The 288,358-nt window shown below is 38.7% G+C and overlaps 1 protein-coding gene and 1 long non-coding RNA gene across 3 annotated transcripts; both read right to left on the bottom strand.

Annotated features, from left to right (window-relative positions):
* Positions 1–78,769: 78,769 nt before the first annotated feature.
* Positions 78,770–227,271, bottom strand: LOC131054719 (glutamate receptor 3.3). Of its 2 annotated transcripts, XM_057989291.2 has the most exons (7): positions 227,013–227,271; positions 209,504–209,807; positions 159,970–161,315; positions 81,450–81,730; positions 80,881–80,912; positions 80,370–80,773; positions 78,770–79,630 (listed from the first exon to the last, which is right to left on the bottom strand). In XM_057989291.2, the coding sequence occupies exons 1-7, from the start codon at positions 227,076–227,078 to the stop codon at positions 79,028–79,030; spliced, it is 3,036 nt and encodes a 1,011-aa protein (XP_057845274.2). In that variant the 5' UTR covers positions 227,079–227,271; the 3' UTR covers positions 78,770–79,027. The 2 variants fall into 2 exon arrangements, with proteins under 2 accessions (XP_057845274.2, XP_057845275.2); XM_057989292.2 differs by lacking the exon at positions 209,504–209,807.
* A 40,629-nt stretch (positions 227,272–267,900) lies between these two features.
* On the bottom strand, positions 267,901–268,815 carry LOC131875590 (uncharacterized). Its single transcript, XR_009372414.1, has 2 exons — positions 268,607–268,815; positions 267,901–268,438 (listed from the first exon to the last, which is right to left on the bottom strand). It is a non-coding gene; the product is annotated as an uncharacterized LOC131875590 (long non-coding RNA).
* Positions 268,816–288,358: the final 19,543 nt, after the last annotated feature.

The raw sequence follows: 288,358 nt of genomic DNA, 5'->3' as shown, positions 1-288,358 counted from the left end.
GAGGTTATGGGTTTGCGATTCATTCTGTATGTGCCTAAGTTTTGGGCAAACATGGGGTTGCTGACTGCGCTAGCTGAGAGATGGCACTCAGAGACTTGCACTTTCCATTTGCCGATGGGTGAGATGACAGTCACCTTAGAGGATGTATATAGGATACTGCGGATACCAATCGGTGGGGAGTTAGTTCCTTATGATCGTGAAAGAGATAGGGATGTGCTGAGACAAGTGTTCCAAGATCCGGGATTAGAGATGAGGGTTGGACACGTGGCTTGGGATACCATGATATAGATAGGATTAGCACTACCAACAGTACTGGCAGGAGTGATCAGTGGGTTCCTCTGTCCAGACAGGGCGACATGAGGATTGGCTATGTAGCCATATGTATTTTGACATCATTGTATCATGACACTTATGATTTTTGATATATATATGAGATGATTCGTCCTTGCCGTAGCTATATGCATGTGTACCTATGTGACGTATGTTCTATGTGATGCTTATGATATGGATGCAAATATGTACATGATGGAATGCAATATTTTTGTTCTTTTATGTTTTTATATGTTTATGCAAATGCAAATGTGAATGTATGAAATGCAGATGAATAGGATAAAGCAAATAACTATTTACATGATGAAAATGTAAAATGTGCTAACATGTGTTGTGTGGAGGATGTGATGTAATTGTGATATCTATATGTATGTATGAAATGCTTAATATGTGATAATGCAAGTGCAAATTAGATGAAATGCAGATATTTTTGGTGTGTCATTATACTCAGTCGTGTGATAGCAGGCTACACGGACTCAAGAAGGACGATGGAAGTCAATCAAGAAAGGGGGATGGAAGATAGAAGATATGAAAGTGAAAGAGCTTATTGTGCGTTATCATCATTGAGCTTTATTATGGCAAAATAGGTTATGACAATTAAGGTATATGTTTGACCTAGAAAGTCATTGTACCCGTTTGCATGGAGATCAAAAAGTCGCAAACAAGGAATGCCCCAGTTCATACTAGACTCATAGTGTCCTCATATCCTTGGACAAGTCATAGCATTACTAAGAGACAATCCACAAACAACAAAGAAAAATAGGTGACGATACCCCATCCTCGCCTTTCTAGTCAAAGACATCCTGAAGATAGAATCACTAGTCAGAGACATCCTGGAAAAGCTAAAAGACATGTCACCAAAAGATAAAATCAAAATAAAACCAAGACTCGACACCAACATCCATTGTAGTCCTCAAGTTTAGTGTCTCTTGTCACTTGTATAAGTCTTATTTGATTGTGGTCACAATGTTTACTTTCACAAAAGGATAGATAGCACTGAACCATAATGTGGTCTGAGTCTGTTGAAAGATTTGATTTGTTGAAGCCCATGTTGCTGTTGTGTCTCATATGAAACTAACTGAATCCATGAAATTGATACTTTATTGCGGAGAAGACGAAACTTTATTGCGGATATGTGATGCAAGTGCCACTTTATTGTGGATTGTGCGCAGATAGACTGAAGAAAGTTGGAAGAAACTGTACTCCTCAGAACGTGTGATGCTCTTAGCTCCACACCCATCACTAGATGTAGGATTTGCCTTAACCAGAGATAGAAGCTGAGTTATTAAGGATGGAAAGGGGTGAAAAGAGGGATTATTATGAATGGCTAACCAATCTTAGGTAGATCAATAACAAGCCATGATGGGAATGGGTAAGTTTATTATGGATGAAGATGTTGTGAGTATGTGCAAAGTGAAAGGATGAAATGGAATCCTGAAGGAGGGAGGAGCAATGTCTCTACACATGGCGTTGGTGACCCAGTTTTCACCATGGTACTTGCCCAGGGCGCCACCAAAGTGGATTTCACCGTTGGACGAAATTTTTTCTCTTTACTTTTTTCGATTTTTCAATTTTTTTGTGTCACAAGGCACCTGTTTGCCAGGTTTTCACCAAGTAACGATATTTTGTTTTTATGATTTTTTTGTATTTATTTATTTTTTTGTATTTTGAATTTTTTGAATTTTTTTTTTTTTTGGTATTTTGAATTAAGATACACTAAAGAGCTGTGTGTAAAACCTGTGAGGGTGCATGTTGTTGATAGGATCCTCTAAAGGTTCACCCTCTGTGGTTGAGAGTTGATATGCACTGGATCCATAGGCTGTCGTGATGATGTAAGGACCAAGCCAATTTGGTTCGACATAGCCCTTCTTCTCTCTATCTTGCTGTTTTTTAGGATTTTCTTTGAGAACTAAGTCACCCACCTCCAGTGTATGAGGTTTAACCTTATGATTGTAGCTGCATTGTTCCTTGATTGAATGACGTGTAGCTCAAGTGACTGTCTTCCTTGATAAAGGAACTGAGATAGAATTACTAGTGTGTGGACTACACAGTCCCATATGCATGTCACCTAAAGAAGTTTGGGCATCCTTGACAACAAAGTCCTTCAAGTAAGCTCCATTAAAGGTCCATGATGTATCACCAGAAGGGGATATATGTGTGGAACAATTAGATGAGTGATGAAGGCTTATGATTGTGAAAAGAAGTGAAAGTAGGATAGCATGATGGAGACATAGGATCAACAAGTATTCTTTTTGACTTGGAATTTTAGAACTTTTGCCCCCAGTTATTTTGATATTAGGGGAGATCAACTCTTGCTCTTTTTGCTTCATAGGATTTTTATCCTTGACTTTGATTTTTGTGGAGTCTGGTAGCTTTTGATTTTAATTTGGACTAAAGGACTTTTCTTTATTATTGACTTTTAGATTTTTCTTTTCAAATCTTGATTTTTGATCCCCAATAAGTGAGGGCTTTTGTGATTCTTGTTTATCATAGTCTGGGAAAGGAGTAGAAATGGAATGAGTGGATGATATGGTAAAGCTATGTGAGTTATCAAGAGAGCTAGCGATATGCTCAATAAATTATTCGCTGGAACCACTCTTAGGACTATTGATATCAATAGTTACTTGCACTACTAAAGGAGATTTGCATTCAGACTTAGTAGCCACAACACTAGGTGGTTCACACCCAATTCCTTGGCATTGCAACTTGTTTATAGATTGTCGACTGAATACCTTAGGAGATAGTGGGCGTTGATCAACATGAAAGATATATTCACCACATCCCATGTCTTTAATCTTGAACTTTTCTTTGATCTCTGCTTGTGTTGACGTAGAAGCTTTCAAGGATTCTGGATCCACATATGCTGAAGATGGAGCAACTTCTTGATTGACTGGTATTGTTATTTCTGATCTATGTCACAGGTTATTGCAATATATAAATGGATTTGGGTCAGCTTTGATGGACACTTCAACTCTATTGTGTGGAAACTTGATGCATCGATGATATGTAGATGGGACTTCACTCATTTCAAGAATCTGTGGGCATCCCAAGAGTATGCTATATGTGAGATCGAGGTCAAGGACTTGACAAACCACATCTTTTGTAACTCGCCCAACTCTGAGAGGTAAGGTGATTGTGCCCTTGGATGAGCGTTCTTCATCATCATATGCCTTGATGGTGATTGCACGTGTAGAATTTATAGCTTTTTCAGAATATCCCAATTGTATTATTTTGTTCAAAGTACATATATTGAGACCAGCTCCTCCATTTATCAGGACTCGTTTTATTCGATGTTTGTGTAGGAAGGCTTCAATATGTAAAGGTGCATTATGTGGTTGGCTCACAGAGGCATCATCAGCTTCTGTGAATGTAAGGGAGTGTGGGAAGGAAAGGTATCCCACCATGGCTTGAAACTGGTCCACATTCAGATCAGTAGGGATGGAAGTGTCTCTCAAAGTTTTGTCAAGAATGGCTTTATGTGTAGGGGATATGCGTAAGAGCTCAAAGATTGAGATAAGCGTGGGTGTCTTCCCTAACTGTTCTACAAGGTCATACTCAGGCTTATTTTATGAGGAAGCAATATTTTTAGCTAGAGCACCTTGCAAAGTGAATTTACCTCAGTGAGTTGTAACATTACATTTAGAGGTAGGTTCGAAAGAAGATCCAATGCCTTTTAGGACAATCTTAGGTCTATGGGTAGAATTCTCAGGCGTTTTATCCTTGATAATAATGGTAGAGACATAATTGTCCATCGAAATGTGATTGATAGTTGAATAATAGTTATAAGATGCTCTGGTATAGTTGGTTTGGTCATCTGTGGCTTTAGATTTTCCCTTGTCATGTTTTGGGAATGGTTCCTTAAACATCACATGTTCTTGATTGGGTGAGTGTCCTTCAATCTCCATGTCACCTCTATCAATAAGATCTTGTATGATGTTCTTCAGTCAATGGAAATTTCCTATCTTATGACCCTTGCTTTTATGAAATTCACAATACTCATCATCATTCTACTAATTTGGTTTAACCTTTGGCTCATATGGAGGCAAATCTGGAATTGTTATTATCTTGTTTGCCACTATCTTCTTGAAAACGGACTCAAGTGGTTCTCCCAATGGAGTGTACTTCCTTTGTGATTTTGAAGTTGCTTGAGTATTCACTTGATTGTTTATAGAGGTTGATCCAGAAAAAACGATTTTGGGTCGCACTATATTGGCATCCACAACACCATCATTGATTGTGTTCTTGTTTTTATTCCAAAATCTTGGCTTATCTTTTCCTTTAAAGTCATCTTTGTTTTCCTTGAATATTTTGATGACTCCTTGTTCAATCAGGACCTTCTTTGTTGCTAAGCCTTTTTCAATGACATCCTTGAAGGTGGACAAACAAGCTTTTCTTAAGTCATAACCAATGTCTTTGTTAACATTTTGGGTGAACATCTCTACCATTTGTTTTTGTGGAATTTCACAAGAGCATCTGCTGGCTAGATTTCTCCATCTTTGTAAAAATGATGAAAAAGACTCTCCATCCTTTTGCTTGGTGTTGCACAAAGTAGTGACTGATATATCTGTCTCTATGTTGTATGAGAAATCTTGGATAAATGCCTCTGCTAAGTCACCCCATGACTTAATTCCAGGTGGGAGTTGGGAGAACCATTCCATAGCTTGATCACCTAAGCTCTGTGGGAATAATCTCAACAAATATGTCTCTTTTGCTGCTACCTCAATGCAAGCTATGAAAAACTGTCTTATATGTGCCTTAGGATCTCCTTTGCCTCTATACTTATCAAACTTAGGTGTCACAAAGTATGTAGGAAAAGGAGGCATTGGAATTCTTTTGTCAAATGGATAGGGACATATGTCTCTCATTGTGTAAGTTGGCTTCAGTGTATTTATGTCCTCCATTTTCTTTTGTAATCCTTGATTTGTTGTTCCAAATTGTTCTTAGGTGGAGACTGACTTCTTGGACCATACCCCATGCCCGAACCACCAGGTGGAGGAGGAGCATGTTGCATATATGGATGATATTGGTCATACACATATTCATATGGAGGAGGTCTATAATGATGTTGTGTATATGGACCACTCGGTATAGAGTCATGATGAGGAGCATAATATCTGCTTTGTCCTTGTACCATACTCTATAGGAATGTCATGAGTTTGTTCTAGTGTGTTTCCCCCAAATTTGACACAGGGTTTCCTTGTGTCCAAATTTTGAACATGCCTTTGGATATCCAATTGCCTTGGTGGTTGGTCCTTAGCATTGGTATGTGATTGAGCATATTTTTCTGCATAAGACTTCCATAATGGTCTGCGAAGGTGAGTATCATATGCTTGACCATGTATGTATGGGACCTCTGGTTTTTGAAACAAAGATGATGGTGATTCAGGCATAAGATGTGGTCCTCTATTGCCTCCACTATTAGGCCTCCTTTGATCCATATTGAGGTGAGGTTGTTGCAAAGGTCAATTTTCCATTATTTGAGACATGTCAAAATCATGAGGGATCTTGGATCCACTTTGTGCCATCACTTGTAAGAAATATTGTCTATCTCTCCTCATTATTTCCTCAACCAATCGATTAAAATGGGGATCCATAATGGAGTCTTCCACTTCAGCTCAATGTACGGAAATGTTGTCCATATTGTCATTGTGTGTATCATTGTTGTTTGTAGTGTCCATGTTCTCAACATTTGGAATGTTTCTATAGGCATCCATGTCAGGTAATGTAGTATGACCAAAATTGAAAAAGATATCATTATCATACTCATAGGAACTCATGTTTGCGGACTCTTGAGCCTCTTTAGCTTCTCTCCTAGATTTTTGGGAACGGGTTTCAACCATGAACTAGGTATTGACCAAGATGTATGAGACTAGATGAAAATGGAAAGAGTATGGAAGACCAAGAGTTGGATGAAATGTAAATGAATCTGAAGTGTACTTGCAATGTCCAAAGTGTAAGACCAAGTATGTATGTAGTAGAGTAGGTGTGACTTCCAAAGAGATGATAGTTTCTCTTGATGAGGTAAGTTGACCTTGACTCTAAGTAAGACCAAATGAGACCCAAAGGTAATAGATCTTGATGAGGGACCAACCACTTAGCAAAATGTTGTTGTATGTAGTGTGTTGACAAAGTATGATGAGGACAAGCAAGTGACCTTTTGACTCAAGTTTAGACGAATGTGTATGTAATGTAAGGTGTAAAGCAATGATGGACTTTGTGAGACTCAAAGACAGGTTGAATTCTAGATGAAAACCCAGAGAGATACCTAGGAAGCACAATAATTCTGAAATTGACTGTTCTTGTTTGTTGGATTGTAGAAGTTTTTCAATTCTGAACATAGACGTGCCTGTATACTTCACAAACGCGCTTAAATGACACAGACGCTATTCTGTCAGACACATACGTGTTTTTGAGATTTTGTAAATGCAATGTTGCTCAAGAGAACACAAATGCGTTTCTTCCCTTCACATACATGGTTATATGACACAGACACTGTTCTGTCAGACATGGGCGCGTTTCTGAAAACTGTGCAATTTTTCCGATCTGTGAAGTGACTTGTTGTGACCAAATCTGAATGTTTGACTATTTTTTGTGACAAGAGGATACAGTGTTTATGAGGACTCAATGTTTGCAAGTGTTTAGACTTCAAAAATGACTCAAAGAAAAGTGTGTTGTTTGATGTAAAATTGTTTTGCATACACTTGAAGACACAAAAGACACATTGTTTTGATGTTTGATCTTGAATGTTGGATTGTTCAAAATAAAACAAGCACAATTCTTATGGCTGGCTAGGACAATAGTTGTTGATCCCACATGAGGCTACGCTATTAAGAGCGGATACTTAGATGCTTGACCCCAGTGGCTCCACCCTTGGCACTCACTTCTCGGGGCAGGCAAGCATCAATCCCCACAAAAACTCCTCGTGGTGAACTTTGTATCTCTACTAAGAACCGTATGTGTGTGGGTCGCTCCAGAGGTCCGACCTCCTGCCCCAACAACTAGAAGGATTTTGGCTTCTAAAACAAAGAGGTGCTAGTAAGGGCATCCGCTCGTGTGGCCATACATGTGGAAATTTCAGCTCTGTAAATACAGAAGGCTCCTAGCCGGTAGGGGTTACGCCCTACAATTGATCAAATAAATTTGATCAAATGGGTTTATGGGGAGACATAGTGTCGGTATGAACTAATCAGCACATGTGATCCATGGTTTTCACCATGAATGCAGTTGTTTATAGTGGTTCGGAAGAGGTGGATTTTCCTCGCTACCACTTGGTTCATTCTCTCCTCACTAGTAGTTTTAATGACCACACGAGGAGACAGGCCCTCTAAAGATGAAACAAAAAGAGCCCATTGCCCAAGACACAAAAGACACTGGTTCAATTTTAGTGCACCAATTGAAGTGTTTGCTAATCTATGAAAATAAGGCACATAATGAAAGATCAAAAACCATTGCCAAGGTCTTGCAACAAATATTTGTTAGTAGTTTGGATTGTTTCAAATGATCACCCCTTCCTGCAAGCACACAAGTTAGGTAAATTTTAGATCCAAAAGACTTTGTGAAATAAGGGCCTTCAACAATGCGTTTTGTTGACCAATTCAAAGATCTGATTCATCACAAAAAAAAGACAACCTGTAAAATTTCAAGAAATTTCCAGTAATGTAAGAAAATCCAAAAAATTTGCTAATTTTCTCCAAAAATTAATTTTTTATGAAAAATCATAAAAAATTCATATAAAATGCAAACTGGATCCAAAAAATCTAAAATTTGTACTAGAAACTTTTGATGATCTTCCAAACCCGCATGAAAAAATTCTTACAACATTTCCAAGCAGTTTGTGAGATATGAGCAAACTAATGCAAAACCCTAATTTTCAAAGATCTGATTTTTTAGGAATGATTTTGCATCAAATTTAAAATCACAAAGAACAGATCCTGTGTATAATTCTGAGATATTTTTTAAAAATGTAAGAAAATATGAAAAATTTGCTAATTTTCTCTCAAAATTAATTTTTTATGAAAAATAATAAAAAATTCATATAAAATGAAACCTTGATCCAAAAAATTTGAAATTTTTACTGAACACCTCTGATAATTTTCTTGACGTACAAAAACAATTTTATGTCAAAATTCAAAGCCGTTTATGAGATCTGATCAAAATAAGGAAAAACCCTAATTTTTAAAGATCTGATTTTTAGGGAAATATTTTGCATCACAATTAAAATCACAAAGAACAGATAATGTGTATAAATTAGAGTGCTTTCCAAAAATATAAGAAAATCTGAAAAAATTGCTAATTTGGTCTCAAAATTATTTTTTAATGAAAAATCATAAAAAAATCATGGAAAATGCAAATGTGCTCCAAAAATTCTGAATTTTGGACTGAAATTTCTTAATATTGTCTTCAACCTGTAAACAGAATTTGGTGCAAAAATTCTAATCCATTTGTGAGATCAGATCAAATATCTCCAAGATCTTGATTTTGTTTCCAAAACCCTAGCTGCACAAGGTTATTCTCCAAATTGTTTTACAAAACAACAATATAGGGTTAGAAAAACTTGCAAAAAAAACATAGATCTAACAAAAATCCATGTCCCACCGAGCGTGCCAAAATGTTTATGGTGAAAGTGGAAACAACAATATTGAAAGACTAAATGGATTCAACCACAAAACCCTAGCCTAACAACAACAAAGATCCACCATAACATATGAAGATTACCTAAGACAATGCAAATCAAATGAAATCACAAAGATTATACCATCACATGTCCAATAGGGTTTGAATCTCCATTCTTCCTATCTCCATTGATCTTTCTTAATATATTTGCTCTCAGATTTTATGTGCACAAGAGCTCAACAAAGAACGAAAATGTGGTTGTAAGTAGGATCACATATGAAAGATCGAATGCGTAGTGTAGTCAATTGATCAGTTATCTTGGGTTTTGATAATGAAGGAAGCATCCCCTTATATAGAAGACACTATAAGAAATGGAGGGATAAGATTGAGAGGTGTAAAAGATAAATGATCGGCTATGATTAGAGGGTAGGTAGAAGAAATAAGAAAATAATGAAAGGGTAGGTAGTGTATGAATTAAGAGATGAATGACATGTGTCATGGGTAGAAAAGGTTAATGAATTAATTAAATAAATAAAGATTTATTTAATTAATAGAAGAATTAGGCTTAAATAATTAAATAAATAAAGATATTTATTTAATTAGACATGACAATTTTAGGTGTCTACAGCAAGAAATATCCAAGTATGAGAAGGAAAACAACTTAGGAGAAGTTGTAGGTATAATCCATGGTAGAGAAAACCCTGCAAGGTGTCTAGTGAGATTCGGTGGATTAGTGAGTTGGTGGATTTATGAAAGTGAATTCACAAAGAGAAGAGTATCAAACCTCGGTAGTGAGGACCTGGAGTGGATTAGGGGAATAGAGAGAAGCATTCTTGGGTTAGGCTAGGAAGTAAGCCTTGGAGTGAGTCAAGTTGACTTAGGCAACCTAGAGTCCTCCCTATCAAATTGGTATCAGAGCAAGTTAAAGACTTGGGGTGAAGAGTGCAAGATTGATCTAGTATTAGAAGGAGTAAAGATGGTGACCAATGTAGAATTGGCTAAGCAGTTTGCTGACCAAGAAGATGAAAACCGATTGTTCAAGGAAAGGCTGGAGCAGTTGGAGCAGAAACTAGGCGTGGTGGAAGTCAAGACAACAAAAGTGAGTGGGAAGATAGACGAGAAGGGTAAAATATTGGCAATAGAGGATGAAGTCTCTGCCCCAGACCTTGTTATTGATCAAGAACCATTCTTGAAGGCTTTGAAGGTAATGAGTGGAAAGTCTTTGGAAGGAGTACCACTGTTTAGTGGCAAGATGGAAGCAAAGTCAGTAATGGAATGGATAGAGGGTATGGAAAACCATTTTGAGTGCAAAGGTGTGACTAAGGCCCAAAAGGTTAAAGTGGCTAAGTCAAGAATGAGAGATGTTGTCGTTACTTGGTGGAAGTTTATACAAAATGAGAGAGAAAGAGAAGGTAAGATCCCTATCTCTACTTGGAAAGGGATGGTAAGGAAAATCAAAGAGACTTATCTTCCTGAGGATTATGAAATACAGTTGCATAGGAAAAGACAAAACCTAAGGAAAAAGGAGTTAGATGTAAGTACCTACACTAAAGAGTTCCAGAAGTTGTGTCTAAGGTCAAAAGTGATGGAGGATGAAAGCATTAGAGTAGAAAGATATCTTAACGATCTGAGATGGAACATACAAGAGGAATTAAGTTTGTTGAGTCCAAATACCATTCACAAATGTTATCAATTGGCCCTAAAAGTAGAAGAAAAGAATAAGAAGAAACATGAAAGCACTAGTAGAGGCAGAGGTAGAGGCTGAGATTCAAAAAGTTATAGAGGAAGCTATAGTGGCAAAGGAAGTGAAGTAAGATCACAAGGAGAGTCAATATTGACTGAGCAGACTAATGAATCTAGTGGAAGAAGAAATTATGGTAGAGGAAGAGGTCATAACAGCAACAACAGAGGTAGATCTGGATGTTCTGGTGGAGGTTCATACTTTGCAAACATGAAGTGTTACTACTGCAGTAATTTTGGTCATCCTACCTATAGGTTTCTGGAGAAGGCAACCTCATCACATTCAAAGAAAATAATCAATTATGTGCAAGAGGATTATAGTAGTGTGAAGTCTCCTGAAGTAAACCTTGACTCGGAGAATGGTGAGAATCTGATGGTTAGAAGGGTACTAATTAGGGAACCAGTTAAGGAAGAGCCTAAACAGAGGAGGTCTCTTTTCAGAGTAAAGTGCAAGATACTTGGTAAGGTCTATAAGGTGATCATTGACTCAGGATCAACTAACAATATCATCTCCGAAGAAGAAGCAAGTAAACTTGGGTTGAGTAGCATGCCACATAGTCATCCTTACAAGGTCACATGGTTGAATAAAGGAAAACATGTGTTAGTAAATGAGCAAGTATGGGTTGAATTTGCAATTGGGAAATATTCTGATAGAATTTTATGTGATGTTCTACCCATGTATGCCTGTCATTTGTTGCTAGGCAGACCGTGGCAATTTGACAGGAAAGCAATCCATGACGGCGAAAAGAACTCTTATGCATTCACAAAGGAAGGGGTGACATATAGGATTCAATCTTTGATAGAGGATGAAGGATCCAAGACTAGTGGTCCTAATGTGTTGTTGACTGGAGGAAAATAATTTTTAAGAGATCTCAAGAAAGGAGATGGAGAACATTATGCTCTCTTAGTGAAACCTAGTCAAGAAAAGAAGATAGAACAAGAAGTTTTACCTACAGAGGTTCAGCAGTTGTTAGAACACTTTAAGGACATTGTGAGTGATGGAACACCTGCAAGACTACCCCCTCCCAAAGCAGTAAGCCACCAGATAGACTTTATTCCTAGAGCATCACTGCCTAATTAGGTTACATATAAGATGACGCCTGAACAAAACAAAGAAGTGGCAAGACAAGTACAAGAGATGCTTGACCAAGGTCTAATCAGAAAAAAGTATAAGCCCTTGTGTTGTACCAGTGGTGTTAGCAACCAAGAAAGGAGGTAAATGGAGATTATGTACTGATTCTCGGGCAATAAACAGAATCACCATTAGATACAGATTTCCTATCCCTAGAATCGAGGATTTAAAGGATTGTCTTGGAGAAGCAAAGTATTTTACTAAGCTGGATTTAAAGAGTGGATATCACCAGATCTGGATTAAAGAAGGGGATGAATGGAAACCAACTTTTAAGACTACGGTGGGGTTATATGAGTGGTTAGTTATGCCATTTGGGCTTACTAACTCTCCTAGTACCTTCAAGAGGTTGATGAATGACGTGTTGAAGGACTACATAGGTAGGTTTGTAGTGGTATACCTTGATGATATCCTCATATTCAGCAAAATAGAGGAAGAACATCTTGAACACTTGCAGATTGTATTAAGGAAACTGCATGAGGAATAGTTGGCAATCAATCTTGAAAAATGTGAATTCATGAAACAAGAACTCATTTATCTGAGTTTTGTTGTATCCCAAGGCACTTTGGAAATAGATCCTAGCAAGGTGGAAGCAATACAGAGTTGGCTTACACCAAAAACTGCTACTGAGGTAAGAAGTTTCCATGGACTTGCCCAATTTTATAGGAAGTTCATTCAAGGTTTTAGTGAAATTTGTGCTCCTGTTCTTGATACAATTAAGGGTGGGTTGGAAACTAAGTTTAAGTGGACAAAAGAAGCCGACCAGGGGTTTGAGTTGCTCAAAAAGAGGATAGCTACCCAACCCATCCTAGTTTTACCAAGTTTTGATAAGTTGTTTACCCTAGAATGTGATGCTAGTCATATAGCAGTAGGATCTGTTTTAAACCAAGAGGGAAGACCAGTAGAATTCTTTAGTGAGAAATTGAATTTTATGACTTAGAATTTTATGCTTTAGTGCAAGCTCTTAGGAAGTGGAGGGATTATCTATTGCCCAAAGAATTTGTAGTGTTTACAGATAACCAAGCCTTGAGTTTTATCAATTCCCAAGAAAAGTTGAGCAATAGACACATCAAATGGATAGAATACCAGCAGGCATATACTTTCACTATCAAACATAAAAAGGGATAGCAGAACAAGGTAGCAGATGCCTTAAGTAGAAAACTTCTAACTGTCTAGGAAGTGACTTTATAGAGCATAGGTGTGGAGAGTTTCAAGGAGCTTTACATAGAAGATGAAGACTTTTCTGAGGTATACAAGGTATGCAGTGAGTTTAACAATCATTTCAATAGCCAGTATGCAGATTACACATTGCAGAGTGGTCTTTTTTTTAAGGGATGTCAGTTATGTGTGCCAAGGGGATCTATGAGGGAAAATCTCATATAGGAAAAACATAATGGAAGTCTTAGTGGACATTTTGGTCTAAATAAAATACTTGAGTTGGTGCAAAGATTTTATTATTGGCTGAAAATGCATAAAGATATCAGGAAATATGTTGAACAGTGTATTGTGTGTCGGAAAGCCAAGGGTACTAGTTCAAATGCCCGACTATACCAACCTTTAGCAATTCCCAAAAGACTGTGGGAGTGCATCAACATGGATTTTGTTGTGGGTTTGCCAAAAACCAAGACTGGCCTGGACAATATTTTGTCATTGTTGACCGATTTAGTAAAATGAGTCATTTTGCTCCATGCAAGACTACACATGATGCTAGTTACATTGCACATTTATTTTTCAAAGATGTTTTGACAATTCATGGGCTGCCTCTCAGTATAGTTTTAGATAGGGATGTGGAGTTTTTTGGGCTTACTAACACCCCTAGTACCTTCATGAGGTTGATGAATGAGGTGTTGAAGGACTACATAGGTAGGTTTATAGTGATATACCTTGATGATATCCTCATATTCAGCAAAACAGAGGAAGAACATCTTGAACACTTGCAGATTGTATTAAGGAAACTGCATGAGGAACAGTTGGCAATCAATCTTGAAAAAAGTGAATTCATGAAACAAGAACTCATTTATCTAGGTTTTGTTGTATCCCAAGGAAATTTGGAAATGGATCCTAGCAAGGTGGAAGCAATACAGAGTTGGCCTACACCAAAAACTGCTACTGAGGTAAGAAGTTTCCATGGACTTGCCCAATTTTATAGGAAGTTCATTCGAGGTTTTAGTGAAATTTGTGCTCCTATTCTTGATATACTTAAGGGTGGGTTGAAAACTAAGTTTAAGTGGAATAAAGAAGCCGACTATGGGTTTAAGTTGCTCAAAAAGAGGATAGCTACCAACCCATCCTAGTTTTACCGAGTTTTGATAAGTTGTTTACCCTAGAATGTGATGCTAGTCATATAGCAGTTGGAGCTAGTTTAAACCAAGAGGGAAGACCATTAGCATTCTTTAGTGAGAAATTGAATGACGCCAAGAAGAGATACTCATACTATGACTTAGAATTTTATGCTTTAGTGCAAGCTCTTAGGAAGTGGAGGCATTATCTATTGCCCAAATAATTTGTAGTGTTTACAAATAACCAAGCCTTGAGTTTTATCAATGTTGGCATATGTGCAGAGTATGTTGACATTATGATATTATGTTGTCATTGATGTCAATATGCTGGAAAGAGAACCAGTAATATGCTGAAGAGTGAACCGGTAATATGTTGAAGAGTGAACTGGTTTATTGAAGTTAAGCAACAGGGAAAGTGAACCGGTATAATGTTGTGAACCGGTATATGTGCAAAAGGTGAAGCAGTACATTTGTCCAAGTGAACCAGTATATGGAATGTTTTCTATCAAGGTTTAATATGGTATGACTACCAGTTGGTAGTCCCAGCCTCAGGGTTTCCGGTTGAAGTGTTTTGAGCCTGTGTGATTCAACCAATGGCATTGTGTGATGAGTTAGCATTATAATGGAGATCAGATCATGTTTCCATGTCAGCCTCATGTGTGTGAAGGATCTTGCATGAAGGGGATTGATCCTATCTAACTCGGGAATGTGTGAAGTCCCTACAAACGGTGAAGAACGCGTGATGGGTTATCGCCTCCAAGAAGTGGTGAAGAACGAATGATGGAGAATGTCTTGAGATCTGTTCAAGACCATTGTATTCAAATACAAAGTGTTCAATGGTCAGGATTGAACCGATTGAATTGCTCAACCTAAATGGTTAGGGTTTAGGGTTTATGCTACAGACCTATCTGTTTCCTATAAGATCGATGTTGTGTTTTATGTTGAGGTTGTTGGCAAATATTGTGTGTGTATCTAAGTGCAGAGATACATGATTCTTGCCAGACCAAATAAGAGAATTGATACCTGCAAAGTGTGTGTGCAGAAGGAAGGAACTAAAATAGATCTGCATTGGCATTGAGTGCTTTACCAAATCATTGTAATACCTGTTGATCTCTAATCACTTCAATAGTTGGAAAATCCCTTAACAAGGTAGCTTTAACTAGCTTGCTGTAAATCCTTTAACAGGGTGACTCAAAGCGATTGAGTTCATAAAATCCTCTAACAAGGTAACCTTTAACAGGGTTTAACCCTTAACCAAGTATTCTAGCCATCCTTTAACTGGGTGATCCCTAACAGGATCGGTTCCTAACAAAACTTGTTGTAACAATCTTTAACTAGACTAGGCTCCTAACAGAGCGGACTTCTAAAGAGTTCAAAAATAGCTTGTGGGTATTCATCCCCACTGTGGTTTTTCCCAGTTGGGTTTCCACGTGAAAAATATGTGTGTCATGTGTGATGCCTCTTTCATGTGATGTTTCGTTATTTCCTGTTTCGCGGTGAATCATGTTGTTCTAGTAAATTATTGTATCTTTGATGATAAATTATCTGTTTATGCATAAGGATAAAGTGGAAATGAGGGAGTAGATTGTATGGAAAGCTAAGTGTTGCCGATTTATGTCTTTCACAGTCTCATTATGTTTAACCGGTAGTAATCTGGTTTAGACTGGTATTAGTGTTTGTCTGTCAAGTGCACTATTTGCAATCAAACCAGTTCAGGAAAAGCTTTTTTGTCTGTACTGATTCACCCCAACCCCCCCCCCCCCCTCTCAATACTGGTTTGGTACTCACTGTTCATCATTGAGTTATCAATTGGTATCATAGCATCCTCCAGGTCCTCTATGTTGTAAGCTTAACCGCTTGAGGGAAAGATCCTATTGTAATGATGAAGAGGGAAGGTCCAAAGTTCAATAGAGATAACTTTAAAATATGGAAGGATAGAATGAAGATATACATAAGAAGCATGGGTGCTCAACATTGGAGCTATGTTGAGAATGCTTATGTTATCCCTACTGGTACTCTCACCGATGACCAAAAGAGAGAGATTCGGGAGAATGGGCAAGTCATGGAAGCCCTAATTAGTAGTTTATCTGACATTGAGTTCATTGATGTTTAGGACAAAGATAATCCCAAAGAAGTATGGGATGCCCTTGAGAATATCTATGGCGGTGATGAGCATGTGAAACAAGCTAAGGAAGAAAGCCTTAGGGGAAAGTTTGAAGACATGCGGATGGTTGAAGGAGAGACCATTCAACAATATAGAATAAGATTCAAAACTGTTGTTGGAGATATCAAGAGTGCAGGAGCTAAAATGGAATATTCCACTGTTGTCAGCAAAGTTTTGAGATCCTTATTACTGGTCTATGCAATAAGGGTTGCAGCTATTCAAGAGTTGAGGTCTGTAGACAAGACAAAGGTATCCCTTGACTCCATCATTGCAAAGCTAACAACTTATGAGCTAAATAATTATGATGGAAGTATTCAGAAGATTGAATCAGTCTTCAGAGCATCTGCTGCACCATCTAGAAAAGGCAAAGAAGCTAGTACCACTGGTGAACCAAGACAGAACAGAGAAATGGATGATGAGGAGATCCTGACGGAATATGAAGCTCTTCTTGCCAAGAGACTTCCTAAGGGATTCAGTAAATACAAAGGTAAGCTCCCTTTGAAATTATTTTCTTGTAATTGGATAGAACACATTGTTGTAAACTGTCCTAATGGTGATAGCAAGGACAAACCGGAAATGATCAAGAAGTTCAAAGGAGGAAACCGGAGAAACTGTTTTGTAGCAGTTGATGAAGGTGTCACTGATGAGGAATCAGAAGATGAAGAAAATGAAGATATTGTGTTTGTAACAGTCAAGGAAGATGTGTCAGACAAGAAGGCTCTTGTCTCCCGCTTTGATAATTCCAATGAGTGGATTATTGACAATGGTTGTTCTCACCATATGATTGGTGATCGTAGTAAGTTTCTATCTCTGGAAGAGTGATGGTGGTGTGGTTTGTTTTGGTAATGATGCACCATGTATGGTAAAAGGTAGAGGGTCCATCTCTTTGAATGGAAGAAGCAGTGATAACAATGTGTATTGGGTAGAAGGTCTAAGGAACAACCTTTTGAGTGTTGCTCAACTGAATAATAATGGACTCACTCTAGAATTCAAAAATGGAGTGTGCAAAATCAAAGGAAAGAGTGGTGAACTGATGGCTACTGGTATGCAGACCAAAGGTAACCTATTTCAGCTATATGCTAATGTCAGTACATGTCTTATGGCGAAGTTTGAGGACAGCTAGATATGGCATAGGAGACTCTGCCATATAAACTTTGACAATATTATGAAGGCCAGTAAGATCAAGGCAGTTAGAGGATTGTCGGTGTTGAGCAAACTGGAAAATCCTTTGTACAAAGAGTGTCAACTGGGGAAAATGTCTTCCTCAACTTTCAAAGGTAAATCTTTCACTGCAGACAATTTACTTGATCTTGTGCATATTGATTTGTGTGGTCCTATGAAAACTAGGAGTGTGCAGGGAGATAGCTATTTTATGATTCTTATAGATGATTGTTCAAGAATGGTGTGGGTCACATTCTTGAAGGACAAGTTTGAAGGCTTTGGAAAGTTCAAAGCTTTCATAGCACTAGTAGAAAAGGAAAGCGGTAGAAGAATCAAATGCCTAAGAACTAATCAAGGAAGGGAATTCACTTCCGGTGAATTCAAAAAATAATGTGAAGAGAATGGCATCAAGAGGCAACTATCTGCCCCTCGGACTCCATATAAAAATGGCCTAGCAAAAAGAAACAACCAGACTATGGTTGAAGCGGCTAGAACTATGTTGATCCAGGGAAAGGTTGCTCACACCTTTTGGAGAGAGGCAGTGAGCACTGCAGTCTACACAATGAACCGGGTACTCATCAAGAAAGGAAAGGATAAGACTCCTTATGAGTACTGGACCGGTAAGACACTAGTAGTAAGCTACTTCAGAGTGTTTGGTAGCAAATGTTATATCAAGAGGAGTGAACATCAAAGCAAATTCAATGCAAAATGTGATGAGGGAATATTCTTAGGATATTCCACCAAGAGTAAAGCTCTCAAATGTTTCAACAATATGACTTAGAGAATTGTTGAAAGCATCAATGTTAGGGTTGATGAAAACTCTGAGAAACCTGAGGAAACTAGCAGAGAGCATGTAGGAGATGAACCGGTAGTAACCTTCTGGGAATCGGTTGCAAATCAGCCCAGTACCAGTAATTGTGCTCCTACACCGGTGGATGCTGATGCTGATGAAGATGAGGATGAAGAAGAAAAGCAAGAGGAATCTGTTAAGAATATACCTAGGTATGTCAAACTCAATCATGATCCAAAGCAGATCATAAGAGACAAAGATGCAGGAATTCTTACAAGAAGAAAGGTCAGAGAAAACTCATGTATGATCTCTGAATTTGAGCCTAAATCATTCAAAGAGGCACATAAAGATGAAGACTGGATCAAGGCAATGGAAGAGGAACTTGATCAGATAGAAAAGAATGGTACATGGTCTTTGATACCCAGACCGAAGCATAAAAATGTCATTGGAACCAAATGGGTCTTCAGAAATAAATTGAATGAGGATGGCATAGTGGTAAGGAACAAAGCCAGACTAGTATGTAAAGGATATGCCCAAGAAGAAGGAGAAGACAATGGAGAAACCTTTGCTCCAGTAGCAAGATTAGAAGGAGTTTGTATGCTTCTTGCATATGCAACTTTTAAAGGATTCAAGGTATACCAAATGGATGTAAAATCTACATTTCTAAATGGAATACTTGAAGAGGAGGTGTATATAGAGCAACCAGATGGGTTTGCCCTATCAGAAGATAGTGACATGGTGTGTAGGCTACATAAAGCCTTGTATGGACTAAAGCAGGCACCTAGAGCATGGTATGAACGCTTGCACTCCCACCTTGTGAAGATTAGATTTGAAAGAACAAGTGAAGATAGCAATATCTACTTGAAATCAGAAGGAGATCGGATTCTGATCTGTGAAGTATTTGTTGATGACATAATCTTTGGTGGAGATGACAAGATGAGTCATGACTTTGCAGATGAGATGAAGAAGGAATTTGAGATGTCACTCATAGGGGACATTAAGTTCTTCATTGGACTGCAGATTCAACAAATGAAAGATGGAATCTTTATTACTCAGTCCAAGTATGTCCAAGAGTTGTTGAAGACCTTTGGCATGGAAGACAATAAACTGGTTGGTACACCAATGGTGACCAGTTGTAAACTATCAAAAGAGGATGACTCAACATTGGTAAATGAGAAGGAATATCGATCAATGATTGGTAAGTTGCATTATGTAGTACATAGCAGACCGAACATTGCACATGTAGTGGGTATTACCGCTCAGTTTCAGAAAAGCCCAAGAGAATCCCACTTGGTAGCAGTCAAGGGGATTCTTAGATATCTGAAGGGAACTATTGACTATGGATTATGGTATCCATACAATGATGATTTCAACCTGGAAGTGTTCACAGATGCTGATTGGGCTAGTAATGTGGATGAGCGAAACAACACAACCGGTGGTGCATTATTTCTTGGTGGTAGACCGGTCTCATGGATGAGTAAAAAGCAGAGTTGTATCTCTCAATCTAAAACAAAAGCAGAGTATGTTGCAGCTTTTATTAACTGCACCCAGACTATTTGGATGAAGCATGTATTGAATGGCTTCAAAGTTCCTGTATCTAAACCAGTAAGTATATTTTGTGACAATACAAGTGCAATTAACATCTCCAAGAATCCGGTTTTACATGCTAGAACCAAGCAATTTGAACTCAAGTATCATTTCTTGAGGGAAAAGGTTCAAAACAAAGAGGTGGTATTGGAACATGTTTCCAGTAAGGAGCAGTTAGCAGACATATTCACCAAGCCTCTACTGAAGGCTACTTTTACCTATCTAAGAGGTGAATTAGGGGTGTTGCCCCTTCAAGAGGTAAACTAAAGGTTTGTGCTCCACATCAGTCAGATCTTACTTTGCTATATCTTTTTAGGATTGATGTGTTGAAGGATGCTACTCCTTAGGGGGAGCAACATAGTGGAACAGGGAAGCTCGTGCCTCCACTTTGGTATTATTGTCAAAGGGGGAGAAGAAGTGAACCGGAGAAGATATTTGCAGTATTAAGGAGAAGATGTGATGCAGAAAGAGAGATATCTTTGTATATTGCCATCAATGCCAAAGGGGGAGATTGTTGGCATATGTGCAGAGTATGTTGACATGATGATATTATGTTGTCAATGATGTCAATATGCTGAAAAGAGAACCGGTAATATGTTGAAGATTGAACGCATAATATGTTGAAGAGTGAACTGGTTTATTGAAGTTAAGCAACAAGCAAAGTGAACTGGTATAATGTTGTGACCTAGTATATATGCAAAAGGTGAAGCGGTACATTTGTCCAAGTGAACTAGTATATGGAATGTTTTCTATCAAGGTTCAATATGGTATGACTATCGGTTGGTAGTCCCAGCCTTAGGGTTTTCAATTGAAGTGTTTCGAGCCTGTGTGATTCAATCAGTGGCATTGTGTGATGAGTTAGCATTGTAATGGAGATCAGATCATGTTGCCATGTCAACCTCGTGCATGTGAAGGATCTTGCATGAAGGGGATTGATCCTATCTACCTCAGGAATGTGCGAAGTCCCTGTAAAAGGTGAAGAACGCATGATGGGTTATCGCCTCCAAGAAGTGGTGAAGAACGAACGATGGAGAATGTCTTGAGATCTGTTCAAGACTATTGTATTCAAATGCAAAGTATTCAATGGTTAGGATTGAACTGATTGAATTGCTCAACCTAAATGTTTAGGGTTTAGGGTTTATGCTACCGACCTATTTGTTTCCTATAAGGTCGATGTTGTGTTTTATGTTGAGGTTGTTGGCAAATGTTGTGTGTGTATCTAAGTGCAGAGATACGTGATTCTTGCCAGACCAAATAAGAGAATTGATACCTGCAAAGTGTGTGTGCAGAAGGAAGGAAGTAAAACGGATCTGCATTGGCATTGAGTGCTATTACCAGATCATTGTAATACCTGTTGATCTCTAATCACTTCAACAGTTGGAAAATCCCTTAACAAGGTAGCTTTAACCAGCTTGTTGTAAATCCTTTAACAGGGTGACTCAAAGCCATTAAGTTCATAAAATCCTCTAACAAGGTAACCTTTAATAGGGTTTAACCCTTAACCGAGTATTCTAGCCATCCCTTAGCCAAGTGATCCCTAACAGGATCGGTTCCTAATAGAACTTGTTGTAACAGTCTTTAACTGGACTAGGCTCCTAACAGAGCGGACTTCTAAAGAGTTCAAAAACAGCTTGTGGGTATTCATCCCCATCGTGGTTTTTCCCAGTTGGGTTTCCACGTGAAAAATATGTGTGTCATGTGTGATGCCTCTTTCATGTGATGTTTCGTTATTTCCTGTTTGGCGGTGAATCATGTTGTTCTAGTAAATTATTGTATCTTTGATGATAAATTATCTGTTTATGCATAAGGATAAAGTGGAAATGAGGGAGTAGATTGTATGGAAAGCTAAGTGTTGCCGATTTATGTCTTTCACAGTCTCATTATGTTTAACCGGTAGTAATCTGGTTTAGACTGGTATTAGTGTTTGTCTGTCAAGTGCACTATTTGCAATCAAACCAGTTCAGGAAAAGCTTTTTTGTCTGTACTGATTCACCCCAACCCCCCCCCCCCCTCTCAGTACTGGTTTGGTACTCACTGTTCATCATTGAGTTATCAATTGGTATCATAGCATCCTCCAGGTCCTCTATGTTGTAAGCTTAACCGCTTGAGGGAAAGATCCTATTGTAATGATGAAGAGGGAAGGTCCAAAGTTCAACAGAGATAACTTTAAAATATGGAAGGATAGAATGAAGATATACATAAGAAGCATGGGTGCTCAACATTGGAGCTATGTTGAGAATGCTTATGTTATCCCTACTGGTACTCTCACCGATGACCAAAAGAGAGAGATTCGGGAGAATGGGCAAGTCATGGAAGCCCTAATTAGTAGTTTATCTGACATTGAGTTCATTGATGTTTAGGACAAAGATAATCCCAAAGAAGTATGGGATGCCCTTGAGAATATCTATGGCGGTGATGAGCATGTGAAACAAGCTAAGGAAGAAAGCCTTAGGGGAAAGTTTGAAGACATGCGGATGGTTGAAGGAGAGACCATTCAACAATATAGAATAAGATTCAAAACTGTTGTTGGAGATATCAAGAGTGCAGGAGCTAAAATGGAATATTCCACTGTTGTCAGCAAAGTTTTGAGATCCTTATTACTGGTCTATGCAATAAGGGTTGCAGCTATTCAAGAGTTGAGGTCTGTAGACAAGACAAAGGTATCCCTTGACTCCATCATTGCAAAGCTAACAACTTATGAGCTAAATAATTATGATGGAAGTATTCAGAAGATTGAATCAGTCTTCAGAGCATCTGCTGCACCATCTAGAAAAGGCAAAGAAGCTAGTACCACTGGTGAACCAAGACAGAACAGAGAAATGGATGATGAGGAGATCCTGATGGAATATGAAGCTCTTCTTGCCAAGAGACTTCCTAAGGGATTCAGTAAATACAAAGGTAAGCTCCCTTTGAAATTATTTTCTTGTAATTGGATAGAACACATTGTTGTAAACTGTCCTAATGGTGATAGCAAGGACAAACCGGAAATGATCAAGAAGTTCAAAGGAGGAAACCGGAGAAACTGTTTTGTAGCAGTTGATGAAGGTGTCACTGATGAGGAATCAGAAGATGAAGAAAATGAAGATATTGTGTTTGTAACAGTCAAGGAAGATGTGTCAGACAAGAAGGCTCTTGTCTCCCGCTTTGATAATTCCAATGAGTGGATTATTGACAATGGTTGTTCTCACCATATGATTGGTGATCGTAGTAAGTTTCTATCTCTGGAAGAGTGATGGTGGTGTGGTTTGTTTTGGTAATGATGCACCATGTATGGTAAAAGGTAGAGGGTCCATCTCTTTGAATGGAAGAAGCAGTGATAACAATGTGTATTGGGTAGAAGGTCTAAGGAACAACCTTTTGAGTGTTGCTCAACTGAATAATAATGGACTCACTCTAGAATTCAAAAATGGAGTGTGCAAAATCAAAGGAAAGAGTGGTGAACTGATGGCTACTGGTATGCAGACCAAAGGTAACCTATTTCAGCTATATGCTAATGTCAGTACATGTCTTATGGCGAAGTTTGAGGACAGCTAGATATGGCATAGGAGACTCTGCCATATAAACTTTGACAATATTATGAAGGCCAGTAAGATCAAGGCAGTTAGAGGATTGTCGGTGTTGAGCAAACTGGAAAATCCTTTGTACAAAGAGTGTCAACTGGGGAAAATGTCTTCCTCAACTTTCAAAGGTAAATCTTTCACTGCAGACAATTTACTTGATCTTGTGCATATTGATTTGTGTGGTCCTATGAAAACTAGGAGTGTGCAGGGAGATAGCTATTTTATGATTCTTATAGATGATTGTTCAAGAATGGTGTGGGTCACATTCTTGAAGGACAAGTTTGAAGGCTTTGGAAAGTTCAAAGCTTTCATAGCACTAGTAGAAAAGGAAAGCGGTAGAAGAATCAAATGCCTAAGAACTAATCAAGGAAGGGAATTCACTTCCGGTGAATTCAAAAAATAATGTGAAGAGAATGGCATCAAGAGGCAACTATCTGCCCCTCGGACTCCATATAAAAATGGCCTAGCAAAAAGAAACAACCAGACTATGGTTGAAGCGGCTAGAACTATGTTGATCCAGGGAAAGGTTGCTCACACCTTTTGGAGAGAGGCAGTGAGCACTGCAGTCTACACAATGAACCGGGTACTCATCAAGAAAGGAAAGGATAAGACTCCTTATGAGTACTGGACCGGTAAGACACTAGTAGTAAGCTACTTCAGAGTGTTTGGTAGCAAATGTTATATCAAGAGGAGTGAACATCAAAGCAAATTCAATGCAAAATGTGATGAGGGAATATTCTTAGGATATTCCACCAAGAGTAAAGCTCTCAAATGTTTCAACAATATGACTTAGAGAATTGTTGAAAGCATCAATGTTAGGGTTGATGAAAACTCTGAGAAACCTGAGGAAACTAGCAGAGAGCATGTAGGAGATGAACCGGTAGTAACCTTCTGGGAATCGGTTGCAAATCAGCCCAGTACCAGTAATTGTGCTCCTACACCGGTGGATGCTGATGCTGATGAAGATGAGGATGAAGAAGAAAAGCAAGAGGAATCTGTTAAGAATATACCTAGGTATGTCAAACTCAATCATGATCCAAAGCAGATCATAAGAGACAAAGATGCAGGAATTCTTACAAGAAGAAAGGTCAGAGAAAACTCATGTATGATCTCTGAATTTGAGCCTAAATCATTCAAAGAGGCACATAAAGATGAAGATTGGATCAAGGCAATGGAAGAGGAACTTGATCAGATAGAAAAGAATGGTACATGGTCTTTGATACCCAGACCGAAGCATAAAAATGTCATTGGAACCAAATGGGTCTTCAGAAATAAATTGAATGAGGATGGCATAGTGGTAAGGAACAAAGCCAGACTAGTATGTAAAGGATATGCCCAAGAAGAAGGAGAAGACAATGGAGAAACCTTTGCTCCAGTAGCAAGATTAGAAGGAGTTTGTATGCTTCTTGCATATGCAACTTTTAAAGGATTCAAGGTATACCAAATGGATGTAAAATCTACATTTCTAAATGGAATACTTGAAGAGGAGGTGTATATAGAGCAACCAGATGGGTTTGCCCTATCAGAAGATAGTGACATGGTGTGTAGGCTACATAAAGCCTTGTATGGACTAAAGCAGGCACCTAGAGCATGGTATGAACGCTTGCACTCCCACCTTGTGAAGATTAGATTTGAAAGAACAAGTGAAGATAGCAATATCTACTTGAAATCAGAAGGAGATCGGATTCTGATCTGTGAAGTATTTGTTGATGACATAATCTTTGGTGGAGATGACAAGATGAGTCATGACTTTGCAGATGAGATGAAGAAGGAATTTGAGATGTCACTCATAGGGGACATTAAGTTCTTCATTGGACTGCAGATTCAACAAATGAAAGATGGAATCTTTATTACTCAGTCCAAGTATGTCCAAGAGTTGTTGAAGACCTTTGGCATGGAAGACAATAAACTGGTTGGTACACCAATGGTGACTAGTTGTAAACTATCAAAAGAGGATGACTCAACATTGGTAAATGAGAAGGAATATCGATCAATGATTGGTAAGTTGCATTATGTAGTACATAGCAGACCGAACATTGCACATGTAGTGGGTATTACCGCTCAGTTTCAGAAAAGCCCAAGAGAATCCCACTTGGTAGCAGTCAAGGGGATTCTTAGATATCTGAAGGGAACTATTGACTATGGATTATGGTATCCATACAATGATGATTTCAACCTGGAAGTGTTCACAGATGCTGATTGGGCTAGTAATGTGGATGAGCGAAACAACACAACCGGTGGTGCATTATTTCTTGGTGGTAGACCGGTCTCATGGATGAGTAAAAAGCAGAGTTGTATCTCTCAATCTAAAACAAAAGCAGAGTATGTTGCAGCTTTTATTAACTGCACCCAGACTATTTGGATGAAGCATGTATTGAATGGCTTCAAAGTTCCTGTATCTAAACCAGTAAGTATATTTTGTGACAATACAAGTGCAATTAACATCTCCAAGAATCCGGTTTTACATGCTAGAACCAAGCAATTTGAACTCAAGTATCATTTCTTGAGGGAAAAGGTTCAAAACAAAGAGGTGGTATTGGAACATGTTTCCAGTAAGGAGCAGTTAGCAGACATATTCACCAAGCCTCTACTGAAGGCTACTTTTACCTATCTAAGAGGTGAATTAGGGGTGTTGCCCCTTCAAGAGGTAAACTAAAGGTTTGTGCTCCACATCAGTCAGATCTTACTTTGCTATATCTTTTTAGGATTGATGTGTTGAAGGATGCTACTCCTTAGGGGGAGCAACATAGTGGAACAGGGAAGCTCGTGCCTCCACTTTGGTATTATTGTCAAAGGGGGAGAAGAAGTGAACCGGAGAAGATATTTGCAGTATTAAGGAGAAGATGTGATGCAGAAAGAGAGATATCTTTGTATATTGCCATCAATGCCAAAGGGGGAGATTGTTGGCATATGTGCAGAGTATGTTGACATGATGATATTATGTTGTCAATGATGTCAATATGCTGAAAAGAGAACCGGTAATATGTTGAAGATTGAACGCATAATATGTTGAAGAGTGAACTGGTTTATTGAAGTTAAGCAACAAGCAAAGTGAACTGGTATAATGTTGTGACCTAGTATATATGCAAAAGGTGAAGCGGTACATTTGTCCAAGTGAACTAGTATATGGAATGTTTTCTATCAAGGTTCAATATGGTATGACTATCGGTTGGTAGTCCCAGCCTTAGGGTTTTCAATTGAAGTGTTTCGAGCCTGTGTGATTCAATCAGTGGCATTGTGTGATGAGTTAGCATTGTAATGGAGATCAGATCATGTTGCCATGTCAACCTCGTGCATGTGAAGGATCTTGCATGAAGGGGATTGATCCTATCTACCTCAGGAATGTGCGAAGTCCCTGTAAAAGGTGAAGAACGCATGATGGGTTATCGCCTCCAAGAAGTGGTGAAGAACGAACGATGGAGAATGTCTTGAGATCTGTTCAAGACTATTGTATTCAAATGCAAAGTATTCAATGGTTAGGATTGAACTGATTGAATTGCTCAACCTAAATGTTTAGGGTTTAGGGTTTATGCTACCGACCTATTTGTTTCCTATAAGGTCGATGTTGTGTTTTATGTTGAGGTTGTTGGCAAATGTTGTGTGTGTATCTAAGTGCAGAGATACGTGATTCTTGCCAGACCAAATAAGAGAATTGATACCTGCAAAGTGTGTGTGCAGAAGGAAGGAAGTAAAACGGATCTGCATTGGCATTGAGTGCTATTACCAGATCATTGTAATACCTGTTGATCTCTAATCACTTCAACAGTTGGAAAATCCCTTAACAAGGTAGCTTTAACCAGCTTGTTGTAAATCCTTTAACAGGGTGACTCAAAGCCATTAAGTTCATAAAATCCTCTAACAAGGTAACCTTTAATAGGGTTTAACCCTTAACCGAGTATTCTAGCCATCCCTTAGCCAAGTGATCCCTAACAGGATCGGTTCCTAATAGAACTTGTTGTAACAGTCTTTAACTGGACTAGGCTCCTAACAGAGCGGACTTCTAAAGAGTTCAAAAACAGCTTGTGGGTATTCATCCCCATCGTGGTTTTTCCCAGTTGGGTTTCCACGTGAAAAATATGTGTGTCATGTGTGATGCCTCTTTCATGTGATGTTTCGTTATTTCCTGTTTCGCGGTGAATCATGTTGTTCTAGTAAATTATTGTATCTTTGATGATAAATTATCTGTTTATGCATAAGGATAAAGTGGAAATGAGGGAGTAGATTGTATGGAAAGCTAAGTGTTGCCGATTTATGTCTTTCACAGTCTCATTATGTTTAACCGGTAGTAATCTGGTTTAGACTGGTATTAGTGTTTGTCTGTCAAGTGCACTATTTGCAATCAAACCAGTTCAGGAAAAGCTTTTTTGTCTGTACTGATTCACCCCAACCCCCCCCCCCCCCCTCTCAGTACTGGTTTGGTACTCACTGTTCATCATTGAGTTATCAATTGGTATCATAGCATCCTCCAGGTCCTCTATGTTGTAAGCTTAACCGCTTGAGGGAAAGATCCTATTGTAATGATGAAGAGGGAAGGTCCAAAGTTCAACAGAGATAACTTTAAAATATGGAAGGATAGAATGAAGATATACATAAGAAGCATGGGTGCTCAACATTGGAGCTATGTTGAGAATGCTTATGTTATCCCTACTGGTACTCTCACCGATGACCAAAAGAGAGAGATTCGGGAGAATGGGCAAGTCATGGAAGCCCTAATTAGTAGTTTATCTGACATTGAGTTCATTGATGTTTAGGACAAAGATAATCCCAAAGAAGTATGGGATGCCCTTGAGAATATCTATGGCGGTGATGAGCATGTGAAACAAGCTAAGGAAGAAAGCCTTAGGGGAAAGTTTGAAGACATGCGGATGGTTGAAGGAGAGACCATTCAACAATATAGAATAAGATTCAAAACTGTTGTTGGAGATATCAAGAGTGCAGGAGCTAAAATGGAATATTCCACTGTTGTCAGCAAAGTTTTGAGATCCTTATTACTGGTCTATGCAATAAGGGTTGCAGCTATTCAAGAGTTGAGGTCTGTAGACAAGACAAAGGTATCCCTTGACTCCATCATTGCAAAGCTAACAACTTATGAGCTAAATAATTATGATGGAAGTATTCAGAAGATTGAATCAGTCTTCAGAGCATCTGCTGCACCATCTAGAAAAGGCAAAGAAGCTAGTACCACTGGTGAACCAAGACAGAACAGAGAAATGGATGATGAGGAGATCCTGACGGAATATGAAGCTCTTCTTGCCAAGAGACTTCCTAAGGGATTCAGTAAATACAAAGGTAAGCTCCCTTTGAAATTATTTTCTTGTAATTGGATAGAACACATTGTTGTAAACTGTCCTAATGGTGATAGCAAGGACAAACCGGAAATGATCAAGAAGTTCAAAGGAGGAAACCGGAGAAACTGTTTTGTAGCAGTTGATGAAGGTGTCACTGATGAGGAATCAGAAGATGAAGAAAATGAAGATATTGTGTTTGTAACAGTCAAGGAAGATGTGTCAGACAAGAAGGCTCTTGTCTCCCGCTTTGATAATTCCAATGAGTGGATTATTGACAATGGTTGTTCTCACCATATGATTGGTGATCGTAGTAAGTTTCTATCTCTGGAAGAGTGATGGTGGTGTGGTTTGTTTTGGTAATGATGCACCATGTATGGTAAAAGGTAGAGGGTCCATCTCTTTGAATGGAAGAAGCAGTGATAACAATGTGTATTGGGTAGAAGGTCTAAGGAACAACCTTTTGAGTGTTGCTCAACTGAATAATAATGGACTCACTCTAGAATTCAAAAATGGAGTGTGCAAAATCAAAGGAAAGAGTGGTGAACTGATGGCTACTGGTATGCAGACCAAAGGTAACCTATTTCAGCTATATGCTAATGTCAGTACATGTCTTATGGCGAAGTTTGAGGACAGCTAGATATGGCATAGGAGACTCTGCCATATAAACTTTGACAATATTATGAAGGCCAGTAAGATCAAGGCAGTTAGAGGATTGTCGGTGTTGAGCAAACTGGAAAATCCTTTGTACAAAGAGTGTCAACTGGGGAAAATGTCTTCCTCAACTTTCAAAGGTAAATCTTTCACTGCAGACAATTTACTTGATCTTGTGCATATTGATTTGTGTGGTCCTATGAAAACTAGGAGTGTGCAGGGAGATAGCTATTTTATGATTCTTATAGATGATTGTTCAAGAATGGTGTGGGTCACATTCTTGAAGGACAAGTTTGAAGGCTTTGGAAAGTTCAAAGCTTTCATAGCACTAGTAGAAAAGGAAAGCGGTAGAAGAATCAAATGCCTAAGAACTAATCAAGGAAGGGAATTCACTTCCGGTGAATTCAAAAAATAATGTGAAGAGAATGGCATCAAGAGGCAACTATCTGCCCCTCGGACTCCATATAAAAATGGCCTAGCAAAAAGAAACAACCAGACTATGGTTGAAGCGGCTAGAACTATGTTGATCCAGGGAAAGGTTGCTCACACCTTTTGGAGAGAGGCAGTGAGCACTGCAGTCTACACAATGAACCGGGTACTCATCAAGAAAGGAAAGGATAAGACTCCTTATGAGTACTGGACCGGTAAGACACTAGTAGTAAGCTACTTCAGAGTGTTTGGTAGCAAATGTTATATCAAGAGGAGTGAACATCAAAGCAAATTCAATGCAAAATGTGATGAGGGAATATTCTTAGGATATTCCACCAAGAGTAAAGCTCTCAAATGTTTCAACAATATGACTTAGAGAATTGTTGAAAGCATCAATGTTAGGGTTGATGAAAACTCTGAGAAACCTGAGGAAACTAGCAGAGAGCATGTAGGAGATGAACCGGTAGTAACCTTCTGGGAATCGGTTGCAAATCAGCCCAGTACCAGTAATTGTGCTCCTACACCGGTGGATGCTGATGCTGATGAAGATGAGGATGAAGAAGAAAAGCAAGAGGAATCTGTTAAGAATATACCTAGGTATGTCAAACTCAATCATGATCCAAAGCAGATCATAAGAGACAAAGATGCAGGAATTCTTACAAGAAGAAAGGTCAGAGAAAACTCATGTATGATCTCTGAATTTGAGCCTAAATCATTCAAAGAGGCACATAAAGATGAAGACTGGATCAAGGCAATGGAAGAGGAACTTGATCAGATAGAAAAGAATGGTACATGGTCTTTGATACCCAGACCGAAGCATAAAAATGTCATTGGAACCAAATGGGTCTTCAGAAATAAATTGAATGAGGATGGCATAGTGGTAAGGAACAAAGCCAGACTAGTATGTAAAGGATATGCCCAAGAAGAAGGAGAAGACAATGGAGAAACCTTTGCTCCAGTAGCAAGATTAGAAGGAGTTTGTATGCTTCTTGCATATGCAACTTTTAAAGGATTCAAGGTATACCAAATGGATGTAAAATCTACATTTCTAAATGGAATACTTGAAGAGGAGGTGTATATAGAGCAACCAGATGGGTTTGCCCTATCAGAAGATAGTGACATGGTGTGTAGGCTACATAAAGCCTTGTATGGACTAAAGCAGGCACCTAGAGCATGGTATGAACGCTTGCACTCCCACCTTGTGAAGATTAGATTTGAAAGAACAAGTGAAGATAGCAATATCTACTTGAAATCAGAAGGAGATCGGATTCTGATCTGTGAAGTATTTGTTGATGACATAATCTTTGGTGGAGATGACAAGATGAGTCATGACTTTGCAGATGAGATGAAGAAGGAATTTGAGATGTCACTCATAGGGGACATTAAGTTCTTCATTGGACTGCAGATTCAACAAATGAAAGATGGAATCTTTATTACTCAGTCCAAGTATGTCCAAGAGTTGTTGAAGACCTTTGGCATGGAAGACAATAAACTGGTTGGTACACCAATGGTGACCAGTTGTAAACTATCAAAAGAGGATGACTCAACATTGGTAAATGAGAAGGAATATCGATCAATGATTGGTAAGTTGCATTATGTAGTACATAGCAGACCGAACATTGCACATGTAGTGGGTATTACCGCTCAGTTTCAGAAAAGCCCAAGAGAATCCCACTTGGTAGCAGTCAAGGGGATTCTTAGATATCTGAAGGGAACTATTGACTATGGATTATGGTATCCATACAATGATGATTTCAACCTGGAAGTGTTCACAGATGCTGATTGGGCTAGTAATGTGGATGAGCGAAACAACACAACCGGTGGTGCATTATTTCTTGGTGGTAGACCGGTCTCATGGATGAGTAAAAAGCAGAGTTGTATCTCTCAATCTAAAACAAAAGCAGAGTATGTTGCAGCTTTTATTAACTGCACCCAGACTATTTGGATGAAGCATGTATTGAATGGCTTCAAAGTTCCTGTATCTAAACCAGTAAGTATATTTTGTGACAATACAAGTGCAATTAACATCTCCAAGAATCCGGTTTTACATGCTAGAACCAAGCAATTTGAACTCAAGTATCATTTCTTGAGGGAAAAGGTTCAAAACAAAGAGGTGGTATTGGAACATGTTTCCAGTAAGGAGCAGTTAGCAGACATATTCACCAAGCCTCTACTGAAGGCTACTTTTACCTATCTAAGAGGTGAATTAGGGGTGTTGCCCCTTCAAGAGGTAAACTAAAGGTTTGTGCTCCACATCAGTCAGATCTTACTTTGCTATATCTTTTTAGGATTGATGTGTTGAAGGATGCTACTCCTTAGGGGGAGCAACATAGTGGAACAGGGAAGCTCGTGCCTCCACTTTGGTATTATTGTCAAAGGGGGAGAAGAAGTGAACCGGAGAAGATATTTGCAGTATTAAGGAGAAGATGTGATGCAGAAAGAGAGATATCTTTGTATATTGCCATCAATGCCAAAGGGGGAGATTGTTGGCATATGTGCAGAGTATGTTGACATGATGATATTATGTTGTCAATGATGTCAATATGCTGAAAAGAGAACCGGTAATATGTTGAAGATTGAACGCATAATATGTTGAAGAGTGAACTGGTTTATTGAAGTTAAGCAACAAGCAAAGTGAACTGGTATAATGTTGTGACCTAGTATATATGCAAAAGGTGAAGCGGTACATTTGTCCAAGTGAACTAGTATATGGAATGTTTTCTATCAAGGTTCAATATGGTATGACTATCGGTTGGTAGTCCCAGCCTTAGGGTTTTCAATTGAAGTGTTTCGAGCCTGTGTGATTCAATCAGTGGCATTGTGTGATGAGTTAGCATTGTAATGGAGATCAGATCATGTTGCCATGTCAACCTCGTGCATGTGAAGGATCTTGCATGAAGGGGATTGATCCTATCTACCTCAGGAATGTGCGAAGTCCCTGTAAAAGGTGAAGAACGCATGATGGGTTATCGCCTCCAAGAAGTGGTGAAGAACGAACGATGGAGAATGTCTTGAGATCTGTTCAAGACTATTGTATTCAAATGCAAAGTATTCAATGGTTAGGATTGAACTGATTGAATTGCTCAACCTAAATGTTTAGGGTTTAGGGTTTATGCTACCGACCTATTTGTTTCCTATAAGGTCGATGTTGTGTTTTATGTTGAGGTTGTTGGCAAATGTTGTGTGTGTATCTAAGTGCAGAGATACGTGATTCTTGCCAGACCAAATAAGAGAATTGATACCTGCAAAGTGTGTGTGCAGAAGGAAGGAAGTAAAACGGATCTGCATTGGCATTGAGTGCTATTACCAGATCATTGTAATACCTGTTGATCTCTAATCACTTCAACAGTTGGAAAATCCCTTAACAAGGTAGCTTTAACCAGCTTGTTGTAAATCCTTTAACAGGGTGACTCAAAGCCATTAAGTTCATAAAATCCTCTAACAAGGTAACCTTTAATAGGGTTTAACCCTTAACCGAGTATTCTAGCCATCCCTTAGCCAAGTGATCCCTAACAGGATCGGTTCCTAATAGAACTTGTTGTAACAGTCTTTAACTGGACTAGGCTCCTAACAGAGCGGACTTCTAAAGAGTTCAAAAACAGCTTGTGGGTATTCATCCCCATCGTGGTTTTTCCCAGTTGGGTTTCCACGTGAAAAATATGTGTGTCATGTGTGATGCCTCTTTCATGTGATGTTTCGTTATTTCCTGTTTCGCGGTGAATCATGTTGTTCTAGTAAATTATTGTATCTTTGATGATAAATTATCTGTTTATGCATAAGGATAAAGTGGAAATGAGGGAGTAGATTGTATGGAAAGCTAAGTGTTGCCGATTTATGTCTTTCACAGTCTCATTATGTTTAACCGGTAGTAATCTGGTTTAGACTGGTATTAGTGTTTGTCTGTCAAGTGCACTATTTGCAATCAAACCAGTTCAGGAAAAGCTTTTTTGTCTGTACTGATTCACCCCAACCCCCCCCCCCCCCTCTCAGTACTGGTTTGGTACTCACTGTTCATCATTGAGTTATCAATTGGTATCATAGCATCCTCCAGGTCCTCTATGTTGTAAGCTTAACCGCTTGAGGGAAAGATCCTATTGTAATGATGAAGAGGGAAGGTCCAAAGTTCAACAGAGATAACTTTAAAATATGGAAGGATAGAATGAAGATATACATAAGAAGCATGGGTGCTCAACATTGGAGCTATGTTGAGAATGCTTATGTTATCCCTACTGGTACTCTCACCGATGACCAAAAGAGAGAGATTCGGGAGAATGGGCAAGTCATGGAAGCCCTAATTAGTAGTTTATCTGACATTGAGTTCATTGATGTTTAGGACAAAGATAATCCCAAAGAAGTATGGGATGCCCTTGAGAATATCTATGGCGGTGATGAGCATGTGAAACAAGCTAAGGAAGAAAGCCTTAGGGGAAAGTTTGAAGACATGCGGATGGTTGAAGGAGAGACCATTCAACAATATAGAATAAGATTCAAAACTGTTGTTGGAGATATCAAGAGTGCAGGAGCTAAAATGGAATATTCCACTGTTGTCAGCAAAGTTTTGAGATCCTTATTACTGGTCTATGCAATAAGGGTTGCAGCTATTCAAGAGTTGAGGTCTGTAGACAAGACAAAGGTATCCCTTGACTCCATCATTGCAAAGCTAACAACTTATGAGCTAAATAATTATGATGGAAGTATTCAGAAGATTGAATCAGTCTTCAGAGCATCTGCTGCACCATCTAGAAAAGGCAAAGAAGCTAGTACCACTGGTGAACCAAGACAGAACAGAGAAATGGATGATGAGGAGATCCTGACGGAATATGAAGCTCTTCTTGCCAAGAGACTTCCTAAGGGATTCAGTAAATACAAAGGTAAGCTCCCTTTGAAATTATTTTCTTGTAATTAGATAGAACACATTGTTGTAAACTGTCCTAATGGTGATAGCAAGGACAAACCGGAAATGATCAAGAAGTTCAAAGGAGGAAACCGGAGAAACTGTTTTGTAGCAGTTGATGAAGGTGTCACTGATGAGGAATCAGAAGATGAAGAAAATGAAGATATTGTGTTTGTAACAGTCAAGGAAGATGTGTCAGACAAGAAGGCTCTTGTCTCCCGCTTTGATAATTCCAATGAGTGGATTATTGACAATGGTTGTTCTCACCATATGATTGGTGATCGTAGTAAGTTTCTATCTCTGGAAGAGTGATGGTGGTGTGGTTTGTTTTGGTAATGATGCACCATGTATGGTAAAAGGTAGAGGGTCCATCTCTTTGAATGGAAGAAGCAGTGATAACAATGTGTATTGGGTAGAAGGTCTAAGGAACAACCTTTTGAGTGTTGCTCAACTGAATAATAATGGACTCACTCTAGAATTCAAAAATGGAGTGTGCAAAATCAAAGGAAAGAGTGGTGAACTGATGGCTACTGGTATGCAGACCAAAGGTAACCTATTTCAGCTATATGCTAATGTCAGTACATGTCTTATGGCGAAGTTTGAGGACAGCTAGATATGGCATAGGAGACTCTGCCATATAAACTTTGACAATATTATGAAGGCCAGTAAGATCAAGGCAGTTAGAGGATTGTCGGTGTTGAGCAAACTGGAAAATCCTTTGTACAAAGAGTGTCAACTGGGGAAAATGTCTTCCTCAACTTTCAAAGGTAAATCTTTCACTGCAGACAATTTACTTGATCTTGTGCATATTGATTTGTGTGGTCCTATGAAAACTAGGAGTGTGCAGGGAGATAGCTATTTTATGATTCTTATAGATGATTGTTCAAGAATGGTGTGGGTCACATTCTTGAAGGACAAGTTTGAAGGCTTTGGAAAGTTCAAAGCTTTCATAGCACTAGTAGAAAAGGAAAGCGGTAGAAGAATCAAATGCCTAAGAACTAATCAAGGAAGGGAATTCACTTCCGGTGAATTCAAAAAATAATGTGAAGAGAATGGCATCAAGAGGCAACTATCTGCCCCTCGGACTCCATATAAAAATGGCCTAGCAAAAAGAAACAACCAGACTATGGTTGAAGCGGCTAGAACTATGTTGATCCAGGGAAAGGTTGCTCACACCTTTTGGAGAGAGGCAGTGAGCACTGCAGTCTACACAATGAACCGGGTACTCATCAAGAAAGGAAAGGATAAGACTCCTTATGAGTACTGGACCGGTAAGACACTAGTAGTAAGCTACTTCAGAGTGTTTGGTAGCAAATGTTATATCAAGAGGAGTGAACATCAAAGCAAATTCAATGCAAAATGTGATGAGGGAATATTCTTAGGATATTCCACCAAGAGTAAAGCTCTCAAATGTTTCAACAATATGACTTAGAGAATTGTTGAAAGCATCAATGTTAGGGTTGATGAAAACTCTGAGAAACCTGAGGAAACTAGCAGAGAGCATGTAGGAGATGAACCGGTAGTAACCTTCTGGGAATCGGTTGCAAATCAGCCCAGTACCAGTAATTGTGCTCCTACACCGGTGGATGCTGATGCTGATGAAGATGAGGATGAAGAAGAAAAGCAAGAGGAATCTGTTAAGAATATACCTAGGTATGTCAAACTCAATCATGATCCAAAGCAGATCATAAGAGACAAAGATGCAGGAATTCTTACAAGAAGAAAGGTCAGAGAAAACTCATGTATGATCTCTGAATTTGAGCCTAAATCATTCAAAGAGGCACATAAAGATGAAGACTGGATCAAGGCAATGGAAGAGGAACTTGATCAGATAGAAAAGAATGGTACATGGTCTTTGATACCCAGACCGAAGCATAAAAATGTCATTGGAACCAAATGGGTCTTCAGAAATAAATTGAATGAGGATGGCATAGTGGTAAGGAACAAAGCCAGACTAGTATGTAAAGGATATGCCCAAGAAGAAGGAGAAGACAATGGAGAAACCTTTGCTCCAGTAGCAAGATTAGAAGGAGTTTGTATGCTTCTTGCATATGCAACTTTTAAAGGATTCAAGGTATACCAAATGGATGTAAAATCTACATTTCTAAATGGAATACTTGAAGAGGAGGTGTATATAGAGCAACCAGATGGGTTTGCCCTATCAGAAGATAGTGACATGGTGTGTAGGCTACATAAAGCCTTGTATGGACTAAAGCAGGCACCTAGAGCATGGTATGAACGCTTGCACTCCCACCTTGTGAAGATTAGATTTGAAAGAACAAGTGAAGATAGCAATATCTACTTGAAATCAGAAGGAGATCGGATTCTGATCTGTGAAGTATTTGTTGATGACATAATCTTTGGTGGAGATGACAAGATGAGTCATGACTTTGCAGATGAGATGAAGAAGGAATTTGAGATGTCACTCATAGGGGACATTAAGTTCTTCATTGGACTGCAGATTCAACAAATGAAAGATGGAATCTTTATTACTCAGTCCAAGTATGTCCAAGAGTTGTTGAAGACCTTTGGCATGGAAGACAATAAACTGGTTGGTACACCAATGGTGACCAGTTGTAAACTATCAAAAGAGGATGACTCAACATTGGTAAATGAGAAGGAATATCGATCAATGATTGGTAAGTTGCATTATGTAGTACATAGCAGACCGAACATTGCACATGTAGTGGGTATTACCGCTCAGTTTCAGAAAAGCCCAAGAGAATCCCACTTGGTAGCAGTCAAGGGGATTCTTAGATATCTGAAGGGAACTATTGACTATGGATTATGGTATCCATACAATGATGATTTCAACCTGGAAGTGTTCACAGATGCTGATTGGGCTAGTAATGTGGATGAGCGAAACAACACAACCGGTGGTGCATTATTTCTTGGTGGTAGACCGGTCTCATGGATGAGTAAAAAGCAGAGTTGTATCTCTCAATCTAAAACAAAAGCAGAGTATGTTGCAGCTTTTATTAACTGCACCCAGACTATTTGGATGAAGCATGTATTGAATGGCTTCAAAGTTCCTGTATCTAAACCAGTAAGTATATTTTGTGACAATACAAGTGCAATTAACATCTCCAAGAATCCGGTTTTACATGCTAGAACCAAGCAATTTGAACTCAAGTATCATTTCTTGAGGGAAAAGGTTCAAAACAAAGAGGTGGTATTGGAACATGTTTCCAGTAAGGAGCAGTTAGCAGACATATTCACCAAGCCTCTACTGAAGGCTACTTTTACCTATCTAAGAGGTGAATTAGGGGTGTTGCCCCTTCAAGAGGTAAACTAAAGGTTTGTGCTCCACATCAGTCAGATCTTACTTTGCTATATCTTTTTAGGATTGATGTGTTGAAGGATGCTACTCCTTAGGGGGAGCAACATAGTGGAACAGGGAAGCTCGTGCCTCCACTTTGGTATTATTGTCAAAGGGGGAGAAGAAGTGAACCGGAGAAGATATTTGCAGTATTAAGGAGAAGATGTGATGCAGAAAGAGAGATATCTTTGTATATTGCCATCAATGCCAAAGGGGGAGATTGTTGGCATATGTGCAGAGTATGTTGACATGATGATATTATGTTGTCAATGATGTCAATATGCTGAAAAGAGAACCGGTAATATGTTGAAGATTGAACGCATAATATGTTGAAGAGTGAACTGGTTTATTGAAGTTAAGCAACAAGCAAAGTGAACTGGTATAATGTTGTGACCTAGTATATATGCAAAAGGTGAAGCGGTACATTTGTCCAAGTGAACTAGTATATGGAATGTTTTCTATCAAGGTTCAATATGGTATGACTATCGGTTGGTAGTCCCAGCCTTAGGGTTTTCAATTGAAGTGTTTCGAGCCTGTGTGATTCAATCAGTGGCATTGTGTGATGAGTTAGCATTGTAATGGAGATCAGATCATGTTGCCATGTCAACCTCGTGCATGTGAAGGATCTTGCATGAAGGGGATTGATCCTATCTACCTCAGGAATGTGCGAAGTCCCTGTAAAAGGTGAAGAACGCATGATGGGTTATCGCCTCCAAGAAGTGGTGAAGAACGAACGATGGAGAATGTCTTGAGATCTGTTCAAGACTATTGTATTCAAATGCAAAGTATTCAATGGTTAGGATTGAACTGATTGAATTGCTCAACCTAAATGTTTAGGGTTTAGGGTTTATGCTACCGACCTATTTGTTTCCTATAAGGTCGATGTTGTGTTTTATGTTGAGGTTGTTGGCAAATGTTGTGTGTGTATCTAAGTGCAGAGATACGTGATTCTTGCCAGACCAAATAAGAGAATTGATACCTGCAAAGTGTGTGTGCAGAAGGAAGGAAGTAAAACGGATCTGCATTGGCATTGAGTGCTATTACCAGATCATTGTAATACCTGTTGATCTCTAATCACTTCAACAGTTGGAAAATCCCTTAACAAGGTAGCTTTAACCAGCTTGTTGTAAATCCTTTAACAGGGTGACTCAAAGCCATTAAGTTCATAAAATCCTCTAACAAGGTAACCTTTAATAGGGTTTAACCCTTAACCGAGTATTCTAGCCATCCCTTAGCCAAGTGATCCCTAACAGGATCGGTTCCTAATAGAACTTGTTGTAACAGTCTTTAACTGGACTAGGCTCCTAACAGAGCGGACTTCTAAAGAGTTCAAAAACAGCTTGTGGGTATTCATCCCCAACGTGGTTTTTCCCAGTTGGGTTTCCACGTGAAAAATATGTGTGTCATGTGTGATGCCTCTTTCATGTGATGTTTCGTTATTTCCTGTTTAGCGGTGAATCATGTTGTTCTAGTAAATTATTGTATCTCTGATGATAAATTATCTGTTTATGCATAAGGATAAAGTGGAAATGAGGGAGTAGATTGTATGGAAAGCTAAGTGTTGCCAGTTTATGTCTTTCATAGTCTCATTATGTTTAACCGGTAGTAATCTGGTTTAGACCGGTATTAGTGTTTGTCTGTCAAGTGCACTATTTATAGTCAAACCGGTTCAGGAAAAGTTTTTGTGTTTGTACTGATTCACCCCCCCTCTCAGTACGGGTTTGGTACTCACTGTTCATCATTAAGTTATCAATCAATTCCCAAGAAAAGTTGAGCAATAGACACATCAAATGGATAGAATACCTGCATGCATACACTTTCACTATCAAGCACAAAAAGGGACAGTTGAACAGGGTAGTAGATGCCTTAAGTAGAAAAATTCTCACTGTCCAGGAAGTGGCTTTACAGAGCATAGGTGTGGAGATTTTTAAGGAGCTTTACAAATAAGATGATGAATTTTCTGAGGTATACAAGGTATGCAGTGAGTTTAATAATCATTTTAATAGCTAGTATGCAGATTACACATTGCAGAGTGGTCTTTTGTTTAAGTGATGTCAGTTATGTATGCCAAGGGGATCTATGAGGGAAAATATCATACATGAAAAACATAATGGAAGTCTTAGTGGACATTTTGGTCTGAATAAAGCACTTGAGTTGGTACAAAGATTTTATTATTGTCCGAAAATGCATAAAGATATCAGGAAGTATGTTGAACAATGTATTGTGTATCAGAAAGCCAAGGCTACTAGTTCAAATGCTCGACTATACCAACCTTTACTAATTCCCAAAAGACCATGGGAGTGCATCAGCATGGATTTTGTTGTGGGTTTGCCAAAAACCAAGCCTGGCCTGGATAGTATTTTTGTTATTGTTGACCGGTTTAGTAAAATGAGTCATTTTGTTCCATGCAAGACTACACATTATGCTAGTTAGATTGCACATTTATTTTTCAAAGAGGTGGTAAGAATTCATGGGTTACCTCTCAGTATAGTTTCAGACAGGGATGTGAAGTTTATGGGACACTTTTGGAAAACTCTATGGACAAGACTGGGAACTAACCTTTCTTTTGGTTTTGTGTACCATCCGCAGACACATGGTCAAACTGAGGTCATTAACCGAGTACTGGGTAATCTTCTAAGGTGTCTTACAAAGGAGTATGGACAGATGTGGGATCAAGTGCTACCATAGGTAGAGTTTGCATATAATGACAGTGTCAATAGAACTACAGGTAAGAGTCATTTTGAGATTGTTTATGGACTCCACCCACACGGTGTTTGTGAACTTTGAGATTTAGGGATCCTGGAAGGAAGAAGTGGACATGTAGAGGATTTCACTTAGTCTATGAAAGAGGTGCATAAACAAGTGCAAAAAACATTGATCGATGCTAAGGAGAGGATTAAGGCTAAAGTAGATGAGGGGAGAAAGGACATTCAATTTTCAGTGGGAGACATGGTTATGGTACATCTGAACAAGGCAAGATTGCAGAAGGGAGTCCCTAGTAAGCTTCATATGAGGAGAATAGGACCTTGCAAAATTTTGGCTAAGTATGGATCCAATGCTTGTAATGTAGATTTACCCACAAATTTGGCATTGTCCCTTGTGTTTAATGTCCAAGACTTGGTTCAGTTTAAAGGTCCCGTAGTAGTGCCAAATGGACCGAATCCAGAAGGGGAAACTACTCTCAGTGATATTCCAGTACCACCCATTTATAAACCACAGGCGGAACAAATTTTAGATTCCAGGGTGAAGAAGCAAATGAGGCATGGCATTTATATCGAACACTTAATCAAGTGGCGCAACCTATCTGAAGTCGAAGCCACTTGGGTTGCAAAATTTGATTTCAAAAGACTAGGCATTGATGTCGCCTTACTTCCCCTAGGGAGGACTTGATTTTTCGTGTGGGAAGTATGATGCGAGAGCACCTAAGGGTGAGAAAATATCCTTTTCAATTTTGGCATAAGGACTGGTTCAAGTCCATCAAGTTGTTTACAGGGAGCTTGTAGTGCATTTTTGTTTTCTTTTGGAGTGCATGTTTTCGGCGAGACTTACTCTGATGACACCGCCAGCATGTGGAGCACAACCATCAGCCATTGAAACAACTGGTTTTACCCTATCCTGATGCCCCGATGAGTATGCGTAAGATTGGAGTGGACCCATTAGCTATCGGTGGAACTATTTCTACCTACCCTGATAGCCCGATGAAGTCGCCAGTAGTTGGAGCAAGGAAAAGTGGAACCGTCGGCTATCGGAGCAAGTGTTTTCCACCTATCTCGATGAGTCGATGAGGTCGCTAGCAGGTTGGAGCAAGTCGGAAGGAGCCATCGGCTATTGGCAAGACTAGTTTTTGTGTCACCCGATAACTCGATGGGAAAGCATACTGTGTGGAGCGCATCATCAGCTATCGGCATAACAGGTTGGGAGCTACACCGATAACCCAATGAGGAAGTGGAGTGCACCATTGGCCATTGGCAAGAATGTTTTGTTGCTACTCCGATGACCCAATGGAAACCGACGAGGAAGTGCGCAATTGGTGAAATGTCATCAAACATTGGAGTAAGTGTTTTGAGGCTACTTTGATGACTGGATAGAAAAGCAAGTGAGTTGTAAACAACCATCAGACGTCGGTGTAAGTGTTTCGGTGCTAACCCGATGACCCGATGGAAATCAAAAGATAGTTACAGTCAGAAACCGATTGTGTCGAGTTCAATCTCGTTGGTTAGGGATGATTCATGACATGTCGTAGAGGCTATAAAAGATCCAATGGGAATTCTATAAGGGTGGTTGGATAGATAGAACAAAGAACATCTTTTGAATAACAATTTGAAGACCATTTTCTAGTTTCTTTCTCAGAGTTTAATTTTTGTTTGAAAACTGTAAATAATGGCTTAAATCTTTAAATGCCAGTGTGATAGAGTAGATGTGACTTTTCTATGTTTTGTGAGTTCCAATTTTGAAGTTGTGCCAAGCTCGGCTCTGTAAATAAGTTGTCGTTTTGTTTCTTGTTTTATGTTGCTGACAAGTAGTTATAACATGGTTATGTCTTGATTCTCCATCGTGGGATCCACATGACCATTGGAGATTGGCAAGAAGAGCTAGCCATGTATAGTAGAGTTCTATGTGTAGCAGACCAGGGAATGGCGTCAACCGTTTTAGCAAACTGGCCCTAGGCGAGCTTGATGATAGCCCAGCTAGGTATCAGTGACCAAGAGGAATCACTTGCAGGGTAGACTGGAGTCTAGGCTATTAGCTTCAGACCAGGGGAAGATGGGATCAATAGGAATAAAGATCCAAGAATGAGAAGGAAAATAACTTAGGAGAAGTTGTAGGTATAATCCATGGTAGAGAAAACCCTGCAAGGTGCCTGGTGAGATCCAGTGGATTAGTGAGTTGGTGGATTTACGAAAGTGAATTAACAAAGAGAAGAGTATCAAACCTCGGTAGTGAGGACCTAGAGTGGATTAGGGGAATAGAGAGAAGCATTCTCAGGTTAGGCTAGGAAGAATGCCTTGGAGTGAGTCAAGCTGACTCAAGCAACCTAGAGTCCTCCCTATCAGAAACCCTACCCACAATTAGATAAATACTCTGCAGTAGTATTGTGAATGATTACAAAGGGGTCTGCACATGCAGAAAGGCCAACAGCCTAGAGCGCATTGCTCATCACAAAGGGAAGTATCAGTAACTTACAAAACCATCGGACTATAATCCGGAATAGAATGAACTATGAAAGTAGCATCTACAAATGCCTGATACAGTTCTAGTTAAGCACTAATGTCTGCCCTACCATAAAACCTTTGTAACCTTATTATGAATGATATGACTTGTTCGCTCTTGAACCAATCTTTGATAATGCAAACTTAGCCAACCATAACCATTGCATATCCAATGTTGGACTCATTCCGTGAATAAGTCACCTATAAATATAGATCATCAACCTTATTGACAAGGTCGACTAAACCCTAAACCCATAACTACAAAAATTACATCAAAGGATATCACCAAACCAATATTATGATTTACATTACATAGCATGGACCTAAATCAAATAACCAAACAATTAAATCCACCGGGAATTCCGCCAAGACCAAAATCCAACATGCTTCACTTGTCGATAGAAACCCTCAATGAAAGTTTAGTTGGATCCAAATAGGACCACCTTAACAACATGTTATCCAATGAAAAGCCATCAAACACTCAAGATATGATCAAGAAGCACCAGTGAGATGATAGAAATTGAATCCATAAACCAGACCCAAAATCCATAGATGAAGTCACCAAATAATTCATATTGGTAAAGCTAATCGGGAACGACAGAAGTCGGTAAAGCCAAAAGCAATCTAGTACCTGATAGATACCAAAAGTGATGACCAAATCATGAAAACACCAGAGTATAGAAAGCATATAACCATCAGAATAAGCATCCAAAACCGATTCCAGAGATCTGATCAAACTGGATCAGAAACACAGCCAAAGCCAAGATGGTCACCAAGACTAACCGGGATAGTCTTCAACCGGAATACAGTGTTGACATCAATGACAACACTTAACCAAATCAATCATATTTCCAACAATCTCCCCCTTTGGCATTGATGGAAACACTGAATGTGAAAAAAATCCAAGTGCCAAGGAATGCCAACAAACTCCAAAAAATATGAACATGAATACCTCTCCCCAAAAGATCTAATAGTTTTTCACATGAGTACCTCTTTCCCAGTTTGAAATCAATGAAAAAGGATGGAGACCAAGCCAAGAATACTAAACCAAATAGTTGACTACTCCCCCTAAGTAGTAGCACCAAATTCATCAACCCGGATCAGAAAAGTGTGTATGATAAACTCATCAAATTGATGCATACATGCATCTCTAAGTCTCTTCCAGAGAGTTGGTAACCCCAACTAATCTCTGAGATGTTCAAAAGTTTCTTTGGGCAATGGTTAGTTAGAATATCTACAATTTGTTCCTTAGTAGACACATAAACCAATCTAACTTCCTTTGCTTCAACCTTTTCCTTCGAGAAATTATACCTTACAGAAATGTGTTGATTTGGAATGAAATACTGGATTCTTTGACATATCTATATAAGCAATATTATCATAGTGAATAAAAATAGACTCATCATAACTCTCCCTTATGTCCTTTAACATTTGTTTCATCCATAAAATCTAAGTACAGTTGGTAGCAACTGCAACATATTTCGCTTCAGCAGTAGACAATGAATTACATGATTGTTTCTTACTAAGCCATGAAACCAACATCTTCCCAAGAAAGAATGCACCACCAGTAGTGCTCTTCCATTCAGCCACATCTCTTGCCCAGTTAGAATCTGCATATGCACATAATGTGAAATCATCATCCTTAGGATGCCATAAACCAAAGTTTGTTGTACTTGCCAAATATTTGAATATTCTCTTGACAACAATAACATGAGTTTCTCTAGGATCTGATTGAAATCTAGAATCAATACAAACAACGTTCATTATATCAGTTTTACACTGAGTTAGGTACAACAAACCTCCAATCATTGATTTATATCTGCTGAGATTCACTTTAGGTGATTCAATGTCCTTTGACAATTTGCAACCAGTTATCATAGGAGTACCGACAGGTTTAGAATTATCAAGTCCAAATTTATTAAGTAACTCCTTCACATACTTAGGTTGACAAATGAAAATACCTTTATCAGTCTGATTAATCTGTAAGCCTAAGAAAAATTTAATCTCATCAATCATGGACATTTCAAATTCATTCTTCATATCATCAACAAATTTCATGCATTAACCTTTTTCTCCTCCAAAAATGATATCATCCACAAAGAATTCAATAATCAATATGTCATCATGCTCAATTTTATAGTATAAGTTACTGTCAGCATTACCTTTATTGAAACCAAGTTTTGAAAGATACTTATCCAATCTAGCATACCATGCTCTAGGGGCATGTTTTAGTCCATATAAAGATTTCTTTAGCCTGGAAACCATGTCCATGTCTTCTGATAAATAAAATCCATTAGGTTGCTCAATGTAAACTTCTTCTTCAAGATCTCCATTCAAAAATGCGCATTTAACATCCATCTGATATACTTTGTAGATCTTGTGTGCAACATAAGTAATAAAAAGTCTTACCACTTCAATTCTAGCAACCAGACCATAAGTCTCTCCATAATCAACACCTTCTTCTTGACAATAACCTTTGCAAACCAATATAGCCTTGTTCCTTACCACTTGACCTTCCTCATTTAGTTTATTCTTGAAAACCCATTTAGTTCCAATAATGCTCTTGTCTTTAGGCCTAGGTAGAAGTTGCCATGTCTTATTATTTTCAATCTGATCTAATTCTTCTTCCATTGCTTTTATCCAATTTTTATCTTTACTTGCCTCAATAAATGATTCTGGTTCAATTTGAGAAATTAAACATACCTCTTCAGTGGCTAGCCTTCTCCTAGTCATTACACCTTTACTTTTATCTCCAATGATCTGATCTTCCAAATGATTTAGCTTTACATACCTGGGAGTCTTTGAATTTTCTTGATTTGTTGACTCATTTTGTTGTTCCTTTGTCATTGTTGAATTTTCTGATGTTACTGGAGTCACTAGTTCACTATTTTGAATTGATCCTTGCATTATCGGTTTAGGTTTGATAAATTCATCTTCTAATCTATAATCATAAGCTCTAATCTAATTACTAGCATGCTCATCCACCTTGATATTTATACTTTCCATTATCCTATTCAATCTTTTGTTATAAAATCTATATGCTTTTCTCTTAGTAGAATAACCCAAAAATATTCCTTCATCACTTCTAGGATCAAACTTTCCTAATGAATCATCTCTTCTAATGTAACATTTGCTTCCAAAAATTTTGAAATATCTGACAGTAGGAGTATGGCCAAACCATAATTCATAAGGAGTCTTATTGTTATTGCCTTTAATGTGTACTCTGTTGAAAGTGTATACAGCAGTATTGACAGTCTCTCTCCAATAGATATCAGGTAATTTAGCTTCTGTCATCATAGTCCTTGCAGCATCCAAGACTGTTTTGTTCTTCCTTTCCACCAATGTGTTCGCTTGTGGAGTCCTAGGTGTAGAAAATTGTCTCCTAATACCATTCCTTTCACAAAAGTTATTGAACTCACCAGATGTAAACTCACCACCATGATTTGATCTCAAGCATTTTATCTCCAATCTTGTCTTAGTCTCAACCATAACCTCAAAGATTTTGAATTTCTCAAAAGCTTTAGATTTTTCTTTCAAAAATACAACCCACATCATTCTAGAATAGTCATCAATTAATAACATAAAATATCTATCTCCTTGAAAACTTTTAGTCCTTATCGGTCCACACAAATCAGTATGAATAAGATCGAGAATTCCATTAGGTTTATCATGTATACTTCTAAAAGTAATTCTAACTTGCTTACCCATTTGACATTCTCTACATATTGGATTATGAGGCTTAACAATTCTAGGCAAATCTCTGACAACCAGTATCAAACTGATCTTCACTATGCAATCAAAATTTACATGACACGTCCTCTGATGTCATAACCAACTTTCATCAATATGATAAATCAAGAAATCCTTCTCACTGGAGTTCAAATGAAAGATATTACCTTTAGTCTGAGTTCTGAAAGCAAATCTCCAATCCACATTTGTTAATGATCTTGCACTTTCCATCTTTAAATTGCAAATGAAATCCTTTATCCACCATCTAACCTACACTCAAAAGATTATGCTTTAATCCTTCAACATAGAAAACATTATCAGTATTTGTCTTACTATCCAAGGACATTGTTCCTTTGCCTTTGATCCTACAAGCCTTATTATCTCCAAATCTGCCCAATCCTCCATCAAATTCTTGCAGTGATAGAAACTTTCTCTTGTCACCAGTCACGCAATGTGAGCATCCACTGTCTATAACCCATTCATCATTTTCTTCAATTTTAGCAACCAAGGCCTTTTCCTCAATATGTATAGCTTCAATGATAGATTTTGGAGAATAATCCTTAATAGCAATAAAGACTCAATCTTTGTTGGAGGAAGATCCATTACTAGATCCACTCACAGGTTCATCATTGTCATCAAAAATGCAAAAATCATCATCATCAGTATAATAACATGATTTATCTTTACTCCTTCTGAATCTAGGTCTGCTCTGATATTTAGGATTAAGCTTATAATTCCTTACAAATCTTTCATGATTCCTAGAAACTCTTTCAGGACATCTAGAAGCAAAATGACCAATCTTATTGCATGAAAAATATTAAAAAGGGACTTTTCCTTCATACTTACTTCCAGTTGGTCCTTTAGGGATTCTTCTAGCAATCAAGGCTTCCAGCTCTTCAAGCTCTCTTTCTTCTCTCTCAATTTCCTCCATATCCTTAGCATACATCTCTTTCCAATCTATCTTATGTTTACCAGATGCAAATGCTTTAAATGCAGTCTCAGTTTTAGCAGCATTAGGATCTGCAAGTTCTTCAAGTTCAAAAGCAGTCAATTTATCAAGTAATGTATCTTTAGTCATAGGGGTACTTGACATTGTCTGGAGTTCATTAATAGTAGTAGCCTCCATCTTGTAAGACAGAGGTAGAACTCTTAGAAATTTTGACACTATTTCATCTTCACTAATAGATCCGCCACAACATTTGATACCCATGACAATCTCATTGACTCTATCCATGAAATAACTTATCTTCTCATCCTCTTGCATCTTCAAAGTTTCATATCTTACCCGGAAACCTTCAAGTTTAGAAATCTTCATTGCCTGATCACCTTCATAAAGAGTTTCAAGCTTCAATGAGATCTGCTTAGCAGTCTCCAATTTTGTGACATTCAATAGCTTTTCATCAGATAGGGCGCTCAACAAAGCTTCTTTTTCTCTTACATATTTTTTATCTCTCTTTTGTTCATCAGCAGGTGCTGGTGTGCTAGAATTAGGATCATGAGGTATATATCCTTTCTCCACTATCTCCCAAATTTCTATTGCAAGAAATCTGAGATGAATCTTCATCCACTCCTTCCATATCTTGTAATTTGTACCATCAAATCTGGGACTCTCCTTCTGGTAAGGATAGAATGTAGAACTAGATACCAATGTCATCATATCTCCTCAAGCGGTTAAGATTCTGCAAAGAGAACCAAGCTCTGATACCAATTGTTAGACAACTGATACCGAGAGTAAACTAAGAGGGGGGTGGGGGGTGAATCAGTTTACCAACGATAACAACAATCAATTTAATTATAAACTTTAAATTGGAGCATAACCCAATGAAGAATATAACATGAAATAACAACACACAACACCAATATTTTGACATGGAAAACCCAAAGAGGGAAAAACCATGGTGGGAAACACTACCCACAATCAGATGAATACTCTACAGTAGTATTGTGAATGATTACAAAGGGGTTTGCACATCTAGAAAGGCCAACATCCTAGAGTGAACTACTCATCACAAAGGGAAGTCTCATTGACTTACAAAACCATCAGACTACAATCCAAAATACAATGAATTGTGAAAGTAGCATCTACAAATGCTTGATACAATTTTGGTTAAGCACTGATGTCTACCGTGCAATAAAACCTTCCTAACCTTCTTCTAAATGATATGACTTGTTCTCTCATGAACCAATCTTTGATAATGCAGACTTAACCAACCATAACCATCGCATATCCAGTTCTTGACTCATTACATGAATAAGTCACCTATAAATATAGATCATCAACCTTATTGACAAGGTTGAATAAACCCTAAACCCATAATTATAAAAATTACATCACACGATATCACTAGACCAATATTATGATTTACATCATATATAATGGAACTAAATCAAATAACCAAACAATTAAATCCATTGAGAATTCCACCAAGACCAAAATCCAACATGCTTCACTTGTCAGTAGAAACCCTTAGTGAAAGTTTAACTAGATCCAAATATGACCACCTCAACAACGCGTTATCCAATGCAAAGCCATCAAACACTTGGGATATGATCAAGAAGAACCAATAGCATGATAGAAACTGAATCCATACGCTGTACCCAAAATCCATAGATGAAGTCACCAAATAATTCATACCGGTAAAGCTAACCAGGAACGCTAGAAGTCAGTAAAGCCAAAAGCAAGCCAGTAGATGATAGATACCAAAAGCGATGACCAAATCATGAAACCGCCAGAGGATAGCAAGGATATAACCATTAGAATAAGCATCCATAACAGATTCCAGAGATCTGATCAAACTGGATAAAAAAACACAGCCAAAGCCAAGATGATCACCAAGACTAACCGGGATACAATATTGACATCAATGACAACACTTAACCAAATCAAGCATATTGCCAACATCTAGATCCCTCTTCTTAGACTCCATAGAAGCACTATTGCACTATACAATGAATGCATACAACTTATACAAAGGTGCCTATCTAAACACCCTTAGCAAGAACCATGGATTTTCTAATCATCTTACATCCACCTTGTGAGAAAACAAACTACACGCTCACAACACTTAATTTACAAATATTAGATTTTATGCTAAACTTGAGATGTGCATAACACCATCGATCCTCTTCACTCTAGCATCAAGGAAACTATTCTCGACTCTTCCATCACCAACTACTTACAGATGACAGTCATCTTCAAGGTACACCTTCTCACCATCACATTCTTCATACTTTTAAAAATAACTCCGATGTGAGGTCATGTGAAAAGATGAGAACAAATCTATTAGCTACACATCTTTTGATGCATGCATTACCAAGGATTTGGCAAATGTTTCACCATCATCTTGAGAGGACTTGTTTGTATCAGAATCAAGGGGTCACTTCTTCTTTTTCTCCTCACATTCTTTTTGAAAATGACCATTAATTTTGTCACAAATCCAACATTTTGCCTTCAACTTTCTAGGATACTTGGATCTCTCACAAGATTTTCATTTGCCTATTTCATCTTACTTTTCCTTCTTTTTGAATTTCTCTTTCAATATACCACAAACTGCAAGAGTCTCCTTGACTAACTCAAAAGTCTTCCTCTGCATCTCTTCAAAAAGTAATGATGCTATCACCTCATCCACCTTGAACTTGGTGGTTGTACTCCTAATAGCCATAACAAGGTGGTCCCAAGAGCCAGCCAATGAATATAAGATAAGCATTTAACAATCCTCCTCAATCTTGTCACTAACAAACCCAACTTAGCAACAATCATATTGAATGAATTGAGATTATCAACAATAGATCCTCCATCTATCATCTCTAGAGAATACATATTCTTTCTTAGAATTTTTTTTAACAAGGATTTAGCCTAATAAACATCTCCAATCTTCTTCCAAAGATATTTAGTAGCATTTTGTTCATGGACATTCAACAAAACAAAGTCTAATAAATAGAGCCTTATAAGGCCCTTATCTTTTCGATAAATCTTATCCCAAATAGCCTATGCTATGGTCTATAATTTTGTTCCATAAATTGTGGCCCATAGATCTCGATCTACAAGCATATCCTCCATCTTCAACTTTCACAGTTTGAAATTACTACCATTAAGCTTCTTCATATCAACTTTGATGGATGTTCTTGTCACCTTATTCCTACAACAAGCTTTTGAAGGTACTCTACAAAATCTCCCACTCAAACTGAGATCAATACAAAAACCCACTACCCAACAATGGAATTAAAATTGGCCAAGATTTGATACCAACTAAAAGAAGCTAAGGTGTGCAAAATGCTTCCTAACTCTAATCTATTAGGATAGTGCAAATTTTCTCTACAAATATTAACTATTACATAAATAGAAACACATTCACTAGGAGATAATGAACATGCGTAAAGATTATACCAAATAACATAAGATATATCATGGGGAAAACCCTTTCGAGAGAAAAATCCCACACTCCAAAAGAACAATATTTTGTATTACTAAAACAATTGTAACAATACAATAGAAGTACACTACTCTTCAATAGGACTCTTCAACAATCAATCCAACAAACCTCTAAATCAAATTTGGCAACATAACACTGTTGGCATTATGGATGAATTGATTATGTGTTGCGTTGATGTTTTGTCATTGATGTCAACACTAGCTATTATGGATGGTTACCGACAGATAGGTTTTGGTTACCGATAGAAGATGTAGTGTTACCGATAGGAGAGATTATCTGTTGGACACTTCCGGTATGTTTGGATCTATGGAATGTGATTGGTTACATGTGATACATGCTTCTAGAGCATGTTTTGGTTAGTTGGTATTGACTTGGTAATTGGATGCTATCATACACTCTTGTAAACCCTTACCGACATTAGTTTAAGGCTTTACTGACAGAGCTTTCACTGAGGAATCATGACAAGATGCATAAGTGATGTTGGTGTGGCTTCTAGATGGATTTCAGGATGTTGAAGATGTTCTTTGATCCTGCTTCAACTTCTTAAAGACATTGCTTTAGCGTGGTGGACCCAAAATAGGTCTGGTGCCTATCTAGGTTATGGACTGGTATCATGATAGTGTGTACTCTACACGTTATCGGGATGTTTTGGGATGATTTATGGATTTGTGATTGTTGTTTTAGTCTTAAGCCAACATGGCATATCATTGTAATATGGAATTATGTAATGATCTTATTGTAATATCTTTTAGGTGGCCAACCTAATTGGTTTAGGCCTTAGGGTTTGTATAAATGATGTAAGATCTCATTGTAGATCGTGGGCAAGGAAATGTAATGTACGAATATTGTAATATCATTCTGGCAGAGGATTAGGTCGATCATTCAAGATCGAATTGGGATTAAGGAAGAGGTCAAAGGCCTTCTGTATTGAGCTTAACCGAGACTGTAATTAGGAATGGTAGATGCTATCTTTGGCAGTTCACTTAATTCGATTGTTGTCCATTTATCTTGAGGTGGTTTTAACTTCTGTAGTCAGTGAGACTCTTTTGTAATGAGCAGTACGCTCTAGGCAGTGTGCCTTCCTGCATGTGTAGGCCCCTCATTGTATCACATACTTTCTGTAGAAGTATCATCTGACTATGGGTACGCTTTCGACTGTGATTTTTCCCTTTCCGAATTTTCCACGTACAAATCATGGTGTTATGTGGTATGGTTGCTTTGCATTGATTATCTGTTTAATTGTTAAGTTGCATTGTTTACTGGTATCTGTGTCTACCGACATCTGTTTCTGCTTTACCAGTATTTGAATATTTATGTGCTTTGGTTTGAAGTTGTATTGTGGATTAAATGTTATAATATGTTAACAACTGATTCACCCCCCTCCTCACCATTGTTCACCGGTTATCCTAACAAACACTTCACCTGTAAAACATTACATGACTAATACTATCCAAGGCTACCTTATATAGAGAGATACAACAAAAAAGGAAGCTTCTAGATGACAAGAAGATGGGGTCGTGTTAAATACTCGACAAAAAATTTCAGCCATCTAAAAGCATGCAAATGATACATGTACATCTCCAAATGACTCCCCATTCAGACCTCCTAAGTTGGGTACCCAAAATTTACTATCTTGAGGTATGATAGATGCTCTTACACATCTTACAATTGTTATAAGAATCTGTCATAACAATTCCCATAACTTATAACACTTACAGATGTAAGAGAATCTATCATAATTGACTATTATTAGCTTATTCTCTTACAACCTATCATAACCCAACTTGGGCACCCACGTTCTCCATGCAAAAGGTATCTCCTTATAGCATCATAAACTGTACACATTTGTCCAATTCTACGCTTAGGTTAGCACCTGCATTAGTGTGTCTCATTGCATTTTGCATTTTCAAGGTTCCTTTATACCTCTAGTTATTAATTTAATTAAATATAAGGTCCTCTCTCATCAATTCACACATTATGAAATTAGGCCCTTAACCCTAAGTGTGACCCTTTTTATTTTCATTTTAATTAATCCCGATAAAGTCCTAATTTTGATCTTCAAGGCACATTTTCACACCTTGGATTGATAAATTGATTTGGATTTGACTTTGTAATCATGATATCTTGCATCCCTAGAAATTTGGAAAAAACTCAACTAGACTGGAGTGACCACCACAACGGTCCTAACATTTTTTCCCCAAATTTTGGGAGCATAATTTGGCGGTATTTGAATGTTCAAATCCCACTTTGTGTGAAATTCTATCAATTATCAGTCAGCCTATGATCAAAATTAAAGTTATGGTTTCATATGTATAACCTTTTTTTTCCCCATTTGAAGGATCCAACAATAAAGCAATTGAAGGAGACCTCTCATGAAGTGAAAGTGTAGGTTTTATGTGGATTCTACAATCAGGAAATTCATCATTCATCAAGTCTTCATCAACATTTTTTATCAATCATGGAAGCTTAGGAGATATTAAAGAATAATAAAGAGATCACCGACTATTGATCGGCTTGTACCTCTCCCTTAGGGTTTGGTATGATTTCATGTTATTTTCATATCTCTATTTGATTTTTTAGATCTACGCATCATTCATTTTTCAAATTTACATTATTGCTTTAAATCCATATTGAATTTGTGATTTGAAGCATTTACATTACATTCATTTAGGGTTTTTACTCAAAACACAGGGTAAAACTGATGAATACTAAGAGGGGGGGGGGGGGGGGGGTGAATTAGTATGCCAAAAATCACTGCACTAAAACACTTACACAATCTAAAGATAAACCGGTAAAGTAGTCTAACAGTCAAACCGGTTACCACACATGCAAACCAAAATGCGAATAAAGCATTCACCCACAAAAGCAATACAACCATAACACAAGATATTTGACATGAAAACCCAACTGGGAAAAACCACGGTGAGATGGAACTCACAAGTCACTATCTACAAAATAGAAACCAGATTGGTTAAGGTCAGACTGGTTAAGGTCTTACAATGTTCTTCACCAGAATAGATCCTGTTAGGAATCTCAATCTCTGTTAGGAGATAAGTCTGATTAAAGACTACCTTGTTAGAGGATTTTAGATTCACATGTGTGAACCACCTTGTTAGAGGATTTTACAAAGGCTTTGAGGCCTACCCGATTAAGGGCTACAGACTTGTCAAAGATGTGAGTAATCAACAAATGTTTGATCTATCTAATAGCACAAATTGCTTGATTAGATCCAGTATTGCTCACAACTAATGCATTCCAGCATTACTTCAGTCTTCTCTCTCTCTCTCTCTATCAGTTACAACTTTATCTTCTCAGATAAGATCGTTCTTACAACAACTCAACATCCACCTTAAACCCTAGCACGACATTAACCCTTTCATCAACAACTTAAAACCCTAGACATGATGTCCTTTTAAAGGAATCTGATTTCCTGTCGGTCCAATAGGATTACATTACAATTTCCTAGGTTCAATGAATCTAGACATACTCAGTGACACGACACAAAAAGCACCATCAATGTGTCAGCACCGTCAAACAATCAATGGATTGGTAACTCATCACAAAATGTCGGTTGGTAACTCATCACAGAGTATTACCGGTTCATACAAAATACCGGTTGCCGGTTTGACAAAAATGAAGACTAGTAAGAATGTGTTGTGCCGCTTTGCTCCCTTGTACTGCTTGGGATCTACGAACCGCTTGGGGTCGACATGCCGCTTCAAACCGGGAAACACATTCTACAAAATCACCACTAATCTAAAGACTAGTATACAACATACCGGTTGGAACAAATACAGGTTGAGCTTGAGCTCATACATATAAAGGGGATCCCAATACAAGTGTGTGTCCATCAATGACAATCACAACATAAACAACAAAAATGCCAACAATCTCCCCCTTTGGCATTGATGGCAACACTTAGGAAAATAAATTTTTTACATCTAAGTGTTTTACAACAAAAACTTGTCATTAACAAAATTGCTCCCCCTAAGCATATACACTATCCCTTAATCAACACAGTGTATAGCAATTTTGCATATAGAGCATAATCATTGAGACATCAAAGCATATAGCATATATCAAAGCATATATCAAAATGTCAAAACTAGATACTTCTCCCCCTGTGTCAAAAGATCAAAATTTTATAACCAACAACAAGATATACTTTACTTCTCCCCCTTTGCCAACAATGACAAAGTACCATTGAATAACCCTGTTTCCATTTATATATATAAAAGTTTATGACAATAATGAATAATACTTGTCAAAAACCAATTTATAGTCCTGCAAAAATTGTTTCATGGATAGAGACCAGGACTCAAGTAGGGAGGTTTCCACTTCCTTCTCTGTCTGCATCTGGGATACTTGTTCCTCCATGGCATCTACTATGCTCAGTTCCTGTGTGACTGTCAGGGCATCCAAGTTCAGATAACACTTCTGAAGAATTTGCAGTCGTGGAAGTAAAACCAGTTGAAGCTCCTGCAAATCCCTAGACCGTGTACTGATCTCTTGCTCCATCTTGGCTGACTGGATCTGAAACCGGCGAACGGTTTGCCCATATGCTACAAAGGAATCATAAGGTGTCTTAAATGTGCCCAAGTAAGACTGTAAGTCCATTTGAATCTTTTGCTTCTTGGCTAGCACATCATCACAGAACAGATGAGGTTGACAGATTTTGCTGAGTAGCAAGTTTCCCTCATCCAAGGCATTCCTTATGTCCTTTTGATCTTTTAGCAGTTCAGTCCTAAGCTCATTCATCTTTTTCACTAGAGAAACATTAAGAACCTTTTGGTGCTCTTTCTTGACATTGGCCTCTACTGCTTCTTTCAAACTCTGCACCTGATCATCCACTACAGTACATAGCAGTTTGAGCTGTGCTAGTGATGATTTAGTGTCCGGAAGATTAGTACCGGGGATTAAACCGATAAGGGTGTCTATAGCTGCCTAAATAATATCCTGTTCCCTTTTCCTATGAATGACTTCAAGGCACTCTTGGGAACCTTGATGCTCTGCATAAGATCAGACTCACTTGCAGATTGGAGATCAATAGGACTCGAGATAGCAGCCAGTTTGGCTTGGCTCCCGGTTGCCTTAGGAGTCTCCATCTGTGTGCTCTTCATTGCTTCAGTCGTCTTGTCTTCTTCTTCCTTCTTTTTCCTCTCCTTCTCTTCTTTCTCTTTCTCTTCTCTCTTTTTCTTCTCTTCCTTTTCCATCTTCTTCTTCTGTTCTTCCTCTTCCTTCTTCTTCTTTTCTTCCTCTTCCTTATTCTTCTGTGCTTCCTCTTCCTTCTTCTTCTGTTCTTCATCTTCCTTCTTCTTCTTCTCTTCCTCTTCCTTCTTCTTCTTCTCTTCTTCTTCCTTCTTTCTCTTTTCTTCCTTATCCTCTTCTTCTTTCTTTTTCCTATCATCTTCTTGCTTCTTCCTTTTCTTCATCTTTTCATTTCTCCTCTTCCTCTTTTCTCTTCTCTTCCTCTTTCTTCTTTTTCTCATCTTTTTCCCTCTTCTTCTTCTCTTCCTGTTCCTTTGCCGCTTCCTGTGTGTCCTTAGCCTGTTCACCACCCCGTTCTTCTTGTTTCCCCTATTCAATTCCCTTAGAAGGTATGTCTTGAGTGACATCTTCTACATCCAAGGCATCGACATCGATAGTGTCAATTGGTTCTTCCACCAGGTTTCCTTCCTCATCAAAGACCTCATCCGGTTTGGAAATAACTGGTTCTTTTTCCGCTTGGAGGTTGGCCATTCGTGTTTTGTGAGCTAGCACAGCATGATTCATGTGCTGATTAGTGTCTTTTTCCATATCATCAATTCTCCCCTCCAACAGCCAGTGTCTTCTTCTCCTTGTGAAGAAGAGACATTTATTTTGATCCAATACATCAAATAATTTTGAATTTGAGAGTTCGAGAAAGTATTGTGAAAAGACTTTCTCCCTAATCTCCTGTTCTTTTTCAATGGCAACGTGTCATTTATTATCTAATTCTTTAAATAAAGAAGCCGGTGTTTGAGATTTAATCTCTAATGGCGACTGGTCATTCTTGCACAAATAAACAATGATTTCCTGTAATATTTCCTCCTTCTCCTCATCACTGAAATCATCATAGTAATCTACTAAAACATGAAGTAATTTTCTCCTAATATTCTTAACTGTCCTTTGAAAATTTGTCAAAGGTTTGTATGAGGAGATGTCAATATTTACCGGTGCGGATGTTGCCGGTTCATTCTTCTTCATCTTCTTTGTCTGTCTTGCCTTCTTTGGCTTTTCATCAAACTCAGTTTCTTTGGAGTCTGGTTCATTTGTCTTAGTCTTCCTCTTTCTTTCAAAGACTTTTGCCAATGTTACCTCTGGTTTCTTCTTTGCCGGTGACCGCTTGGTCACTCTTGGAGTCGCAGTGGTAGTCGGTGTCAATGCTGTAGGCACTGCCTTGGCTTTCTTTGTTGTCGGTTCTTTTCCTTTCTTCACCGATGGTTCTTCAGCTAGTGCAATCCTCTCCAAGTAGGTTCCGGTCCTCTTAGCCTTTAGATCAAGAGGTGAGGCAATAAGGGTTGAGGCATACCCTTCCAGCATATCATGCATAACTTCATAGCCCATTGGCTCCACTTCCTCCATTCTAGGCTCAACAGCCTCCATTAAACATTTGTCCACCTGAATGGTGAAACAGATGTCATCTTCATATTTCTTCACTATATCACCTGAGATCCTTACCCTCTGACTCATCTTTCTTCTGAACTCATCAAAATATTTGTTCAGCACTTCAGGGTAACCGGTTCCAATGGCTTGCACGCTTTCCTTGATCTACTTAGTTGCCAGTTGGTTAGGAGACCACTGGACATCTCCTACTCTAGGAAAGTACCCTTGGAAATAGAAGAACAACCCTACCAAAAGTTGTCCAAACTTAAACCTCAGTGAATTGTCATGTTTGATTGCCTTTAGATTCAACAGGAGTTGCCTCTGCATACTAGTGCATAAGTCAAAAGATGCATCCTCTTTAATCATCCAGTAAGCGGCATTTACCACTGCAGCAGATACAGAATTGATCCTACTGGTTGAAAATGCTATGTAGCCTATCACCATACAGGCATATTTCACCAAATCATCCTTGATAGGATTAACTATCATACCCTGTGAATCACTGGTTGAACCGGTGAGCTTAGCTATTTCGGTTTTTCTCACCTTTCTTAGGGCTGGCACTTCCCCTGTGTTACAAAAACTGGTGACTGCATGAATTGCCTGAGGCGTAATATCATGCGTTCTCTCCAGGTACATCTTGTCACCGTGGACTCTACTCAAAATAATCTTGATGTGGTCCTCCATAAAATCTTCTAGAAAATATACTGTGTTATGGAATTTCTTCTTCTCTAAGACACTAAACTCCGGTTTGATCTTTTTGTCCTTGCCGCAAAATAGACCTAACTGAGTGTGAATAGCTAAAGACCCTAGGTCTTCTATTTTGCAATCAATATAATCAAAAATTCCCTCTTCAACTATGACTCCAGCTGGAACTTGTGATAAGGCATTATATTTGGACTTCCTCTGAATAAAACTTTCTGACTCTATGGATGTACTCGAACTGGTATGAGATGCGGAAGCCATTGTAGAGTATTTCAAGAACATGAAAAATACCTTTCAAACGCGAATTTAGGGCTTCCTGATTCTGCTTCACTCCACTCTCCGTCAGTTGTCAAATCACCACTTTGTGTTCTCCACTACGGCTCGCAAACTAGATTTGAATCTCTTTCAAGGTTTATCAATTTCTTGAAATCTTAGCTCAAATCGCCTTTTCTTCGTTGTGCACTTGAAAACTTTTCTTCGTTCGATAACAGATAGTGAGAAATGATTTGAAAAATGCTTTTATACATGTCTCTCACCTACCGCCATTAATGCTCCTCTATTAGGGTGTAAACCCTAATTTGCCTTTTTACCATTTCCGGTCTTCTGCCAAGCGACAGGTATCGCATACTAGTTAAGGTCTTTTACGGGTGTCAACTGGGGGTTCGAAAGCATTTCGCCATTTGCTCCCCCTAAGACTTTGAGGCTTAGTTTGTCAGTTTCAATATTTCCACACTAGGTGCAGAAATCGGTTCCTCTTCCAACAATGTTGGTTTCTTCCTCCAGGTTTTCTTCATGTCGCCTTGAAATTTTTCAACATCGATTTCTCCTTCCTGAGTGACCGGTATATCATCAGATATACTTTTTCTACTTCTGTAGAATCTTGCAATGTGACCCAGTTTGTTGCAGTGATAGCAAACAAGTCCAGGTGCTCTCCAAGGTCCATTGTACATGTTTCCATTCTTCCTTCTGCATGTTGCATTAGTGTGACCATGACCATGACAAATCATACAACTTTCTCTCCATCTGGTTGCCGCTTGATGGCCACCGCTTCTCGATTGATGATTGAAGACATTAAACCGGTTGTGGTTTCGGTTCACAAAAGGTTCAGGACCAGTTCCTTGGGTCCTTTGAGGATATCATCCAGTGTTATCAATCACAGACCTGCATTCAAATGCTCTATGCCCAAACTTGTTGCATGCATAGCAATGACCATTGAACTTATTGGATCTAGGTACATTGTTGATAAAATATGGAAAATTATTGTACGCTTTGCTCCTACATACATCGGCAGTGTGTCCTTCTTTAAGACAGTTAAAGCAAACAGGCTTGAATTTTTGCTTACCTTTTCCTTTGAGTGTCGGTTGCTTCTTTGATGCTTCAACATTTGTTCCTAAGGATTCTCCTTCCTCATGTCTAGAGAAACCAAGACCATTGGTATTCTTTGTCGGTCTAGATGACTCAAGCTTTTGCTCTAGCTTGACAGTACTTTTGCCTAACTTAGCCAGTATTTCCTTTGACTCAAAGAGTTCTTTGGAAATAGCAGTGTTTGTCTCCATTAGACTTACATTTTCTGAGATGGCTATGTTCAGTTCTCCTTGCATGTCTTCCTTTTCCATTCTACTCTCATGAAGGCGAGCAGTCAGTGCACTAATCTCTTGTTTCAACTTGGAGATCTCATGATCTCTGTCCTTTACCAGATCTTCAGCTTTTCTCTGGTTCTCAAGCTCTTGACTAAACCGAATAGTCAGTCCTTCTAACTCCTTTCTCAAATTGGAGTTTGAATCATTCGGCTTATTCACTTCAGCAATCATGGCTTCCATGTTAGCTTCATCTTCAGAACTACTTTCAGATAGTTCCATCAGCCTCTCTGCATGTTCTCTCCTTTTTGCTTGAGATGCCTTGTATTTGACCATAAGATCATCATAGGCTTGCTCAGACTTAGTGAGTTGTTGAGTAAGTTCCCTCATGGTGTATTCCCCCATATCTCTTTCCAAGTGGTTAAACTTATAGAAAGGTAGGCTCTGATACCAATTGATGAATACTAAGAGGGGGGGGTGAATTAGTATGCCAAAAATCACTACACTAAAACACTTACACAATCTAAAGATAAACCGGTAAAGCAGTCTAATAGTCAAACCGGTTACCACACATGCAAACCAAAATGCGAATAAAGCATTCACCCACAAAAGCAATACAACCATAACATAAGATATTTGACGTGGAAACCCAACTAAAAAAAACCACGGTGAGATGGAACTCACAAGTCACTATATGTAGAATATAAACCAGACCGGTTAAGGTCTTGCAATGTTCTTCACCAGAACAGATCCTGTTAGGAATCTCAATCTCTGTTAGGAGATAAGTCCGATTAAAGACTACCTTGTTAGAGGATTTTAGATTCACATGTGTGAACCACCTTGTTAGATGATTTTACAAAGGCTTTGAGGCCTACCCGGTTAAGGGCTACAGACTTGTCAAAGATGTGAGTAATCAACAAGTGTTTGATCTATCTAATAGCACAAACTGCTTCATTAGATCCAGTATTGCTCACAGCTAATGCATTCCAGCATTACTTCAGTCTTCTCTCTCTCTCTCTGTCAATTACAACTTTATCTTCTCAGATAAGATCGTTCTTACAACAACTCAACATCCACCTTAAACCCTAGCACGACATTAACCCTTTCATCAACAACTTAAAACCCTAGACATGATGTCCTTTTAAAGGAATCTGATTTCCTGTCGGTCCAATAGGATTACATTATAATTTCCTAGGTTCAATGAATCTAGACATACTCAATAACACGACACAAAAAGCACCGTCAATGTGTCGGCACCGTCAAACAATCAGTGGATTGGTAACTCATCACAAAATGTTGGTTGGTAACTCATCACAGAGTATTACCGGTTCATACAAAATACCAGTTGTCAGTTTGAAAAAAATGAAGATTGGTAAGAATGTGTTGTGCCGCTTTTCTCCCTCATACCGCTTGGGATCTATGAACTGCTTGGGGTCGACATGCCGCTTCAAACCGGGAAACACATTCCACAAAATCACCACTAATCTAAAGACCGGTATACAACATACCGGTTGGAACAAATACCGGTTGAGCTTGAGCTCATACATATAAAGGGGATCTCAATACAAGTGTATGTCCATCAATGACAATCACAACATAAACAACAAAAATGCCAACAAGAACTCTAGTTTGCATTCTAGCTCTTAGGAATCTTACAAACATATGAGATTTTAGGGTACACACACTTTTCAATACTTATTCATTATTTGTGGAGGTGGAAATCACCAAAACAAGGGGTTTGACTAAGGAAAAACCCTATATAATTTTCCATCTTGTAGGAACATGTACAAGTTTCCATCAGAGAGGGCAATCCCAAGAGATCTGAGCAATTTGTCACAGACCCATTCCTAGAATTTGGTCCTAGATCTCAAGCACCGAAACACCCAACACCTTGGTCCTTAGGATCAGAGTGCCCAGCGCCCCGTCCCTCCTCAGTCAAGTGTAGAATTTGGCAGTTTTGATCAAGAGCACTTCAATCTACAGATTCATAGTTTCTGGCTCAATATAGTATTTGGTACTAGAGTGCCCAGTGCCTTGGTCTTGTCAATTCAGGCTCAAATTTCAGTATCAGGTACACACAAGACTTCCCTTTCCAGATCTGTACTTGGTGTTTTTTAGTTTCATCTTTGTATTAGGCTATCAGTTATTCTCTTCTAGTTAATTTCATGCATCCTCTCAGCATAGCTTCACATTCTCCTACATTTAGCACATTCCCGTTCATATCAGCAAAGGAATAGAAACCCTAAAAGTATTCCTTGACTCTCTTTCACAAGAGTTAGTCAAAGTGAATCACTTAGGCTCTTTCGTATTTCAATGTATGGATGAAAGTGGGATTAGGTCCTAGTTTACCCAATCCCATTTTTCACCTTCACACTCCTATCGCTTGTATAACATGTTATAGAATCTATCATAGGTTGCCATATGTAAGTATCATCATAATCGTCTCCTAGATTGTCATAACATAACACTTGTCAAGATACTCAAAGTGGGATGCTTACCTCCACATGTGCAACATATGTGTCATACAGTCATTTCCAAGTAGTATGCCACCAAACCCGTGGATCCCACTAGATGACTAGACATTTATAGGCAATTAAAAATAACAAATAAATACAATAATCAATGTTGGGATTTGCAAAGGTTGAGACACCTTGATCCCAACATCTCTAGAATGCTTGTATCATTCTCAATTTATTGTTACTAATGTCATCCAAACTTCCATTTTCCTATTTTTTTACTACATGTGGACATTTTATCTTTACTTTCTATATCAATTTCTTGATTGTAGGCTTCAAAATAGGATGAGAGTGGTGCTAACTTCATATTTTGTCTTGATGATAGAAATGGGCCTTCAATTGACCATTATTGTTTGAGACCATCAAACGATTATGTTTCCAATTTTACCAACAATTTGTTAGAAAATAGGATCTTAGGATACTAATTATTATAAACAAGATATAAAATAAATGAATTAAGAATCACACAACCGTAAACTAACACATTACACAACATATACATGGGGAAAACCATTTTGGGTAAAAAACCCATAAAAACATCATTTAATTAAAACACACACAAACTATAGTTTATAACAAAATAGACTTGAACCTAGGGATACTCCTCTGATATTTTCTCATGGCCAATAATACCTCTTGTACATAGTGATACGACTCACAATAAATCTCCAAATTCAACACACCTCTCAAATGAGATAGAACCTCCTTAAATATTGGATGAAGGGTGGCTTCACTAGTCACACATGTTCAATAATCCCCATTCACAAATAATGAATAATCTAATAGTTATTATATTATAATTATTTCAAATGGGTTATGCTTATAAAACATATAATATATAAGGCTTTATAATGTTAATAGGGGACATCACATGTCAATTTCCATAAAAGAAAAATGAAGTACCCCAATAACGTAGGTCTTCTTTGGCAATGATAAATAGAGACATAGATATATGCCAACATGAAGATCATGCATTATGGACTACATGAAAGTCATCTTACCATAATTTATAATCCCAATGTTTTAAAAATAATGCTATGAGGTCTTATAAAAAATATTTTGGCATTGTAGTCTCCTCAAATTAGCCTCTCCCCAGGTTCATGACATAGTGCCCATAGGTCTTAATATAATGTTTTTACAAGTGAAAAATTCACAAGGAGAAGAATTTACAATATGTCTATAGGACTTAATACAAGGTGCTTGTAGGAGTTAAAACATTTGTCAGACTTACGATAATGTGCCTGTAAGACTTAAAAAATCTACCTGTAGGACATAAAATTAGGATTTAGCCACAAGATGGTGTTGTTGACATGCACACTCCCCCTCAATTCCATCACCTAAGGCCAAGAATTGATCTGAATTTAGAGCATTTATTGCCTAACAGTTGTGTTTATAGTGAAAATGGATAAAACAATATTGAAAGACTAAATGAATTCAACCACAAAACCCTAGCCTAACAACAACAAAGATCCACCATAACATATGAAGATTACCTAAGACAATGAAAATCAAATGAAATCACAAAGATTGTATCATCACATGTCCAATAGGGTTTGAATCTCCATTCTTCCTATCTCCATTGATCTTGCTTGATATATTTGCTCTCTGATTTTATATGTGCACAATAGCTCAACAAAGAACGGAAATGTGGTTGCAAGTAGGCTTGATCGCATATGAAAGTTCAAAAGTGTAGTCGGGTAGTCGGCAGGGGGTTGATAATGAAGGAAGCATCTCCTTATATAGAAGACACTATAAGAAATGGAGGGATAAGATTGAGAGGTGTAAAAGATAAATGGTTGGCTATGATTAGAGGGTAGGTAGAGAAAATAAGAAAATAATGAGAGGGTAGGTAGTGTAGGAATTAAGAGATGAATGACATGTGTCATGGGTAGAAAAAGGCTAATGAATTAATTAAATAAATAAATATTTAATTAATTAATAGAGTAAGTGGGATCAATTAAATAAATAAGATATTTATTTAATTTAAGAAAAGGATAATTTAAATAAATAAATGTTTATTTAAATGAGAAATAAGGCTAGAAGAGGATAAATGAATTAATTAAATAAATAAAGATTTATTCAATTAATAGAAGAATTAGGCTAAAGTAATTAAATAAATAAAGATATTTATTTAATTAGACATGACAATTTTAGGTGTCTACATTTTGCCCCTCTTTGAGACAATGCAACTTCTCGCGATGTTTCAAAAAAGATAATATGAACTGATACAAAGTTGCCCCAAGATGGGAATGATATGCCCCCTCGAGAGATTGGATGAAAATGTCTGGAAAGATCGCAGACAAACTCTCGATAGGAAAGAAAGGCTAGAATGGATTGATCAGATAGGATAGAGTGACAAAGTCATGGGATAACGAAGACTGATTGGGGAAACGAGGGCTAGGGTAGTCTATAAGATAGACCACGACGGAAAAACATCCTCATTGTCATCCACACATCTAAGAGATCAGAGTGCAGAGAGAGAATGGAGCAGCAGTAGTCAGCAGCGCTGGCATTGGTTCACAAATTCGATTGCGTTCGTCAATTTCAGAGGCCAGTAGATGTAGGAGATCCAGTGAGTAATCCAAAACCTTCTTGTACTTTGTCGCAATAAATGCGCGTTAGGTATGTCTAGAAAAATTTCAAGCAGGAGGAAAAACATCAAGGCGTGTCTGCATCATGAATGCGCATTTATGTCTTCAAAGTCAAATCAGCAGTTCTGTGATAAACATACACTGTCGATTGGATAAGCTGCTGAGAGGATACACTCAAGCAAGTCCTCTAGGGAAGACTAGGATAGCAGATAGGGCTAGGATTGACAATTTTGTGATAGAACATACATTGCCAATCATAAAACTACTTAAGAGGATGAACTCAAGCAAAGGCCCTAGGATAGGATAGATCGAGGCACTTTGTGATGAACAGGGAATGCCAAAATATAGTACTTTGTGATGAACAGAGAGTACTAAAAAGAGAAACAATTTATGATGAACAGGGAGTGCAAAAACGAGTAGCTCTTTGTGATAAACAGGGAGTGCAAATACGTAGTACTTTGTGATGAACAAGGAGTACTACTAGGATAATCAACAACACTTTGTGATGAATAGGGAGTGCCACTAGGATAAAAAGCAACACTTTGTGATGACAGGGAGTGTCACTAGGATAGAGTACCATAAGCACTAGGATAATAAGCAGCATTTTGTCATGAATAGGGAATGCCACTTTGATTGACACAATTCATTTGCTTGACTGCAGGAGTACCTACCTATGTTGGAGTCATGGGAGAGATTGCCATCGACTCAAAGTTTGCAAGAAAAGCCGACAGTTGAGGAGAGAGAAGCGGTTCAGGCTATGGGCTTGCAACATATTCTGTATGTGCCTGAGTTTCGGGCGAACATGGGGTTGCTGACTGCGTTGGCTGAGAGATGGCACTCAGAGACTTGCAGTTTTCATTTGTCGATGGGTGAGATGACAGTCACCTTAGAGGATGCATATAGGATACTGAGGATACCGATCAATGGGGAGTTAGTTCCTTACGATCGAGACAGAGACAAGGATGCGCTGAGACGAGTGTTTCAAGATCCAAGATTGGAGATGAGGGCTAGACAGGAGAGACAGGCGACAAGCATCCAGTGGTGGGGTTATGGGTCTTCCACCACCACTAGATAGAGGGGATAGGAGAGATGATCCTGGGGCAGGTCCCTCCAGGGCTTAGACTCCATCGAGGCCAGCCGGCTCCGAGGGAGGGAGTTCATCATAGCCTTAGAGGGCTCCCTATGTATCAATTTTGTACCATTTTGTATGATGACACCTTCGGGTGATTGTAGCCATATAATTTTTGATATCATTGTATCATGACACTTATGATTATATATATATATGAGATGATTCATCTTTTCGGTAGCTATATGCATGTGTAACTATGTGATGTTTCTATATATCTCTATGTGATGCTTATGATATGGATGCAAATATGTACATGATGCAATGAAATATTTTTGTTCTTTTATGTTTTATGTGTTTATGCAAATGTGAATGTGAATGTATGAAATGCAGATGAACATGATAATGCAAATAACTATTTACATGATGAGAATGTAAAATGTGCTAACATGTGTTGTGTGCAGGATGTGATGCAATTTTGATATCTATATGTAAGTATGAAATGCTTAATATGTGATAATGCAGGTGCAACTACATGAAATGCAAATGTTTTTGGTGTGTCATTATACTCAGTCATGTGATAGGAGGCTACACGGGCTTAGGAAGGATGATGGAAGTCAATCAAGAAAGGGGGATGGAAGATACAAGATATGGAAGTGAAAGAGCTTCTTGTGTGTTATCATCATTGAGCTTTATAATGGCAAATAGGTTATGACAATTGAGGCATATGTTCAACCCAGAAAGTCATTGTACTCGTTTGCATGGAGATCAGACAGTCGCAAACAAGGATTGCCCCAGTTCATACTAGACTCACAGTGTCCGCATATCCTTGGACAAGTCATAGCATTACTAAGAGACAATCCACACACAACAAAGAAAAATAGGTGACAATACCCCATCCTTGCCTTTCTAGTCAAAGACATCCTGGAGATAAAATCTCTAGTCATAGACATCCCGGAAAAGCTAAAAGACATGTCACCAAAAGATAAAATCAAAAGGAAAAACCAAGACTTGACTCCAACATCCACTAAAGTCCTCAAGTTTACTGTCTCTTGTCACTTGTATAAGTATATTTGATTGTGGTCACAATGTTTACTTTCACAAAAGGAAAGATAGCATTGAACCATAATGTTGTCTGAGTCTGTTGAAAGATTTGATTTGTTGAAGCCCATTGTTGTTGATGTGTCTCATCTGAAACTGACTGAATCCATGAAACTGATACTTTATTGTGGAGAAGATGGAACTGTATTGCAGAGTTGTCATGCAAACATTGCTTTATTGTGGATTGTGTGTGGATAGACTGAAGAAAACTTGGAAGAAACTGTATTCCTTAGAACTTGTGATGCTCTTGGTTCCAAACCCATCACTAGACGTAGGATTTTCCTTAGCCACGGATAGGAGTTGATTTATTATGAATGGAAAGGGGTGAAAAGGGATGTTTATTATGAATGGCTAACCAATCTTAGGTAGATCAATAACAAGCCATGATGGGAATGGGTAAGTTTGTTATGGATAGATAGGGTGTGAGTGTGTGCAAAGTGAAAGGATGAAATGAAATCCTAAAGGAGGGAGGAGGAATGTCTCTACGCATGGTGTCGGTGACCCGGTTTTCACCATGGTGCTTGCCTAGGGCGCCACCAAAGTGGTTTTCACCGTTGGACGAAATGTTTTCTTTTTTTCAATTTTTTTTGTGTCACAAGGCGCCTGTTTGCCAAGTTTTCACCAAGTAACGATTTTTTTATGTTTATGATTTTTTTTTGTATTTTTGAATTTGTTTTGACTTTTTTTTTGTATTTTGGAATTTTATTTGATTTTTTTGTATTTTTGAATTAGGATATGCTGAAGAGCTATCTGTAAAACCTGCGAAGGTGCATGTTGTTGATAGGATCCTCCAAAGGTTCGCCCTTTGTGGTTGAGAGCTGATATGCACCAGATCGATAAGTTGATGTAATGATGTAAGGACCAAGCCAATTTGGTTCGAACTTGCCCTTCTTCTCTCTATCTTGCCGATTTTTAGGATTTTCTCTAAGAACTAAGTCACCCACCTCAAATGTGTGAGGCTTAACCTTATGATTGTAACTGCAACGTTCCTTGACTAAATGATGTGTAGCTCGAGTGACTGTCTTCCTTGATGAAGGAACTGAGATAGAATTACTAGTGTGTGGACTGCACAAGCCCATATGTGTGCCACCTAAAGAAGTTTGGGCATCCCTGATAACAAAGTCCTTCGAGGAAGCTCCATTAAAGGTCCATGATGTATTGCTAGAATAGAATGGATATGTGGAACAAGTGGATGAGTTATGAAGGCTTATGATTGCAAAAAGAAGTAAAAGTAGGATAGCATCATGGAAACTTATAGGGGAGATCAACTCGTGTTCTTTTTCTTTCATAGGATTTTTATCCTTGACTTTGATTTTTGTAGAGTCCAATAGCTTTTGATTTGGATTTGGACTAAAGGACTTAAGTTTATTTTTGACTTTTAGATTTTTCTTTTCAAAGCTTGATTTTTGATCCCCAATGAGTAAGGGCTTTTGTAATTCTTGTCGATCCAAGTTTGGGAAAGGAGTGGAAATGGAATGAGTGGATGAAATGGTAGAGCTATGTGAGTTATCAAGAGGGCTAGCAATACGCTCAATAGATTCTTCGCTGGAACCACTCTTAGGACTATTGATATCAAGAGATGCTTGCACCACTAGAGGAGATTTGCATTCAGACTTAGTAGCCATAACACTAGGTGGTTCACACCCAATTCCTTGGCATTGCAAATTGTTTGTAGATTGTTCCTATTGATTCAATACCTTAGGAGATAGTGAGAGTTGATCAACATGAAAGATATACTCACCACATCACAGGTCTTTAATCTTGAACTTTTCTTTGATCTCTGCTTGTTTTGATATAAAAGTTTTCAAGGATTCTCGACCAACATATGTTGAAGATGGAACAGCTTCTCGATTGACTAGGATTGTTATTTCTGATCTAGGTTGTGGGTTATTGCAATATATGAACAGATTTGGGTCAGCTTTGACGGTCACTTCAACTCCATTATGTGGAAACTTGATACATCGATGATATGTAGGTGGTACTGCGCTCATCTCATGAATCCATGGACATCCCAAGAGTATATTGTATGTGAGATCGAGGTCTAGGAATTGACAAACCACGTTCTTTGTAACTAGCCCAACTCTGAGAGGTAAGGTGATTGTGCCTTTGGATGAATGCTCTTCATCATCATATGCTTTTATAGTGATAGCATGTGTAGAATTCACAGCATTTTCAGAATATCCCAATTATTTAATAGTGCTCAATGTACAACTGTTTAGACCTGCTCCTCCATCTATCAGGACTCATTTTATTCGATGTTTGTGTAGGAAAGCTTCAATGTGTAAAGGTGCATTATGTGGTTGGCTCATGGAGGCATCGTCAGCTTCAGTGAATGTAAGGGAGTGTGGAATGGAAAGGTATCCCACCATGGCTTGAAACTGGTCCACGTTCAGATCAGTGGGGACGGTAGTGTCTCTCAAAGTTTTGTCAAGAATGGCTTTATGTGCAGGGGATATGCGTAAGAGTTTAAGGATTGAGATAAGCGCAGGTGTCTTCCCTAACTGTTCTACAAGGTCATACTCAGGTTTGGTTGATGAGGTGTTTTTAGCTGGAGCACCTTGCAAAGTGAATTTACTTCGACGGGTTGTAACATTACATATAGAGGTAGGTTCAGAAGAAGATCCAATTCCTTTTAGGACAACTTTGGGTCTTTGGGTAGAATTTTTAGGTGTCTGTCCTTGATGATAATGGTAGAGACATAATTGTCCATTGAAATGTGATTGATAGTTGAATCATAGTTATAGGATACTTTGGTATAGTTGGTCTGCTCATATGTGGCTTTAGCTTTTTCCTTGTCATGTTTTGGGAATAGTTCTTTAAACATTTCATGTTCTTGATTAGATGAGTGTCCCTCGATCTCAATGTCACCTCTATCAATAAGATCTTGTATGATGTTCTTCAGTCAATGGCAATTTCCTATTTTATGGCCCTTGCTCTTATGAAATTCACAATACTCATCATCATTCCACCAATTTGGTTTTACCTTTGGCTCATATGGAGGTAGATCTAGAATTGTTATTATTTTGTTTACCACTAGCTTTTTGAAAACTGACTCAAGTGGTTCTCCCAATGGGGTGCACTTCCTTCGTGATTTGGAAGTTGTTTGAGTATTCACTTGATTGTTTGTAGAGCTTGATCCCGAAAAAATGATTTTGGGTCGTACTGTATTGGCATCCACAACACCATCATTGACTGTGTTCTTGTTTTTATTCCGAAATCTTGGCTTATCTTTTCCTTTAAAGTCCTCTTTGTTTTCTTTGAATATTTTGACGATGCCTTGCTCAATTAGGACCTTTTCTGTTGCTAAGCCTTTTTCAATGACATCCTTAAAGGTGGACAAACAAGATTTTCTTAGGTCATAACCAATGTCTTTGTTAACATTCTGGGTGAGCATCTCTATCATTTGTTTTTGTGGAATTTCACAAGAGCATCTGCTGGCTAATTTCCTCCATCTTTGTAAAAATGATGAAAAAGACTCTATCCTTTTGCTTGGTGTTGCACAAGGTAGTGACTGATATGTTTGTCTCTATGTTGTATGAGAAATGTTGGATAAATGCCTCTGCTAAGTGGCCCCATGACTTAATTCCAGGTGGAAGTTGGGAGAACCATTCCATAGCTTGATCACCTAAGCTTTGTGGAAATAATCTCATCAAACATGTCTCTTTTGATGCTACCTCAATGCAAGCCGTGAAAAATTGTCTTATATGTGCCTTAGGATCCCCTTTTCCTCTGTATTTATCAAACTTAGGTGTCACAAAGTGTGTAGGAAATGGAGGCATTGGAATGCTTTTGTCAAATGAATAGGGACATATGTCTCTCATTGTGTAAGTTGGCTTCGGTGTATTTATGTCCTCCATTTTCTTTTGTAAGTCCTTAATTTGCTGCTTCAAATTATTCTTAGGTGGAGATCGACTTCTTGGACTATACCCCATGCCTGAAGCACCGGGTGGAGGAGGAGCATGTTGCATAAATGGATGGTATTGATCATACACATGTTCATATGGAGGAAGTCTATAGTGATGCTTCGTATATGGACAACTTGGTATAGAGTCATGATGAGGAATGGAATATCTGTTTTGTCCATGTATACCATACTCTACAGGCATGTCATGAGTTTGTTCTAAAGTGTTGCCTCCAAATTTGACGCGGGGTTTCCTTGTGTCCAAATTTTGAACATGCCTTTGGATATCCAATTGCTTTGGTGGTTGGTCCTTAGCATTGGTATGTGATTGAGTATATTTTTCTGCATAAGACTTCCAAAATGGTTTGCGAAGGTGAGTATCATATGCTTGACCATGTGTATGTGGGACCTCAGGTTTTTGAAACAAAGATGGTGGTGATTCGGGCACAAGATGTGGTCCTCTATTGCCTCCACTATTAGGCCTCCTTTGATCCATGTTGAGGTGAGGTTGTTGCAAAGGTTGATTTTGCATTATTTGAGACATGTCAAAATCATGAGGGATCTTGGCTCCACTTTGTACCATCACTTGTAAAAAGTATTGTCTATCTCTCCTCATTATTTCCTCAACCAATCGATTGAAACGAGGATCCATATTTGAGTCTTCCACTTCTGCTGAATGTACTGAAATGTTGTCCATATTGTCATTGTGTATATCATTGTTGTTTGTAGTGTCCATGTTCTCAACATTTGGAATGTTTCTATAGGCATCCATGTCAGGTAATGTAGTATGATCAAAATTGAAAAAGATATCATTATCATACTCATAGGAACTCATGTTTGTGGACTCTTGAGCCTCTTTAGCTTCTCTCCTAGATTTTTGGGAACGGGTTTCAACCATGAACTAGGTATTGACCAAGATGCATGAGACTAGATGAAAATGGAAAGAGTATGGAAGACCAAGAGTTGGATGAAATGTAAATGAATCTGAAGTGTACTAGCAATGTCCAAAGTGTAAGACCAAGTATGTATGTAGTAGAGTAGGTGTGACTTCCAAAGAGATGATAGTTTTTCTTGATGAGGTAAGTTGACCTTGACTCTAAGTAAGACCAAATGAGACCCAAAGGTGATAGACCTTGATGAGGGACCACTTAGCAAAATGTTGTTGTATGTAATGTGTTGACAAAGTATGATGAGGACAAGCAAGTGACCTTTTGACTCAAGTTTAGAAAAATGTGAATGTAATGCAAGGTGTAAAGTAATGGTGGACTTTGTGAGACCTAAAGCAATGGTGGACTTTGTGAGACCCAAAGACAAGTTGAATGCTAGATGAAAATCTAGAGAAATAACTTAGGAAGCTCAAGAATTCTGAAACTGATTGCTCTTGTTTGTTGGACTGTAAATTTTTCCAATTTGTGAAGTTGTTGTTGTGACCAAATCTGAATTTGTTTGACTGTTTTTCGTGACAAGAGGACACAATGTTGATGAGGACTCAATGTTTGTAAGTGTTTAGACTCAAAATGACTCAAATAAAGTGTGTTGTTTGATGTAAAAAATGTTTTGCATACACTTGAAGACACAAAAGACACAATGTTTTGATGTTTGGTCTTAAATGTTTGATTTGTTCAAAATAAGACAAGCACAATTCTTATGTTTGGCTAGGACAATAGTTGTTGATCCCACATGGGGTTTCCCCCGAGGCTACGTTATTCAGAGCGGATACTTAGATGCTTGACCCCACTGGCTCCACCCTCGACACTCACTTCTCAAGGAAGCCAAGCATCAATCCCCACAAAAAATCCTTGTGGCAAACTTTGTATCTCTACTAAGAACCGTATGTGTGTGGGTTGCTCCAGAGGTCTAACATGCTGCCCCAACAACTAGAAGGATTTTGGCTTCTAAAACAAAAAGGTGCTAGTAGGGGCATCCACTCGTGTGGCCATACATGCAGCACTTTCAGATCTATAAATACAGAAGGCTCCCCACCGGTAGGGGTTATGCCCTACAAGTGATCAAATAAATTTGATCAAACGGGTTTATGGGGAGACATAGTGTCGGTATGAACTAATCAGCACACGTTATCCATAGTTTTCACCATGAATATAATTGTTTATAGTGGTTTGGAAGAGGTGGGTTTTCCTTGCTACCACTTGGGTCATTCTCTCCTCACTACTAGTCCTAATGACCACACAGGGAGACAGGCCCTCTAAAGATGAAACAAAAAGAGCCTATTGCCCAAGACACAAAGGACACTACTTCAATTTTAGTGCACCAATTGAAGTGTTTGCTAATCTATGAAAACAAGGCACACAATGAAAGATCAAAAACCCTTGCCAAGGTCCTGCAACAAAGATCTATTAGTAGTTTGGATTGTTTCAAATGATCACCCCTTCCTGCAAGCACACAAGTTAGGTAAATTTTAGATCCAAAAGACTTTGTGAAATAGGGGCCTTCAACAATGCGTTTTTTTGACCAATTCAAAGATCTAATTCATCGCAAAAAAAGACCACTTGTAAAATTTCAATAAATTTTCAGAAATGTAAGAAAATCCAAAAAAATTGCTAATTTGCTCCAAAAATTAATTTTTTATGAAAAATCATACAAAATTCATATAAAATGTAAAATGAATCCAAAAAATATGAAATTTTTACTGGAAACTCTTGATGACATTCCAAATCTACATAAAAAAATTCTTGCAAAATTACCAAGTAGTTTGTGAGATATGAGCAAAATAATGCAAAACCCTAATTTTCAATGATCCAATCTTTTAGGAATGATTTTGCATCAAATTTAAAATAACAAAGAACAGATCCTATGTATAATTCTGAGAGATTTCCAAAAATGTAATAAAATCCAAAAAATTCGCTAATTTTCTCTCAAAATTATATTTTTATGAAAAATCATAAACAATTCATATAAAATACAAAATTGATCCAAAAAATCTAAAATATTTACTGAGCACCTCTGATAATTTTCCTAACCTGTGAGAAAACATTTGATGCCAAAATTCAAAGCCTTTTCTAATCTCTAATCAAAATAATGAAAAACCCTAATTTTTAAAGATCCAAGTTTTTAGGAAATATTTTGCATCAAAATTAAAATCACAAATAACAGATCTTGTGTATAATTATGAGATATTTCTAAAAATGTAAGAAAATCAGTAAAATTCGCTCTTTTTCTCTCAAAATTAATTTTTTATGAAAAGTCATAAAAAAATTATAGAAATGAAAATGTGCTCCAAAAATTTTGAATTTTGGATTAGATCTCTTGATACTATCTTCAATCTTCCAACAAAATTTTGAGCAAAAGTTACAAGCCGTTTTGTGAGATCGGATCAAATCTCTCCAAGATCTTGATTTTGTGTCCAAAACCCTAGCTGCACAAGGTTATTCTCCAAATTGTTTTACCAAAAAGCAATATAGGGTTAGAAAAACCTGCAAAAAAACACAGATTTAACAAAAATCCATGTCCCATGGGGCGTGCCAAAATGTTTATGGTGAAAATGGATAAAACAATATTGAAAGACTAAATGAATTCATCCACAAAACCCTAGCCTAACAACAACAAAGATCCACCATAACATATGAAGATTACCTAAGACAATGCAAATCAAATGAAATCACAAAGATTTAAACTTAAGAAACATTATAGTGAATTAGACAATTCATAAGGTATCATGTTATCTTTTAATTTAATGTGATTACAAATTTGAGCAGTAAATATCAACAAGAAGTACTGAGTTCGAGAGGATACGATGGATGACCATGGTGAGAGAATGGGTGTAGAAGCAACCAAAATTATTGGCAGCTTACTTCATGTTTCAATCATGAGAATAGAAAAGATAAATGTATACTAGAAGAGAATACTGAGGGAGAAAACATTACACAAACAAACATGATCATCACTATAATTCGACTTACAACACTCCCAACAAAGGTGAGGCAACCGCATCTGCAGAGGGTAAAAGTAAGCCTTTGACATAATATGATATAAAATAAAACGTATGCATTTGCTCGAATGTACTCTAAAGTGATGAGAATATATGTAGAAAACATTGCAATTTGGGTAGATATTTCAATTACTTGTTCACTTCTTTTGTAAAAAAAATCTTCAAATGTTAGGTGACAAGTGTACGATGCTTCTGAGAGAAGCTCATCTTCATGACTTGGGATGATTCTTTTAAGTTAAACTCATGGCAAATATAGCTTCCTCTCAAGGTAGTTCAATCAAATGCACAACCATGAGTCTTTTATTTAAATTGATGCCATGAAACAACTACCCCATTGATACAAAGTTTTTCTCACAAGCAATCAACGACCAGTAGCATACACAACTCAAAGCATGAGATGTTTTATTTTTGTAATTATTTTTGCATAAGGAGAACATAGGCTCAACCATCCACATACCCTAACTTGTGACCATCTAAGGGTTTCTTTTCTCTATATTTACTTCTATGAAGATTTCATTTTAGGACTCTTATTTCAATAATGGTTCGATTAAGTTTAACAAACCTAATATAAATTGTTTAATGTCAATTGTATATTATAATATATGTACTTTAATGAATTTTTATAAAAAAATGTCATGATCTTATATCAATTATGATCAAATTGTGTTTGATTGAAATGTCATGTCCAAGGGCTATGAATTCTATTTTTCTTTAAAAACTTGACTTTTATAAAGATGTCAATTTTAATAGAAGACTCCATGAATTCAATTTTAAGGTTAAACAAAAGAAACATTAAGTTTATAAACCTAAATGAAAATTTGTTTGATGATTGCTAATCTCTCATACCTCTCTAAAGAGAAATTCCAATTTTCTAAAGGACATGATCCAATGAGAAAAGCATAATTTGAACATATGTTATACATCACGTAGTAATCAAATATTTGACCCTCACAAACCTATGGTATGTGAATATTTGAAAAAATAAACTGAAAAATTCTTGAAAATATCACTTACAAAAAGGAATACTTAGAATGTCCTTACTTGGCCATGATAAGTTGAATTTAAAACAATCGAGAAGGCACACTAGATGCTTAGCACATTTAGCCTTGTACACGTGTTGATTCAACATAAATATATTTTCCATTAAGTTTTATATGTTTTCTAATATAACCTCTAAAAATGATTAGTACTAGCCTAACCCACTCTAATACCATGTTAAAAATTTGGATCTTAGGATACTAATCATTATAAAAAAGATATAAAATAAATGCATTACAAACCATAAAACCATAAATTAACACATTACACAAGATATACATGGGGAAAACCCTTTTGGGTAAAAAATCTCGTAAAGCATCATTTAATTAAAACACTTACAAAAATAGTATATAACAAAATAGACTTGAACCTAGGTATACTCCTCCCATACTTCCTCATGGGGAATAATACCTCTTGTGCATAGTGATACAATTCACTTTAAATCTCCAAATTTACACACCTCTCAAATGAGAGAGAACCTCCTTAAATAAAGGACAAGTGACTTCACAAGTCACACCTTTATAACCTTATATCAGAACATTATATAAATGGTATAAGGGTAATGACCCCTAATAACATTATGTTCTAACACAATTCTTTAAATCTACGATTATAAGCTCATACATTTTATGTGTTTAGTTTATTTTGCGTTGTAAATTTTTGCTACTATTCATTATTATCACTAAGCAATTTAAATTATTCTATGAAGGCCTTCGTTAATGTCTCCCATATATTTTGAGAGGCTAGAAAAGATCATAGACAAGTTGATTTATCATCTTACCAATGTGTTGTCCCAATTCTTTCACAAGTCTTACAATGTCACACAAGATCCTTTGATCCATTGCCTATAAACTTGAGTAACTTTTATTTTCCTCACTAGGGTTTACCATGGTTATATTGTAATGCAAGCCTAGTGCATAGAAATTGCATGCCAAGGAGGTTTGATTCAAACATTACAATGCTTCACTCGCTCACCAAATACATGAGTAAAATGTATCTCTTTGTTCACACGAGTTTATTACAAAAGAATACTAAAGTTGGTTAACCAAGGATCAAAGTTATCACACAAGGTCATACTACCTTGCTTGATAATACACAATCTTTTTAAGAACCAACAATTGTCAAAAAGAACACAATTGTTGACTGACACTTATAACTACTTGAATCCAACAACCACTTAATACATAATTAGATAACCAATATTATCGAAACATAGTAATAGACATTATACACTAACAAAAATATTATTTAAACATTGTGATTGTTTCTATCTTCATTATTGTTGATTTAATTTCATAATCAAAATTACTAGTTCTTAACAATCTTGTAAATTAACATGAAATTTAAAATGTAGCTTCTAAATAAAATTATCCATTCAATTTTTCTCATCAATTAGCATCAAAGCTGGATGTAAACGATTATTGAGAAAGGGATGCTTTTCTTGAGAAATGTGTGGTTTCAATGGGGGTCTTCTATGTTTTATTTTACAAATTGGCATGAATGATGACACACATTTAAAATCAAAGTTAAAAAAAAATAGTAAAGAATACTTTGATTTGTGGAAACTCAAAATGGAAGATGTCTTGATTGAGAGATCATTAGTTAGCAATTACATAACAAAAACCCTTTGATAGACTAATGAAGATTGAAAAAACTTGACAACAATGCTTGGTGTCTTGCTGATTTGTTGTTATTAAAACGTTTCCTAATTAATGTATATCACGTAAGTCATGAGAAATCACATCACGTAAGTCATGATAGATCAGGGAATTTGTATCAAGCAAAGTCTCTTGTTATCAAGAACATAAAGGAATGCATCTTGAAGGACATTTGTATCATAAGTTCCACTAACTAAAGCTCTTTTGATAATGTTTAGAACACTGAATTGAAATACTTAAACAAGGACAACATAAAGGCAGATGCATCCTGAAGGGCATTGTCACATGTATGGAGTAATGGCCACGGATTAGAAGGTGAGGTTGCAACTAACCCAAATGCCTTCTTGATTTACGAAACAGTTGTGAAAGCTTACAAGATTTGTTTCTCCATTTAGCTTACATATTGTAACATTTTTACTTTTGATTTCAGCCCTAAGACTAAGCTAATAAGTAAACCCAAGCTTGCCAATCCACTTACAACGAAGGCAACTATGCCACATAAAATGCCAATTTAAAAACAAAAATTGTAACAAAATAGTGATAATTAGAGCAGTTTATCCCATATGGTAACAATATTGTATAATATATTGTAGAAATATCTGAAATACAACAACACTTCAATCACAAATGCTCAAGGATAACAACCATTAAATAAAAATCCAAATGTGAGGACTGTAAAAACACAGAATGTTCTGCTGTACCCAGCAAAAACAGAGGATTCCAAATGTTTACATGAGATCTATCTGTCAATGAGATGGCATTAAGTGTTAAACCATTAGCCAATAAAAGTATTCTTTGTTACATATTCTAGAGGAGCTTGTGTGCTTATAGGTTCCCTTGCTGTCATTAAGAGGTTACAACTACTGATGCACAATTGATCATCTTGGAGGGCTTAAATGTTACTGTACATGGTTTTAAAAGTTGCAACAAAAGAAAAATATTTAAATATACAGATATAAATATATATGGGACCTTATTCGTTACTAATCCTTCCTCAATCATCCACGTTTCCCAAACGTTAGCTCCCCTTCAGAACCAAAGCCTTCTATTTCAGGGCTCTGTGTCCTATGCAGACTAGGATTGACACTTTGGTCTTCATCATCTGTCTTACCAGAAAATGAATGGTCTTGATATCCAACTCTAGTGCCCAATGAGCTCCCACTTGTTGACCCATTTTTTGCTCTTTTTTTCTCTTGTTTTCGTATCTTACTTCTATATCGCAAATCTTTTCTTCTGTGTCGAGGGATTTCTTCTTTGGTAATAAATTTTAGAAAGGACTTAACAGAATGCATTATACTTGCACATTTGGATGAGTTCTCTCTATAATCTTCCTCGTTTGCAATATCCTCTTCCCTAACAACACAGAACAGTCTTGCTAAACTAACACAATATGAAATGATTGCTACTATCGATACAATCCCAGTTATTAAAAATAAGCCTAAAAATGCCGATGTGCCTAGATGGCTGGAAATTTCATCACTTGATTCACATGTAGAATTTCCTAGATATTTATCACGTATACGTTGCAAAGTTCCATCCTCATTAAGCTTCAATATAGCAGTCGAAATATCAATAGCTAGCTGTGAACCTTTCTGGAATACCTGCATAGAAGAAAAGAAAATAGTATCGTGAAAATCCTTCTTATACAATTTTATAATATTCTGCTGTTCATTAGATAGGTTAGCAACTAATACAAGTATTTGACCAATTTTTGTAAATCAATTAGCGATGAGTTAAGATTGAACAACAGGACAGGAAAAATGTGCTTAAGTTTGAGCTCTTATGCATTGAGTCGTATGTGCATGTTCAAATACTTAACTTTAAGCCCATATTCTCATTCTTAGATTCTGTAATGAGATTTTAATCATGTAGATAAGGATAGATTCCCCAGTCCATTATAATGATAATCTAATTTAACCAACATTCTGAGATCTGAATTATTTAGTAATTTAATGTTGCAGCATAATTGCCAAAAGACAAGAATGAAGCAAAATGTAATGGAGTTACGTGAATTGCTGCAACAAAACTAACAGCCAAAAAAAAGTAAATATTGCAACTTTAAGTTTAAGGCATTGCCTCCACTGACTCCTATAAAGCTATTGCAAAATCAGGACAAAATCAACGCAGGCAAGATACTGTCTGGAGAAGAACACTTGTAGAACATTGCCAATCCAGAATCCTCATCAATTTTACCTTATGTCTATCATAGAAGTTTGTTCATTATCTTTCACATGATATCAGTTAAATTTATAGTAACTCATAAAAAATTGGATGTTCCTATGCTATCCATTTCACTACAATTTTTTGTTTAGAGGGCAAAACAGGGTTTTCACAACTTACAAATCCCCAGTCACCTTTGCTGAATTCTGCGCCAGAAGTCTTAAACTCACATCTTTGTGATATAAACAAATCTGCATAAGGTTTCTCTTCCACAATTGCTGCCACCCCACCTCGTTGTGGGCCACTTAATAATGCATTTCTATAATTCTGCAATGTATTTAACGGGACCAGTCTCTCTTTTGCTACATTCAACTCTAATAGATAGTCTCTCACAAATGATCCACTTTGATAGCCAATAGGGTCATCACTTGTAATTAATCCACCAATGCCATTCACTGTTGGCCTTAGTTGTTCAATAGTCAGAATTGAAGTGAGATTTGCAGTGTAACTCGAAGTGATGATAAGGACCACAAAAAACCAAACAATTAACACCATCCGGCCTAGAACACTTTTCACTTTCTCCCCTGCGAATAACAAGAAACTATCCTTTAATTTTACTAAACTTTTTAAATAAAAGCCTAATATCTAAAAGAATGACAGTGATCCAAAAAATAAAAGCACTTTTTCTTACTCTGAGTAAAGAAAAGGGTTGACAATATGAACCTGCAACACAACAATATAAACATTAAAAAAAATTTAAATAATCCCATTTAAAAAATTTACTACAGATATTGTCAATATATAATTGCTAATAAAGAATGTGTTTGACATTTGTAAAAAGACCTTCAAGGTTGATTTTGAATAAGAACTTCACTGGGAAGTTTTCTGCCAGTTTTATCTGTCTGTGTTTATTGCATGCATTAATTTTAACCCAATATGATCTTTACATCCATCAAGTTAGCCTTACACTGCTATTATAAACACGAGAATTACAATTTGGCCTTACACTGCTCTTATAAACATGAGAATTACAATTGAAATTTGTAAAAAAACATTTCAGATATTTTAGTAAATATAGGATATGGTCTTAGAATCTTAGGTGCAATCAATCATTGCTATGCTACTAATGATAGATGGTATTGTAGTTTGAGAGAGAATCTTGAGCACAGCCAGAATTTGATGCTGCTGCAGTATACCGTGACACCGGTTTAGGTTTTTGATAATTATTGCATTTTCTTCACCCTGAAAACAAATACTCACCAAATAATGGTGGAAATCATCTTCTTTGGCCTTCCTCGAAAATCCTTATTATTCCTACGTTCCAATACCCATATAACTACTCCAGTGATGATAAAACAAACACCCATGGTACACCACATGCTTATAGAAAATGGTCGAAAAAACTGCCAGGTGCGGCTAGATTTTTTAAGCAATTTAGGCACCACCACTGTCAAGCTCGACTCTAAAAATGGCTGTGTAAATTGAACTATATTTGAGCGCTTTCTGGTAATTGTAATATCTCCAACAGCTGCATCAAACTCCTGCAGTCACCAGATCAAAGAATATTCGGTGAAATCTAGACTGAGTAAAGGAATGGTAACAAGCAGTTATCAACAAGGTAACATGAATATTTAACAATGCTCAAATTAAAGAAATTTGTTAAGCTGGAAACTCAAATTAGCACAACTTGAATAGAAAGAATATTTTCCTGCTGACAAGATACGGTTTCTTACAGAGCATCTATATGAATAAAACTTAGCCTGCTTAAGGAATCTTCCAAATTATTTATATATATTGCATTATTTGTACTTGTAACTTGAATAAGAACAGTGTAAAAATAAAGAAAAAATAATCATGTTTTTTCCCCAGAAGCATAAGTGAATCGATCTCTTGGTTGCAAAAATTCTCAGCCCTGAAAAGCCAAGGTTCATCAAAGGCAAGTTTATTTTGGATTACCTCATTACTTCCTATAAAGCATAGAATGGACTCATAGAAAACATCAGAAGACTTTGTTCATGATAAATAAGCATTGGATAAAATCTAGGGCAAGACAGGGAGGAACTTCGTTCTGGAATGCTTCATTGATTGCATTTATAATGGTTGTGGCTACTCTTTCTTCACAGGCTTCAGCCAGAGTTAATGTTAATGCTAATCTCCTGGAGTAAATTCAATCAAAGTTGCATGGACACGGATATGCATACAAATACAGATACGATATCGGATACGGATACAGCCATTTTTTAAGACCCCCAATATGGATATGGCTGGATACATCATTCATAAAAAACATATATACATATATTTAACACAATTTTCTAAGTTATTTGAGGAGATTTTCATTACTTCAAAAGCAATATAGACACATAGTTGCTACATAAATAATGATAAGTTGGTTTAACATTTTACAATATGCAAAAATAGTAGAGTTGCATTGGAAATTAATCCAAAAAATGGGTGGCTGAAATAGAAAAACATTTCATTTGTCTTTCTCATTTAGTGTAGGTTTTGTTTATTCCAATTTTTTGTTTTTTAAATGCATGAATGAAGTTATTTAAAATTAAATTTAGGAAGATTTACATCAAATTTTAAAAAAATCAAATTACATAGTATCTAGCATGGTTGGAAATCGAGTTTTTTTGGGTACAGTATTCGACGTGTATCCAGGTTGTATTGGATACGTATCTGTTTTGGATACGGGGATACACGTTCCCAGGGAGGGACAAAGGAGTTTCCGGCTACTCTGAATTCAGTTGAAGAGAACAATCGAATAAGGATGCACTTTGGAATGCTTGAATTTACTAGGAGATGTGTTTGGGTAGCTTTTGTAGGTTGTAAGAATTTAGGGTCAATCACAGTGATCACTCTCCAAGATGGTAAGCATACTCTAATGAGCATTTTTCCGATGTCTCTGCCCTAATTGTATAATTCACACAGAAGTTGTTGGAAGTAGCAAAGTATCTTTAAGACCTTTTCATTGAGTAATTCTCTGTGGAGGAAGAGTGTAATATGCAGCCCTGTTCTGTTACTAAATTTTTTTTGCCTTTTTCAATATGCATAATTTTGTCAAACAGTTTGCTTGCAGATGTAATTTATTGTTTTCAGTTTCCGATTTACAACATGTTGTAATAGAATTTATGCTCAATGTTTAGATGCATAGCAGAGAAGGAAAACTTTAAAACATGAGCAAGAGGATCATAAACCATATAACAATGACAGAATTCAGATGATAAACTTCTGACCTCAATTGCTGCAAAGATGAAATAAGATTACTGAATCTGAAATACAAATAATGCGGTCTCAATAATTATAACAGCATTCTTAATGGCTTACATATGTGAAGAAATACAATGCTGTTTCCACACCCACTTCATCAGCAAGCTTCGACTCTCAGATATCTGTACCAAGGAATATGTAATTAAACCCACGCTAGAATAAAAGTCTAATCCCATGCCAAGCAATGAACAAACCACACCAATAAGGAGAGTCTAAATCCCACACCAAGAGTAAGAAATAATATAGCCTCCCAATATCAAATCCAAACCCAAAGCAGAACCTCATGCCATGACAACTCTGCAACTCACAAATCCACGCCAGGTCAAGGATAGATATCCACACCAAAATGAATGAGCAAACCCTCAAGTTCTCATGCCCAAAAAAAATGAAATAATCCCACGCCAAGAAAGAGTAGAAAATGTTGTCTCTAATTCCTCCAAATCTCCATTGTAATGTCCCGTTTTAGGAACAATGCACTATAACCACAAAATGCCCAGATACCACTTGCAATGTCCCCTTATGTTATTATTTAGGGAATAAGGGAACAATTGACTTGTTAATCAATTGCAAGGGACTTCTTTCCAAAAATAAACTCCAATAACACTTAGAAAAATGATAATTAATACTATTCAATGCAAAATTGATAGATTTGATTCACAATGATTACCGCTTGTAATATGATGACATAAAAAGTCAGTATCACTGCTATCTCTGATTCAACACTTAGATATATGCAAGATGATCTTGATCTATATATATGCACTTAGTGTAATGCAATCAATGTAAGTATGGGTAGATTATCTCTGCTGTCTCTGATATGATTGATGATAGTTGTGCAAGGATGATCTCTGATCTGCAACTATAGTTTGATTGGATGCTGCTGTCTGTCTCTGATCTATCTTGAAGAAATATGCAAGTTGAGATATCCAATCTGCAGAAGTAAAGAGCTCTTTATGATGTGTCACTGTGGAATATATGCTACAAACCTCTCCCTTAATGATAGCAACAATGCTATGAAAGCTGTCTAATTTGGCAATAGTCTTAAGCTGATAGGTGATTGGATGATGATTGCCGTCTCAGATTTATACTTGGAAAATATGCAATATTCTTGGTGCTATTTCTGATGTAATCCTTTGAAGTATGCAATCCCTTATGCCAAAGGCAAAGAATGCTCGACTGAGCGGATCCGATTAGAATACAAATAAGAAAAGAAGACAATATTCAAAGATCCCTTGAGAATGAGTATGGGTTCATTATTAAATATTTTATAATTCTGATCGGTTGCAACTTGCAACTCTTGATCTGGAACAGACATATCCTTCCCTTGTTTACACCTCTCCTCTTTACAAATCGTGCTTCTTACTGTTTAACACCTAGCTAGATCGAACTTGATGATTAACTATTATTTGGATAACTAACCAATGGAATGGTTAGTCATCATTAATCAATATTTGTTGGTTATACATTTCAACTCCCTCCAGCAAAAGATATTATTTTTGGTTGTATTGCTAATGATCAGGTTCATGGGCATCGATCTCCTTTCTGCCTTCTTATTGCAGTGTTCTTAATCTTCTTTCAATGGAGATTGGATCAGTTTAGTGATGCCTTAATCTCTTTGATATGGTTTATCAACTTCTTATCTGCGATTATGCTTCTTGATAATATATGTTTAGCCCTTAATGTGAGGTTGGTAAACTCATGGATAAACAAGGATTTTCCACACGTACCAACTAGACATGTAACAAGACATTCATATATCAAAGCATAAGTAACAATAACAAACAGCTATACCAGAAGAATGATATCTTTATTGAATTCTCAAGAATATGTAAGTACAATACCATCCTTGCCGAGGTCCCATCTGAATTATATATAGACTCGACGGTTGGCCAAGTTGCCAACCGTCACTAACTACCAACTACCCCACAGGAACCTCTCGGCGACTCCAACATAACCAAGCATAAACACCCATCCCAACTACAAACTAACATGTGTTATTGACCCCTAACATCAGCCCCCCAAAAAAAGTAATCATCTTTCAGACGACTAAGACCATAGGAGCTGGAATACAAACAAAAGACTAAGTTGAGAAGGGGGAGGAAGCGTCCTTGCAGTGGTCGAAGAAGAAGGTCGTTGCCCTGTGTGGAGCCGAAGGTTCTTCTCTGCCACTAGCTGTTGTTCCCGTGCCTTTTTCACCATGTGTGCGGCCTTCAACAGTTTTTTGTCTTTTTACTCTATCTGCAAGGTAAGCTCGGCCACCTTTGCTACCAGTACTTGCACCTCCTTCTTCTGCATGTTGCAACGGGCCTCATAAGTAGTCACCTTCATTTCTAGCTCATCCCCCAGGTTCTTTTCTACTGCCGCTAGATGTGCATGCTTCTCCCCTTCCTTCTCTAGTTTTGCTATATACAACTGCTGGGCCTCCTGCTCTATCCGGCGCCGTCGCATCTGTAGGTACACATCCCGAAAGGATCCCTCCATGCTGCGGAAGGTGGTGCCCCCACCTTCCACCAGGCACATGCGCGTCCATTCTTGTACCATCTCCGGCGTACTTATGTCTAGCCACCCCTGCTGCTCGAAGTGGCACGCAAACTCGTCTGCACACCCAGAAGTCATGAAGTGGCACAATTTCTTAGCGTCAACGAAGTTGTCAGCCTCCATCTACCCAGTCAATTGTGCCATTCCACGTGCAACTTTTGAATCCCCTGTAGCTCTCCAAGGAACCATTGGAGTGAGCCTACTGGATCGCTAGGATCTGGTGGAGTGAGGTGAAGTCCTACCAGTGATCCTTCTGGCCTGCTTTCCCCATCATTGCTGATCTTCGGGCTCTGCCCACCACTTCTTGTTGCCCTATGCTTCTCGTCAACAAACATCCTCTCATCCTGGTCTGTGATAGAGGTAGTCCTGTCCAAGGAAGCAATAATCGTTTGGGGAATTAATCGGCAAAACAAAAGTATAAGATTTTTTCAAAAAATCGGGAAAAATCGGATATACAAAAAAACGTAAAAAATGCAGAAAAACAATCAAAAACTACTTTTTTTATATATTTTAAGGTATTTCCATATCATAGAGATATTGTAGGCAAATAAAATAGACACTTGAACACATGAATTGCAGGAAATAGATTTTCGTTGTTTATATTCTTATCACTGATTACGTTGCACAAAATATACTGCACCATTAATAATATCTAGATAGTGATAAATGTCAAAATGTCAATTACAATATAGTTTGTGACTTTGAACAAAGTCAACCTATAAACTAAGTACAAAATTCCAAAATCTCAAATGTAGGCAATGACATGCTAGAGGGCAGGAAGCCCTGATGATGAAGCCCCTAGGTAAGAGCCTGTCCTAATTCGTTCAACCCATTCAGGACCAAAGTTGGCTTGCCTCATGAGATCAAAATCTTCTTGCTCAAGCGGACGATCAGCAACACAACAGAATCATCATCAACAGCAATCAACTCACACTCTGGATATATCTCATCGAGGTCAATTGGCAAGCCTTCCTTAATAGTTTCTGATTTTGCCCATGTAGAAATTAGTGTTTCCCTTACGAATGAAAAACACAATGAATAGTGAATACAATTTCAAAAACTGCAACTATATATTAATATTCCCACCTTGAGCTTTCCTTATCTTCAAGCGGAGGTTGTGATGAACAAATACCAAGTCATTCAGCTGTTGTTGTGATAGGCGGTTGCGTTTCTTGGAATGTATGTGTTCAAACACACTCCAATTACACTCGCAAGCTAATGAGCTACATGGTTGGCTCAAAATGCACACTGCCATCCACCTTAAATTTGGTATTTCATCTCCAAAAGAAGCCCACCATGCAGCTGAAAAACACAATATATGGAGATGATATTGTAAGACTAAGAATATCTTATGATATTAACAAACTTAATGAGCATGTTGGCAAAATAAAGAGATTGTCAAAAGTTTATAGAGTCTACCTCGTTGAATGGTCTTTCTGCTTTGTATAGCAGCCCTAGAAGAGAGAAAGCCCTTAGCATGCTTGTACATTTCCAACTCTATCGTAGCCGCATCAGATTTTTCCAAGTCAGGAAACATTTTTTCCATGCACTTGAAGAAGCCTTGTTTGATCTCAACATCAATTTTCATGAAGTCAATCTTATAGAATAACAGAGGATTGAGCAAGTATCTCGCAACATGGAGAGGAGTGTGCATTTGTCCATCCCTTCTATCAATTATGTCCCACAACGGCATATACCTATCCCTGTTATTTTCCAGTTTACTCCTTATCACCTCCTTGGCCCTATCCATGGCCTCATACACATATCCCATGGGGAGTTTATCCCCATCCACTAGTCTCAAGACTTTTACTAAAGGCTCTGAAAATTCTACAATTTGTTCAATAGATTCCCAAAATGTGATAGAATACATATACTCTTCCACTGCTATGCCATTTGCTTGAGTTGTGAAACCGGACTCCATTCACTCAGCTGAAACAAACATTCGCCTCAAATTACCTTTTTGTTCACATAATGTTTGTAATGCAAGGAAATATGTTGCAAATCTTGTCACTCCTGGTTGAACTAGCTCCTTGCCTCCTGTAAAAGAGCGCATTATAGCCAAAACCTTCGTGTGATTATAAACAAATTTGGTAACCTTGTGAGCTTTTTGAAATGCCGCCTTAACCCATTCAATTTTTCCAATGTCCTCTAGGGTTAGATCAAGACAATGTGTTGCACATGGTGTAAAAAACATGGAAGGGTATTTATCTGTCAGAATTCTCCCTACAGCGACACAAGCAGCAGCATTGTCTGTGATAAATTGAACCACATTTTGTGGCCCTACATCCGTCACTACCACGTCATACATCTCAAACAATGCATTTGTGGATTTCATCATATAAGATGCATCCACGGATTTCAAAAAAACAGTGCCAATCTCACAAGAGACAAGGAAGTTAATGAGAGTTCGATTCCTTCTATCTGTCCAACCATCTGACATGATGCTGCAACCAGTTCTAGCCCATTGAAATCGATGTTGTTTAACAACATCTTGAACATCCTCTAATGCATCTTTTAGCATACCAACCCTCAATGATTCATAAGATGAGGCTTGAAACCCAGGACCTACAGCTGCAATAGCATCTACCATGGGTTGCCAATATGGATTTCTGGAAGCATGGAATGTCGTGTGAGAGGAGTACCAATAATTAGCAATTGCCTTCTTTGCTTGTTCAGTGACAGTTTTCCTCCATCCTGTACTCTCCAAAGTGGTTTGTGATCCTAGTGTAGTAGGAGGTTGGAAGAAAGCATTAGTGTTTCCTCCACCTGTGTTTGGTCCACATGCTATAGAATTATGTGTCGACCTAGATTCCCTAAAACCCCCATCTTCACCATCCTCACCTAAATCGTGCATCCTAGGATTTGTAGAACTAGAACCTAGTTCAACCCCAATTCTTGCCTTTTTGGCCTTATTCTCAGCAATCCCTTCAAGAGATTGCTCTGCCTAATATGAGACATCAGCAAGGCATTTTTTGCACATCTCGGTGTTATTTCCTCGTTCTTTTGACAAATGCCATTTGAAACGATAAATTCCACCACTGATCTCATCTTGACACCAATTGCACTTGACCTTCGTGCTACCAGGAATTGTTGTGCAATGTGTCCATGCAAAGTCTTTTGGCGTGGCATTGTGATCAAGAATCAGTTCTGCAAAAGCATTACACTTGGTTTTTAAATTTTGAGGGATCTAGGGTTGGGTTTGTCTATATTAACGTTGGACATTCATCATGAAAACTAGACATTTATATTAAAATTTTCATTTTTTTGTATATTAAATGTTAATAACTTCAGAAAAAATGACATTATGAATCTATGATAGACTGTAAATATTAAATGAAAAAGACATTTTCATATATTAAAAGCTAAGAATATTTAACAAAAAATGAATTTAATGTTACTATAAATGAAAATGTAAACTCCGATTACAGTGAATTACTATTAAATACAAATTTTACTAATAATTAACAGTAACACAATCATATTACATATTTAACAGTAAATGCTAAACAGAAATTGGTAAATATTTAACAGTTTAATTAAAAACAATTTCTAAAATTACTAATAATTACAGTAATATTACTAATATTTACTAATATTAACATTTAATATTACTAATATTTACTAATATTAACATTTAATATTACTAATATTAACATTTACAAACTAATATTACTAATATTTACTAAATTATTATTACTAATATTTATTGTTATTATTAGTAAAATTTGTATTTATGCTTATTTACATTTTACTGTTAATATTTACAAACAAAATATTTACAGTCATATTAATTAAATATTTAATATGACTGTAAATATTTATTGTTAATATTTTACTGTTAATTAACAAATATTACTAATAATTAACAGTAAATAAGCATAAATATTTAATATGACTGTTAATATTTACTAGTAATATTATCAGTAAATTTTATGCTTGTATTTACTGTAAATATTATCAATAAATTTTACAGTAATTTACTGATAAACTATTTTAAAATTTATTGATAATATTTACAGTCATATTTTAAATACAAGCATAAACTATTTTAAAATAGTTTATGCTTGTATGTAAAATATGACTGTAAATATAACTGTAAATATAAGCATAAATATTTACTGTAAATATGCATAAAATATTAACAGTAAATGACTGTAAATATAAGCATAAAATTTTAATAGTCATCTTATGCTTGTATTTATTAACAATAAAATATGACTGTAAATTTGTAAATATAAGCATAAATATTAACAGTAAAATATGACTATTAAAACATAATATAAAAATAAAATTTTAAAATTGCAAAGAAATGGAAAATACCTGGAATTCCAACAGCTTCGAGAAAGATGAGAAGGAAAGAAGTTGGTGTGAAATCTCGCAGTCACCCTAATCTCGCAGACACCCACCCGTGAAATCTAATTCCGTGAGCTCTCACGCGATATGGCATCAAACCCTACCACGTCGCACAGATATAAAGCAATTTTTTCGCTCATTTCACGCCCTTTTTTGGCGACTTCAGGGTTTTTCGCAGGCTCCTGATTTTATGACGATTAATCGCGCGATTAATCCGCGATTTAATCGGATAAAATCGTTGAAAAAAGTCAACGATTAATAACCGCGATTTTCGGGAATAAACCGTCAGTTTTGCCAATCCCCGATTAATCGCGTTTTATTGGCAATTGCTGCTTCTTTGGTCCTGTCTGTGACTAGTTCGACCCAATAGCCATGGTGTGTGGTGCAAGGGAGGGGGGTGGTGAGGTGTGTGTGCAAACTACCTCAGCCACCCATCCAACGATGCCTCTATATCCTCATCCGTCAGTCTCTCCAGTACTGCCAACTCCTCCAAACCATCTCCAGTCATCGGTACATCCCCTGCCTCATCTTTCTCTGTTTGGTACCATACTAGTACCTGTTGGTGTCGTACTAGTACCTATTGGTACCATACTAGTACATGTTGGTACCGTACTAATGCCTACCGTACTAGTACCTGAACATGTCGTACTAGTACCAATACCCTGTACGACGACCTCATCTTTCCCTAGTACGGCCTCCCCTGCCACTATCTGGTCTGCCATACTAGTACATTCCGCAGCTTCCGACTCAAGTACAACTAAGCTGATCTGTGGTAGTGACACCCGCCATTGTGTTGGTGGTTCTCCTTCATTGGTTTTTCGAAACAGCAACCCTATTGTTCGTACATCCCCCACCGAACTAGCCACTATAAGTGCTTCCTATGGTACCAAGTGTGCCGAAGATAACTTTGGGGGTGTGAATTTCACCCGCATTCTCTTCCATTGCGCTCATAGCCCTCCATGTTGATCTTCCTCTTCCTCCTCTTCCTGTTGCTGCGATTTTGCTTCCCCTTCATCCTCTACAGCTATGTGTGGTGCCATATGGAACCCCTCATCGCCACTCTTGGAGTATGATTATTTCTTATTGCAGAATAATTAAGTGCTGGTCGTAAAAGCCTTCTATTTTTTTGAGTTGTCATCAGCTTATTCTAATGATTGTTAAGTGCTAACAATCCTGTTTAGTTCATTGCTTATTTAAGCTTGAGAGCATTGTATCAGATTTGTGCTTTTAATAAAGTTCATTTTTGGTGTGACTGGGTTTTTCACCCTCAAGTGGAGGGTTTTCCCAGGATAAAATCCTTGTCTATCTGTTCTTGAGTATTTTTAAGTTTTAGATTTCTCAATTCTATCTTTCTGGTTCTAATTTAAATGTTGCTATTGATGTTGAAGCCATGTTAAGAAGGGTATTTGATGTATGGACAAGTTTGGAGAAAGTTTTGCTCATGTATTCAAGGGTTATGTTGTATTCTGTGGTGCTTCACTGAAGGAACTAAACCATCATCAGACCACCATTTTGGCATCCTTTGTAATGTCGCCTTCCTAGCTGACAGGCAATTGAGTAGGGATTGGCCTATCATCAGGTTCCCGTAGGCTAGTGGAGAGAAGAGGGAACCCATTCTGAGGCTTGTGGAGTTGCACAAGGGCCTTATCAGCCATTTTGGATGTCCAAAGCCAGTTCCTATTTTTAAGAGGGATGCCTATTGTTTAGGGAATGACTGAGAGTTGGTCTTCGAGTGTCTACGAACCATTCCAAATGATTTGAGACCATTTCCTATGTTTTAGGAAGGGGTACTATTTTTTAGGGAGGATTGCCAATTGACCGTTTCACCACCAAAGAGAGTCGAGGAGCATAGCAAAGTGGCTTAGGAGTGTTTATCATCGATTTGAGACAATTTCCTAATTTTTAGGAGCATCCCTACTTTTTAGGACGAGATTGCCAATTGCCCTGCCACATCTAGTCATCATCCTTGAACAGGTGGCAGCATTCAGTTTTCAGTTTGGGGGAGGCCAGGTGATAGAATTTGAATAAAATTAAATATTAAAGTTGACTTTAATATTTATTAAAAATAAAGTGATTATAATATCAAAATATAAAAATTTAATAAAGTGTCATAAAAGACCCCATGGCATGCCTCCCTAGATAGATATAAGTTTGTTTTAAAAGGGAGCTACTGTTTACTGGTACAACTGGTAAATTAAATACAGGAAATAATAATGTACATGACAATGCATACCAAACACGGCAATAAAATATATCTTTATTCGCACATTCAATTATTACAGAGAAGAGACCAAAAGTGTTCGGCCAAGGATTACAATAGATCCGACAATACCATCCCCCTTCCTTGGCAGTACACGACATATTTAAAGGACCCGACAGTTGTCGAGAGGTACACAACCGTCAACCAAGCGACACATAACTACCCGAGACTGACAACCCACTCAATACAATTAATTAATACATTGTCAGATAACAAATATTATCAAACATAACAACAGGCAATTTATGCCGACAACATCATCCCCCCCAAAAGAAAAGTCGTCTTCCAAACAACAAGCAAACATCAAGTGATATTCGGGAGGACTAACGACAGACAGTGACTTCGACTGGACACCCCCAACTTGTAGTGTACCTGCCAAATCAAATGGGGGTTTGGGGCAACGCCCCCAACGAGGTCAAGGGTCAAGGGTTAGGAACGAGGCCAATGAAGTCAAAATTCTGATCAAGGCGTATTCTCCCGTACGAGTATTGTGTTTTTTGACTTGTTCTCCTTCCATATGGGTTTATCCTCCTTGCATACAGACTTGTTCTTTCACACAAGGCTTGTGCTTCTCTCTTGGTTGTACAATGCATAGGTGTGTGGCTTGAGACTCCCTTCATCCAACTCAACACTTCCACCATACGATACAATACTTCCATTGTACAACTCAAGAATTATTTCGTACGGTGCAACTCCACCTTCATACGGCCTAGCAATCCTTGCGTATGGTTCAACTTTTCTCTCCCACGATGCAACTCTTCCTCCATATGGCCTAGCAATCCTTGCATACGGTTCAACTTTTCCTCCGTACGACATGTTTATGGTTTTTCTGTACGGCCTTCTCCACACTCACCCATCGTACGGCATGTTTATGGTTTTTCTGTATGGCCTTCCCCACACTCGCCAGTCGTACGGCATGTTTATGGTTTTTTCTATACAGCCTTCCCCACACTCACCCGTACAATGTACTCACGTACAGCCTTCTCTTCTTCACATACGATATACTCATGGGTTTTCTATACGCCCGCCTCCACACTTGCTCGTACGGCCACACAACTTTTTAAGCGTAGCACTTACTCACTCATATGGATTGGCCTATGTGTACCAATCGTACGAGGTACGATATCAATGCTCTGCAATTTGGCTCCCTGACTGTACGGATCTCCAGTACTCCGCTTCTCGAGTTTGTACGGTGTAGCTAGGGCTCTTAGCTTTGTATGGTAACTTCATCACGTCGACGCAACCTGGACTCTGAGGAGCCAACTTGCTCTTGTCTGCTCTGAATTGTATGGCGTACGGTATGGACTTAGTCAATCATTTGGCAACTTTACTCTCCGCGTACGGTGACAATTCTTCAAAAACTCTACTCTTGGCATACAGTGACAATCCTTCGGCAACTTCACTCTTGGTTCCTATGGACCGTATGCCCCATGTACTCTCGATTCTTATGGGTTGTATGATCAACTTACTCTCGGCTGATTGGAACTATACGGCTGAATTACTTTCGGCTGATGTGAACCGGTTAGTGTATAGTATTAACTTCTTCGAGGCATCTCCACCAAGCTCTACAGCATCCAAATTTTTATCCTTGCGTTGTGAGTCTTCTTCATACACCTTAGATACTTCCCCATTGGCATGCACAATATAGCCAATGACTAGCACAACATTGTTCTAAAGTCCCCTTTCTAGGAGACATGCAGATGATAGATGGTTGACCTATTAGTTGAGTTTCTGTAGGTCAACAGTATGGATATGGGACTCATTCCAAGGCTTTGGAGCATCACATGGGCTTTGTGAGCAGTTTTGAGCAGTTTATGCCAATTACCTAGATTTTAGGAGGGATCCCTAATTTTTAGGGGTTGACTAGTAGTTGACCAACACACTTCAAGGGACCTCCAAGATCATTCTAGAGACTTTGGAGGCAATTCCTAATTTTTAGGGAGGATACCTATTTTATGGGAAACTGTCAGTTAGCCTATAGGACTTAGGTATATCCATGATTAGGTGGCTTCAATCGGATTCCAGTTCTGAGTCCAAATGTGCATTTTATGAATTATCTGGGAAATATTTAATTTCCTAAGTTGAGTTTAAATAAATAATAATAAAGTGAATTATTATAATCACTTTATACCTTATAATAAAACATAATAAAGTGGGCCCTTGGCACACTTCCCTAGGCACCAAAGTGTTAAGTTATTTTTATAATAAATGACACCTTTTTTAAAGAATAATGAAGGCTTTACAAAGTTTGAATTATTGGAGGGGAATAAACTTGATTAAAGTTTATTGAATTTAATATTTTGGAACCCTAATTTGGGAGTTGGGTTTTAAGAGGCATAAAAGAAGTTGTACGATAGCTTTTCACATTCTTTTCATCATATTTTTATTGAATCTTATGAGATTTGGAACTCTGCAAATCAGAACAGCAGCATATCATCTTTGGGAAATGAAAACATCCCAGAGAAAGGTGAGCTTGGATGAAACCCTAAGTCACAGAATTGAGGAATTCATCCAAAATTCATTTTTGGGCTAGAATAATCAGACTTTATCAGCAATTGCAGACCTGTAACAGCAAGGGAATCAGCTTTTGGAAGCAATCAAAGGCAGCCACAACCTTTTCCAGCACTTACATGGCCTCACCTAGCCAGTCATACCACTTTGAAGGCAGCTAGAATACCAAATAATTCATACAGCAGCGATTAGGGTCAAAATTGATGAACGTATAAGGCACTGAGAGGGGGGGTGAAACAGTGCAAGCAAAAGCAATATGAATCTGATCACCAACTTTAACAACTTATAACTTATCAAACATATAAGAAATATCACCACATAAGCTAAGGCCCAATAAAATAAATTCCACATAACACAAGAGATTTATACGTGGAAAACCCAAAAGGGAAAAACCATGGTGGGAGTTGGTACCCACAAGATTTACAATGAGGCTTAACAGCCTTTATATAGAAAAATGGTTACAAGAGTGATCATAACCCCTGTATGTCAGTCTGGGAGTGCAAGGAAATGCGTGCACTTGACTTGTACATGCAAGCAACCTAGCCATACCCACAAAAGGCAACTCTGAGAAGGGTGGATTGACTGACCTTCCAAAATCAGAGTATGCAGACATGACATAAGTCACCATAACAAGCATGGCCCCATAACTCCCTTGATGAAAATTCTGCCAAAAATATTAAATGCACCCCTGTGGCTTCAAAAAAGAAGGTGCATATGTCACCAAAGTTGTCAGAGCATTTAAAGATTCGAGTGTCGATCACGCCATCCGGAAGTGTTGCAAACCAGAAGTAGTTTGGAAGACTTCGGAGACCTGGGTCACCGTAGTTGGGAAACTTTGGAGACCTGGGTCTCCGTAGTTGGGGAACTTCGGAGACCTGGGTCGCCGTAGTTGGAAAACTTCGGAGACCTGGGTCACCGTAGTTGGGGAACTTCGAAGACCTGGGTCACCGTAGGTGGGGAAACTTCGGAGTCTGGGTACCTCGAGGTTCCGGGGTTGAAGAACAAGGAACTTGGGAACCTAGGGGTTCCGGAGTTCTTGGGTTGAAGAACAAGGAACTTGGGAACCTGGGGGTTCCGAAGTTCCGGGGTAACTTTGGAAACCTGGGTCACCAAAGTTGGGAAGACTTAGGAACTTCCTTCTAACAAGACAACACTTCGCACTTTATAATTCCATTGCTTTTCTCCTTGATCAACTGGGGCAGTGCTGGTCCATGGAACATATCTCTGATCGGTTCTCACTGATGGACCAAGGGTGTCATAAAATGACAACATTTTTGGTGATCTCTGCGATATGCTTGCCTGCTAAGCATAAAGTCCAAAAGCCTTAAGCATCCATTGGGCACTGAGACATTGAAAAGACCCAAAACATGTGTGTGTCATCACTTGGAGGAAAACTGAAAACTAGAGCGCACACCCTCTTAAGGAGAATGCGGCATGTGCATAAGCACTTATGAAAGCAAAACAACCTTTAGTCTAATATTTACATAGTCATCAACACTCTCTTTAGAAGCAAGGCTTGAGATGAATCCCATTCACTGGGATTGGAAGAACTTCGCCATCAAGCTTGGAGAGATGAAATGCATTGGCGTCCCTGCAACTAGTGATGACATATGGACCACTCCAGATATCATCAAATTTGGAGTGTCGCCCAGCTTTGGCTCTGTCTGTATCCCACTTGAGAACTAGATTTCTCTCTTTGAAGACCCTATTAGTAGCCTTTTTGTCAAAAACTTTCTTGAACTGCTCTTGATGAGTCTTAAGTGTATGCATAGCCTGACTTCTAACCTCCTCCAGCTCCATCAGCTCAGCTAGTCTTACTGTCATGGTATCATTCTCTGTTAATTATAGCTGATGTGCTAGTTCAAGAGAGGGTAACTCTAGGGAGGTTGGGAGTCTTGCTTCCTTCCCATATACTAGCATGAAAGGGGAGTTACCAATCGCCCTCTTGGGTGTGATCCTGTCAACCCATAAGGCTGTCCTCAACTTAGTGTGCCATGCCCTCTGATTGTCTTCAATTGTCCTTTTAATTATCCTGATGAGGTTCTTGTTGGAAGATTTAGCTAAGTCGTTACCCTGAGGGTAATAGTTGGATGATGTCTTAAAGTATACACCATGCTTAACTGCCCAAGAACTGATTTGGGTTCCAACAAATGCCTTGGCATCGTCTGATATGATGGTGGATGGGACACCGAATCTTGTCACAATTCCCTCAAGGAATTCCAACACTGAGGCCTCAGTAGCATCCCTCAATGCAACTGCCTCTGTCCACCTACTGAAGTAATCTGTTGCGGCCAAGATCCACTTATGGCCAGCACTAGAGGGTGGGTTTATCATGCCAATGAAGTCTAAACCCCATTGGGCGAGTGGTTGATCTGCTTGGATGGGATGAAGAGGTAGGGCAGCTAGTCTTTGCTTCCTAGAGAAGAGAGCACATTTCTTGCAATTCTTCACCCATCTATGTGAGTCACTAAATAAGGATGGTCAGTAATAACCAGCCCTCACTATTTTGATAGCCGTAATCTTTGCAGAGAAGTGGCCCCCTAAAGAGCCATCATGAAATTCCTCTAACAATCTCTTGACTTCGTTTTGCTCGCTACATCTTAGTAAGACTCCATTGGAATCTTTTCGAAAACGAGTGCCATTCACTAAGACATAGGAATGGACTGCAACCTAAAATGCCTTCTTTTGGTCTTGTCCAGACCTTGGGGGTATCTACCTTCCATTTAGAAGGTGGTCATGTCACTTACCCAACTGAATTGAGTGTTGTTGCCAGTTGGTTGATCCTCTTGTAACACAAGGGTGACCTCTGAAGTAGTCTCAGAAGATGAGACAAGCTGTTCACATAGGCCCCTGCCTCTTACAAGCTTGGTGATCTTGATGTTGATGTCATACTCCATGACCTTGGTTATCCACCCAATCGTCTTCTCACCGATGTCCTTGTTTAGAAGGAAATCTTTGACACTTGCATGCAAAACTAAGAGTTGGATCCTGTTGTTGGAAAACATGTGTCTAAACTTTTGTAATGCCCTTACAACAGTGAGGACCTTCTTCTCTACATAGCTATATTTAAGCTCATAGTCCTTTAGCCCCTCACTAAAGAAAGCAATAGGTTCCTCCAAATTGTCATCGTTCAGCTATGTTAGGACAGCTGAGATTTTGGATTCTCCTCTGAAGGTATAAAGGATAAAATCCCTTTCTTAATTAGGATTGACAAGGGTAGGGGCCTGAGCAATCGCTTGTTTGATCTCTTCGAAACTGGCCCTTCCCTCCTTGGTCCAACTGAAAGCAAAGTTTTTCTTCAACATGGAAGTAAGGGGTTTTACCATGGTGGCAAGGTTGGGAATGAACCTCCTCACAAAGTTGATCCTACCAAGGAAACTTTGCAATCCTTTCTTGTGACTGGGGAGTGGAAGAGAAAGAATAGCCTCCACTCGCTCTGGATCGATGGTCAAACCCTCCTTGGATACGATGTGTCCTAGCAATCTTCCTTGATTAGTAGCAAATACACACTTGCTAGGGTTAAAGGACACACCATACTCCCTGCATTTCACGAAAACCTGCACAAGATGACCAACATGGTCAGTTGCATGCTTCGAATAAACAGTTATGTCATCAAGGTATACAAGCACAAACTTTGCTAATACACCCTTGAAAGCCATGTCCATTGCTCTTTGGAACGTGGCACCTACATTGGTTAGCCCAAAGGGTAGTTTACAATAAGCATAGGTACCCCACTTAGTAGTAAATGCAGTCTTGTATTGGTCTGATTCTTGGACCAAGATCTGATTGTAGCCTGAATACCCATCCAAGAATGAATATCTTTCCAAGCCACTAACCTTTTGGAAAATCTGCTCCATAGAGGGAAGGGGGTAGTGATCCTTGAGGGAGGCTCTATTGAGATCCCTAAAGTCTACACATAGCCTGATTTACCCATTCTTCTTCCTTACAGGGACAAGGTTGGCCACCCAAGAGGAGTGCTTGATAGGGAAGATGATATCGGCTTCTATCAGCTTGGTCAACTCCTTCCTCATTAGTGGCTCAATCTTAGGGTTTATTGGCCTTTGCTTTTGTCTAACTGGCTTTGCATCTGAGTTTAGCTCCATAGTATGTTGGGCTAAGCTAGGGTCAAAACCCTTCATGTCTTCATAGGTCCAACCAACTATGTCATCATACTCTTGGCAAAGCTCAACAAAGGCCTCTTGCTCGGTTGAGGAGCACACCTTGCCCAAGTTTAAGGACCTACCTTCAGCGACAACAACTGGCTTGTCATCACCCCTCTTTGTAGCCAAGTTCATCTTCTTCTTCAAATGATCATTCGAATTGAAAATGCCTTCCAAGGTTACTAGACCTTTAGGCAACTTGTTGGAGTTGAGCTGCATGATTTGATCTCCATACTGGTCTTGCAGCCTAGACTAATTTTTAGCAGAAATTTCTGCTTCAGTTTGCAAGAAATTGACGATCAGCTGATCACTTTCAAACACTTGCCAATTTACTTGATTGTCTGGGACAATGTTGACATGTATTTTGTACACTATCAAACACAGAATAAAATACCTAAAGGTACCTTATCCTCTCTTGAGTAAAGTTTCCGAATGCTGAAGATATCGCGAAAAGGATCAATCGGAGAAACTTCAAGGTTCTTGTATGTAGGGTCTCTACGTGTGGATAAGCTCTCTGTGGTATGATGTGATTTGCTGGAATCACAAGGGGACTTACACTTGATGACTGAACTTCTGATTTGCTTTAAATATTGCTGGAACACAGGCTCTTACTAGCTTTGATTTGAAAAAAGGAAAAAAGACGAGGGCGAGGAGAGGATCTAATCCTAATACTAAGAATGTAGGAGCAATGAATGATCTTTGATGAAATTCTAACTAAATCTTGTTTTGACATCGCAGGACCATCTCCACAAGGCTAGTGCGATCTTCGAAGGAAAGCTTTATGATGTTCAAATCATCACTGCAGGCATAGACACCATCAAGCTGATGCATATCAATGAAGAAGCGATAATTGAAGTTAGGCTTAAGCTGAACGATTCCAGTTGACTACGCAAGGCAAGTCTGCAATCAACAAACTGCTAGTAGTATGGATATACGAATTTCACCATCAATCAAACACATTTCTTCCACTCATCTAATAACATGAAATCAAATATGAGAAGTATAGAGACCATGCAAATTGTCGAATCGACCCATAAATTTCACCATTTCTTCAATGAAGTTACAAGTCTTTTACAACAACATCTTGGCAACAATCTTTGCCTTCTCTCTCTACTCTACTCTAATTGCTATTCTATCAACTAGCAAATCACCTTCTAACTACTCTCTATCCACTAACTCTATTCTATTGCCCTTTACAAATGAAATGTCAGGGCTTATATAGTGCCCTCAATACAATTCGATGGCTTAGATCAATTCGAGATCAATGGCCAAGATTTTACAATGAAAACCCTAATTAGGGTTTGTTACAACCATTACATAACATTTAATGCTTGACCAATGATAAAATTGTATTGCTTGGACACATGTCCTCTCTGGAAAAATCGACCAATGGATAGCTGGGGTAGGTACATCGGAGTTTGTGCCACCTCCCATGAGTTAGGTACATTGAATCTGGACATGCTGAGGTGGATCAATCCGACTAGAGGAGTGATGACTGGGATGCCAACTCATCTGACACTTGGTTGATGCCAATTTGATGTTGCTGAGAAGCTAGCTTTAATTAACTCTTCTGAAACTATCTGCTTCTTCAATGAACCCTTGTTCTAACTCCTTTTGTCTTTGATGCGCAGGATGATTGATGTATCTCACCTTGGAATGCTAGATTAGAAGAGGTCACCCTTGATGATGTTAGTCCGAAGAAGGCCGTCCTTGTCGATGCTAGACTGGAGGAGGTCGCCCTTATCCTTGCTTGATCTTCTTGGAGGAGACCGTCCTTGATTTGGCTTGATTTTCCTTGATGAGAGCCTTCCAACTTGTAGATCCTTCGAGCTTGGGAGTCGCCATCTTGATACCTACACAACATATTAAAGTTAGTCTTTTGAGCATCAAACCTTAAAGCATGAAATTTAAGACCTTTCAAAGGTAAAACTTAAGATATTAATTTGAAAAAAGTCATGATAAATCAAGAACTACACATTTTCAAATTAATAATGAATGGAATTTGGATCTTCCAGACTTAGATTTTACAAAATTGCAATGGGATCGCAATAAGTCTTGAATAAGAACTTCAAAAATGATTCTTCATACCTCCTCTTTGATTGCTTAACTACCAAAACCTTGGCAAAAGATGAAAGAAAACCGGATTTTGATGGACAAGCTTAGATTATAGTCCTCCCTTGGATGAATTACGCCTCCTCTAGCTTGGAAAAGAATAAACTCCACTAGCCTCTTCAAAATTCTGGAAATTCGCCTTCAAATACCTTCAAAACATCTGGAAATTATCCTCCAATCTAGCAAGAAATTCGCCTCTCCAATAGCCTTCAAAATTCGCACTTAGGAAAGAATGAATGAATGATTTGAAATATGAAACAAACCCCTCCAATATATAGAGCGCTCACCTTCCACTTACCCATGAGGCCGACTTAGCAAATAAAAGGTGAAATAATAAATAAAACCTCAAAAGGAGTAGGCCGACCTAGCAAATAAAGGCAAAATAATGCCTTGTGCGCTCAACTTTTAATTTTAATTTAGTAAAAATTAATTTTAAATGCCTTCACAATAAAAGTTCGATTTTTTTAAGGCCTAAAATCAATTTGTTAAATGCCAATTTAATTAATTTTTTCAAATATTCCAAAGTTAGCAAATTTTGGTGAATTTCAAGGAATGTCAACGTTCAATTAATGCAAAAAATGAAGGATATCATCAATTTCGCCCTAGACCCTTGGTGAAGGCTAAGAGCGATTTTTCAATCTAGACCTTGCATATCTCCTTTTTTCGTCCAAAACTTCATCTAGGCATTTAAATGGCATTTTTAACTGGAGCTTTGAGTTTGATTTCACTTGATCTCTAGGAGGGAAGTGTATTAGGACCTTTTCGCCCTGGACCCTTGGAGAGGGACAGGAGCGCTTTTTCACTTTTGGTCTTGATCCTTCACCTTTTATTTGTCGATTCTTGTTGTGGGGTAAGCAATGATCCCCTTCGTCCATTCTATGCATGCTTAACTTGTTTTTGCAAGGCAAAATTGGTGTTCTAAAGATTTTCACCCTGGTCCTCCAGTGAAGGACAGGAGCGCTTTTTGCATTTTATGCTAGGATTATCAAGTTTCGAAGGCAAATCTTTGTTCACCACGCTTTAGAAGACCTTTTCCATCTTGCACAACCTTGCCTTAGCGTAATTTTGGAGGGAAGTTATTGGTTTTGTAAAAATCGCCCTGGTCCTTCAGTGAGGGACAGGAGCGCTTTTGAGTCCATGTGCAAATTCTTGATTGTTTCAAGCTTCAAATTACCCTCCAAACGTAGGACATCATTCCCCACTCCTTCTTGAGCCTTGGAAACAAAATAGCATCTCAAAGTGTAAGGCAAACGGGCACATTTGGAAATTTCGCCCTGGTCCCTTGGAGAGGGACAGGAGCGCTTTTGCCATTTATCATCAAAATTTACAAATTTTGCATCTTAATTCCACCTCGAAGCTTTTTAAACATCCTTTCAAACTTGTGCCTTGGCCTAGATTTGTCCAAAATTGGCGAGAAAGGCTAGATAACATGTTTTTCGCCCTGGTCCCTTGGAGAGGGACAGGAGCACTTTTGCAATTACAAGCTTATCTGTCCTTTACTAGCCTTCCAAATTATCTTCAATGGGCCAATCATGCCTTCTTCCATTTATTTCAATCACAAAACTTGCCTTGTCTTTGCAAGAAATTTGCATTTTTTAGAAAATCGCTCTGGTCCTTCAGAGAGGGATAGGAGCACTTTTTGGAAAATTGCTCTGGTCCTTCAGAGAGGGACAGGGGCACTTTTTGTCATTTGAGTTGATTTCCTCCTTTGTGGACCACTTAAATTATATTCAATGGATAAATCATGTTTTCCTTGGTCTCTTCAAATCATAAAATTGTCTTGATCTTGCAAGTACAGTGCAAATTTGAAAATCAAGCTTTGGTCCTTCAGTGAGGGACAGGAGCGCTTTTTGTCTTCTAGGCCAAAGTGCTTCATCCTTCATCTCGAAATTCCTTTGCTAGGGAAGATATCATCTTGTTATACGCCATGAATAAGAGTTCAAGCCCAAGAAAGGTTTAAAAATGTGTATATAAAGAAAATCGCTCTGGTCCTTCAAAGAGGGACAGGAGCGCTTTTACCTTTCTAGACAAAAACTCCATCATTTCATCGTCTTTGATCAAGTCTGGATGCTCTATCACGTTCATTTTGTCCTTCACCATGCCTTTGATGTTTCAATTTGACCAAACAAGGTCAGGAATGACTCCAATAAGCCTTTTCGCCCTGGACCCTTGGTGAGGGACAAGAGCGCTTCGCCTTGGACCCTTGGAGAGGGACAGGAGCGCTTTTCGCTCTGGATCCTCAATGAAGGACAGGAGCGAAATTTGACTTTTTTGAACTCTCCATCAGGATAATTTTTATGGAATATAACATTTCAGTATAAGGATTATACTTTAAGTTATATTCCATATATACTTTCAGGATGTTTGAGAGTGGTTTCAGACCTCCAGGAGTTATATTGCAAAATCTAGTTTTTTGAGGTTTTTCAGTTTCCAGACTTAGTCAAATTTCAGGATCAGGACTTTCAGACTTAGCCAAATTTCAGGATCAGGACTTTCAGACTTAGCCAAATTTCAGGATCAAGACATCACTCAAGCCGGACTTGCTATCCATGTGATCCCCTTGGCGACACTCAAAATGCAAAGGCTAATGGACAAAACCCTAAAAGACCTAGAAAACAAACCCTAAAAAGTAAAAAAGTAGGGGTCCCCATTTGCAATGGGGCGATGTGTGAAAACGTCACAACAGACAGTAGGCCTCACAACAAGCCTGATGCGTTGCTCCTTCTCACTTGCAAAATGTGTTTGTATGTCAAATTGAGCACCAACTGCTGCAAGCCTATCAGCATGCTTGTTCTGACTTCTAGGAATGCTCTGGATATTGAAGGCCTCGAATTGTTCAATCAAATTCCAAACCCTGTGTTTGTATGATTTGAGTAGGTTGTTTTTTGCTACACTTTGGGGTCGGATGCGTTTAACAACCAACTCACTATCTCCAAATACTTGCAAAGATCTGATCTTTACGCTTTGTGTCAGTTGGAGGCCTTGGATCAAGGCTTCATACTCAGCGACATTGTTGGTGCAACCAAATTGAAGCCTAAAAGAGAAGAAATATTTCTCCTGCTCAGGAGAAACAAGCATCACACCGACACCTACACCATTCTTGTTTCTTGAACCATCAAAAAACATGTTCCATAACCCCTCTAAGTCTCCTGGTGTCTTGATGAGGTTAGGGATAGGAATATCCTCTTCATGGATACAATAGGTGCGAAGCCCAGTCTCTTCAGTCTCGGCTAATGGATCAAACTGAAAAGCATTGGCCCATTCGTCCAGCAAGCTATCAGGAACCTCTTGCAAAAGAGTGGTAGGCTCACAGACAATACACTCCTCCCCCTCTTCATGCAAAATGCAATTCATGTTTATAGGGCTGGAGGTGTAGGGCTCAATGTGGTTTTGGGCAATGGGCTCTGCCCTTATGGTGACCTTGGTACCATACCTTGTTCGAAATAGCAGTGGGACCAATCAAAAGACAAGTACCCACCTATCTTGGCGGTAAAATCTCTAGACAGGCAGATGGTAAAGAAGGCAGGGAGGTCGATGATTGATACGTATTGCAAGACAGTGCAGCCAAGGCATGCATGCAAGGTTAACTTCAAATTTTTTACCACCCCTACTGTCTTAATAGAAGTGCCATCTAGTTAGACCACCCCCTTTGGTCACAGGTTCGTATTTTATGCCAAGAAGGTCAACTACCTTCTTAGGCATGACTGAGCTACTAGCTCCTGAATCTATCACGCAATTGTGAACCAAGTTATCTCATATGATTAAGGAGAGATAGAAGGGGGGAGGCTTATTGATTTTGCTTGAATCTTCTTCCTCCTTGGATTGCACCAAACTGGTGGAGGCTGCCTTTCCGTTGACTGCCGCCTCACTACCTAACTGATTTACATCCTTTAATGCCTCTTTAAGCAAATCCCTTTGAGATGGGATTGAAAGGGCCTCCCACATAGTGACGTTGAGGTTGGCCTTCTTCATCTGATCAACTATGTTGAAAGGAACGCCAGCTGACTTTAGAGGCCCCTTTGAGACTACAAGGTCCACTTTTGCTCTTTGGACGACTTGGGTCTCTTCCTGCCTCTTGTTCCTTTGCATGGTACTTTGGCTTGTATCATGGACAGCTATATTGGGTGTTGGAGCTTGGACTGATGTTGAAGGTGAGGCAGCCTCCATGGCTCTCTTCTTTGACCTCGCATACTACAGCATGGACTCACCATTTGTTTGGTTCAAACCAAAGAATTTTGCCTCCTGCCAATTGACAAAGGTAGAATCCCCTTGTAAGTGAGCCTGAGCGCCAACACTAGGCTGATTTGGGTCATACTGCTGGCCAGAAGTGGTCGGCTCATCCTGCACTACTAAAGTTTTGGCAAACACTCCATTTTGGCATGCACCTTGGTTGTTTGCCTGATTGCATGGTTGACACCAATCTTGCTCTTGGACAAGGTTATTTTGCATTGGAACTATCGCCTTTGAGCTGCTTGCGGTTGTGGGGTTCACACTATTCAACGGCCTGGCATTGCTCCATTGGTTTTGCCCTTGGAAGGCGGGCCTATTTTGCTGATAATTTTGACCTTGTGCTTGGTAAGCTCTTCTATATTGAGTTTGTTGCCTTTTTAGTGTTACCAACTCATTCCAAAACTTTGTAAGAGAGCCTTGACCTCACGGAGCTCATTAGAGGACATAGATGGTGTGGATGGTTAACTTGCAGGTGCCATGGGAATAGGAGCCAAGGTTAGTTGTTGAGTAGGAGCTTCTGGGAAGAGAGGCATTGGAGGCCTTGGAGCTATCTTCCTAGCCTGAATCAAACAATTTTCTGCTCTTATAGCTATGTCATACGCACCCAGTAGAGAGGCTCCACCCATTGATTAGATCATGACAGCTATATCGTTGTTGAGAGCTCTAAGATAATATGAGAAGGCATGATTTGGAGATGACTTCACTAGAGCATGAATTCTATTCCATGTCTTATGGAATCTGAAATTGAAATCTCCCATGAACTTGTGGGGTGCCCTCTTGATTGTAGTCAACTGCTCTACAAGTAATAAGTGATCACTTTTGTCTTCAAAATGGTTGCACAACCTCTCCCCCAATTCATCCCAATTGTGAATGGAGCTAGACGGCAACCCTCTATACCACTGCAAAGCTTTGCCTTTCAAAGATGTGGCTAAGAGTCTAACAGCAACATCATCCTGAGTGATATTATGGACGGAGCAGATGTTTGCAATGTCTTGAATGTACTCAATGGGTGTAATAGTTGTCTCACCAATGAAGTATGGTATACTCTTCAATACAGCCACTGGTATGTCATTCCATTGAGTCAAAACAAGGGGACTCCCCCCATTGAAGGTAACAAAGACTTGATTTCTTGCCATGTGAAACAATGGTCTATTGATGTGAGTGGTGGGAGCCCTTGATAGCAATGGCCTTGCAAATGGAGGAGTAGAACGAGACCTGGGAGATGGAGTGTTTACAACCTTGACACCCTGACTGGTGACAATGAAGGTCTACCTCTCCGTCTTATAGAACCTGTAGATGGGAGCTGTACGAATTGGAAACTGCCTCTAGAGGACGCCCTTGTATGAATTTTGGGCATAAAATCTGCAATCGACCTCGAAAGTTCGGAGGTCCAGAGCAAGGAAGTTTGGGAGTTCGGAACCTGGGCGTTTCGGGTGTTCGAAAACTGGGGGTTCCCGATGTCCAGGTCTAAGCACCTCGGAACCTAGGAGTTCTGGAGTAAGATGGTTTCACTAACTTCGGAACCTGGGGGGTGCGGAGTTCTGGAGTAAGCAGAGCTGCGAACTTTGTGTGAACAAGAACTGGTCCTTGAGCAGAGTCGCCAAGTGCTTGAAGATGTCTGCCTCTAAAGGCTAAGATGCCAAGAATAACACTGAATCCTTATCATGTGAATTAAATGAGGTCCCACCGGGCGTGCCAAAAACTGTTATCACAAAAGCTTGCACCCTTGTTGAGCTATCAACTCAACAACCTTGTGAAACATTGAAACAACCCCGAAGTGTGGGACCTTGCACAAGGGGGTCGAATCTCCGTACAAGGCCGGTTTCCTTCTCAATCCAGGTGCAAGTGTTGAACCAACTCAACACTTCAAAACTAACTCCTAAGTGTATCCTAACAATTTGCAGCGGTAAAGGGAAGAAAGAATTGCTTGAAATAAAGGGAGGTGATGCACAAAGAAGAGATTGTTTCTCTCCCTACCGAAATGACACAAGGAATTAACTGAAACACCTTGGAAATGCACAACTTCAGTTGTATGAATGATCCCAATACATGTGTGGAGGTTAGAATTTACTAACTGTCAAGAGGGGAGAAGGATTCCCACAAGTCACACTCAGAAGACAAGCTAACACAGCATACATGTGAAAGAAAACCACAACATACACTTATGATGGAGGTAAGAACACATACACAGCATGCATAAGTTAAAGTAAGGCAAGAATGGTAGTTTCAATTCATTCAAAGGCCAAAGGCCAAACTTACAGTTGCATAAATGCAAGATAAATATAAAAGAAGTGGGAGAGCATAGAGAAAGCTCAAGGCAGCAGGGAGAGAACCCTTTACAATGAGGCTTAACAGCCTTTATATAGAAAAATGGTTACAAGAGTGATCATGACCCCTGTATGTCAGTCTGGGAGTGCAGGGAAGTGCGTGCACTTGACTTGTACATGCAAGCAACCTAGCCATACCCACAAAAGGCAACTCTGAGAAGGGTGGATTGACTGACCCTTTAAAGTCAGAGTATGCAGACATGACATAAGTCACCATAACAAGCATGGCCCTGTACCTCCCCTAATGGAAATCCTGCCAAAAACATTAAATGCACACCTGTGGCTTCACAAAAGAAGGTGTGTAAGTCACCAAAGCTGTCAAAGCATTTAAAGTTTTGAGTGTCGATCACGCCATCCGGAAGTGTTGCAAGCTAGAAGTAGTTTGGAAGACTTTGGAGACTTAGGTCACCGAAGTTGGGGGAACTTTGGAGACCTGGGTCACCATAGTTAGGGATCTTCAAAGACCTGGGTCACCGTAGTTGAGGTTACTTCGAAGACCTGGGTCACCGTAGTTGGGGAACTTTGGAGACCTGGATCACTGTAGTTGGGGAAACTTCGGAGACTTGGGTCACCGTAGTTGGGGAACTTCGGAGACCGGGGTCACCGTAGTTGGTGAAACTTCGGAGACCTGGGTCACCGTAGTTGGGGAACTTCGGAGACTTGGGTCACCTTAGTTGGGGAACTTCGGAGACTTGGGTCACCGTAGTTGGAGAAACTTCGGAGACCTAGGTCACCGTAGTTGGAGAAACTTCGGAGACCTGGGTCATCGTAGTTGGGGAAACTTCACCGTAGTTGGGGAAACTTCGGAGACTTGGGTACCTCAAGGTTTCAAGGCTGAAGAACAAGGAACTTGGGAACCTGGGGGTTCCGGAGTTCCGCAGTAACTTCAAAGACCTGGGTCACCGAAGTTGGGAAGACTTAGGAACTTGTTAACGTGTCTAAAGTCGCAAAACTACGACTCCATCCGGCCAACACAGAATATAATGTACTCGCTGAGTATCCTATCCTCTCTTGAAATAAGGAAATCTCTAGTGCTGTTTTTTAATTGATCAATGGGGATTACCTCATTGTTTCGGTTGTCGAGTCTTGACTGCAGGATAGCTTAGCGGTTTGATGTGTTTTGCTGGAAACACAAAGGGGACTTAAGGTTAGATGGACAACTTCGAGCGAGTTCCCTAAAGTTTAACAGTCCTGTATCATTTGATTTCACTTGGATTGATATTATCTCAGCTTGACTATATGGTTTCTTCTTGATAAAAAAAGGGGGGAAAAGGAAAGGGGAAAAGAGATAGAGAATATCTGATTAATTTATCTAAGATAACATATTCAGGAAAACAGACAGAAACCTCAAAAAAACCAAATTTAACATTATCAGCTAATAAAGCACAATGTTGTAAAATCTAGTGCAATCTTCAAAGGGAGCTGAATTGTAATGCTACTAAACATAAATGCAAAATTTGACATCTATTCACTTGATGTTTAACAAGCGAATTAAGCACACAAATGGGTTCAGACTAACCATGCAAGGGGAGTGACAATTAGCCAATCCTTAATGGTATGAACACCAAGGTTTCTATCAAATATTATCCTAAAAATACTAACTAAAAACAAAAGGCATAACAAGAATATTAAATGGTGAAGGAGACCATGCACTCACAAAGAAATGAAACAGCTTTAATTTCCATTAATTCTGCATGAATTTCGCCAAAGTTTCAACAACAATCTTAGACTTCTTACCAAAATAAGGGAAAACCAACCCCTTTAAATAGAGCTTCAAAATTAGATGAATGGCCAAGATCAAAACAAAACAAGTGGCCCAGATTCATCCATACAACATAGTACCCATGCCCATAAATAGGAGGCAAAATATCAACAACCACCAAAGGAGGAATAATAACTACCTAAAAAGCAATTAATAACTATCAAAAAGCAGCACAAAAAGTGCACATGCACGGAGCTCAAAATTTGCAGCTGACTTGGCAGTTAGACATGGACTTTATGGCCAAAAGTGTTTTTTTAGATTTTAAAAGAATTATGCACTTTATGAAGGCACTTTTTCCTTTTCTACTGTAGACCCCTTTTCTATAAATTCATGCTCGACGTGCAAATATTCTTTCCAGAGGTCCCGACCTGCTACACATTATGCCCGAACATATTCTTGAAATCTAATGCACAATTGGAACAGCACCATAAACTGAGGCATAGGAGGATGGCGTATTTTATATTGCATGTCATCCAAATGACGATCTACATGCTTTAACCCATCCTTCCAGTCGGACCGATGAGCTTCAAAACATAAAATATCTGAATGCAATCTACTGGCAAAATCCAGGTCCTCTGTGGATTAGGCGAACTTATCCATTCTCAATCTATCCTCCCAGTCCGGCTGCACTATGTCATCGGATAAACTATTTTTCCAGCCCAAAACCATTGATCGGAGGATCATCCCACCAAGGTCCCTCATGTCTTTCAAGATTTCCTCGCATTCCGCCTGCTCTTTATTAATTGTATCTTTTGTTTCATTCTTCATGATGGCTGTCCAGTACCATTCTTTAAAAATGTTGATGTCATAGGGATCTAGGATGGCGGACAATGTAGGAATCTATGTATGGGTCCAAAAAAGAGCCCTCATGAGGGGAAGAGTTGTAGCAATGACCTCATGAACCCTGAGGAATTCCCTCTTTACCTTGAACAATTTGACCAAAATGGTCTCTTGGTGGTGGGCCATTTCCTTTACATCTTCAACGATCAGCTCTCCCCTTTCCTTAATGTCTCAAATCCATTCCTTGACAGCCTTGGTGGTATCCCGTACTCCTTCGAACTCTGTTGTAGTCCTTTGCGCCAATGCTGATGGGGGAACATGGGATTCAGGGGCATGATGTAATGGTCTCAGCAAGTGATCAGTGTACCCCTCGGCCTGCTCAACACGAACTCGGTACATGTTTCTCTCAGCAGTTATCTCGTCGAGCTACCTGAGCATATTTTGCACAGAGTCCTTGAACTCCTCCCTTTCTTGTTCTTTGGTGGCTCGCCCTATTGGGACGGTTGTAATGCTATAATCGGCCAACGCAATTTGATCTGCAGGCTTATCAACAGGCGGGGTAGCGATATGGATGGTGTGGTTCCTCTGCTCGTCCTTGGTGATTCGGGAGTAGGTCTTAGGCTTTTTCTTCCCTTTGGACTTTGTTTCCCCTATGCGAGAGAAAATATCCTCCAAGTCGATAGGTGGCTTGGTGGCTACCGTCCGCTGTGCACGAGCAACTAACCAGTCTTGAGGTATGCTCTGCCCGGATGTTATGGCCAAATTTCCACTTTGCTCCTTAGAGGTTTCAGTTGGTTTATTGGATATCTGCAATTGATATGTCATAGGAGGAGCAAAGGCTGTATCCAACCCTTTGCTTATAGCTGAGTTCTCCCCTACCTCACTAAACAACTATCGGGTATCCCCATGTGATGGTTGCTCCTCAGATCTGTCGGGCACGTTGGTCTCATCTACCTTTCGTTCTCCTTTGACGATGGTGTCATCTTTGCCGGTACTATGCAATTGCAACTCATGTCGACTCCGCTAGGTGAGTTCATGAACATCAGCCTCTCGATTGGACGGAATTTCTCCTTCCCCAACTCAGTTTTTAGGTTTACCAGAATCAATGATCCTCACCTCTGTATTTAGCTTGTTTTGTGTCGGAGGATTATCAGCGTCGAATGCATCAACATCGCTCTGGGAGGGCGGAGCGGGTATATAATCAAGTTCAACTACATCATCATCGGAACTGGGGTCCTTGGATGATGAAGTAACTTCTAGTCTTCTAATAGGGATCTTCTCCCTTCTAGTCCTTTTTGACGTCCGAGTCCCTCTATTAGCTCTGGCTTTCTTCCTTTTTTCCGTTTTCTCAACCTCTTCCTTTGGTGCACTTGACGTTCCCTCATCTTTCGAGGACTGAGAATCAAGACTACCCATCATATGGTGTGTGAATTGAACTCCCTCATGGATTAGTCGCTCAATCTGTTGGTGTAACCAATGATCAGTGTACCTTCCCGGGGCTGCCATAACTGCCTCAAAATCAGTAATTGGATCCTGAGACCAATCAATGCCCAGCAAGCGGTGCCTTACTGCCTCAAACTCCCGAACCTGCAAGCAATCTCCAAAATCTGTCACTTGATCCAGGACCCGGCGATATTCATAAAGTCGCATTTGCTGCACACTTAACCTTGAATATTCATGCCGTCAAACCTCATAGTCATCAGAGCAATTCTTCCAATAGTCTTCAATTGATTCCTTTGCTCTGTAACGCCTGCCATAGGCTCTTTTTGCTAAATTGTCATGATAAAAACATTTCCTTGGGAAATGTTCCTATAGGCCATAAGAGGCTAACTTAGCAAGTGACTCATCGGCATGTGCTGCATTCTTTAAATGCGCATCGAGGTTACCCAAAATTATATGGAAGGTGAATTCGGACTACTTCTTGTCTCTGAATAAGCTACCCGATGGATGTGCTTGCCTTGCAACTTCCAGAAGAATTACTTTGTCTGTTGGATAGCGTGGAAGTCGGAATGGAGCTCCTTCAAAGCCGGCTATCCGGATATAGGAGAACCTAGGGAATTGTATAAACCAAGCGCCGTACCTTTGTACCAAAATGGTAGCCTGCTCTGAGAGTCTTATGTGTAATCCCCCCTGCATCATCCTTACTAGGTGCATTGTGAAGGCGTCATTGACACGCTCATACTAACCAATAGCATAAGTAGGGTTGTTCTTTTCCCTCTGAGCTATATCATAGTAATGTAGCTGAGGATAGCAGTCCTACACCTTTACCTGATTGGGCCCGTTCCCGATTTCACCTTTCTTGATCAACCCTGTCAGTGGCTGGTGTCGGGCAAACATATAAACTAGGTAGGAGGTCATGGTGAAGTGTTTTTTCTCTTCAAGTTTGACCAACTGGGTATGGATATTATCACTGATGATCTGGGCCCAGTCAAACTTGGATTTCCCGACAAAGACCTGCTCCATAAAGTAGAACATCCATTCCTCAAAAAAGTTAGACTGGAGGAGTCCCATAACCCGGCTGAGCAAGGTGACCATATCTCCATGCTCATTGTGAAAGTCACTTCTGGGGGTCTTTTTCCCAATTCTAATACTCGAAGGCCTTCTCTCCTTATACCATTCCTCGTTTATCAATGTCCTGCATTTAGCAGGGTTCATGTCATATGCAACTTCCACTTCATCTATGGTTGTCGCAATGGGGTTATCCGGGAACGGGATGTCAAATGCGTCGCCAATGGCCTCATGTGTGAAGTCAACTAGGACCATATTCTCCAGAACCACTAATCTGGTCTCTGGCTGATAATGTCGGGCAGCCTCAACTACTAGCTCATAATTCTACACTGATGGAAGAAATCCCACTGCCTGGGCGATACCTCTTTCCATCATCCGCCTAGCCCTGCCATAGGCGTTAGGGGAATATACCTGGTCTCTGAAGTCCTAAATGTCTATGTGGCCCAAGTCAGTATCACCTACGTTTTCCCATATGCTCTAGACCTTTGACTCCCTTAGTCCTCCTCTCTGGTACTGGTATTTCTTCCTCTCGCCTTTGCAGGGGATGTCTGATTTAGAAGCCTGAGATGTTCCGGCTACACCAAGCATCTTTGAGAATTCTACAGTAGATTTAGGCATCTATCTTGCACAAATGGACGCGGATTACAAGACGAGATGAAGGAAACAAACAGGTTAGTCAAAAGAGGATAACGTTAGCACATAAGGATCAATGGAAAACCAAAACGAAGAAAGTATGACACCTCAGCAAAAGCTTGATTAATTTGGACATGAAATGCTACGAAACAAGAAACTAAGCTGGTTCTGTTTAAAATTTGCCACTTGGCTGCGGTTTAGGGCTTGGGTGTTCAATGATCACTAAATTTGCACTCAACGTCTTCAAGTTCATCTTTCGAACATGAATGAGGTTCAAAACTTCCTAAGTTTGAAATTTGCATTCTTGGGCTAATTTTCCTAGCTGGTTTTGTTATTGCATGCTACGCTTGATACTTTCAAAAATCATGACCAATTTTTACAAAAATTAACGATTAGAAGGAGAGAATCGAACCCTACCTGGTGGACTGCCCAACGCAAGATGATCTTTGGCCAAAAATGACCTTCTACAAAGTGTGATTCTTGAAATTTCGGGACTTGGGCGATTTTCAAGGAAAAGAAAGGTTTTGAAAACTGCGGATTGACGATTCTCCTCCTTGCGTGACTTCCTTTCAGCTGAGGGAGACGTTTAAGAAGAGCCTTCCCTATTTAGCGATTTGACCTAACTTTCGAGGTTATGAGCCCTCTTGCAAACATTAAAGCTTAACGCTTCGTCATTCTGGCAAAAATCAGCTTTGGGAGGGCGAAATCGAAAGGTTTTGCAAACTTCGGCCTTTAACCTTCTTCTACAAACTTTGCTCTTTTGACGTTTTACCTTTTATCTGCCGAACTTCAAGCGATATGGATGTTATACAAACCTTTTTAGGTTTCGCATTTAGTCTTTGTCGTCGCCGAACTTCAAGGTTTTTGGCCTCTCTGCAAACCTTTTAAAGTTTCGCGTCGAACTTCGGGGTTTTTCGCCTTTTTGCAAAGTTTCAATATTTTAAAGTTCTCCCTTTTATCGCCGAAGTTCGAGCTTTTTCGCCTTTTTGCAATTTTCGATATTTTAAAGTTCTCCCCTTTATCGCCGAAGTACGGGCTTTTTGGCTCTTTCGCAAACTTTTTATGACTTTCGCGCTTTACCTTTTGGTGTGAATTTCAGCTATATGGCTTCCTTTTGCGAACTTTAACTTTTACCGGTTTTAACTCCTATTCGCCGAACTTCGAACCTTAAGGAGCTTTTGCAAACTTTTCGATACTCTTTATCTGCTGAAGTTAGGGATTTTCGCGATTTTTTTAAGTTTTTAACTTTTGGCATTTTACTCCCTAGCGTCGAATTTCGAGACTTGACAAGATTTTGCAAGTTTTAACTTTTTTTTGGCATTTTTACCTATTTCACTGAAATTCGGGGGTTTTCCTCTATTTGCAAACTTTTTAAAGTTTCGCGTTTTACCCTTTGGTGCGAATTTCGGCACTTTGGGCCCTTTTGCAAGCTTTTTTCATTTTGACATTTTACTTCCTAACGCCGAAGTTCGGCACTTTAATGACTTTTGCAAAGGTTAACTTTTTTCTAAGTATACCTTGTATATTCCAATTTCGGCGAAAATGGAGCTTTTGCAAAGTTTTCACATTTTGACATTTTACTAAGTTTAGGCGATTTTGGCGAAAAAGGATCTTTTGCAAGCTTTAAACTTTTTGCGTTAAACTCACCTTGCAGATTCCATGCTCACGCTATGACCAAATCTCCCTTGGACTGATTTTGGGCACTCAAAAATGATGATGCAAGACTCTTCGCGCAGAACTCCCAGGCGATGGAACTCAAAAATCCAAACACGCCCCTTTCTTCAACGACTGCAAAGGCTACTGTTTTACTACTTCCCAGATCTCAACAAGAGGGACGGCAGACAAAAACCAAAACTCGAAACTCAGTAGGATGAAAACCGAAAACCAAAAAGAGGGGGACCCTGCCGGCGACAGAGAGTGTGTGCAACGCACAACAAAACTTCCTTCTGACAAGACAACACTTCACACTTCATAATTCCATTGCTTTTCTTGTTGATCAATTGGGGCAGTGCTGGTCCATGGAACATATCTCTGACCGGTTTTCACTGATGGACCAAGGGTGTCATAAAATGACAACACTACCCTATTAGGGGATTTACAGATTAAGGCTTGTTAGGACCTACCCGGTTAGGGGATTTTACTGCTGCAAACTACTAGGAAAACAACAGTGAAAAGATCTTCATGTAACACCTTCTGTGTCTGATAAGATCCGCATCAGATCCTCAAAACTTCAACAACACTTCATTACATAACTTCCCTAATCACCGCACAATCACATTGGCATTATTTGTTAATGATCTCATACGCTTACACACACCGAATTCATACCTCATCACACTTTTTATGAACATTCACTTTTAGTTGGCTACAACCTTGGAACAATTACCTAGATACAATGAATCTAGACAAGCTTACATTCCACGCTTTACTTATGTTGGCCACAGACAAAACAAATCCTGTGTCGATTTACCGATTTAAGTGAGCTTATCACTACCGGTTAAGTGTTCTTCTAGTTTGTCTGCTCTGCACATCAAATCTCGCTCATCTGGTTGAATCTGCCAATGCGGTTGTGAACATAGCTTCAAATACCTGTCTTCAACGTTGCTTTGAAACTGCATCATCCAACTCTTCATGAATCACCTGTACTGGTTAACTGAATGCAACTCTAATCACTGTTTACCAGTTGAAGTCCTAATTACCGATTCTTTGTAAAATTGTCTTTTGTACCTGTTAATCCTTACCGGTTGGCTTCCAAGACTTAGATGACTACAAAAACATTGTTGCCATCAATGACAACACAAAACTTAGTCGTCAAACATGAATCTCAATCTCTTCATCACATTCACTAATCAAACATTTACCAGTTGCATATCAACAACAGTCTTTACCAATTCAATCAAATGCCAAAATTCTCCCCCTTTGGCATTGATGGCAACACTTAGGAAAAAATTTGTCAACTAAGTGTGCAAAACAAAAATTGACTTCATGACATATACTCCCCCTTAGCAATTGCATGCTATTACAAACAAGTACAAGACTCATACTATTACATACTATTTCTCCCTTTTAACCTTAAATACAATATTTTGACCGACTCTCCAACCCTCACTCCCCCTTTGACAACAATGTCAAACAAAGAAGTAAATACATGAAAAATAAAGACATGTTACATCAAAATTTGCATCAAAACTTCATAGCATATATAAAAGTTCTAATGTCTTTACAATGTAACTCTAGAAAAAGCATCACTAAAATGAGACTTCAATTATTTAAGATCATTATGCCATGTCTCCAAAATGGTTCCCGTGATCCCCACATGAGTCTATGTCTGTTCGGCAAGCTCCTCCATTGCATCTAAGGTGATCATCTTACGTGTAGCAAGGATTGCCTCGGTTTCCTTGTAAACTCTCTGCAAGATCTCCACCTTGGGAATCAATTGTGTTTGTAATTCCTCCAGTGATGTGACTCTCTTCACCTGTTCCTGCTCATATACTTTCAGCTAAAGTTCAACAACAGATCACCCAAAACTGATTGCAGAGTCATTAAGGGGCTTAAATGACTCACTAAGAACTTCAAGTTCTTTTTCTGCTTCCTCCTTCAGATCAGCACAAAATAATGAAAATTTAGAAACAGCTAAGAGGATTTTACCTCCAGTTTCAAGTGCTTCTATCAAATAGTCCTTATTGACAGTAAGAGCAACTTTCCCTTCATCAATTTCAGTCATTAATTGCTTTGTCCTCTTTTTCTTGTAATTCTTCTCAATGCTCACATAAGTTGCAACCTCTAATGACTTCATCTACTATCCGGCATCAAAAACAAGTTGTCCAAGTTTGTCAATAAGAGAAACAAAATTACCTGTATCAGTCTCCGGTAGGAGACTAGACAAAATTTCTATTGCATTTCTTATGGTCTCTGCCTCCTTTTGTTGCTCATTAAGTCTCTTCTTTTGTGCCCAGGATTGCATGGCAGTCGCAATCTCCATCAATTCAACAGAACTCAGTTTATCCATGTCCAAGGGTCCTTGGATGCTTAATGCATCATCATCTTCATCTACAACTTTCTCTTTAGAATCAAGTGACAAAGGTGTCACTATACATTCAGTCTTTTTGTCTTCTTCTCCTCTATTTCCTCTTTGTTTTTAGTTTTCTCTTCTTCCTTTTCTATTTCTTCAGTCTTCTCTTCTTGATTTTCTTCATTAATGTTCGTTACCGGTGGCGGTTGAGTATCAGCAACCTGATTATCTACCCATGGCTCCTCATCCTTCTTTTCTTCTTTATCTTTCTTTTCTTCATGTTCCTATTTTTGCTCATGTTGTTCACACATCTGATCATCAACATCATATACATCTATATTATCAATAGTATTACCAACATTATCACTATTGTAATCATTAGGTATAATCACCGGTTCAGTTAGTGTGTTCACCAGTTGACCATCTAACGGTTGATCTCCCATCACAATGTCATCAGGCTCAAGATCAGTAGGTTTAACACCTTCTGGAAAATCTTCACCCTTAAGCTTTTCAAGTTCATCTTCCTCATCATTTCCCTCTTCAATAGGAATTAGACCCAAAGATTTCTTTATCAAAATTTCAGTCTCTTTCTGGACTAATTGTATCTCACCGATCAACATCCTTGTCAATCTTTTCTTAGCTCTACAGGAAGATTTTGCATTCAACAAAATATCATCTAATTCTTCCTTTGTGGCCTCCAATTGAAGATTTTTTAGTGTATAGTGTATACTCAACAAATTCTCTGTCCTACTTCATTGCAGCCTGCCATCTGGCATCAATTTTATTGTATAAAGAATTTGGAATTTGCCCTTGCAATTCAATAAGGGCCTTGCTATATTTATCCATACTATATACAAATTCATCTTCAATTTGAATTTGTTCTTTTTTAGTCAAATGATTAAACAATGAATTCAACCCTTCATAAATTCCATAATTTTTAATAAGCATAATCATTCTCTCACAAGCATCATGTAATGTTACCGGTTTCTTTGAAGGTTTGGCAATTGACTTTCTGGTAACCTTAGGCTTTTGACACTAGCCCTTAGGGCTCTCTTATCTTCCTCTGACTCAATAGCCTCTTCATCTACATCTACCGCCTTGTGTGCTTGCTCCTTCCTTTTGCCTGTCATAACCGGTGCAATTGGAAGATCAACAATATTTCCTCTTCTCTGGAACTGAATCTTTGAAGGTTTTTCTTTCTTTGTTTCTGCCGGTTTGTCTTTCTTGGCTTCAGTTGGTTTATTTTTCTTTGCTGCTTTCTCTTTACCAGCTCTTGTCTTTACACCGGTGGGAGTACCGGTTGGTGCACTTGATGTTCCAGCCTGTTGAGCAGCATGTTTTGCTCTAGCTTCGACTATGGCCTCCTTAGTAAATCTTGCTTGCTCAGCAAAAGCTTCAACCTCCTTTCTAACTTTCTTTGCTATAACTGGTTTTTGGAGTTCAAAATGCACTTGGAGGGATTTCTCCTTGTAAGTACCAAACCTCTCTGATTTGGTATCAACCGGTTGTCCAAGCAAATGGTCAACAAATGCAATTAACAGCTCTTTATCAACTTCGTATCGCATGGGTAAAGCCCATGTAGTCTAAGGCTCAACTACCTCCATCATACAAGTGTCTGTATCAACCATAAAACATATAGTGTCCTCATACCGGTTGCCAACTTCTGCCTGTACTCTTTCCCTTGCATGCATCTTCTTCTGAAAATATCCCCATGCTATCTTATCAAATCATTACCAAGCATCATAATGCTATTCTTCATTTGTACTAATGTTGGGGTGCCTTCAATCCATTGGATATCTCCAATACCAAGGAAATAATTTTGAAAATAAAAGAATAAACCAAGAATCAATTGACCAAATTTAAATCTTAACCTCTTATCCTTTCTGATGGATTCCAGGTTCAGCACAAGTTGACTCCTCAACGCCTCTAACAGGACATAGTTAACATCTTCCTTTATCATCCGGTGGGCAATGTGAATAGCAACAACAAGGATATTGTTCATCTTGCTAGAATAGTAGATCCGATAACCGATAACCATAGAAGTATACTTTACTGTCGGATCATTGATATTGTTCACCGTCATAGCTCTGCCATCCCACTTAGATCTTGTCAAGTTCTCTACTTCATTCTTCGGAATAGATCTCAAAACTGGGACCTCACCAATGGCACAAAATCCGATGACTGCATGAATGGCTTCCTTGGTAATCTTATGTGGTCGATCAAGCCACATAAACTGATCATGAATCCTGCTAAGAACATATCTAACATGTTCATTTACAAAATCATCAATGAAATTAATTGCATGATGAAACCCTTTATCGGTAACACTCTTGTATTGATCCTTCAAAATACCATTCTCATCACACAATGCTCTATATTGATCAAAAATAGCAGTCATACTCAAATCTTCCAATTTGCAGTGATAAAACGATCTAACATCTTCAACATGCAATACACCATAAGGAATCCCGAATAGGGCTCCGACGGGATCAGTTTCTTCAGATTTAAACGAGTGCCTTTTAAATTCAGGTCGTGACCTATCAGTAACATCAACTAGATGTGGTGTATCCACTTTCAAACTTTAGAAATAGATAACACGATTCCCGGATAAATAACTTTTATCGTTTCCACAACTAGGGTTCCAGACTCTGACAAAGTTCTCTTAACCGACTGCCGATCACAAATCACACCAGATTACTTCAAATCTTTGTCAAACAAGTTAGATGCTGCAATAGCAAGTTCTGCTCTTCTCTATTCGCTCTTCAAATGCTCTTACAAATGCAATGTGACAAATAACATTCAAAAAGTTCCTTTTATTTGCTCATTATCTACAGCATTAAATGCTACTACCGATAAAACCCTAAAACTTCTCATAATATACTAATATATATTACCGGTTGCCAAAGATACATTATTTCTACGAGTTATCATCTGAAAACACTTCTTAACATCAAAATATATCAAAATTTACAAATCTGACTTACTGTACTTCATCCAAGGGTTCTTCTAAAGATCTGACAATAAGCTCTTCCCAAGTTGTATAAATAACTTAGTTTACCGGTGAAGGGTTCTCCACACTAGGTGAAGAATGAGACTGATCCGATGACTCCTCATCAAATTTCTTCCTCCAAATTTTATTCATTTCAGCTCTGGTTTCCTCAATATCAACTTTCTTCTTCTCTTTTCGGTCAGCAAGTTGATTTACCAGTTGATTCTTCTTTCCTCTTGAAAACTTAGCAATGTGTCCCAGTTGGTGACAGTGATAATAAGCCATACCAGATACTCTCCAAGGTCCTACATTGCCTCTACCTGACGTTCCTTTGCAGTTCATAGCCACATGACCAAAGTTATTACAGATTGTAAAAACCACATTCATTCTCTTCTCCATCTCATAGGGACTAGACTAGTTAGCATAGGGTCTCTACCAACTTGTACTTCTCCGGTCATTGAAATTTCTTCTCCAATCACCACCAGATCTTTAATTCAGGTGAGGTGTAGGATTATTTGCTCCATATCTACATTCAATAGATCTATGCCCATACATCTTGCATGTGCAACAATAACCTTAAATCTTCTAGGCACATATCTCTAATAAGTATTAGGTCTATAACCAATATCAACATTAGATCTGCTTCTACAAACATTGGCAGTATGTCCTAGTTTATGGCAATTGAAACATATAGGTTTATAGGGTTTCTTACCAATGGATTTCTGACTCTTAGGTGCAAGTTTATCTTCACGCAAGTTGTCCTTAGTACCAGAAGGCTCACCTTTCTCAAATGTAGAGTATCCTAATCCACTTGTATCACCATTCATCCTCTGAGATTGGATCTGTTTATCAACCATGGTAGAACTTTTATTAAACTCAGCAAGTTTTTCATTAACATCAGCAAGTTCTTTTGTAAGATCTTCATTCTGCTTCATAAGAGTCTCTCTAAGAGACATTGCCATATCAAGATCAGCCTTTATTTCTTCTTTTTCTTCTTTTTCTTCTTGAAGGTAACCAGTCAGGGTTCCAACCTCTTGAATCAGTTTAAATATCTCATGTTCTTTTTGTTTGATCTTGTCTTTTGTTGTCCTCCTTGCTTCAAGTTCTTGACTCATTCGGATGGTTTGGGCTTTGAGCTCTCTCCTCAGGTTAGCTTTCTCATCATTCAGTTTCTCTACTTCATCAACCAGTGCATCTATGTTTGCTTCATCAGGAAAGCTGCTTTCAGAGACTTCCAACAATTGTTCAGTAAGCTCTTTCCTCTTAGCAAGTGAAGCTTTATACTTCCCTCTCACAGTTTCTAGGGCTTCCTCTATTTCTACAAGTCTTCTGGACATCTCTCTATAACTCATTCCTTCCCCCATGTCTACCTTAGGGATCCTTCCCAAGTGGTTAAGCCTCAAGGAAGTGTGGCTCTGATACCAATTGATGAACTTATAAGGCACTAAGAGCAGGGGATGAATCAGTGCAAGCAAAAACAATATGAATCTGATCACCAACTTTAACAATTTATAACTTATCAAACATATAAGAAATATCACCACATAAGCTAATGCCCAATAAAACAAATTCCACATAACACGAGATTTTTACGTGGAAAACCCAAAAGGGCAAAACCACGGTGGGAGTTGGTACCCAAAAGATTCACTATCTACAGAATAGAAATCTTGACCGGTTAAGGTCTTACAACTATGCCCTGTTAGGAGCAGACCTGGTTAAGAGTCACCAGGTTAAGGGATTTCAATGATAAGTCCTGTTAGGAGCAATGACCTGTTAGGATCAACCTCGCAAGAGGATTTGACACTCTGATATAGAGCTACCCTGTTAGGGGATTTACAGATTAAGGCCTGTTAGGACCTACCCGGTTAGGGGATTTTACTGCTACAAACTGCTAGGAAAACAACAGTGAAAAGATCTTCATGTAACACCTTCTGTGTCTGATAAGATCTGCTTCAGATCCTCAAAACTTCAACAACACTTCATTACAGAACTTCCCTAATCACCGCACAATCACATTTGCATTATTCGCTAATGATCTCATACGCTTAAACACACCGACTTCATACCTCATCACACTTTTTATGAACATTCACTTTTAGTCAGCTACAACCTTGGAACAATTTCCTAGGTCCAATGAATCTAAATAAACTTACATTCCACACTTTGCTTATGTCGGCCACAGACAAACCAAATCAAAAACAAAACAAATCCTATGTCGATTTATCGATTTAAGTGAGTTTATCACTACCGGTTAAATGTTCTTCCAGTTTGTCTGCTCTACACATCAAATCTCCCTCATCCGGTTGAATCTACCAATGCGATTGTGAACATAGCTTCAAATACTTGTCTCCAACACTGCCTTGAAACCGCATCATCCAACTTTTCATGAATCGTCTATACCGGTTGACGGAATGCAACTGTGTTCGATGTTTACCGATGGAAGTCCTAATTATCGGTTCTCTGTAAAACTGTCTTCTGTATTGGTTAATCCTTACTAGTTGACTTCCAAGACTTAGATGACTACAAAAACATTGTTGCCATCAATGATTGTTGTCAGGTCATTTTGTAATTAAAACGTTACGGGTGTTAAGGGTCGGTGGTTACGTGATGGTTGTCGGCAGTTGGCACCGGACAACCCACACCGACACGTATATATATGTACTTGGTTTCCTATTTCAAGGTGCAGATATTGTGGAAGAAAGTTATGTTTTGAATGTACTGGCATTTGGCATTAATGAATACATACATCTAAGTTCTTTTGTTTACTTGCATTACTGTATATTGTCATATTTCCTACATTTTTGTACTGCTATGCACTATTGAACACATACACCCCTCCGAGGAAAACATCTGGCGTCATTGCCAAATTGAACTTGGAATGACGGGAACATACTACATGGCATGACGATAATGGGGCAACCAGCGAGCACGAGGACCAGCAGCAATCCCGAGGAAGAGCCGACAGAGTTGTTTGAAGGAGAGGGAGCACTAACAAGGGATTTCACCTGCATTCTACAAGCATCCATCGAAACTTACGTACAGAGGGAGGCCACGACCGAGGAAGTCCCTGAGAGCGCAGTGTGGAGTGCCCTTGGCGTAAGTCTCGTTGTAAATCGATTGATGAACAACTTGCCAAGCTTGCTGGCACAAGCGTTCCTTACTCTTCCAACTCGTTGGGAAGAAACCTACCACGAGACCTGTCAACAACAAATTTTACAGCAATTTGAAGAAAGGAGTCGACGAGAGGAGGAACGTAACGAAAGTCGTCGACGAACCTTCAACCCCACGGAAAGAAGGAATTGATGCCCATGATGCTAAATAAAGATAGAAACCGTGTAACGAAGGAGGAAGAAGACATGCACGAGGCATCCATGAGGACGCTGAGGTTAGAACAACAAGTAGAACGTCGGTGACGATTGAAGAAACTTCCTGAAGAAAGCACAACTGGCAATGATGGCTCGAGTGCTGAGGGCCAAGTTTCCGTACTAATAGAAACCACGAGGAAGCGGTCGGGGGACCTTTCCCTGACATTGGAAGAGATTGGTGATGGGAGTACAATAGAGCCGTACACGCCATACAGAGGTGTCGAGACCAAGAGGGAAGAGGAGACAGAGACCGACAACAGAGAGGTGGAGGATACCAGTGCGACCGAAGGTGTTGGAAGGACACAAGGTCACAGTAGTAGAAGCAATTCGTTCGGTTCAAGCTCATCACACCCTGGTAGTCAAAGCAACTTGGTGGGACCCAACGGACCAAATCTTAGCGAAGTACCTTCTGGAGGACCAGTGTCTAGAGGAGTTCCTGGAGGGTCAAGTTCGAGTTTCAGAGGGCTGACTGGGCCGCCGCCAAGGAACATGATGGCGAATCGGCAAAAGTTGCCTAAGTTTAATGGAGACGAGAAATAAGACCCGGTACAGCATCGTTGTACATGCCAAACAATCTAGTCGGCCAATGGTGTCACCAACAGGACGGACTAGGTGGTGGAATTCCCCGCCACCCTACATGGAGTAGCCATCGATTGGTACTTGGATGCTGATAAAACTAAGCTGACAACTTGGGATGAACTACGCAAGGCCTTCGAAACAGAATTTCGACTTCTCAGAGACGACAATGAAATCGTGGCAGAAATTCTCAGCACCAAGCAAGGGAAAAGTGAGACCATCCGAGCGTATAGTCGACACTTGAAGGAATTGCTGGGAAAATTGAACCAGCCTGGCAACAAATTGAAGAAAAGGTGGTTTGTGGAGGGTTTAAAGTCGTCACTCAGAAGAAAAATGAAAATTGTACCCCCCAGATCCTACGAAGATGCCTATAACCAGGCAATGCACCTGGAAAGTGAAGGGAAGACATCCAGGAAAAAGAAAGACAGATCCTCTGGAGAGGACTCCTCCGACGGAAGTAGAAACGACGAGGGGTCGAGTAAAATGGTGCAATCCCTTCAGAAGGATATGCACCGCATGATGAAGGAATTCAAAAGCATGAAGGGAAGCACCAGCAAAAATGAGGAAGTGTGGTGCGCGGAATGTAAGGAGGAAGGTCATACAAAAGGCTCCTGTCCTAAAAAGGCCTTCTACGACATTTGCCAAGTGTTGGGACACTCCACCAAAGAATGTCCCTACAACATGAAGACACGGGGAAATCGGGTGCTCTTCACCCAGGAGTAGCCATCACCTTCCACGACAGCAGGCACATCGCAGCCTCAAGCCAACACCACGACATCATCTAGCGGTTACAGAGGTAACCGAAAGGGAGTAAGAGGCAACAATAATAATAGCAATAACCGGAGTCGAATGCAGTATGATGCCAAAGGATGACCGATGATTCAGTGTCGGGCCTACAACCAGTGGGGACACTTCGCGTGGGATTGCCAGAAAGAGGAGACACCACAAAACTTGTGCAGATGGTGTGGTCCTAAAGACCACAATGAGACAAATTGCCCCAAGCCAGGGGTTAATCTTCTCAATATTGAGAAGACTGGTGATAAAGAAGTACTGGCAATCACGCATGCTCAGACCAAGAAGGCCACTTATCCCAACTCTCATACGTAGGAGAGATTACGAGAGGCAAAGGCCAACAATGAGCAGGAGATGACGGCAAAACGAGGGAAAAATGCAGAGGTGGTGAGTACATCATCTCGTATTGAAGCCGAAAAGAACATAATTGGACAAGTCTTGCAGATGGAGGTGCCGATAAGGATGAAGGACCTTCTAGACACAATGCCACAGCTGAGGACCGCCATTTTCAGTTCCGTAGAAAGCATTGCACAAGTACCTTCGAGTGCGACCCAGACAGAAGTTTCGGTCAGGCCTCGGCTGATCCAATGTTGTTGGCCTTAAATAGTGGTCGGCATCCTGCAGTAGTGGAAATGGGAATCCTCAAGGCTATCCTCAATGTTAAAAAATTAAATTTATATAAGACTGATGCAATTCGTTCAATGTGCAGATTTCCCTTTCAATTCAGAGTATTCAGAATTTAATCCTTCCAAAATATGAATGTCAACAATAATAATGTATCAAGGGCAATGCAAGGATTTTCTTCAAGTCTGAAATTTGTTAATCAAGGAAGAGAGAGCATTTATTGATTTCTATATTCTTCTCTCTTGAAATCGGCGAAAATATATATATATATATATAGTGGGTTATGTTATGACATGTCTTCACAAGGTGGAGGCATGTCCACTCATAACGTGTCCCTTATATACCAAGGGATGCGAACTTTATTTATGTTAGTTAACTTAACTCTTAATCAATTAAAGTCATCGATTTGTGCAAAACACATTATCAAGTTCGATTTATCAAATACAAACATATAAGTTCGATCTAATGAATACGATCATGTAAGCTTTGATCTTGTTATATACAATGATGCCTTAATGATCATTACACTATACAAGGCAAGAGAAGAATAGAATCTGATCACACAGATTAATGTAGAGTTTAGATCAGACATAAGGATGACGACTTGAAAAGTATTCGAAGTGATTATTCTTATAAACACAAGGAAGGAGTATGTGAGTATGTATGTCAATCCACATAGTGGACTGACATACATACATACATGCTTATATATGTATAATCAATATTAATGGTCACCCTTATATCTGACTGAAGCTACTATGCATCAACACTCAAGGACACGATAGTAGACGGAGCTTCTGGGGTAAATGTGTTGTTGGAGGACACATGGAAGAAGCTCAGAAAGCCAACACTGTGGCCACCCACATTCAATTTGGTGGGAGCATACCAGCACGACATCAAGCCACTCGGCACCCTGATGGCCCAACCCGTGACCTAGCACACAACCCTTCCTATTGGAGTTTTTGGTAATCCCACTTAAGAAGAAGGGCTCTGACGCCATCTTAGGGAGAGGGTGGCTGGTTACAACAAAAGTGAACCACAACTGGAAGAAGAATTACCCTGGCCATGGAGAAAGGGGGGCGGAAGTACATCATTGACCTGAGGACCCAGGTTGTCGGCGAGGAGCTTGCATCATCCGACTCTGATTCAGAGGACTCAAACAAATGTGAGTAGGATTCCTATGAAGGCGAAGACGAGATGGAACCAAACAATGAAGGAGTGCTTGAACTCGATGGCTGCCCAGAAGATGACATCTGCTTATTGAATGGACTCTTCCACTGGCAAATGGAAGATTATGAAGTGTTTCACCCTGCTTGTCACATGCTGCAAATTGAAGAAGAGCCAGGCGAGGAGGAGTTCCCGCTAGAATACAGGGAGTATAAGGAGGGAGACGCCAAAGTAAATGATGTTCCAGCATACGAATTTTCAAAGGACAAACCAATGAGGTACGAAGACCCCACTGTGCAGGAGATGAACTTAGGAGACACTGCCACCCCTCGAAATATCTGGGTAGGAGATGATTGGAGCTCGACATTGAAGGCTGTAGCATTCAAAATCTTCATGGAATACAAGGACGAGTTCGCTTAGTCCTACAAGGATCTAAAAGGGGTCCAAATAGAATTGTCCGTCCATCAAATACTATTGGTCTCGGGAGCTCAGCCGGTATGGAAGTGACTGTACCGAATGAATAAGAACTATGCTGCCAAGGTGAACGAAGAGATTGAACAGATGCTAGAGTCCAACAAGTGAGTAGGTCTCGCCGATTGTGATATCACTAAAGAAAGAGGCGAACCAGATCCGCATCTGCGTAGATTTTCGGTGCCTCAACGCAGTCACCATCAAGGATCCGTTCCCTATACCTTTCACAGACAGCATCTTGGAGGAGGTGGTCGGCCATGAAATGTACTCATTTCCGGACGGCTTTTTCGGATACAATCAGATTTCTATAGTTGAGGATAAGTTGAAGACCACCTTTGTGGTGGAGGACGGAGTCTTCCATACAACCGGATGTCATTCGGGTTGTGCAATTGGTAGGCAACATTCTAGAGGATAGTCCTTCACATCTTCGATACGATGCTTGTGGGAAATTTTAAAGCCTTTTTGGATGACTGGTCGATTTTCAGTACTTGGTGGCACTGAGAGAGTGCATGGAGAGATGCCGAATGTACAGGCTGGGCTTGAATCCATGGAAATGCAGATTTATGGTACCGCAAGGAAAGTTGTTGGGCCATATCGTTTGTAAAGTTGGATTGAAAACTGACCCAGATAAGGTACGGGTAATAGTGGAGATGGATTCACCCATTGATGTGACGGGAGTCAAGTTCTTCTTGGGGCATATAAGTTACTACCGAAAGTTCATCAAGAACTTTGCCCAACTTTCATTTCCACTAGACAAATTGACAAGAAAGGGCGAACCGCACATATGGGGGCAACACAGGGGGAAGCATTCAAGGAATTCAAGAGGAGACTGGTGGCTGCACCCATTCTGGCCTATCCAAACTAGGACCAAGAATTCCACATACACGTGGATGCCTCTAACTATGCTATTGGGGCTACAATAGCACAAGAAGGGGGACATGGGTTGGATCATCCCATCTATTTTGCTAGTCAGTTGATGTTGAAAGCCGAGAAGAACTACAATACCACCGAGAGGGAAGCCCTCCCTCTCAAAATGGTCTATGTCATACAAAAATTTCAGCACTACTTGCTGCCGACACCCTTCACCTTCTATGTGGATCACCAGGCGTTGATCTACTTGGTAAATAAACCCATTATCCCAAGCAAGATAAGCACGTGGCTATTGCTCCTTCAGGAGTTCAGTTTCACAATAATTGTACGGCCAAGCAAGAGTCATGTGATCGCTGATCAGTTGTCCCGGATTAGGTCGGGAGAGCCGCTAGAGAGAGTCAATGATGATTTTCCTAATGCACATCTGTTTCAAATCGTGGCACTACCACCGCGGTATGCGAACATTGGGGAATATTTGTCTACCTCTCGGTTCCCAGCCGGAATGTTACCGAGTGAAAGAAGGACCGAGTGAAAGAAGGAAGCTGGACTTGAGAAGCAAGACCTTTCAGCTAATTAATGAGTTGTTGTATAAAATGGGACCTGACCAAGTCCTCAGAAGGTGTGTGATGGAAGAAGAGATTCTGGGAGTGCTCCAAGAAGCACACGAAGGGCCTTTAGGAGGTCACATGGGTCCAAACACCACCGTGCGCAAGGTATTGTTGGTCGGACAATGGTGACCCACCATGTATAATGATGCACGAGAATGGGTGGTGGGCCGTGATACGTGCCAGACGGCAAGAGAACCATTAAAGCGAGACTTTATGCCCCTCAATCCATCCCATGCCCAAGAGTTGTTTGAACGTTGGGGTCTGGATTTCATTGGACCTTTAAAGGTCAACAGAACACGAAGATGTCGTTACATTGTGGTGGCAGCAAAGTACCTTACAAAGTGGGCTGAGGCGCGAGCACTGCCGGACAACTCAGTTTTGAGTACAGCCAAGTTCATTTATGAACAGATTATTACAAGGTACGGCATCCTGTTGTGACCATTTCACACATCGCCCCATTAAAATGGGGACCCCCTCTTTTTGCTCGGTTTTGCCTGTTCTTTTCTCTGCTTTTTAGGGTTTTGGGTAAGTGAGTCAGTCGTCTGGACTAGGGTTAAGCCTTAGGGTTTCCATTTTGATGTTTTCAAGCCAGAGTCCAGTCCATTTTGAGTGATTATTGAGCATCCTCGTGTAGGTTGCAATTTTGTGAAATAGGGTGAGTCTGTCAGGATGTCTGATGAGTCTGTCTAGGTCCAGTCGGAATTTTGAAGGTAAGTCCAAATTTTGCCTAAGTGTTAATGATGGAGTTGTGCAATCTTGTCCGGGTGAATTTTGACCAAATTTTGGAAATTCTGATAATTGATCCCTGACCTTGGAGATAACCTAATTTTGCCTTGTGAAGTGACTGAGAGCCTAAATTCTTGATATTTTAGCCTATAGGGGTAAAATCGCTCCTGTCCCTCAGTCAGGGACCAGGGCGAAATTGGTATTTTATGCATCTTGGTTATTAATTTGTTTCATTTGTCTTGTGCAGGGTCGCCAGGAGATGCAGTTGAACACGAATTGAAAGTTTTGAAGATTTTGAGATTCAAAAATGGCAAGTTTTTTTAAGGTTTAAGGTCAAATCGCTCCTGTCCCTCAGCCAGGGACCAGGGCGAAATGACTTACTTAGACCATTTTGGACCTCATTTTGATCATGATGAAGCATCCAGACTTAGTCATTTGCAAGAAAGATTGAACATTTGGCCTTAAGGACAAAAATCGCTCCTGTCCCTCTCCCAAGGACCGGAGCTTGAAATCCAAGATTGCCTTATCCTTGCAAGATTTGAATGATTTCGTGATTGGAAAAGAACAAGGAAGGTACATTTTACTCGTTGAATATAATTTGATTGCACCTCGAAGGAGAAAATCTATCCAAATTAGTCAAAATCGCTCCTGTCCCTCTGTCAGGGACCAAGGCGAATTTCAGAGATAGCTCCTGTCCCTCTCCCAGGGACCAGAGCGATTTGCTTAAAGGACAAGTTTTGGCGAAGGTGAAGTGAGTTTTTAAGTTTGAGGCAAGTAAAAGGAGGCATAACCACTCTATTGAAGATAATTTTGAAGATTGCAAAATGCCAGTGAAGCCTATTTTGTCCTAGGCACTCCTGTCCCTCTCCAAGGGACCAGAGCGATCTCTTCATAAGACAAATTTCCCGCAAAGTTAGAGCGAGTTTCATGTTGGAGATGAGTGAAGGGGGCCCCAATCAACCCGTTGAAGACAAATTTGAAAATTGACAAAATGCAAATGAGCTTATAAGTGCAAGTTCGCTCCTGTCCTTCAGTCAAGGACCAGGGCGAAATCTAGGCTATCTAACATTCCCCTCCAAATTTAAACCACTCCAAGCCAAGATACAAGGTCAAGATGATATTTGGAATGCCACTAAGAGAAACGAAGTTGCAAAAGACCACAAAACTTGCTCAAATTGGCTAATTCGCTCCTGTCCCTCTCCCAGGGACCAGAGCGAAATCCTCAAGTGTGCCTAATTTTAGAGTGCCAGTTTCGTTTGCAAGACTCAAAAGGGAATAAGGAGCAATGTTTCACGCCTGGAAGACAATTTAACGTTGATATAATTAAGGGTTTGTGCCATAAGTGTAAAATCGCTCCTGTCCTTCAGTCAAGGACCAAGACGAAATCTTGGTTATTTAGCCTTCCCCTCCGAATTTTAATGAATCCAGGCCAAGGTACAAGGTGGCGATGATGTTGGAAATGCTTCAAAGAAGAGTGAAGTTACAAAGACCGCGAAATGTGATGGGAAATGGCCAAAGCGCTCCTGTCCCTCTCCAAGGGACCAGAGCGAAATCTTCAAAAAAACATAGAATGCTTGCATTGCAAAGTACTATTTCTTGTGTCCGGGACTCAAGATGGAAGAGAAAGTGATATTCTACGTTTACAAAGCAATTGGAGGTCGATATGATCAAAGGTTCGCACACAAAGCAAAATGGCGCTCCTGTCCTTCAGTCAAGGACCAAAGCGATTTCAATGAAGATCATCATTCCCTCTTGAAGCCACGCCAAAGCAAGGTTGAACGAAGTCAAAGGGTCTTTTGAAGGGTGATGGACAAGGAACCAAACTTTAAAAATTGACTAACTTGAGCAAAGATGCAAAATCGCTCCTATCCTTCAGTCAAGGACCAGGGCGATATTCATTAAAACAGTCATTTCCTTCAAAAAACTACGTCAAGGCAAGGTTACACAAGATTGAAGATGTCTTTAAGAGGATGGTGAACAAGGAGTTAACATCAAAAGTTGACAATCTTGAGCTAAAATGCAAAGTTCGCTCCTGTCCCTCTCCAAGGGACCAGGGCGAAAATCACTCAAATATCAAATTTGCCTTGCAAAGGACAAGTTGAGTATGCATGGAATGAATGGATGAAGTTATTACTTGCCTTGTGACGTAAATTGGCGATTAAAGAGACAAGGATCAAGGAAGGAAAGCAAAATCGCTCCTGTCCCTCACCAAGAGACCAGGGCGAAAATGGTCTAGGAGGCATTCATTTCAAAAAATTGAATCGATCAAGCTCCAAGTTACGAATGAAGATCCCAGTTTGGACGTAAAGGAAGTGACTTTTAACATGAAGATCAATCCAAAATGCTTAAGTCGCTCTTGTCCCTCTCCCAGGGACCAAAGCGATATTGTTAATGTCCCAAATCCTTCCCATGATTAGGCGCCAACACTTTTGAATTGCACTAAATGCTAAAAATCGATAAACTTTGAAATATTTTTAATTAAAATTGGCATTTAATGGGTGTGCACAAGGCATTTATTAATTAATTTAGCCTTTTTTAAAAAAAAAAATCGAAACTATTAATTACAAAGGCATTTAATTAATTAATTAAGAAATTAAATAAGAGGGAGAGCGCTTGGGTTTTATTTTTGTATTTATACAAAAGTCGGCCTCCTTTTATTTTTATTTTTTGTTTATTTTTTGCCTATTTTCAAAAGTCGGCCTATGGAGAATGTAATGGTGAGCGCTTATATAAGGAGTATGTGAGCATGTTTAAAACATCATTCAATCATTGTTGCATGCGATTTTGGAAGAACAAGGAGAAAGTGCAAAATCTCATCAAGAAAGGAGTGCGAACTTTGTTTGTGGTGGAGCGAATTCTCCCTCAAGGCGTTGGAGACCCCCAAAGGTGGCGAAGTTGATAAGGAAAGCGCATTTGCTAGAACAAGCTCACGTTGAAGACTTCAATCTTCATTTTGCCTAGTCAAATTTCCCTAATTTTGCATATTCTCTTAGAGTTAGCTCTCAAAGTGAGGTATGGCGAGGTCCCCCTTGTCCAATTTTGATTTTTTGAATCGTCCTAGCCTCAATTTTGAATTTTGAATTTCCAATAAGCTCAATCGTATTTAGGAAATGATAACTCAAAGACTTATCATGAAGTTTCCTAAATTCAATCTTTAATCTAATCTATATTTCTATATTGCAAAATCTATTACTTATTATGAAATGTTGTGTAGGTGTTACGATGGCGACCCTGAAGGCGGGAGCATCCACCAGTCGTCCAGCCCTCATGAAGGAAGATCAAAAGAACGAAGAATTGGAGACCAAGATTGTGTCAAAGTGGAGCAACATTGGAGATACCAACTTGGGAAACTTCAGTACGAAGAAGTTTCGAGAGGTCCCTTACATTGGCAAGCCATCACCTGTCGCCAGGAGGATAATTGAAAGTGGCATCATTAAGGCGGTCGGCTTCCCTCCAGCAGTCCAGTGCCATGAGTTGATGATCGAATGTGCTCGCCATTATGATCCACAGTCAAAATCGATCGTGTCTAAAGAGCGAAACACTTTGGCTTACCTTTCAAAGGAGGCTATAAGTGAGGCTTTCCATCTTCCGGAGCACAGAGATATGATCTACAAAAGCATAGAAGGAGCCATGTCCCTATACGAAGATGATCCAGACACTTGCCTAAGCATCATCAATAAGAACTGGTTACTCAAGAGTCGTCCTCGCCTGAGCAAGATTCCAAACACACCACATAGGATCGATTTCCAGGAGGAGTACAGAGATTTGATAACACTGCTCAACCGAGTCACAGGAGCCCCTCAAGCCTTCTATTTTGAGAAGTGGATGTTCTACTTCATCCAAGTGATAGTTCAAGGAAAAGGAACAATTCATTGGGCTAGAATGATTAGCCATTGCTTGGACGTACAGTTAAGGAGACTGAAGGCTACCAAGTCCTTCCACATGAGTTCATACATCATATATGCCTTAATCAGGAGCTTTGAATATGCAGGACTACCTCACAGAGGAGTGATTGGAAGAGGACCCGGGGAGGTCAGAGTTTGTGATTCCTATGTTCACTTGCATCGTCCGCCAGGAAGTAACTACAAGATAGTCAATGATACCTTCACGATGAACATCACCAGGACGTTGCAAGGCGGGATTCACAATAGGCTATCTCAGGATGCACAAGAGCTAGTAAAGAGGTACGGTGCTTGGTTTATCCAATTTCCGAAATTTACATATATTAGAGTTCATGGATGTCCTTCACCTCCATACATGTTGCCGAGATATCCGACAGATAGAATAGTGTTACTTGAGGTAACTAGACAGTTGGCAGCTTGTGCGAAGGCATTCAGACACAGACATGGAAATGGAGTTCCTGTGCCTATCATATTAGGGAAATCAGTTGAGGTATGTCCTAATGCTCTAGCCATGGATGATGCAGAGAAGGAGTTAGCTTTATATTCATTTTCATTCTTTGCCTTGAGAGAAAGCTTTGATCCTTATGGGTATATAGAGGAGACAGTCGGAAGAAAATATAAGCATGAGTTTCAGATAGAAGACTTTGTGATGAATCTCTCGGATGATCTTGAAGTGAAAAGAAAGATGCATTCTAGATTGCCTTTAGACTTCATCAGGAAATGCAAGATTTATAGAGTGGCCGACCAAGCTCAGGACAGTGGCAAACATCTCCAATCATCTTATGATCGAGAAAGCAAAGCAGTAAGGTTAGATTGGAATGAACCCGAGATTGTGGATCTAGATGCTTTGATGGCTCCAGTTTTGTCTTGTACTCGCAGATGGGTTGATGTGCAACATCAAAAGTTGAGAGAGCAGGGCATATCTATGACCTTTACTTTGGAAGAAAGACCAGCTGAAGGAGGAGCAAGTGTAAGTGAAGGTAATCCTAATCCCAAAAGCACAAGCGAAGGTAACCTTCGAAGCGTAAGTGAGGGCAATCCTCATCCTAGAGGCTCAAAGAGGAAAGAGAGACCTGAGAAAAGAGAATCCTCCAAGAAGAAGCAAGAGGCAAACCGAGATCGTTCATCCGGCACATCTTCTCGACAAGATAAGAGGACATTTGAAATGGAGGAGTCTATGGAATCAATGGTACAAAACGATAAACAGGAAGAAGGACAGGCACCTCAACGATCATCAAGTCAATCTCTCCAAATCAATGAGCTACATGAAGACAAGAACGATAACGAAGTAACATCTCCTCTCAGAGAAGAAGAAACATTGCCTAAGGAGATATAGGTTAAAGAAACAAGGTCTGCCATCCCAGATTGGTTAAAGGAGAGACTAACAAGGGTAATTGTGATCGAGGACGAAGATAATGTGATTGATTTAGAGACCCTTGTTCGGAATTCTCAAGAAGTGACAGATAGGAGGAAAGCTACTAAGATGTCCAAGATGATCAGAGATGAAACTAGATCCAGGAAATTGCAGATAGCTACACCGGCAGTGGACAAATATGAAGGTGAGATCCTTGCAAAGGAATATGATGTGGAGACATTTGAGCTAGGTCCACTCACAGCCGAACAGACATTGGATGAGGCCACCGATTCATTTGAAGCATTAAAAGACAAGCTTAGGGAAGAAATGGAAAAAAATAGAAAGCTTGAGAGAGAGCTCGGTGCATGGAGAGGCTACTTTAGCCATCTCAATCAGCCTTTGGGACGTCAAGATCCAGCAGTATCTCCTGCGCAGGCACTTCCCCTTGAATCAGTTGGTGAGGCAGAGAGAGTTAGGAGTTTGGTCCAGCTTATGAGCTCTTGGATTGACAAATCTCATACAGTTGTTATTGAATTTGCAACAAGGATGATGCAGACCATTCACCGAGCTATCCAGGTTCTTGAGATCATCCACAACTTAATGATAACGGTAGCCACCTTTGCTCATACTAAAGATGTTATCATTCCTGTCCTGCAAGTAATCAGACAAACATCAAGGAAGGTCCTAGTACAAGAAAAAATAATTGATGGAGGACCTCATAGTTTACTTCAGTGGTCAACTTTACTCCAGATGAAGGAAGTTTTCTTCGAGGACATCAGTACTAGATGCAATCATGTTGAGGAGGTTATCCACCCGATCCAGGATAGAGTGTTTGAGGTACTACGTACTATTCTTGGCAGGAGGATCGAAGTTGAGACAGATGTGGACTTACAAGAATTGGAAGAAAGGGTCAAGGTCATCTTTTGCAAGGATGCGAATATTATCACAGATGAGCAACGGGACTAGATGTTTGCTACCATGCTCCTGATTGAGAAGACCAAAGAACTTGAACCTGCATGGGACGCTGCTCTTCTCAAGGCTTTTGATCAGGTCATCCACTTAGAGGAATGAATGAGGAATCTTCCCGAGATTCCAATTGCTGAGATCGAAGGAATCGTCTCCAGATTCATTGCATATGCTAAAAAGGAGCATTGGAAAGGAATAAGATTCTAGAAGAAAGATTGTTATAGATGACATGGCACTTTAATTGTCATTGGTCTATGTCTCCTAGGTTTTTGTGCCAAATTTAATATTTGGCTATGCATTTAATATTGTTCAATAAAAAGGGGACTATTTGTAATAAACCCTAATTAGGGTTTAGGTGTCATAATCTTGACCATTGATCTTCTTTTGATCTGGATCGTTCATTGTAATTGAGGATGCTATATATACCCTCATTCCTTTTCATTTTGTAATTAGAAAATGAGAAATTAGAGAATTAGAGAGATATTAGAGATTAGCAATTAGATAAGAGCAAGTTACTTTGTAGCAAGATTGAGCTTTGAAGAAGGAATTTCAAGCAATTGTTGTTTATGATGACTTTGAGATCAATAAAATATTGAAGTTATGGTGTTTTATTGCAACTCTTGTGGTTATCTTCATGGTTGTTTACTTTCTTGAATCATTCTCAGTCAAGGTAGTATTTAAGTTTGGAGGACAAAGTGTTGGACTTGATCTTTGGTGAGATTCACTTTCCAAACCACTAGCTTCTTGCTGATTGTAAGAACGCCTTGCGTGGTCAACTGGAGAAACTTGAGTCACTTAAACCTTCAATCGTCATTGAACTTTGGATATGTACCTTTGTGGTAGTGTCTATGATCCTTGATGAATTGAAAGATCATTTGTTACCTTAAAAGATCGCATCAATTTCAGTTGAGTTGTTATTTTATGGCAATATTGAAGTTGGTAAAATCTTACCAAGTCCTGTCCGCATTAAGTCATTCTTAGGATTAGACTAGAATTAATCTCTTGCAAGCCCTTCTCTTTTGATCTTTTTTGAGAATTTGTTAGTATAGGAAATTCTATTTCGGAACGTAAGGCCCCTTGATGAAACAGCAATCACAACGACCACTGGTGCTTATCCACACGTAGAGACCCTACATAAAAGAACATTGGAGTCACCCTGATTGATCCTTTCTTTGCGACATCTTCAGCAATCAGAGACTTTATTCAAGAGAGGATAAGGTACCTTTGGGTATTTTATTCTGTGTATGATTGTGTACAAAATACACGTCAACACATCCCAATCCAACTAACGAGTGATCGCAGTGGGCACTTCGTGAACCATGTCGTCAAGTTGCTCTTGACAGAATTCAAGATTTTTCATTCCTTGTCAAGCCCGTACTACCCGAGGGCCAACGAGCAGGCGAAGGCGACTAACAAAATACTGGTGTCGATGATCTATAAGTCCTGTGGAGTTGAACAAGAAGATTGGGAGAAGTTGTCGTCAGTACTATGGGCATACAAGACCACCTACAAAGTCACCATAGGCCAGACACCCTTTCAATTGATGTATGGCCAGGAGGCTATTGTGTCTTCAAAATTCATGGTTCTGAGTTTAAGGATCGCCTAGGAGATATGGAAAGCCTGCGGGAACGGTTGTACGCGTTAGGCAAGTTGGATGAACGCAGAATGATGGCTCAATGGGCCACTGAAGCCGCCCAACAAAGACGAAAATTTTGGCATGACAAGCACATCTAGCGCATGGAATTTCGGCCCAAGACAGTAGGTGTTGAAGTATAATGGGCGGAATTAGATTAAGCCTGGGAAATTTAAAGTCCAATGGCTGGGGCCATTTAAAATCCGCGAAGTAGCTGCAAATGGAGCAATTAAGTTGTCAACATTAGCCGACCAACCAATAAAGGAGACGGTAAACGGGTCGAATTTGAAGATTTACCGCCACAGGCAGCTGCGGAATGATCCAGTTCCCCCAGAAGCAGGGCCCAACTGAACAAATTGAAAAGGTAATTATTGATTCTTTTTAGCTGAAAAAAAAAATGAAAAATTGGAAAAAAAAATTGAAAATTGAAAAAGAAATTTTTTTTTTAAATTAGTGTACAATCGTACGAAAAAGAAGACATCAAATACCATACGGACCGAATATGTAAATAAAAGCAAAGGCAGATAAATCCGTACGGATCAAGCGAGGAACAAGTCCCTCTGATAGATTCGAGAAAGAATCCATATAGCTAGATTAGCATTGTACGGCAAACATTAAAAAAAAAAAATTGTACAACTAAGAGAGACAGAGGGTGAAATCCGTACACCCACATGAACAAAGAAATCCGTACGATGTCAAAGGGCAAGGAATCCGAACAAATTGAAGTTTGTACAGTTGCAGAGTAGAGGAATTTGTACCATTACAAAGGAAACATAAGCCTTTCGCATGAGACAGGAGAGCATAAGAATCCATACGATCACAGAGGGAGAGGGAGACTTCTGTACAATAGATGCAAAAGGACGAAATCTGTGCAAATGGTATGGTGATGAGACGTCGGAGCATGTATTCCGTACGGCCAATAATGACTGAAGGTTACGTTGTACGAACGAGGATGCTAGTGAATTGAGTCATACGGATGCTAAGAAAGGATAGTGTACGACCAGGAGGAGGCGAGGAAGACCATACGGCCGCAACACGAAATGAGTACATATGCAATTTGAAATCTGTACGTGTGCAACATGAAATTCGTACGGTAGCTGGAAAACGGAGTACAAGCATTCGCCAAGGAATTTTATCTATACATTGCCAGGAGAGTTCGTAGACAATAAGTGGGAGGTTGTACAAGGGATAGCATAAGAAGGAGAAGTTGTCGTACAAGGTAAAGCATAACGGAATTTCAAAAGTTTATTAAGTGTTGGCGCCAGCAGTTAAATCATTCAAATGGAATTAGGAAACAGAAATTAGGATAGCTAGATTGGAGAAAACGGTTGCAGCAGTTAGACCAACCGTCACAATCAAGGAAAATGGCAGAGGGAAGCATGGCAGCCAAGGACAAGGGGAAGTGAGTGTTAAAGTCCGGAGAGAAAATTGCAGGGTCAGTAGATACGAGAAAGGCCAAGAAGAAGACAATACCGGAGAAAATCACACCTGACACTATTACATTTGAAGGATTGAGCGGAAATGTGAAAAGAAATATGTGAACAGAAAAAGAATATCAAGAAAGAATAAAAGAAAAGAAAGAAAATCAAAATACTTGGCTTTTGGGTGTGCGGAAATCTCTATAGGTGTACCCCTCAAATCAAAACATAAATCGTCGGAAGTAGAGCAATCTTCGTGAGATTATAGAGATAACCTCACCGGGGCTATGAACGTTCACTGGCAACGAAGCCCTATCCAAGGATGCTTTTGGAGTTGAGACAAAATAACAATTAAGCTATAATTTGCCATGATGGAACCAAAGAGTCATAATGGTCTTTTGAGATGGGAATGAATGCATTTGCACACACCTGTAACTGAAGGATGAAAGATCTTGATACAATTTAGGATTCCTCTTCCCTTTTTAGTACCCTTCTTAGCTGGCGGGTAAGTTAGCTATAATTAATTTTTGATTCTAGGGTTTGAAATGGAATTTATCTTAGGAATGTTCAGGAACATCTATTCAGGTTGGCGCTAGATGTTGTGATCTTTTGCACACATCACCCCATTGTGAATGGGGACCCTCCCTTTTTCCTTCTTTCTAGGGTTTTTGTTAGTGCCTGTGGCCTTCCGCTTCAGTTCTGCTCGGTTCTGTCAAGTTTTGAACGATTTGAGTCCCAGAGATTGAAAGTCAGTTTGTGCAAGCCAAGTGATAACGTAGTCCAGACACCGTCAAGGTGCCTAGAAAGGCCAAAGGATGAAGAACGCAATTGATTTGAACGAATTTGAACAACTTTCTATTTTTAGAAAGTTTGCTTTTTTGCTTTTTCCTATTTTTTAGGAAGTTTTGTTTTTGGCATTTTTAGCCCGATCCCCAGTATGGCTATTTTTAGACAATTTTCCCTATTTTTTAGGGATGCTTTCTTTTTCCTTTTTTGGAGTGAGGACCTAGGGTTTGCACTGGTACCACTGACCTGATTCGATCACGATCGAAAATTTTCAAGTTTTGACATAAAAGCTAAGTTCCTACATTTTAGGGGTCATGATGCTTCAAATAGTTTGCCTGAGTGTGGATTTCAAATTTCAAGTTAATCTAGTTAAAATTGGAGAAATTGTGGAATTTTGAAGTTTTCCAAATATTTTCTAAGTCTAGCTAATCAGTGATTGATGATGAATGTTATGACAAGAAGACTCAAGAGTCGGCCCAAGTTGAACTTCAAAAGTCCGCCCTCATGAAAGGAAAGTGGCATGAGTTCAAAAGTCCGCCCAAGCTGTGGTCTTCAAAGTCCGCCCAAGGTGATAAGTCATGAACTCTCCAAACTTCGCCTTGTGGAGAGGGATGAAAAGTCCGCCCTGTGGAGAAGGATGAAAAGTCCGCCCTATGGAGAGAGTTGAAAAAGTCCGCCCTATGGAGAGAGTTGAAAAAGTCCGCCCTATGGAGATGCCTAAAAAGTCTGCCCTAGGAGGAAGACATATGAAGTGAACATGAGAAAGTCCGCCCATGATGGAGACTCACAAAAAGTCCACCCAAGGATATGGTGAATGGCAAGTGGTCATGAAAAGTCTGCCCTCCCACTTGAGAAAAGAATAAGTTGAACTCCAAAAGTCCGCCTTGGTCAAGCTCTCCAAGCCCTGCCCATGATGAAGAAAGTCCACCCTCCAAGTTGCCTAAGAGGTGAAAAGTCCGCCCAAGTTAAGAAGTATGATGCACAAAGTCCGCCATGAAGGAGATGAGAAAAGTCCGCCCTATGGGATGATGGTGAATGGTTATGGCTTGTCCAAACTCCGCCCTATCTATGATGACATCAAAGCATATCTATCAAACTCCGCCTTGAAGGTGTTAAGGGTAGCAAGAGGTAAGTCTAAGGCAAGCAAAAATCTGCTTCGGAAGACATGAAAGATGATTTCAAGGTAAAGAAAGTCCGCTCTACTTGGAGGTTGAAAGATGATGCCTATGTCAAGAAAGTTCGCCCAACCTTGCAACAAGTGAGAAACATGAGCCAAAAGTCCGCCATATGGGAGAGGTAAAAGTCCGCCTAAGGAGATGGTGAGTGGTCATGAGAAAATCCGCCTTCCCACTTGAGAAGAGAACAAGCCTATTAAAGTCTGCCTTCCTGCAAGTTGAAGTGCCTAACTCTTCTTCAAAGTCCGCCTTCTTGATGCCTTGGTGCCATCTATTGTTCAAACTCCGCCATCCATGAGCTAGAAAGTCCACCCTACACTTGGAGGTCAAGCAAAGTCAACAGCAAGTTCGAAAATAAGTTTAAAATGCAAGTGATGTCATCAAATCCATGAAAGAATTCGAATTGCTAACTGATTTAGAAAGTGTTGGAAGAAGATATAGTGCAAATTGAGAAAGAATTCGAACTGTGGATGGAATTAGAAAGTTTTGAAAGAAGATATCTCAAGATCAAGTTCAAATTTATGGACTAAAAATCAATTTAGAAACTTGCACTTTGTGAACCAAGAAGAAGATTTTCGAACTTGAAGCGATGACAAGCCAACTATAGACTAAAATAGAAACTTTCTTTGTAGATACGATGGACTGAGGATGAAATAGAAACAAATTTTGAAAGGATTTGCATGTTTCTAATTGTGAAAATTGTTAAAGTCCCAGGTATTGCCTGTATTTTTTTTTTTAATATTATTTTCTATTTTTTCATTGAGATCACACATCTCATAATATATATGCAAGAGGTGCCCTTTCAGCAAGGGACACCATACTTTATTATAATATTAAATAATTAAATATTAATGATTATATATATTAATATAATATTAATATATTATTATATTATTAATAATTATAACTATAATTATATTATCACAATTAATAATATAATTATATTATAACATAATATAATTATATTATCTCACAACTAATAATATAATAATTATATTATCAATATGATCACAAGCTTTGTGTTATTTATGTAGGCCTGTGGATTCCGACCACAGCTACAATAAAATCAACACTCCCTCTTAGCTAGGGAGGAATCCTACTTGACATCTTCAACAAGTAATAATACCTTATAGTAAACACAATAGCTCCATTTATTGTGTGAGAGAAAGATATCACCTCAGCGTGATATCAGAGGTTATGGCATATCCACGGATATCACGTCACATGATATCCACCATAACCACATAATGTAGCATCCACCATTATGGCTTGTCCACATATATCACGTCTCATGATATCCACCATTATGGCATTTAAGGATATTACTTCATGGCATGTCCACGGATATTACGTCACATGATATCCACCATGAATATCTCTTTATGTAATATTAACCATCATGGCTTATCCACAAATATCACGTCTCATGATATCCATCATGATGGTATGGTCAATCAATATTGCAAGATCGTCACCTTACAATAATGATCAAAAGTACAAGTGTTCATCATTGTGAGATCGTCACCTCTCAATAATGTTCACAGGGGCTCAACAAGCACTAAACCAATGAAGTCATGGAGTCACACACATGACATCCACCATGAACCATATCAGAGGGTGGAGATAAGGACTTTCACCTCAAGTCTCTCTCAAAGAGAGACGTGTTATCAAATCATAGAAGATCACTAATGTTGAGCCTCCCTCTCAATTAGAGCTTCATTTTTTCATATCTCCAAGCTTGTCTCAAAGGTTTGCATCACCCTTGGTGAATCCCAAGCCCACCAAGTATCCATCCATCTAGGGATATCACATGGAACTCTATCTCATGAATCATAGATTCCTCTAACTACTACAATTTCCTGATCACTAGAGAAACCATCTTGACATGGTCTACTCTCTCTAAATCAATATGATCAAGATCCTGGAAATCAAATAAAGCAGATCCTCTAGCTGCTCCCTTTGAAGCTTGAAGTACTAACCTCAACCTCCTAACCTTCTCGTCCAAGGTTGCTTCTGTAGGTTTGTCAAACTCCCTCTAAATCAAATATCAACCTTTTGACCTCCTCGTCCAATTTCCAGTCATCAACTCAGTCCCATGACTGCAAGCATCAAGTTCTTTCTCCCTTGAATGCAATTTCTTATGCTTCATGGTCCGTCCTTTCTTGATCTTGAAGGACAACCTCAATGAACATTTCTCAATTGATTGATATAATCAACCATTTCATCATCTTGGCCAACTATACGAGCTGAAAGCTCTGCTGCTCCTTGAAGCATTGGTGTTGGCATAATTAAGATACTTTTCAAAATTACACATCAATAGCAAGAGCAATATCTCCAAAGCATGAAAATTTGGTGGTTTCACTAATCGGTGATGCTGAGCACTTGACAAGTCCACCTGTAGCATAAGCAAGAGCCCCTATGGCCAACATTGTTTCCTCATGGATTGTTTATACTTTTGCAAGCAAATACTCAAAGAAATGGAGCCATCATTTGATCAGCATACATGGGCCAGGTGATCAATGGAACTTCCAGAGTCACGCTTTCAAGCATAGAATTCCATCTGTAGTGGCTTATGAAGGCACCCACAGATGGGTGGGGGAGAATAACAAACTGTGACACCTAACCCCATATGACCAGCCCTCAATTCTTTGTTCATTCTAGGAAGTCATCGGGAAGATGTGCGAGGTCGGATAGCCCAAACAATTGGCTGCCTATTGGCTTCAATATGTCTGATGAAGTAGAGCTGAAACTTAGTGATTGCAGTCTCTGTGAAATGTCTACAATATACTCCAATCACACTCTTCACTCTAGTCGACTCGCACTATGTGGAAGCAATCAACTATACCCCCTAGCTCGGCAACACCATTGCCATCTAGTTATCATCCAATTCTCTTGATCTCTAAAGAGTGAGGTGCGACTTACAGGAAACTACACAACCCTGTTAGGAAATGGCAGCTATTCAACATCACAATTTCACGATAAAGTATTGGCAATGCCCTTCACAACCGCTAATGCCACGTCTTGCCCTCTATTCTCTGTGCTTGATAGCCAATTGAGTTCAACGCTGCCGAACACATCCACCTTTGTTGTGACTATACACATTGTTCTCCTACAGATTACCCATCTCAAAATTAATGACTTTCAACTAGTGTTCCAGCGACTCCTTACTAATAGTTAGATGAGAGAGCCTGTGCTTAGTGAGGAATTCACAAACATGGACACCACAGGACGAGACACGTGCAAATACCATATGGCACCCATTCAAAATGACAGATACAGCGGTTACCAAATTTCATGTGATTCGAGAAGCTTTCATCCTTCTAAATGAAATAGAAGCTAGCACAAGGAATCCAAATTTGATGCCGCAAATTCATTAGTAAACAAAAGATGCTCCCGATAATCCACATCATCAGGCAAACTACCAATGCAAACCCGCACCACTGAATGCACTTCCACGAGAAAAATCATGTGCCAATACTTAAGATTTCTTAACTCTCCACATTCCATAGTTTTGTGAAAATGAAGTCCCCGACCCCTATCAAAATCACGCTGAATTTGTGAAAGGAACCGCAGAAATGAGGATAAGTGTAGGCCCTCAAAACCACCATAAACAAATGACACTCAATATTTGACATCAAATTCATAAAAATATTAAGGCTTGCATTAATCTTTCTGCTCTGAATTCATGGGCACTTTTGTTTGCCATGTGTTATTTATTGCACGAATCACCCCCAAGGAAATTCTTTGCCCAAGTCGTGAAACACTACTCAACACGAAGATGGGGCATTTCGACTTTCAGCTAAAAGATAGGACTCTCAAAGTCCAATTATTACCAGTATCGTGGCACTCCTCTAGCTATGTTCTCCTCATACACCCCTTCTTTTATGTGGATAACATGCCTCGTCTTGCTCTTCTTAGGAGCTGCCGCCGCCGCCGCCGAAATGCTTCTATGATCACGACTCCCGTCCATGGCAACCACGGCATTAGCCCTTATACTACGGGCAAGAGCCCATAAAAGAGTCGATCTTCCGCTGACATCCACGACGGGAAACCCTCGTCGTCAGATGCAATGAAATCTTTCGACAAAAGATGGCGCCACCGATTGGAAAGGGAATCACAAGTGGCCATTCAGGTCTTTTTTGAGATCTCCTTTGCAAAGGTGAAAGCCCTCGAGACAAGTGTACTGGTTTGTAATGACCGCACTCAGATGTGTCTCTAGGTCAATGGCTTTCTTTAAGATAGACCAAAATGACGTGTTGTACAGATCGGACAACGTGTCGTTGAGATGGTCCAATGTGTCATCGAACATCTCCATACAGTCGTGGAGAGTGTAATGTCCCTACTAGTTAGAGATCACTTTCCTGCTAAACAGACTGTTAGAATGCAACAAAATATATATTACTAATCTAATTTGCAATTAAACTTCAATTACTTAATTAAACTAATCTCAATTCTTAGGTAATAAAAAGGATATGAATGAAGTATTGGGATATGTCCTTAGGCGGTTGTAATGCCCGCCTTCTTGGAATCCATTATGGTTCAAAGCCTTACCAAGGAAATCGATGGATAATTCGATTCCCATCTTGGATGTAGCATCTTACATCCAAGCCTACCAAGGAAGATCGTCATATATGATCAATCCCTGCCTTGGATGATACATCTTATCATCCAAGTCTACCAGAGAGGACCGGCAAGATCCGTCTCTTCTTGGGTGAGCTTCCGACACCCAAGCCTTTAACATATATGCATATGAGTACTCAGTATATACTGCCTACCAGGGATTATCATAATCCCGAATTAGGCTAAGGGGATTTTCTCCCAATAGCCTCCATCACATAGCCAAATTATTGTTATTCATATAACATTTTATATTTCAATATCATTTTTAATTTATAATTTATGCCTGCCTCTACATATTTCTTAATTACTATTACTGATCCTACATACATACATATATATATTGGTACATATACATGAGACAATATTATGATAAGACTATAACTCTGTCAAAGAGATTCGTGATATATCACATATGACAGATCCATTATAAACATATATGTGTGTTTGTGGCACACACGTCCACACACATATATATTCTTGTGGCGTACAAACTAACCTCTTACCTTTTTAGCAGTCTGCGGGCACAACCTCTCTTCCTCCCGTTTCCCTTTATTCTCCGTTATTCTTCGTTCCCTTGGTAACTCTCTTTGACTGAACAGCTATATTACATTGACAGATCTTCTCCTTCATTTATATTCATAAGTATGAATAGCTCTCAAACCGAAAGGATAGCATCCTTTGGAAATCAATGAGACATGACTCCTCATGATTAGACTTCTCAAAATGAAACGACTCCTTAGGAGATTCAGCATAGTTCCCTCACTGTCCTTTAATTATAATTGTTGTCCTCATTCTTATTACAAATGCAATCTTAACTTTTACAGTATGTATATATTGACTGTTTTTCCTTCTATTACTACACGTATTTACACATGATATTTGGTACTAACTCAGAGTATTTAATATTCCCAATATATTCTTTTAGAGTAAGTTTCACTGCTGTTGATCGACCAGATCTGATCCCTTTATTTATTACAAAACTTGTAATGGCTACGATCTAATGATTCCCGTAATCGGCTATTGCTGTTACAGATCTTACTAGGTTGGTTCTTGCAATCAGTGTGGATATTGTCTTTGCCTATTGATTCTTTCTAACATGCACAGGAGATCTTATTGATTGGCGGAATCACCCACTTCGCTTGCCTGAGCACTTTATTAGAGATAAATAAAATAGTAATTCACAAATCGATGATTGTTGAAGCGGAAGTGAATGCCTTCATATATCTTCCAAATGGAAGGATAAGTCATGTTGTAAAGGTCATGACTTATGTCTATTCATAACCGCCTTCTTTCCTTAACTAATCTCACCCTTCCGTACGTAATTAGTCATTTCTTAACCTCTGATTAGTCTCCTTACTCATCGCTGTTTGATAGCATTCTTCCCATGATAGATATTGTTTAATATAAGTTGTTGCTTGGTGATTCTTGGTCGATCCTTGATATGCAATGAAAATTAATATGAGGCAACCTGATAGTTTATTCGATTGCCTTCGTGGGGTACTAATCATCCAATTAGCGACAATCATCTTCTTTTACGCCGTGATAGACTATATAATTTGTTTGTTCTATAATCACTTCCTGGACGATCCAATACTTATGTCTTATGGCATCAAATGACTACTTGCGTGGGCAATAATATTTCTGAAGATTATTATATTTGCAGCACAGGAAATGATAGGCCCATGAATGGAGACAAGAGGTGATGTGGCTCATTGGGTGCTCCATATTTCACTTTTAGAAGAGTTTGAAAGGACTTTATATTGTTGCAAGGGAGACCATTCTGACATGCAGCAGATCTGGTCTGCCACAAAGATCACCATTTGATATGCTAGATACTTATAAATAGCAGCAGCCATCAAACTCAAGGTACCGGTGAGTTGAGAAATTTTCATTTGTGTTTTCTTGGGTTTTTCCACTATCTTCAGCCACCAGCCATTAAGAAGGGAGAAGTGGGGCCCGTAAGGACTTGAGCAAAGGCCCCCAAGGGTAAATATCAATTCAAAGATTAAAAGTAGAAATAATATTGTAAAATTTATATTATTATTTGATAACTATGAAATTAATATAAATATTAAATAAATATATAATTTATATTTAAATCTTGTTCATTATTATTGTTAAGATTTTATTTAGTTCATTTTATTTTATCATATCTATAAATTTTATATTTAAATTTGTATTATTATTTATCATTACGTTCTATCATGTTTAGACGGGGACATCACAGAGAGCCTCAAGTCGAGGCCGGGGTGAGAAAGGCTACGAGCTTGCGCCTTGGCCTTCTCCACTGCCAACATGCCCACACTCACAGTGACATTCATGATCTCCATGGGACCGGCTTCACTGGATAAGCCACAGAAACTCAAGAGACTGGAGATGCACAATTCTGGGTAAAGTGTGCTGCTGCATGCATATTTCACGACATTTGATGTCGATTTCCCCCTTCCCAAATGATTCGTTTGCACACCTTTGGCTCTCTCGCTATCGTGCCCTTGAACTCCAACTACGAGGAAGATAACGGTAGCGACTATCAATGCAGAAGCCAATGGGGTGACAAGAATTCTTTTAGTACCCTTGCGCCTGGTGTGTTGCTCTAATCTATCATTGAGATTAATCAATGCTTAGTCGATTCTCTTATAAGCAAGTTACGTAGAAGAATATTACTTCTGACTCGATCGATATTGTCAGCTGATGGATTTGCTTGGGTTGTGGATGTAAGCCACAAACATAGAATGTATACCTCGATACGATCTCTCCATCATTAATTCAATCGCTGAGTTTGGAACTAAGTCACTGCTATCCTCAACTTGTTTCATCGATGTATTAGCAAATGGAGTCACTGCCTTTTATCATTCTCTCAGATTGCTCCATTAATAAATAGAACCAGTAAGAAACCTGACTCTGATACCATGTTAGAGTCACAGGTATTGCCTATATTTTTTTTTTTAATATTATTTTCTATTTTTTCATTGAGATCACACATCTCATAATATATATGCAAGAAGTGCCTTTTCACCAAGGGACACCATACTTTATTATAATATTAAATAATTAAATATTAATGATTATATATATTAATATAATATTAATATATTATTATATTATTAATAATTATAACTATAATTATATTATCACAATTAATAATATAATAATTATATTATCAATATAATTACAATCAATATGATCACAAGCTTTGTGTTATTTATGTAGGCCTATGGATTCCAACCACAGCTACAATAAAATCAACAAAAACCAACTCTAATACAAACACATTATTCATTCTCTTATTTTTGCACAATAAGAGTTCGAATTTTATGAAGAGTGAGAGCATTTTCAAGCAAGCTTCTTGCAGGTCTGAGTTTTAAGAAGTTTTATTGCACATTGGAGGTGTTGCAAGGCGTTTTCTTGCAAATTAAGCGAAATTTTAATTTTTCAACCTCTTTCTTATCAAGTATCTGCAGATTTTGGAGTCCAATCAACTAATAGAAGGCAGAACTTTCAAGTTTTCTGAGTTTTGTTCCTTCTATATTCTCATTTTTGTCAAAGGTGAAGTTGATTGGTGGGCAGACTTGTCAATTTTCTCAATTTTTCTGAGTGTATTGGAGGTGTCTTTATCGGGTTTATCCAAAATTTTGATAAGAGGATCATTTTGGATTGAACATTCTTTCTTTCAAACATGACTTTCTAAGTATTCACAGCTTGTTTCAAAGCTAAAAGTCTTGAGAAATCAGAAGATCAAAGCATTCTGCCATCTAACCTTCGAAACTTTGCACTAAAAGATAGATTTCTAACTTAATTTCCTTTGGTTTTGCAGGTCGCGGATGGTAGTAGAAGCGGGATCATCATAGAGACCACAGCTGGAGTTTCATCTGAGCATGAAGATAGCCAAAATTTGGCTAAGTATGGGAAATGTTTCACAAAGAAAATTCTGATTTCCTCAATTATGATGAAGGCATGGAGAAATTTTTCTCCAAATTTCAGGGTATCGAGAAGGAGGACATGATCACAGCGAATGTTTGAACAGCTTGACCCTATCATTTCATATTTGCAAGGGGTTATCTAGAGCTTTCACCCTCCTCTCACGCAACATAAATTGAGGCCATGAAGAATTAAGCATAGAGTCATCAATAAGAAATTATTCTAAGAAATTCAACAATTTTCCTTCCGAGCTTCATGGGCCTGCCAATCATTCCTCCTGAACCAGGCAGAGAACCTCGTCCAGTACTTCAACCAGACTTATATTTCAACGACGAACAAGAACACGTTATCACAGAATCGTACAGCTTGGCGTGGGAAGTGAAAAGAAACATTCTTGATTGGCATCGCATGTGTTTTATCCTTGACGAGGAACTAGAAATTGCTGCACGTATCAACGCTGAGATAAGAAGAGAGCAAGAGCTAGCTCCCGTACCTGCTCCTACATCACCTCAGCAAGATTAGGAGTGACTCATGCTGCGGTGGCGCCTCGTCATCCTCCGACCAATCAGATTGCTCCAAGTCAACATGCCCAGATTCAATGAACTTGACTTATCCGAAAAGGAAACTAGGCGCATACTTTAGTGAAAATGGCAACAGTGCCACTTGTCATGTTCTCATTCATTCAAACTGATAGATTTCTGAGAAACCCTAATTAGGGTTTATAACTTTCAATCTAGGCCCTTGATCATTGTTTGATCTCAATCGTTCATTGATTTCTAAAAAACTATATAAGGCTACCTCCTCTCATTTGGAGAGTGTGAGGTTTTTGATATATTGTTGCGTGAAGGTCATTTTCAAATAATATATTGCATGTGTGCTTTCTCTTAAGGCTTTGTAATCTATGTTATTTGCCTCAAAGTTTAAAAACTCGAACTCGCCACAGACTCGACAAACCAAAAATTTGGACTCCGACTCGGACTCGTGAAAGACTCGTGAAAGACTCGACAAGGACTCGGCAAAAAAAAACCATAGTTTTACAAAAAAACATAAAGAAATTAATGCAATTAGAGAACATAAGAGCCATAATTGAAACATTACACATGTCACATACTCATAGTTTCAAACTTTCAACTCTAAAATGTAAAATACCAAGATTTCTTCAATGCTAATTATGCTATTATATGGAGCCTAATCAGACTCGGAGGTTAAGTTTTCCCTACTTCCATCGGCGCAGTTTCCCCCTATATTTTTTGACGGGGGTTTGGGAATAGCGCCCCCAAGTTGGGGTCAAGGGGCAAGGACTCGCAAGGCCAAAAATACTTTTATTATTTTATAAAGGCGTCGGGTGTTATTTTTATTTTATTTTTCACTCCCTCAGTTATGCCAAATGAAGGCAAAAAAAAATTTTAAAGCTTGCATGACCTTTTTTTTGGGTCGCGTGAGTCCATCTGAAAGACTCGCGAGTCTTTCAGATGGACTCGCCAGGACTCGCGAGTCCTTGGCGAGTCGACTCGTGGCTCCCATGGACTTGCGAGTCCGTGGCGAGTCCGCAAGTTTTAAAACTATGATTTGACTGATTAGCATGGTTTCAATTTCCTCAACACATTAGTTAAAGTTAATTTAGATTTGCTTTCATGTTGCTAGAATTGAATGAAGGATTTGATAAGTATTAATTAACGGTGTATCTCTGCTCATACTTTTGGTGAATGGATGATTTTCATTTCACTGTGCAAAGTTAGTCTGAGCCTATCCCCTGTGCATGCCAAAACTTCAATCACAAGCACAACCCATTGAAGATTGCATCGACTTTGTGTAGTTGTCCTTAGTGTGGCGAAGCAATGTTTGATTTCCTAAGAACGACTAGTTGATACCGTCTCTAGAATTCATAGGTTTCGATCAGCTTTCTTAACCCTATTCCCTTTTTTTCCCTTTTTGAAAGTCCAATCTCGAAAATCCAAAAAAAAGAGAGCCTGAAATTGATAAATCTATCTGAAGTCTAGAAGATTGAAAGACATTTGTAAACGTAAGTCCCCCTTGAGATTTTCAACACACACTACCCAAGTAGCTATTCCACTAAAGTCGCTTGTTCACACATATAGACCTTGGAATCAGTAGTGGTTTTTCGGGAGAGAATAGAATACCTTTGGTACCTGTTGGCGCGTATTTTGTACACTATCAAACACAGAATAAAATACCTAAAGGTATCTTATCCTCTCTTGAGTAAAGCCTCTGATTGCTAAAGATATCGCGAAAAAGGATCAATCAGGATGACTCCAAGGTTCTTCATTGTAGGATCTCTACGTGTGGATAAGCTCTCTGTGGTATGATGTGATTTGCTGGAATCACAAGGAGACTTACACTTGATGACTGAACTTCTGATTTGCTTTGAATATTGCTGGAACACAGGATTTCACTAGCTTTGATTTGAAAAAAGAAAAAAAAACGAGGGCGAGGAGAGGATCTAATCCTAATACTAAGAATGTAGGAGCAATGAATGATCTTTGATGAAATTCTAACTAAGTCTTGTTTTGACATCGCAGGACCATCTCCACAAGGCTAGTACGATCTTCGAAGGAAAGCTTTATGATGTTCAAATCATCACTGCAAGCATAGACACCATCAAGTTGATGCATATCAATGAAGAAGCGACAATTGAAGTTAAGCTTAAGCTAAATGATTCCAGTTGACTACACAAGGCAAGTCTGCAATCAACAAACTGCTAGTAGTATGGATATGCGAATTTCACCATCAATCAAGCACATTTCTTCCACTCATCTAATAACATGAAATCAAATATGAGAAGTATAAAGACCATGCAAATTGTCGAATCGACCCATAAATTTCACCATTTCTTCAATGAAGTTTTACAAGTCTCTTACAACAACATCTTGGCAACAACCTTTGCCTTTTCTCTCTACTCTACTCTAATTGCTATTCTATCAACAAGCTAACTACTCTCTATTCACTAACCGCTTTCTAATTCCTTCCTATTCTATTCTATTCCCTTACTAATTGCCTTTACAAATGAAATGTCAGGGCTTATATAGTGCCCTCAATACAATTCGATGGCTTAGATCGATTTGAGATCAATGGCCAAGATTCAACAATGAAAACCCTAATTAGGGTTTGTTACAACCATTACATAACATTTAATGCTTGACCAATGATAAAATTGTATTGTTTGGACACATGTCCTCTCTGGAAAATTCCACCAATGAATAGCCGGGGTAGGTACATCAAAGTATGTGTCACCTTCCATGAGTTAGGTACATTGAATCTGGACGTGCTGAGGTGGACCACACTGACTCGAGAAGTGATGACTAGGATGCCACCTCGTCTGACACTTGTAACTTGGTAGATATTCAACTTGATGTTGTTGAGAAGCTAGCTTTAATTAATTCTTCTAGAACTATCTGCTTCTTCAACGAACCCTTGCTCTAACTTCTTTCGTCTTTGATGTGCAGGACAATTGATGTACCTCGCCTTGGAATGCTGGATTGGAAGAGGTCGCCCTTGTTGATGTTTGATCGAAGAAAGCCATCCTTGTCAATGCTAGACTGGAGGAGGTCGCCCTTGTCCTTGCTTGATCTTCTTGGAGGAGACCGTCCTTGATCTGGCTTGATTTTACAACTCTGGGATCTCCATTTGATGCCTACACAGAATATTAAAGTTAGTCTTTTGAGCATCAAACCTCAAAGCATGAAATTTAAGACCTTTCAAAGGTAAAAATTAAGATATTAATTTGAAAAAAGCCATGATAAATCAACAACTACACATTTTCAAATTAATAATGAATGGAATTTGGATCTTCAAGACTTAGATTTTACAAAATTGCAATGGGATCACAATAAGTCTTGAATGAGATCTTCAAAAAAGTAATTCTTCATACCTCCTCCTTTGAGTGTTTAAACTCTAAGAAATGATGTAAAAAAAATAGATTTCGCTAGGCAAAGTGTAGATCAAAGCCTTCTCTTGAACAAATTGCGCCTCCTTTGTCTTCACAAGCATCAACTCCACCACCTTTAGTCTCCATATCTGGGAATTCGCCTTCAAATGTCTTCAAAAATTTGGAAATTATCCTCCAAACTAGCAAGAAAATCGCCTCTCCAATTTGCCTTCAAGATGAATTTCACCCTCCTTAGTCTCCACACTTAGTAGAAATTCGCTCCACTCCAACTAGATTTCGCACCTTCAATTAACTCTCCAAACTCGCACTTGAAAGGATGATTGAATGATTTGAATTGTGAAAAAACACCTCCAATATATAGAGCACTCACCTTCTTTCCTCCAAGAGGCCGACCTAGCAAATAAGACTTAAAATAAAATATAAAAAAGAAAACTAAGAAGAAAGCCGACTTGATAAATAAAGACAAAATAATGCCTTGTGCACTCAACTTTTAATTTTTTATTTCACAAAAATTAATTTTAAATGCCTTTATAATAGAAATTCGATTTTTTGAGGCCCAAAATTAATTTATTAAATGCCAATTTAATTAATTTTTTCAAATATTTCGAAGTTGATGATTTTGGCATTTCATGCGATTTGGAGGATGTTGACGTTGGGATAAGGCAAAAAATAATGAATGTCAATAACTTCACTCTGGTCCCTTGGTGAGGGACAAGAGCGCTCTTGCATTTTAAGCCTTGCATTCCTTGCTTTCACGTTCAAAACCTCATCCTAGGCGTCCAAAATGGCATTTTTAATTGGAACTTCGAGTTTAATTCACTTGATCTTTAAAAGGAGCGTGCCTTAGGACATTTTCGCCCTAGTCCCTTGGTGAGGGACAGGAGCGATTTTCCACTTCTGTCCTTGATCTTTATCTTTTAAATTGCTAATTCACGTTGTGGGGTAAGCAATGATCCCCATTGTCCATTCTATGCATGCTCAACCTGTTTCTGTGAGGCAAAATAGGCTCTCCCAAGATTTTCGCCCTAGTCCTCCAGTGAAGGACAGGAGTGCCTTTTACATTTGAGCCTAGGATTGTCAATTTTTGGAGGCAATTCCTTGTTCACCATTTTTTGAAAGACATTTCTCATCTTGCACAACCTTGTCTTGGCGTGATCTTGGAAGGAGATTTGTAGATTTTGTAAAAATCGCCCTAGTCCCTTGGAGAGGGATAGGAGCGCTTTTGCTAATTGTCATCGAAATTTGTGGTCCTTGCAACTCCATTCCACCCCGAAGCACTTTAAGTATCATTCCAATCTCGTGCCTTGGTCTGGATTCGTCCCAATTTGGGGAGGAGAGGTAGTCTTTTAGGTTTTTCGCCTTGGTCCCTTGGTGAGGGACAGGAGCGATTTTGCAATTATAAGCTCACTTGTGCTTTGCTAGCCTTCGAAATTATCTCCAATGGACCGATTACGTCATCTTTCATTCATCTCAAACACGAAACTTGCCTTAACTTTGCAAGAAATTTGCCTTGTTAGAAAATCGCTCTAGTTCCTTGCTGAGGGACAGGAGCACCCTTTGAAAATCGCTCTGGTTCCTTGAGGAGGGACAGGAGCGCCCATTGTCACTTAGGTTGATTTTCTTCATTGTGGTTCACTCAAGTTATATTCAACGGACAAAACATGCCTCCCTTGACCCCTTCAAATCGTAAATCACTTAAACATTGCAAAGATAATGCAAATTTTGAAATTCAAGCTCCGGTCCTTCAGTGAGGGACAGGAGCGAATTTTGCCCTCTAGGCCAAAATGCTTCACTTTTCACCATGAAATGTCTTGGCTAAGGAAGATATCATCTTGTTACACGCCATGAATAAGAGTTCAAGTCCAAGAAAGGTCTAAAAATGTGTATATAAAGAAAATCGCTCTGGTCCCTTGGTGAGGGACAGGAGCGCTTTTACCTTTCTAGACAAAACTCCATCATTTCATTGTCTTTGATCAAGTGTGGATGCTCTATCATGCTCGTTTCGTCCTTCACCATGCCTTTGATGTTTCAATTTGACCAAACAAGGCCAGGAATGACTCAAATAAGCCCTTTCACCCTAGTCCCTTGGTGAGGGACAGGAGCGCTTCGCCTTGGTCCCTTGGAGAGGGATGGGAGCACTTTTCGCTCTGGATCCTCAGTGAAGGACAGGAGCGCCTTTTGGCTTTTTGAACTCTCTATCAAGATAATTTTTATGGAATATAACATTTAAGTATAAGAAAGAAGAAAGTTTAAGTTATATTCCATATATACTTTCAGGATGTTTGAGAGTGGTTTCAGACCTCCAGGAGTTATATAGCAAAATCTAGTTTTTGGAGGTTTTTCAGTTTCCAGACTTAGTCAAATTTCAGGATCAGGACATTCAGACTTAGCCAAAATTTCAGGATCAGGACATCACTCAAGCCGGACTTGCTTATCCATGTGATCCCCTGGGTGACACTCAAAATGCAAAGGCTAACTAACAAAACCCTAAAAGACCAAAAAACAAACCCTAAAAAGCAAAAAAGCAAGGGTCCCCATTTGCAATGGGGCGATGTGTGAAATGGTCACAACAGTACCTTATTCTAATGTTTGATAGATGACAAAACAGACACCAATAGGTCGCCACGGCAGTTCCAGCGAAGGATGTTCGAGCAGTGCCATTGATTCCTAGTGAGCCTCCTTGCATTGGGTCTACCGTACGGAAGGAGCAGGTACATACGGAGGTATCTGTAGCAGAGGGAACGGTGACCGGAGATGATGATGCCACCATGGATGCGTGGCTGGGTCGCTATGAGATGCCTCCCATGACACCACTGGGACCCCCGCCTGCCTCACCCCAGCCACGTCCTTTCCCGAAGATTGTGGACCTCGATGAGGGTAGTTCTCATCAAGAGGCCGGACAGCAAGAGTTGGCGATAGACTTCCTGCAGGACACTGTTGGGTTTGAGGAAGAGGTGGCGAAGATGCGGCAACAGGTGCGGGCCACTACCGAGAGCCAGCTGGAGGCCATAGAGGTATTTTTGGCAAAGGTGATAGCCAGTGCGCAGAGGATGGCAGCATAGGTTGAGGCCAACGCACGAAAATTGGCAGTCTCTATGCAGAAGTAGACCATCGGGCAGTCTGTGGTTGTCGAGCAGTCTATGGTTGAGGGACTCCTTGCCTTTGCTACGAAAGGGGTGTGCTGAGGAATTTGGGAGATGTTTTGAAGCCAGGGGTTAACCTACTGTGGAGACTCCCAAGATGTTGGCAGATTGGAAGCGTGAGGAGACGGCTGAGGTTGGTGGAGTACAATCGCTACTACAGCAGGTAGAGAAAGCTTTCCGGGATGGATACTACCAGCTCAGACATACCCAGCATGGTGCCTCGACAGCAGAGGCAAAACAGGTCACGGCCATCACATCTCAGGAGGAGCTAGCCACTCGCCTACATACGATGGAGATGGAGCTAGCATAGCAGAGAGCCCAAGCGACCAGCCTAGAGGAGAAGTTGGCTTGTTCCAAGGCAGACTTTGCCCAGGAGACGACACGCGAGGTAGCAGAACGGGTAGCCCTTGAGACCCATCTCACATCTACTTTAGAGGCGTTGGATGGGAAACAGAAGGAGCTGATGGAAGAAGTTTTTATGGTGAAACTATCCAAGCAGAGGCAGTTGGTCGCTGAGCGAGATCTCCAGCATAGGACACAACAGGTTCACCAGCTAAGGGAGTAGTTAGCACCACCACCATCACCGGCCCCTTCTTCATCAGGGACGCCCTCTGTACCCCCTCAGCTTTGATTTTCATGTTTGGTCTTAGTGTCATTTCCCATTTTGTTGTATGTCGTCAGGAGAGGACCTTCTTTTTTGGGGGGGGATGATGTTGTCGGGTAATTATGTCATGTTGTAATTAGAACGTTACGGGTGTTAAGGGTCGGTGGTTACGTGACGGTTGTCAGCAGTTGGCACCGGACAACCCACACCGACACCTATATATGTACTTGATTTCCTATTTCAGTCTACAGATATTGTGGAAGAAAATTATGTTTTGAATGTACTGGCATTTGGCATTAATGAATACATGCATCTGAGTTCTTCTGTTTACTTGCATTACTGTATGCTGTCATATTTCCTACATTTTTGTACTGTTATGCACTATTGAACACATACACCCCTCAAGGGAAAACAATGACAACACAAAACTTAGTCATCAAACATGAATCTAAATCTCTTCATCACATTCACTAATCAAACATTTACCGGTTGCATATCAGCAACAATCTTTACCGGTTTAGTCAAATGCCAACAGAAATAAGGAAGGAAATTCGTTGTCAGCTTTAGCAATCAGCAAATAAAGTGATTTATCAAGACTTATCCAGGCATAAATGATTGATATGAACAATTCTTTGTGGAAAATTAGGCAAATTCAATGATTTTGCCTAGAGGCCTGGAAGAAACTATAGCAGATCTGCCTATTCTTTCATTAATTGTTTTTTATAATTGTAGCAGATGCAAATAAAGCACATTGGTCGCGTTGAAACTTCCTGGAGGTACCTATATTGTGAAATTTCACCAGAACCATTAATACAACACCCATTTCCAGGCTTAGCGTTGGAAACCTGGTATGGTACTTGCTATATTAGTGTAATAAATCTCTGTAATTTGAAGTTATTGTTTGCTGATATAAAAATCAGAATTCTAAAATAGTTTATCAATCCATTATTTCAATATATTTTGCATTCAAAATCACTTGTTCATTGGCAAAGAAGCAAGCATAAATCCTATATGATCCTTTGGGAACAAAAAAAATCAAAACTACTTAAAACTTCCATAAAAAACTTCAAAAAACAAGTTAAAAACTCAGAAAATCAGTACAAGGGTTGGAAAGGGATCTTTCCATTGCTCACTGTTGTGACAAGACAGCTAGAGTCATATACAGCAGTTCCATTTCCAGTTGAAAATTTAGAAGCACACAAATATGATTGTAAAAAGTAACATAAGCAAACCAAATTCTAACTGCTAGTTCATTCTATGACAAGGTAGAAAATAATATTCCTATTTCCTAAAGATTGAATAAGAATGGCAGGATCCAAATCTTTTGAGGGTCTAAGTTAGTATAAATGCCTAACCCGAAATTGCTACCAGATCCAAATAAAAGGTATTCTGTTGACTACTTTTTTACCAAATCTTATAACTCAAGACAAGACCTAGGTTCACAAATGCTAAATACATCACATATCACCATGAGAAAACAATGCTACATATCTTTTGTTAGTGGATCAAAGCAGAATATGGCAAACTGTGCGACTTGTGCAATTTCTTTCCTGTACCTATATTTTTGGGTGAAATTCCTCTCCTATATCAACAGGAGAGCTTATTTCTTTCAGGAACAAATTAGTTGTTCGTAATACATATTCTGTATACTCTGGAGGTTTCTAAAAAGGATGTCACCAAGTTTTTAAATGCGCACATTCTGTAGAGAAGATGGTCGTAAATCACATGATATCACATCCAATTATTTTAAAATCGAGAATTTATTTTAAAAGCAAAGCCTTAAGATGGTTAATGCTTCCAAAAGGCTTGAAGATCAAATCAAGAGTCAAGAATGCTCATATCTCAGATTCTTTATGTGCTCTGTGTAGAAAGATATGGATTAGTTCCACATGTTATCTAGAAATGTACATCTGGTAGGATTTAGGTATAGAAGCAAACTGATTTCTACATTTTTATTGCATCTCTCTTTCTTGGCGAGGTACTCTTTTCAGGCATACTTGATTAAACAGAAATAGTTTCAAATAGATATAACATGTAATTTAGTTTTCTGCAAGAGTAAAAAGTGCTTATTTTCACAAAGGTGATTATTCTTTGTTGTGTAGGGCAGAGGCACACATGTTATCTTTATTAGCTTTTAAAGGAGGAGATTTCCATATTGCTCTGTTGCTCAGCTCGTGTAAACTTCACTGTTTTTTCATGTAACATAAGTTGCATTTCTCAAAAAAGAAACATATAACCAACACCTAATGATAATAAAGGATAAATTCAATTAGTATCTCCAAGTCTGCGAAGTGTAAAACTATTAAGTAAATAGAAACTAAATTACTATAAACACTTTACATAGTTTATTGTAGCAAATATTCAATATAAAAAAAAGCATTGCTTACACTGACACAGACCAGCACCTTTTGTCCCCATTTCAGAGTAAGTGTAGTCTTCTAGGAACTCCATTTTAAAGAAATTGATGGCATTTGAGGAACAGTTAACCATAAGTATTTCTATCACTTTACACACATTTATTATTTACTGAAATATTCTTTAGAAGAACATGGCCTTCACTGTAGTAAAATGCATAAAGTCTGTGTTTTATGGTCCTTTTATCAATCTCAAGTTCAGACTCTTGTCAAATAAATTTCAAAACTATTATAGTAAGCAAAATTTCTACTAACAGAATTAAAATCCAATTAAATAAATTTCCAATGCACACCTTGTCAGCAACTTTTTGAATGAGGTCATCATAATTGGGAGTTGTCTGTCCAGTTCCAAAAGCTGTAAATGTATAAGAAACATTGTATTTCAGATAAGCAAGAGCAGCTGTAAATACTTCTATACAGAAACCCGAAGCTGTTGTTTTATTATGCCTTTTCACATCCACCCCCACAAATGTCTCAAACCCAGCTTTGTGTGGAACAATGATGCGAAGAGGCCTTCCAATCATTGAAGGCATCCGACCACGAGAAACTTTACTACTACCTCTAGGCCAAGTTACAAGACTTGGCTCCTTGACTCTTTTGGTAGCATTAAATGTACTCTCAGCAATAGTGCTTGGAGGCTGAATGGTCAAGTATCCTACACTTGAAGTCCAGTAACCCACAGCTTTACGACCTGTCTCAAGTTTGTTTATAATCTCAAAAACAGAATGCAAGCGATCACCTTTAGCATCAAATCCAATAAGGCCTGTTGTACCCAAAAATCTGGTTTTTTGAATTTGATGAAGCAATGGAGATACATCAGTTGATTCTCTTCCATTTGCTGGATTAAAAGTTACACTAGGAGTATCTGGACCACCAGATAAATCATAATTCTTCTGATTCAATAAGCTATGTACTGCTTTTGCGATCACCGAAAGTGCATCATATGCATAGAATGCCACAGCTCTGAGATTCTGATCTTCACAACATCTACTTCCCAGTCGTTTTCTCAATTCATAGTAGAGATATTTGAACTTAAAAGATGGAGGAATATACACTTGAGTACATATAATCCCTTCTGGTGCTGTTAATGAATCAACACCAAGAGGTAGTGTGTCTAATATGCCTGCAGTACCATCCGTAACAATCCAAACATAGCTGCTATTAAACATTTTCAAATGAATAGCAACAGAGAGTAAAGTTTGGCCCAAATCAGGTTGCATGTGCACTAAAATTACCCTTGGTTTGATTTTATGAAGATCTAACAGTACCTTCTGAAATCCAACCTTCCCTATATTAGGATCTAATGCAACTTTATACGAAATTCTAGAGCCAATCTTTTCAAGAGAATTTCTTAATGCATAAATAGCATTCCTTCCAAAATCATCATCTGTGAATAAAGCCACAACTTCCTTCCATTCATAATAATCAATTATGCTTGCAATCGCAGCCATCTGCACTGCATCACTAGGAACAACCCGAATAAAATAGGGATACTGTAACTGAGATAATGCTGGATCTGTAGCTGTAAATGAAACCAAAGGAATATGGTTTTCTTCTGCCATAGCAGCCATAAAATATGAGTCATCTGATGTTTGCGGACCTAATATTGCAATCACTCCATCATCCATCAATTGCATCGCTGCATAGAACAACATGCCAAAGCATTATTTTCCATTTATCCTTACCAAAATTATACTACATTTCTCAATATGCTTCACTTTCAATTATATTTTATATTCAATATGAGCATCTATGGCCCAGAATTTTCATGCAGTCAATTATACAATAGGCTCAAGAGAGATCATAAATAAATCTTAAAAGGATAAAACGGAACTCATTATTTTCCTGTGGAAAAATCTCGTCATAGTTTGAGAAGATTTATGTGATGGTATATATACCATCATGGTGACCAATATGCCTTTGGTAATCTTGCAAAGCTAAAATACCTATTTAATAAATTGGATTTTGAACTGCATAGAGGTTATGGGTATCGAATCAAATAATCATTAGCTACAATGTAAAATTCATACCCAGACACACTTGATATATATGATGAATATTTCAGGCTTATGAGAAAATTCATCTAAATTAATATTTGCTTATTTCTTCCCTCAGCATATGTAATGTCCCCTTTTTAGCGCAACATGATATGGGGTGTCGTTAGCCTATTCTGACACGATCCCGAAGGCTAACAAGGACATTGGTGGGATCCTGAGGTATTTTGGCCTAGGTGTTTTTCAGTTTCAGGCCAATCGGTGCTGCTTTGACAAGGTTTCTAGACACTTACTATTTATAGTAAGTTAGTCTCCAAGCAGTGACTTGGAATTTTTAGTGTTCCCTGGTTGGCATAATTATCAGTAGAAAATATTTGAAGGCGACAATGATTTAAAGGGATTATCAACAAGGTTTTAATATTTAACGATAAAGTGTAAAGTTAAATTAAATGTTTAACTTTATCGTTATATTATAAGGTTGGGAATATAAAGTAATGTTTAAAATATTAAAAGTTCCCTTTAATGTGTATATTGTGGGAAATAATATTTTATTCTAAAATGTATTATCCCACATTGAGAAAAGGAAGTGTTTGCATCCAGGAAGAAGATATAAATGGAGGTTGAGAGCTCTCTTTTGGCATATGCTGGGATGAATTAATGTGATGCTGTTGGATTTCGTAGAAATCTGATTATTGGGCTTGGAGGACGGAATCCCTCTTTGCTAGCATTCTCTTCGCTGTTGAAAGACACAGTCAGGAGGATTAATGGTGTTTTCATTCAGGAAACACATTGGGCTTCATTTGGTGCTCTCGCATGATGTTTTTACAGGGGTTTGAAAGTGCAGATTTGAAAATAGTGTTTTTGCTACAGTACCGCGTGAATAGTGTTTTTGCTACAGTACCGCGTGAATAGTGATTTGCTACAGTACCGCGTGAATAGTGATTTGCTACAGTACCGCGTGAACAGTGTTTTTGCTACAGTACCGCGTGAACAGTGTTTTGCTACAGTGCTGCGTGAATAGTAAAAATGCTACAGTGCCGTGAATAGTGCAGCTACAGTGCGTGAACAGTGTTTTCAGCAGGTTCTATACTTGTGGAGTCCAGGTTTGAATTTGTTTATTATCATATGGTCTGTAATATTCTTCAAATCTGATTTGTATGCTTGGAGTTGGAATTAAATAAATATCATCAGCATTAATCCTCTTGCTTTTGGCATTTGATATGTCTGGTTATTTTTATATTGAATAAACTTGAAAGCTTTACAATAAATACCAGTTTACCAAATTTATCCTCTAGCAAATCAAGAACCAAAAAAATCCAGTAGTCAGCTTGCACGCCAACTGTTTGACAAAATTACACTAAGTAGAAAGGACATAAATTTAGTACCGAACAGGGGGTGTCCATTACAGTGGTATCAGAGCAGAAGATTCTGCCATCTTGTGGGAAACTTTCACCAAAACATATTGCAGAAATAAAACAGGTCCAGAATGTATGATTGAGCATGCGACAGGGGCATTATAATTTTCGCAATACCAGGGCCAGACAAAATAGAAATCCGGATAGTCAGAGTGAGCAGTCTAGTTCATCCGTGCAGGTGGACATAGAATCCAGTCATACAGACATAGAGGAAATATTCTTTGATCAGGACAGCAGTATGGGTGACCGAGATGAGAGGAATATCGTTCCAGATCAGGGGGAGGTGATGTTCAGACAGTTGCTGGGTACGTTAGAGCAGGGGCAGCGTATGCAGCAGGAGCAGAATAGGCGAATGGACATGATGTTGCAGCTTATGGCTAGACAGATGGGCATCAATATTAATCCAGGTGATGCCAACAATGGAAACAATAACAATGGGGGAAACGATAACAATAGGGGAGATGATAATAATGGAGGTCGTGGCAACAACAATGGCCTTGAGAATAATATTAATGGTAATAATGGACATGGCAACAATGGGAATGAGGCGGATAACTTTAGACACGTTGCACGCCCAGCTCGAACAGCGAGCTCGAGACCTCTTCTACCCACCTTCCCACCTAGGGATCCGGTTCAACCAGTGAATGAACCGCAGATTACTGAGTTACAGGGTCAGTTCAGGAGGGACTGGGAGGCCAGTGGACCCGAGTTTCAGGCAGATATTTCCCTCAGAGATTATATGGACTTGAGGATGAGACATATGCCTAGAGCAGGAGGGAGGAATCAGAATTTTGAGCTAAGAAAGAAAGTTGGAAAACTTTCCTTGCCTTATTATGATGCTTCAGGGAAGATGACTGCACGAGCTTGGGTGCAGAAGATAGATACATACTTGCAGCTAAATCCTATGCCTGAGGATGAGGCTATCAAGTATGCGGCTATGCATTTGGACGGCGTTGCGCATGAATGGTGGCATCATGGCATGGTGACTCTGGGGCATAATCAGATTACATCCTATGAGGAATTCACAGAAAGATTGATCGAGAGATTTGACACTAGGGATCCCGAGTTACATTTCAAGGAGCTAGCACAGTTAAAACAGTCAGGTTCAGTGGATGCTTACATCGCCGAGTTTCAGCGTTTGTCTGTACTTGTTACTGATATCTCTCCTAGGAGATTGGTGGTGTTATTTTGTGATGGGCTTGCTGATCCGTTACGTGGTTGGGTGAAGGGACATGATCCACTCACCTTAGCAGAAGCAACTAAAAAGGCACGAGATTTAGCCCCTTCGGTATACAAAGGAAAATACCATTCAACAGATTCTCCCTACCGCAAGGACAAAGACAAAAAACCATTTCAGAAAGAGTATAACAAACCCAAAGAAGGATCAAAAGGACTAGACAGTGAAACCTTGAATGAACTACGAAAGAAGAAACTATGCTTCCAGTGTAGAGAGCCTTGGGACTTATCTCATAAATGCCCTCTCAAGGCTAAGGCAAATCAAATGGAGTATTTTTCAGCAGAGGAGTCAGAGTCAGAGGGGGAGGATCAGCACTCCGATTCAGATGAGGGTAACACGATAGAGGAGAGCAGCATTCCTAAGGATGATAGATCGTTGGCACGCTTGACAGGGGCCCAAAAGGCAATCACGTTTAAGGTCAGGGGTACTATCCAGGGGCAGAAAGTGATATCTCTCATTGACACTGGGGCTACACATAACTTTATAGATACACAGTTGGTAGCCAGGAGAGGTTTACAGACAGAGGAGCATGATGGTTTTAAAGTCATGGTGGCTAATGGCCAAAAGCTATTATGTACTCAGAAGGTTTCAAATCTTCACATTAGATTTGGAGATGGCTATGAGTTGGAGGATGATTTCTATGTTGTGGACATGGGAGATTACGACGTCATCCTCGGTATGACATGGATGGCATCGCTGGTTGAGTTCACTTTCAACCTAGCGAAGTTGGAAATGAGGTTTCAGCATGAGGGTAGGACTGTTGTACTCAGGGGACTTTCAGATGGGAGTTGCAGGGTAGTCTCTTTGAGGAGAATGGAGAAACTTTTTCGACATAATGACATAGAGTGGGCAACAGAGTGCTTAGTTATGCCAACTTCACCAGAGCCTCGAGTGAAGAGTCATCCACCAGATATACAGGAGATTCTTGATAGACATGCCAAGGTATTCAGTGATATCCCGCATGGGGTTCCTCCTGACAGGGGTGCAGAGCATGTTATTGAGCTCGAGGAGGGAGCCAAACCAGTGATGATCACTCCCTATCGTCATCCTAAGAAACATAAAGATGAGATAGAGAAGGCAATTAAGGAATTGTTGGAAATGGGGCACATCAGGCCTAGCAAAAGCCCCTTTGCTTCAGCTGTAGTTCTGGTAAAGAAGAAGGATGGGACAATGCGCATGTGCATCGATTATAGGGCATTGAATAAGAAAACAATAAAAAATAGGTATCCCATTCCTAGGATTGATGAGCTGATTGATGAGTTGCATGGGGCATGTTTCTTCACCAAAATTGATTTGCGATCCGGATACCATCAGATCAGGATGAGAGCAGAGGACATTGAGAAAACAGCCTTCCGATGCTACTATGGCCACTTTGAGTTTATGGTTATGCCGTTTGGACTAACCAATGCACCCGCTACATTTCAGAGTTGTATGAACCAGGTATTCAGGGAGCAGTTGAGGAGATTTGTTTTGATCTTCTTTGATGACATCTTGGTCTTCAGTAAGACCTGGGAGGAACATTCACAGCATCTGGAGGAGGTATTATCTATCTTAGAGAGAGAGTCTTTATATGCCAAGGAGTCTAAGTGTGAGTTTGGTATGACAGAATTACTATACCTTGGGCATATTATTAGTGCAGATGGAGTTCAAGTAGACCCTGAAAAGATTAGAGCTATAGTAGATTGGCCTACTCCCACGAACCTCACACAGCTTAAGGGGTTCTTTGGTTTATGCAGGTTTTACAGGAGGTTTGTTAAGGGGTTTTCACAGACGGCAGCACCTTTGACAGACCTCACTAAAAAGGGAGCCTTCGTATGGACAGAAGCAGCACAACGATGTTTTGACCACTTCAAACAAGTGATGTCATCTTGTCCGGTTTTAGCTCTACCAGATTTCACGAAGCCATTTGAACTTCAGTGTGATGCTTCAGGTGATGGGATAGGGGCAGTATTGATGCAGGAGAAACATCCCATTGCATTCGAGAGTAGGAAGCTCCGAGGTGTTGAGAGGAGCTATTCTATCTATGACAGGGAGATGTTGGCCATAATGCATGCATTGGCCAAATTCCGATCATATTTGGTAGGTGGGCGTTTTGTGATCAAAACTGATCACAACAGTATTAAATATTTCATGAACCAGCGCGATCTTAATGACCGACAACAGAAATGGGTTACTAAATTGCAGGCTTATGACTTTGACATAGAGTTTGTCAAAGGTAAGAAAAACGTGGTGGCTGATGCCTTATCTCGGAGACCTCACTTATGTGCCCTGGCAGAGATTTCAGGAGATTGGAGAGATCAGATTATAGCAGAGTATGTCGGAGATGCTTGGGCTTCTGGATTGATTTCAGGTACTATACAGGATGATCGCTATGAGGTGATAGATGGATTGATCAGAGTTCAGGACAGGGTTTATTTGATTCCGTCATCACATTTGAGAGAGGTGATACTTAAGGCATTTCATGATGCACCCACAGCTGGGCATCCGGGGATCTTCAAGACCTACAGGCAGATCCGAGAGCGGTTCACATGGAGAGGGCTCAAGAATGATGTTCAGAGGTATGTCAGGGAGTGTGCGGTTTGTCAACAGAATAAGGGAGAGCACACATTTCCTGCAGGTTTATTACAGCCCTTGCCCATTCCAGATAGGAAATGGGAAAGTATTTCGATGGACTTCATCACTGGTTTACCACGAGTGCAGGGAAGGGATTGCATCTATGTGGTGGTGGACCGCTTGACGAAGTTCGCTCACTTCTTTGCTATTCCGTCCATTTACACAGCAGCACAGGTGGCAGATCTTTTCTTTAGAGAGATATTCAGGTTACATGGGTTGCCCAGATTCATTATCAGTGATCGGGATAGTAAGTTTATGAGTGTTTTTTGGCAGGAGTTGTTTAGGTTGTGTGGTACAGATCTTACACCTAGTACTAGTTATCATCCGCAGACAGATGGGCAAACAGAGATTGTGAATAAATGGGTGGAGGGATATTTGAGGAACTATGTAACTGCACAACAAAAGGCTTGGGTCAGATGGTTGCATATGGGAGAGTATTGTTATAACACCACTTATCATATGTCCATCAAGATGACTCCTTTCATGGCACTCTATGGTTATGACGCACCTAGCTTCATGGATTTAGTTTTGGGGGACAGCAGAGTGCCCAAAGCCAAAAACTTATTGCAGGATAGTCAGGACATCCTGAAAGTGCTCAAGGAGAATATACAACAGGCCCAGAATCAACAGAAATTGTACGCTGATCAGCACCGAATAGAGCGCAGTTTCGAGGTAGGGGATATGGTTTACTTGAAGCTACAACCATATAGACAGTCATCACTCAAGAAGAGCGGAGCTGAAAAATTGAAGCCTAGATTTTATGGTCCCTATAGGGTGATTCGTAGAGTGGGTGAAGTCACCTATGAGCTTGAGCTTCCAGAGGGCAGTCGGGTGCACAATGTGTTTCATGTGTCTAGGCTTAAGAAAGCCATTGGTCAAAGTGTAGTGCCTTCTGCAGATTTACCCCCTTTGGATGAGGAGGGGAAGCTTGTGTTAGTACCCGAAGCTATTCTGGATGTCAGGGAAAGGACACTCAGGAACAGAATCGTTAAGGAATACTTGGTGAAATGGAGAGACCTGCCAGATGAGGATGCTACATGGGAGAATGAACAGGTATTGCAACATTCAGGAGTGAATTTGCTTGAGGACAAGCAATTTCAAGGGGGGCGGACTGTAATGTCCCCTTTTTAGCGCAACATGATATGGGGTGTCGTTAGCCTATTCTGACACGATCCCGAAGGCTAACAAGGACATTGGTGGGATCCTGAGGTATTTTGGCCTAGGTGTTTTCAGTTTCAGGCCAATCGGTGCTGCTTTGACAAGGTTTCTAGACACTTACTATTTATAGTAAGTTAGTCTCCAAGCAGTGACTTGGAATTTTTAGTGTTCCCTGGTTGGCATAATTATCAGTAGAAAATATTTGAAGGCGACAATGATTTAAAGGGATTATCAACAAGGTTTTAATATTTAACGATAAAGTGTAAAGTTAAATTAAATATTTAACTTTATCGTTATATTATAAGGTTGGGAATATAAAGTAATGTTTAAAATATTAAAAGTTCCCTTTAATGTGTATATTGTGGGAAATAATATTTTATTCTAAAATGTATTATCCCACATTGAGAAAAGGAAGTGTTTGCATCCAGGAAGAAGATATAAATGGAGGTTGAGAGCTCTCTTTTGGCATATGCTGGGATGAATTAATGTGATGCTGTTGGATTTCGTAGAAATCTGATTATTGGGCTTGGAGGACGGAATCCCTCTTTGCTAGCATTCTCTTCGCTGTTGAAAGACACAGTCAGGAGGATTAATGGTGTTTTCATTCAGGAAACACATTGGGCTTCATTTGGTGCTCTCGCATGATGTTTTTACAGGGGTTTGAAAGTGCAGATTTGAAAATAGTGTTTTTGCTACAGTACCGCGTGAATAGTGTTTTTGCTACAGTACCGCGTGAATAGTGATTTGCTTCAGTACCGCGTGAATAGTGATTTGCTACAGTACCGCGTGAACAGTGTTTTTGCTACAGTACCGCATGAACAGTGTTTTTGCTACAGTACCGCGTGAACAGTGTTTTGCTACAGTGCTGCGTGAATAGTAAAAATGCTACAGTGCCGTGAATAGTGCAGCTACAGTGCGTGAACAGTGTTTTCAGCAGGTTCTATACTTGTGGAGTCCAGGTTTGAATTTGTTTATTATCATATGGTCTGTAATATTCTTCAAATCTGATTTGTATGCTTGGAGTTGGAATTAAATAAATATCATCAGCATTAATCCTCTTGCTTTTGGCATTTGATATGTCTGGTTATTTTTATATTGAATAAACTTGAAAGCTTTACAATAAATACCAGTTTACCAAATTTATCCTCTAGCAAATCAAGAACCAAAAAAATCCAGTAGTCAGCTTGCACGCCAACTGTTTGACAAAATTACACTAAGTAGAAAGGACATAAATTTAGTACCGAACAGGGGGTGTCCATTACAGCATAGAAAACAAATCATAACATATAGGTCGAGAAGGGGTGTAAGTTTAGTCAAAGAATTGACCAAAAGACCAATAAAGAAACAAAAATTATTTTCAATTACAACCAACGCAATCAAGTTTTGTGATATCACGTTTGACCTTGTGTTTCCACACCTATATTTGTATATTTAATTATGAGATTTTGTAATACGGTGATTCTTAAAATGCAACTAATCAAAACAAGGTAATCTTGAATGTAATGTCCCGTTCGCAAGTGTAATCGTTTGTCGAGGACCCTTAGCCTATTTTTTATTCCTGTAGGCTAATACTGTAAGGGAACAATTAATTATTTTTGTAAAGTTGAACTTTTTTTTGTTGAAGTGACTATTTTTGGGGCCAAAAACAAAATTGTAAATTATAAAATCAGTTTATGGGGTATATAAAGTATAAATTTTTGAATGTTTGAAAAGGCAGTATAAAAGAATTGCAAAGAAGAAACTCATACATTTTGGCAATTCCATCTTCTAGTGTGGATTTTGGGTATTTTGCTCAAGTTCAAACCTAGGATGGAAGCCCTAAGGAAAATTTGGTGCTGATGAAGGATTTATTCCTAGCCAATATTTGAGGTGAATTTATAGAAGATTCTCAGGTTGCTTTAAAAGATTGAAGTTTGTTTTCCCATTTCGCTAACACTACTGAAAGTGAAGTTTAAAGGTATTTGCTTGCAATTTCATTCAATTTCTGAAGATATTTACTTCTAAAATGCTTGTATGATTGTTGGACCAAACAATTGTGCCAATCGTGCCTACGGCAAACCATCTACTAGACACGGTGGCAAAATTCATGTGTATCAATTGCAAGTCTGTTCTTGAAGTTAAATATATTGTTCTACCCTACAGGGCAAACGCTGGAGTTTGTAAGAGATTTCAAAAACTTAAAGAAAAAAACAAGAAAATATATTAAGTTTGTTACACCATATTCATCTATTGGGTAAAATAATTAAATCATGAGGTGAGTTAAGTTGAAAGAAAAAAGGAGGTTAGAACAGATTGTGACCATGATATAAGGGCTTTAAAACCTGTCACTACCCTTGCTTTCAGTCATATATTGTCATCACCACCCCTTTTCAAGGTTTAATAATCCATGACCAAGCATGCAAATGATGCATGACCCTACACAAAGGGTTTGTGACAGTCTGAAAAAGGATGGTAGCGATTCCAGGTCCCTGTTAATGTCTGGTCCTGAAGTTGGCATTGTGGAAGGGTATATAGGTCGTGATAGATGATTTAACTACATTTCTGTTGGATGCTCCAACAAGTAGTTTTGGCATCAACAACCCCAAGCACCATAAGAATCAAAACAATGGCAAGCTGTTGTATTAAGGGTCAGTAATAAAATAATTTTATCAGTCTCATATTTTTTCAGCTAGATGCTTTTCCAGATCTGTTAGTAATTCTAAGGATCAAAGTAAATATGCAATATATGTACTTGTTGCACTTTTAGTGCTGTGAAATTCTTTGTATCCTGCAATGTTAAACATCATTTGAATTACGTTTTTAAGAGAACTCCATGCAAGAAATTTGTATAAGCATGCCAGTGGAGGATTTTTAAACATCATAAAACTCAAAGAAACATTAGTCCAGCCCATTACAATGGTATCACCTTGCTGTGCAATGAGTACACCGAAGAGGTGTGAAAGGTTAATTAGGAAAATGTTTGCTCTATTAGTTGCATACATTTGTACACTACATGAGGTTAATCGGTACACCTTTAGCAAATGACATTGTTTGTGCAACAAACGCCTCAATGGAGAAGTTATAGCTTCAAATCAACTATGCATCCACATGCAAGGATCAAAACACAACTAAAATAAAACCTCTAAAGTGGGAAGATAATTGTGATTCATTACCAATATACTCATGTTATGTTTGCAATACGGAGAAGGGAAGAGAGGGAGCAATAGGGATAGAAAGAGAGAGAAAGAGAGATAGCGGGGGGAAAAGTAAGTGAGAGAGATGGGTGAGGAGACAGAGATAGGGGATATAGAAAGAGAATATGAGTGAGAGAGAGAGAGAGAGAGAGAGAGAGAGAGAGAGAGAGAGAGAGAGGGATAGATATAGGGCTAAAGAGATGTAGAGATGAACCTAGAAAGAGGTGTAGAGATAATGAGATAGAGAAAAGTAGAAATAGACAAATAGAGATGGAGAACGACAAATAGAGAGAGTGAGAGCAAAAGAGGGAAAGGTACAGATATATGGGAAGAGAAAGAGATAGAGATATAAGGGAAGAAAAAGGGAGAGAGGGGTAGAGATAAGTAGATAGGGGGATAGGGAGGGGCAGAGGGAGGGAGAAATGGGAAGAGATGGAGAGGAGGGAGAGAAAGGGATACAGATATGTCGAGGGAAAGATAGAAGAGGGAGAGAAAGGGAGAGATAAAGGTAAAAGGAGCAAGTGTAAGATGCGACCTTGTTTGCACCAAATTTTTTGCACTTTCTGTTTACTTTTCAATGGTTTAGTATTCAGGCATATTGTCAAACAGTTTGCTTGCATTAAACAAAAATGATGTTTCTGCTGTAGTTTTCAGTTTGCAGGTTTGTGTTCAAAGTATTTTGCAAAGTAGTTTACAAGCATTCATAATCATACATTTAATCTTTATTGCAGCACAATTTTTGACCCCTTTGAATTGATTTTGGCATTGATGTCAAGTCAGGAGTTGTTTTTGATGCAATATTGGTATCATTTAGTTGATGCACAAACTCATCAGTGAGACAAGTTGATAGATAACGTTTTGCTTCTCAGTGCAGCCAGGATGCTATCTCTTACAAGGCATTATTATACATCCTTGACTCCTTGTCATGTATAAGATGTTCATGTCTTATAAATCTTTGTACTTAGTAAGGCATTAATGTCTTATCAATCTTTTGATTGTTAAGATATTAATAACTTCTTACATACAAAGTTGATACGACATTAATAGCTTTATATATGCAAGGTTTAAATGTTAAGGGTTGGGATACATTTTTGCAACCATGGTGCAAAAGGGGCCAAGTTAGGTTGAATGGTAATAATAATAATGTTTGGACCTGTTGTGACCATTTCACACATCGCCCCATTAAAATGGGGACCCCCTCTTTTTGCTCGGTTTTTGCCTGTTCTCTCTGCTTTTTAGGGTTTTGGGTAAGTGAGTAAGTCGCCTGGACTAGGGTTAAGCCTTAGGGTTTCCATTTCGATGTTTTTAGGCCAGAGTCCAATCCATTTTGAAGAATTATTGAGCATCCTCACGTAGGTTGCAATTTTGAAATAGGGTAAATCTGTCAGGATGTCAGATGAGTCTGTCTAGGTTCAGTCGGAATTTTGAAAGCAAGTCCAAATTTTGCCTAAGTGTTAATGATGGAATTATGAAATTTTGTCCGGGTGATTTTTGGCCAAATTTTGGAAATTTTGATAATTGATCCTAGGCATTGGAAATAGCCTAATTATGCCTTGTGAAGTGACTAAAGTCCTAAAACCTTGATATTTTGGCCTATGGAAGTAAAATCGCTCTTGTCCCTCAGCCAGGGACCAGGGCGAAAATCATATTTTTATACATCTTGGTCATTGACTTGTTTCATTTGTCTTGTGCAGGGTCGCCAGGAGATACAGTTGAACACGAATTGAAGGTTTTGAAGTTTTGAGACTCAAAATTGGCAAGATTTTCAAAGTTTAAGGTCAAATCGCTCCTGTCCCTCAATCAGGGACCAGGGCGAAATGACTTACTTAGACCATTTTTGACCTCATTTTGATCAAATTGAAGCGTCAAGGACGCAATGGAAGGTGAAATCAACATGATGGAACGCCAGGATTTAGCCGTTTACAATGAAAAGATGAACTTTTGACCTCAAGGACAAAATCGCTCCTGTCCCTCACTGAAGGACCGGAGCTTGAAATCCAAGATCGCCTTATCCTTGCAAGATTTTAATGATTTCGCAATTTGAGGAGAACAAAGAAAGTGTGTTTTATCAGTTGAATATAACTTGAAAGTGCCATCATGGAGAAAATCTACCCAAAAAGTCAGAATCGCTCCTGTCCCTCTGTCAAGGACCAAGGCGAATTTCAATGATAGCTCCTGTCCCTCTCCCAAGGACTAGAGCGATTTCCTCCTAAGACAAATTTCCCACCAAGTTGAAGCGAGTTTCATGTCAAAGATGAGTGAAGGGGAGCATAATAAATCCATTGAAGACAAATTTGAAGGTTGGCAAAACACGAATGAGCTTACAAATGAAAGTTCGCTCCTGTCCTTCAGCCAAGGACCAGGGCGAAATATAGAATATCAAGTCTTTTCCTTCAAGATTGGTCGGATCCAAGCCAAGACGCATGATGGAAATGATGTTTGGAATGCTTCGAAGAAGAGCAAAGTTGCAAAGACCATGAGAATTTGATGGAAGTGGCCAAGTCGCTCCTATCCCTCTCCCAGGGACCAGAGCGAAATGTCCAAGTATGCTCAATTCTGAGAAGCCACTTCCGTTTCAAACGTTCAAGAAGGAGTAAGAGACACTATTTTACGCTTTGAAGACAATTGGAGGTCGATATGATCAAGGATTAGCACAAGGAGCAAAAGTTCGCTCCTATCCTTCAGACAAGGACCAGGGCGATATTCATTAAAACAATCATTTCCTTCAAAAAACCATATCAAGGCGAAGTCACGCAAGGTCCGAAATGTCATTAGAAAGGTAATGAACAAGGAGTTAATGTTAAAAGCTGACAAATTTGAGCTAAAATACAAAGTTCGCTCCTGTCCCTCAGTCAAGGACCAGGGCGAAAATCTCCAAAAATCAAGTTCGCTTTGCGAAGGACAAAATTGGCATGCGTAGAACAAACAAGGTGATCATTGCCTACCTCGCAAGTTGATTTGGCAATTTAAAGAGACAAGGATCAAGGAGAAAAGCAAAGTTCGCTCCTGTCCCTCACCAAGGGACCAGGGCGAAAATGGTCTAGGAGGCATTCATTTCAAAAAATTGAATCGATCAAGCTCCAAGTTACGAATGAAGATTCCAGTTTGGACGTAAGCGAAGTAACTTTGAACGTGAAAATTAATCCAAAGTGGCTAAGGCGCTCCTGTCCCTCTCCCAGGGACCAGAGCGATGTGGTTTGTATCCCTTACATCTCCCATGTTTTGGCGCCAATAAATTTTGAAATACATTAAATGCTAAAATTCGATAAAAACTTTGAATTATTTGATTAAAATGGCATTTGAAAAATAGCGCACAAGGCATTTAATAATTAATTTTGCCTTTTAAAAATCGAAACAATTAATTACAAAGGCACTTAATTTAATTAATTATTAAATTAAATAAAAAGGGAGAGCGCTTGGGTTATATTTCCATATTTTTTACAAAGTCGGCCTCCATTTTATTTAAAATTTATTTATTATTTGCCTTATTTCCAAAAGTCGGCCTAGAGGTAATTAAAGAGGTGAGCGCCTATAAAGGGGAGGTATGATATCGCATTTCAAATCATCATTTAATCATCCTTTCACATGCGATTTTGGAGAAGAACACAAGGTGCGAAATTTCCATCCAAGGAAGAGTGCGAATTTGGTTAGAGGTGGAGCGAATTCTCTATCAAGGCGTTGAAGATCTCCAAGGTGGTGGAGTTGAAAGGAGGCGCCTTCGCTAGAGGAAGATCACGTTGAAGACTTCAATCTTTATTTTGCCTAGGCGAACTTCCTTAAATTTGCATTCTTTTGTTAGAGTTAGCTCTCAAAGTGAGGTATGGCGAAGTCCTCTTTGTTCAAGTTTTGAATTTTGAATCGTCTTTAATCTTTAATTTTGAATTTTGAAATTTTGAATTAACTGTAGCTCAATCGTATTTAGGAAATGATAACTCAAAGACTTATCATGAAGTTTCCTAAATTCAATCTTTAATCTAATCTATATTTATACATTGCAAAATCTATTTCTTATTATGAAATGTTGTGTAGGTGTAACGATGGTGACCCCGAAGGCGGGAGCATCCACCAATCGTCCAGCCCTCATGAAGGAAGATCAAAAGAACGAAGAATTGGAGATCAAGATCGTGTCGAAGTGGAGCAACATTGGAGATACCAACTTGGGAAACTTCAGTACGAAGAAGTTTCGAGAAGTCCCTTACATTGGCAAGCCATCACCTGTCGCCAGGAGAATAATTGAAAGTGGCATCATTAAGGCGGCTGGCTTCCCTCCAGCAGTCCAATGCCATGAGTTGATGATCGAGTGTGCTCGCCATTATGATCCCCAGTCAAGATCGATCGTGTCCAAGGAGGGAAACACTTTGGCTTACCTTTCAGAGGAAGCTATAAGTGAGGCTTTCCATCTTCCAGAGCACAGAGATATGATCTACAAAAGCATAGAAGGAGCCAGGTCCATGTACGAGGATGATCCAGACGCTTGCCTAAGCATCATCAATAAGAATTGGTTACTCAAGAGTCGTCCTCGCCTGAGCAAGATTCCGAACACACCACATAGGATCGACTTCCAGGAGGAGTACAGAGATTTGATAACACTACTCAACCGAGTCACAGGGGCTCCTCAAGCCTTCTATTTCGAGAAGTGGATGTTCTACTTCATCCAAGTGATAGTTCAGGGAAAAGGAACAATTCATTGGGCTAGAATGATTAGCCATTGCTTGGACGTACAGTTAAAGAGATTGAAGGCTACCAAGTCTTTCCACATGAGTTCATACATCATGTATGCCTTGATCAGGAGCTTTGAGTACGCAGGACTACCTCACAGAGGAGTGATCGGAAGAGGACCCGGCGAGGTCAGAGTTTGTGATTCCTATGTTCACTTGCATCATCCACCAGGAAGTAACTACAAGTTAGTCAATGATACCTTCACGATGAACATCACCAGGACGTTGCAAGGCGGAATTCACAATCGGCTATCTCAGGATGCACAAGAGCTTGTAAAGAGGTACGGTGCTTGGTTTATCCAATTTCCGAAATTTACATATATTAGAGTTCATGGTTGTCCTTCACCTCCATACATGTTGCCGAGATATCCAACAGACAGAATTGTGTTACTTGAGGTAACTAGACAGTTGGCAGCTTATGCGAAGGCATTCAGACACAGACATGGAAATGGAGTTCCTGTGCCTATCATATTAGGGAATTCAGTTGAGGTATGTCCTAATGCTCTAGCCATGGATGATGCAGAGAAGGAGTTAGCTTTATATTCATTTTCATTCTTCGCCTTGAGAGAGAGCTTTGATCCTTATGGGTATATAGAGGAGACAGTCAGTAGAAAATATAGGCATGAGTTTCAAATATAGGATTTTATGATGAATCTCTCAGATGATCTTGAAGTGAAAAGAAAGATGCATTCCAGATTACCTTTGGACTTCATCAAGAAATGCAAGATTTACAGAGTGGCCGATCAAGCTCAGGACAGTGGCAGACATCTCCAATCATCTTATGATCGAGAAAGCAAATCAGTGAGGCTAGATTGGAATGAACCCGAGATTGTGGATCTAGATGCTTTGATGGCTCCAGTTTTGTCTTATACTCGCAGATGGGTTGATGTGCAGCATCAGAAGTTGAGAGAGCAGGGCATATCTATGACTTTTACTTTGGAGGAAAGACCAACAGAAGGTGGGGCAAGTATAAGTGAAGGTAATCCTAATCCCAGAAGTGCAAGCGAAGGCAACCTTCGAAGCGTAAGTGAAGGTAATCCCCATCCGAGAGGCTCAAAGAGGAAAGAGAGGCCTGAAAAAAGAGAGTCCTCCAAGAAGAAGCAAGAGGCAAACCGAGATCGTTCATCCGGCACATCTTCTCGACAAGAGAAGAGGACACTTGAGATAGAAGAGTCTATGGAATCAATGGTACAGAACGATAAATAGGAAGAAGGACAGGCACCTCGAAAGTCACCAAGTGGATCTCTCCAAGCTAATGAGCTACATGAAGATAAGGAAGATAATGAAGTAACATCTCCTCTCAGAGAAGAAGAAACATTGCCTAAGGAGATACAGGTTAAAGAAACAAGATCTGCCATCCCAGATTGATTAAAGGAAAGACTAACAAGGGTGATTGTGATCGAAGACGAAGACAATGTGATTGATTTAGAGAGCCTTGTTGGAAATTCTCAGGAAGTGACAAAGAAGAGGAAGGCTACTAAGATGTCCAAGATGATCACAGATGAGACAGGATCCAGGAAATTGCAGATAGCTACACCAGCAGTGGACAAGTATGAAGGTGAGATCCTCGGAGAGGAATATGATGTAGAGACATTTGAGCTTGGTCCACTCACAGTCGAGCAGACACTAGATGAGGCCACCGATTCATTTGAAGCATTAAAAGACAAGCTTACGAAAGAAATGGAGAAAAATAGAAAGCTTGAGAGAGAGAGAGGTGCATGGAGAAGCTACTTCAGCCATCTCAATCAGCCTTTGGGACGTCAGGATCCAGCAGTATCTCCTGTGCAGGCACTTCCCCTTCAATCAATTGGTGAGGCAGAGAGAGTCAGGAGTTTGGTCCAGCTTATGAGCTCTTGGATTGACAAATCTCATACAATTGCTATGGAATTTGCAACAAGGATGATGCAGACCATTCATAGGGCTATCCAGGTTCTTGAGATCATCCACAACTTAATGATAACGATAGCCGCCTTCGCTCATGCTAAAGATGTTATCATTCCTGTCCTGCAAGTAATCAGACAAACATCAAGGAAGGTCCTAGTGCAAGAAAAGATAATGGATGGAGGACCTCATAGTTTACTTCAGTGGTCAACTTTACTCCAGATGAAGGAAGTTCTCTTTGAGGACATTAGTACCAAATGCAATCATGTTGAGGAGGTCATCCACCCGATCCAGGACAAAGTGTTTGAGGTATTATGTACTATTCTTGGCAGGAGGATCGCAGTTGAGACAGATGTGGATTTACAAGAATTGGAAGAAAGGGTCAAGGTCATCTTTTGCAAAGATGCGAATGTTATCACAGATGAGCAACGAGACCAGATGTTTGCTACCATGCTCCTGATTGAGAAGACTAAAGAACTTGAACCTGGATGGGACGCTGCTCTTCTCAAGGCTTTTGATCAAGTCATTGTTGACATGGATGAAATCGCATCGCTGCAAACTCCATACGGCCAACGCAGAATAGAATAAACTCACTGAGTATCTACCCTCTCTTGAAATAAGGGAATCCCTAATGCTATTTTCTACGTTTTGATCAATGGGGATAACCTCAAGGTTTCTTTTGTCAGGTCTTGACTGTGGGATCTCTCAGTGGCTTTATGTGTTTATGCTGGAAACACAAGGGGACTTAGGTTTGATTGGCAATTCCATGTATAAATTCCCGGGGACTTTTTACGGTTTTCTTTCAGGTGATGTTGGTTAATTTGAAGCTGATTTAGCAGGGCTGCAGATTTCTAAAAAGGGGGATAAAATTGGGAGGAAAGAAAGGAAGGGTAGGGAGAAAGAGAACTGTAAACGTTTAACTAGGACAGCAGGTTCACTCAAGCAGACAGACACCTCCAGGAAACCAAATTAAGCATCATCAGTCATTCAGACACAATGTTTGCATAAACTTAGTGCAATCTTCAAAGGAGAAACCAGATTTTCATATTACCAAATACAATATTAGAACTTCTACATTCATGATATGTATATATTTGATAATCGAACTGAATCATAAAATAGCCCAGATTAACCATGCAGAAAGGAAAAAAAGCAATCAGCTATCCTCTAATGGTATGGACTGTGGGGGTTCTATCAGATGCTTGGTAAAAATTGCTGTGCAAAATGAGTAGACATAATTAAAAGCTTTCTAAATTAAATGAAGAAGGAGACCATGCACTCACAAGGAAATTTGAAAGTAATTGTAATCCATAGTATTAATTCCTGCAAAATTCCTTCAGAGCTTTCGCAACAATCCAAGAACTTCCTCCCAAATGAGGGAAAACCAATCGCCTTAAATAGGTTTCCAAAAATGGGTGAATGGCCAAGATCTAATCTAGACAAGTGGCCCAGATTCATCCTTAGAAAAAGAGGGACCCACACCCATAAATTGGGGGGGGGGGGGTAAATATCTACAACTACCCCAAAAGGGAGCAATAACTACCAAAGGATAATTACAACTATTGAAATAATCCAAAAAAGGGAGATGTACAAAAAACTTTACAATATGTTGACCAGAAGTCAACTGTCACCTTTTTGGGACAAAAGTGCACCTTTTAAGATTTGGAGGGAAAAAGGCATTTTTGAGAAACTACTTTCTCTATTCTGGTTTCACATTCTTTCTGTAGAAACTGGTCTTCGCCATGCAGGTATTCTCGCCATAAATCACGACCTGCTGCCCGTTCCTTGCGAACATATTCCTGAAACTTGATACATAATTGAAAGAGGGGACTAAAAGGTGGCATGGTAGGATGGCGAATTTTGTACTGCATGCCTTCGAGATACTGGTCCACGTGCCTTAAACCGTCCTTCCAGCTGGAGCGATTACGCTCGAAGCACAATATGTCTGAATGGAACTGACCAGCAAAACTCAAGTCTTCAATGGAATAAGAAACCTTATCTGCTCCCAACCTTTCCTCCCAATCCGGCCAGATTACACTGTCGGATAGGTCATTTATCCACCCCGAAACCATTGATCGGAGGATGGTCTTGCCTAGTTCTTGCATGTTCCCCAGAATTGCCTCACATGCGTCATTTTCTTTGTCAATAATTTCCTGGGCGTCGTTCTTCATGGTGACGATCCAGTACCATTCCTTGAGAACACTGATGCCATGGGGATCTAGGATGTCAGGCAGTGTGGGAATCTGTGTATGTGTCCAGAAAAGAGCTCTTAGGAGGGGAAGGGTAGAGGCCGCTACTTCATGCATGTGAAGGGATTCCCTCTTTACTTCCAACAGCCTGACTAGAGTGAGCTCTCGATGGAGAGCCATTTCCTTTACTTCTTTGAGGATCTGTTCTCCCTTTTTCTTGATGTCCTGCGCCCATTCCTTGACGGCCTTTGCGGTATCCCGAATTCCTTCAAATTCAGTTGTGGTCCTTTGCGCCAATGCCATTGGGGGAATATGGGATTCAGAGGGGTTGTGTAATGGCCGCAGGAGTTTATCAATGTATCCCTCGGCTTGTTCAGCACGGGCCCGATACATATCCTTTTCGGCAGTGATTTCCTCGAGCTGTCTGAGTATGTTCTGTACTGAGTCCTTAAATTCCTCCTTTTCTTGCTCTTTTGTAGCTCGTCCGATGGGGACAGTCGTGATGCTATAATCTGCCAGTGTTATTTGATCTGCTGGCTTGTTTACGGGCGGGGTGGCAATATGAAGAGTGCGGTTCCTTTGCTCATCCCTGGTTACCTTAGAATATGTTCTTGGTTTCTTCTTCCCTTTCGCTTTTGCTTGATCCATTCGTGAGAAGATGTCCTCTAGATCGATGGGTGCCTTGGTGGCGGCCCTGCGCTGAGCTCTGGCGATCAGCCACTCTTGAGGCACTGTCTGGGATGAGGATAGGGTTAAGTTAGCACCTTGTTCTCCCATGCTTTCAACCGGCTGATCACAAATTAGCAGCTGTCCCGCCATCGGAGGGGTGAAAGAAGGAGGAAGCTCCTTGTTTGCATCTGAGTTCTCCCCTATCTCACTGAACAATTGTCTGACATCCTCCCGTGACGGTGGCTCCTTGGTTCCCTCGAGCTCATGGTTCCCTCGAGCTCATGGATCTCGTCTGTTCTTTGTTCCCCTTCGACAGTCGAGTCGTCCTTGGCTGCATGGAGGAGTAGCAATTCGTGGCAGCTCTGCTGGGTAGGTTCATGCACTTCGATCCCGTGGGTGGATGGGATTTCTCCTTCCTCTATTTGGTCACCCGGCTTAGTCGGATTGGGGCCCTTTTGCTCGGTGTCCAGCATATCTGGAGCAGGAGGATCATTGGTTTGGAATGCCTCTATGTCGCTCTGGGAAGGCGGAGCAGGTATGCAATCCAAATCTATGCCGTCGTTGGACGAACTGGGGTCCCTTGAAGATGAAGTGGTCTCTGGCCTTCTTATGGGAATCTTCTCCCTTCTTGTTCTCTTGGACGTCCGAGTCCCTCTGCAAGCCTTAGCTTTCTTTCTTTTCTCTGGTTTCTCAGCTGATGTCCTTTCGTCTTCGGAAGACTGAGAGTCGAAACTGCCCATCAGATGGTAAGTAAACTGGACCCCCTCATGGACTAGTCTCTCGATCTGGTGATGTAACCATTGATCTGTGTATCTTGCCGGGGCTGCCATGACTGCTTCGAAATCCGTGATTGGGTCTTGAGACCAATCAACGCCTAGCAAGAGATGCCTTACTGCTTCGAATTCTCGGACTTGGAGGCAATTCCCCGAGTCTGTGAGCTGATCCGGGACCTGACGGTACTCAAAGAGTCGCATTTGTTGCACACTCAATCTAGAATATTCCCGTCGCCTGACTTCGTAGTCATCGGAGCAATTTTTCCAATAATCTTCAATTGACTCCTTTGCTCTGTAGCGCCTACCATAAGCTCTCTTTGCCAAATTGTCATGATCAAAACATTTCCTTGGGAAATGTTCCTGTAGGCCATAAGAGGCTAGCTCTGCAAGGGACTCCTCTGCTAGGGTGGGGGTTCTCAATTGGACATCATGGTTGCCTATGATCATTGGAAATGCAAATCCAGCCTGCTTGCTCTCTCGTAGTAATATGCCGGCAGGGCGTGATTGTCTTGCCACCTCCATGAGGACTACTTTATCGGTTGGGTACCGCGGAAGTCGAAGGGGGGCACCTTCGAAGCCAGCTATTCGGATGTAGGAGAACCTTGGGAACTGAATGAACCAGGCCCCATACCTCTGCACTAAAATGGTAGCTTGCTCCGAGAGCCTTATGTGTAACCCTCCCTGCATTAGCCTGACTAGGCGCATTGTGAAGGTGTCATTGACGCGTTCGTACTGACCAACCGCGTAAGCCGGGCTGCTCTTTTCCCTTTGAGCTATATCCTGGTAGTGCAGCTGCGGGTAGCAATCATAAACCTTTACCTGACCAGGCCCATTCCCGATCTCACCTTTCATTATTAACCCTGGCAGTGGCTGGTTCTTTGCGAACATATAGACCAAATAGGAGGTCATGGTGAAATACTTCTTTGTCTCGAGCTCAATCAGCTGAGCGTGGATGTTATCACTTATGATCTGGGCCCAGTCAAACTTAGACTTTCCGGCAAAGACCTGTTCTGTAAAATAGAACATCCATTCTTCAAAGTAGTTGGACTTAGGAAGTCCCATGACTCGGCTAAGTAAGGTGACCATGTCCCCATGTTCATTATGAAAGTCACTCCTGGGGGTCTTTTTCACAATCCTGGTGCTTGAAGGCCTTTTCTCCTTGAACCATTCTTCGTTAATCAATGCCCTGCATCGGGCCGGGTTCATATCATATGCCCCTTGTGCCTCGTCCATTGTTGTAGCTATGGGATTATTTGGAAAGGGGATATCAAGTGCATCACCGATAGCCTCAGGGGAGAAGTCGGCAATAGTCATATCTTCCAGAAGCACTAATCTGGACTTTGGTTCGTAATGCCGAGCAGCCTCCACCACTAATTCATAGTTCTGGATTGCCGGAGGAAAACCTGCTGCTTGGGCGATGCCACTTTCCACCATTTGCCTAGGCCTGCCATATGCGTTGGGCGAGAAGACCCGATCCCTGAAGTCCTGAATATCAATGTGGCCAAGGTCGGTGTCACCAATGTTGTCCCAGACGCTCTGGACCTTTGACTCTCTTAATCCTCCCCTCTGATACTGATACTTCATTCTTTCAACTTTCCGCGGGATGTCTGATTTGGATGCTCGTGAGGTTTCGGCTGCAGCGGGTGTTTTTGATGATTCTGCCGCCGATTTAGGCATTTATCCTGCACAGCCAGACACGGATTACAAGGTGATACAAGAACGATAATGCGGGTTAGATAATAACAGAAGTGTTCCAACATACCGGGATTAGTTTAAATATCATTTTGGCTAACAATTTGATTAACTTTGACAGCATCATATTCCTGAAGATTTATGACTAAGCATTCTCACTTTCGAATTTTTTGGATTAACTTTGGACAGAGGCAAAACATGAGAAATTTGAATTTGAAAAGAGATGCAGTTTCTGGCTAAACCTCGGGAATGAATCCTAAATTTCAGATGTTCGAATAACGTTGATGCAGACTCCAAGCATTTTAAATTTCGCGCATTTGCCTATTTGATTTACACATTTTAAATGACCATACGCGTTAAAGCGTACTTACCTGATGGGAGCGAATGACGAGAGATTGCCCAACCTCGTTGCGCGAAGCGAACGGACGGTCCTGCAAAATTTGAATCCCAACGGTTATCCTTCCTATTTAAATTTTCGCGGTTTTGGAGGATGACAGAAGATTTATCAATTTCACATGGTTCTATGCCTAGCAATCTGAATTTTAAATGGTTGATGGGAGGATAGGCGTCTTACCTCCTTGTTTTTCGGATTTGAGAGCTCTTTCAAATTTTGAATTGCATTATTTCTAACTTTGAATTTTGACAAAATTGGAGGCTTCGGATTTAACCTGGCTTCACTCGGTCTGCACGAAATTCGGAGTTTGGGCGCTATTTGCAACCATGGAGATCTCAACCTGCTCGTTCAGCTTCGGATTTAACCTTTGCGGACTTCGGACCTGGGGTTTTTCTTCGTGTTTCTTTGCCCTCTGCGTTTTTCCTCGGAGCTCAAGAAATGATCGCATTAGTTTGTTTTTTAACTTTGCCTTCGTTTTTAAAACTTTCACCTTCGCTGAAGGTTCGGACCTGGGGTCCGAAAATGATCGCGTTGTTTTTAAACTCTCATCTCCGTGTTGGTTCGGACCTGGGGTCCGAAAGGGATCGCGTTGTTTCCAACTCTCATCTCCGTGTTGGTTCGGACCTGGGGTCCGAAAGGGATCGCGTTGTTTCCAACTCTCATCTCCGTGTTGGTTCGAACCTAAAGTCCGAAAATGATCGCGTTGTTTTCAACTTTCATCTCCGTGTTGGTTCGGACCTGGGGTCCGAAAGGGATCGCGTTGTTTCCAACTCTCATCTCCGTGTTGGTTCAGACCTAAAGTCCGAAAATGATCGCGTTGTTTTCAACTTTCATCTCCGTGTTGGTTCGGACCTGGGGTCCGAAAAGGAGATGCGTGATGTTTTTGACTTGTCTTGACTTTCGGAGCTCGGAGCTTTAGCCCGAAAAGGAGCGCATTTGTTTTTTCTTAACTTGACTTTCGCCAAGTTCGGACCTAGAGTCCGAAAAGGATCGCACAACGTTATTTTTTTAACTTGAATTTCGAAATTTCGGACGTGGGGGTCCAAAATGTGTTTGCCATGTTAAGTTTTAACTTTCACTTCGAAAGTTCGGACGTGAGGGTCCGAAAGTGATTGCAATGTTAAGTTTTTACTTTCACTTCGAAAGTTCGGACGTGGGGGTCCGAAAGTGATATGCGTTATATTTAAACTTTCACTTTCGTGAAAGTTCGGACCTGGGGTCCGAAATGTGAGATTGCACTCGGTTTAAACCTGCCTTCATGTTTTAAACTTTTACCTTCGTAAAAGTTCGGACCTTAGGGTCTGAAAGGGATAATCGCGCTATGTTTTTGCTTTACTTTGCCTTCGCAAAGTTCGGACCTTAGGGTCCGAAAGGGATAATCGCGCTATGTTTTTGCTTAACTTGACTTTCGCCAAGTTCGGACCTAGAGTCCGAAAAGGAGCGCATTCGGCTTAAACCTTCACTTGACTTTCGCCAAGTTCGGACCTAGAGTCCGAAAAGTGTTTACATTATGTCTAGACCTTCACTTTAGACGAAGTTTGGACGTGGGGTCTGAAAAGGAGATGCATCATGTTAAACTTGAAATTTTGGAACAAAGCTTTCGGCATTTACGCCCGAAAGCCAGATCAGTCAGGAGGACTCATTGGTTCATTATTCCAACGCCGATCAGCTTATGGACTGGTCACGAACTCGCTCGAGGAGACACGAGAAACTCTACTTGGATCCTCGGGATAACGATCAAAAAACTCAAAACTGGAAAGGGGGACCCTGTCGGTGACAGGGAGCGTGTGCAACGCACAACAGTCATCCACTTGGAAGAACGAATGAGGAATCTTCCCGAGATTCCAATTGCTGAGATCGAAGGAATCGTATCTAGATTCATTGCATATGCTAAAAAGGAGCATTGGAAAGGGAATAAGATTCTAGAAGAAAGGTTGTTATAGATGACATGGCACCTTAATTGTCATTGGTCTATGTCTCCTAGATTTTTGTGCCAAATTTAATATTTGGCTATACATTTAATATTGTTCAATAAAAAGGGGACTATTTGTAATAAACCCTAATTAGGGTTTAGGTGTCATAATCTTGGCCATTGATCTTCTTTTGATCTGGACCGTTCATTGTAACTGAGGATGCTATATATACCCTCATTTCCTTTCATTTTGTAATAGTTAGAAGAAGTTAGAAATAAGAGATTAGAGATTAGAGAGCAAGTTACTTTGTAGCAAGATTGAGCTTTGAAGAAGGAATTTAAAACAATTGTTGTTCATGATGGCTTTGAGATCAATAAAATATTGAAGTTATGGTGTTTTATTGCAATTCTTGTGGCTATTTCCATGGTTGTTCGTTTTCTTGAATCATTCTCAATCAAAGTAGTGTTTTAGTTTGAAAGACTAAGTGTTGGGCTTGATCTTTGGTGAGAGTCACTTTCCAAACCACTAGCTTCTTGTTGATTGTAGGAACGCCTTGTGTGGTCAACTGGATAAACTTGAATCACCCAAACCTTCAATCGTCATTGAACTTTGGATATGTGCCTTTGTGGTAGTGTCCATGATCCTTGATGAATTGAAAGATCATTTGTTACCTTAGAAGATCGCATCAATTTCAGTTGAGTTGTTATTTTATGGCAATATTGAAGTTGGTAGAATCTTGCCAAGTCTCGTCCACATTGAGTCATTCTTAGGGTTAGATTAGACTAGATCTCTTGTAAGCCCTCCTCTTTTGATCTTTTTTGAGAATTTGTTCAGTTTAGGAAATTCTATTTCGGAACGTAAGCCCCCTTGATGACACAGCAATCACAACGACCACTGGTGCTTATCCACACGTAGAGACCCTACTTAAAAGAACATTGGAGTCACCCTGATTGATCCTTCTTGCGATATCTTCAGCAATCAGAGACTTTATTCAAGAGAGGATAAGGTACCCTTGGGTATTTTATTCTGTGTATGATTGTGTACAAAATACACGTCAACAGGACCTTAAGCTTGATTCAAATACTCATTAAGAGTATCGGCCATCAGTCCTGCAATTAAAAAAGAGGGGATTTACATTTGAATCATTTCCTTTGACCATTAGTCAGTTTTTGGTATGAAAGGTTTTGGTAAAACCTAAACTCTGAAGTTATTATGTTTTGAAAGCATTATTATGTCAGTCTTCAAACCCTACCTGTGGCGTGCAAGGGAACAGGAGTTCTTGTGCATCTGAAGCGGCTTTGTGTTTGAAGCTGAGCAGTGTTGGTTGGCGATTCTTTGGACTGAGTTAGTTACAGTCTTGACTGAGAGAGCAGTGAAATACAATAACTTGATGGTCAACTTTCAAGTGACTTCAGATTGCTCTTTCTGGTAATCCACTTCGAACCCTATACCACTGTTGGGTAATGTGAGCAGCATAATATTTTTTGAAAGCATCCTTCATATATATTTCAAAAAGATGAAAAAGTTGTTAAGAATCTGGTTTTTCCTTTCCTTATTTCAGTTATGGAAACAAATTTGGAAGTCAGTCTTTTCATGAAATCATTATAAAAGACTTGAATCAAAAAATCAGTGGGTTCAACAAGTGGGTGAAAAAGTTTTAAATTTGAAGCATATTTTTTCTTGAAACAGTTGTAATTGTTGCTGAGCATTGTAGTTTTTGATGAAAAAGTTGCACTCGGGTCCTAAAGATTTTTCTTTTCATTGAGGGTTTTACAGTGAAGGGTAATATTCATTGAAGATCAGTTTTGTTCGAAGAGGGTTTTTATTGTATATCAAATACTGGATCTGTAGGGCTTTATAGATGACTTTGTTAGACCAATCTGGTCAGATTGCTTGTGTAAACGCATTGCATGATGTTTTCTTCTACATGCAATGCTCTGAATGAGTAATGTGGTCATGTTGTTTTAAACAGATTTATTATAAAGGCCTCTTATTATCACATTTGTTTATGAATCTCAATGTAATGAGATGATTCAAAAAATGCTATGATAGATACAGAGTTGATACTCTGTTACAATGAAGTCTGATCTTTGTTTAGAAGTTATGTATTGTTGCCAGTAAGGCATACTTATTTCTTCAGTGAGAATCATTGCCAGTGAGGCTATTGTAAACAAACATTTTTTTATCATAAGCCAGTGAGGCAATTTGTGAGTGCTTTTTATTCCCCAGGAGGATTTTCCACTCATGAAAATCATGGTGTCAACATTGTTCAGTGGGCTCTCTGTTGTTATATGTTGCAAACATGTCTCATGTTAATTGCTTTGTTCATGATTGAAAGTTTCAAAATCAAATATAACTACTTTTATCAATTGATTGTACAAATTTGGTTTAAAAATTAATTTAGCCTCAAACATTGATCCCCCCCCCTCTCTCAGTGTTTCCTATACTCCAACAAGTGGTATTAGAGCCAAACCCTAGTCAATTAGGGGTTTCCTGGCAGAGTATAAGTCATGGCTAATTTAGAAGGCTTCTCTACAGCCAAAGTACCATTGTTTGATGGTAATAATTTTGCCTTCTGGAGTGTCAAAACGGAGACTTATCTGTCTTCATTGGGATTTGATGTGTGGGAGTCAGTCACTCAAAGTTATACATTGCCTTCAAAAGGCCCTTCTATAGCTAATGAGAAGAAAGCCTATGAGAGCAATGCAAAAGCTAAAAATGCTCTTTTGTGTGGTTTAACCAATAAAATTTTTGTGAAGTTATGCACTGTAAAAGTGCTAAGGAAGTATGGGATAAACTTGTTAGTATCTATCAGGGTGATGACAAAATATAAGAAGCCAAACTTCAAACACTTGGGGCTAGATTTGAAAGCCTTAAAATGAATGATGATAAAAAAATTGCAGAGTATCTACTTAGAGTAGATGAGACTATTAATGCCATGAGAGGCCTCGGTGAACAAGTTGAAGACAAATCAGTTGTGAAAAAGGTCTTAAGATCTTTACCTTCTAGGTTTGATTCTAAAGTCTCTACAATTGAAGAGGCTAAAGATTTAAAAACATTTTCTATAGATGAACTTCATGGATCATTGAGTGCATATGAAACGAGAAAACAAGATGAGCTGCCTATTAGCAAAGAAACAGCATTTAAAACTTCAAAGAAGACTAGTATATCAGATTCTAAATCAAAGGATTTGGATCAAAAAAAACTGAACCTAGTTAGAAAACTAAAAAGAGGTTCAAAAAAATACAAAGGAAAACTTCCCTTTAAATGCTTTAGCTGTAGCAAAGTAGGGCATTTTGCAGCAGAATGTCCATATGACAAATCTGAAAATGAACATGAAGATTCTAAAAGACAAGGTAAAAAGAAGCTGTACAATTTTTAAAGAAGGAACAGTTTTAAAAAGAATAGTCTCATAATCCAAGATTCTGAAAACAGTTCTGATAGTTATGATGGTGAAGATCAAGAAGTCCTTTTCATGGCAGCCATATATCCAAACAATAATGAAATCAATCAAAATACTCACTCTGATAAAGAGAATCAACAGAAATGAAGGTGGTTTAGGCAGTTTTGAATCTAGAAGTGATGAAGGCATCTTACTAGGTTATTCTACTTATAGTAAAGCCTATAGATGCTTTAATAAAAGGCTAAAGAAAATAGTAGAAAGTGCTAATGTGTAATATTCCCACTAATTTTTTCGGTTTGTGAAAACAACAAATACTATAATGCACCCGTTAAAGTTATGAAATATAATCTCAATACTGCTGAAAGTAACCGTTCCACTTTCTGATCACCAAGAGCCCAATGTGGGAAGGTGAGAGCATACGGTGATAAGGGGTTCGTTAGCTCACTGATCTATCGGAAATTACACTGCACGTACAATACTGGGCAGCAAGCCAACCCCTTCCACTTTTCAGCGAGATGAAGACCAAGAACTTGGCGGTAAACCAACCAAGGTAACAAGAGCATAACCAAAACCAAATCACTCTACCACTTATGCAGTGGGATGACTTTTACATAAAAACTATCACTCAACTGCATATTTCAGCGGGAGGACAATATCACTCAATCACTTACTCAGTGGGAGGACAAAGCTGAATTACAAAACATGAAGGCGGCTAAGCCATCATCTTCCACTTGTTCAGTGGGAAATACAATATAATGCAACTAGAATGATTGATCAGTACTACTAAAGCAATCTTACAAAGATAAAGATGTGAGAGAAGATAGAGTTAAGTACATATCTCCAGTATTCAATATCAAATTCACACAACAAAATCACTACTTGCTGTTCTGAAATCATATTCAATAAAACGCAGAACCAACCACACCCAAATCCACTACAATGCTCGTAACTTTCTCAAAACTGAATGAAATCATGCCAAACCAAATGCAAATGAATAGTATAACTTAGGAGATCAGTTCAATACCTTGAAACAGCAGCTTGAGAGCCACAAGGGTGATGCACGCAACCCAATGCAATTCTGAAAATGGCGATTTAGCTGAATATTTCGATTTGCAACCATAAATTGGAGAGTTCCCCAATTGCCGCGCCAATGTAGAAGAACTATTGTCTCTCCAATACGCTTCTAATGAGCCTTCATCTAGAACAATGCACCCAACATGCAGATAGCTACAAACAAAATACACTTCCAGCCAACACACACCAGCAACACCAAAAGCGCAGCAGCGCACAACTCTTCAAAAACACACCCAAGTACACCAAGTAGCTCACAAAATTTGAACCACAGCTAGGAGTGATGTCTCACACTCGAAACTACAAAGAAAGATCTAAGAGGTTTTCACCCTCGAAGAAGTCTAGAGTCATTCTGACAATATAACTATATATTTTCTCTGGATGATCAAAAGAGGAGCCAAACACCTGTATATATAGCTTTTCAAGTCTGGAATTCAAATGAAATTGCCTTCAAATTCAACTCTTTCAAACTGCATTTCATTTCATGTGGTGGACCCAAGTATGGCGCCCACTTCCTGTTGTGACCATTTCACACATCGCCCCATTGCAAATGGGGACCCCCTCTTTTTGCTCGTTTTTCGCTCGCTTTTCGCTTCGCTTTTAGGATTTTGTTAGTCAGTCAGTTGTCTGGATTTAGGGTTAACCCTTAGGGTTTTAATTAACGTCTTTTCAAGCCAGGATCCAGTCAATTTTGAGAGTTTTTGAGCTTCTTTCGTAGGATGCAAACTTTGAATGCAATGATTTCGCCAAATTGGTCTATTTTCAATTAGAATTTTGAATGCAGAGCTTAAATTTGTCTAAGTGTTGATGATGAAATGTGGATTTTTGTCCAATTGACTAATTTTGACCAAATTTTGACTTTTTTGATTTTTGATCCCGGGCATTGAGAATGAATTGTTTTCGCCTCGTGAATTGATAAAATGTGTAAAATCATGATATTTTGGCCTGTAGGAGCAAAATCGCTCCTGTCCCTCAGTGAAGGACGGGAGCTCGTTTTCAAATATCTTACTATTCCTGCAGAGTCAAGATGAATTTCGAATTGTAAGTGATGGCGAAAGGCGAGATCTTTCCATTGAATATAAATTGACGATTTTCATGAACACAGAAATGCCTCCAGGAGCAAAATCGCTCCTGTCCCTCAGTGAAGGACCGGAGCTACAAATCAAATTTTGCTTTGTCCTTGCAAGATTTTGACGACTTGACAATTTGAAGAGGTCCAAGGGAAGATGTTTTATCAAATGAATATAACTTGAAGAGCAAACATGAAGAAAAATGGTCCAGAATGCCAAAATCGCTCTTGTCCCTCAGGAAGGGACCAGGGCGAAATATATTGTAGCTCCCGTCCCTCTCCAAGGGACCAGAGCGATATTCTTCATAGGACAAAATTCAGGCAAAGTTCAAGGCAAGTTTGTGTTTGATGGCAAGGAAGACGATGAAATGAACTCATTGAAGACAAATTGAAGATTTTGAAACGTCAGCAAGGGTCCCAAAATGCCTAGTTCGCTCCTGTCCCTCAGGAAGGGACCAGAGCGATTTTTGTTATGCATGATTTTCTTGTCCAATTTCAATCGATCCCAAGGCATGGATGAATGGAAGGGCGCATTACGAACCCGTTGAATATAAGTTTTGGAGGTGACAAATTGAAATGAAGACCACAAGAGCTAGAATCGCTCCTGTCCCTCTCCAAGGGACCAGGGCGATATGATGGTGATATTGCTTCTTATTCAAGTTTAAAACCGTTCCTCCAAGATCAAGACCTTCCAAGATGAGGAACAAGGAGGCAAGGACGTTTCGAGGCATCTCAATCAAGCACAAGTTACCAAGGTCGCCAAGTTAAAGAATTTGCATCAAGACACCTAATTCGCTCCTGTCCCTCAGGAAGGGACCAGAGCGAAATTTGCATAAAGGCATAAATTTCAAAAGTTAAGCAAGTGTCAAGCGACCAAGGGGATCAAAAAGACTACGTTTTACACGATGATAGCAATTACAAGTTAGAGAACGCAAGCATAAGCTCAAAGTGTTGAAGTTCGCTCCTGTCCCTCTCCAAGGGACCAGAGCGATGTTTATTATATTGGCCAAATCCCTCAAAAATCACGTAAGGTCAAGGTTTTGCAAGGTCGTAAGAGGTCCAAGGCATGATTAGAGGGTGATATACAAAGACTTCAAACGTAAAATGATCATCAAAGTGAACACAGAGGCTATATCGCTCCTGTCCCTCTCCAAGGGACCAGGGCGATTTGCTTAGGATCCTTCATTTTTCTTCAAATTCATGCCAAGTCAAGGTTTTTCGGGATTACACAAGGTCTAAGGTGTCATTTGAAGGTGATTTACAAAAGTTCCAAACGTCAAAATGCTACCAATTGAGCTAAAGAACTTATATCGCTCCTGTCCTTTGGACAAGGACCAAAGCGATTTCTATTAAAACACTCATGCTCCTTCAAAATCATGACAAGGCAAGGATAGGCAACGTCAAAGATGCTATTAGGAAGATGATGAACGTAGAGTTAAGATCAAGAACGAAGTAATTTGAGCCAAGACACATGGATCGCTCCTGTCCCTCTCCAAGGGACAAGGGCGATGATCCTTTCAATGTCTAAACGCCTTGTAGAATTCAAGTGGAACGAAAGGGGAACGAAAGAATAGCATTGTTTGTCCATCACAACAAAGATTAAAGTTCGAAGTCACAAAGATTAAGGAGAAATTATGAGGATCGCTCCTGTCCCTCTCCAAGGGACCAGGGCGACAATACATCCTAAGGCACTCATTCACACATGCAAGTCGATCTAGCTCGAAGGACTCAACGAACATGGCAAATCCAACGTAGAGATGAAGACCTGGGACGTAAAATTGCAAGAATCAAGACAAAAGTGATGAATCGCTCCTGTCCCTCAGTCAGGGACCAGGGCGATGAGGTTTGAATCTTCCCTTTTTTTTAATTTTGGCGCTAAACAAACATTTTGAATTTATTTAAATGCTAAGAAAATCGATAATTTTTGAAAATTAAATTAAATGGCATTTAAATATTGCACTTAATATTAATTAATTGTTTTTGCCTTCTAAAAAATCGAAATTGTTAAATTAAAAAACGTTGGCAAATAATAATTAATTATTTTAATTAAAATTGAATGGAGCGCTTGGTATTTTAAAGGTCGGCTTTGTTATTTGTTTTAAAATCGTTCAAATTGCCTTATTAATTACCAAGTCGGCCTTAATGAGTTGATGGTGTAAGCGCTTATATAAGGAGGGTGAAAGATTTCATTTTTACATCACCATTTTATCATTCAAATGCGATTAAAGGGAGAAGTGCGAAGTTGTATTCAAAGGAGCGAATTTTGTTTCAAAGCAAGGTGGTGCGAACTTAAAGTTTTCATTTGAGCGAATTTACCAAGGCTTGAAGATCACGTCAAAGACATATCAAAGGTGGCGAAATTGCTATTTTGAAAAAGGAGATCACGTTGAAGAGAGATCTAACGTCAATTTTGCCTAGGCGATTTTGTTCTTTTTGCATTTTAGAGTTAAGCTCTCAAGTAAGGTATGGCAAGATCTCTTGTTTTAATTTCGAATTTTGATCGTCATTGCCTTAAGCTTGAATTTTGAATTTTGAATTGTATTAGCCCAATTGTTTTTTAGGAAATAATAACTCAAGGATTTATTATGAAGTTTCCTAAATTTAATCTCTAATCTATGTTATATATTGCAAAATCATGTTACTAATTTTGAAATGTTGTGTAGGCATTGTTGACGTGTATTTTGTACACAATCATACACAGAATAAAATACCAATAGGCATCTTATCCTCTCTTGAGAAAATAGTCTCTAACTGCTGAAGATCTGCAAAAGGATCAGTTAGATGGACTCCAAGGTTCTTTTAGTGGGGTCTCCACGTGTGGACAAGCTTTTTAGTGGTATGATGTGATTTGTTGTTTCCTTCAAGGCGTCTTACGGATTCCAAAGGCTTGAAGATTTTACTAAACTAAAAAGGGAACTTTCAAAAAAATAGCAAAAGGATAGGGTTTAAGGAAGTCTAATCTAGCCAAACCCTATGAACGACTTAGCATGAATGAGATTTGGCAAGACTCAACCAACTTCAATTTTGCCATAAGATAACAACTCAATTGAAATTAGTGCGATCTTCTAAGGTAGTAATGATGTTCAATGCATCAAAGACCAAGGACACTACTACGAAGGTACATATCCTAGATACGAAAATGCTTGAAGGTTAAGGACTCAAAATGTTTTCCAGTCGACCACGCAAGGCGTTCCTACAATCAGCAAGAAGCTAGTGGTTTGGATTGCGAATCCTACCAAATATCAAATCTCACACTTAGTCTTTCAAATTAACAAACTACTTTGATTGAGCGTGATTCAAGTACATCCAACAACCATGAAGATAACTTAAGAAATTTGCAACAAAACACCATAACTTCAATATTTTATTGATTTCCAAGTCATCATATACAACAATTGCTTGAATTTCTCTCTTCAAGACTCAATCTTGCTACAAAATACAAATTGCTTCTAACTCTAATCTCTCTATTTCACTCTTATCTCTCTATTTCACTCTTATCTGACTATTCGACTATTAACTCTTACACTATTATCAAATGAAATGAAAAATGGGGGTATAAATAGCATCCCCAGTTACAATGAAAGGTCCAGATTGAAAATAAATCAATGGACAAGATCATGACACCTAAACCCTAATTAGGGTTTGTTACAAATGACCTCCTTTTTACTGAACAACATTAAATACATAGCCAAATATTAAATTCGGCACAAAAATCTAGGAGGTATCAACCAATGAGAAATAAGATGTCATGTCATCTGTAACAACCTTTCATCTAGAATCTTATTCCCTTTCCAATTCTCTTTCTTAGCATATGCAATGAATTTTGTCACGATTCCTTCGATTTCTGTGATTGGAATCTCGAGAAGATTCTTGATACTCTCTTCTAAGTGGATAACCTGATCAAATGCATCTAGAAGAGCTGCGTCCCAAGTAGGTTCAAGTTCCTTTGTTCTATCAATCAGGAGCATGGTGGCATACATCTGATCATACTGCTCATCTGTAACATCTGCGTCCTTGCGAAAGATGATCGTGATTCTATCCTCAAATTCTTGTAAATCCACATCTGTCTCGACCTCGATCCTTCTGCCAAGAATGGTACAAAGTACCTCAAATACTCTGTCCTGGATCGGATTGATCCCCTCCTCAACTTGACCACATCTAACACTGATGTCCTCGAAGAGAACACTCTTTATATGGAGTAAGGTTGACCACTGAAACAAACTGTGAGAATCACCTTCTAAGATCCTCTCCTGCGCTAAAATTCTTCTGGATGTGTGTCTTATAACTTTCAAGACAGGGATGACAACGTCCTTGGTATGGGCAAATGCAGCCACTGTTGCCATCAATCTGTGAATAATCTCAAGAACTTGGATAGCCTGATGAATGATCTTCGACATCCTTGTAACAAACTCTATGGCCATTGTATGAGATCTATCCATCCAACTACATGTACGCTGGACCAGGTTCCTGAATCTTTCTGCTTCATTGATCGATTGAAGGGGCAATGCCTGCACTGGTGATCTAACTGGATCCTGACGTCCCAAAGGTTCATTGATGTGACTGAAATATGTCCTCCATGCACCGACCTCTTTCTCAAGCTTTCTATTCTTTTCTACTTCTTCTCTAAACTTGTCCTTCAATGCCTCAAATGTGTCGGAGGCATCATCTAAAGTCTGCTCTACTATGGATGGTCCTAACTCAATAGTCTGTATATGATAGTCTTCTGCTAGGATCTCACCCTCATATTCGTCTGCTACCGGTGTAGCTATCTGCAGTTTTCTAGATCCAGTTTCATCTCGAATCATCTTGGACATCTTTGTAGCCTTCTTCTTCTCTGTTATCACATGTGAACGTCCCACAAGGCTCTCTAAATCAATTGCACTGTCCTCGTCCTCAATTACGATCACCTTGGTTAATCTTTCCTTCAACCAATCTGGAATATTCGATCTTGTCTCTTGAACTTGAATTTCTTTATGTACTATTTCTTCTTGTCTGGGAGGAGATGTTACTTCGTTATCCTCTTCTAACTCATAATCTTGGAGAGATCCATCGGATGAAACATGTTGTGCCTGTCCTTCCTCCTGTCTGTCATTCTGTACCATCGACTCCATGGACTCTTCCACTCGAACTATTCTATCTTCTGGTCTGGAAGAAGTACCTGGTGTTTGATCTTTGTTGGCACCTTGCTTTTTCTTGGAAGACTCTTTTTTTTCTGATCTTTCCTTTCTCTTCGAACCTCTCGAATGGAGATTGCCCTCACTGGCACATCGAAGGTTACCTTCACCTGAATTCCTAGGATTAGGATTGCCTTCACTAACACTGGCTCCACCTTCGGCTGGTTTCTCTTCCAAAGTAAAAGACATAGCAATGCCCTGTTCTCTCAACTTCTGATGCTGAACGTCTACCCATCTGCGAGTACAAGACAAGACTGGTGCCATCAAATCATCTAAATCCACGGCCTCGGGCTCATTCCAATTCAAACTTATTGTTTTGCTTTCTCTATCATATGAAGATTGGATGTGCCTGCCGTTGTCCTGAGCTTGGTCGGCCACTCTGTAAATCTTACATTTCCTGATGAAATCCAAAGGCAATCTAGAATGTATCTTTCATTTCACTTCGAGATCATCTAGGAGATTCATCATAAAATCTTCAATTTGGTGCTCATGTCTAAATCTTCTACCGACCGTCTCCTCTAAATGTCCATGGGGATCAAAGCTATTCCTCCAAGCAAAAGATGAAAAAGGATACAAGGCTAACTCCTTCTCTGCGTCATCCATGGCTAAGGCATTAGGACATACCTCAACTGAATTACCCAAAATAATAGGTACCTGAACTCCATTCTGATGTCTGTGTCTGAATGCCTTCACATATGCTGCCAACTGCCTTGTTACTTCAAGTAACACAATTCTGTCTGTCGGGTACCTCGGCAACATGTATGGAGGTAAACGACATCCATGCACTCTAATGTAAGTGAACTTGGGAAACTGAATGAACCAAGCACCGTACCTCCTGATGAATTCCTGGGCATCCTGAGATAATCTGTTGTGAATTCCTCCTTGCAACGTCCTTGTGATGTTCATCGTGAAAGTATCATTGACTAACTTGTAGTTTTTCCCTGGCGGATGATGCAAGTAGGTATAGGATTCACAAGCTCTGACCTCGCCGGGTCCTCTTCCAATCACTCCTCTGTGAGGTAGTCCTGCGTACTCAACGCTCCTGATTAAGGCATAGATGACGTATGAACTCATGTGGAAGGACTTAGTAGCCCTGAGTCTTCTCAGCTGTATGTCTAAGCAATGGCTAATTATCCTAGCCCAATGTATCGTACCCTTTCCTTGAACAATCACCTGGATGAAGTAAAACATCCATTTCTCAAAATAGAAGGCATGAGGTGCTCCTGTAACTCTGTTGAGCATGGTAATCAAATCTCTGTACTCCTCTTGGAAATCAATCCTGTGCGGTGTGTTCGGTACTTTGCTCAGACGGGGACGACTCTTGAGTAGCCAGTTCTTGTTGATTATGCTTAGGCAAGCATCTGGATCATCATCGTACACTGATCTGGCTCCTTCAATGCTCTTATATATCATGTCCCTGTGCTCTGGAAGATGGAAGGCCTCACTTATGGCTTCCTCTAAAAGGTACGCCAAAGTGTTTCCCTCGTTGGACACAATTGTCCTGGACTGTGGATTGTAGTGACGGGCACACTCGATCATCAACTCGTGGCACTGAATAGCTAGAGGAAAACCGGCCGCCTTGATGATGCCACTCTCTATTATTCTCCGGGCGACAGGTGATGGCTTGCCAATGTAAGGGACCTCTCGGAACTTCTTCGTGCTAAAGTTCCCCAAGTTTGTATCTCCAATGTTGCTCCACTTTGACACGATCTTGGTCTCCACTTCTTCGGTCTTCTGATCTTCTTTCATGAGAGCCGAGCGGCTGGTGGATGCTCCCGCCTTTGGGGTCGCCATACCTACACAACATTTCATTATAAGAAATAGATTTTGCAATAAATAGCGTAAATAAGAGAGAAAAGCTTTTAGGAAACCTCATGATAAGTCTTTAGAGTTATCCTTTCCTAAAAAACAACGATTGAGCTGAGAAATTCAAAACTTCAAAATTTCAAAATTTGAAATATGACGATGAATGAATAAAGCAATAATAATTAAATCGCCATACCTCGATAGAGAGCTAACTCTAGAATGCAAAAACAAAATTCGCCTAGGCAAAAATTGAGGTATAAAATAATCTTCAATATGATCTCCTCAAAATCGACTTCGCCACCTCTGGAAAGAACGTGATCTTCAATTATCGCCTTAGACGTGGTCTTCAAATGATCTTCAAATTCGCCTTTGGCGTGGTCTTCAAATTCGCACCACCTTTTGAACACACTTCGCACTACCTTTGGTCTTCAATGCAATTCGCACTCCACACTTAATGATATACTTCGCATCACCTTCGCTTCTCCTCAAGATTGCATGTGAAAGGATAAAAATAATGATGTGGAAATGAACATCTCACTCCCCTTATAAATAGCGCTCACACCTTCTCATCCCCTAGGCCGACTTGAATAAATAAAACCATTTTTTAAATGATTTGCAATAAGATAACAAGGCCGACTTGCTTAATAGGGCGCTTCAAATCGATTTTTATATTAATTAAATAATTAATTATTAATGCCTTGCGTTTTTTTTTAAATGAGAATTTCGATTTTTAATAAAGGCAAAAAATAATTAATAAGAGATAACGCCATATTAAATGCTAAATAAAAATGGATTTTCAATTTTTAAATCGATTTAGCATTTAAGGAAAATTTGAATTGTTTAATTTGGCGCCAAAACTGGAAAACAAAGGGACGTACCTCATCGCTCTGGTCCCTTGGAGAGGGACAGGAGCGATCCATGATTTTGGTCTTGATTTTGCATTTCTTACGTCCAACTCCTTCATCTTCGTGTTGAAAATCGATCATCATGATGAGTCCTTTGAATTTGATCATCTTGCATGCGTATTTAAAGGCCTCTTGAATGTTCATCGCCCTTGTCCCTTGGAGAGGGACAGGAGCGATCTCCAAATTTCCACGTTCATCTTGCATCTTTTAACTTCGATCTTCATTGTTGGCGAATAACATCCTTTGTTCGTGTCTTTTGCGCTTATTCCATTTGTCTTCATTATGTGTTTGGACGCATTAAAGGGATCATCGCCCTTGTCCCTTGGAGAGGGACAGGAGCGATCCATGTTTTCTCCTTGACCTTGGCAACTTTAAACTTGGATCTCCATTGTGATGTCTTCCAAACGATGTCCCTTGCCTTGCTAGACCTCGCCTTGCTTCGTTTTTGAAAGAATATGAGCGCATTTGGTGATATCGCCCTGGTCCTTGTCCAAAGGACAGGAGCGATGTGAGCTTTTACCTTGATTGGCAATGTTTGGACGTTCAAAACCCTTGCGAATTATCTTCAAACGATGCCTTGGACCATATGCTATCTTATGACGTCTTGACTTAGCTTGAACTTGAAGCAAAACGAGGAATCCAAAGCAAATCACCCTGGTCCCTTGGAGAGGGACAGGAGCGATATAGTCTCCATACTCAAAATGATGATCATTTTACATTCAAAAACTCTTGTATATCATCTTTTATCATACCATGGACCCTCTAAAACATTGCAACGTCTTGTCCCTACGTAAATTTTGCATGAAATGGCCAATGCATCTAACATCGCCCTGGTCCCTTCCTGAGGGACAGGAGCGATCTATGTTATAGGGTGTCAATCTCTTCATTTTAACGTCCTCTGAGTGTTTGCGCATGATGAAGATGCCTTGAAATGTCCCTCGCCACCTTGTCTTGACTTGTGTCGACCTTGAACTTTGGAGGAACGACCTTGAACTTGCGTAGGAAGTATCATCACCATTGTATCGCCCTGGTCCCTTGGAGAGGGACAGGAGCGATCCTTCCCTTGTGGCCACCATCTCACTTTGCCAGGTTCCAAGTTTATATTCAACGGACTCGTCCCTCTTCACTCTATTCGTCCATGCCTTGACATCATTTGTAACTTTGCAAGAAAAGCAATTATATCAAAAATCGCTCTGGTCCCTTCCTGAGGGACAAGAGCGAACTAGGCATTTAACACTGTTATGGACGTCCCAAAAATCTTCAATTTATATTCAACGCATTTATCTCATGTTTTCCCTTGTTTCTGAACGTAAACCTGCCTTGACCTTTGTCTGGATTTTGCATAATGAAGGAAATCGCTCTGGTCCCTGGGAGAGGGACGAGAGTTACAAGGTACCTCGCCCTGGTCCCTTGGAGAGGGACAGGAGCGATTTGGTCAATATAGGTCATTCTCCTTCGTTTTTGCATATCAAATTATATTCATTTGGCAAAGCATCTTCCCTTGGACGTCCTCAAATCATTAAGTTTTCAAAATCTTGCAAGGACAAGGCGAAATTTGAATTGTAGCTCCGGTCCTTCACTGAGGGACAGGAGCGATTTTCCTCCTGGAGGCATTTCTGTGCTCATAAAAATCTTCAATTTATATTCAATGGAAAGATATCGCCGTTCTCCATCACTTCCAACTCGAAATTTGTCTGGACTCTGCAGGGATGATGAGATATTTGAAAATGAGCTCCCGTCCTTCACTGAGGGACAGGAGCGATTTTGCTACAGGCCAAAATAACATGATTTTTCACATTTTAACACTTCACGAGGCGAAAACAAATCAATCCCAATGCCCAGGATCAAAATCAAAAAAAGTCAAAATTTGGTCAAAATATTCAATCGGACAAAAATTCACATTTCACTTTGAATACTTAGACAAATTTAAGCTCTGCATTAACATTCCAATTGAAAATTAGACCATTTTGGCGAATTCATTGCATTCAAAATTTGCATCCTAGAAAAGGAAGCTCGAAAACTCTCAAAAACGACTGAATTCTGGCTTGAAAAGGCAAAATTTAAAACCCTAAGGCTTGGCCCTAAATCCAGACGACCAACTAACTAACAAAACCCTAAAAACGAAAGCGAAAACGAGCGAAAAACAAGCAAAAAGAGGGGGTCCCCATTTGCGATGGGGCGATGTGTGAAATGGTCACAACAGGCATCAAATGGAGATCTCATCAAGGAAAATCAAGCCGGATCAAGGACGGTCTTCGCCAGGACGATCAAGTAAGGACATGGGCAACCTCTTTCAATCCAACGTTCCAAGGCGAGGTACATCATCATCCTGCACATCAAGGACACAAGGAGTTAGAACAAGAGTTAATTAAAGATAGCCTCTCAACGACATCAAATTGAATATCTAGCAAGCTACAAGTGTCAGATGAGGTGGCATCCCAGTCATCACTCCTCCAGTCAGTGTGGTCCACCTCAACATGTCCAGATTCAATGTACTTAACTCATGGAAGGTGGCACAAACTCCGATGTACCTACCCCGGCTATCCATTGGTCGATTTTTCTAGAAGGGACATGTGTCCAAGCAATACAATTATTTCATTGGTCAAGCATTAAATGTTATGTAATGGTTGTAACAAACCCTAATTAGGGTTTTCATTGTAAAATCTTGGCCATTGATCTTGAATTGATCTAAGCCATCAAATTGTATTGTGGGTACTATATAAGCCCAGGCATTTCATTTGTAAAGGCTAATTAGCAATAAGTTAGAGAGTAGTTAGAAGTTGATAGAATAGCAATTAGAGTAGAATAGGAGGACAAGGCAAGAAATTGTTGCCATTGATTGTAAACAAACTCCATTTTCATTGAAGTAATGGTGAAGTGTGTCGTTTCTTGCAATTTGCATGGTTTCTTGTTGAGTCTTCAATCCTAGATGATAGATAATTAGATGAATGGAGGAAATGTGATTGATTGATGATGGAATTCGTATATCCATACTACTAGCAGTTTGTTGATTGCAAACTTGCCTTGTGTAGTCAACTGGAATCGTTCAGCTTAAGCTCAATTTCAAATTGTCGCCTCTTCATTGATATGCATCAACTTGGATGGTATCTATGCCTGCGGTGATGATTTGAACATCATAAAGCTTCCCTTAGAAGATCGCACTAGCCTTGTGTAGATGTTCCATTGATGTCAAAACAAGACCTAGTTGGAGTTTCATCAAAAATCAAATCATTGCTCCTACATTCTTAGTATTAGGAATAGATCCTCTCTTCACCCCCTTCCTTTTTCCCTTTTTTTTTATCTAAGTTAGTCAGAGCTTGTGTTCTAGCAAAAGTAGATCGGAAATTCAATCACCAAATGTAAGTCCCCTTGTGATTTCAGCAAATCACATCATACCGCTGGAAGCTTGTCCACACGTAGAGACCCTACTAAAAGAACCTTGGAGTCTACCTAACTGATCCTTTACGCGAATCTTCAGCAGTTAGAGACTATTTTCTCAAGAGAGGATAAGATGCCTATTGGTATTTTATTCTGTGTATGATGGTGTACAAAATACACGTCAACACTTCCCAAGTCAGAAATCGTGCCTAGGAGAGAGGACCACGATTTTGGCATAAAATAACTTTGATGTATAAAATAAAATCTCCTTTCAATCATTAAATAATTGGCCCAGGCATGACTTAGGAAAAATATTATATTATGCACAATTCCCCATAACATCAATCAATAATAAAATAATTAAATAATAAACCTTAGGATAAAGAAATAATATTTAATTAAATCGCTTATAACTCCAATACTGATTATCAACAAAATCCGGATGAGGCTGAGCAATGAGGATCACTAAACAGTGCTGGATCAGGACCAAATCCAAGACTGCCAAAAATAGAATGCTCAAATTGCCACTTACTAAAAATAGTAAGTCATGAAATAATGCTCTGAAAATCATGATCATCGCAACCAAAGAAAGAGCTTGGTGAGCTTAGTAACACTGCACCGTCCAGACAGCCAAACCCTAACTTACTAAAAATAGTAAGTTCACATTCCACCCCTAACAAGCCTGGTCGAAACTCCATAGAATATGGAAACCCTAATTTCTCCTTTCCACATAGCCTATGGGTCTCCGGAATAGGCCAATGGACCACTGAATGCATCATCTCAAGGAAGGGGACATTACATAATGTTAAGGTTAATGAGAACTTGCAGCCTACCATACAACAAGAAGATGTTAATGATCCTTTGCATACTAAAAAAGAACAAGAGAGGAAAAGAATACTCTTCAAAATATAGTAGAGAACATAGCAGGAGTCCCTACCAAAACACCTTTGAAATTCGTGCAAAGAAATCATCCACAGGATCCGATTCTAGGTGACAAAGATGAAGGTATTCAAACCAGAAGAAAACTTGCAAAATCAAGGGAAACAACTAACTTTTGTTTGTTATCTTCCTTAGAGCCTAAAAATTAGAGTGAAGCTAGTCAAGATGAGTGTTGGATTAGGGCCATGGAAGAAGAAACTAATCAGATTAAAAAAAATAAAACTTGGGAATTGGTTCCTAGGCCCAAAGATAAAAATATAATAGGTGCAAAATGGGTTTTCAGGAATAAATTAGATGAAAATGATAACATTGCACGGAATAAAGCAAGGTTAATTTGTAAAGGATACTCTCAAGTTGAGGGTATAGATTTTGATGAAACCTTTGCTCTTGTAGCAAGGTTAGACGCTATAAGAATGTTCTTAGCTTTCTTTGTTTACAAGAATTTTAAAGTCTATCAATTACATGTGAAATCTGCTCCTCTTAATGGATTTCTTGAAGAGGAGGTTTACATGGAAAAGCCTAAAGGCTTTCAGGTTGAAAGTGATTTTGTTTTCAGATTAAAGAAGGCCTTGTATGAAAGATCTCCAACCCAATTTTAACCAAATCTGATCCAATCTCTGAGGTTATTTGCAATTGTTTGTTTGCTGATAAGTCTTTGGCCAACGAATGATAAAAGGGTTTTTATTGATTTTCTTGTTTTTGTTTGTGTTTTTGAGAGCTTTTGAAATATTCTTGAATGCTAAGAGAAAATAACTATTGATACAAACTAGAATAATGCATAACTCATAAAGAAGACAAAATAAGATGATTTCTTTCACTTAAGAAGACCAATATACATACCAATTATTGAGCATATAGGTTTGATGCAAATTTCTAGCTGATGGAATGTGTAAATCAACTCCAATGTTAGCTAGCACCCCCAAATACACCCTAGGGTTTGATACCCTTGTTTCCAAAATGGAGCAACTGGCTGAGAATAAGCTAAAAATAGGTGGTGATGACCTCTAGAAGGTCTGCCCTACAATTAATTGAAGGAATCCTACCCTCAAACTAATAAATCTGCACTAAAATAAATCAGAATTTGCCTTGGAATCTTCGTCAAAGCCCTAAGCCGTGGAATGGTTAAGTCTTGGTATACGTGCACATCCACCCACAATCCTTTCGTTGTCTCCAATTTGCTCAGAAGGGCCACGAACTTTGAATGAAGCTGAGCTAGGTCTTCGATGAATTTTCCCGCTTCAGTGTAAACATCTTTAATCTATTCCCTGGAATTTTGTGCCATCGCTCTAATAACTTCCGCATCATCAACAACTTCCTTAGGAAGGGAGGAAGGAGGAGTGAATGAAGGGCCTGCCTCCCTAAGGGGTCTTTTGAAACTCCTGATGTACTCGCATAGGGCTCTATTTTCTTCCTTCTGCCGCTTACATTCCGCCTTTGATTTCAGCATCTTTTCCCTCATGGCTAAGAAAGATTCTTCAAAGTCTCCCATTACTTGACCTGTGGAAGCATGGCCAAGATCGATCTGTCTGATAACATAATCCTCCTGCCTGATTTCGTTCATGTCTTTATCTACCGCAGGCTCAGCAATGTGCAAGGTCCGAGATCCAAACTCTTCTCTTAAAACCTTGGATAATTTCCGAGGAGCCTTCCTTTCTGCTGGCTGATCCATATTTTTCAACAATTCTTCCAACTCCCATGCTGGATCAGTTTCTTTTTCTGGTTCCTTTCTCAACCTTCCTACCAACCAATCTAGAGCGGGGATGGAGTGACTATGAACCTCTATGTGCTCCTACTCCTGTGACTCTTCTTCCATTTCGCCAAGGATAACTTCCACGAACCTATCCTGACGAGCCTCGTCCTGGTGTGAAGGACTTTCTGGTCTTTGACTTCCTGGCTGATGGTGTTCTTGTAAAGTGTTAATGTTGAGTATATCTGGTGTTAGAACATTCTCTGGAGGTGGACTTGCTGGATGTGAAAACATCTCTACCTCCTGTACACTCAAGGAACTTGTCGATGAATGCTCCCTCTCTGTCCTTGCTCTCTTTTGTGGAGGTTCTTCCTGCTGGACTTCTTGTTGAACCTCTTGTGGAACTTCTTGTTGGATATCCTTCTTCCTTGTTGTCCTTGGTCTCTTTGGGGCATTTTTTCCTTTATCAATCCAGACTTCCCCTCCTGCCTGGGCCTGTGAAGAGCCTTCGGTCACCTCACTGTGGGAATCTAGACTTCCCATTAGTTGATATGTCAGATGAACATTTCCTTCCATCAACTTCCTTATCTATCGGTCAGTCCAATGCTTAGTGAATTTCAGCACTGTTCTAGCCAGGACATTCAAATCATCCATTTCAGGCTCTGACCAATCTGGCAACTGAATGGGCTGATCTTTTACTTTCTCAAATTCAGGTTGCACCAAATCTGAATCCTCCTTTACTTGATCCGGCACCTGGTAAACTTCACTTAACCTGATGGTGTCAAGAGGCAATCTGGAATGCATTTTCTTTCAAACCTCAAGGTCATCCTCGGCACCTGCCCAATAATTTTCTAAGTGAAACTTGTGTATGAATTTGACGCCAGCAACCTTCCTGATTTGGCAGTAAGGATCATATTGGGCCCTGGATGTATAAAATGGCAGGCGATAGAATGCCAATTCCCCTGCTGCACTCTCAGCGGCCTCCAAGCCTGGACATATTTCCATGAAGTCACCCAAGACAACTGGGAATTCAATTGATTGCTTCTTCTTCTTTTGCAGTTGATCACAAGCAGTAAATTGTCTCATGAGCTCCAACAATATGAGCTTGTCTGATGGATATCTTGGCAATTTGTATGACTAGAATGAGAATCTTGCGTCTTGCAAGAATATAGCTCCATACTTCTGGACTAGGGCACTTGCTTGCGGTGACACCCTTATGTGCAACTTCTTCTGCATAAGTTGTGTCAAGTACATAGTGAAGGTGTCATTCGCCATCCTGTAAGAACTAACATTGTGAAGATGCAGCTGGGGATAACAATCATGTACTTTCAGTTGCGTTGGCCCGCAACCCATGATTCCTCTTGCTGGCAAACCATCAAATCCTCCCCTTCATGCAAGCATAGAGAACAGGTAGGAGCTCATGAAGAAGGACTAGGACCTTTTTTCTTTTAAGTTTTTCAATTGTTCATGTAGGTAATGACTGATCAATCTGGCCCAATCAACCAACCCATTTGCATTCATGATCTCGCCTATGTAGAAGAACATCCAGGTTTCAAAGTTCACAGAATGTGAACACCCCATTACTCTGCTCAACATCTTTATCATGTCCACATACTCCTACTTGAACTCAAAGATAGTGAGAGTCTTTGGCATCTTGGAGGCATGAATCCTAGGCTTTAGTAACCATTGTTTATTAATCAAATCAGCACACTTGGCAGGACCTGCTTCATATACTGCCTTAGCTGCGCTGCTGGTCCTGTATGTCATGGAATAGTGCGAAGGAATTCCGAAAGCCTCACCAATTGACTCCAGAGTCAATGTTGCCAGCAACTTGCCATCTGATGTTGAGATTGTCTTCCGCTCCAAATTATAATGTTCTGCACACTCCAGAATCAAGTCTGAACACTGAATAGCAGGAGGAAAACCACCTGCTGCAACAATTTCACTCTTGACAATTTTGACAGTTGTTGGTGATGGACTATGCCCTGTTGTCCCGAACATTCTGATCTTGAATGCAGCCAGATTGAACGTGCCCAAATTTGATCGTTGATTTCCTCCCATCTGGAATTCATCCGGGAATGAGGAAGGAAACCTTTCATTTCTGCCTTGATCAATGCCTGCCTGGAGAGGGTAGCCGCCTTGCTTGATTCCACCATGCTGAAAAGCACCTTTGAAATGATGAAAACAAAGACTAAGTATGACCACTCTTCACTTCTCCAATTCTTCTTTCCTGAATCCTGCATGTGAGAAAAGAAATGCCTCTCCATGCTTATATAGAATCCTTCAAAACGTCCTGCTAAGTTAGGAGGTGTCAAATTAGCAATTGAATTTATGATGAGTCATACTTTCCCAATCACTACGCCATGCAAAAGAAACTTCCCTTATGAGTGAGTTCGAATTTAGAAGTTTCATTAAATGCACTAGGCCATGCGTCATACTTGGAAGATTCTCTTCGCCAACTCATTCACTTCCACTCTTTCAAATTTCAGAGGGAAATTGAAGGATTTTTTCAAGATTTGCTTGATTTCATTCTAACTTGTTGCCTTCTGCTTCTGAAGGAATTTTTAAGCCCTTTTCAACATCCCCTATTTTTTAGGGATCCTCCTAGAATTTAGGAGCCAAGTTCATTGGATAGAGAAATTCACCACGATTTCGAATCTATAAAATTTTCCACATTCTGATAAGATTCGGTGTCTAAAAATAGAAAATTCAAAAATTTGCCCGAGGGGATTTTTACTTTTGATTCGTCCTTGACTCTTTGACTTTCATGCCTTAGACAAATTTTCAATCTTCAAGCTTAAGTATAGAATTCATCATGCCTTGGAATTTGATCATTTTCCATGCCTCCAAGCACCCCTCAATTTGGCGCTTTTCATTCATCTTGGGCGGAATTTCCCACTGGTGGAGGATTCAATGAATTTGTGAATCCTCCATGACTTCTTGATTTTGGCGCCCAACTGAGGAGTAGGGCAGAATTTCCCGCTAGTGGAGGATTCAATGAATTTGTGAATCCTCCACGACTTCTTGATTTTGGCACCCAATTGAGGAGTAGGGTGGAATTTCTCACTAGTGGAGGATTCATGCATTTTTCATGAATTCCATGCCTTGGATGGATTTTGAGCCCCTTCCGGATCAGGCCACCATATAAGAATTTGGGATGATTTTCCAAACACAGACAAATTTCCCGAGCTTTCCATTTCAGGAGTGGGCCTATAACACTCAACCATCTTCTGGCTTTCTCTATTTGCTTTTTGATTTTCTGGAATTAGAAATAGTTGCAAATGCCTGATCTTTGTCACCTCGCCCGAATGGTCCTATCCGAACAAACTTTCCAAAAATAGAAACCTTTAAAGTGTCAGCATTAGACCCATAGACAGGATACAAGAATGACTTGCTATAAATAAAAACTTACTAAAAAAATAGAAATTACTAAAAATAGTAAGTTTGATTTTGGGCAAAATGACGACATTCCGAGACTCAATAAAATCCCTAAAAAATAGGAACTTTCTAAACATAGAAAGTTACTCCGTTTTGGCTCAAATTTTATTGGGAGGTTCCTTGAAGGGTCCTAATTCCAGTTGTATGTTCAGTTTTTCCAAAACCCTAACAGAAACCCCTAAAATCTAGGACAAAAGGCAGAAACCCTAAAAAAAGACAAAACAAACCCTAGACTTAACCAAACTTGCCCAAACGAAGAGCAAATTAAATCCAAATGACCCTCAAACACCTGCAAAGCGGAGAGACTGACGAGACTACCACCAAAACCCACAAAAAACCAAGACCAAACGACCAAAAGGGCCTAAAAGTTGGGGGGTCCCTATCTGGGATGTGATGATGTGTGATTAGGTCACAACAGGTCCCCTGTCGCAGAGACGGGGTGAGGTGTGCGATATGCACAACAATAAAGTTAATTATCCATTGGGGTAGATGAACAATTTACTTAGTAGCAAATTGATTGATTGAACTATGGAATATCACCGATTCGATTCACGTTAAAATAGATGTCTCCTAATCAACTTAGTTTAAGTCATAAGTATATTGAAATAGCTTAATTATGGTTAAAAGAAGCCTAAACCTAGTAGGGGACATTACAGAAGATCAGCCATCAACAACAGGAGCAAGTCACACTGCAAAAAGATATTCTCTGAATTTTCATATCACTCTAAGTTGTGCAATCTGATTTCAGAATAATATTTGGTAAGCCTATGAGCTGAATTGTTAGTCATTCGTATTATCTCTGGCAGAAACTTTATATAATAGAGTTATATTGAAAAACCTTGCTGCATGTTTGAAAAAACCCTATCAAACTGACTTTAATTTGCAAATATTTCATGAAATAAATAATTTCTTGGTTTGGCTGTCCGTTTACATTTGTAAGATCACAAAAAATCTCTAGCAAGGATATTTCAACATTGCTTATCCACATGGATAATACAAAATCTTTGATCTCATTTTTGCATATTTACTGCTAGCAAAGCATTCTATTTCTCTTAACTTAAACATCCTAAAATAAACTTCAAATTCAAATGTAGATGCATTCACAAAAGCATAACCAACATCACTAGAAGATTTGTACCTGAAGCAACATTTTGAAGCACACTACAATTTGAGTCAGGCACAAGTAACTCCAATTTTGTGCCATACAATATGTTTGGGTCTTCATTTACTTTTTCCAATGCAAGCTCTAGAGCCATCTTAATGGCCTTCCCAGTTCTCGAGTTCAAGCAAATAAGGGCCCCAATCTTCAGAATAGCTGGTGTTGAATGATTTTGGGCGTGTAATATAGTACAATGATACCAAAAGAAAATCCAGGCAAGAAAAAGCCTCTGATATTGTAAGCATTTCCTTCTGCCCATCTTAAAAAGGATTTCTGTAAAAATCTAGGACCACCAACAAACTTAAAAAATGAGAGGTCAAATCGTCTATGTTTTAAACCAAGTTCTAAAAATATCAAAACCACAAACCACCTTATAACTCAAACATATAATGTGAATGATTCAAAAAATTAAATTAAATTTAAAACATATCAAAATTGGCATTCCTGCTTCAAAAAAAACAATGTGTCATGATGATTTTCTATTAATGAAATGCATTGAAAAAGAATGCTCTTAATATAAACTATAATCATTTAAAAAATATTAAGCAAAACAATGGTTTCAGATATTTGAAAATAAAACAGAAAATCTAAACACAAAAATAATAGTTCCTACCGGCTAAAACAAAGAGCAACTATTTAGCGCAAACAAGATTTGAAATAACAAAACATAAAAGCCACTTGATTCAAAAACTTGCATAGCATAGTAGTATACAAAGCCACAACCTCAATAGCTAACCTCAAAGTAAATTCCAATAGCAAAGTCTACTTTCAATCCAATTAATGGGAACTACAAACATTGACATATGATTTCAGCAACATTAGCATAGCGTTAATCATCACTAAAAGTTTATGTGCTCAAAGCGCATTTTTATAGGTTAAAAAATCTCAATATTTTTTTTTTTATCGATAATGGGCCGAGGCCGTAAACTTTATTAATTTTGAAAAGTAATTACAAAAATGTACAAATTCAGTTCAGTGTGGGCACCGATAGGAAAGAACCGAGTGAAGAAAACCTCCAATCTTGCCCAAGGAAAAAATCCTGGAATAATTTACATGTCCCTGATAGCTAGAAATCTGACTTCGTATGGGATTACAATAATGATTTGAGAAATGCATCATGCTATCAACAATTTAACCATGACTTCTACATAATGGATCTAAGTTATAAGTGAGGCCTTCGTATGGTAAGGGCGAGCGGGGAGACCCAGGAATTGTTTGAATGTTGACCGAGCGGGGGATGAGCGAACTGGATTCTACATGCTGCAAACACAGAGCAATACTATCCTGCAAACTCAAAGTTAGGATACCATTTAACCATGTAAAACTATGAAAGGAAGTAAGCCGCCTGCATCGGCTCCTCCTGAAACCGGAGCCCCTTAATGTTCTCAGGATAAGGTTTCTATCAAAATTGCCTTCTACAATAAGAATATGAAACGAACCAGGGCCATGACAGTCGTGGTCAAAAAATCAAGAGAGTTGAGGGTTCCCAATGTACCCCATCCACATGATCCCCGATACATGAAGGTGAAATATAATCAAAAATATTAACAAAAGTATCTACAACATCATACCTATAGCCACATGAAATGCAAATGTGTTAATATATCTGCCTTGCATTATATGAGCACACTTGCATCTATGTGTGTATACTTATGCTGAGATAGATACTTCATTAATACATCCTATAGCATAAAATTGCAAACTATTTACAGCCTAGAATCGATGATATAAATAAGTGAAAGCCGCTATAAAGATGTATTGCATATCATAGGGGTAATCTTAAGCGTCTGCGTATAATAATAGATATCTTGAACGTTTGATTACTATAAACATTTCTTCAAAAGACAAGTCATCTCCTATCTAAAAACAGTTAAGTATAAAAGTCTTTTATAAGGATTAGCTTTGCTTAGATTAATCGGAATGTTGCAGCCCCAACTTACTCAAAAGGCAAGCCCCTTCCCTCGAACCCCTGCCTAGTCCAATGGAGAGCCCTTTGGCGATTCAGAAGATTTCAGATTCTCCATCTCGGCTATCATGTCCATGTTGAAACCTTCGTCCTGAAGGTATATGGTCAACCAATGGCTGTAGGGAGGAATTTTCACATTGAACCACCACATGAGGAATTTGGCATTCCTCTGGATGATGGGCCTTCTGTTGGCAAACTTCACAAGATTATCATGAATCAGTATTGGGAAACGAGGAACCTAGCGGTTGTTCCGCATGAAGATATCATAATGCCTTGGCTTGGGGGCCAAAAGATCAGAAGTAACATTAACCATTACTTGGTCAAGCTTTATCAGAATGCTATTCTTAAAAACCTTTAAACATAATTCCCTGATGAAATCCCTATTAAGCTCGAAATGGAGTACTACGGCTAGGAACATAGAGGAAATATCGGAATTTGCTCTGAACCTGTCCTCATTGGTGATGAAATCTTCCCCTAAAATTTGAGTAACCCCGTTGATGACCAGGTCCTGAAGATATTTCATGAGGCCTATCATCCGAGCTGCCTTTATTTCCCCAGAAATGGTCATTTGTCTTTTCGAGCTCGAGAGCTTAAGTATAGTATCCATGATGTTTGAATTTTGCTTAGCAGAATGAAGAGGAATAGAAGAAAAAATCTAAATAAAGCTAGAGGTTTGTCTCGAAGTCGGGTGTGAGAATGAAATGAATTTAATTGAGAATGAGCCGGAATGATTATTCCTCATCAATAAGCATTGGTGAAAGTACTTGCTTGAGAGGCATATCGCAAAGAAATGAATGCAAGACCATCCTCGAGATTCCATCATTCAATATCACACATGCTTAGTGTCTGGTTAATATTTGCATGATCGGCATGTGCAGAGATGATTGATACAGCTCAGTCGGCGAGATGAAATTCTCAAAAGATGGTATGGCCGGGTTACAAAAATCGAAGTGGGTTAATGAGGTGAATTAATGAGTGCCGGCAGATGTCGTTTCCGAGATAATCACAGAGGAGGAAGATCTCAAACTTAATAGAGTTAGGATTGCCGAGACAATGATTTCCTAGCAATCTCCATTATAATAACCTAAGCCTAGAGAGTGGAAAGGTAGGTGGATGCCGAGACTATATATATATATAATATCTATACCTACATATACCTGAACATATATATATATATATGCGTTTATGTATGTATAAATATTTATATATATATCATCAGATGTTTGAATGAAAAGAATATATATCAATATGTATATATACATATGTATAGATATATCTATATATCTATATACAAAATTCATGGTTTATATATGTATACATATACATATAAGTCTATACTTTATGTATATACCAATATTCATATATCTAGTAAGGTATATATAAGTTTTGGATTATATCTTAAATGTATACCTATATATATAAATGAAACTGCTAATTGAATTGTGGATGTTAAATGTATATATATATATATATATATATATATATATATATATATATACTGTGAAATTATGAGTGTATATACATATATATATAAATAAATATAGGTATATATGTGTGTGTGTGTATATGTGTGTGTGTGTATGTTTGAATATATATATATATATATGTATGTATGTCTATATATATTTATATGTATATGTATATGTGTGTGTGTGTGTGCGTGTGACTGTATATAAGTCTGACTCCATGTATATCAGCATATACATACATGTGTGTGTGTGTGTACATATTTATGTATTTACATATATGTATATATATATGTATTTACATATATCTATATATATGTATTTATAATATAAATATATAAATATAAATATATATAGATATATGTATATAAATGTATATATATGTGTATCAAAGAATCCTTTGTTTATGTTTTGTTTTGTAATAAGGTCCTAATTGTCCATTTTGTAAGGCCTAGTAGCCTAGGGTGCATTATAAACCCTATGATCAACTATGGTCAAAGGGACTTAGGATGAGTAGAATTAGGGAATCAAGGTTGTTTTGGTCTATTTAGATCCATTTCAATGTGTTTAGGTCCCTAGGTTAATGATAAAATTAGTTTGAATGGCAAAATGCAAAAATTGTCAAAAATTGACAAAAGTTGTCAATTTGTAAAGCAACTTTTCAAAAAGTTGTTGTAATTGGTTACCCAACGTTCATAACCATCTCCAATTGGTTTGAACATGTTGGGAAAACTATAAAATGCCTCAACAAACTTGTGTGGGGGTTGTTGTGGGTGAAAATTGTAAAAATTGCTATTTGAAATCAATAAAATCTGCATTTTTGCTGTAATTTTGCTGCAAACTCGCTTGGTGCGGATTTGTATGGCCTCCAATGTGAAAACTCTTTTCATGGGAAGATGGGTGGTTGAGTTACCTTTCATTTGAGCCAAGGGGGAGGTTCTAAAGTGGAGTATTGAGGGAGAAAAGGCACTGCAAACCTCTGCAACCCGTGAAAGTGCCCTAGGCTAGAGTTTTTACTTCCTTTCTTCATTCCTACCATTTTAACCATGGGAAAAATCTGATTCTTGGTTAGATGGAGGATTGGGGAGTGTACTTTAAGATTCAAAAGGTTTCAGACCGAAAGGATGCAGTTTGGGTGAGATTTTATTAAATTTGGCCAGGCATCTCTATGTGACTGGTTGTGGGAATTGAATAAAATTCATGAACAGTCCCCATAACTTTAGTTTTAATGCAAACCAGAAGCTATAACTTGGTATTTGGTGATGATTTGGATACCCCAAGGTGCTCCAACAGTTGGTTTGGTGGAGTTGCAGGTTTGGGGAGTAGTTCCTTTGTTAAGTGCTTAGATTAGCCCTTCTAGCCAAAGATGAGGGTTCATTAGTAATGGTACTTGCAGGAGGTTCCAGAACCTGTCCTTTGGCAGAAAGTGTTGTCCTAGGTTGGTGATCAACAAAATCAAATAATATTGGTTTGTCCTTTGGAGTTTTGGGTGGGAAGCCAAAAAGTGAGTTTTGGGGGCTACTAGGTCTAAAGAGCCAAATTGCACTTTGTGACTTTTGGGACTTGAACAACCAAATCAAAGGGTTGTTTGGCATCATTTGAGTTTGTAGGAACCTATTGAACCTATCTTGAGCCTTTGTAGGCCTATCAAACCATTTGGAGGGGTTGTGAGCAATTTGAGTCATTTTGAGCACTTTTGCCTGTGGGGTTTGAAACCAAACTTTGATAACCTTTGCATATTTTCCCTTTGTGGGGTTATGGGGATGAAAATAGGTGATATGGGATGTTGAATTGATACTCTTAAAGGTGTGAGGCTTGGTTGAAGTGAATCCTTAAAAGGAGGGTTTGTTGTTTGGTTGAGCAAGTGAGTAACTTGGAGCATTTTCAAGTTGTTTGAACCATACCTCTACATCAGATCCAAATTCACCTTATTTTCCTTTCTTGTCAAGGTCAGAAATCCAACCTTGACAAAGAATTTTCCTTGTCTTGATCTTGAATTTTATCATTTCAGCTTTTCTATGACAACTTGACAACTTTCAAATTCCATGTCTTGGCAAGAAAATTTCCTCATCTTAAAGATCATTCATTCCTTGGATTTTACCATTCATTCCTCATTCTAGACTTGGATTTCTTAACTTGACCTACCTATTCCTGACTTTGATCAAACTATTGTCATTTTATGACATCTTTGGTCCATCAGTAAGAACCAATCAGAGATACGATCCATGGACCAGCACTGACCTAGTTGATCAAGGAGAAAGCAGAAGAATCATGAAGTGTGAAGTGTTGCCTTGTCCGAAGGAAGTTCCTCCCTTGGCCCTTTCTTCCTTCCCCAAAACTCCAGAACCCCGAGGTTCTGAAGTTCCTTCCCTTTGCTTCCTCTCCTTCTTTCCCTTTCTCTTCTTCTCTCCGAACTCCGGAACCCCGAGGTTGGGTTCCGAAGTTCCTTTCTTTTCTTCTTCCCTTCCTCGGAACTCTGGAACCCTGAGGTTCCGAAGTTCCTTTGTGCAGTTCCGCCTTTTCCTTTTCTTCCCTTCTCAGTTCCCCGGAACCCCGAGGTTCCAAAGTTCCTTTCCCTTACCTTATACGGAACTTCGAAACCCCGAGGTTCCCTCCTAGCCTTTCTTCCTTCTTTTCTCCAGAACTCTAGAACCTTGAGGTTCCGAACTTCCTTCTCTCCTTTCCTTTTCTCTCTAGTTTTCCCCGGAACCCCGAGTTTCCGAAGTTCGTTCCTTAGCCTTTTTCTAGTTCTCTGGAACCCTGAGGTTTCAAAGTTCCCTGCTATGTCTCTTTCCTCTTCCCCGGAACTCCGGACCCCCGAGGTTTCGAAGTTCTTTCCTTGTCTTCCCCACTTCGGGAACTCGAATTTCCGAAGTCCCTGGACTTCTTTCCGACTGGCGACACTTCCGGATGACGTGATCGACACTCAAGGCTTTAAATGCTCCAACTGCCTTTGTGACTTATGCACCTTCTTTTGTGGAGCGACAGCGGTGCATTTAATGTTTTTGACAAGATTTCCATCAGGAGAGGTATGGGGCCATGCTTGTTGTGGTGACTTATGTCATGTCTGCATGCTCTGACTTTGGAAGGTCAATCAATCCACCCTCCTCAAGGTTGCCTTTTCAGGGTATGGCTAGGTTGCTTGCATGTACAGAAGTCAAGTGCATGCACTTCCCTGCACTCCCAGACTGACATACAGGGGTCATGATCCCTCTTGTAACCAGTTTTCTATATAAAGGTTGTTAAGCCTCATTGTAAAGGGTTCTCTCCCTGCTACCTTGAGCTTTCCTATGTTCTTTCTCTTCTCTTGAAGACTTGTAATTATTTTTGCATTTCTGCAATTGTAAGTTTGGCCTTTGGCCTTTGAATGAATTGAAATTACATTCTTGCCTTCCTTCAACTTATGCATGTTGTGTATGTTTCCTTACCTTCATCATAAGTGTATGTTTTGTGGCTCTTCTCTCCACATATGGTGTGTTAACTTGTTTTTCTGAGTGTGACTTGTGGGAAACCTGTTAGGATTCCCAAAAATTCTGAGAGAGGGGGGGGGGGGTGAATCAGTATCTGACCGGTATGTTAATTTTCTTATCTTATAACATAAAAAACACATTAAAACTAAAACTGTGTACCGGTAAAGCAGAAATAATGCAGCAAATAAGAACAAGAACCACAACATGAAAAGCTCACCATAACACAATATTTTAACGAGGAAACCCAGTGTGGTAAAAACCTCGGTGGGATTTGTGACCCACAATATTCGCTTACTGGCCAATAAAGGAATATTACTGCTACAATAGGGGCCTGCACATGCAGGAAGGCTAAGTGCCTAGAGCTCACTGCTCAATTACAAAGGAAGTCACACTGACTTACAAAAATGGATTATACTAATCCAATGTCTTGTACTGCTTCAGATTAGCATTTGCTATGCCAGATTTAGTACCAGTTTAAGCTCTGCTACATACATAAACCCTTATCCAATAATTCGCATATTAGGTCTACTACCTTCTATTCATATTTCGCATACTACATCTTATACAATAATCTACAATGATCTCATATATATGAGTCATATTACAATCCGCCATGTCGGCTTACAAAAGATTTTACAATTAATTACAAAATGCATTTATACAAAATTGTTGTTGGCTAGGGTGCCGGTATTCTTCCTTTTCAGTGCCACTGCACTGTATGTCGGTGGAGTCTGTCGGTGCTGGTCCCTGTGTCTGCCTGCCGGTATCACATGATTGCAAGGTTGCCATCAATGACAATACCTTCAATCACCTACAATTTCTCATTGGAGTGTGCATTTGCCAACAATCTCCCCCTTTGGCATTGATGGCAACACTCATGAGAAAAATTCAAGAATGTATCCAAAAATTGAAGTCCAAAAATCTTGCCAAAAACTGTACCAGAAATTGTACCAGATGTGTGCTCCCCTTGAGAAGATGATTTCTACTTTTGGATTTTTCTCATCTCTACTACTCCCCCTTTGACATCAATGACAAAAGTTGTCATTCGTTGTCAGTGGAGTCCTGCCTGGATTCTTGTAACCGGTGGGTTACAATCTGAAAAGTATCTATCAAAACCAAATTTAAACCATTATTGAATGATTTGTTGTCTTTTAGTGCCTCTTGAGTTCTCTGCACTGTACCGGTGAGGATGTGCATTTGCTCTTCCGATGTCTTCAGTCTGGGAACCAAAGCTTCAGATATTTATTTTCTCAAAGAAATGAGGTAATCTAGTTTGGGACCAAGTCTACATTTCAAGTGCTTTGCTTTATCCTTTATTCTCTCTTTGTCCTTCTCTAACTTCTTGATTTTCTCTTCTAGCTCTACAATCTTCTTCTCTATCTCCAAAAATGAATCCGATGTACCTATCAGATTGTCAACAATATTGTTAATCTTATCTTGTGCTTTGCTGATTTCCTTGTCTAGATCTTCTGTTAAAATATTTGCTTTACAAGAATCTCTATACAATTTCTTGATGTCAAAAATTGTCTCTCCAAGTTCCAGTAATAATGTTTCCATTTTCTCCTTAATCTTCTTCACAATTTCCTCAAAGAATTTCTCTTTTTCTTTAGTCATTCTCTCCTTAAATGTATCCTCATTTATTTGATCAACCGTAAGAATGTTGTCGGTGATGAACTTAGACAATGTGTCTAGTTGACCTAAAGAATCTTTGTTATCTACAATGCACTTTGGTGCTATCAATTTAAGAATGGGGATTGTGTCATCAATAGCCTTATAGGCTTGTGCATTACATTTTGTGATCTTCTTTATTGAATCCAATAAGACCTCTGTTACATTTGTAGGTCAGAATTCTGCCATAGAAGTACCAGATGTCTGTCCAACTGTCTTCACAATAGCCATGCTACCGGTTTTAGTAATCACCTTGCTTGATTCAACCTCTGGTAGGTCAGTCTGTGTTTGCATTTCTATAAGTAAAGGTTTTTCAGTTTTAGCTGGTGGCACTGTTTCTATCTGAACTTGTGTCTCAACCTGTACCTGTTCTAGTTTCTCCATTTGTGTCTCAGAAGATTTTTCTGAGCTCTCAACAGTCGGTTTCTCAGGTATAGCCTCTGTATGTACTTCTGGTTTCTCTGTTTGTACCTCTGCACTGTCCATTGCCGGTTCTCCTGATTGTTTATCAGTTGTATCTACCGGTTTCTCTAATGGTTTACCAGTCGTATCCTCTGTCGGTTGCTCTGTCTAAGTAGGTTTTTTTGTGTTTATATTTACAGTTTCATTTACCTCAACCTCAGCATCTGCAGCCGATGACTCAGTAGTCACATTTGTCTTCTTGTCCTCAGTGGTTTCTCTGTCAACCACAACATTTACTTCTTGAGTATCTATATTCACAGTGTACAAAACTTCAGACTCAGGATTTGTATCCTCTAATGGAATCTCGATACTCTCAGTAGCCGATTGACTATCAGTAGTATCTACCGGTGCAATATCTAAAGGAGGTGGGGGCACATTATCAGTTATTTTAAGGCTTGGAGGTCCACCTACCTTACCTTTCCCCTTATCCCTGTCATTTTGATATACTTTAATAGTCTTTGGTCTAAGTAATTCTTCCTGTTTTTCTTTTTCCACAAAGAACATATCCCATGCATCTGTTGTTTCCTCAGAGACTTCTTTTATTCTTCCTGCCATCAGTGCTACATGCCAGTGAGCAGTGGAGAATACTGTCCGGTTTGCTTCACTGATTAGTTTATCTATTTCATCAGTTGAGTTGACTGGATATACTACAAGTAATTTCTCAATCTTGATTTTCTTGTCCAGCTCAACGATAGCTAACCTTCTAGCTTCTAATCTCCTATATAGATCATTTGGTATTTCATCAACAACTTCCATCAAAAATTTCTTGTATATATCTAAGTGTAAAATTACACTGTTCTCTATGCTTTCCTTGTCATCTGCAGATAGTATGTTGTATATTTTGCTGATGTTTTTCAATTTTCCATCTTTAGTTATTTCGCTCAAGAGTTTATCCTGTGGAGCAATATCTTGTTTTACCTTCTTTTTCTTTGGAGTCATTTTCTTTGCTGGAGGCTTAACTGCCTGTTGTTTTTGTCTGGTTCTCTTGGGTAGAGGTGAGGGTACCGGTGAGGGTTTTCTTTTCCTTTCTACCCTTTTAAATATCGTCGGTATATCACTCTCAGAGGAAGTTCCAACCGATGAAAGATGAGTTTCCGGTTGAAGTCCTTCCAACTCACTTTCCTTTATACCAGTTTGCTTCAAAACATCTTCTTTAATTGCTTTAGCCTGCCGGGTTCCTTTTCTTACTATTTCTTCGACCTTCTTAACCCTTTTTCTAGACTGAATTCCACTCTCAATTGTTTCCGCATTTCCAAAAACTTTCTCAGTGGGTTCCTTTGGTGGTTCAAGGAGGGCTTTTGCATAAGTTTCAATAATATTGTCATCTGTTTCATAGCCCATTTCAATTACCCAGATAGTTCTAGGGACAACTGCCTCCATCCAGATTTCATCCTTTTTAATTACAAAACAAATTTCTTTCTAATATTTGTCCACAATAGCTTGTGACAGTCTTACTCTAGTTTTCATTCGGGCCTTCAATGCTTGAAAATATTCATTTAAGTTTTTCTCCCGGTTTTCTCCCATGTTGTTTAGTAGATCCAATAGTTGCTTTCCTACCGGAATGTCAAAGCCAAAATCTCTTGCACCAATACCGGGTACTTGTTTAGTTATGTACAGCATTAAACAAACAAGCAAATTTCCAAATCTGAATGTTCCTTTCTTATCTCCTTTAATCTTCCCCAGATTGTCTATCAATTCATCTTTGAGCCATTCACATACATCTACTCTTGCATTATCATTAACCATGTCATAAGCACTTTTAATACATAGGCTAGAAACTGAGTTCAACCTATTTGCATGTGTAGCTTTATAGCCTAATATCATACTGATAAATCTAACATTGATGTCTTTTACATCGTTTACCCTTAGAGACCTTTTGTCGAATATTGCACCGGTTAGGTTTATCACTGTGTCATTTGAGACCTTCTTTGTTCTGTCAGGTTTGCTACCGGTAGAAGGTAGCCTTGTTACTACCTTAACGACTTCCTTTGTGATTTTATGAATTGAATCCAACCAAAAGAATTCACCATGAACTCTGCTTAGCACAATCCTTATAATATCTTTGGGAAAATCTAGGACACTAAGGATTTCAATAAAACCTAAGGTTTCCACTATCTTATGTTCGGGCTTGATATTTCCAAATTCATCACAAATCACAGTCCTATACATATTTTTGATCTCATCATCACCTAATTCCTCTATATGACAATGTGTATACATCCTAAGGTCTTCAACATATACTACTCCCTTAGGAATTTGAGAAAATGCACCTATGCTATCATCTTTCTTCGCAATTTCAGGAACCAATTTGAATACGGGTCTAGGGCGCTTAATTACTTCAATCACAGTAGGGTTTGCAATAAATTTAGGAGTGGATGAGGATGTCATGATTATAAATACCTCAATCTACCTTTAGGATGAATGCTTTGATGAACTGCTTCACTTTTTCGCTAAGGATGTCTTCGCTCAGAGACTTTCGCGCTCTTGAAGGTTTGAATGCTCGATGAATGAAAAAGGAGCCAAAACACTTGCTTTATAATGTTATTTTCTCCAACTACCACATTTATTGCTCGCCGGTTAAGTCACAACTTTGTTGATTTTCCCAGGTTTTATTGAATGTATTTTAATGTATATATCTGATTCAATCTGATACTTGCATTCTTGGAATTCTATGTGTTCTCAAATTGAATAACATTATACTATATATATTCTTTTGGAGAGGCATGTCCTTGAACAGACATGTCTCTCCTTTAATTATAATAATTTAATCAATATTATAATGTTTCATCAATCAATTATTAATTTAGAATAATATAATAGATTAATATTGAATATTAAATTTAATATGATTAATAATAATATAATAATATAACATAATAATATATTATTATTAATCAACATATATTATATGTATTCTAAATGATCATTCGACTCAAGCTACAAACATTAACAAACTTAACTCATCTGCCAGTATAGAAGTAATTTCAACTTCTCACCATCAATCGAGGGAATAATAGCATGTTTTTCATTTTGTTGCTAAACCCTCAAGGATTTTCCTTCAGTTAGATGAAGAGTCTCCTGCCGGTAGAGTGTTACTCTATTCTGCCAGTGGAGGAGTATTCCCATCAACATTCAGATCTGACTTTCTGATCCATTGTTTTGAGAATTCTTGCTTTACCTCTTCAACCTTTTCTTTACCTTTCAAACTAGGACCTTTGTTATCTCCCAGTGGGGACTTGCTTCTACAGAATTTTGCAATATGTCCAATCTTGTTACAAGCATAACAAGTCACATTGTTTTTCTGAATAGCTTTCCCATTTTCTATGCCGGTATGTGTTCTGCATTGATTAGATAAATGTCCAAATCTTCCACAAACACAACATCTTACATTCATTCTGCAATTTTCTGAATTATGACCAACTTTGTTGCATTTAGAACATTGACCGGTGGGTGTATTAGTGTTTTGATAATTTCTAGATCTACACTGATTTGCTCTATGACCATACTTGTTACAGTTAAAGCATTTCCCATTAAATTTGTAAGCATTAGGTTGTCTTACCAGTTTGCTATGATCATGATTGTTTGCAGTACCGGAGCTTTCACCAATTTCAAAGCCAAAGCCATTTGTATCACCATTAGGTTTCTGATTCTTCAGCATGTCAACAAGTTCTTCTGAACTTTTCTTGACTTTCTCCTTGTGTTGATTTGCAGCAGTCAATTCATTCTCCAAGATTCCTTTCTGTCTCATGAGTTCAGTTCTGTCATTTTGTGTATGCATCAAATCTGTCTTCAACATATCATTTTCGTGACTGAGTCTTGTGTTTTCATTTTCAGTATCATTTAGTCTTCTAACCAAGTCTTCTTCATTCTTCTTTCTGTCTTCAATTTCTTTACAAAACCTTATAGTCATATCTTGCATCTCATTCTTTGTTGTACTAATTTCTTGTCTTCGCTTGTTTACCAAATCATTAAGAATTTCCTTTTCATCTTCATCATTTTGCATCTTTTCACAAAGTTCTCTCCTCTTGTTCCTTGCATTAGTAAAATTCTCTTGAAGTGCTTGAATGATATCCTGAGCAGCCTTCAGATCATCTTCAAGTTTGATATTCTTCACCTTTTCTGCATCATAGTCTGAAAGAGCTGTTTCCAATTGCTTTCTCAAGTTTTCCATCTCTACCGGTGTCAAGATCTTCCTCAAGCTATTAGGCTTTTGAAAATAGAGGACCAAGCTCTGATACCAATTGTTAGGATTCCCAAAGATACTGAGAGGGGGGGGGGTGTGAATTAGTATCTAACCAGTATATTAATTTTCTAATCTTATAACATAAAAAACATATTAAAACTGTGTACCGGTAAAGCAGAAATAATGCAACAAATAAGAACAAGAACCACAACATGAAAAGCACACCATAACACAATATTTTAACGAGGAAACCCGGTGTGGAAAAAACCTCGGTGGGATTTGTGACCCACAATATTCGCTTACTAGCCGATAAGGGAATATTACTGCTACAATAAGGGCCTGCACATGCAGGAAGGCCAAGTGCCTAGAACTCACTGCTCAATTACAAAGGAAGTCACACTGACTTACAAAAATGGATTATACTAATCCAATGTCTTGTACTGCTTCAGATTAGCATTTGCTATGCCAGATTCAGTACCGGTTTAAGCTCTGCTACATACATAAACCCTTATCCAATAATTCACATATTAGGTCTGCTACCTTCTATTCATATTTTGCATACTACATCTTATACAATAATCTACAATGATCTCATATATATGAGTCATATTACAATCCGCCATGTCGACTTACAAAAGATTTTACAATTAATTACAAAATGCATTTATACAAAATTGTTGTCGGCCAAGGTGTCGGTATTCTTCCTTTTCGGTGTCGGTGCACTGTATGTCGGTGTAGAGTCTGCCAGTGTCGGTGCCTATGTCTGCCTGCTGGTATCACATGATTGCAAGGTTGCCATCAATGACAATACCTTCAATCACCTACAATTTCTCATTGGAGTGTGCATTTGCCAACAAAACCTTCTCCCCTCTTGGCATTCAGTGGATTCTAACCTTCATACATGCATCAGGATCACTAATACAAATCTCCTAGGTGTTTCAATTAATTTTTTGTGTCATTTCGGTAGGGAGAGGAACAATCTCTTCTTGGTGCATCACCTCCTTTTGTTTTAAGCATTTCTCTCTTCCCTTTACCTCTGCAATCCGTTAGGATAGGCTTAGGAGTTAGTTTAGAAGTGTTGAGTTGGTTCAACACCTGCACCTGGATTGAGAAGGAAGTCGGCCTTCTCTGGAGATTTAACTCCCTTGCGCAAGGTCCCACACTTCGGGGTTGTTTCCATGTTTCACAAGATTGCTGAGTTGATAGCTCAGCAATGGTGCGAGCTTTTGTGATAACACATACCTTTTCAAGGGCGAACCTCACACCTACTTCATGGATTGATCACTGCATGTCTAGACTGACAAGGGTTTACAACCTTCCCAAACTACTAGGAGACCAAAACCATCACCAAGCTAGGCAATACTAAGCAAAACACCTAATTTAAAAAGCGAAAAGTGGGGGTCCCCATTTGCAATGGGGTGTGTGTGTTTACTACACAACACTATGCATCTTAGAGTGCCAGTTCACAAGTTTTATGAGGAGGTTAAAGTCAAAATCAGAACTTCGATAGACATTTCAGAAAGTTGTAAAGTGATATTGGGGTCAATCAAGGGTGCCCCCTATCCCCTACTCAATTTGGCTTATGTACTAACAAACTTAAAGAGTGGTTAAATTTGCAAGGTGGCAATGGTGTGCGTTTGGGCAAGTTTGTGATAAGGCTTCTTCTTTATGTGGATGGTCTTATTCTGATTGCTAAAGACTCTGGGGTTGCAAGAGCACTTATTTGCCCTTGAACATTTTTGCAAAGTGGTGTGGATGCAATTCAATATCACCAAGACTAAAGTCATGGTTTTCTCCAATAGAAGAAAGCACAACCAGCATAAGTTCTACTTTGAAGGCAATATTCTTGACGAAGCTACAAAATACAAATATCTTGGGATTGACTTCAACAGATATCTAAGTTGGGAAGGTAGCAAAAAGAAGAGAACTTTAGGAGGATGGAAATTGTTTTATGCTCTACATAACAGATGCAGCGAGACAAAGCTATGGGATTGGAAAACTATTCAAACTCTTTTTAGGCTTTTAGTGCTTTCAGTTGTACTCTATTGGTGTGAATTGTGGGCCAACATTACCTCGAACTCAAAGTAGAAACGTATTGAGAAAATCCAAAAATGCTTGATCACAAGCAAGTTCAAAATTAAAAGTTTGGTTCTTTATGATATCATGGTGAGTGAAACAGGGACTGCTCCTATTGAAGCAATTGCTATGGTGTCTCATAAGATATTTAAAAAGAATTGAGCACATGGAAGCGGGTAGATGATTTAAGATTGTTTTCAATGGCATCTTGTGCAAAAGAAAGAAGAGTTAAATGAAGCAAAACAGCAAATGGATGGGTAAATCGAATATCTACATGAATGTGTGCCCCATAAATATCAAAGAGATAAAGGATTTTATTATGGATAAGTTCCACAAGCATACATGGGGCAAAGTGCTAGGGAGAAAGAAAAATTCTTATATCAAGGAGTTCAATCCTACTTGTGATCATCATCAAAAAGCGTACATAGGGGCTAATATTTTGTGGACAGCCAAAACTCTTATTGCTCAATTAAGAACTAACTCTCATCAACTCCGTTGTGAAACAAGGAGGTGGCAAAGGCCAAAAGAAGCTTGGGAAAAAGTGTGTATTTTTTGCACTTTCGAGGCAGTGGAATCAAGAAAACACTTCATTTTGGAGTGTGATACCTTCAAGGGCAGCAAAAGCAAATATGTAAATATCTTGACAGCTAATTCTCGGTATAGTCTTTTCAACGAGGGGATTGTTGAAAAGTTGAGGGAGCTCATCATCACCTTGATTAGAAAGAGGAATGAATTGTAGAGGTCAATATGACTAGGATGGTTGTCCCATAGACTATTTTTAGTCTCATGGACATTAAAATTTTCTTCTCCCTCCTCCTCGATAGATTAATGTTCCATCTTGATGGGTTCTTGAGTATCTCTACGTGGCCATGAACTTAAAATTACAGCTGCGGTCCACAATGAACTACCTGCCCTGATCTGTATTTTCAATCGGCCATAATGTTGGTCTACCATCTTGAGTTTTGGTAACCATCCATTAGTCAGGTTTGCCCTTCTTTGTCTTCAGCTTCCTCGCATAAACATTCTTTCTGATTGTCAAGAGAGCTTTGTTCATTGAACTCAACTTCAATTTTCATTGAACACTCAGCTTCAATTTAGCTACTTTTGGATTCAATTGTGTGGATTTTTTTTGCATCTATGTTTCGGATCACGCTCCGTGATCCATCATCACGATGATAGAGAGCACCAGGAGATGTATAATTGTAAGTTGCAGACTTAGCTAGACTCAGGTTCCACGTGCTTCTTCCCCTCTTTCGTCCCATCCTTTAAATCACCTTGAGTTTAGCTAAGTCTACAACTTACATTTATATATCTCCTGACACTCATTATCATCTTGATGATGTATCATGGAGTGTGATCTGAAATGTTGATGCAAAAAAGATACACACAATCGAATCTAGAAGCAGCTAAGTGATGCAATTATGGATTGTGGAAATCAGATAAAACTAACCCATGCAACTCCCAATAAGCGCCAATGAAATCTTTCTCTATTGTGTGTACCTTTGCACACCCCGATATCCACTACCTACCATTAATGCCCCGATCATTACCCTACTGATAGCTATGTGCAAATGGTCGGAACAAGCTATGCTGCTATCTTTGCATTTGGTTTACTTTGAAACCTACCCAATTATTTACCCTAATAAATTACAGACGGGATGACATCAAGTGATAAAGCATCGGGGCCTTCATAGAGGAACCCCGTGTGCAAATTCCCGAAAGACACGATAAAGTGTTAAAATTTGTGGCGTATGCTTACAACAATGGACAAAACAAGGCGTAGAAGGTTACAGAATTTACCATACCAAATCATAATGATTTTAGTGCTTTCCTTTCAACAATCAAAATAATAACAGTAGTAACAACAAGAGCAACGATACCAATAACTACATAACTATGGTTGAATTATGCTAAGACCGAGCGAACCAAAAACACCGAACAAAATTTTACAACTAAAACCTTTTATAATCCAGCTATAAATTCATAGTACACAATATATATTATACGTGTAAAAAATATAATGATCACAAATATTATGTTTCCAAAAATTAATATCAAAAAAAATTATCTGCAACTTATTAAGATAAATGGCTGGATTGCGGCAATGTGTAAATGCAACAAAAATTCACTCATTTATGAGGATTCTGCAATTTAAAACGTTGTACTGATATTTTTTCCAACTAGAAATAGAATTTACCTGATGAAATTGAGTGGCAGGGAACAACAAAATTGGACATGAAAAGCAGGCTCGAAAAAGATGCATTGCTCTCCTCTTATAAAATCCATTGGATTCTTTGCTTGCGCAGTTATGTTGCGTAAAGAATTACTAAACAAAATTTTACACTTCGTAATCAGGAATCTCTGAGAACAGGAAGAACAAATTTGGAAATGTTCTGCCAGGGTTTTACGTTAACTCGTATGAACTCTACTTCAAATTGGGCGGCAGAAGTTCCGCTTTTGCTTTTATTTCGGAAAGAAGAGAAAAAAGGGGATATTAAGATTTTTATGCTTCTCTTTCCTTTAAAAAAACGAGGGAACGTGATAAACGAGTTCTATTTAAATTTTTTACATTTTATTTAGTGAAGACTATACCTATCTAAGCAAAGCAATAAAACCACCCACAAATAAATGGAATCAGAAATCGTAAAATTTAATTAAATTAAAGGACTACTGATATGTATTTTTTATAAAATAATATTAAAATGTTGCAAAGTGAAAAATAATATGCAATCAAATAAAATTAATATAAAATTCTAATATAAGTAGGAGTAAAAGAAAGGCTAAAACTCATGTAAGAATATTAGGTTCTTTAATTTAATGTTTAAAAATAAGCTATGGGAAAATAGGGGGCTGCAACAAATGTCACGTGGCTCTACAAATTTGTTTCCCTCTTTTTTTTTAACATTTTATTTGTATTTTTTATTGTGCACAAATTATTACTAATATTATTAATACCAATTTTAATATTTCCCTTAAAAAATAAGTAAAAAAATAAATATTTATGGGACCACCAAGATATTTCCTAAAAAAGTTGAACAGATATTTCCCAAAAAAGTTGAAACAATTCACCTTTGACTTCTCTAAACAATTAGCTCTTGAATTTAAGAAATGTGGGATTAATAATTTCAAACATTTCAGTTCAAAAATTTAAAATATTTATTTAAATTAATAGTTAGAAGTAATTTTTTACATTTGTATTTAATCAATATAAATATTTAAATACATCTAATTAAAACACTTTATATCTATGAATACACAAATTTTAATTATCTATATATATCTCCATATTTTGTATCTATTTTTAAATATATGTGCTGGTAGCATTGTAATGCAACATATAAGACATTGGATGAATTAATATTATTATTTGTTGTTGCTCATGTATATAATAAAGTTAACCAAGGTTATAATTATTATTATAGAAATTTAACTTAAATAATTTAACTTTATAAAATTAATAATCTTCGATTGTCATTTCTCATTTATATAGCAAAGTTAACTTAGTGTTATAATTATTATTATAAAAAATGATTTAATTTTATAATGCTAGCAATCTACAATCGTGTTGATATAATTAAATTAATTATTAGTAGTTAGCATTAAGGTTTTAATTAGAAATAGTGTCAATGTCAATGTTAGGGTTAGGACTAGAGTTAAGGTTAGGGTCAGTGTTAACAATAATGTTGATAACTAATTTAATTATTTGTAATTAGCATTATGATCTTATAATTAGGGTTAGGGTTAGACTTAGAGTTAGAATTAGGGTTGGCACCAAGGTTGGGGTTAGTTAAAGGCTAATATTAGAGATTGATTTAAAGATAGGGTTGGGATTATAAATAGTGCTAATGTTAGGGTTAGAGTTACAATAAATGTTATAGGTAAGTATGGGTTTAGGGTTTGGGTTAGAGTTAAGATTACAATTAGAATTAGTGTCGGTTTTAGAATTAGGGTTAGGGTTAGTGTTAGATAGATAATTAGAGTTAGGGTTAAGGCTAGAATTATTATGAGTGTTAGTGTTAGGGTTAGACTTATACTTAGAGATATATGGTTAGATTTAGACTTAGAATTAGTGTTTGTTTTAGGGACGAGGTTAGAAATAGGGTTAGAGTTATGTATATAAATAATATTGGTGGTGTAGCGTGTTGTGGTTGATCTTGGCATGATTTCTGGTGGAGTTGAGTGTTTGGAAATTTGATTTAGGTCCATGTTATGTTATGTAAATCATTATATTGGTCTGGTGGTTGGTCTTTGTATCAGGTGATGTAGTTTTGTAATTAAGGGTTGAGGGTTTAGCCAATCTTGTTGTCAAGGTTGATGACTTGTATATATAAGTGATATATTCATGAAATTTTGGTGTCAATGTTATGTTTGCATTATCGGTGAGAGGTCTATGTGCAAACAAGTGATTTATCCTTCGGTGTTGAGTTTGAGGTGAGATTGGTGTTGCAGGGCAAACATTTGTGCTTAACCGGAAATGTAATTAGGCATTTGGAGATGATATTCTTTCAGTTCATTTCTTCCGGATTGTAGTCTGAATCTTGTTGTAAGTCAATGAGACTTCCCTAAGGGTTGTAGCCTTCCAAGCTATTATATTTGAGCAGTGAGCTCTAGCTAGTGTTCCTGAATGGATGTGCATTCCCCATTATAATATTTACACTTACTAATATAGAGTATCATCTTACTGTGGGTAGGTTATTGTAGACGTATAAAAATGACCATATTCCTAAATGAATATTTTATGTTCATTTCTCTATTTAATTAAATCCAATTTAATTAAATTATCTGCATTCCTCTATTTAATTAAGTAAATTACTCAATTAAATTCACTATACCATTTAATAGGATAAATTCATTTTATTCAATTAAAGCTCCTGTCCACCTTTTAATTAAATTCAAATTTAATTAAAATAGTTATCCTAAATTAAATAAATCTAATTTATTTAACTGCAACCAAATTGAAATAAAGCAATTTATTTTAAATTAATTTTATTTTCCCTCACCCACTTGCAAAATCCTACACCTCCCACTTGCATCCTAACCCTCTTTCTAACCTCTTCTAGATTCTTCTAATCCTAATTAATTAACCCAAACCCATCCATTATCCCTTTTCCCTAAATTTGAGGAGGTCACTTCTCAAATTTGGAGTAAAGTCTTCAAAATGCATTAAATCCTTTATCCATTCAACAAGCTAACTTGTTGAATACCCCCAAATTTGGAAGGACTCTTACAAATTTGTCCCCAAAGTCTTCGTAACCATTAATGGTTAACTCAACCCTTTAGCATGGTTAAAAAATTTCCATAAACTCAACCTCCATGTAACCCAAGGGTCTCATCAAACATTCATTGCTTTGACCATGGTTATCCTTAATCCTTTGCACAAGAGTTTATCCTTTGGATAAAAGCTTTATCCAATGGGTAATCTTAACTTAACCTTAACCCTTAACCCCAGGGTAACCATGAGGTCTTCTCAAACATTTAATGTTTCTTACATCTCCTCTCAACCAACCTTATGTTGACAGTTGTCACCATTTCATTGGTGCCAATTGCAAACATGGATTCCCAACTTTCAAACTCAACCCTTGATTGCCTCTTTCAATCTTGACCATCCATTGCCCTATTTTTGCTATAAATAGAGCTCTCATTCCTTCATTTTGAGATCATCCAAGTCTTTAGCATCACACTTATACTAAAATCCATTCAAGCTTTCATATATCATTTATGCTCATCATTTAGCTTCTCTTTTAAATAGGGATTAATCTAAATATGCAAATTTAGAGTATTTTCCTTATCATTTAGCTTAATCATAGACTAATATAGCATGCTAAGATAGTCTTGTTACTAATTTTGTCATCTTATAACTAGTTTATTGCATTTATAGGATCATGCATAGCTTAGGATGCATTTCATCTTAAAATCAACAAAAGCATCCCTTGTTCTTGCATTTGTCATCCCTAAACCATTTTGCTCAGTGATCTGAGAGCAAAAACATTGGTTTGAGGGACCGTGTAAGATCGAGAACCATGGAACCAACCTTGGGAAGCTAACCCATACTTCATGACTCCATAGCTTGCACCAAGAAGTCATGTAGGTGTGTGAGTAAGGCTCCCTAGAACTCCATTTTTCACATTTCAAGTTCTATCGACCTGCTTTTCCCACATACATTTCTGGCGCCCACCGTGGGGCATCACCCCATATATCAAATCGGTTTTTGAATTTAACCACTTTTGCAGGTCCACAGGAAACAAGAATCAACGCGTGGGAAAAATTCCCTAGCGCATCTGGTTAACAACCTAGCGCATCCAACTCACTGTTCAGTGCGTTGGGTCCATCATCTAGCGCGTGAAGTTTTTTCCTTAGCACATCATAATACTAATATTTTCCTGTAGGTCTCACACGGGAGAAAAACAGAGTAGCGCCTCCAGAACACAGAGTAGCGCATCCTGAAAATAGTATAGCGCATCTTTGCCTTATTTTGGTGCATCATTATTATTTTGTAGCACGTACAGTTTGTTTTGTAGCGCATCATAGACAAACAAAAATCAAAAAAATAAAATATGTAACCGAGGATAAAATTAGACTTGTTGAAGTCCACCAGTCATCTAATGTTTTTCGCTTGTTCTTTTGCAGGATTCTAACGATTTTATTGCAGATAGGAGCTTAGTCTTAAGATTATTAAGATAGTTAGAATTTTTACTAACTTAGTTAAGTTAGTTTAATTTTTGAACTTCTTTTTCTTAAAATTGAACTCACTTTATTTTTTGGGCTATAAAAAGAACCACAATCAGAAATTTTCTTGCTTTCATAGGAGAAAAACTTTATTTTGGGCTCTGAAAAGAACAATACAAACTTTCCTTTTTGCAAAAATAGCTTTAAAAAGAACCTCACCATCCTTTGGTATATAAAAGGATTCATTTTAAATTTTTGCAAAGAAAATAACCACACTTAAAAGTTTTGTTACAATCAAAGAGGGACGTTATTCCCCTTTTTGTCGATTTCCTTTTGTTGTCCAAATCAAAGTTTTGCTTTGTTGACTCAGTTCTTTTCCTATATTAGATAATCACTGATTTGGGGAAATAAAATAAACACCATGTTTTGTTTTTTGGAGCAACATCTCCAAATCGAAGTTAGCAAATCATTGTCTCGAAGGCTAAAAAGAAGATTGTTTGTCTTGTCTCGAAAGTGGAAGGTATATGCTCTCCCCTTAACTGGGTGATCAAAAAGCCAAACCACTCTTAAGCTTTTTGTACTTCAAGCATTATACAACCTTTAGTAGGTCTGCCTTCCCGAGGAGTCAGAATCAACTCTTAAAGCCATTTATGGTCAGTGTGAAGGGAACAACCTAAGTGGGAAACGGCTTTGACGCCAAGTATTCCAACCCACTATAATCAAAAGTGGAAAGTGACGAAAGTCATTTTCAACGATTGCGCGCAACAATTAGCCTTCCCCCAGTATCCTTGAGATACGTAAAGCCTTTGTTCTAAAGGTTGGGAAGCCTCCTAAGGGAGTTTATCACTGACGGCTGAACAGGAAGCCTGATTACGAACCATAGAAATAGAAACCTTGAGCCGAGTCGGTAACCAGACATTTATAATATCATAGTGCAAGGGTGGGAAGAATCCACCCCCAAGATCACTCACCATATATCTCCCAAGATAACTACTCAATTGTGAAGCAATTCACTTTAAGTTAATTTCTGGCAAAAGGCAAAAAAACGGGCGCCCTCTAGGGGTGACACGGTTGTTTGAGCTGACGGAGTATCGAGACTAGTGGGCTATGATGTTATTTATGACCTTTGAATAAAGAGTCTTCTTGATGTGTATTATTTGTATCCAAACCTGTTAAAACATTGGGGATTCGAACACATCCTCGCAGAACATAGGTTTTTTGTTAGATTAAGCAAAATGGTTGTCCTTTTTGTGTTATGCTTGCATTTACTACTTCAGAAAATCATCCATCACAACTGACAAACTCACAACAAAAATCCAAAAATTGCAAAAACTAGCCAAAGGAAAATATCAGGACAGTTTAGTTCGTGTGGTACATTTGTTAGCGCATCAGAACATCAAATTAGCGCGTCCAGTTAAAATAGTAGCATTCTTCCAAAATTTCAAAATAGTGTTAAACAGTTAGCGTATCCGGAAAACAACCTAGCGCGTTGAAGCATCAGCTTAGCACGTAGAGTCAAACTTTAGCGTGTAGGGTTTAACAGTTAGCGCGTAGCAGACCCATATTAGCGCATAACTTTTCGAGCCAGACAGAAAACAAATTTTAACAGTCAAAAAAACTTTAGCACGTGGCTAGGGGCAGCTTAGCCGTGTGGTCTTTTATTTAGCGCATGAAGTAATTTTGGTAGCGCATCTTGTCTCTGTTTTAGCGTGTGACCAAAACTAGAAAAAACAGGGGGCAAAACAGTAAGGAATTTTGAAAATTTTGAAAACATTATTGGAGACCTCTTTCCATCAACATCATTTTTCATCAAAACAGAGTAGCAAAAACAGAACTTTAAGAACTATTTCTTGAGCAAAATTTGTGTCAAACAAAAGTTGTAAAAATTCAAAACTGATCGCACGATAAAACATATCTATCCTATCAAAATCAAGAAACATCATCATAAGTAGCAAAAGGGTCCTTTATCATCTCACGAATTTTATCTCAAAATCACTTGCTTAAAACCTCAGGTTGTCAAATCAGGTTTCCATATCGGGAGACTTTATCCATATCATTTGACATGCTTTGTTGTGAAGGGGCATCTAAACCTTCACTTTGATAAAGTAAAAACTTGAATTTTCAAAGTAAGATCAACTGAATCCAAAACAATTCAAAGGAAACCATTGATCACTTATGCATGACTAATCCCCATATTCTGAGAAGAAAGAATATTTATCGTAACACCACGTTGAAGAAACAACAACCTAGTTTTTTCAAATTTATCAAAAGAAATAATTTTTATACATCAATCGTCAACTCTTCAAATCTCATTGAATATTCCTTCATCACATTAAACTTTCTATCCAAAACAAATCCAACAAATTTGACAAAGAGCCTTTAAAGACTAGGGTATATTGTCAAAAATCCGCATTTAATCAAATCATAAACCGTGGAGGAAAGATCAATCCGACATTCTTGCCCGATGAGTGTATCACTTACAACACACCCCGACTTGAACCACCAACCCCCGAACAACATATCGAAGAGGATTTTGTCCCCTTCGTCATAGAAAGTTTCTACTAAAATGCCTGTTACTCGCTCTCAACAAAACAAACAAAGCGAGGCACAAGCAGAATCCAGTATGAATCGAAGGTTATCAAATCCTTTTGAAGGTCCACACCTAGAGGATATTGAAATTTCTAAAGAACTTCTTCAGTAATGCCAAGAAAGTGCTTCATTCCAAAAACTTGTAGAAAGGCTCATGGAAAATGACAAGGAAAAATACTTGCTCATGCTCACAAGAAAAGGGGTCAAACTCCCTGAAGACTTTGACACATATGTATTGAGAACGAGACCTCAACATTACGAATATCAAGAACGACAACAAGAGGGGGAAGCACGCGACCCTGAACAAGATATCCCCGAACAAAACATGCCGGAGCAACATACACCAAGACAAAATATCCCCGAGCAAAACATACTGTTCCATACACCATTTCAACCAAGGATTAATATAAGGGAAGAACTCTTCCCTCGGCAAAACAATGCACCTTTGGTTGCCCTTACTCAACAAATACAAATGGTACAAAGACAAATGCAAGACATGCAACAAGGGACAATAGTGCAGTACTCTTTAAACGAAATTTGTCCTTATCCCTTTGACAAAAGATTGCACATGATCCCTTTTCCTCCAAACTCAAACGTGCCTAAATTTGACAAATACAATGGGAAAAGCGATCCTCATGATCATGTCAGAGAATTTTGTACCATGAGTCTTGAATTTGCTCATGATGACACCTATCTAATGAGGTTGTTCCCAAGAAGCTTGGGAGGACAAACAATGGAATGGTTATCCAAAATTACACCTCCTGTTGGATCATTTGATGAATTGGTTAACAAGATCATAACACGACATTCCTATAACATTCAACATGCTATAACCATGCTAGACGTCTGCAACACCAAATAGAAAAACAATGAAACATTCATGATATTCCTTCATCGCTGGTGATGTATGGTTTCACGATATCCTCGAGACATTCTTGAAAAGGAGAAAATGGAAATTTTCATTGACAACTTGAATGGTGAGATGAGTTACAGGCTCAAGCTCCAATGCATACCGTCTTTTGCTAAATTGATTGAAAATGACATTCAAGTAGAAGAGGCATGTGTCAAAAAGGGAACGCTCAAATTCTTCAAAGAAGAAAAAATTCATCAAACTACAATAACCAAAACAACAACAACTTAGACAAGTCTAGATTCTGGACTCGAAACAAAAACGAAGGTGGTAATGAATCACATGATCCGAAATCTAAGCAACCAGTACTCGCATTATCAGGAAATCCTCAAGCTACAAATAATTCTAAAGGTGCTAACCTAGACACTAACACATATGCACTGAATACCAATCAAGGTCAACCCAACGCAAACAACATCAACGATACTCAAAACAAAACCACGAATCAAGGACCTAATAACAATTCGCGCGATGACACCAACAATTTCCAAAAATGTGTCTTCACACCACTGGGACAATCACTAGAGTTAGCATTTAGAGAGCTCCTGGCAAACAAGATTCTCTCTTTGCTTGCAATCAGCAACTAAAAACCCCAAATCAAACCACCTTGGTGGAATGATTCACACTATTGTGATTTTCATCATAACAAAGGTCATTGAACGAACGATTGCATGAGATTGAAAAACATTGTTCAAGACATGATTGATCGAGGTGATTTAATAGTAGATGGTCTCAAAACAAATGGTGACCACGGAGCTTTTAAAAATCCTCTTCCAAACTACAACAAAGATGGAGCTTCAACCTAAAACGATACACGTGGATCTCATATCAACCACATCTACAATAACACCATCAATCACATATCAGCTGAAGACCATCATGTGAATGTCATCACAATCTGAGACCAGCATAATCATGAATCCATCAATGTAACAACCAGAGCTCAAAAATATGCCTTGAAGGGACATACATCACCGACAACCACTACACCAAAATCCAATATGATTTAGTCAGCCAACTACGCAAAACTCCGGCTCAAATATCTATACTAGAATTACTGAAATTGTCGCCAAAACACAAAGACATATTGGAACAAGCACTATTGGAAACCAATGTACCTCAAGATCTGGATGTAGATAGATTTCAAGTCATGGTCGCTCATATGACAGGGCCTCATAATCTCACCTTCTCAAAGCATGATAATACTTCCTTAAGTCATCTGCATAACACACCTCTCCATATCGAAGTCATCGTTTATAAACACCGAGTAAAAAGAGTATTGATAGATGGAGGAGCTGGACTTAATACACGTACCTTAAAACGTATCCATGCATTAGGCTTCTCATAAGAGTTTATTGATCCACATAAAAAGATTACCATAAAGGCATATGATGATGAGGAAAGGTCATCTAAAGGAACCGTGATGTTACCCATTCAAGTTGGACCAGTGCAAAAGGATACTATGTGTCAGGTCTTAGACATAGACCTCACATACAATATTTTATTAGGTCGACCTTGGATACATGAAATGCAAGCAATGCCTTCTACGTATCACCAGTGTGTCAGATTTCCCTATAACGGATAAGAGGTCTCTATATCTGCTGATCACAATCCATTTCAACATTGTAATGCAATGGGGGCAGCCCAGGACAGTTTGGCTCCCCATAATAAGGAAAAATAGAAATCCTCAACATCAGATCTACAGAAGGCAAAGCCCGAATCATTACCTGGAGATTCCAAGCAGAAAATGCAAATTAGAGAACAAGGTATGGAAGAATACTCTTTGGAACCCATGTGTTTGGCCAAATTACCAACATCACCCAGATATCATGGATTACCCACTGCATCAACACATCAGGTAACTCAGCCCATCACCAAATTTGATGGTACCTTCATCCAACTAGGCACTCTAGCACATGAATCAGAAGATAAGGACATTCTTAGCTGTTTATACAAAGATGAGGAAGAAGATAACAGAGCAGCTGCTCTGGACATAGTTCTACCAACACACCTATATGGAAAGGGATACTTAATCATGCAACAAATGGGATATGATGGTAAAGGACCTATTGGAAAACACAAAGGAGTCATTGAACCCATAGACCTTCCTTCACATCTCAGTAGAGACAAAACAGGATTGGGTTGTAAACTCACTTTCCTATTAAAAAAGACACCACACATAACTCCAAAACCTCAATGGAAAGCAAAGAAGAAGTACAAAGAAGAATCCTGGCAGGAAGCACTATTTGAGTCAACAGAAATAATCCGCAAGGCACGTGAACATCAAGAACAGAAGCAACATCAAGGAAAGCTTCTCAATCACAAGAAGGCCATATCTGCAGCAGTAGCTCATATCCAAACACCAATATCTCAAAAACTAATAGAATCATCTCCTGATACTGTTATTATTCCCCAAGGAGGCACAGTATATGAACAAATACAAAAAGTAAAAGCAGGATCCGACACCAAATCAGCAAAAACTATCAAACTGGTATCCATCATCAAAAATCTATTTTCACCATACAACATACCTATTTACAACACTGATAGAATTTGGGATGATGCCTCAAAGACTGATTCCAATGAATATGAATGGGGTAACTTGTCAAACGCTACTGGAGATATCACTGACAATACTGATTCCATATCCCTTTCTCAGGAAGAGCATAATGCAGAAGATAGACCTCTTGAATTTGGACCGTAGAATATCTATGATGCCAAGGAAAGTGAACAGAAACATTATGAACAAGTCTATACGGAAGATGATACCATCGAAGACCTCAATGAAATCCTTGACTTCTTTAAAACCAAGACCAATCACGATGAAACCTCTGTCTTGACACTTACAATGGCAGAACTTGATCCACCAAACGATTCCTTGCCACTTGTCTCTCCTGACCTCATTGACTGGGATGAACCCAAAATACATGATATACCAATTTTCTCAGACGATGAATCTATTATTCACTACCTATGTACCGTTAACCCAGAAACAGGCTCTACCAGTGAATGACATAACGATGTCTGCAAACCAGGGAGTGCCAAGTCTCTCAGTCGCAAAAATGAACCAAATAAAAGATCTGATGTTGAAAACCAGTCAATGGCAGCTCTAGATCACAAAAAAGTAAAAATAAAGGACGCATCTAAGGGTGAAAACCTTTTTAAGGCACCTAAGGATGGGAGACTTGACACTCTTCCTGAACACTTTCATGAGCGATCACCCATATTGATTGAGCCCACTCAATTAATCAACATTGGTACCATCGAAGCAGCCAAAAACATACACCTAGCGGAATCTCTGACAGAGGAGGAAAGATCGACATTTCTCATCTTTTTTAAAGAGAAGCAAATTAACTTTCCTTGGTCATATGCAGATATGCCTAGAATTGATCCACACTTAATCATGCATCACTTGTCCATCTCTCCAAGAGTTAAGCTAGTCAAGCAAAAACTACGAAAGATGAATCCATAGGTGGCACTCATGGTCAAGGCTGAACTAAAAAAACTACTAGATGTCGGATTCATCCGACCCATAGACTATGCAGAATGGATTTCCAATATAGTACTAGTATCAAAACCAGACGACAGTATTAGGATCTGCACTGATTTCAGAGATGTCAACAAAGCCTATCCAAAGGACGACTTTCCTCTGGCCAATATCAACATAATTGTAGACCTCACAGCGGGCCATGAAATGCTCTCACTAATGGACGGTTTTCAGGCTATAATCAAATAAAAATAGCCCCAGAGGATCAAGATAAAACAGCGTTTACCTGTCCTTGGGGAACGTACTGTTGGAATGTTATGCCATTTGGCTTAAAGAATGCAGGGGCTACTTATCAAAGAGCAATGACAACAATCTTTCATGACATGATGCATACCTTCATGGAAGACTATGTGGACAATCTACTAGCTAAATCCTTCACCAAAGTAGAACATCTCAGCATCCTAACAAAGATCTTTGATCGATTGGAGAAATTCCAAGTCAGGCTCAACCCTAAGAAGTGTGTCTTCGGGGTTACATCAGGCAAGTTACTAGGCTACATCATCTCAACTAAAGGTATTGAAGTGGATCCAGCAAAGGTACAGGCCATTACGGAGATGCCACCACCAAAGAATATCAGTCAGCTCAGATCTCTACAAGGACGACTCCAATCAATTAAGTGATTCATTGCTCAACTAGCTGATAAAAGTCTACCATTCAATCATTCACTCCATAAGAATGTACCTTTCAGATGGGAGCCCAAGTGTGCAGAATCTTTTTATCAAATCAAATAGTATCTGATGAACCCACCAGTTCTAGTACCACCAAGGACAGGAAAGCCACTTATTCTATACATCTCAACAACAGATATATCACTGGGGGGCATTGTTGGCACAAGAAGATCAACAAGGAAAGGAGCGAGCCATATACTACATCAGTAGGACATTGAATGGCTATGAACTCAACTATACATTCATTGAAAAGGCTTGTCTAACAGTAGTCTTCGCATCTCAAAAGTTTTGACATTATATGCTAGCACATACAATTAAGCTAGTGGCAAAAATTGATCCTCTCAAATATCTACTCAGCAAGGCAACTCTTACCGACCGGTTGGCTAAATGGGTCATGATTCTTAGTGAATTTGACATCCAATACATAGAACAAAGAGCCATCAAAGGACAAGCAATTGCAGATCAACTAGCTGAAGCACTGCTACCAGGAAAACAAACTATGGAGATTGAATTTCTGGATAGAGATGTTCTCGCTATTTCTACCACACAATGGACCCTATACTTTGATGGATCCCACACGCAACATGGTTTAGGTGTTGGCATTCTATTCATCACTCTTGAAGGGCATACTATACCAAGATCATATCGGCTTATGTTCCCATGCACAAATAATGTGGCTGAATATGAGGCATTGGTTATAGGCATCAAGATGGCTGTAGAATGGAAAATTACAGAGTTAATGGTCTATGGAGATTCACAACTAGTCATCAATCAAATCAACAATGATTATTAGACAAAGGATGACAAGCTACTACCCTACAAACGAATGGTGGATGACTTCAAACAATATTTTGTACACATCACCTTCGAGCAAATACCAAGGTTGAACAACAAAGCAACCGATGCCATGGCTACTATCACTTCATTACTACAAATTCTAGAGCAACAGAGTCGTTACGAGTTCCTGGTAGAACAACTGTTCTCCCCAGCCTATGACCACTTTGGATCCCATGTTGTCTATGCCTTAACCGGTTCTGATTCCCTTTTATATGGACCCATATATGATTATCTAAAAAACAACATCCTACCCATTGACCCATCCCGTAACTATAAACGTAATTTTATCCGACAAGGTGCTTGGTATACCCTTATTGCTGATACTTTGTACCATCGAGGTCTAGATGGTACTCTTCTTCGTTGTCTTGATCGTAATGAATCTGATTCCGCTTTACATGAGCTTCACGAAGGTATTTGTGGCACACATTCAAGTGGGACTACTCTTGCTAAAAAGCTTCTAAGAATGGGATACTACTGGCCTACAATGGAAAAAGATTCTTACCACTTCACCAAGAAGTGTCCTAAGTGCCAGATTCATGGCAATCTGATACATGCCCCAGCACAGGAACTGCAGCCATTTACAACATCCTGGCGCTTTTGTCAGTGGGGACTAGACTTGATCGGCAAAATTCATCCTTCGTCTTCAAATGGATAGAAGTAGTCCCCATGACCACAGTAATTGGAAAACAAATAGCGTCTTTTATCTTTAACTATTTGATCTGCAGATATGGTATTCCAAGTTCCATCATCACCGATAATGGACGACCGTTCAAAAACCAAGATGTCTGAGAACTATGTGAATAATTCAAAATACAACATCGGTTCTCTACGCCATACTACCCCCAAGGGAATGGTCAAGTAGAAGCATCCATCAAAACAATATAGAAAATCCTCAAGAAAACAGTAAATGATGCAGGCAAAAATTGGCATGTACAACTCAATCCAGCACTTTGGGCATACAGAACTAGCATTCGTACACCTACAAGAGCAATACCTTTCTCACTGGTCTATGGATCAGAAGCTATTTTACCGCTGGAGGTAGAAATTCCATCTCTCAGAGTCTCCCTAAAAGGCTTAATTCTAGATGAAGAGTATCGACTCAACCGACTTCAAGAACTGGAACTATTAGATGAGAAACGTCAGCATGCTTACACTCATCTCAAAGCCTATCAGCAACACGTGCATAAGCTACAATCACAAGGTCATCCCTCGCAACTTCAAAGTTGGTGACCTAGTCCTCAAAGAAAATCCAAGAAATCAGCAAGATCGACAAAAGAAAGGGAAATTTGAACCTAACTGGTTGGGTCCCTATGTCGTCATATCAGTCTATGGATTAGGTGCTTATCAACTTACAACTTCAGAAGGAGATGTGCTCGACGAACCAACTAACAACATTCATCTGAAGAAATACTACACTTGAGTAACCTAATGCACGGAAAAAGTAAAAAAAAAACCAAAAAAATTGAAAAATCAAGAAAAAGCAAATAAAAAGGTACAATAAAAGCAACTGGTGAAAACCTGGTAACAGGCGCTATTGTGAGAGGACAACTCCTTTATCTATATCCATATCCCTATAGTAGAGTACTATCGGCCATCACCCGACACCTAGCACATATCCATTCAGGACATACTCAGCGTAGTCACTATCCTGGTTTATCCATATATCCTTTTACCACATCTCACCATGGCTTGGTAATCACCATGCACATCTGCATCAAGAGGTACGCTTAGCTAGGGGCAATAATTGTCAACACTTGCGGCACGTTCAAGACATCAAGACTATTTGCAAAACTCAGAAACACCACATCCAACAACCAAAAACTTACTCCATCACAACACAAAACATTGGATCACTAAAACAAGAATCACAAAAACACTACGATGGATGATTTTCTGAAGTACTAAAGATTGCATTATTGCATAAAGTCTTGACTATTTTTGCATTTTGAACTTTTTAAAATTATTGGATTCTCTGCATTTTCTCAACAATGCTTCAAAGCTAGAGATCGTGGGAAAACTCCAATATTTTCTTAGTCTCCTGTCTGAGAGGCGATCACTTGTACTGTGTAAATACTTATCTCAAGACGTGATACAATGAATATCACTGAAGACATGATTCCACTTTATGCATACAAATGGTTTAATCTTGTCTGTTTATACGCAATCCGCACTTTGGTCGTCCTGGTTCAATTATACCTTGATGCTTGTGCTATCTTGCAAAATCAAAAATCATGTAAATTTTTCTCAGGTCATGATGGTTCAATTATACCATTGCGCTTGTATGAATTTTTAACATATCCCAAACAAATCAATGCTCAATGATGATACCTATATCGAAAGCAAATAACATATGGTTATATCGGGATGACAAATACAGAATGAGGATGCTCCAAAAATAAATAGTTGCATATCATTTTACAAATAGTTGCATATCATTTTACAAATAGTTGCATATCATTTTACAAAAAGTTGCATATCATTTTACAAATAGTTGCATATCATTTTAAATCTTTCATTTAGTTGCACAGCATATCAAATCATATATCTCATTTTCAAGATACATCTCATAGCATATCAAATCATACATCTCATTTTCAAGATACATCTCACAACATATCAAATCATACATCTCATTTTCAAGATACACCTCACAGCATATCAAATCATACATCTCATTTTCAAGATACATCTCACAGCATATCAAATCATACATCTCATTTTCAAGATACATCTCATAGCATATCAAATCATACATCTCATTTTCAAGATACACCTCACAGCATATCAAATCATATATCTCATTTTCAAGATACATCTCACAGCATATTAAACCATACATATCATTTTCAAGATACATCTCACAGCATATCAAATCATATATCTCATTTTCAAAGATACATCTCACATCATTATCATTATCATACATCTCATTTTCACGATACATCTCACATCATACATCTATCTAAGCATTGCATCATCATAAAGAAAAGAAAGAACATATAGAACATGCATCCATAACACATCACATGATCAAAGAAAATGGTGTCACACACACACACACACACACACACACACACACACACACACACACACACACACACACACACACACACACACACACACACACACACACACACACACACACACACACACACACACACATATTGTAGCGTCGTAAATTGTACGCACTCGCTAGGGTGGTACAATTTCACACCTAGTTTAGCACCCGCCTTAGTGCATTTTACATTCTGCATTGCATTTCTCCTTTAGCACTTAATTAATCAAATTAATTAGGTCTAAGGTCCTATTTCGTCATCCTTTGCATCATAAAGTTGGGCCCTTTCGCTAAAGTGTGCCCTTCGCATTTTATTCCTCCAATACACCACTTAATCAAAAACCCTAATTAAGTCCTATTTCGAACTTGGGGGCTTGGTTTCGGGGTCAAAACATCTCGAAATCACCTGTAACTTCGGGATTCTCTCTAAAATCATCATATCCGACGGCCCTGAAAATTTGGTGAAAAGTTGTCGGGACCGTGGCGCCCGGAGTGCACATGGTCCCAGACATTTTTCCCGAAATTTTGGGAGCACGATCCAATCATAAAATAAAGCTTAACCCCAAGAAATTGGTGGGATATTCAATCTCTAGGTCGGCCAAAATACGAATTTACGATCTAGGGTTTCCTACATAAGAGCTCTCTTTCTTCATTTGAAGGGATCCGATTTTTGTTTTCAGGAACCTCATATGCAGCGAAAGAACAGATCTTTGAAGACTTCAACAACATCCAACCTCCTTCTATCAAGCATCTATCAAATTCATTCATCCACTTAGGGCTTGGAAGACATTGAAGAACAATAGGAGATTACCGACTGAAGATTGGCTTGTACTCCTCCCTTGAGGGTTGGGTATGATTTCATGTTGTTTTCATGTCTTTGCATAAGCTTCAATATATCCTTTATTCATGCTTTAGATCACTTTGCATCTTGATTTAGAGCATTTACATTGTCATTTGCAAGCAATTAGGGTTTACTTTCTAGGTTGCTCTAGTTTGCTTTCTTCAATTTTAGGACCTTGCACACACACTAAGTCTGCACATACAATACATTTTACAAAACAACTTGGCTATTCGTGGAGGTGGAAATCACCGAAGCGGGGGTTTGACTAAGGCAAACCCCTATATAGCCGCCCATATCCCCTTTTCAGATATCATTGCAGGTTTCAAGATTCGGACGACGCCGCGGGATACAGATCCGGAGAGAGAAGGTCGAGACAGCACTCTGTATCAAATTGCAGAGCAGAAGACTGGGACAGGGGCGCTGGGCGCCCTGGTCCTCCGGACAGACAGCTTTCAGATAGCTTTCCGACAGTGTTCCAGAGTGCAGAACGACAGTTTCCGGTGCAGTTTTCAGGACAGTGGCGCCCGCGCCCATGTCCCGAACATTTTCAGTCCGATTTTGACTCCGGGTACGCATCTGCATTCTTATTTCATCCTTGTATTTACAGCTGTTCATTGTTTAATCTCAATTCTGCAATCTTGTTATTAGTTTATACTTGCATTTTGGGATTAGGGTTTGAACTTGCATTACTTGATCTTACAATTTCAACAAGGGAATAGAAATCCTAATAGATATCCCGTGGCTCTCTCTTTCACCAAAAGAAGTAGCCAATTGTGCGATATCTCTAGGCTCTTTCGTATTCCGTAATGTGTGTCAAAAGGTAGGATTAGGGCATGTTAACCTAGTCTCACTTTTTCCCCTACACATTTTGGTGAACCCGACGTGAATCTATCATTGCTTCCTCTTGCATTGCATTTGTTAGATCTAGATCTAGATTTAGTGTGTTTTCATTTCATTTTCATTTAAAAGAAAAAAAAAAAGTGTGTTTCTTTGCATTGTGTGTTTAAATTTTATGCAATCTTTTCAAAATGTCAGATTTTTATTTGCAAAATGTTCATGCTTTCGATGATTATTATGAGTATAGCCAAGATGAATTAGATGAAGCTTTAGATGAGTTTTTAAACCCTAAGGATGCCAAACCTTCATTTTACCAAAAACTCATAAACCTTGTTACTATGCCATTTAGGTGTGATGAGAAAGATAAGTCAAATGATTCATCTCAAGGATACATTCCTATCCACTCTTCCCCTGAAACTAGTAACATGGTTGTTTTCAATAATCCCCTCTATGAGGAGATGTCTCCTTTTGAATCAAAAGACAAACCTTTTAACCGATATGATCATGCTTTGTTGGATGATGCTCTTGATGACTTTGTGGCTTTATCGAAATCTTTAAACAAGAACAAGACCTCTAAATTGGTTAACATGATAAACTTGAATGAACATAATAAGCCTCTCTTTGAAGTCCAAGGTGCTTATCCTTCTCCCACCTTTCAAATTCCTAAATCACCTCTCCTTACTGTCCAAGGAAGGTATGATCATGATTCCTTTCGTACCCCGAATAAACCAATCATCACCGTGCAAGGAAGAAAACCTATAAGTCCTTATAGTTATGCTAAGCAAATAACTAGAGAGAGTTATCATGCGGTTGCCCATACTTATCATACTAGAAACAATAGGCAACCTAATCCTCCTCCTGTTATTCCAGTCTCTCTTCCTAATCCTCAACCAATTCTTCCTCAAGCTCCCCGTATTTCGCAAGTTATGGGTAAGGAATATGATCTCATAGAACAACTTAAAGCTACCCCTGCTAAGATATCCCTTTGGGATTTGATTCAAACTTCTTCCGCTCATCATGGAATGTTACAAGATGCCTTGAAAGATTTGAATGTTCCTCCACCGAATACATCTAGTAATATAGCATCTTTGGTTAACTCTGTGATGAATCCTAAAGCTCAAATTGTGTTTACCCAAGATGAGTTGCCTACTAGTGAAATTCAACAACAATATGATCCCTTGATGATTGTGGTTATCATGAAAGACACTGCTATAAGACGAACACTAGTAGATAATGGCTCTGGCCTTAATGTGTGTAGCATTAATCTATTGGATAAGATGAATGTGGATACGTCTCTTATTGAGCCTGACTCTCATCCCATTTGTGGCTTTGACAATGTGGCTAAGACTTCATTAGGTATCATCACCTTACCTCTCACAGTAGGACCTGTTACTTTGCCTACTCCTATCCATGTTATGCCGGGAAATTTAACATATAACTTATTATTAGGGAGGCCTTGGATTCACAGCATGCAAGCTGTCCCCTCTACATTGCATAGACAAGTTAAATTCGTTTACAACAATAAGACATATACTTTGATAGGTGATACTAATTTTCAAGCCTGTCTACAAACATCTAATTCTAAAGGAGATTCTTCTAAGCCATCCTCGTCTAGTGATGACTCTTTAAACAAGAAACCTATCGATGAGTCCTCGCTCTTCGATGATCAAAATTCTTTTGATGAGTCTGGAACTCCTGAAGAAGATCCTTCTCGACTTGAAATTACACATAAAAAGGATTTTGATCCTGAGAAGGTTCTCGCAGAAGATGATTGGGGATCTCTTGATTTTAACCCTACCTTTGTAGGTGAATATAAGGTTCCTTCTAGAGAAATTAAAGTTGAAAAGAAGGAAGGAGCTGAAAATCACAAAGTTGAAAAGAAAGAAGAAGCTAAAAATCAATCAACCTTACCTGAATCTATGAGTAATAATTTTGTGGCCGCTTCTCAAACTTCTTCTCCTCACACCTCTAATTATGAAGAGTTTGATTCTTTGTCTTATGAAAAACCACCTTCTCTTCCTGAAATGGCTGATCGTTATGGTCGTGGTTTTCGCATTTTTGCTAAGCATGGGTATCATGGAAAAGGTTGTGGTGCTCATGAACAAGGGATAAGAGTTCCTCTAGAAACTAATTTTCACAATTATGCCTTTGGACTTGGCTATAATCCCTCCAGACGTACTAAAGCTTCTAAAAGACCATGCATTAGTGTTAATGCTATCTCTACATCTTTATCAATACAACACCCTGAGTATATTGATGAGGATCCTTCGGGTGATTGTGCTTTGGATATCTTCCCTACTGACGATGCTTTAGTTGAGTTCTTGGGAGCCTATGACACTCTTCCTCGTTATCATCACAATAGGGGACTCCCTTATTGTTTGAACACTGAAGCCTATTTTGGAAAAGAAATTGATAACGATGAGATTGTGAAAGAATTTCCTCAGTTAAAGGATACTCCTCAACAAAGTAATCTTCTCATAAGTGACACCACTGATGTTAAGATGGATCCTTGCAACAAAGAGAAAGTTATTAAAATTGGAAAATGTTTGGATGAAGAGGAACAGAAACAATATGAAGAACTATTGCACGAATTCCCCGAGATCTTTGCTTGGACATATTCTGACATGCCTGGTATAGATCCTAAGATTGTTACTCATAATATTGTCTTAGTTCCTGATGCTAAGCCCGTGAAACAAAAGATTCAAAAAATGAATCCTAAGGTGGCTCTGCTTGTTAAGGCTGAGATTGAAAAATTATTGGAGGCTGGATTTATCCGCCCTATTGACTATTCCCCATGGATTTCAAATATTGTCGCTGTGGCTAAACCAGACAACAAAATAAGAATGTGTACTGACTTTCGGGATCTAAATAAGGCTTCTTTAAAAGATGATTTCCCTCTTCCAAACATTGACATGATAGTTGATTTTACGGCAGGACATGCCTTGTTATCCTTCATGGATGGTTTTTCAGGCTACAATCAAATTTTTATAAACCCTCAAGATCAATTCAAAACCGCTTTCACCACTCCTTGGGGTACGTTTTGTTGGATAATGATGCCTTTTGGACTTAAAAACGTCGGTGCAATTTATCAACGAGCGATGACCCTTATCTTTCATGATTATATGCATAAGATTTTAGAGGATTATGTTGATGATATTTTAGCCAAATCCTTTCTTCGCATGGATCATGTTAAAATCCTCCGTCAAATCTTTGAAAGAATTCGTAAATATCACATGCGCTTGAATCTCCGAAAATGTGTTTTTGGTGTGGATAGTGGAAAACTATTAGGATTCATAGTTTCGCATCGTGGGATTGAGGTGGATACTAAGAAAATAGATGCTATTGTCAACATGCCACCTCCTAGAAATGTGTCTCAACTTAAAAGCTTACAAGGAAAGATTCAAGCTATTCGTAGGTTCGTGTCTCAGCTTGCGGATCGTACCTTTCCTTTTACTCAACTTCTTAAAAAGGATATTACTTTTCAATGGAATGAGGATTGTCAGCAAGCATTTGAAGATTTAAAAGTGTATTTGGCTAGTCCTCCTATTCTTCAACTTGCCGAACCTTCTAAACCCTTCCTTCTGTATACAGCTGCTTCCTCTCATGCTCTCGCAGCATTGTTGGCACAACATGATAAAGATGGTAAGGAATGTCCAGTTTATTACATAAGTCGTACCTTACTCGATTATGAGACCCGATATTCTACGATAGAAAGACAATGCTTGGCCTTGGTGTTTGCGACTCAGAAATTGAGACATTATCTTTTAATTTCAGAAGTCCATGTCATAGTAAAATTTGATCCTTTAAAGCATCTTTTCTCTAAAACTGATTTATCAGGACGTCTAGCTAAGTGGGTTATGATGTTAACTGAATTTGACCTTAAATTTGTTTCACAAAGAGCAATTAAAGGACAAGCGTTGACTGATCACTTAGTTGAGGCCCCTTCACCTTTCTCCTTCCCTAACCCTGAGTCTTTTCCTGATGACTTCATTCTTTCTATAGAGAAAGATGAAACTTGGGAGTTATACTTTGATGGCTCTAAGTGTCGTACGGGATCGAGGGCAGGTGTTGTTCTGATTTCTCCTACAAAGAAACCTATTCCTTTATCATATCGTCTAAATTTCCTGTGTACCAATAACATTGCTGAGTATGAGGCTCTTATAGCGGGAATAAAAGCAGCCTTAGCTCTGAATATAAAACACATACATATCTATGGAGATTCGCAATTGATTATAAGACAAGTAACAGGAATGTATCAAGCAAAACAAGACAAACTATCACAATATAAAGACCTTGCTATCTCTTTATTACAAAAATTTGATTCTTATACCATGGAACCTATTCCTCGAAAAGATAATCGACATGCGGATGCAATGACATGTGTGGCTTCTCTTGTATCTTTAGAGGACCCTGTGGCTGATCTTAAATTTGTTATTCACAACCTTATTTCTCCAGCTATTGTAGACGATTCTAGCTTGGTAACATGTTGTGATTTTATAGACTCAGATGAATGGTACTCGCATATCATAAGATATTTGACCGATGGTACCTTTCCTGATTCCGCTAATAGAAACACTAGGGCTAGAATCCGCAAGCTGTCTGCTAGATATATCATCCTTTCTAATGTCCTTTACCGAAGGGGTTATGATGGTCTTCTCCTTCGTTGTCTTAACAAGTCGGAAATCCCTGTTGCTCTTGAAGAGGCACATTCAGGTGCCTGTGGGGGGCATTTTGGGGGCAAATCCTTGGTTCATAGATTGCTTCGTATGGGATACTATTGGCAAACTATGCAGAAGGATTCCTTTTCATTTGTTAAGAAATGTCATCAATGTCAACAACACAATAATCTGATTCATGCTCCTGCCCAAGAACTCTGTTCTCAAGTAGCTTCTTAGCCTTTCTCCGCATGGGGTTTGGATCTTATTGGAAAAATCTCTCCTCCTTCATCTCAAGGACACACCTTCATTATAATCGCAACAGATTACTTTACGAAGTGGGTAGAAGCTATTCCCCTTCGCTCTACTACTGCTGAAGTGATTTGTCAATTTCTTCTAGAAAACATTATTTATCGATTTGGGATACCTTCCACTATTATCTCAAATAATGGGACATCATTTAAGAACAAGGATGTGAAGAAATTCCTTGAGAAGTATCATATCAAACATCGATTTTCTACACCATACTATCCTCAGTCAAATGGTCAAGCCGAATCATCCAATAAGATAATTGAACAAATTCTTCGCAAAACCGTGAATAAGCATGGTAAGGATTGGAGTAACCAGCTAATCTATGCTCTTTGGGCCTACCGAACGAGTGTACGAATTGCTACGGGAACTACTCCTTATAATCTTGTTTATGGTGCTGACGCTATTATGCCCTTAGAGTTAGAGATTCCATCACTTAGGGTTTCTCTCAAAGGTATAGTAGATGATGACTCTTATAGAGAACAACGACTTCAACAGCTTGAGATGCTTGATGAACAACGCATAAACGCTCTTGAGCATATTCAAGTGTATCACAAAACCCTACAATGAAGTTATAATGATAAGGTCATTCAACGTTCCTTCTCAGTAGGTGACTTAGTCCTTTATGAGAATCAGCGCAATGTGAATGCCTTACCTGCAGAAAAGGGAAAATTTAGTCCTAATTGGCTTGGACCATATATCGTTATTGAGGATTATGGATCAGGTGCTTACAAAATAGCGGATGTAGACGGTACGCCTCTTAAAGAACCTATTAATGCTATGCACTTGCGTAGATATTATGCTTAATTCTTCGTTCCTCATCTATCTTCTTTTCAATTCTTCAACATTGGATAATATGTTAGTATCTCTTAATTAAAGCAAAATAGAATTAAATGTTATGGTGTTTAATCTATATTGCTTCATTCCTGACAAGCGTGTCTTCTCACTTTATAGTTTGTCTTGAATTCATTTATGTAAATTGTAAAAGATTTACATTTCCATTATGCTAGCATATTATACAGTGTCTTTATGTGTTAAGTAGAATCGTATCAATGTTGTGTTTAAGTTCAAAATTAAATCACATTAGTTATATGATTCTTAGACTTAATGCATATTTCTTCCTTATCATCAATGTAGTACTTGATTAAATATTTTAATTAAGTCACACATGTATCAATTTAATCATGGGGCATTGAGAAATCAATCACATGGAAATTAAATTCTGAACATACATGTACATTTACCAAATGTATTAGATTTAATCAAAACAAAATATACATTGTTTTAAGCATTAAAGATAACACATTTGAGACAAAAGAGAAGCATGTATATATACATATATATATATATATATGTGTGTGTGTGTGTGTGTGGATCGTATACAAATATAGGTCACTGTATATCCAAAATGTGATCTCTCTTTTACATCATAAAATCATCTCCTATCCCTAGGGCTAGTGGCTGGAGAGTGTCGACTGGACGCTCCCTCCTGGTCTGGTCGTGAAGGTGGACCCATGGGTGTGTAGCGCGATACAGACCGTGAGTGACTCTGAGAGGAACTCCTACGATCCCTATCCATAAGGATCGCGCGATAGGTGGTAGCCTCGGCCTGAGCCGCTGCTAGATCTCGCCGCGCCTGCTGGAGGTCCTCTGATAGGACTCTCTCTCTCTGCCGCGCCTGCTGGAGGTCCTCTGATAGGACTCTCTCTCTCTGCCGCGCCTGCTAGAGGTCCTCTGATAGGACTCTCTCTCTCTCCCTCCATATATCTACCTGTACTCGGAATGGGGAAAACAAATCCTCATGCTGACCCGCGTTTCCCTGAGGCCTATAGGCAATCTGTGAGGAACTGGGGATCTGTGCTATCATGGAAATGTCTATCATTGCTTGCTGAATCAGGGACCGCCACTCCTGCACATTAGCTGTGGTAGTAGAACAGATTTTTGTTAGTACCATTCTATATCATCAAAAACACCAATCAATCAGTATAAAACCTACTATACCTGGATCTCCCTCACACCAATAGGGATCATGGTATGGTAGCATCTGTGACTGGGAACTACTAGGCTCCCCTCGCTCAAATAATCTATGCACGATGGGTGTAGGCTGGACGATACTAGGAACAGGTCTCCGTATCGCCTCATGTTCCCCCTGTTGGGGAATAAGAGGTGGATCCAGAGCTATGGTATCGTCTCCTGAATGGTGGGGAGCTGCATCTGACTCCTCCTCCTCATCTCTATCCTCCTCCTCGTCATTCTCCTCGTCATCCTCATCCTCGTCCTTATCTGCATCATCACCTGCATCTTCCTCGTCCTCCTCTCTATCTTTATCCTCCTCCTCCTCCTCCTCGGCACTGGGCTGATCGCCTGTAGGTGGATCAGAATCTCCCGCCTCCTCATGACCCTCTCCCTCCTCTGGCTCCTCTGACCTGGATCCCTGGTCCTCGTCTTGGTCTCCATGTCTCCATGGGCCTGGATAGCCTGTCGGATGATCTGGTGGAAAGATAGGACCTGGATATGATCTCATAAACCATGAGACGTACCTCCGCTGCGCTCCAGGCTCTGCAGAATAATCAGTGACTACATCCTGATCAGATCCCTCTAAGTCTGTAGTCTCGATGTCATCTACCGTCGGTCTCGCTACTGCTCTAGGTCTGGGAAGGACCCGTGAGTGTTAAGTATAGATGGGCACATCAGCTGGAACACACTGCTCTAGCCCGAACTGCCTCCGTACTCGGTCAAAGTAGAAAGGGACTATGATGTGTGAATATCGTCCCCGCAGTAGGCGGTTCCTCTGTAGGCATGCTAACTGTCTCTCCATACCATCCCATCTGTGCATCTGTAGGTAAGGTCTCCACACTGTCACCTCGGCTGTCAGTCTGTCAAAAATCACTCTCCAATATAACAAATCTCCAAATCTCCACTCGCTGGTAAGTGGATAAGCGAACACCCTAGGTCGCTCGCTCGTTGTACTCAGCGGAAAGCCGACGGGCCTGGTGCATGTGAAGTTCTCTAAAATCCACACCTGCAGAAGTGTGCATGTCATCAAACTGAACCCCTGTCCAAATACGTACTCCTCAAGGTCGTGATAGAGATGTGCAAGCATACTCTGACCCCAAGCATACACTCTCCTGTGTCTCTCCATCACTCTGATACACCATGTGAGACCCCCATGCATGTGCGTCCCTCGCCCATTAGGGCAGACAGCTAGTGCTATGATGGCTATCATAAGGCGTCTCAGAAGGGGTACCTCCCTTGTAGGATGTAAGAGCCAGCTGACCATGATGGGACCTCTCGTCTCGCTCGACATGACTCTCCCTATGCAATACATCTGCTCTCTCTGATGATCCTTCGCTGACCGATCGGCCGCGTATGTAACAGTCGCTCCTCTGATAGGAAGACGAAGTATACGGTACACATCCTTGAGTGTGACTGTCAGCTCTCCTACTAGAAGGTGAAAAGTGCATGTGTTAGGATCCCATCGCTCCATCAATGCCATCAGCATCGCAGGATGGAACCGAATGGCTGGCATGAGGATCACATACCACAATCCCACAATCGATAGTGTGTCTCTCTCTGCTTGAGTCAGCCGCCGAATCTGATCTCGCAAACTGCGAAGAATATGTCCCGCTGTATGCTCTCTCATGTACGGGAGACCCTGCAACACAAAAACATAACTGTAATCAGTACTCGATCATCAAAATCGCTAATGCAAACTGTCGAACATTGTGTGCTAGTCCTGAAACCCCTCGCCAAGCCCTGATTGGGGACCATGGCGCCCTGTCAGGGACCATGGTGCCCTGAGGGGACCATGGCACCCTGTCAGGGACCATGGCGCCCCTGTCAGGGACCATGGCGCCCTGAGGGGACCAGGGCGCCCCACAGGGACCATGGCGCCCTGGGTGGGCCCCGGTCAGCCTCCAAGGCCCGCACACGATCACAAAAAGTCAAAATGCGAAAAAAAATCAAAAGTCAAACGTTCAGTCAACTCACCTCGTCCAGTGGCTCGTCGTCGATCACGGCCTGGCGCAGGATCTCGATCCTCGTGGGACGCTCCGGTCGTCGTGAAGGCATGATGATGGATATGTGGGCTCCACTGCACTGAATAGTATTCTGAAATCAACAAAGTGACAAATGTAAGTGTCACTTTCAAAGTATATACTCTTACTTGTTTATCTTCACTTTTGAAACCCTAATTTTCCTCTATCATTCATTTTATCATAACTTGGGTTTGAGAGATGCGATTTTCGAGCCATTTGTTGCATTGGAATCGTATTTTCCTTCTCTTACTCTCGGGATGTTCCAAAAAGTGCTTTGATGAAGCCTATTTAGTGAACACTCCTCATCAATACTCTCTTACACAATTTGTCGCAAGTAAACATGCTACCCTGTTTCACCTCCCTAATAAGCAAGTCAAAACAGGGGGGGGGGGCATATAGCTACTCACAGATTTCATCACTTTCCTTAGTAAGCATTAGGTGATTTTGTGATCTAACGTGTGTTTTGTAGGGTGCGGTTCCTAACTGTGTACTGCAGATACTGCTGGGAGCTTCGTCCGACAACTTATGGATATATCCTTTTTCAAATAATGTTTACTTTTTCTGTACTTTAGCTTGCATATGCACGTAGTACTCATATGACCGCTAAAGTGGGGGCTAAATGTAGCGTCGTAAATTGTACGCACTCGCTAGGGTGGTACAATTTCACACCTAGTTTAGCACCCGCCTTAGTGCATTTTACATTCTGCATTGCATTTCTCCTTTAGCACTTAATTAATCAAATTAATTAGGTCTAAGGTCCTATTTCGTCGTCCTTTACATCATAAAGTTGGGCCCTTTCGCTAAAGTGTGCCCTTCACATTTTATTCCTCCAATACACCACTTAATCAAAAACCCTAATTAAGTCCTATTTCGAACTTGGGGGCTTGGTTTCGGGGTCAAAACATCTCGAAATCACCTGTAACTTCGGGATTCTATCTAAAATCATCATATCCGACGGCCCTGAAAATTTGGTGAAAAGTTGTCGGGACCGTGGCGCCCGGAGTGCACATGGTCCCAGACATTTTTCTCGAAATTTTGGGAGCACGATCCAATCATAAAATAAAGCTTAACCCCAAGAAATTGGTGGGATATTCAATCTCTAGGTCGGCCAAAATACAAATTTACGATCTAGGGTTTCCTACATAAGAGCTCTCTTTCTTCATTTGAAGGGATCCGATTTTTGTTTTCAGGAACCTCATATGCAGCGAAAGAATAGATCTTTGAAGACTTCAACAACATCCAACCTCCTTCTATCAAGCATCTATCAAATTCATTCATCCACTTAGGGCTTGGAAGACATTGAAGAACAATAGGAGATTACCGACTGAAGATTGGCTTGTACTCCTCCCTTGAGGGTTGGGTATGATTTCATGTTGTTTTCATGTCTTTGCATAAGCTTCAATATATCCTTTATTCATGCTTTAGATCACTTTGCATCTTGATTTAGAGCATTTACATTGTCATTTGCAAGCAATTAGGGTTTACTTTCTAGGTTGCTCTAGTTTGCTTTCTTGCATTTTAGGACCTTGCACACACACTAGGTCTGCACACACAATACATTTTACAAAACAACTTGGCTATTCGTGGAGGTGGAAATCACCGAAGTGGGGGTTTGACTAAGACAAAACCCTATATAGCCGCCCATACCCCCTTTTCAGATATCATTGCAGGTTTCGAGATTCGGACGACACCGCGGGATACAGATCTGGAGAGAGAAGGTCGAGACAGCACTCTGTATCAAATTGCAGAGCAGAAGACTGGGACAGGGGCGCTGGGCGCCCTGGTCCTGCCAGGACAGGGGCGCTGGGTGCCCTGGTCCCTGGGACAGATGCGCTGGGCGCCCTGGTCCTCCGGACAGACAGCTTTCAAATAGCTTTCCGACAGTGTTCCAGAGTGTAGAACGACAGTTTTCGGTGCAGTTTTCAGGACAGTGGCGCCCGCGCCCATGTCCCGAACATTTTCAATCCGATTTTGACTCCGGGTACGCATCTGCATTCTTATTTCATCCTTGTATTTACAGCTGTTCATTGTTTAATCTCAATTCTGCAATCTTGTTATTAGTTTATACTTGCATTTTGGGATTAGGGTTTGAACTTGCATTACTTGATCTTACAATTTCAACAAGGGAATAGAAATCCTAATAGATATCCCGTGGCTCTCTCTTTCACCAAAAGAAGTAGCCAATTGTGCGATATCTCTAGGCTCTTTCGTATTCCGTAATGTGTGTCAAAAGGTAGGATTAGGGCATGTTAACCTAGTCTCACTTTTTCCCCTACACACACACACACATATATATATCAAAATGATCAAAATGTACAAAATCTGTCATGTCTGTGCACAGTACAAACAAAATAATGATCCAAAGTACAATAGAGACATCATCTCTCATGTATGACTATCTCCTGAGGGGGATGGTCTCGCAGCTGATGTCCCAGCTCCTGGATCTCCAGGAGGATCCTGTCTCGAGGGCCCTGTCACGCCTCTACTCTCTGACTGTGACCCAATTTCTCGAGATCGACTCGATCTCACCTGCGTGAAGCTCTACACTCTGTGCTCCCTGGGCACCGCATCCTCATAATGGCATTGATAGTATTCTGCCTCCCTCACTCTCGAGGACAACTCTCTCATGATGTCCCTCATCGGACCACCTGCTGTCGCTCTCTGAATGCTCCCTACCAGCTCCTCCGCTCGATCGCGTTGCTCTATCTCCGTATCACGCTCTAGGGTTAGCTGGGTAATCTGACATTGTTGCGTCAATAGTTGTGCCTGCAGCTGTTGTACTGTCAACTGCAAAGACCTGATTTAGGCGTCCTCCACATGTGTCAGGACCCGGACCCGTAGGGGCACCTGTGAAGGGATACCCCCTATCCCTCTGCCTATCCTCGGTGTTGGTGGAGGTAACTCATCAATCCTCCTCCTCTACGCTGGCCGCCTTGACTCATCAGTCCCTCCCACCACTACCATCACCTCTCCCACTCTACCCTCCTCCCTTACTCTGATCGCCAACCCTCCTCTCCCTCTGTCCATCATAGCTCATTGAACTGCTCTCTCCACCTGACCTCCCCCATCTCTACCGTTGTCTCCTTTCCTCCCCCGATATCTTCTCCCTCGTTGTCCTCCTCCACCTCCATCATCTCCATCATCACCATCTCCCCCTACCTCATCCTCATCGTCATCAAAGGTAGGCCGCCTCTCCTCAGGATCTGATATCCTAGCCACAACACGAGCTGCAAACAAACCAGCAAACTCACGTGTCATCCTCGCATCTAGTATCTCGGGAGCATAGTCCCATATCTGACCCAATAAGCTAGAGAACTCCTCTACAACTGCTCCACTATCAATAGTAGGGCCCTAGTTTGGTATATCCTACCTCCGACGCACATACAAGGAGGTCCCCTGTGGTATCCGTTGTTGCTGACCATACTGCCGCAAAACCCTGCCAACCTGGAATCTCTCAATAACAAAGGGCGTTTTCCCTATCAAAAATCGACTCATGAACACATAAGGCATCTCCAGCCCATCCTCGGCCCAAACCTCACAATCTGTATACGGTCGCCAAATGACCGTATCAATATAATCCAGCACCCTCCTCCAATGCTCCAGTTTGCCCAGCTTACACTGGACAACTAGCCCCCTGTAACCATATGCATATGCCTGCCCAGCAGGCCTGTCTCTATCCACCAGTGGCCTCACTACTGGAATATGCTCCTAGCACCATACCTGTAAGAGTGTCACGCCAACTGACAAACTGTTGTAACCCAGATACACAACCTCATGTAAGTCCCTGTATAAGTGAGCTAACATGGTCGATCCCCAAGCAAACCTACGGCCCTGGGTTACCATCTCCTCAAGCACCAATCCCCAACCCACAGAGAATCCCTTCGGCCTACGGTCGAGACAAAGGAATCCACCGATGAAACCTGCTAGTACGGACGGAAGAGGTGCATAGTCCAGATCCAGGAACTCCTACCAAGGGATCTCATATCCACACACTGTCTCATCGTGAAAAATGCATCGCAGTATCTCAGTCCCACCCTCCTCGGTCTACTCATACGGTAATAATGCACCTAATACGGGAATCTGCAATATCCTATAATAGTCCTCTGGAGTAACCGTCATCTCACTAGTGGCAAAGTGAAAAGTGTTCGTATCACTATGCCATCTCTCAATGAGTGTTGTAAGTAAACCCCGGTTCACAGTGAACCAAGGCATATCCAACAAAGATGACAAGCTGCATCTCTCAATAACATCTAAGTCAGCCTGTGCCAACCGTGATATCAATGCCCATGGTCTAGGGAACCGCTTCTGCGACTGAACCACTCCCAATCACTCCTGTCAAAAAAAGCAAAACAAGTCCAATATCAGTTTCCACATCAAAACAAAGATATCAAAACCAAAAGTCACATCAAAAATATGAAACAATTTGCACAATCTAATCAAGTTCCACATCATATCATTCCATATCAACTTGTAACACAACTCAAGTTTTCAAAAACCATATCAAAACTTGTAAAACAACTCAAGTCTCCACATCACATAAACTTGTAAAACAAATCAAGTTTTCCACCCATATCAGCTTGCAAAACAACTCAAGTTTCCAACCCATATCAGCTTGCAAAACAACTCAAGTTTCCAACCCATATCAGCTTGTAACACAAATCAGGCTCCACACATATGAACTTGAAACGAGGCAAATCAAATCATGGTTCGATCAAAACAACACATTAATATATCTACTTCAATAACTTGAACAATCTCAAATTAAACCAAGTTATATCAATACTCATATTGGACAAATTATAAAAAACATGAAAACCGACACAGCAAATGACAAAAATCCACCTCCCTAGGCAAAACAGACCTTGTCCTATGTAATTTTCTACATTCAAAAATCATCCAATCTTGCAAAACCCGATCCATGCGCTAATTAAATTTGGCTATGCGCTAGACTGACTCTACGTGCTACCCTGTTTTCTCCACGAGCTATTCTATCTACCCTATGCGCTAGACTAACTCTACACGCTACCCTTTTTTTTTTCTTTCTTCCAAGCGCTATCCTATCTACCCTAAGCGCTAAAACTGACCCATGTGCTAACCTATCCTAGGCTTGCGCTACCTATTTAACCCTATGCGCTACATCCCCCTGCCCATGCGACCCCCTGTCAACCCTATGCATTAGGTTTAGCCTATGCGCTACCCATTTTGACCCGAAGCGCTACCCTGTGTCCATCATGCGCTAACCTAAGGCCATGCACTAACCTAAAACTTTGATGCGTTGCCCTAAACATTTTCGGATCCTACCCTAAATTAATACCCTATGCGCTATGGAATTTTTCGTATGCGCTAAACTAAGACCCCTATGCGCTAAAACGTAAAAATTGCATTTCACGAATCAAAAATTGACCAAAAACGATCAAATTAAAAATCAAAAAGGGGTCAAAAGGGTTGACTTACCAGTGGTCCATACGCGGCAGGCCTCCGATGCCTCCGAACGCGCTCGAATCGATGCGTAGAATAGGGAATAGGCATTTTGTCTTCTCTCCAAAAGTCTCTTTCTCCAAGGTCAACAAGCACAAATGAGACAAAACAATGCACTTTTTCCCTTTTATAGGGTAAAATGAAATTAGGGTTAGGAAAATGAGCATGTAATTTGCTCGCGATCTCCCTCATACCCTCGCACACGTCAATTATCAGGAGATGAATTAATTTAAACATTTCACCTAGCCAAAATTTTGCATCGCAAACGCAATTATCAAATCAAATCAAAAATTTTAAAATTTTGATTCATCTCCCGAGGGGGCATTATCACCATCGTTTATCAAATCTGGGGCACAACATGAAAATCCATAAAGACAACATTGATCATAAAATCGCAACGACACATCATTTTCTTTGAAATAACATGTGCACACACGTCACTTCAAAGAGGGGCAAAATGTAGACGTATAAAAATGATCATATTCCTAAATGAATATTTTATGTTCATTTCTCTATTTAATTAAATCCAATTTAATTAAATTATCCACATTTCTCTATTTAATTAAGTAAATTACTCAATTAAATTCACTATACCATTTAATAGGATAAATTCATTTTATTCAATTAAAGCCCCTGTCCACCTTTTAATTAAATTCAAATTTAATTAAAATAGTTATCCTAAATTAAATAAATCTAATTTATTTAATTGCAACCAATTGAAATAAAGCAATTTATTTTAATTTAATTCTATTTTCCCTCACCCACTTGCAAAATCCTACACCTCCCACTTGCATCCTAACCCTCTTTCTAACCTCTTCTAGATTCTTCTAATTCCGATTAATTAACCCAAACCCATCCATTATCCCTTTCCCTAAACTTGAGGATGTCACTTCTCAAATTTGGAGTAAAGTCTTCAAAAGGCATTAAAGCCTTTATCCATTCAACAAGCTAACTTGTTGAATACCCCCATATTTGGAAGGACTCTTACAAATTTGTCCCCAAAGTCTTCATAACCATTAATGGTTAACTCAACCCTTTAGCATGGTTAAAGAATTTCCATAAACTCAACCTCCATGTAACCCAAGGGTCTCATCAAGCATTCATTGCTTTGACCATGGTTATCCTTAATCATTTGCACAAGAGTTTATCCTTTGGATAAAAGCTTTATCCAATGGGTAATCTTAACTTAACCTTAACCCTTAACCCCAGGGTAACCATGAGGTCTTCTCGAGCATTTAATGCTTCTTACATCTCCTCTCAACCAACCTTATGTTGACAATTGTCACCATTTCATTGGTGCCAATTGCAAACATGGATTCCCAACTTTCAAACTCAACCCTTGATTGCCTCTTTCAATCCCGACCATCCATTACCCTATTTTGCTATAAATAGAGCTCTCATTCCTTCATTTTGAGATCATCCAAGTCTTTAGCATCACACTTATACTGAAATCCATTCAAGCTTGCATATATCATTTATGCTCATCATTTAGCTTCTCTTTTAAATAGGGATTAATCTAAATATGCAAATTTAGAGTATTTTCCTTATCATTTAGCTTAATCATAAACTAATATAGCATGCTAAGATAGTCTTGTTACTAATCTTGTCATCTTATAACTAGTTTATTGCATTTATAGGATCATGCATAGCTTAGGATGTATTTCATCTTAAAATCAACAAAAGCATCCCTCGTTCTTGCATTTGTCATCCCTAAACGATTTTGCTCAATGATCTGAGAGCAAAAACATTGGTTTGAGGGACCGTGTAAGATAGAGAACCATGGAACCAACCTTGGGAAGCTGAGCCATACTTCATGACTCCATAGCTTGCACCAAGAAGTCCAGTGGGTGTGTGAGCAAGGCTCCCTAGAAGTCCATTTTTCACATTTCAAGTTTTATCGACCCGCTTTTCCCGCATACAATTACCATCATGGTTTTTCCCTTAATGGGGTTTTCCACGTCAAAATCTTGGTGTTGTGTGTTATGTTGTTAATTTGCTTATCTGTTTTATCACCACAGTTTATCAAATTTGTGCTTTGTGATTAAGTTTGGTATTCCGATGAAGGCTGATTCAACCCCTCTCAGTCTTCCTTCTTGATTGCTGCTAAAAATTGGTATCATAGCTAGATCCTTTGGTAGAAGATTAACCACTTAGGGAGATCTGGGATGGCAGCTCAAGGTGTTATCTTTAAGAAGGACAGTTCAAGATTTGATGGAAGTAATTATGTTACATGGAAGAACCAGAGGGAAGTGCATTTGAAATGTCTTGGTGAAGATTACTAAAAGATGACAAAGAATACCTATATTGTTCCTTAGAATGGACCGTCTACTCCTCATGAGATCAAGGAAGTTTAACACAATATTAGAGCAAAGGAAGCATTGCTTAGTGACCTGACTGATTCTGAGATGACAAATGTGATTGGACTTTAGACTGCTCATGATGTCTGGGAGAAGCTTGAGGTTTTGTATGAAGGTGATAAATAATTTAAAGTTGCTAAGTTGTAGAGTTTAAAAGGAAAGTATGAGACATTGAAGATGGGAGATGATGAGAACATACACTCTTTCATGGCTAAGGTGAATGGTCTTGTCTTAAGTATCAAATGTGTCGGTGGAACCATTAAGGAAGATGAAATTGCAGATAAGGTGGTGAGATCTTTGCCTCTACTTATAAACATAAAGTTTATGCTATTGATGAGATCTGGAGTGTGACTACAGTGACAAGAGATATGTTGGTTGGAAAGATTGATGCATTTGAGTTGAGTGAATTTGGTGAATCACATGGAAAGTCTGAGATTGCATTTAGAGCATCTGCATTTATATCTGTTAAGTAGAAATATGATCCCGATGAGTGAAAAATATCTAGATATGAGAGAGAGAAAAGAGATGGAAGAGAAAGAAAGAGAGTTGGATGAACTTGAAGCCTTGATTGCCCGGAGATTGTCTAAAGGTGTCGGTAAGTATGATGGAAAGTTATCTTTGAAATGTTTCTCTTCTAATAAGATAGGATATTTTGCTTCTAGATTCCCTAAGAGAATGGCTAAGTATGACAAATACGATAAGTTTGATAATCATGATAGGAATGACAGATATGAGAAGCATGATAAGTATGATAATCCTTACAAGCCTAACCGAAAGTATAGGAATCAAAATAATTGTTATTATGTTGTTGATGAAGGTATTACAAATGAAGAATCAGAAGGAGATGAAGTTGTATTCCTTGCCATTAAGGAAGATGGACCTATACCTATTGGCTGTACTATTGAGGAGAAAGCTTTAGCTGCTAAAGTTGAAGAGAAAAATGAATGGGTAATTGACAGTGGTTGTTCACATCATATGACCAGTGATAAAATCAATTTTTTTAGTATGGAAAGGTATGATGGTGGAATAGTTAGATTTGGAGATGAAAAAGCCTATGTGATCTGTGGGAGAGGTTCTATTTATTTTGATGGTAAGCATAACATTCATGATGTCTTGTAAGTTGAAGGTTTGAAACATAATCTTTTGAGTGTTGGACAGATGGTTGATAAAAGTTATGATCTACAATTCAAGGATGAAAAATGCAAGATCTTGAATGCCTCTGGTATAGAGATTGCATCTGGAACTAAATCTTGAATGCCTCTGGTATAGACATTGCATCTGGAACTAAGACTGAAGGTAAAAAAAATTATTTGAATGTTGGTGAGAAAAGTTGTTTGATTTCTCAGATTGATGAGAGTTGGTTGTGGCGTAGGAGAATGTATCATACAAATTTTGATTCAATGATTAAGATTTGTTCTACACATGTTGTTAGCTAATCTAGTATGTAAAGAATGTCAGTTGGGTAAGCAAACAAGATTTTCTTTCAAAAGAAAACAATATACATTAGATGGGCTGCTAGATCTTGTGCATATTGACCTATGTGGACCTACTAATGTTAGAAGTGTGTAGGGTGATAGATATTTTATGCTACTAATTGATGATTATTCTAGGATGATGTGGGTTATCTTTTTGAAGGAGAAGTAGAAGATTTTCATAAATTCAAGATATTTAAAGCAAAATCATAGATTGAATCTGGATTGAAGGTGAAGTGTCTGAGATCTGATAGAGGTGGAGAATTTTGTTTTGGTGAGTTCAATTCATTTTGTGAGAAGCATGGGATTAGAAGACAATTATCTTCTCCTAGAACCCCACAACATAATGGAGTTGTAGAGAGGAAGAATATAATTGTCTTGGATATTGCAAGGACTATGCTAATTGAAGGAAATGTTCTGAAGATTTACTAGAGAGAAGCTATTGGTACTGTTGTTTACACATTCAATAGAGTCTACATCAAAGGTGATACCGGTAAGACCCCGTATGAGCTATGGTTTGGTCATGTTCCTACTATGAGATGTTTTAAAATATTTGGTAGCAACTGTTATATCAAGAGAGATGATGATATAGAAAAATTTGATGCTAGAAGTGATGAAGGTATCTTCTTGGGATATTCTACAAAGAGTAAGGCCTATCGGTGCTACAATAAGAGACTGAGAAAGATAGTAGAAAGTGCAAATGTGAAGGTGGATGAGAACCTTGGGAAGGAGATCAGAGGATGTGGTTATGATGATGAACAACATATTGTTTTAGCCCCTATTTAGCCTAAGCAAAATGATTGGGTAGAGACATTTAATCCGGATGTTGTTGTTGCTGGTGAAGGAGTGAAGGAACTTGAGAATCGGAACAATCAGAAGACTCTGAGGTATGTAAGGCCGAATCATTCTAAAAATTATATTATTGGTGATAAGAATAAAGGTATAATGACTAGAAGAAGGTTAGTTGTTGAAGAAGTATGTTTGATTTCTAAAGTTGAACCTAAAGATGTTGTTAAAACATGTAAAGATGAAAATTGGAGAAGAGCTATGAAAGAAGAGATAGATTGAATAAAAAGGAATAATACATGGGATCTTGTGCCTAGACCTAAGGATACAAATGTTATTGGTACTAAATGGGTATTCAGGAACAAACTGAATGAAGTTGGTGAAGTTGTTAGAAATAAAGCTAGACTGGTCTACAAAGGATACTCACAACAAGAAGGAATTGATTATGAGGAGACTTTTGCTCTGGTTGCCAGACTTGAATCTGATATACTATTTCTTGCTTATGTTGCTTATAAAGATTTTAATATATATCAAATGGATGTCAAATTTGCCTTTTTGAATAGCGATCTTGAAGAAGAAGTTTACATTGAGCAACCTGATGGATTTTCACTATTAGATGATGGAGACATGGTATGTAAAATGAAGAAAGCTCTTTGTGGATTGAAACAAGCTCCTAGAGCTTGGTATGCTAGACTAGATAAATATTTGTTGAAATTGGGATTTAGTAAAGGTGTTGCTGACAACAATCTGTACTTTAAGATAGAAAATCATAACATCCTGATTGTTGAAGTCTTTGTTGATGACATTATATTTGGAGATGATGATGACTTTAGCATGAAGTTTGTCGGTGATATGCAAATAGAATTTGAGACGTCTATGATTGATGAGATGAAAATTTTCTTAGGTTTGTAGATTACACAAATTGGAGAAGATATATTCATATCTCAAACTAAGTATGTGAAGGAATTAGTGAAGAATTACCGATTGGAACTCCTATGGTGACTAGTTATAAATTATATAAGAATGATGAATCTTTGAAAGCTAATAAGAGTTTGTACAGATCTATGGTTGGTGGACTGCTATATCTTACTTAGACTAGACAGGACATTATGCATGTTGTGTGCATGGCTGCTAGATATTAAGTTGATCCGAAAGAGAGTCATGTCACTGTTGTTAAAAGGATATTTAGATAGCTGAAGGGAATGGTGGATAATGGTTTATGGTCTCCGAGGAATGATGACTTCATGTTATGTACCTACACTGATACTGATTAGACTGGCGATGTTGATGACCAAAAGAGCACTACCGGTGGAGCATTATTTTTGGGTAAGAAGTTGGTTTCATGGGCTAGTAAGAAACAATATTCAATGTTTTTATCTGCTACTGAAACTGAGTACATTGTTGTTGCTAGTAATTGCACTCGGGTACTTTGGATGAAGCAAATGTTAAAAGATATCATAGTTGTTCATGATGAGCCTACTGTTATATACTGTGATAATTCTAGTGCTATTAACATGTTAAAGAATTTGTTGCAACATTCAAAGACTAAACATGTGTCAATCAAATATCATTACTTGAGAGAGTAAGTCAGTGAAGAGAAGCTGAAGCTAGAGTATGTATCTACAAAGGAACAAATAGCTGATATTTTCACTAAACATTTTTCTTGGAGTATCATTTGTCTACTTGAGAGACAAATTAGGGGTATCCACCCCTCCTATTAAGAACTAGATGCATTAAGTTGCATCGATTTGGTGGATTTCAAAGCCTTATCCTTTTTTTCTAGATTTGTTGTGTTGGTGGTGCTCCTTTGGTAGAGTAGTTTGGTTATGTATTTTTTGGGGGAGAGAGATTCATGTTTCTATTTTGTGGAGAGAGTTTGGTTATCTATTTTGAGATCTTTTGCATTGTTGTCAAACGGGGAGAGAGATCATGTGAAAAACTGCTTTATATATCTTGATCTTTGGGGGATTTTGCTAGTGATATCTTCTTTCTTTGCATTGATTATTTTTCACATTCATATGTTGCCATCAATTCCAAAGGGTGAGAATGTTCGATATGGTTGGTCATTGTTGTTGCTAGGATATGTTGTTGTCATTGATGTCAATTTATTCTTGTGATTTGTTCCAGTGTGATTGGGATGATCTTATGATCCAGTTTGTAGTGTTGTTTTGTTGATCACTATTTTGCAAAGTTCGGTATATCCTCTGGTATATTCCAATGTGATCAAATCTTGTGTTGAGACTTTGGGATATTTCTTGGGATGGTCTTGTGTATCTTCATTTCAGATGGTTCATTATTTTGTGCCCCACAAGTTATCTTTCTTCGTGACAGTTGTTGAGTGGTTGTGTTTTTGAGCTTTCGAACGTTAATCTATGAAGATTTGATAAGTGGTGTTGGGGCAGCTATTCCTCATTATTCCAATGTGCTTGTTGGTGTTTCCTAGTCATGTCCTATTTTTTTTGGTGATCTCCATTGATCGTTGTGCGATTTTTTGGTGGTTTCTATCAACCAATGATGTTCTTTGTGTTATGCGGTTTTCCTGGTGGTGTAGCGTGTTGTGATTGATCTTGGCATGATTTTCGATGGATTTGAGCATTTGGGAATTTGATTTAGGTCCTGTTACCATTTTTCACCTGCAGCTCAAATTTGTAGAGTTGTTTCAGCTGGTGGTTTTTCTTATGGTAAGAAGTGCAGATTTATTTATGTTTTAAGAGCCATTGCATTGTTGGAGTTTGAATGAAAGGTTCATTTTTCATGATGCAGTGTAGTTTTGCAAATGACTGTATTCATTCATCTTTTAAGTGCTTATGAACAAGAGAAAAAGAAATTCAAAATAGAAGGTTGTTGTTTAACAAGGTTCATAATGCACGAGATTGCAAACAAAAATGCATAGAATGTTCATTCAAAGAGAAATGAAATGTGCCCCACACAAGCCGTGGGAATGACTAACCACTTTGAGTGCACATAAGATCTAAGCTATGGAACTGAAGATAGAGTAAGAAAAACATATAATGAAAGATTATATCCTTCATTGCTTGGTCAAGGTTGTGACGTTGCTTCATCTTCGGCCTTGTAACTTGCTCCTTGTCTCTTGATTCCTCACAACCTTTCCTTGAAGATACTTGCAAGATGTTCAAATTGTTATAGCTCAAGATATGAAATTTCATCATATGTTATCAACAGTTGAATAGCTTAAATTTATGAGCTATCAATCTAATGCAGTCACAACATCAAGAACATAAAGGAATCATTATCAAAAGGAAATTTGAAAGATTGTTATTTTTTCTAACATTGTTTGCTTCATGTGCAACTACAAGTGCATTTATCTGAATATACGCATGTGGGATGAAATGAGGCTCCCACAAGGGTCGAGCCCAGAATGCTTGTGAAATGGTGCTTTGGCAGGTTGTAAAAGAAGTCCCATTAATATTTTGATCTTAGTAACCATGAATGTATCATCCATATTAATGAAGTTAATAGCTTCACTAATATGGACCACATATTGATACCCAATAAGATCATGACATTAACAGTATTCATATTTTCTAATCACAAGTTTTACAGAGATCTTAGCAAGCTAATAACCATTCATGTGCTAGCTAAAAATCTAATCAGATTAAGGAGAGTTCATGTACAGATGCAAAGGAATTTAATATGCAGAGCTGAATCAGAATTTAAGCATAAGTACCACCGTGAAATGGATCAAAGGAAAATAATGATTCTTTTCATTTGCTGTTATAAAGAGCATAACAATATAACAGAAACTAGTAACAATAACAAGATACAATGGATCAAAACAACAGAGAAAGAGGCCACGCTGTAGTATATAAGGAATATGGTCACCTCTTGTGCCTGTAAGATGAATACTATGGTTGTTAAAGATAAAATTGTAGAGGTAGCAGCAATACTCATAGTCTCCAATAAGCATAGTTGTGCTATATTGACACAAAGAATGCAACTTTAACTAGTAGCAGGGTTTTTAAGATTTTGCAACAGTCATGGTGATGACATTTTAATGTCATAAGTTTTAACAAAAGAATATTGAAATTTGAAAAGGTATAGCTTCTGAAATATATTCACGCAAAGTTAAAGTTTTCATAACACAATGACATGCTAACATCTTTCAAGGATGAAGCATGATGCAAGAATTTTTCACAGTGATACAAGAGATACAACCTCAGTGGCCTCTTCATTTTATAGAAAAATCAAAATAAGATTCCAAAAGTATGAAGATAAGATGAAATATCTGTAGAGAGAATCATTGAACGACTTACATGAAAGATAAAACCCTCATTTGAATGCATACACAGAATGAGATTTGAGGAGCAAAAACCCACGGCCCAGATACAGATAAAAAGAAACTCTCTTCTATGTAAATCTGCAGATGGGAACATGCAGAATGGAGAAAGGCCGCGACCTACATACAAGAAACATGAAGCCATGAAGTGCAGCCCAAAACTGAATAGAGCCCTCAAATTTACATGTGCAGATATGCCGAAAAAATAAGTATGAAGGAGGAGTTCCAACTAGCGGCCTGCAAAATCATCAATAGGGCCATATGTAGAAGGGAAAGCCCCATCTAAAGCCATAACAGGGGCGTGAGTGCACAAAAAATACACAACAATCTTGCTATCAAAATAAATTTCGCATAATCAGGCACAACCTCTATATAGAGGCAGATTCAGAGCCAAGTGTTCCAAAACAAAATCTGAGAAGGGAAATCGAGAACAATGATAATTTTTTTTACCTTTCTAGCCAGAGGATTTGAGGTCTTTGTGGCTTTTGATGAAATGCAAGCTCTTTGAACCCTGTTTTTAACCATGGCGGCCTGCAAGTAGACCGAGATACCTATGCATAATCTCCAGGAAGGCTCTTCGAACCCTGTTCTCCCATGGCGATGCCCAGCAAGTGGGCTGATGTGCAATGAAAATGAGGAGTTGACTTAGGGTTTTTACCCTAAAAGGATGAGCATCATCGAATCTATAAGGCTTGTTTTTACCTTAGTTTTATTTTTCAGCTCTAGCATTTCATAGGAGTTCTTATATTAATACTTACATAAGAATTAAAACAAAGCATTAATTAAGTGATAGTTTTATTTATCACTTAGTTAAAATTTCATTTTTAATGTAAGTGTTAATATTTGTGAGGTGGTGTCATTTTTTTTTATAATTACATTTAAGTCAATTGTAAAGATATTAACTATATGTGAGTAATAAATCACTATAGTTAGTATTATTAATAGTGCAATTATATTAACCTGGTAGGTTGAGCTGTAAAAGGGTAAAATCAAAAGATAAGATTGTCTTTTGTGAAAAATTAGAAGCTTCAAGAGATTGTAAAATGATATTAAGATAATGTTTCTATAAATTATCTTAATATTGTTGTTTTTAAAAGGAAATTGCAGTCAGGAAGATGTGAGGAAGATTTAGTTTCCTTTTTCAGTCTTGGGCGGATTTTGGAAAAAGGAAAGAAAAACTGAGTTTTCTTTTTCGGTTTCTAACAGATGGGCCTAATTTTGAGGAGTTTTGAGATCAACTTGCTTGGAGGGCAAGTTTCCTTTCTTGACAACACTGGTTAGATAATTTTTGGAGCCCGATTTGTAGGCTTTTTAGGTGAATCCAAGATTCATAGGGGTATATGTTTCAGAGAATTTTTATTGTAGGGGGTTTTGATCATTTTGATTCTTCATGCCTTGTAATTTTTCCAAAATTTTGACAAGAAGATTCTTTGGTTTGTAATAGAGAAATACAGTTATATGACATATTTTCATGCTTATGAGATCAATAATAATATTGTATCCTTCTCATTTTTCTCTGAGTATTAGTGTGTTGGTTTGTGTAAAGTGTCTCGTCGAAATCATTTCTTTCCTTGATGTTGTGTTTATTTAAAAACACCTTTATACAAAGATGCATGTGTATTTTGCAGGTTATAAGTTGTATTGAAATATAAGTTTTTTTGGAGTTGTGAAGAAATCATATTCTTCTTTCTCAAGAAATTTACTATTGTCTTCGATCTTCTTATAGATTAATGGTGCAAGTTCATATGTCAGTGAGTTGTGTTTGAAAAGGCTAGATTGAGAATCACATTGTGAAAGCTTATGTCATGCATGTTCAATAATGATTTTTTTGGGGTGCATCACCTCATAGAACTATAGTTTGGCATTCACATGTTCCTTTCTTACCCTTTTCCTTTGAAGAAAATTAGTTTAGGTGAAGTATCGAGGAAGTCGGTCTTTCCTTGGAGATTCACTCTCTCTATAGATTTCCCACAATCTGAGAGTGTTTCCATGTTTCAATAGGATAGTCAAATATATATTTGCTAAGGGTGCAATCCTGATTGATAATAGGTATATGTTATGCTATTTAAATCATTATATTGGTTTGATGGTTGGTCTTTGTATCGGGTGATGTAATTTTGCAATTAAGGGTTGAGGGTTTAGTTGACCTTGTTGTCAAGGTTGATGACTTGTATATATAGGTGATATATTCATGCAATTTAGGTGTTGATGTTATGTCTGTATTATCAGTGAGAGCCCTATGTGCAAAAAATTGATTTATCTTTCATTGTTGAATTTGAGGTGAGATTGGTGTTGCAGGACAGACATCCATGCTTAACCGAAACTATAATCAGGCATTTGGAGATGTTATTCTTTCAGTTCATTTATTCCGGATTGTAGTTTGAATCTTGTTGTAAGTCAGTGAAACTTCCTTGAGGGTTGTAGCCTTCCAGACCATTATATTTGAGCAGTGAGCTCTAGGTTGTGTGCCTAAATGCATGTGCATTCCCCATTATATTATTTACACATACTACTGCAGAGTATCATCTTACTGTGGGTAGGTTCCCACCATGGTTTTCCATGTCAAAATCATGGTGTTGTGTGTTCTTCTGTTAATTTGCTTCTTTTTTTTTACTGCAGTTTTTCAGATTTGTGCTTTGTGATTAAGTTTTGTATCCTGGTGAAGACTACTTCACCCCCCCTCCCTGTCTTCTTTCTTGATTGCTGCTAACAGAAATATGCCTTCATATGCTCTATTATCAAATTTTCCAAGGTTTCCTTCATCTCTCTGGATATAGAAAGTACTTCCAAAAACTTTGAAATACTTCATAGATGGGATACTTCCATACCATAGGTCATATGATGTCTTCCCAAACTTCTTTATGAACAAGACTCCATTAAGGGTATACACAATAGTGTGTATATCTTCTCTCTAGTAAATTTTTGGTAGGTTTGCTTCATTGATCATAGTTCTTGTTGCTTCCTGAATAGTCCTATTCAGTCGTTCAACTATGCCATTTTGTTGAAGTATCTTAGGAGCTAATTATCGCTTTCTAATGTTTCTCACATAAGGTATCAAATTCATCAAAAATAAAATATCCTCCTGTATTATATCTCAGACACTTAATTCTTCTCTTTACTGCATTCTCAACTTTAGCTTTAAATGTCCTTAAGTTTTCTAATGCTTCTGATTTTTCTCTTAGAAATGCAACCCAAGTCATTCTAGAATGATCATAAATTAAGAGGATGAAATACCTCCCACCTTGTAGACTCCTTGTTCTACTTAGACCACACATGTTTGTGTATATCAGATGCAACAATTCAGTAGATGAATGTTCCTTTTCTCTGAATATTCTTTTTATCTGCTTTCCCACTTGACATTCTCTACAAATATTGTTGTCCGGTTTAGTCTATCTTCGTAAATCTCTCACAACTTTTATCATACTAATCTTTACCAAATTGTCAAAATTGATATGACACATCCTGGTGCCAAATCCAACACTCATTGATCTGTGATAACAAGCAATGTCTTGTTGCGACTTCTAATTGATACATGTTTCCACTAATATTTTTTCCCATAACAATGACAGTTCCAAATCTCTTCTAAATCTCATACCCATTATCTTGAAAGATAACATTGTAACCATTTTTCGCATATCCGTCCAACAGTCAAAAGATTATGATGTAATCCTTTTACATAGTTGTAGTGTCATTAAATTGTGACCTTCGTAATTTCAAACACATATTAGGCCCTCACCTATGCGACTGCATCTCTTTACGTGATTGAGACCCCTCTTTGCACCTTCATTCTGAACTTCTCCCATCTCAGCCCTGATGACACCTCAGGACCTCGTCCAGGCCCCAAGATACGACTCCCCCTTAGGTGGCCCTAAGATAGGTCTATCCTACTCTTGAACATAATTTACTCTTCAGGGACTTAAACTTTTCTTTGTCAGCCTTCGGTGGGATGAAAATTAATCCTCTTAGGAATGTATAAAAAGAGATTCAATTCCCTCATTTGATATAAGAAAAAATAAATAAAATTCAAGCGGAAGGTCTCCATAATCGTCATCAAGCATTCAAGTCTTCAAGCATCTATCAAGTTCTCTTCTTCATGTGTCTTCCTCATTCATTCATTGGAGCAACATTACAACATTCATTTGCAAGCATGTGTGTGTGTTAGGGTTTTGTCATGTTACATGTCATTTCATAGAACATTTATGATTACATTCAAGAAGCAAAGCAACAATCATCAATAAATTGCAAATCTACAAGGTATACATTTCCATTATATACATTTAAGAATTTGCAATTACTTTCTTTCAAGTTTGATTTCTCAATCGGGGTTTGACTAAGGCAAATCCCTATGTACAACCCTTCTTCCCTTCTTTTCTATGTGTAGGTTGCAGGTGTGCAACTATAATTGCAGGTTTGGAATTCATTTGCAGAGACGGAAAAACACTTTTCGACACGCGAATTTTTCGGAGGACCAAGTACACTTTCAACTTGGTCTCGATGAATTTTCTTCAAATTGGCAGGGCAGATCCATATCAATCTAAATATCTTAGATTCGAAGTTACAACGCGATCCTAAACCGGTAGCTCCCTATTTCATCCATTTTTGTCTCCCTTTTCTACATAGTCAACAAGTCAACCCTTCCATTTGAAAAAGAGGGTAAGTCACATTTCAACCCTTGCAATCCACTTGGAATTCACATCCTTATTCTCCTTAGAATTGGATCTAGTGGATTCAAGCCCCCATTTTGAATGTAAAGTATCTCCCAAGTGAAAATAATCCTAGTGGTTTTCTTTCTCTCCTAGGCCGGGAACCACTTGGATCCAATTTTTCACTTTACAATAATAAACATTATCAGTGTTATGATTTCCATCAAAAGTAATAGAACCAATTCCAACAATTTGAGCAGTCTAATCATCTCCAAATCTAATAGAACCACCATCATATTGTTCAAGCTTTACAAACTTACTTTTGTCGCCAATCATATGATTTGAAAATCCACTATCAATCAACCATTAATTTTTATCTCTCCTAACATGCAATGCTCAAGAAACAGTCTCAATAATCTTAGAGTTATTACTTTTAGGTCCATCTTCTCTACCATGAACAAAAAATCACCAGATTCATAATCTGACTCATCATAAGAAATACTAGCATCATCTTTAACATAGCAGACTTTCTTATTGAATTTTCCTTTACTTTCCTTAAATTTTTGTTTTGATCCCCTTTCCAGACATCTATATGCATAATGACCAATCTTTCCACATTTAAATTTTTTAAGGGGTGACATACCTTTATACTTGTCAGTTCCTCTTTTCCATTTTCTTACAAATTTTGCTTCCATTTCATCCAAGCTCTCATCATCTGAATCTTCATCTGCCGCTTTTGATACTTTAAAGGTTGTTTCTAGTTTTTCTTTCTCTCTATCAAACTTCCTCATCTCAAATACAGTCAAGGTGTCGAACAATTATTCTCTAGTGAATTTTCTTGGATCATAGGTTTCCTCAATAGCTGATATATTTTCATTGTATCTTTCCAATAAGGTTCTCATGATCTTCTATATCTTATCTTTCTCATCCAAAACACCACCAAGATCTTTGATAACATTCACAACATTGTCAACATTCTCAAAATAGCTCACATCACCTTCACCTTCTTCCATTCTCAAATTATCATAAGTGCCTTTAGCAGTCCACATCTTTGATAGCTTGACTTTTTCATTTCCCTCATAAATATTTTTCAACCTTTCCCAAACTTCATAAGCAATGTCTAAAGCAACAACCTTAGACAATTTAGTTTTAGAAAAAAAAACTAGTGATGGCATACCTTGGTCACTCATTTTCTTCATAAGCTTCAATCTCATCTGGTGTATCAGGACCATTCACCGGTGTTGAATACTTAGTCTCCACGTCCTTTCAGGTATTTTAACTTAGAGAAATCAAATACCCTCACATCTTTACTTTTCAAAAATTGTAGTCATATCCTTCAAAGGTAGCGATAGTCAATTTATGTGCCATGAGATCTCCTCGAGTAGTTAGACTCACTTTCTAGGAACCAAAGCTTTGATACCAATTGTTGAATATCCTGGATAATTGAGAGGGGGTGAATTAGTTTTCAATTAAAAATTATTAAATTTTTCACAACAATAGATCCAAAAAATATAGGTTTCATTTGCAAAACCATGAACATATGATATCATGAAAAGTGCACACACAAAAGACACTAGATATGATGTGGAAAATCCAAGAAGGGAAAAACCACGAAGAATGTTAGTTTACAAGATAAAAAAACTTGTTAGGGTGATATTGGTTAAGGCTATTTTTACAAGATGACCCACTACCATAATTTCTCACTATAGGTGGGCTCACTGCCTAGCTAAATCCGCCAAAAAAAGGAGGAGGGCTCACTGCCTAGAGGAAGAAAGAAATAATCCACCACAAGTGGCACAACTGCCAATCTGCCACAATGTTGGAAGAAACCTTAGTGTCATTGCCATCAGTACTAAACAACATCAACAAACAACAAAACTAATTAACCACTTCATATTGTCAGAGATAGATCTTCCTTTTACAATCAAATTCCTTCTCCAAAAACCTTCTTCATGTTTTTCCATTACAAGTGATATTTATATATATTGATCTCTGAAATATATCATTTAAGTCAACCAAGGATACAATAATCCATAATTCAAAAGAATAGGTCTCCACTAAGCATTCTTGTGGTTGAAAGAAATGAAAAGTGGACCATACCACAATGCAACAACACGTTACCATACACCGCAATCACTAGACCAAGAGATAGAACATTCAGTGACAATTCGAATCGAGAAACATCATGATCAGAAACACATTTTTGGGGCACAACAACACGTATCAAGGAAAAAGATCATAGACACATGTAAGAACATTATAATCCCAAATTCTTAATAAGAAAATATGAAATTCAGAGCAATTTGGACCTTTGCAAATCTCAAATATTTTGATAACTGCACAAACTTTTGGAGCACCAAAACTCTCACACTGCTAATACAATAATTTGTATCATTTGCATCATACGTACCTATCTTCTACAGTCATACATACCTATCTTCCATATCAATCTAGATGAATCCAGATGAATATGGACCACTAGTTGACATCAATGGAAACATAGACTAGTGATTGTAACACTATTTATTTCTATTTATGCTAAATATTGCCAATTTTATATCAGTTTACCCAATCATAACATTTTCACATCAAATCAGATCAAATCAAAGAGAGGAAATAATCATACACAACATGTAGCTCTCCTTTGGGATCGAAGTTGGATCTTGTTGGCTATTCCCTCCAATTAGTGATGTGATTTGGGAATTAAGATATTAGTTTATGTCTCTAGACTAGGACTCGATTTCACCACATTACAACACTTGATAAAACTTATTGTTATTAGAAAGGGGATATTGGAGGCTGGGAAGAAAATTTCACCTTGTGGCTTCTAAGAAAATAGAAATATATGCCCCGATAAACACAATAGAAAAATTATAGATCGATCAAAAGGATTCAACAAAGGCCTCCCCTTGAAGATCTATTTTTGGAATGTTAGGGGCTTAAATTCTCCTAATAAAAAGTGTTGGGTCAAGCACTAGATGGAACTTCCAAATGAAAATATATACATTATCCAAGAAATAAAATTAAGAAGTGAAGAGGATGAATTGTTATAAAAAAAGATAAAATATTTTTAATGTCAAAATGATGTAATTTGAAGGAGCCTCGAAAGGCATAGCTAAGTTTTGGAAACCTAAGTTGGTAGAGAAAAACCATTGATTTGGATGCAAGGTAAGGAGAGGAGCCTCTCTTTAAATCTCTAGTTCATTTTGATAAATGTTTGTGGTCCCACAACATGCATAAGGAACACATAGACTTGGGTTGAGATAAATCAATTTCTAGCCACACATCCAAATGCATTTTATATCCTCGGGGGAACTTTAATGTTGTAATTCATAGCCAAGACAAATAATGAGGGGTTCAAAAGATATATCAATAATAGGTGGATCTCATCGATTTTATGGAAAGGAACCATCAAATTGAAGTACCAATAAAGAATGGAACTCTTACATGGACTAATTAAAGGCTTGGTTTTAGTAGTATATAAATTAATTTGGATAGATTCATATGGAGAGGTGACCTTGTTGGATATTGTTGTAAGGATGTGTTGTCATTGATTTCAACATATTCTTCTGTGTATTTCAGTGTTGCAGTCAGATTAAATAAGTTGGTTTGGTTAGTGTTTTGTAGATGAGCTAATGTGGTTTAATGGGTTTGGAGATGCTTATCTCTAGTTGATTAAGCATAATTCTCAATGGTCAACGTAATGTCCCGATTGAGTTATGAGATCCGGTATTGAGATTGTTATTCAGTTGTTCGTGTTATTCGATATTCTGGTTTGTACTTTGAATTGCTCCAGAATTGCTATATCTTCAATTGCGGATGTATGGGATGTATTCGAGATATTGCTATGTATCCTCTGTTCGATTGGTTCATGGTTTGGATGTCCACAAGCAAATATTTCATGTTGTCAGTCAATTTTGATGATGTTCTTGAGCTTTGGTTGTGAGATGATGATGATTCTAGTAATTCAATTTGTTGTGGTGGTGGTGATACATTCATGTTGCTTGTGAATATTTCTAGATTATTTTCTATGAGTATTAGTGGTCTGCATCTATCTTTGTGCATGTTATTGAAGATTTCCTTGGTCCGGTGATGTTCTTTGTGTTATGCAACATTCTTGGAGGTTGTAGCATGTTGCGGATGATCGAGGCATAATTGTTAGAGGTGTTGTGAGTTTGCGGTATTGATTTGAGTATAGGATATGTCTTAGCTGACATTGTTTTGGTCCGCATATGTTGTTGTAGCGTGTGAGGTTATTATTTTATAATTTGTGTTGAGGGTTTAACCAACCTATATTTCATGGGTTGATGTCATGTATAAATGAATGTAATAATTATGTAAGATGCATGTTTGCGATATTTGAAAGTGTGTATGATTGAGTTGTATGTGCGAACAAGTGATTTCATCTTTCAGAAGTGAAGGAGAGAATAGAAGTGTTGTAGAGAAGACTACCAAAACTGTACTTAGGCATTTGCAGATTCTATCTTTGCAGTTTATGTAATTTGGATTGTTGTCCGAATGCTTTTGTAAGTCAATGAGAATTCTAGTAAGGTAGTGATCCTTCCCTTAAGGTTGTAGCCTTTCTGGGTTTCTTGTTTGAGCAATGAGCTTGAATGCATGTGCATTCCCCATTGTAATATTTCATTTACTCCTAATAGGGTATTATCTCATTATGGGTAGGTTCCCCCTGTGGTTTTTCCCTTAATTGGGTTTTCCATGTCAAAAAAATTGGAGTTATGTGTGATATTGTTGTGGTGCTATTTTATGTTTTAATTATTAATTATTAGATCTGATTTGTGGTATAAGTTACAGAAAGTTTTTGTGCAAACTGATTCCCCCCCTCTCAGTTTGTTGTTGGTTTCCAACAATTGGTATCAGAGCTAGATCCTCTGGAAGAAGCTTGACTTCTTGAGGGAGATCCAAGATGGAAATATTTGCTTTCAAGAAGGACAGCCTGAGGTTCGATGGAACAAATTCCACTCTCTGGAAGAACTGGATGCAAGTTCATTTAAGATGCATAGGAGAAGAGTACTAGAAGATCACTAAGAATGTATATAATTTTTTGCAAAATGGTCCTACTTCTCCAGACAAAGTTGAGGAAGCAAAATGTAACATCAAAGCGAAGGAAGCATTGCTAAGTACCTTGTTAGATTTCAAGATGACGAATGTAATGGACTTAGAGACCGCACATGGGATCTAGGTAAAATTGGAAACTTTGCATGAAAGAGATAGTCATGTAAAGATTGCTAAGATATAGATCCTGAAAGGTAAATATGAGAACCTGAAGATGAGTGAAGTTGATAATGTCACCTCTTTTATGTTGAAAGTAAATGAGCTTATGTGCAGAATCAGATGTGTTGGTGGAGTGCTAGAAGAGTTTGATATTGTTGCCAAGGTACTGAGATCCTTGCATCCTGCCTATAAACATAAGGCTACTGCTATCAATGAGATCCAGACTGTGACAAATCTAACAAGAGATATGTTGATCGGTAAACTTGTTGCTTTTGAGCTGAGTGAGTTTGGAGACTCCCTTCCTAATACTGAATCTGCATTTAAAGCTATTATTTATGGGAAGTAGAGATATGATCCAAGAGAAATTTCTATAAGAGTATCTAGATATGAGAAAGAGATGGAAGATGAAGAAAGAGAGTTTGAGGATCTTGAAGCACTTATTGCGAGAAGATTGCCTAAAGGTGTCGGTAAGTATGAAGGTAAGTTGTTGCTTAAATGCTTTTCATGTAATAAGATAGGAAATTTTGCATCGAGTTGTCCAGAAAGAGATAAAAATCCTAAGAAGACATTTAAACCATATAATCCTAAGTATTAGAAGAAGTGTTATTATGTTTCTGATGAAGGTGTGACAAATGATGAATTGGATAAGGGAAATTCAAGAGATGAATTTGTGTTCATTTCTATCAAGGAAGGTGATCCTGTGACTATAGATTCTACAAGTTGCATTAATGAGGAGAAGTCTTTAGCTATGAAAGATGAAGAGAAAGACGAATAGGTAATTGATAGTGGTTTCTCTCATCACATGACAAGTGTTAAGAGTAAATTTGTGAACTTTGAAAAGTATGATGGTGGTTTAGTGATATTTGGTGATAATAAAGCTTGTACAATTCATGGTAGAGGTACTATTTCTCTTGATGATAAGCACAATACTGATGATGTGTTGTATGTTGAAGGATTAAAGCATAATCTTTTGAGTGTTGGTCAGATGGTTGTTGAAGGATATAACTTACAATTCAAAAATAAAAAAATGTGAGATCTTGAGTAGCTCTGGAAGTAAGATTGCATCAGGAACACATATAAAAGGTAGTATCTTTCACTTGAATGTTGGCAGTAAAAGTTGTTTGATTGATCAGATTGATGAAAGTTGGTTATGTCATAAAAGGATGTGTCATGTAAATTTTGATTGCATGGTAAATATAAGTTCTACTAGAGTTGTAAGAGATCTATCGGAATTGATAAAGCCTTCTAATCCAGTATGTAAGGAATTCCAACTAGGGAAGTAGACAAGAGTTACTTATAAGAGAAAACAATATAATTTTAATGGATTGTTAGATCTTGTGCATATTGATCTGTGTGGCCCCTCTAGAACAAGAATCTTGCAGGGTGACAAGTATTTTATGTTGTTGATTGATGATTATTCAAGGATGATGTGGGTTACCTTCCTAAAGGAGAAATTAGAAGCGTTGGAGAAGTTCAAGATTTTCAAGACTATGGCTGAGAATTTGACTAGTTTGAAGCTAAAGTGTCTAAGATCTGACAAAGGTGGAGAGTTTATATACCTCCAGTGAGTTTATTGCGTATTGTGAAGAACATAGAATCAAGAGACAATTATCTACTCCGAGGACACCGCAACAAAATGGTGTTGTGGAAAGAAAGAATAGGACAGTTCAAGAAGCTGCTAGAACCATGATGATTGATGGAAATATTTCATATATGTTTTGGAGAGAAGCTGTGAGTACTGCAGTATACACTCTTAACCAAGTAAATGTCAAAACTGGTACTGGTAAGACTCCTTATGAGTTATGGTTTGTTCATGCTCCTATTGTTAGATATTTCAAAATTTTTGGTAGTAAATGCTATATCATGAGTTAAAGATATTAGAAAATTTGATGCTAGAAGTGATGAAGGAATATTTCTTGGCTATTCTACTAAAAGTAAGGCCTACCGGTGTTATAATAAAATATTGAAAACGATTGTTGAAAGTGCTAATGTGAAGGTTGATGAAGGTAATATGTATTAGAATAGATCTTGCAGATATGATTTTGATGATTAGGATGCTAGTTTAGACAGAGGAAGCCAAATGCAGACCCAAATTCAAGTTTAGATTGCTCCGAAAAAGCCCGAAAATGAAAGTGCAGATGTTGATGCAGAGGAAAGAGTTCAAGAGCCTGAAATTCCAGAAAATATTAAAACTCCGAGGTATGTGAGATTCAATCATGCAGAAAATCAGATTATTGGTGATAAGAATAAAGGTGTAATGACTAAGAAAAGACTTGTTGAAGAAATTTGTTTTATTTCTAAGATTGAGCCTAAAAGTGTTGATAAAGCTTGTAAAGATGAAAATTGTATTAAAGCTATGGAAGAAGAATTAAATCAAATTGAGAAAAATAATATATGAATTCTTGTCCCTAGACCTAAGGATAAAAATGTCATTAGAACTAAATGGATATTCTGAAATAAGTTGAATAAACAAGGTGAAGTTGTTCAAAATAAAGCTAGGCTTGTTTGTAAAGGTTATTCATGGATGGAAGGAATTGACTATGAGGAAACTTTTGCTCCAGTAGCTAGGATTGAAGCTGTTAGATTATTTTTTGCCTATGATGTTCACAAAGATTTATCAGTTTATCAGATGGATGTCAAATGAACCTTTCTCAGTGGTGAGTTGGAAGAAGAAGTTTACATTGAGCAACCAGATGGATTTTTTTTTAAAGAAGAAAAGGACATGGTTTGTTGGTTGAAGAAAGCATTGTTTGCATTGAAGTAAGCCCTGAGAGCTTGGTATGCCAAATTCGATAGGTATTTGATGAATCTTGGATTTGATAAAGGTACTGTTGATAGTAATATCTATTTTAAGATTAATTAGAATAATATTTTGGTAGTTGAAGTTTTGGTTGATGGCATTATCTTTGGAGGAAATGATTGTCTATGTAAGAATTTTGTTAAAGAAACGCATAATGAATTTGAGATGTCCATGATTGGTGAAATGAAATTATTTTTGGGGTTGCAAATTACTCAGTTGGATAAAGGTATTTTCATATCTCAGTCTAAGTATGTGAAGGAATTGCTAAAAAATATTTGGTTTTGAAGACTCTAAGCCTGTTGGTACACCTATGATGACCAGATGCAAGCTGACAAAGGATGATGATTCTCTGAAAGCTAATGAGACCAAATATAGATCTATGATTGGTGGTTTATTATACTTGACTCAGACTAGACTTAATACAATGAATGCTATATGTCATGTTGCCAGATTTTAAGCTTATCCTAAAGAATCTCATGTTGTTTCTATAAAAAGGATATTTAGATGTTTAAAAGGAATGGTTGATTTTGGTTTATGGTATTCTAAAAATGATGATTTCACTTTGAGTACTTTTATAGATTTTGATTGGGTTAGTGATGGTGATGATCAAAAGAGTACTACAGGAGGTGCTTTATTTTTGGGTAAGAAGCTGGTCTCTTGGGCATGTAAGAAACAACATGCTATTTCCTTATCTACTGCAGAAGCTGAATACATTGATGTTGCTAGTAATTATGCTCAAGTTATTTGGATGAAGTAGATGCTGAGAGATATGTGAGTTATTTATGATGAGCCTATTGCCATATACTATGACAATTCCAGTGCTATCAATATTTCAAAAAATCTGGTGCTGCATTCCAAAACAAAGCATATATCAACCAAGTTCCATTTCTCGAGAGAGAAATTGAATGAGAAATAAGTCAAACTGGAGTATGTATCTACAAAGGAACAAGTTGTAGATATCTTTATGAAGCATTTTCCTAAAGATCCTTTTGAGTATCTTAGAGAGAAGTTAGGGGTAATTTCCCCTCTTGATAATGAATAAGATGCATGGATTTGCATCAGTCTAGTGAACTTCACAGAACTATCTTGTGATCTGGATTGATGAATAAGGCTGTTACCCAGGGGGGTAGTCAGTGTTGATGTTCAAATTTGTGTGTTTATCATAGGAGGAGAGAATCAATATTTGTGCTATATATGTCTTTGTCATTGATGTCAAAGGGGGAGAGAAGCATCTGAAAACTATTATATCCAGTGGAGATTTTGTTGAGAATTATGGGGAGATTGTTGGTTGTTGATTTATTTCTTTGCATTTATTGTTTTTCACATTCATATGTTGCCATTAGTTGTTCATGTTCTTCGTTATTCTAGTTTGTGTTATGAATTTCTCTGGAATTGCTATATCTTCAGTTGCAGATGTATGGGATGTGTTTAGGACATTGATGTGTATCCTCAGTTCAATTGGTACGTTCATGGTTTAGATGTCCACAAGCAAAAATTTCATGTTGTCAGCCAATTTTGATGATGTTCTTGAGATCCGGTTTATAAGATGATGATGATTTTGGTAATTTGAGTTATTGTGGTTGTTGTAGTGCAATTCACATTGCTTGTGAATATTTCTAGATTGTGCACTATGAGTATTGGTGGTCTACATTAATTGTTGTGAGCGTTATTGAAGATTTCCTTAGTTTGGTGATGTTCTTCGTGTTATGTGACATTCTTGGAGGTTGTAGTGTGTTGAGGATGATCAAGACGTAATTATTGGAGGTGTTGTGAGCTTGCAGTGTTGATTTGGGTCTAGCATATGTCTTAGCTGACATTATTTTGGTTCGCATATGTTGTTGTAGTGTGTGAGGTTATTATTTTATAATTTATGTTGAGGGTTTAGCCAACCTATATTTCATGGGTTAGTCTCATGTATAAATAATGTGATAATCATGTAAGATGTATGTCTATGATCTTTGTAAGTATGTATGATCGAGTTGTATGTGAAATCAAATGATTTCATTTTTCAGAAGTGAAGGAGAGAAGAGAAGTGTTGCAGAGCTGACTATGTGCTTAACCGGAACTATACTCAGGCATTTGCAGATGCTATCTTTGCAGTTCATGTAATTTGGATTGTTGTCTGAATTCTTTTGTAAGTCAGTGAGACTTCTTGTAAGGTAGTGTGCTTTCCCTTAAGGTTGTATCCTTTATGGATTTATTATTTGAGCAGTGAGCTTGAATGCATGCACATTCCCTATTATAATACTTCATTTACTCCTAACAGGGTATTATCTCATTGCATGTAGGTTCCCATCATGGTTTTTCCCTTAACTTTGTTTTCCAAGTAAAAATATTGGTGTTATATGTGATATTGATTTGGTGTTGTTTCATGTTTTAAATGTTAATTATTAGATATGATTTGTGGTATAAGTTGCATAAATTTTTTGTGCAAACTTATTCGCTCGCCCTCTCAATTTGCTGCGAGTTTCCAATAGACCTAAGTGAATTTAATTTCTCCTTTGAATGCAATATCAAATCCTTTTTGAGGATGATATAACTACCCAAAATAACTCAACATTGTTGATGGTAAGAGTTTAGTGAGACGCCCCTTCAAATTTGAGAATGTAGATGAAATAATCAAGATTCATTAATCTAATTAAGAAGTGGTGGGAGGAAGGTTACTATCCTTGATTCAAAATGTTTAGCTTTGTGGCCAAATTGACACATTTAAATCAATAGTTAAAAACCAAGAATAAGAACCATTTCACAAATATTTTCAGCAAAAGAAAAGAAATTGTGCAAGAAACTAATGAGGAGCTCTTTCTATTTGGTATGGATCAAATAATATTTTTGACATATAAATAACTCATGAAGGATTATGTAGATATATTGGCAAAGGATAAATTATTCTAGAAGAAAAAAAAAGATAGACATGGATACATGAAGGGGATAGCTTTGAATATACCAACGCACAAGACAAATGAGAGGGGAGGGAGGATGAATCAGTTGTATAAAATCTTAAAATATATTTCCCAAATCAAATCTAGAATAATTTAACACACAATCCACATAAAGATATGAATATCAAACACACCATACTCAATGAGACACCATATTTTACATGGAAAACCCTCTTAGGGGAAAAACCACAAAGAAGCTATTATCAATATATGAATACCTATTAGGGTGACACTAGTTAAGGTTATTTTTACAAAGAAAGGCTCATTTCTAGAGACTCATTGCCCGAGAGAAAGAAAGAAGAGGCTCACTTCTATAGGGGTCATTTCCAAAATGAAGAAGAATAAAAGAGAAATAATCCACCACAAATGCACTTCTACAATCACAAGATCTGTAGATACATTCAATTCATTGCTTTCGATATCTAACACATGAAAGCTCACAATACTCAACACTGTTCACCAACTCAACATGAACTATCAAATAGTCAGGAAGATAGATGCTCTTTTATACACCTTCATATTATTTCACTTTCTTTCACCCATGCATATATCATTCACAATACCCAAACATCACTTTATATATCATCCTCATATATGCAAAATCTCCCAAGGTTTGTTAAGAAACTTAACCAAACACAACTCGAATTAGGTCAACACTAAATATTCTTGTGATGAAAAATAATGTATAGTGGATCACATCACATCTTAATTAGGAAAAAAACAATCATCAAACATGTTATGAAAAAGTCTATAATCATTGGAGCAACAAAGTAAAATCTAGACACCTGAGGTCGACTAGACCTAGAGTAAACAACTTCAAACTTGAAAATCATGCTTCCGAAGCCCAATAACACATGCTAACTAAATAGAATGAAGCTAAGGTCATTAATAACTTAACTCCACAAATGCAACTCCAGAAACCATAACATGGATAAATGTAGAGCACACATTTCACACATAAACACTATCAAACACTGTCAATCATACTGGTAAACATAACTTCCTCATCACAACAATCTGGAGAACCAAATACAAAATATAACATCTCCAAACATATCTTAACAACATGTCCAAACCACAAGAATAGATATGAAACATAGAAGATATGTAGAGAAAATTACTTAGCATAGCTACACAAAAAACTCAACAACATTTATACCAATCAGTCACTATTAACAACCAAAGCATATTGACATCAATGACAATACATAAGAAACTCATTCTAAAAACCTTGCAACAATAACCCCCTTTGTCATTTATGGCAACACATCATTGATGACAACAACAACAACTCTCATACTAGAATCAAGAAGCTAGTCCATTTCACGTTCTCTAGACATCAACAACTCTCATTCTCTCCCCCTTTTCCATCAAGGACAAAGCTTAGATACAAAATTGTCATCTCATTCTATTCAACTGTTTAGAAACTTACAACTGCACCAACCTACCCCTAAGAGGTAGCACCAATTCATTAGTCCATAACAGTAATGTTCATGAAATTCACTAGACTAATGCATCTCTTTATGCATTTAATTCAGAAAAGGAAGGGCAATGACCCCCAATTTTTCTTGGAGATATTCAAAAGTATCTTTTTGAAATCCTTGCTTTAGAAAATACTTGTCAAGCTTTGCACATCAATCTCTTGGAGCTTTATTTAGTCAACATAATGCCTTCTTTAGTTTATAGATCATCTAGAGTATTTGATAGATTGAATCCTTCTAGTTGTTCAAAGTATACTTCCTCTTTGAATTCTCCATTTAGAAATGCAAGCTTCACATCCATCTGATAGACCTTGAAATTCTTGTATGCTACAAAAGCCAAATAAAATCTAAGGTTCCATTTTTTCTATAAGAGCATAAGTCCCCTCAAAATTTATTCCTTCTTCTTGTGAGTAGCTTTTGCATACAAGTCTTGCTTTGTTTCTCACTATGTGACCATCCTCACCTAGTTTGCTCTGAAATGGCCATTTAGTTCTTATCACATTTTTGTTAGCCAGTCTTGGGACAAGTTACCAAGTTTGATTCTTCTCAATCTATTCCAATTCCTCTTGAATAAATTTCATCCAATGCTTATCACTCCAAGCATCATACTATTTTTGGTTTTGTTTCTAAGATTAAGCATAAATTTACTTGTTCTTCAACAACTTACTTCTAGTGATAACACCTTTATTCTTGTCTCCAATAATGTGTTTCTCTGAATGATTCTTTTGTACATATCTTGGAGTCTTAGGAGCAATTTTCAAAGAATATTCCTTTGTTGGAATACAATGAATCCAAGAACATTGAGGGGGGGTGAATCAGTGTTCTGCCGGTAATATAAGATTTTACCTTATTACAATATACACATATAAACCGGTAAATGAAGAAACATATAACATGAAGTAAATAAACCAGCCACATGAATGAACACCATAACACACAAAATTTATACATGGAAAACCTCAAAGAGGAAAAACCATGGTGGTATTTGTGACCCACAATATCAATTCACTGGCCATATGAAAAATATTGCATAGTATGGGGCCCTACACATGCAGGAAGGCACACTGCTCAACACAACATGAGTATCACTAACTACAATCTTCTGCTGAGATATAATAGTAATGGTGAACTCACAAAATGCATCTGTTATGCCAAAAAGAGTTTCAGTTATATATCTATTCTGTACCGGTTCTTAAACCCTTTTATTGGTATCTCCTTTTCACCAAGAATTCTTTACAAACCATCTATTGATCATTGCATGATATTACTTTTCACATACAAATGATCTACATTCATGTCCTTCACATCACACTATTCTGCTTCCTTATCCTACACACTCTCCTCTATCACAATGACCTAATAAACTAACTTATATACCCTTTACAAATAATATGCCTTAAGGCAGTTTACAATACATTACAAAAGATATTCAATGTCGGCCCTATACAGTAATTACAAAATATTTTTATAAATAAAACTTTTCAGATCCCAGACTTATGTCGGCTTCACTGAAGTGCTAGATTCCGATGCCAATGCCGGTGATGATCCTGATTACTCTAATGTCGGTGTCTGCTGGTGTATGCCTTCTACAGAATCTTGTTGCCATCAATGACAACATATGAATCCAATGAGTGTCAATTGCCATAAATTCCCCCTTTGGCATTGATGGCAATACTCATGTGAAAAAAATGGATTCCCTGCCGGTTCAATCCGATTCAACTGAAATATGCTCCCTTGAGTTGATTGACTATGTTTGAAATATACTTTATGTCTGGTATCCTCCCCCTAGGATTATATACATATTTTTCACATACAGATCCTCCCCCTTTGGCATCAATGTCGATGAAAGAATTAAAAGAATTGTTAAGAATCCATGCAAAAGAATGAATAATTACATATTACTTTACCGGAGCTTGACCAATTTCAAGACTTCCGGATAAGCTTTCTCAAGTAACTGTATATAGGTATCCCAACTGATTTTGAATGTTTCAGATATGGATACAAGTCCACTCAGTAAATGTGCAAGTGTTTCTTTCTTAGTGACTTTTGCTGGTGTGAGCTTTGCAAGCATGTCCATGCATTCCCTCTTATGTACACCAAGTGAATCCAATATGGGAGTCACCAAACCTCTGAGACTTCTTGCTCTCCGAATAATCTTGTCTCTTTCTTTTTTAAAAGCAAAAATTTGATTCTCCAAAATCAAAATTTCTCCATTAATAGATGTTGTAAGTGAAGTTAGTCCATAAAAAGAATTAGCAATAGTAGCAATCTTGTCTTGTAACTCCTTTATCCTCTTATCTACATTTGTTGTAAGAATTTCTATATTACAACAGACCCTGTAGATGCTAGTACACTATTTCAAAGAATTTTCAATAAGTATAAGTTTCTCCCCAATCTTCCTCTTTCCAATCTCAATAATTTGATCAAAAGCGACTCTCTTAGCCAAAGTCAATATTTCAAGTGCTTACCGGTCGGAAATCTATTGTAATGATTGAAAGTTTTTAGATATGTGCTCTGTCAATACCTTAAGCTTGCTGAAAGGGCTTGCTTCCTTTTCAATCATATAATCAGGAATCAATCTATACAAAACTGTTATTGTCTGATCTATTATTCCTTTGTCTGCAGATCCCTCCTTCATTAGCTTTTGAGTAGCCATTATCATTAGCTATGTGGGACTCATCTCTATGATTGATTTCTTCTCGACTTGATAAGTGTTAATTGCCAAATGTTTTGCTCAGGAATCAACTATCGGTATGGTACTGGGTGTCTTATCAGTCTCCTTTTCCTTATCCTCTCTCGGTGTATCTCTTTTCTCATCTCCTTTTGCACCGGTGGCTTCGCCAGTTGGTGTAGTATCTGTTACGGTCGGTGGATCATTATCCACAATATTATCAGTATCTTGTACATTATCTATATTGCCTTGCTCGGACTGTACAAATGTTTTCTCTGCTAGTTTAGTCTGTACACTCTTATTTACTGTTGATTCATTCAAAAATTTATTTGAATTTGCTAAAATTCCTTTCCATTTAGATCTGTCAAGAATGGTGGGAGTTGTTGCCTTATCAAATTCTTCTTGAGAAGTAAGGAAATCAAGATTCTTTTGG

The sequence above is a fragment of the Cryptomeria japonica genome, chromosome 5 (assembly GCF_030272615.1).
Source record: "Cryptomeria japonica chromosome 5, Sugi_1.0, whole genome shotgun sequence".
Lineage (NCBI taxonomy): Eukaryota > Viridiplantae > Streptophyta > Pinopsida > Cupressales > Cupressaceae > Cryptomeria > Cryptomeria japonica.
Note: the sequence above shows the minus strand (reverse complement) of the source record. Positions and strands in the feature narration are given on the sequence as shown.

Bases quoted from the DNA above. Each gene is read 5' to 3' on its own strand.
- LOC131054719 (XM_057989291.2), bottom strand. From the start codon at position 227,078: ATGCATCTTTTTCGAGCCTGCTTTTCATGTCCAATTTTGTTGTTCCCT. The intron at 161,316-209,503 runs GTACAAATCTTC...TGTTCTATGCAG, and splicing joins GCTTCAAAATGTTGCTTCAG to CGATGCAATTGATGGATGAT. The intron at 81,731-159,969 runs GTGTGCATTGGA...TGGTGACTGCAG, and splicing joins TTCAAAAAGTTGCTGACAAG to GAGTTTGATGCAGCTGTTGG.